This window comes from Ptychodera flava, chromosome 11 (assembly GCF_041260155.1).
Source record: "Ptychodera flava strain L36383 chromosome 11, AS_Pfla_20210202, whole genome shotgun sequence".
Classification (NCBI taxonomy): Eukaryota; Metazoa; Hemichordata; class Enteropneusta; family Ptychoderidae; genus Ptychodera; species Ptychodera flava.
The window spans coordinates 21,987,507-22,275,864 of record NC_091938.1 but is presented as its reverse complement, the minus strand read 5'-3'; the positions used below and the strand labels follow the sequence as shown (position 1 = coordinate 22,275,864).

Sequence of the window (288,358 nt, the reverse complement as noted above, 5' to 3'; positions counted from 1 at the left end):
TTGTGCAGCGGCCATGTATTCCGAGCACGATCTTTTGCAGAAGCGACCCCACGTAAAAACGACTGTAGAGGTGAGGGTGTTTGCCATACTTGAACGCAAGGTGTGGACTGATGCTGAAAGGAATAACTATTATAAGGCCAAAAAAAAAAAAAAGAAATGTTTCTGGTCAGGTTTTTCTTTAAAAAATGGTGCGGCGACGCGCATTTTATTTTATTTTATTTTATTTTATTTTCCCTCAAGGGAGGGAGGAGGGTCAGTTTTATAGTTTTATCAATATAGTCACATATATACTATTCATGCAGTCACTGATCATGCCCCCCAAAGAATTTTCTCTTTCTCTTCAGCCATTTTGGTTTGGTGTCAGCCACGGCTGCCGGCCACAAACAGAAAAAAAAACGGTGACGCGCTGTTGTTCAAGTGACGCGCGCGCTGACCAGAAACATTTCTTTTTCTTTTTTTGGCCTAATCTGACAATTCTCTGAAACAAAGTCGTATTGCAACACGAAACGAAACTGAACAAGCCTAGGCCAGAAATAGTCAAATGTTATGTTTCGTCCCACCATACACGGTTGGAAGTCGAATATTTGTTTCAGGCCTGGACAGCAAAAATATGATGCCAACAAAATTAAATATTCGTTGTCTTCATAATTGCGACGTACAAGGTAATTTACTTGCACTAAAGAGCATGACCCATTACCGTCCTTGTCATAAATTACCGTTATAATTGTTTATCTCTTTAAGTTGCAATAGTCGAATTACATTCTTTTTTTCCCATTGTCCAGAAGCATGCTGTAATAGAGACCTCAATTTGTAAAATAACGAGTGCAATACATACAGTGGTCAGCAGAAGCACACGTGATGTATTTCGACAAGCCTGCTTCAAGAAATTACAGGTTGGTTGGGAGTGACGCTTTCAACTCTTTGTTTATGCATAATATTTGTAAACGTACCATATGAAAAACAACGTAGAAAATACAGAAGACGATAGTTTTTGTAGACCTGAATACGTATGATATAGGCCTATATACATTAAACCATGGAGGTAGTAGTCTCTACTACCTCCATGATTAAACTAAATCTTCAAAATTGTGTAATAAAAATTGCCATATGTGGAAAACATTCCAGAGTTGTAATAAAGCTGAACGTGCAAAGAGTTTGATGGTGAACAGACAAACGTGTCGGAGGCCAGAGTAACCATCCAACACTCAACAGGTACTTTACTACTAATATTACCAATTCTGACCTCTAGTGTTATATTCTAAGGGACAATTATGCTTTATTTGTAATGTCGACAGCAAAATTTCTCAAATTATATGGACATTATCTTTTTTCAGTTTGAAAACACCATGATAAGTTGTTTCCTTAACATGAACCATGCAAAAAGAGCATTTGGCAGCGCTACAAGTGGAAATGCAAATACTTTGGCATAGAAGGTACATGGTAAAATATTATACTGTTATTAAAATGGCAGTGTGAAATATAGCAACTTGCTTCTTTGCAGGTTTCAGATGTGCATGAAATGTCCAATGAGATAAGAAGTAGATTGGAATGGATAGCTTGTCAAAGAATGGGATACCTTGTACCACAAGACAAGCAGAATAAGGTAGCTAACCTATCTGTATAAACTTATGGTTTGGGTGTTCTCCTATATACAAGCCAGACCCAATAGCATTTCTTGAGACAAAGATAAATGGTTTACTGAAATAACTGCTGAGGACAAATGTAGCATTTCAAAGTTTACAGGATACACAGTAGTGAAAACAAATCTCACTGCGAGTATATTGATAAATGATAAAGTGAAATAAACACAATCGAATCCTAGGGAGAAACATATATCAAAAACCACACAATGCTGGTAATACTAAACAACTGAAAAAACCAGTGTATTTATGATTTCCGTTTATTTATGATTTCCAATATATCTTTCTTCAGATTCCAATATTACATATCTTACCCATGTTATGCTCCTCAGCCAATTACTTTAGATCGATAGTATTGCATGCAACACAGCTGCAAAATTGTTTAAATGCAAAACTACTTGGAAAACTCATTCCAAAAATGTTATCAAAAAGTAAAATCATCTCCCACTGGCTGTAGGCTGCATCAGATGGCACCATTATACACATGTCTACAATTTTAAACATGACATTCAGACTGGGTATCTGGAACTTCCATCAGTATTGCAGAAGAGGCAAATGGAGATGGAACCTTCTCTACTATTATGATTTGTAAAGGCTGAAAAAGTGTCAGTCCTAAGCTGGCAACTACAATACACGTATAAAACAGTAAAGGGAGGAATATCCGATTTTAAGACATATGTCCTGAGGAGCAGCCTTTAATTCTTACATGTTTGCTTGGGCATATTTTGGTTGACTTAGGAATGGAAAAATTATCAACCATCAGCTCAGGAAGAACCATTACAGTTGGTACCAGATGTACAAAGGGTTCTTGGTACTGAGATAAATGTACACCAATCACATATGGTGAGTAACATTATATCTGTATGGAGCTAACACAAAAACACACAAAAAAATGAAAATAAAAGCAAACAAAGGAAAGTGTAATTAGAAGCTTTTTACGGCAAGCAAGCTTACTTTCAAGTGGCTAAATAACATTAATTGAAAATATTAGCATATTTGGCGGGAAATAATAATGGAGTGGAGCAAGATGATTATTTACGTTATTGGCCCGTTATTGCTCCATCCATTGATTGTCTGAAAGCGCAAGTTTCATACTTGATTACTGTAATGACATCCCATAAATAATTCTCTCTGCTCTACACAAGTGTAATTTCCTCTGAAGTCTGTCACGCTGTGATATTCATATTTCTCAACAATCATAGCGAATGACAGTTTAGTGGTGTCACATTTCAAAGCAATGTCAACCTATATTTCCCTTTAAAAGAATACAGATCAGAAAATCCTTGAACTTGAAAAGGACTTCAACATCTTCACTGATGAGGAAATGGAGGAGATTGACTCATTGCTTTCACCAGATTGTGATGCTGTGCTTGATAACAGTAATCCCAGGGCTGATAAAGAATTCCCATCACAGCATGACTCTTCAGATGCTTTCAATGTTCAGACAAATTTGCTGGCACAAGATTGGTCAGCTTATACTGAAGAAGTTAATCCTTCACAGTGCCTTGAACGAGGAAGCCAGAAAACAGCTGTGGATGTCACTCTGGTTAGTATATAAGCCCTCAGAGATAGGTACATTTCCACTGCAGTCTATCAAAGTGAATTTATTTCCATCTTACATCTGTCAGCATTTGATATTTATGATAAGATGAACAGTCTCCCTACTGACAGATTGTACATAGATTTCATTATCCAAATTCCCTACATCCCTGTGTCATAACAGTGTTAGTGTCATTGTTAGATTCAATGAATGTTAATATGACATGGAACAGCTGACATTAGGTGATAATTGACACACATTTCACGGGCATGGGGATTTTACAGTATAGTGAGGTATGATCTGTCTAATATGTATGATAAATATTCACTCCTAATGCCCCTGTGTTTGAAACTTCCAATCAAATGTTTGAATTAAGGTGGCACAGCAGGTAGTTATAGTATTTGAAGTTGTTATATCAATATTGTGGCATTGATGTCACATGCCATATGCTTGCTCCCTTTGCTAAGTGCTTTGCAGTGCCTCCAATTTTCACAATCATATGTTCTTAAATGTCACAAAGACTTAAATGGTTCAACTACTGTGTGGATAACCAATGGTCAAAGTTACCAGAATGGAGCAATGTGGGCATGGTTGTATGGGATTGAAGTTTACATCATGTGGTATTGAGTCTATCACATAAAAGGAAGATCTGAATTATGCTATTGATGAAAAGTCCTTGTTCTCAATCATGACATATAGGTGGCCCATCAGACTGTGGGAGGGTCATGGTCAAACAGCAAGAATTGCTGAAAAATTTGCACCCATGCTGCTTTCTAAAACAAAAAAACATATGGAAGTTGATTCTTGCTGTACAAATTTTGCAGCAAAAAAAAAGTTCAAATTTTGGGAAAAAATTATCACATTCTTGAATAGGTAATTTGCATGTCAGCATTTTAACCAACTTCCCACTAATGGTCCATCTGTGAATACAGCTGAGAGTAGAACTCTATTTTAATATCTCATCCCACTGCTGTCACTTACTACATTAATAATTACATTAATAATAGAAGGTCTTTTCATTTTAACAGATTTTGGAATACTCAAGTATATTGCGTTTATCAATCCAATAATTGCTAATGTAACCCTTCCTTTAAAATGTTTTACAGAGCCAACCAGATGCAGTAGACAATGACTGGTTTGAAGAAATACTTCTGGACTCTGATTGGCCAGCAGGAAATTGACAGGATTATTTTAGAGAGAGTTTCTCCATGGACAGTGTTGGATTGATCGCCTCAAAGATGATTGACATTGACTGCATATCCACAAAAGATTCATTCTCACAAATTGTGTCTGTACACGTATAACACAAGAAAGTTTAAGTTGCTGCATCATTTATAGGCTGCAAAATCCATTTCAAAGTGTTTTGATGGTTTCTGGATAATTTCATTAATGCCTGATGAACAGTGCAATGAATCCCGTAGAGATTTACCTAATGTGATCATAAAAGCTTGTGGAAATGAAAAATGTAAGCCAACACGTGTGTGGATATCAAAAGGATAAACTAGCAAATATGTGGTGTACATGTTATAGACTGAACAGTGTGACTTATACAAAGACTCAATACAAACAAATTAGATTTTAGTTAACAACATACAAAAGAAACTCGTATAAATAATATATATATATATATATATATATATATATATATATATAATCAGTAACAATATAGTGGCTCTGACACGGCATTCTCCCAAGGGCAGTTAAAGAGTAGTGGCTATCGATAGTTTGCAAGTTGACATTCATTGACACAGAATATTGATATTGACATCGATATGCAAATAAGCCAATAGGCTATCAGCAATGGTTATACTCTAGAATGAAAAGGATGCCATATCTCCTATAGAAAATGGAAGTAAACATGTATAGACTTAGTACAGCTGAAAGATCACTGGATGGCAGTACAAGCGAGTATTTATTTGAGAATTTGTGCACATGGTTTTGCTTCCACTGTGATGGGTGGTCCATTCAAATTCCAAATTTAAAATGTTGTAATGAAGAAAACTGAAGTGTGGCAAATATTAAAGCTGTTTCTTTCTCTGTCAATTTGTTTGTTTCATTTCAGCTCCCATTTGTTGGATGTATGCCTAGCATGGGGAGCTATTTGAATCAGTGGTATGTATGTATGTATGTGTGTATGTATGTTATGATGTATGCATATGTATGTATGTATATATGCATGTATGTATATGTGTATGTATAATGTATGTATGTATACATGTGTATGTATTTGTGTATGTCTGTATTCATGCATGTTTACACACATGTGTGTCTGTCTGTCTGTCTGTCTGTCTGTCTGTATATATACATAATAGAAATTAGAAGAGAGCACCTTTACCCTACTCTCTAAGTGTAGTGTAAAGTTTGCACATTCAATAGTTTGAGCATTATTGATCTCAAAACTTCTCTGAAGTTACTCACTGGATAGCTTTGGAATCAATTTTTGGTTCTTGTTAATGATGCTGACCTCGTTCCATTTCGTTAAAGTTCTGATGAAATTCTGCATATGATTTTTCTTGATTTTTGTTGTCTTTTTTGTTGGTTTTGAGTTTTTTTGGCCCCTATTGTGATTGTTGATTAAAATATTACTTAAAATGTACTGGTCATATAGCTTAACAACTTGTCAGATAAAACCTTTATCGATTGCTAAATGCTTATTTCACGCTGTTATTTCAAACCAGATGGTATTTGTGACAATTTAGCACTTCTAGAAAATCAGTTAGTTAAATTACATAGTATGTATACAGATAGTTACTTCATTATTGGAGGCGACTTTAGCGCAAGAACTGGGTCTGAGAAAGATTTTATTCTTGATGATTCCATTGACCATTTGCCTTTTGACGATTCAGTGTACAAACCATCCCACTTCCAACTCCATAGAAATTCAAAAGACCAAGTTGTCAATGAACCTGGCCAACATTTGCTGAACATTTGCAAAAATTTTGATTTGCATATTGTTAATGGCAGAACGGCCAATGACAATCCAGGAAATATAACATGTGTTACTGTAAAGGGTTATAGCATTGTTGATTACGTAATTAGCTCTGCGCAATTGTTTTTTGGGGTTTTTTTTGAATAACTTTGAGGTTCTGTCCAGAATAGATTCAGATCACTTTCCCATTGTGTGTCAACTAGAATGTTTAAAGGTAAAAAGTAACCGTACAAAGAAGTGTACTGATGGCATTTCCAGCGGTGTCCGTTTTCTCATGTCCGATAAATGTAAAACATCCTTCAAGTATAATCTCAATTCTGCACCAGTGTTACAGATCTTTGAAGATTTACAGCAGAACATTGAGAACACGTCCTATGTAATTTCTAAATTAAATCATTAAATAAATTAAATTCCACTGTAGAATCATTAAATCACTATAAGGTTGCTAGAAATCATTTTAAACAGACATGTAAACTTTCAATGAAACGCTTTCAGGACTCTCTTTGAAAAAGGATTCATGAGGCTACTATTAATAATTCTAGTGATTTTTGGCCAATTTTGATATCTTTATTGAAATGTAAAGGCAATAGTGCCGACCAGATCAATATTCAGTCATGGTACAGTTATTTCAGTGAATTGTATAGGGAATGTAATGATATAGAATCATGAGACTTGGATTTTCTGACAACTGTACAAGAAGCCATAGATCAGTTTATCAGTGAAAATAATGATACTTACCATTATGGTGTTGATTAATGATACTGACGACACTAGCAGTATTCTGAATGATCCCATCTCTGATATTGAAGTGTTACAGTGCTTGAAAAAGTTTAAGACAGGCAAAGCGCCAGGTTCAGATGGAATCCCAAATGAATTTTATCAATATGCTTCAGAAATAATACTTCCTGTACTCGTAGAACTTTTTAACTACATTTTTAGCTCTGGTATATTTCCTTCAGAATGGTCTGTTGCTATTGTAATCCCCCTCCTCAAAAAGGGGGATAAAAGTGATATGAATAATTATAGGGTATTTCCCTATTAAACTCACTGGGTAAAATTTTTACAGCCATTTTAAATGAAAGACTCACTAAGTGGTCTAACACAACAAATGTTATTTCAGACTGTCAAGCCGGTTTTAGAAAGAATCACAGTACTGTAGATAATGTTTTTGTTTTACATGCTATAATTTAAAAGTATTTAAGTATCAGACGTGGTAAGTTTTACGGTTTATTCGTAGATTTTTCAACGGCATTTGATAGAGTGAACCACTCACTTTTATTGTACAAACTGATGACTCTGAGTGTCAAGGGAAGTATGTTCAATATTCTTCTTTCCATGTACAATAACATTAAGTCTTGTGTCAGAGCTGGCACTTTAACTTCAGAATATTTTAATTGTCCAGCTGGTGTACGACAGGGGTGCGATTCTTAGCCCTTAATTGTTCAGCCTATTCATCGAAGAATTAAACTCCATGTTTATGGAGTCAGGTCAAATGGGCATTCAGTTAACTCAAGATATTTTCGATCTTTTCTCCTTACTGTATGCAGACGATATTGTATTTTTTTCTGATTCTGTACGAAACTTACAGTTCTTAATTGACATTCTTCATAAATATTGTATCAAATGGCGCATGAACGTTAACTTGGAAATGACAAAAATTGTTATTTTTCGCAAAGGTGGCCATAAAGCTGGTTGGAAAAAATGGCATTTTGGGAATACAGAAATCGATATTTTATCGTATTACAAATATCTTGGTCTTCTACTCTCTACACGTAACACCTGGTCTAAAGCTGTACATACATTTGCCAACCGAGCTAACAAGGCACTGAATTTATTGTCAGTGGCCAGGTGGAAACTGGAATACATTTCATTTGAATGTCATTTTAAGTTATTTGATGCTATGGTCTTACCAATTCTTTGTTATGGATCAGAGATATGCGATTTGGGGATTTCAATTTTACGACATCATTGAAAAAGTTCAACGATCATGGTGTAAAAAGCTATTGGGTGTACCTAATAGTACAGCAAATGAAGCTGTAGTTGGAGAATGTAGGCGTTTGCCAGTCTTTTTTCACACCTTAAAACGATGTATCCGTTACTGGGTAAAACTCACTGAAATGCCACAAGGGAGACTCTCTAGGCAAGCGTATTTAATGCTGTGCAATCTTGACCGTTTAGGTCGACACACATGTTTTTTTATTTATTTATTTATTTATTTATTTATTTATTTATTTATTTATTTATTTATTTATTTATTTATTTATTCATCTTTATACTGGTTAGCTCTCTCAGTAAAAAATGTACTGATTTCCAGGGAGGACCAGTGTAAAATAAAATAAAACATTGTAATAAATAAAACTTAAATAACAATAAAGGGAATAAAAAGCAATGTACATAACAAGGTTGACAAAGTAAAAAACACGTGGCAACAAAAAGACAACAATATACCAAATGTATACAATACTGCAAAACCTACACATAATCGCACTGGAGGATATTTCTTAAGCATTTGTTTAAATTGGCGTACAGAGGTGATATCATGAAAAACAGCAGGTAAATTGTTAAAATAATTTATTGCACGATAAATAAAGGAATTACGTGCTGTAGTTGTTCTATAAGAGGGAAGAATATATCTGTGAGAATTTCTTGTCTGATAACGATGTGTTGATTTATAGCAATCGAAAAGGGTTTCTAAGTATGGAGGAACAATGTCCCCTTGATTAGAATTTAAACATTTAAACATCATGTGACACACATGGCCTCGACGTCTCGACTCAATGGTATTCCAGTCCAAAGTAGCCAATAGCTGTGGCCCATCTTTAACAAAATGATGTCCGTTTCTTGCAAAATCATTCAGAATAATACGGGCTGCTCTATGCTGAAGTGATTGTAACCTATCAATATCAGTTTTGTTTGCCCCGTCCCAAATAATATCATAGTAATCAAACAATGGTTGAATTAAAGCGTTGTACATCAAAGTGCAAGTTTTAGTATCGACATTCGGTCTGATACGACGTAACACACCGAGACGTGCAGATATCTTTTTGTTCAACAATGACAAATGAACGTTCCAGTTAAGAAATTCGTCGAAAAAGACCCATATTTAAAGCATTCCACCAGTTCAATAATTAATTACCTGATTATACATTGTTATAAAAGGTGAACCAGCTTTTTTGATATTGTTATGTGAACCAAATAGCATCCATTGTGTTTTCTGAACATTAAGTGTCAATTTATTCATATCTAGCCATTTTTCAACTTTTCCTAATTCAAAAGTGAGAATGTTATTGATCTCACTGACTGAATCACCAGAAGCTATAATGGCAGTGTCGTCGGCATACAAAGCAATTTTACTTTTTGTTATTATAGATGGCAGATCGTTAATATAAATTATGAATAACAAAGGGCCCAGTATTGAGCCCTGGGGTACCCCATAAGGAAGAATTCCTTGTCAGAAAGCTGGCCACTTAGCAAGACCTGTTGAGAACGGTCTGAGAGATAATTCTGAAACCAATCTAATGCATTATTATTGGCACCGATGCGTTTCAATTTGTTGAGTAAGATATCGTGATGAACTGTATCAAAAGCTTTTTTGAGATCGAGGAAAACAATACCTGTAAGTTTCTTCATATCAATATTGGCATAGATATGATTTGTAACATCGATCAAGGTGGTCGAAGTACTATGTTTTGAGCGAAAACCAGACTGGTTTTCATTCTAAATACCATTACCACGTAAATAGCTGTATAACTGGTCATGAATAGCCCTTTCGAAAATTTTGCAAACTACTGGAAGCACAGATATTGGTCTATAATTGTTGGGGTCAGTATTGTCACCAGTCTTGAAAAGCGGGGTAACTTTTGCAGTTTTCCAATCAGCTGGTATTCTATTTGTTGACAAAGATAAATTGAACAACGTAGGCAATATGGTTCAGCTAACACACTGGCACCCACTTTGAAAATCTAGTATGAGTGTTATCCAATCCTGATGATTTGTTTGTTTGAAGGTTACATAACTGATTTCTAACAAAGTCAACAGAAAAGTTTGTAAATGAGAAACTATAGTTTGTATGTTGTCATAACATGACATGTGGGGAATGTGTGATTTTTCTGCAACATTAAATTTCTTTGCAAGTAAATTTCCAATGGAGGTAAAGAAACGATTTAGACTGTTTGCATTATCGATGGGCAACGTCACTTAAACATATTCTATTTTCGTATGGATTTGGCCATGTATGGATATCTCAAGAGATAGGTGACAAACAGTTGTTCTTTTTAATATTTGAAACACGAATTGCAGATATTTTGAAACAGCAATGGAAAGGTTACGGTTCATCGAAAAGCAAACTACGTACTTATTCACAGTTCAAGTCTCTCCTTGAACCTGAAATGTATCTTTATTCAAATTGTACACGAAATGTTAGACAGGTATTTGCTTGTTTTCGATGTTCTGTTCTTCCTCTAGCGATAGAGGAAGGCATCAGAACATATGTTTCAGCAAGGCATTGTAAGGTATGCTCTGGTAAATATGTAGAAGATGAGTATCATTTTCTACTTGTGTGTCCTGTATATGCGAATTTGAGAAAGCAATATTTTTGCTGTTAGCCTTCAAATTCTGCTACTAAGGTATATAGGGATAACTGAATGCCTATTAGATCAAACGGAGATGAAATTTGCTTTAAGGTAGTATACGCCTCGAAAGTGAAAGACTAAAACTTTTGCTCAAACTTCCCTCAAAGAATACTTCAACCATTCTCTTTCAAAATCAAAATTCAAAATCGGGGTCACCTCGCAAATTTTGGTACTACAGAAACAAATTACCGAAGATTTGCCGAGATTTGAAATTCAAAATGGACGCCATCCCTGTGTTAACTCTACGTATACAAATAAAATTTTCGATTTTCGAAAACTAAGCCAGGTGAATCGTTTTCTTACGCCAAGAGCTTCAAAATGAGCCCGCACAAGTAGTAGATCAGAAAAGAATTGTAAGAGTTTGAGAGTGCGAATATCTGTCCCTTAATATCTGTCCCTTCTGTACCTTAAAGGGATATAGTCGTCGGAACTGCGCCGGTGCAAGTTTCTTGTTTACAAACAATGTATTTCGTGCACGATATCAAGATGCACCTCATCATCATAGCGGCAACATTTAAATTATACGATGATAGATTGTGACAGACATGTTTTAACAGTCATCAATCACCATTGTGCCTTGGATACTTTGTTGCCATGGGTCGTATGGGTCCCATACGACCTTTGAGTGCAGTTCCGACGACTACATCCCTTTAATACACTTATGTTAATTTTTGGTACCAATAATTTTATCTTTTAGTTAAACCAATCTCTTCGAAGTACTTATCACGTAGCTATCAAATGTGTAATATGTTTTCCTTTGGGTGACTTAAACGGATACAGTCGTCGGAACTGCGCTCAAAGATCTATGGGACCCATACAACCAATGTAAACACTGTATCCAAGGTACGATGGTGATTGACGAAAATTTAAACGTGTGTCGTAATCTACATTGTATAATTTAAATGTTGCAGCACAGGCGCAGTTCGGACGACTGTTTCCCTTTAATACAGGCTTGCTCATGAATGTAAATATATGTTTATATAAAGTTTTTCTCTGAAACTGTATAGCTGATAGCTGTCAAATGTAGTTTGCATGTGCCTAAGCATAACTTGGTTCAGATTTTATTAAATGATGGTGAAATTCATACTTTTTTAAAGTTTCAGAGCCAAATCGATAATTTTCGGCCTGATAACTTTCAAATTTGGAACAATATTTCGGATCTAATGAGAGCACAGTATTATTGACGCTATTTCTTTAATTTTCCCCATACGTGGTTTAAAATATTTAAAGTATTTACCAATAAACACTGCCCTCGAAAACTAGTGCACAGATTTCGAAACCTCACGAAAAATATCCTGAGAAAATATTCGGTTCCATTGTTTTCCGTTTGGCAAACGATGTATGGTATATGAGGATAAAGAGACAATATTACATTATTTCAATTCATTTTCTCTTTAAAAAAGTATGAGACATGACATTTGGCTGTAGAGAGACCATATTTCATTTGATTTTAACTCCCCACTTGAAATAAACCATACTCTGATTTCAACAGATTATTCACCGGTGACATCACTCGAGAACATTGTGCTTTTAAATAATTCATCAAATCATTATTTTACATTCATTAAACATAAGCCATCCCTTTGTGTGTACATCTGCAGATCCTACACCCCATGTACGTTTAGATTAAGCCCACACGAAACACTGAAGGAATGGGTCATACATTCACCGTCGCATCGCCCAGCATACTTCCTATGTATTTGTGGCAGAATCTTGCAATTATAGGAAGGCCTACTTGCTGATACAAGTTTCCCGTTTTTCTCACTATAAAAGTGTCTCTATACAATGTATGTCAAGCACGACAAGCCGACAAGGAAACTAACTTCGATTTAAGGTAGAACGCACCTCGGGGACAGACATTCGGACTCTTAAACTTTTACAATTCTCTTCTGATATACCACTGTGGGAGTTCATTTTAAAGCTTTTGGTGAAAGAAAACTTTTCACCGGTTTAGTTTTACGAAATTCGAAAAATTTTTATTTTTCTCCATAGTGTTAACACAGAGATGGCGGCCATTTTGAATTTCTAATATCGGTATAAATCTTGGGTAATTTGTTTCTCTAGTACCAAAATTTGCACGGTGACTCCCTATTTTTTAGTCTTGATTTTGAAAAAGAATGTTTGAAAGATTCCTTGAGGAAAGTTAGAGCAAGTCTTTCACTTTCGAGGTGCATACTACCTTAATTGTATAACAACCATGAAAGGTTCAATCGGGTCATAATCCGGTTATCTCAAACCTGTTTTCGTTTCAGATATCAGAATCTTCATGGAGCAAAACGATGACAGGTCCTGCCGGACATTGACGTCAGATTCAGGGATTCAGTCCCTTGGGAGTCAGGCCCTTGACCGTGATTCCCAGGATTGATAAAAATCTGAACACTGCCTATCACTGACATAATCACATTTGAAGATGTTATCTTTTAATAGCTGAATATGAATTCGTAGTGTTGAGAGATGAAAGGCGGGTCATCAATTTATAGAGTTTGAGAAAGCAAATAGTTCAGGTGTAAACACCTTTAAACATAGAGTACATGTATGTTTGAAAATGGGAACAAAGTGTTAGCTTTCTTTAAAAATCTGGACAATTGGGACTAAGGTAGCACAAACTCTTTTCCTTAATCGTCGAACAAGTTAGTGTGTTGGCATGACGACAAAAAATCGTGCGCGAAAATTTCAAACCCAACATGGACACGATTAATTTCAATGTTCAACGCGCATATGTAGGGATACACTGGACAAATTTTACTTGCTGTAAGGTGGATCTTCACCCATGCGCAGTGCAACCACGTTTCTGTAACTCTGTTTACTTGCGTATAGCAAGGAAAGAAAGCTGCTGAAGTGCAGCGTGCTCGGAAGGTTATATCTGATTGGTCGATTGTCACTATTCACAGAAACTTAGGGAGTCTATCTGTGTTATTCAATTATAACGGTCAGATTCAGCCAACCCATTGGATAACAGATTCCAAGACGCTGCACGTTAGCTCAAAGAAAGTGCCAGCAAACGAGTAGCATGCCATTAAAGGTAACAGTCACCTGTAATCTAAATATGTCCATATATGGTCAAAGGGGCGTTCCTTTGTATTCAAAATGCCCATGTGGGGGCGCTGTTTTTAAAAAGCGGCCACCCGCTAAAATCTGTGATTGGTTAGATTTCCTCTTTTCTATGGTAACTGCGGCAAAATTGGAACAGGTGACAGTATACCTTTAATATTTTTAAACATTTAACAAAAGACTTGCCATAGAATCCAATATTTTGAAAATGTATTGAATAGTGCTGACACCATTGAAGGTTTCAAGGATAGAATTACCAATATTATTTCCTGCAAAAATAAAAGCTGACTCGGCAGAGTTTCTAAATAACTTTGATAAATATATTACAGTGTATCTTCGATGCTTGGTCGACAGACCGTCTGTTTCTTCATACATGTAAAGGTCATTTGGAAAGGAAAACTAGAAATCTACGCTGGAAGGAAATTACCGTCCTTCAGTCTTAAATTATTGGTTTTCTATATCCATTTATGACTGAAGTTTATCATAAAGTAATATCCGCTGCATTTCTGTATTATCACAGAAAGTCGAATTGGAAGATTAATATTTCTTATCATATTTTTTTTTATATTTGTTTATTAACTGTCAACGACAGGCAATTGTAAAATAAATGACAAAACTGGCTTTTGCGCAGTCACCCGTATTCGAATTCAGGTGTTGCATCAGATACAAAAAACGAACCAATGTACTGGCAGACTACAAATTGTCGTCCCCGCAAACTGTTCTTGATTTGACTACTCGCTGAGAAAGATAGATTTCATATTGTAACCCAGTCATTAGACTAGGGTGTTTTCACCGTTTCAATCATTTCTTTGTCTCCCCTCCTCCAATATGAAAAACGTAATATTATTTTCAGCGACTTCCCACTTCAGTCGATATGTGAAATTTTAGCTCCAACACTAGACTCGGTTCAAGTCGCTGATCGTGTAAAAACAAAATTATTTCAGCAATTCATGGCGCTTTTCTCTGTGGCCTCTCCGCTAGGCGACTGATGCCGTATGTTGTGGGTTCGAACCCGATTGAAAACTAGCCGTATTATTTGAAGTGGGATTCCGCGATTCTTCACGCTTATCTGAGATGAACACGCCGAGAGTAGATTTGCGCATGCGTGGAGTGAACGCGAAGGGTAGTAAATTCAATACATGTCCAATCGGATTCGAACTCAAAGCGTACGCAACGGCACCAAGTCACCTAGCGAAGATATAACAGTATTAAGTCTCTGCCGAAATCGAGCGAAATGACCCAGATAACGCCACTAGATAGCGGTCAGAAAAAAGCAACGCGGTTATGCTACTTTTCGCACTCACTAAACTAGTATTAATTCACAGACTTTGACCAAGTCTACACATAACCACTTTGTAAGAGTGGTTGCAATCTGTAAAGATAACGCCACATTAATGGCCATTAATATTCAATAAAATTTCAAAACAGACGGATTTAGTCGACTAGAAGCCAGAGATAATGGCATTTTAATGCCGTGGGAGTAGGAAATTTATCTCAAGTCGGACATAATTGAACAAAAATTGCAGACGAAAAATGTCATAGAAAATATAAAGTTTCCATTAAAAATGTTTATTCTGGAAACAGATTGATAAATAAATCAATTTTAAATGATTATGCTTAATTTTGCTTTGTTATGTAATCTTTTTAATTTCTACTGGTATTGACAATTGCGCATGGTTTGTTCTCAGTGCGCGATCTCGCGATAATTTGCATAATCCACATTAATTTGCAAATTTCAAACTCGCCGCACGTCGACAATGCCATTTTAACAAACACCGGCCCAGTTGTTCACAATTTGACATCTGTATAAACGATCAATTCTTGATGAGGATTGCGAAGTACTTTTGTTTCAAACCAAAAAGTCAAGACCGTAGACGGTAAGCTTAAATTGCTTGTTTCCTATTGTTTTTATTTTAAATCAGTAATGAGAGAGTAAGATCTTTATTTCAGTAGTATTAGGCCATCGGCCCAAAATACTTTACATATATTTATAACTGTACAAAAACTGACAGGAAAAGATAATATACAATATTACTCTTTTAAAAACTTTGCATATCACACAACTCTTTTCTCAATCTCATAGCATGAAATATATAAACAGCTGTTTAATTAGTAATGATGGCGTTTCTAATTTTTCATCTGTTGAGCAATTGATTGTATGTTATATGGAATACCATTGTGCGAAGTTCTAGCTGTTACACAACCGGTTGGAGTGTGACACTGTTCGCTGATTCATTGTTTTAAAATATCTGTCCGTACATTTATTCGCTGTGTATTTGTTTGAAGTACTTCTTCCTGTGTGTGTGTCTGTGTATATGCGTTTGTATTTACATGTATGTATGCATGTATGTATGCATGCATGTATGTATGTATGTATGTATGTATGTATGTATGTATGTATGTATGTATGTATGTATGTATGTATGTATGTATGTATGTATGTATGTATGTATGTATGTATGTATGTATAGGTAGGTAGGTAGATAGGTAAGTAGGTAAGTAAGTACGTAGGTGGGTAGGTAGGGAGGGAGGGAGGTAGGGAGGTAGGTAGGGATGTGGGTAGGTAGGGAGGTAGGTAGGTAGGGAGGGAGGGAGGGAGGGAGAGAGGGAGGGAGGGAGGGAGGTTGGGAGGTAGGTAGGGAGGGAGGGAGGTAGGGAGGGAGGGAGGTAGGTAGGTAGGTAGGTAGGTAGGTAGGTATGAGCCTCCAGTGACAACAATGACAATAAACTAAGAGAGACAGAAAGGTAAATTGTCCTTATTTCATCACGATTAATTCTCAAACATTCCTGCAACTTTCAAAACTTCAACAAAAGAGACAAGTTGAAAACGCTGTATCGACGGCGAATACGAATACAGACAAAGGTGCATGTTACGGCAACTTAGCTGCATTAGACACATGTGACACATATAATAAATGCTATAGTACGTGAACAGGTAAGATTTTCAATCACACCACCTAATCCCACTGGAATGTGTTCGCTTTGGATAAATTTTGTCTTACTGATTTCTGTCAATAGATGTTGATGTTTCTGTTAGATTGGGACCTCCTTTCACAAAACAACAAAACACAACATCTTTGAACAATGGAAACTAATTAACCCGGCTACCCTGCGGCAGACACAGACAAACGAAAATCCCTAGAAAGTTTAGAGTGGCCTGTCGATACAATGCTTATAGCTGCGGTTGGTTTTTTGGATGTTTGTTTTTTCTTGTTTGGTTGTAATTTACTTTTCATTTTGAGACGGCTGGTTTTTTTTTTTTCGTGTGATTTAAGTGTAATACGACTTCAGATTTCCTAAGATACAATATATGAAGTCATTTAATTGTTTTTGTTCATAGGCCCAAAGCTTTTGTTTAAGGAACCTTTAGCAGATCAACGGATCATTGATTTCTTATGCAAGGGCTCAATTCTCATTGTGTGGCGTATTGTCTGAGCAGCTACCTGTTTGCTGTATTGTTTCCGATTGAGAGGCAACCGTTTTCCTTTTACCTTTTCCTTCATGGCCTCAGGAGAATAAATCATTACAAGTTAGGGCATTTCTCCTTTTAAGAATTTGGTAAGAGTCAGGCAAAAGCGATACAGTCGTTTGCGCTTTTTGTTTCGCGTATGAGCGACGCGTTGGGATCGATTCGCACGGTAAGTGCAAGAAGATCAGGGGCAATCTATGCCAAAGTTTTGTTTTCTTGTTGTTCTAGCAAACTGTAGCTATATGTTTAGGGGGAAATGTTGTCAACAGATAATAAAAGAGCAAGAGCTGATGACCGAATCACTTTTAAAGTTCAGAAAATGAAGTATAAGAGACTCATACTTCATTATACAACCCAGATCCTATTAGGCGAGAAAGAATGCTAAGTGTAGGGGTTTACAAAACAGTTGAATAAGAATAACATTTGCATAAAACCTAACTTTTTGTTGCTGTCGTTATGCTATTTTAATTGGCTTATTCAATCATTATCGATAGTAAATGATCTTCAAGTTCTGGCAAACACAGGCGGGTCCCCTATGATCGTCGGAATTGTCACCAACGCCACGTGTGATTAATATGTGGGTCAAATGCTCACAAATGTAAAATATATCATATAGAGCGTTCTTTACCAAATTCGCCCTAAATGTTTACTTTCAACTTTGTTATCTGAAATCGTTCGTTTGTAATTTGGGTTTCGGCAGACTTGTCGGGTGGACGCTGTCTTTGCCGGGACACATAGATTCATAGTGACGTGGGCGCCCCCCCCCCCCTCCCGCATCGGTGTCCGCTGATGTTCATAAACAGGGGTACTATTGTTTAATAGCTTTCCCACATTTTTCGGGGAAATGGCCCTCGTGGCCTTTGTAATCGTAGAGACTGTATGCAAATAGAGGCGCGCGTTCTTGCTTAGCTGATTTCTTCAGTTGGTTATCCTTTCTGACGGAGAGAAAGGAAGGCGTCGATGGTATCTGCCGGGCATGCGCGAAAATTCGACCGTCGTGACTTTTGCATCAGTCGAAAAAAATCGTTCGCCCTTTGCGGCCTGCCTGTCTTGGTACGGTGATTTTTCATCGTTTGCCTAGGTGGCAAAACCGCTATTATACAACAGCAGCGGAGGAAGTCCACCCATTTCGCTCCTACGACGTTCACTTGAGCACCAAGAATGTGCTTTGCAACTCCGGATCATTGAGGTGAGTGTTGAACGCCTTAAATAGCGATTACGCGGAGATTTAATCACGTTACCGCGGCAGTCTGTCATCGGTGAGTGTGGTTTTGTATCGCGGGTGATGGAATATCGCAACGACGTGAACAGCTGTGACGTGTGCTCGTGCAAAAGTGGTAAGGCAAACGGAGTCTCAGAAAAATATCCTCACACTATTAACAGCAAGTGTGATCGCAGAGGTCGGAATTATCAATGCGTGCAGACGCGGCAATTATAATTGGCGGTTCGTCGCCATGGGCTCGGGTTCTCGGTGAGTAAATAAGGGTTGCACGACACTACGTGCCGGGATGCAACACTGAAGGGTTGACCAACCAAGTAAGCTATCGTTGACATTGACCCAGATTTTCAACTGTATATTCCCAATTTAGGTTCCTTTATTGTAAAATACATTTTCCGTCTTCAAACGTTGAATTTATTTCATTCCTTCGCTTTTTTCGTTTTGATGTGGACATGTGTAATTGCTGCTGATAAAATCAAAACGACAAGCCCCCATCTCGTATAAACCTGATCTGCATGCTTGCCGCATGACAATGCTGTGAGTGGATGTCGGGCTCAGTCACACCGAACTTTTAATACCGTGATCCCGCATGGCCTCAAAGTTTGTAGGGGTCAATGTCAGATGTGATCAAAGCGACCTTCACAAATGTAGGTCGCATATCTTATTTGTCCATCGGTGTGGTCCCTGTCGCTGCTTTCGGTAGCTAGGCGTACGTTTCAAAGTTTGACTTTCTCGCCACGTCTGATCGAGTAAGTATTGCGTTTTTATTGATTTATAAATTCACTTGCACGTCGAAACATAGCAAATATTACATCTCAACGCGTGATCCAAGTCAAAAGTCAAGCCAAAAAGTTCACTCATTAATAACAGCGGCACCAACAAACTATTTTTGGGCAACAACCTCGACGTTATGGTAATACAGGCGGCAATACGAAAATTACATACCAACTTTCCGCGACATGTTTTACCGAAAAGTGATGTTTTATACTGCCGCCGCAGAACAGAATCGTAAAAGTGAGAGTAATAATTCTCTTGTTGCAGAAACTTGCAAGCAGAAAAAACATGTTTATGAATGGCTTGAACGAGACTCCCAGTAGATGGGTATGTCACCGATTATTTTTCCCGATAGACAAAGTAGGTCAATCGTTTCGTCATGGTGTACAAGTAGGCCATTAACAGACCTATGGATGAAAGCATCGGATAAGATTTCAAAACTCACACGTGACTGAAACTTTTAGTCACGCGTCGGTATTAAAATAAAATTCCCCAAAAGGCAAACTATCTTTAGAACATATGAGAAAACCCGCAATATCACGACAGATTATACGATGGTTTCACAAAGTTATGTTGAGCAACCCAGGACCCTGATAGAATTCTACCCTGGTACGGAATAATTGATCTCATCATGGTCATTCCGTTAATCTCAAAAGAGCAAAAAAAATACACCCTGACTGGCGAAATTTGATCACAGCAAGGTTTAATTCCTCTGTGTGTTGTCGCCGCGCAAACCCAATTAAACAGCCATGTAATCATAGCGTAATTATCACAGGAAATTGTCATGGAAATAATGGGTTTTGCACCATTTTTTATGCAACTGTTGAGTATCCAGCGATTTCAGGACCGGGGGAAATGTCTGCTCACTGACGTCTACTCAGGATTCATATTGTGTTTCGGATGACTACATTTTCGCCTTGTGGACTTCTTTTTCTCACAGTTGAATTAATTTATAGTGACTCCGTTTAACCGCGACACTATTCTGTCTGTTCTGTTGCATCGAGTGACATTATGAAATGAGACAGGTTAATCGTTTTCAGCAGTCTTCAAACTGTAATTTTCAAGGCAAACAATGACTCGCTCAGTATGTGTAATTTACAGAGAGCTTTATGCAGCTGTTGAAAGGTAGCGTTGGTTACATCGGACTTGCAACGCACGGCATCCGCTCAGCAACTGCCCTTGAAAAGATTTATTTTATGCACGAAGCTGTTGTGAGATTTCAGTTTTCAAAAGTTAAAGTTGAAATGATGCGGGCTATTCATGACCGCGACAGACTCTCAACCACTTCAATGCGCATGTCGGTAGGTACAGAGTAATGGATTATTAGACGAATCGATTTGATTGATTGATTGATTTCGTTCTCGCTCTGCAGGTTAACAAATAAGCAAGAAAATTGTGCAAGCGTTTCAAAGGGCCAGTATCTGTAATTTTTTTTCACTATTTTTGTTTGTGATATCGACTACAGTTTCTTGTTCTACTCCCCAAAGTGGTAATCGAGGCAACATTTACACATTAAGGTGGAACGCACCTCGGGGACAGATATTCGGACTCTCAAACTTTTACAATTCTCTTGTGACATACCACATGTGGGGGTTGATTTTAAAGCTCTTGGTGAAAGAAAACTTTTCACCGGCTTAGTTTTTCGAAATTCGAAAATTTTTATCTTTCTCCATAGAGTTAACACAGGGATGGCGGCCATTTTGAATTTCTAATATCGGCAAATCTTTGGTAATTTGTTTTATAGTACCAAAATTTGCACGGTGACCCACTATTTTTATTCTCGATTTTGAAAGAGAATGATTGAAAGATTCATTGAGGAAAGTTAGAGCAAAAGTTTAAGTCTTTCACTTTCGAGGTGCATACTACCTTAAAGAAGAAAATATCTGATTTCAACTGAGAGACAAATATATACTAATTTACACACGTGTGATAAAGAAGCGTCAAAGCGTAGCAGACTCTTTAAACCATAGTACGACCATCTCAGACAGTACACCATCAGGAAATTGTAACATTATCATAATAATCAGCAAAAATTAATCTACATTTTGGCCATCATTTAAAGTACTGATCTAATTGGTATTCCGGAGCATTAAACAGGTTTTGTCTTTTTTCCCAATATCACTTCTGTAATCAGTTTCCTAATTACTTTCAGTTATCATATAATTACTAATTGATGAAAAGTGCTCGACAATTATACAATCTTTTTCGTCCCGTGCCCATGGACGAGACCTGTTACGAACTCACCATTACCGGTTCTGTCGCAACAGTTTGTAACACAATACAAAAGTAAACACTCAGAAAATTACACGAGACGCAAGATGTCATTTAGTTAAAAGTCACGTGGTCTGACCAGGTAATTGACAGAATATCGCGGGAAAAAGTATAATATCTTTTGGAAAACAATGCTAAATGTAAAAATGTATCACGTCATCGCAAAATTGGTCAGGGATTGATAATTTTTGATTCGGGGAAGAAAGTTCGGAATGAAAACAAATGTGCACAGCAAATATCGCTGAAAATGTTTTCACACTGTTGCTTTTGCAAAAATAATTCACGAAATTGAACTGAAAAATTGTCGAACTATCAGGGGAAAAGTTACGCCTGCCATGCTAAATTCAAAAACTATGTTGGTGCTTTGGACACGCATTCAAAGAAATTTTCTGTTGGCTTTCTGACACACCCCTTCCAGGATGCAATGGTCCACTCCATAATGACAGGAAATGCGATGGCGCGAAAACGGTCGCTGAGAAGTTCAGTCGTTCAGTCTTGCAGAATAATAAGCAAGCGCTGCAATGGGCTGTGTTTAAACTTAGTGTTAATGACATTGCCCTCTGCATATACAACTTAACCTTTAGCAAATATCGGGCTCCGATGCAATTACTAGTCGGTACACAAACAGCAATTATTGGCGCTGGCGGTTTGCTTGATTTTATAATTAGATATGTCAGCAAAGAAAATTAAAATCTTTAAGAACCCTTTCAGTCAGTAAGCCCAGTTTTAATCACTGTGCTTAAATTTACATTTGAATATTACTGAGATGCTATTCTTTCTTTGTTTTATTGTCGTCGTTATTGTTGGTGTTGCTGTTGTTTGTTATTAATCATTGAGACTACGATTAACATATGAATCCATGCAGACGAGAGTGGCAAAATTGTCATGTACAGGCAGGTTAACACGGTCTGTTATATAACGATAGAACCAGCTCTAACTGCACGATACATTAAAATATGACGAAAACGGATCGCTAAACAAATTTACATACATTTAATTAAACCAGGTAATTGTCTCGTCAAACAATGTCAAAGCGAAAGGAAAGTTACTAAAAACCGCCATAAATCAATGTTTGATTGATGTTCGGTCTAATAAAATATTCTACAATATTGTAATATGATGGATGGTTAAAGTTGTGTTAATGTAGGTCGTGCCTCTTGAATCGGAAAATACCCGGTAAAATTTGTGGAGTTTCCCTATATACGATATTTGGAATCAGCAGGGAATTATACAGTACATACTTTGCTTTTCACCAGAAAAATACATTTGCTGGTCGTTAAATCCTAACAAAACAAGTAAACTATTATTATCACAGCCACAACATTGCAGTGATTAAATAGTTAATCTCTGGTTAGGACGAAGGACTAGACTTGTTAATGGCTCCAATCTCAGGAAAATATACAGAGCAAAATTTTAAAAATATCAACCTTATGGGAACGGAGCTAACTTGTCAACTAATGATAAAGAAATACAAGAATGCTATCGACCTAATAAATATTAATTAAGGTAGAGGATTTCAGTGTTTGACAACTGCACTATCAATTCATCTGGTGCAAACACGTCAATGACGTAATATTAATAGAAGGATCAACTTTGAGCAAATTGTTACACAGTGAAATCTCCACACGCTGTAAGGAAATTATCAAAATTGACAGCGATTTGAGGAGAAAGTGAGAGAGGCGAAAAAGATTAGTTGCTAGTAGGAGGACGGCTATGCATATTTCCCATAACAAGGGAAGGCTTCCATTTATCGACTCCATGAGTCATCAAAAATCGTATAGACATCGACTATATCGCTTGATATAACAGGGACAAAATTTCTCTCCCAAGCCCTGTCTAAGTTTTTCCACATAGCTATACCCACTTTTTGCTCTGAGTTAATAAGAATTTTTGCAGTCTGAAACTTGCCGTCTGTGGAAGTAATTCCTCACTTCTATGACCAGTAAATAAGTAAGTAAGTAAGCAAGTACAAGTAAGTTAGCATGTATGTATGTATGTATGTATGTATGTACGTACGTATGTATGTATGTATGTATGTATGTATGTATGTATGTATGTATGTATGTATGTATGTATGTATGTATGTATGTATGTATGTATGTATGTATGTATGTATGTATGTATGTATGTATGTATGTATGTATGTATGTATGTATGCATGCATGCATGCATGCATGTATCTACCTACCTACCTTCCTACCTACCTACCTACCTGTCTTTCTGTCTGTCTGTCTGTCTGTCTGTATGTCTGTCTGTCTGTCTCTGTCTGTCTGTCTGTCTGTCTGTCTGTCTGTCTGTCTGTCTGTCTATCTATCTATCTATCTATCTATCTATCTATCTATCTATCTATCTATCTATCTATCTATCTATCTATCTTTGCATATATGTATATGTGCACGTATGATTAATGGGCGGATGAATGTATGTATGGGTGGATGGATGGATGTATGAATGCATGCAGGGAGTGAGGGGGGAAGTGAGATTAGTGGGTAGGGAGGTAAGTATGTATAGGTTTGAAATTACGTTCGCATATACATACAGTGTGTGCACGAATGCATATATACGGATTGTGTGACCAGAGATCGATATACAGATTGATGAGTAAATAAACAACAGATAGACAGGTATGTTCTTCTCCAAATACACGACAAATAACATTCCACGTTTTTGTGTCTTGGTTTTTGGATGCCTGAAAGTTCTGACAGTTTTTCTGTCTCTCGGTGTCTCTCCGTTTGTGTGTCTGTGTCTTTGTTTATCCCATATTAGATATATCAGTATAAGGCAAACATAGCTAGCTTTTGATTAAAATCAATTTTCTCATATCTTATACATTTTTACTTAAAATGACGCTTTTTGAAAATTTGGAACATCAAGTATGCCAGAAACCCATAATGCAATACCATTATATATATGTCCATCGGTGTACATCAAGAGCTATCGGGTTTCTTCCATTCTATTTTCCACTCGCGATCAAAATGTAGGAAGTATGAGTTACATTCTCTCTACAAAAGGCAATCGATATGCTATCAGAAATCTCAATATGGCTTGGAATATGGTTAACTGACCAGTTGCTACGGGTATTGTCATGTGATGAGTTTAATGTTTCACAATATTTTGAGTTAAAATCTGACGAGATGTCGATGAACACGATATCCACGAGAGTAAGACTACGTCATAAACACACGTGTAACCGTTTCTCAACGGATTTAAATACAATAAAACTACATTGTGTGCCCTCCTGTCACCGAAGAAAGCATATTGTCATCACCGCTGTGGCTACAATAAGTCGCAACAACTTCGCATCGAGCACAAGCGAAACGTGGCTGTATGAGCGTGATCCACGTGATCAGGATGACGTTGAAGTAAAATATGATTTTGAAATATTGCGTCGTTTTTGTACCACAGGTATTTGGGGAGTCTCAAGATCATTACATGTACAGAGCTACTTAGTGCGAGATGAATGACAACAACTTCGATCCTTGGGTCAAGATGAATAATCTAAAAAAGCCAGAAGAAATGAAAGGGTAAGTAGATTTTCAGTGTTGTCAGTAATAAAAATAAACCGAGGAACAGATACAGGAAATTCAATACATCATGTGTAATTTGAGACCCATCAATGTGTTCAGTTTGATAAATACATATTTAACTATTCGTTGCTACTTGCATGAGCTGCTGTGGCGCTCAGCCAGATTCGAATTAGAATCTCGTAGGGTGAAAGGGAGGCTGTTTTCTTTGAGGCGGGGCGTTGTTTCGCGCTCACTGTAGAAAACACTGACAAAAATGTCTATATATCGAAAATTTGGAGTTTCATCCCCCTATTACCTCTGTCACTTACCTTTCGAGCTGTAAATGGTCAGAGCAGCAATCACTCGCAATGCTAGCTGTGGGTCCATAGCTGTGGTGTTTTCAGACGGGATTCCTGCCTTTTACGGGCTGGTTTTGACTTTTACGATTGTGGTTGCGGGGTTAAAATCGTAAAAGTCAAAACCAGCCCGTAAAAGGCAGGAATCCTGTCTGAAAACACCACAACTATGGACCCACAGCTACGAGGAAGTATGCTTCTCGAAATCGAAAGACCTGACTTAAACCTTTGCTCAAACTTTCCCGAACAAAACTTTGAACCGTTAAATTTCAAAATCAAGAATAAAACTCAGGGGGTCTCCGTGCAAACCTTTTGGTACAAAAGAAACAAATTACCCTACATTTACCGACACCTGAATTCAAAATGGCCGCCATCCCCATGTTAACTACATGGGAAAATTTCGATTTTCACAAGGGCACAGAGTAAGATAGACAGAGTGGTAACTCCTGCATGCCTTGTGTTCCGTGGTCGTCTCGGTAGACTATTGGCTTTTCATATTAAAATGAGCTTCAAAGGTGTTAAACTTTTTGGAGGCTTTGTTTGTGGTTGATAATTACACGAGATTATGCGAAATATACGACGAGATGGCATCGTACTGCCAGTCGCGTAGCAACCATAGTTACTTTGTGAGCTCTCAGGCCAGAAACACTGCTTCACGCCAATCAAAACATAACACGCCAGCAGTTTCATAAACATGTCCTTCCTTGACGCACGTGTGAAAGACGGTATGACTGACCGTAAACCATTGAGTAAAACCAGACAGTATCGATAAAAGACTTTCAAATTTGGTTCAAACACACTCATTATATATTCATAAAAATATGAGAGGAATTTTTAAAACGGTAAAACTCACTTTCCTGAAGCTCAAAACACTCCCGTTTTCGCCAGCACGTCAATTCTGCTCAGCACCACACGAAAACAACAACACAAACTTTGCCGAACATACTTTCGCTTAACAATTGGCGAAAATCCGAAAATTACCGAAGGATTCATGGTCGGCACTCTTCGGAAAAGAGAGGGGAGAGCAACCTGAGGCGAGGCGAACATGGATGGGTTACGTAACCGCTTCACGCCTTAAACAATACCCGTTGCGACTCTATCTATCTTTCTCTATGACAAGGGTAAGCCAGCGAAAACTTGAGTTACTCCATTAGCTTTAACATGGAGTCCCCACAAGTGGTAGACCAAAAAGTATTATAAAAGTGTGAGTGTCCGAATATCTGTCATTGTTGCGCATTCCACCATAAAATAGTAAAAAAGGTTAATACTATTAATAGTACACGGTCACCGTGAATTTGCATATTCCATAAATGGTAAAGGGGCGGGGCTTAGCGTACTACACCCGTACACCTGTAGCTGTCGGTCCTCCATATTTGATACGTCAAATGACATGCAGACGACGCTGCTAAGTCTGCCATTGCTAGTCGTGTGGGCGCCCTTTTTAAAAAGTGGCCATCCGCGTAAAATCTGCGATTGTCTATTAAAAAACAGGTGACCGAATACCTTTAAGGCGTTATACATTCCATTTGGTATAGAATCTGAGATTCAGTCCCATACTGTTCACGACGGTTAACCAATCAACGCTTTCTACGAAGGTCATCTCACGACAAGATCATCTGCATAAAAATGGTTAAACGCTCCTCCATCTGTAACCTTTGACATACTTTCCTGTATTTTGTTCAATTGTAAAATACAGTTTCTCCTGCCAATCCTAGAATACTGTCGAAATGCTCGCCGGTCCACTTGTCAAGATACAATGTAGTTTGAATGTGTGCAAAAGCCCATCATGTTATAGACTTGCTCCAAGTCTGTGGGCATATCAATATCAAAACATATAATGATAAATTGAAGAACTAAACACCAGCAGACCGCTGCGTCGATCGTTGGCAGTAACTCAGCTGCCGAGGAAAGCCAGGCGACTGGGGGCCAGTCTAATCATGTTATTATTTTAGTGCGGACTCGAATTTCTTGTTCAACGATAACATCGCATATTGCACACAGTGCGTTTTGTGTGCAAGGCTGGTAAATCTGTCCTTCAACCTACTTCGCGTACTAGAAGAATACGAAAAAATGTAAGTATTACATTGTTTGTAAACAGGAAACTCGCCCGGCGCAGCTCCGACGACTGTTTCCCTTCAAACGTACAGTGAAACATGTCTAAACCAAACACAAAAGGGACTGAGGAAACTGTCTGGTTTACAGAGATGCCTGGTTTATAGAGGTTTCTTAAACATGGGACTCTACGTGGAAGGGACTAGAAATGGTGTTCAGTATAGACAGGTTTCCAGATAAGACAGGGTTCAGTTTAGACAGGTTTCTTTGTATTTGCATTTGGGGCATACATGGCTTGTAGTTAGGGTGACTTTAAATTGGTACAATATTCTGTATAGAAGATGTTTTGCACTGAATCTACTTGGAGAGTTAACATATCAGACAAGAACTGCGGAACGTTTCCAGTCACAGATTTGAAAGTTAAAATTGCTAGCTCAAAGACAACACACAAGAATCCTGCGCGCCTCGATATGAGAGCATTGACAGGAACCAGCCATTCTATATAAGGTTGTCCTCGATGATATTAATTTCTTGTCGAGGGGACTGTGAACCTCCTCTCCTCTGCCTAGGCCCGAACTTTTCCAGGGCACTGAAGTCGAAACTAAATCTTACCTGCAGTTTAATTTAGCTGAGTCAGCTTTCTCGCATATTTTTTCGTTAAACAGGGAAAGCATAGCCCTTCAAAAAACGTTTATTTGGAGGGTCTAATAAGTAATAGTGTTTAAAATATTCGCAAACAGCAATGAGAATTATAGAAAATGTAAGTGAGTTATTTTTATAAACATATCGCATGGAAAAACATGTTGATTTAATTTAGCTTTGATTTAATTTAGTTAAAATTGTTTAATTTGGTTATATACATGTATATCATTTAATTTAGTTTCTAGGATGAACACACTTGAACCAGACAATGTGAAAGCTTGTAGATGAAGAAATAAGCGTGACGCAGTCTTGGAGTGTCTTGACAACCACATCGCAATTTTCACATGAGATCAAAGAAACGGGCCCTATTTATGCCTGTACATTTAACACCAAAGTTTAAAAGCATCGCTTGCACTATAATGAAAGTTAGGTACATGTGAATTTTCCCGGAGACAAAATGAAAACTCGTTTGACTGGACATTGAAGGACTAGATTGCTATTCTTGCCAGCTAATTCACAACAAGAAACAGTATGCACATAAATCAAGCTCAACTCGCGCGTGGTTAATGTTTTTCGCAAATGGGGTAATGACATAACTGAACGTCGCTTGGCAAGGTTAGTTGCTCATAAGTGTTGATAAATGTCGCGGGGCTGCCGTACTCCAATTGGGTCCTAAGCTCCATTAGCTATAACTGATGATGTATTGTCTACGTACACTGTCCTTCTGCTTGTGAAATAAACTCCTTGTTCAATCCCAGAAAGTGTGTCGATACGCTAGATGTACATCTTGTTAACACATACTTTTGTGTCTGATTCAAATGTTACTGCCGAAATGGGAAATTGGCGTCCGGCTAAGAATAATAGTTATCAATATGACATTAAACTGGTCCAATAATCATTTCCATTCAAGGTAATATATTACCAGGTCCATGGGACAATTGTGATTTACAAATTTAAGTAGGACCACCCTGAACCACTGATAGTTAGTGGTGGTACCAGGTGTCCGGAATGGGTAAGCGTACCCTGCTAGCATGCTACACCCGTCAGGATTGGTCCCAAATTGTCTAAATATTGTATGAAAAGATACAGGATATGAATCACCGTAATAAGTCAAAGCCGGGAATGCTGTCGTTAATCATTTGAGTGACCGAGGTGTCATATTTGGCCACAATGTCGTCATATCGACCGTAGAACTTTTTGAAAGTCCTAACGAGTAATTTTGTTGTGTATCCTTGTCTCAGTAATTTTGATGCCAATGAACTGTGTCTCAGTTGAAAATCAGCGTAGGAATTACAAGCCCTACAATACCTGAGAAGTTGAGACACGTACACACCATAAGCAGGTGCAGATGGAATATTACTTGATAAGTGGGGATAATTTATGATTTCAAAATCGAAACCATCCCTTTTGTCATACAGTTTAGTGTGTAGCCAATCAGTACCCACTTGTAGGAACAGATCAAGATATGAAGCAGAGTTCCTACCCTCTGTTGTTTCTTTGATTTCCAACTCATCAAGGTAAAGGTCCGCTTTTATTTATTTTATATATCAATGACCTGCCCATGTCTATCCATCATTCGACCATGTTTCTTTATGCCGACGATTCGAAATTTTCTCGGATCATCAAAACTGAATCGGATTGCAGACTATTGCAATCAGATATCTCTCTTGTTGGTAATTGGTGCAAAGCATGGAAAGTTAAACTAAATCTTAAAAAATGTTTTGTTATTTCATTCTCCAACAAGCGTATTCCGGTTCATTCCAATTATAAGCTTTATAAGCAATCAATCACACGTGTTGATGTCATCAAGGATCTTGGTGTTTATTTCTCCCAAAATCTAAGCTTTGTACATCACATCAATTGCACAATCAAAAGAGCACATCAATTGGTCGGTTTTATTAAACGGACTTGCTGCGACTTCACTAATACCACTGCCATCAAAAGTATTTACATTGCACTTGTTAGGAGAATCCTTGAGTATTGTTCAGTAGTGTGGTCTCCACACCAGAAGTCGTACATTGACAAAATTGAACGAGTTCAGAAGAAATTTATTAATTTTTTTTTGTTTTAAGGAGGGTATGGAGTACAATGTTGATAATTATTTTACATTATGTTCTTATTTTAAACTTTCGCCTCTTTTTATTTGTCGTCAAGTTTTAGATCTTTGTTTTCTTCACAAGTGTGCGATTGTCCAGATATTAATAGCTCCTTCACTTTCTTTGTGCCCCCAAGGCGTCTCGGGTCTTCTGACCTTTTCCGGATACCAAATCACCGCGTTAACCTGTCTAAATATTGTTTTTCGTCTCGGGCAATGTCACTTTTAAATAGTGTCTATCGTTTTGATATTGATTTGTTTACCAGTCTTAGTGCTTTTAAAACCCAAGTGTCATCTGTTTTATTATCTCTTGCTGATAGTCATTTTACTACCGAGAGTTTTTGATATTTGTCAGTCTCTGTTGTTACTTGTTTAGTGCCTTTTTTAATTAGTTTCTGCATGTTGTAATTTGTCTTTTTCATGTTTTAATTTTTCTCTGTTTGCATCCAGTTATTGGGCTATGCCTGTTGGATGTCAGAATAAATAAATAAATAAATAAATAAATAAATAAATAAATAAATATGTCTGGATTGTCTAGACCAATCAGATCATCGATATATCTGTGCGTGTTGTTAAAACGCCTTGCAAGTTTTTTAGACCCTGCTTTGTAGAGAGATTGTAGGAACTCTGCTTCATATGAATACAGAAATAAGTCTGCAAGAAGGGGTGCACAATTGTACCCATTGGTACGCCGATAGATTGTTGAAATGTCATACCGCAAACGTAACAAATATGTTGTCGATTAAGAAATTAAGCATTTTAATAATTTCTTCATTCTGTGTATTTGTGCTGGGCATCCATGTTGTTACTGAAATAACCTGACCCATGTTTGATGGTAATGTATTGGTACCTTCTACTGTCATTTTTATGCAGGAAAGCTTGTTTAACAAGAGATGACAGCCTTGTTTTAAGTTTATCGTGGGGAATAGTGGTGTATAATGTGGAAAAGTCAAATGTTCGGATTGAGCTGAACTTGTTTTTCTTGACTTTTAAATCAAGCAACAATTCCTTCGAATTTTTTAATATCCACATTTGATTCAACCCACTCGTTTCATACACTTTGTGACAATATCGAAAAAGACCATTTTTGATGGTTGTTAAAATTATAGTCAATAATTGTGACAGATGTTTGGTAGTGCAATTGCTTGATCCTGCAATAAAGCGTTGTTTGTAAGGGTTCTTGTGCAGTTTAGGTATCCAATACAACATAGGCAGTTTTTTTACCTTCTCTTTCAAAGGAATACCAAATTCATTGAGCACAGATGAATGATTTGAAAAAATGTCTTCATCAGTGAGGGAGGAAAGAGTGTAGGTTGTATTACTCTTATCTGAATGAAGGTTTAATTCATCTATTATACACTGGATATAATAATTCCCACAGACAAAGATAATGTTGTTTGAAGCTTTGTCTGCAGGAACTACAACATATTCGTCGTGTAAAGCATCGAGGCATGCTTTGACAGACGGGTCATCTAATACTGAGGAAGTATTTACATCTTTACTGTGAGAACGGAGATGTGAAATACGTGATTTTAATTTATCTCTGACTTTGCTCAGCCAGTCAGAGAGGCATTCCACATCAACTTCCTCAACTGCAGCCCACTGTCTTGCATATACAACGACATCGCATATTATTAACAATTTGTCGCGTTGGAGGGGTTAGTACTTTGTTCAACTAATGTGCTATATCTGTTTTGATGTACCTCATTAAATGTAAACAAAGAGTATAATATCAGGAAAAAATATTCTGAAGCAAGGCAGGGAAAATGCCACAATTCAAATTGATATTAGGAGTCTGTGAAAAAGCACCTCTAACACTTGTAGGATGAACGAGATAGCGTCACGGAAATTGACAATAAAACATCCATGGAAATTCAATGGATACCATCTGGCCACGCCGTTTGATCAAGATCATATATCAGGAAATTGCGAACCATTTCTATGAGAAAAGATGCGCATGTGTCATGTTCTCCAGTAAGCTCTTTACTAAATGTATTGAAATTTAATAACGGATCTCCGATATAACGCGTTATAACATCCGCAGTCGTCCTTGGTTCAAATCTGACGGATTTAAATGTCTGATTAGATCATTTAGATTAGGGTCAGTGGCCTTTTATTGGGCATATTTGTGTGGGCTTGAATAGGTGTGTACAGTTAATTGTAGCAAGTCGAAGGTCAGTCATTGTAGAAAGGAAATTTCCAGAAGAAGTGTCTTTGATTCCCGTATGTGGGAAATTTCACTTGGGAATGGGAAATGGGAAATGTTCATGGGAAACCATCTTGGGGTTGTATTTAACGAATTCTTGGATATTTCTGAAGTAAGTCCCAAGTTGTCAACAGAGCATTAGTTGTTTTGAATTCAAAAGTTGAAATTATAAAAAATCTTTGGTTTGAATCTTATACAAAATTATACAATGCATGTATTAGATTGCTGTTCTGCATTTTGGGGTTTTTGAAAAAATGATAAAAGTGATGTAGTTATAAAAACTGAGCATTAACATTTTAGTTGAAAGGCTCATAGGTTTACACCAACTCAAACAATTAGAATTCATGTAAAAATCGCAGACTTGCCAATATGTTTAGGATTCGGCTTTTTACCTTGGACGAACAAAGGCTTATAAAAAGGGTTTTCTGATGGGATTTGCTTTAAATAACAATAATATTCCCAGGTGAGATTTGTGAGATCTTTGATCTTTGATATATTAAATGTATAGATATGGAAAATTTACTTCATATTGAAATTTCCATGGTTATCAGAAATAATACTCGCCCATTCAAGAGAGTGGCTGGAAAATACCAGACAAAGGGAAAGTTACGTGTCTATATTTTGTTTAAAATTCAATACGGAGTGAAAAGTTTTATAACGTCAAATCTATCTCGTCGGCAGCGCTCATTGATAACACAGCTTCGTGTTGGTGTGTCGTCTCTTCGGACAGAAATGGGAGATTTCGCCATGTAAGTTAAGATGGAAGGCTTTGTGAATTTTTTTGTCAGAGTCATTCTATTGGAAATGAGATTCACTTTCTTGTGTACGGTATATTTGAGGATGATGTAAGAACAACTTAATTACGATGTCTCACTGTAAGCTTCAACGGATGATAGTCCATAGACACAAATATTGAATTTTTTTATTTCAGCAAAATAATGTTGGAAACACGGCTAATTTTATCGAAAGAGGATTTCTTCGAAGGAAAGATAGTTTGCACAAATGTGCTTAGCATGATCTATCTTCTTTTTTCGATATTGTCATATCTTTGATATTCCAAATTTTCAAAGTGACATGTAAATCCATTGTGCTGGGAGGCTATCGTTTACTGTAATTTTTGTCGGAAAGAAATGATTTCACCTCATGTCACTATTATCAACTAATTACATACAGGCAGACAGACAGATGGACAGACGGACAGACAGATAGACAAACACAAATACATACATACATACATACATACATACATACATACATACATACATACATACATACATACATACATACATACATACATACATACATACATACACACACACATACATACATACATACATACATACATAACATACATACATACATACACACACACACATACATACATACATATATACATACATACATACACACACACACACACACATACATACATACATACATACATACATACATACATACATACATACATACATACATACATACATACATACATACATACATACATACATACATACATACATACATACATACATACATACATACATACATACATACATACATACATACATACATACATACATACATACATACACAAACACTATGTGTGTATGGAAACTTTGTTTGATGAATTAAGTACGGACTTATAGTGCACTTTTGATATTATGCATTCACTACATATTGAAAGCTGAAACTAATTGGGTTTTTCAATGCGCCAATAGGGTAGATCATATGTATTTGCTAAAAGAGGAAATGTGGAACGGAATCCTAAATTACAATGGTCTACTATCATTCCTTAGAAGTTAAGTTTTAACTTACTTTTAAATTACGTCTTTTCCACTTTCTTGGTGGTATTTTTGTACTGAATAGTACACCCGCAATTATTAAGCCTACGATTTTGTACAGTTAATGAGCGTGGACAATCCGTGTAGGCTATAAACAGTGTGAGTGATGCATAGGGATGTAAGTGACATTTTTGCTTTCGGCGACCATGTTCAAGATTTGAAAACGATGTACCTGTAATTTAGTGCCTCCGGTCCGACACAGCTTGCGCATGAACACTGTAGATACATACTCAGCCTTGACTGCAGGTAGCCGATTGTCAGCTGTCATTTAATCAACCGTGCATCGTTGGTTTTGTTTCAGTACAAACAGAAGTTCTGCTTCCACCAACTGCGATTAATCAAGAGCCACATGGCCATGGGAGTAAAACTCTCGATGCTATCGGTCTCCACAGTGACTGATTAAGGTTCAATGCGTCCCGGGGACAGATAATTGGACTCTAAAACTTTTAGAATACTATCTTGGACTACCACTTGTGGGGGGGGGGGGGAGCTCATTTTGAAGCTCTTAGAGCAAAACAAGTTTCCACTGCCTTATTTCTGTGAAAATCGAAAATTTAATGTTTTCCCGTAGGACTAACACAGGAATGGCGGCCATTTTGTATTTGAAATATGGGTAAAAGTTAGGTAATTTGATTGTCTTTTACCAAGATTTACCCCGTGATTCCCGATTTTTACTCTTGATGTGGAAGAGAGAATTGAAATTTTGCTCGAAGGAAGTTTGAGCAAAATTGAAGTCTTTCATTTTCTAGGCGAGAACTACCTCGATCTTTGTCGCTGACCTTTGACCCCTACACGCACTGGCATATTTGGCTTATCGGAAAATGAAACTCGAGAGGCCATACTATTAACACTGTGGTTGTCTCATTTATTGTAGTTAACAGACAAACAGATCAACATACAGATGTCAACGGTGTGATTTGCCTGATTGAGCCGACAAAATTAATTATCGCTCAGGGAAAGTTTCACATCAAAATTAGCTTATGTCTCATTTTCATCACGTCTATATTACACCTTATTGTAATATTTAATAAAAACATCCGTTTATTTTCGCAATATATATTCTCATACACTTTATTCCATCAAATGACGGTGTTTTCTCACCATCGTGCCTAATAAATCTGACTAAATTACAGGGTCGACAACAACTTAGCACATGCTCAAGATGAAAAGTACTGGGGTTATCAAGATCCAGAACGTGCTCCCGGGAAAACTGGAGACGACAGCAAGGACTTGGATAAAAGTAAAAACGCTAAATCCTTCGGCAGCATTGTGAGGAAATTTGGCTTGGAGACAACGGCTCACGGGATTCCCCGCATCGCAGGGGCTAAATCGACTCTCGGTCGTCTGATTTGGTCCACGTTGTTTCTGATCGCTGCGGGAGCATTCGCGAGGCAGTTTATCATTTTGGTCGACCTGTACTACAGAGAACGACCCGTGACTGTGCATATGAAGGTAGTGTCCAAGGACTCGTTGGATTTCCCCTCAGTTACGGTCTGCAACACGAACATGTTGCGAAACTCAGCCGTGCGAAACAGCGTGCACAACGAACTGACCAAAGCCGTGGAGGGCACGGAGATCCTGCCGTATTACGGTAAGTTAATCGAACATTGAATGCCTTTTAAACGTTAATGTCCACTTTGTATAGAATATAGGCCTCCGTGACCTGGAGGACTCGGAATTCAGTTCAACAAGTATTTCACAAGCAACGAAATCAGGATAGGTTAGACTGTTTTAGGACTAAGGGATAACATTCTTAGTACATATGCTTTTTTTATGAGTAAAGGCAGATATAAACAACCAAAACCCTAGAAAACTTAAACTTAAACTAAGTGACATTGAAGATCAAAGCGTCTTCGATAGGAAACGCCCAGCTTCGATGTCGACAAACACTTTTCCATACGCGCGACTATGTTTTATTTTTGCTAAATGCCATAAATGAATATATAATTTTTACTCTAGTTTATTGACTAATAATATCAGAGAAAAAGGGAAGTTTAAAGTGCCAGAAAATGTAACTTTTGATGATTTTTTAATTGGATTTGTTTATATGTCAGTTGCAAGTTCTCGTTCTACTCTTTCACTTAAAAAAATAATATGAAGATTGCAAATACTATTTATGGATTGCAAACACGGCGTCTACTTGTCAGAAATGCCCTGCCGTTGTTTACATTTTAATTCTGGTCCGGAGCACAATTCACTTGTCAGCAGTAACAATGCAGTCTACGCATGTACAGGCTGAGTTGACGAGCTGAATACTGTGTATCTCAGCATGTTTTGGGGAGAAGAACAAACAAATTTGATTGAAATTACAAACAAAAATAGTGAAAATATAACGAAAATTTACATGCAGCTACTACAGTACATTGTCTTGCGCGCGGCAGTTGATAACTCATCATGGCCAGTGAACGTCCTCACTCGAATTTTTGATTTTATTTTTTTTTTATAACTAAATGATGATTAATGAAGTATAAATGACCGCCAGTATTATCCCAACGCGAGTTTTTTGTAATATTGCATTCCCTGTAAATTGTAACCTGAAAGTTTACATTAATTTTGAGGTTTTTTAGAGAGATTGAGAGGACGGGAATTTCCCATGTTTTGAGACTGCGCATAGAAATATTGTTCAATTGCTACATAACGGAAACAGTTACGTTCCTATCAGAAGTTGAACATGCTTTTAATATTAATGTCTGAATTGCTTCCGTGGATGCGTACTGTTTGCTATGAATTGAAGACAGGCGTGGAAAAAACAATGTCTAGCAATTACTAGACCCTAAATATTCATTGGTCTGGATCGGATATCTTTAGAAATGGAAAAGTAATGAAAGCATAAGAATCTTAATTGTTACAAACATGACAGTGTCTGAATTCATTCAAAGGTCACTGACTTGAAAACGCACTTGGCTAGCCATTACCCTATTATATGGGTTTCAGCAATATGCACATGCGCGGAATTTGTTGGTCAAACAGTAAGCTTGACGTGTGTCTTTCATGATTTGCATTGACATCATGTTAATCGTATCTACCAGTGGAAAAAAATAAAGTTTACATTTTGATGTCATCCCCATAAATAGATAACTGATAACATTGATTTAGTTACCCTGAAGCCTGACGTAGAACACAAAGGATTTGTCGATTTTCACTTGCAACCACGTGATTGTTTATGTTTTTTCAAGAGTGATATTACTATTGTTTTGTTTTGTTTTGTTGCGATACGGAAAATATTTTTAATGGAATCAACGAATAGAAGACATATTAAAGTCATTATGTTCGTCAAATGGGTGACAGTTACGGCGCTTACTTATACTCCTATCCTCTCGACACCACCATTGCCTTGCTCTATTCAAGTAATTTCAATAAAGACGGCTACAAGGGAAATTCGCTGTAGCATCGAATTTCTTTTAACCATTTGAGTGCCAAAGTCAACTTTTGTCTCCTGTATAAAATGTAACCCGCACAAATTTTTTTCCGATTTTTTCAAAAATTTTGATCAAAAATTGTAGCCAATGAAAAGTGATGTCCATCTAGTCCAAAATTGTCCAAAAAATTACAGAGAAATTTTAAAAAGTTGGTACAATTTTACACTAAAATTTTGGTTGGAAAATTTACAGCACTCAAAGGGTTACATTTTCTGACCATCGATAGTAAACGCCACCTGTGTATTAACGATGACGAATCATGATGTATCGGGCAAGAAGTGGCACGTGTTTGCTCAACAATAACCACACTTAAGCACATGAACCTCTGCTCGACCTTGTGGTGAAATATGCGTTAAATGGCAATACATGTTTATGTGGAAAGAAAGGGGAGGTCAGAGAGAGGAGTGAGGGAGGATGGCAGTATAGGAGGATTAAATATGTTTGTAAATATTACATCCCTGTTTGATATGCAAACAGTTAAGTCTACCACTCTCTGATGATCTGTGAAGCGAAAAGACTCCCTACATCATGAATATAGCAAATTAGATCATTCCGAACTACAATGAAATGATTTGCAAATAGATATGTGTAAAAGCAGATAATAGTCTGAGAAACCGTCAAATAATACAACGCCAGACAGACGTACATGCTCGCTGCTGTCAGAGTTCTGAAGTCTGCTTTGTGATTTTTTTACAAACGGGAAGCATATGTCATTTTCTTTCAAAAGCTAGGCTATTAACGTTTTTCTGAAATTGGATAATATATCGAACAATTCAAATACGTCAATCCGTGTTACCTTAGCGGATAGGGCAATTAGGTCGGCATTTAAAATAAAAAAATAGCGTCTGCAAACCCTCTACACTGTCCGTCAGGTGAAACCGGTATATTACCATGGCAACCAACAGGTTATGTAAATTTACGAAGCAACGATTGATCGCCGTTGCGCACAGAGTTTGCATCTATCCCATTCTCTCCGTTGATACAGGTAACGGCTGTGCAATTCACTATTTGACAATTACCAATGCAGCGTGCGGTGCCCGTCCGTCTGTTATCGCGTTTTGTACCACTACCCTTTGCAAACACCTACAGCATGGTCGCTGGCGGCAAATCTGTTCCGATGACCTGGATACGGATGTCACTCATCCGAGTGTCCAAGATAACATTGCTATATTCTTGAATGCACCCTACTGACAAGCGACAGCAACATCCGGATTATTCATAACTGAATTTTCCAGAGCCATCAGAATGCGATGTAATCAGTTTATCGATCAAACATAGAAGAGCAAACTAAAGCTGACTTTTCAAACTAAAACCTCACACAATATGTATCTTTTCAGGGCAAGGTGACACGTTTTGAGAAAGCAGGGCACGATGAAATAACATTCATGAAGAGAGACGCTGAAACTTCAAAATTTAATGAAATTAATTCTTATCCAGCCGCCAGACAAATGGCCGCGATAGCTTGTTGACAGTGCCTGCGTCAAGAAATTCGATAGCGCAATTTAATTCGCTCTTAAAATAAATAATATTGAAATATTGATACACGAAATAGCTTCTCTTGACCCTATCGAGCAGGCAAGCACCAATATATTACGCCCTAGTGACTGATATTGCAAAATTATATCGCAAACAAGTCGTTAATTTGAAAACGTATTGAAGAGAATTTCATTTTGATGTTTGTGGGTGGTAAAGTAATGGGATCGAATTTCACCATATGAAAATTCAACAGTGTCGAAGCATATATAGGCGGTAAAGGCGGACTATGGTCTGAACGGGTATGTTAATTCTTGAGTCTTTCGTGAGATAATTTATGTATTCATTATATGTTTATTTATTTATTTATTTATTATTTTTTATTTCTTTCTTTCTTTATTTTATTTAAATGTTTAAAGAAAGATTTGTTGCCCTACTTTTCAAAACTTTCAACATCTAACGCTTTTGAAAAAAAAAACAAATTTAGTCGAAAGCTGGTATCAAACGACCTTATGCCCTCTCGCTGGGTTTTGAGGATAATTATGTCGAGAGGGCAAAACGTCACAGTTCGATATTTAAATTGAATAAAAGAAGACATATTTGATGCGAGAAAGAAGGGGTAGAACGTTAAACATTTTGCTTTGCGCATGGACCATCTTTTCTTATTTACACTGTCTTGGACATTTACGACCAGCCTAGCGGCTGTATCAAGTTCGTCGCTTTCGACCCGTGCATTGACTTTTTGACGATAGTAGTGATAGAAACGGAACCCCAGAGGCACATAGATGTGATTAATTAATGATATTCGTAGTTTGCAATGAATGACGTCAACGAAATGATTGAGGGATATACCTTTCGGGGTGATATATGCCAATTGTGCCGGAATGAATTTTATATCAAAGACGAAGTAGCTTTTCCGTGCAGAACAGTTCAAATGCGAACAAATATACGAAACGAATAGTTAGATGGGCTTTTTCGTCGATACTGAGGCAGCTTTTTGAGTTTTGATATTCACTGTACATGTATTGTATATGCTCTATAATCCTTCCCACGTAAAGCTATGGAAAGCGCTCAAATAATTACCCAATGCATGCTTTATCACGCGTAGAAACGTCGACAATAGCAGTCAGCATTGGAATATCGATGAAGAAAATGAAATCTGTGCATATTGGCGATCAATATTTATGAATTACAATCCCCCCAATGCACGGATTTACGGTTGCTCAAATGCGAAGTTTAATCCTCGCCTATTCCGTCTGTGCTATTCATGCAGGCCAAGGGTTGCTTGCAGTATCTTTTGAATCGCCTGAGTCCCGGCTAATACTGAGGAATTGTTTGATAAACCCATGCAGGCACAGGCGAGCTCGGCGTCAGCAAACGCCATAGCTCACAGGTAAATACGTACAGTGCCTTTGAGTAAATACAAAAATGTGAGTGGACCTGAAGTACAGACAAATTAGTCTGCGAAATGAGTTACCATGGTGATACCTCAATCAAGGAGAGACTGGCTCATATTTTGTAATATTTTAAGGAAAAGGGACAATCCAACTGACTGAAATACAAATGACAAACTCAAAAAGAAAAGATAACACGATTGGAACTAATTTGGGATAATTGGATCTTCATGTTTTTTAAATTTCTCAAAAGTGTTTGGTGCCATATAGCTGAATGTTGTAATATTACAAATTACTCATAAAAGCGAGTGTGTAACTTAAAAAGAAAAGCCGATGAGCTTACATTTGCAGATTAAAACGACCTTACTTCACCATCCAATTATCCCAAATTAGTTCCAATTGTTAGATAGATAAATATATATTTAAGCAGATCAATATGGTTTGAATAATCTAACTTAATTTCATGCGTACGAAACACTGATCAAGCCCGAATATGTTTCGAAAAACTTTTGTGCCTTTGCGTGACAAAGTTCTGACATAAACTCATAGAATAACGCTTTATATCTTCGAAAATGTATTTACCATATATTGGTTGTAGAGAGATGTCAAAATTTTGATTACTCATGCTACATTTGTTTGGCATTAGCTTCGCTCTGTTTTTGCAAATGCACCTTGCAGTTCGACTTCTCGTTAGAGGAATAGACGATTTATTTATAGCGCGTTAAAGTTGCAGGTTGTTACACGTGTCCGATTGCTACAAATACACAATGAGGCGTATTCGTCTCCAGCGGAGCATCACGGAAAATATGTAATGTATGATTTATCAGGAAATATGATTATCATTAATGGGCCCTAAAGTCATATGAATCTTTCACTTTGAATTGAAGATTTTTTCCGTACCGCTGAACGGTTCGTTAATTAGCGACAGGTCTGATGCAGGCCGTGTAAAACTGGTCGATGTCCGATATGGTACAGTCGGAGGTGGCCCACCTTTAAAAAAAAAAACCTTCCGCCTGCCTCTTACGGTAGTTCGCGCCTTGAAATTGAAAGACTTAAACTTTCGCTCAAACTTTCCTTAAGCAAACTTTCAACCATTCCCTTTTTAAATCAAGAATAAAAAAACGAGGGTCACCATACAAATTTTGGCACTGGAGAAACAAACCACTCAATATTTACCGATATTTGAAATTCAAAATGGCCGCCAACCATGTATCATCTCTATTTGGGAAAGTAAAATTCCTGGTTTTCACGGAGGTAAGCCGATGAAAATTGTATTTACCCCATAACTTCAGAATGATCACTGACAAGTGGTAGGCCAAGCAAATATCGTAAATGTTTGAGGGTTCGACTATCTGTCCCCAAGGCGCATTCTACCTTAAACCGTATTGGACAAACACGAAAAAACAAGTGGGTCAAGTCCCAATACTACTAAGCCATTTCCCGCCAAAACACGCGCCAACGCACATACGAAAATTCGACGGAAACTTTCAAACAAGACTTCCATATTTCAACCTACAAAAGGAAATGCTGCAATCTGCAGTAGCGACGTCACAATAAAAGCCGCCAATTTATAGCTCCATTGTGGAGGGACTGTGCTCTGTAAGTGATGTACTTTCAAGTGTTTTTTTTCTCTTCTGAAAATACCGTTTGTTGTAATTCTCGATATCAAATCAAAACGCCTGGAGTTCGGCTTGTCATCAAAGGCAGTGTGCTTGTAATTTTCAGTGTTACTATTGATAAGTTCAGTTTAGTCCTGGCTGCGATTCAACTGTCAACAATAATATTGCTTTTTTTGCAAAATCAGTCGTTTTTCAATGTTCAGTTCAACATGCTTGGCCACTGTCACGGACAAAACGGTGACGTACGTCTTCACCGCCCTGAAAACAAATGCAGACCTGGGGTGCCGAGAGTATAACCGAATTCAGTCACTCGCGGTGCCTGCGTTATTTGGCAATATTCGTCGACTAGCGTTCCTTGACCTTCACCTTGTGATGTGTACGTGAATATCATATGTGCTGACGTCATCGCGTATAGATTCTCATAAAAAGTCGGCATAAATGATAGTTAATGACAGTTATGGAAAGTAATAAATATATTTTGTGCATGTATGATCGACATTAATACTCAGTGCCTCTAGCAGGAGATAAATTTGACAATAAACTTCCCATGATTGAACATTATAAAGTTGTAAAATGCTGTTTACAATTTTAAAATAACTTGTTTCCGAGTAAAACCTGTTTCGTTGTAATTACAACGACTGTCAGATTCACATTAAACGTGTGACTAATTCTCATTATTGTGTAAATTAATACCTTTTCGCAAACACATTAAAAAATAATTTGACAGCGCGACACTTCTGATGAAAGATGCCGATATCACGTGCAAACCCTTTCGGGGAAAAACTATCTGATGGCCATGATAGTTGCAGCAAAAGAAAGAAATTACAGCTCCATTACTGTCGCATTTTAACGAGCTGTTTACGAGCATTTTACTGTTTATTTAAAGGTATAAATTCGTCGGAACTGCGCTCAAAGGTCGTATGGGACCCATACGAAAATGTAAACACTGTATCCAAGACACGATGGTGATGGATGAAAGTTAAAACATGTCTGTCATAATCTACATCGTATAATTTAAATGTTGCAGCTATGATGATGAGGTGCATCTATGCACGAAATACATTGTTTGTGAACAAGAAACTCGCACAGGCGCAGTTCCAACGATTGTTTTTGTTTTCCTTCCTAATCTATGTCGTTTTGTCAACTGTTAACTTGTCAACACATGCTGTCTGTTCAGTTGACAAAAGAATTGAAGTCTGGATCAGAATGCTTCGTTAATAACTTTGCATATTATAATACACTAAATGCTTTATGAGTTGTTTTACGTAACATATACTAAGAAGATGAATACGAAATAATACGTGCTTTCTAACAAAAAGAATGAAAGTATTATTCCAAAGTTACAGCTATAGTCCTTCTTTGTTATTTGGTTCTACTAAACATTAAAAATCGGTCAGCAATATACACATATTGACTGACCATGAGGGCAACAGCATACGTCTGTACCCCGAGGGACTGTGAGTCACCCCCAAAAACAGACTGTTTCCCGAGGCCGTAGGCCGAGGGAAACAGTCTATTTTGGGGGGTTACTCACAGGCCAAAGGGTTAAAGACGTATGCTGTTGCCCTCATGGCCAGTCAATATGTGTTTTATAACACATCTCATCCGTAGCCATGATAAGAACGTACTATACACAAAACTTGTCTCATGTAGGCCTATGATGTAATATGTTGGAGTGGTTCAGTAAGAAAACGTTTTTCCTAACAGGATCGCAATACTTCTGCAAAACGTTCAATGCACCTTTGATTATAGTTTTCGTCCGTTTCGATTCCTTGATGGAAACCAAAGCATTCAATTCTTCTTCAGAAAGTAGGATAAACCAAAAAAATTCTCGACTATCGTTTCAATCGGCCGCAGACGACATCTTTGTTTACATTCCGGTCCGCGCACGCGTCAGTGTCGTTTTTGACGTCAGCGGGCATCATTTTTCGGAACTGATGCCTGGCAGGCAACAGTTCCAACAAATGATGCCTGATGACGTCGTTTACGTTGATCAGCACAAAAAGAATGCATCCCACGTGACTATCAACTGGCGAATTAGAATACAGACTGCGGATGAGGTGTGTTACAATGCTGACTGTCTGCAATAATGCATCTATTCGCTCTACATACAACAGCGTCGCAATACGCGCGTGTAAAATCATATACCTCGATGTCGATTTGAAGAATAAAAAAGCAATTTACTTTTAAATGCAATAGTAATTGGTAAGAATTGGCAAGTATGTGTTGCGGGCAGCAGTCAAGTGTGACGTTCGTTCAAAAAGCGGTCTAAGAGCTCGCTTGACAGACAGGTGGATATTTTTGGCGGGAAATTGGCAAGCAGACGATATTTCCTCGCCGATGGGCGGGAAACCCTTTATTCGCTCTGCGGGCAACTCAAAACAGGCCTAATAGAGCGGCCAGGAAAGTATTGTCCATTTGTTTTCCGCAGTTCACCGATATTGAGTGGGAGACTCGAGTAAAATGGCCGTTGTGAGGTTACAGAGAGGAATGGGGAGGCGGCAAGAATTTCTGGTGAGGTAGGAAGAACGGAAATGCTGCGTGGGAGAGGAAATTGTTCGAGATTTAGAGGGAGGCCTGCCACAAACTCCTATTTTTCTTTCAACAATTCCTTTATAATTGTTCAACAAATCATATGTATTTGTGAAATCTCCTCTGCTAGCAATTTCTTAAAATTGGCTGGATGGTGTGCCCCTTAGAAATAGAATAAGAACAGTAAATTTGAAAATACATGTAGAAAGTTAATACGCAAAGTGTAGCCGAACTGAAAGTCGTAGGGTGGAATTTGAGAAGAGACTTGTAAAATGAGAAGACGTTATTTTGACATTAATTGGACAGGATGCTCTATTTATCCAATTGATAAGTAAATCCATTTAGTACGATTACCTATAACTCTCTGTGCGGTTAACAAGTCAACATGGTGCTTGGAATGAATAAATGGCAGTTTACGAGATATGTTTAGACAGGATAAAGTCTAATTTAGGTTTACATCTTAGCTGGTTGGTCATTCTCTTTTCCAAGAGCATGATATAATGCAGTGTTATCTCAGTCTCGACGCAGTCCGGGACCGCAAGCGATGATTATGAACTCATACCCATGTAATCGCCTCAAGCATCAATTATCTTATTTTCAGACAAGCAGGAATATCTCTGCATCAAGTGCTAAGCACTATTAATCGTCAGTCAGTCGTTCCACTTTCGCCTACTTTCTCGTCATCTGTGCCAGTACACGCTGTTTAATTTGGCGAAAACAGATGAACAGATTAAAAAAAGAAATTGCAGCTTACAGTAAAGGCATAGATCTTCGGCCAGGGAGCAGGCTGACAGTGAACGTTTATTTGATTTTAATCCCAGTCTTCCCTTAAAAGTTGTGTTTAGTTAATCACATTATTCACAGATAAGCTGATGAAAAAAAAGTCTGGTCTTTTACGCGTGATTCATCATGCTATTAAACCATGATGGCAGTGGGCATGTTCCTCAGTAATAGAATGGATGTGGACACGGGCGAGTGAGGCATTGTTCGTGATCATATCACACCCTTCCATTGTGATCATCACCCTGTTGCTTCTGACCTTATAAATTTGTGAATGTGATGTGTAAATATCATCGATAAATTTGCGCATTTCAAATTAATAATGCTTTCAATCATGCTGGTCCATTTCTGTAAGGCGAACCAGATGTTGTTCAGAATCTTCTTTGGACATGCGCAGTCACAGGACTTCCCACCATAGAGTAAACGGGTATATTGGTTAGGGTGTCTGTTCACTATGAATAGTGGATTACAAACTGACAGTGACTGACCTACATGGTGATAATTCAGATATGTCTGATTCGCCTGTGATTTAGATGTAAGGATGGAAAAGTAATCAAATATCATGATGTAACTGATCCAACGCCCACGCCTGCCCGAAGTTACAAAAAGGTCCGCACGTTGTCCAGACATTGAGTCGACGATATCGACATCCTGTGTAACGCCTCCATGGCATAATTTACTAGTATAGTAAATGAAATGGAGAATTGCACTACAAGAGAAAGAGGCTGTGGGCTTTAAATCTTTCAACCCCAGTTCCCTGTATACAGGTCCAACTTTACCATAGAAAACAATGGATTTGGGACAAACCATGGTGGTGAAAGGGTTAAAGTAGAATGCGCCTGTCGAACAGATATTCCCACTCTCACGTTTTTACAATTCGTTTTTGGTCTACCGCTTGTGGGGGTGGTTTAATTTGAAGTTAGAGAAGTAAGTGAAGTCTTCACCCCTTATGTTTTTTTTGAAAATCGAAAATTAATTTACCCCATACAGTTAACACGGGTATGGCGGCCATTTTTATTTATAAAATATAAGTAATTTTTCGGTAATTTGCCTCTCTAATGCTAAATTTTGCACGATGACCCCTAATTTTTACTCTTGATTTCGAAAGTGTATAGTTTTAAGCTTCCATGAGGAAAGTTTGAGCAAAGTTTTATGTCTTTTAATTTCAAGGTCGTTCGCTTATCGTCATTTTGCAGATGCACTGAATGTGTACCCAACGAAATCGTCTGCACACTGCGGCGTTGATTTGGTAAAAATGTTTCCTATGGTGTTTTCTTATACGTTCTCCTTCACTGTTTGATGCGACCAACCATGGCTAGGGTCTCACTTAGCGATAGTCTGGTAGAGCTATAGAGCTTAGGAGGGGTACGTAATAAAAATAGTAAAAATTAAACCTGCAAGAAGCTTCAAGAGCCTGATCCCTTGCATACATTGGCTGAACGTAACAGCACAGGGAACTCTGCTCTCTTGTTTGTTTGTTTATGCATTCGTTTATTTCTTATATATGATTATTTCCATATACGATAAAGAACTAATAAAGAGTTGTATTTGTATTCATTTATTATCAATAAAGAATGATGTTTGTTTTGTTTGTTTGTTTGTTTGTTTACAAATATAGTCAATTAATGATACTTTAAACAGTTTCTAATACAATCCACATGAGGAGTAGCACTCATGTATGTCCATAACTCTCTCTCTTTCTCTGAATACTCACCCTTTTTAATGAGTCTTTATTGGTTCTTTATTGCAAATGGAAATAACCATACATAACAAACAAACAAACAAACACGCATAAGCAAACAAACAAACAAAGAATGAGACAGAGTTCCCTGTGGCAACAGCCGTAACCTTTGATGTGGCTTCCAGTGCATGTTATTATTCATCTGCTTCTAAAATACAATGGTAATGTTAAAATGCTGAGTGTTGGACACATGCAGAGTGTTGGACACATTAAATATCATGTGTATAAGGTTTATGGCTGTTAACTGACCCTCAATGACTCACAATTGTAGCCTAATAAGTAATATTTTTGCTGAAAAATGAGTGCTGGTCAGGACTTAAAATGTTGCCAACAACATGATTGGATCTATCATTGGAGCTATGTGCATATACATGATATGTAATGTGTCCAAGACTGCATTTTGACATTATTTCAGAAAAAAGCAACGAAGACATTATATTTTAGAAGCAGAATATTAACATGTAATTGAAACTACATCAAAGGTTATTTCAGATACAGGGAACTCTGCCTCCTTGTTTGCTTGTTTGTGCGTGTTTGTATATTTGTTGCATATGATTATTTCAATATACAATAAAGAACCAATAACGAACCAAATTGAATTCATTTCTGTTCATATTATAGAAAATCCTGCATTACAGTTTTACCGTTTATTATGTACGTTTTTTTCATATCCAGATCCAATCATAAAACATGCCTAGACAGACTTTGGCACAATAACTAACTCTTTGACTAGTATGTGCATGTCAAATGTCTTAACGGTAGGATCCAATACGGCCGCCATGCAGCCACTTTGTTCTGATTTTGACCCCAAGGACAAAGACCGGGGAACTAATAGATTTGGTTGTGTACGTGCGTCTGTTCGTCCGTTTACACAATTTCTCAGAGAGGCTAGGAGCAATTTCTTTCAAATTTGGTACAAGAATTACTCTCTATTTCATACATATGCACGTAGATTTATTATGTTATATGATCTAATACGGCCGCATGACGCCATTTTGTTTCCTGTATTTAATGTCCGCAGCCAAAACTCAGACAGGTTTGACCAATGTCTTTCAAACTTGGCACAAGAACAAGACACTGTAAATAACACTTGGAAACAAATTATTTTAGCAATACCATCCGATATGGCTGCTAGACGGCCATGTTTGTTTTTGATGATGGTGTGTTAATGAATAAAAAATTAGCTACAATATGTCAGGTCTTGTTCTTTGTACCAGGCAAAATGTGGTCAGTAAATACATGCTTTGTTGTTGCTGTTATTGTTGTGCTGACATTGTACTTATCCCGTTAATTCTGACCTTTTAAATTTGTGAATGTGATGTGTAAATATCATCAATACATTGGTGCATTTTAAATGAAACGATTTTCTCAACTATTCTGGTATTCTTCTGTAAGGCACTGGTGATGGCTTGAACCTCAGCAAGCAACGTGATGGTAATTTGCGATAAAAAGCAATTTTCAGTCCAGTCCATCCATATACAGGTGCATGATAACCGATAGAGTTTGGTCAAGAGAGCAGTGCATGTACACACATTTTGCCCCTGTTAAGCTTTCCACACAAAGTGTCTTGCGGTTGCAGAGACACAGGGTAACGTCAACCTCGCTAGGAAAATAATTGCCATCACAAAAAGTTTGAGTAGAGCTAAGAGGTCGTTAAGGGGTCAACCATCAGATCTCGGAAGGGGGTATAATCATAAATAAAATATAAATCTTAAAAGAACAGAATGCTAGGAACATTTTTGCAGCCATGCAGAGTTTTGAAAAAAAAGAAGCCAATATTCGCGTTCATATATAAGACAATGTGAATTATAGCGGGAATAGTAAACATTGTGTGCATAATGCAAACATGCATCCAGACTAGCATTTATTTAAGCAACAAACCACACCCAACGAGTGTATATCGTGAGATTTTGACCAGTTCACGACATAAGCTTATGTGCGGGGAAAAATAGCGCGCTCGTACGTGGATCGAAGTGGTCAAAATCGAGTGATATACCCCCTGCTGAGGTACTATTATATCATAATATTAAATTGAAATTCTGGCGTGAAACGTCAAAAGGGAATATTTCTCTGCTGAGAGCTTGTGAGTGTTCCAACCATGCTATATTGCGATAATAACATGGTTATTTACACATCTTTAGTGATCAGTTTGCGGTATTTGCGCCATTAATATACTGGTATGATATAATTAAGCAATAAAGCACATCCAACGACGGTATATCACGAGATTTTGACCAGTTCACGAAATATATACACGATCGACAGACAGCGAGTGCATATGTGAAGTGAAGTGGTCAAAACCGAATTATCAATAAACTTCAATAAATATCAATAACACAATTTTTTTACACTAATTGCACTAATTGCACTAATACAATTACACTAATTGCATTGTTTTTGCAGCACTGATACTTGACTAATCACATACTTTTTGAGAAAGAAAGAGGGGCTGAAACACAAAAATAATTAAACAATATTTCACAGGTAAGGTACTGTCCATTAATTGCATGTACGATGTATGAGCCCATATGATATTAATGAGTACCCGTTCAAGAAGCCCTGATGTTGGTAGGTCTTGTATTTATAATTTTGAAAACGTATGCGAAGTCTGTGGTAAAGTTAAAGCTGACGAATGTCCGTCTAATCCTGCGGCAACGTAAACCTCTGCATTACGCTATGAATACTTTTTCGCCGGAGGGAAACAGGTTGCTCGGCCCTCAAGTAAAAATCATCCAAATGGGTTGAATTCTATGCAATCTTCATGCCACTCAGCTTAGTGATCTTATAGTCGTGCCACTCAGCTCAGTAATCTTTATGTCATACCACTCAGCTTAGCTAAGTCAACAGGTGCTGGGCAGTTCAGCTGGTCGTGCATTAGAAATGTAAAGACGGCGATGTATGCTGTTTGAAAGGGGGTTAAATAGTATGCAAATATTTAATTTCCAGCTATGAAATGAAAATGTATCATTGGTGGAGAAATGGTACATTGTCAGATAGTTATTTGCGGTGACAACATATTCAGAGTTGATATGAAGCACTCGTGGCATAATTTGGCTGCTTGACAGTCACAGATGACAATTTCAAAATCAATAGTTTTCTTCAGCATGGAATGTTATGATATCGGAAACCAGAACAATTGTTGAATGTTCCAATCGCGATCAATTTGCCATGTTCTGCTGCAACTTAACCATATCCGCATAGGAACACGACCAGATTTTCTAGGCTTAATTCTTTCCTACGGATAATGCAAATTATCTTGTGGTATGCTTAATATATACACAACGACATTACACAGAATACGTGCTGAACAAAAGATGCAAAATGAAACCTCTTAGGGATGCATATCCAAACGACTTCATGCAACTAGGAACATTCCGCAAAAATGCTTGATCCCATCATGCCTTGCATTTCCCGATCGATCGATCGGCAAATTTTATCAAAGCGGTATTCCTTACAGGTTACAAATACATATTGTTAAATGTTCTGCATACAAATTTTAGCACAATTAAACAAGGACATTCGACAGTTAGGTGCTAATCATAGACTCCCATTTCGATTTCATGACAGCGCCCTGTTTGGAAGGCGATTTCATATGCAGCAACGGTATAACGTGTCTGAAATCATATCTCGTGTGTGATGGCGCTGCACAGTGTCTCGATGGTAGTGATGAAGACGACTGCACGTACGGTGAGGAAGAAAGGCTTTATTGTACCTATCTATCTATCTATCTATCTATCTATCTATCTATCTATCTATCTATCTATCTATCTATCTATCTATCTACTTGGGTCTCTATCTATCCAACTTTCTATTTGTCTCACTGCATATCCTAAAGTTTCTGTCTATCTTCTCATCTTTTGGTAGCTTCATGATCTTCTATATATCTATTACATTCTACCATGCTATCTATCCATCCATGTATCCCAAGGAATGTCGAAATTGCGATACAAAGTTTTGTTAAATGATCAAATTTTCCAAATATTTTTTGTTCACTATACTGTAAGGTATCGTAAACAAACCTGTAATGTAATCTTTTTCAAATCTTTTTACTTGGGTGAGTATTCCATGCAACAACTATAGTTTCTTGATCCACTCTGTAGAGTACGGTGAAATAGTCAGTATTCCGATTGTCAAAACAGCTCTTGTTGAGCGGCACGCACTTCTATATTAATATTTTGATTTGAGTTGACACATTCAATCATCATGACAATCTGGGAAGGCACACTATTATAGCCTGTGAAAAGGGAATTCAATTTCAACATGTTAATAGTTTCATTTGCATATGTCAAAGGTGACTGCGCCAGTAACCAATTCAAGTGTGAACAGGGAAGTCCCTTTGGTCTGTGCTTAGACGAAACAAGAATGTGTGATGGCCACCCGGATTGTTACGATGGATCTGATGAGAAATCCTGTGGTAAGTATTTGTTTCATCGAAATCATCGATGCACTAAGTGATTGGTCTACACTCGGTCGCTCATGCATTCTCACTTTGTCTCGAATGTACCTACACAGTCATAAGTTCCAACACTGTTATCACGGAGCAGCAGATAACGTGCTCTAGAAGCAAAACTGTCGTCTGCGATGGAAAATTTTGCACGTCTTTAATTGTTCAAGCCTTGTGTGGAACAACAGCGATGAAGTGTCTCGATTTATTTAGAGGAGACGATCGTTACTTGATGATCTTAGATGGTGAATGTTGCACGCATAATGTACTTTTGACTTGCATGTAGAAGTGGGAAAAAACTGCGGTAATATTGTCATTTTCTTGAAAATTTCACGAGTGCCGGTAAGAAAAGTGAGTCAAAGATTGTACAAGAAAAAAAAAGAGAAAGAAGGTTCAGAGTTTGTTCTCTGGTAACAGAAAATATTATGAAATATAACACAATGCAAGCCTTCGATTTTACATTATTTTTTACAAACCATAACATCATTTTGCGTTATACCTACTCGGTCAGCATCCCATTTACCCTTTTCGGAATGATTGCGTACCGGAGGAGGACATCTAAAGACCTTAACTTAATTTAATAAACAATACTTCAAATCTTTGCCGGCCTTTTGCTTTATGGAAGGGTGATAGGAAAGACAATAGTTGAAAGTTTAAAAGTGTTTTAGAAACGCCCTGTCTTAATGTTTTGATATATACTCGATCTAATTACGTGTTATATATATATATATATATATATATATATATATATATAATATATATATATATATATATATATATATATATATATATATATATATATATATATAACAAAATCATAGAATTTGGATGGTCTCAACAAAACACAACTTATGGTTCTTACAGTGACAAGCTTTCGCCTTGTTCACAAGGCATCGTCAGGTCCAACTGATGAACAGAATCCAGGGGTAAAGTACAGCCAACGGGAAAGTACAGGTGTGAAAAAAAAAAGGACAATAGGGTGTTAACGGAGTTCAATGTTATGAGCAGATGACAGGAACAATAATAAAATGAGATTGAACTGGGATTGTTGGAACTCGAACGTGTCAATTACACGGTTAGAGGTGTTTCTGTGTTTAGTCCATCGGGGAACAAAGTACGTAGTTTCTTGATCCAAAACGTTTCTCTGGCATCTAAGTTGACCGGTCTTTGTTGGTTATTTGTTTCGATCGCTACAACTGTGAAGTTATCTTCTGAGTGTCCAGGACTATTATAATGGGGTGCAACTAGTGGACTTGTACTGTATTGCTGTCTTCTGATACAGCTACGATGACCACTGATACGCTGTTTGAGGATATTAGTTGTCTGTCCGACGTACATTTGTTTACATTTACTACAAATTATGCAATAAACTACCCATGATGACTTGCAGGTGAGCTCGCCTCTGATGTTGAAGTGTTCTCCTGTAGAAGTGCTGGTGATGGTGTCCGTGGTCAACATGAATTTGCAATTGACGCATCGCGTAGCGTTGCATGGATGGGACGTGTTTAATCGATGACTTACTTTCTGTTTGTTGTGTACTAGGATATCACGTAGGTTTCTACATCGTCTGTACGAAATCAATGGAATTGTAGGCATGGCGTCCTTCATGGTATCTGACTGCATGAGTATATGATGATGAGCGGAGACTATCTTTTTAACATCGGGACCTAATAGATTGTAATTGGTGACATATGTCAGTCTTGTTTCTGGTGATTTGGTTTTATACTGCAGTAAGTCTCTGCGATTAAGTGCGCGAACTTTGTTAATTATTGGGGCGATGTGCTTACTCTTGTATCCAGATTTAACGAGATTACTGGCGAATGTGTCAAGTCGATTTTCCATCCAATTATCTAACGAACATATCCGGCGGATACGGATAGCTCCACTATACGGTACTGAGCGGAATATGTGGGGTGGGTGACATGAGGTCGGGGAGATGTAGGATCCAGAATCTGTTGGTTTGGTGTGTAGGTCAGTTTCTAGTCTATCCCTGTGTCGTATGATGTTTACATCAAGGAATGTTCTGCTAGATTTGCTATATTCAACATCGAACTTGATTGTAGGATGGACACTGTTGATATGTTGTATATATTGTTGTAATTCGACTTCGGTGATAGTAAATAGATCAATTAAGTCATCAACAAATCTTCTGTGCCACAGGGAATGAACTGATGTACTGAGTAGAAATGACTTACGAAACCAAGTCATGTAGATATTGGCATACTTGACAGCAAATGGTATCCCCATTGCGGTGCCCGTAACTTGACGAAAATGCCCATCCTTAAACGAAAAATGGTTATTTGTCAAGATAAACTGAACAAGTTTTATAATGTCTTCAATTTGTGTCATGGTGTATCGTGAATGAAGGCGTAGAGCAGTTTCCATGGCGACGAGCCCTTCTTGGTGTGGTATGTTGGTATAGAGACTGCGTACATCCATGGTAACAAGTAGTAAATCTCTCGGAAGTGGGGCATGTGTATTGTTAAAGTGGTTAAGATGGGCAAGAAATTCTGTGGAATCTTGCACAAGTTCGCCCCTGCAGTAATCTGCTTCTATGGCTGTTAGGATGAAGTCCAACCAAAGAGCAACTGGTCTACATGGACTATTTATATGGCTACAAATCGGTCTACCCGGTGGTATAACATGATTATCAAGTTGTTCTTGTGACAGCTTATGAATTTTCGGTAGAATGTAGAAGTATGCTTCCTCCGAATCGTTGATATTGCACAAGGCATCGAATGTGGCTTCATCAATGACGTCATGACGATAAAGAATGTTACAGTGTTCTTTCAATGATTTGACGACGGACACAGTGACATCTGAATCTTCTCTTTCATAAAAATTCGTATCATTCAGTTGTCTTCGGCATTCTTTATCGTAGTCTGTTTTATTAAGTACAACCAGAGCTCCTCCTTTGTCAGCTTTGGTGATAACTATGTTTTCATTATCTTTGAGTTCATTAAGCGCGGCGCGTTCTTGTAGTGTCAAATTGTCGACGGTGGAGTTGAATATATATATATATATAAAGATAAAGTGAAAGGATTCTTAGTCCCACACTCTCGTTTATACGTTTACGTGACAAAGCATTGAGCTACTCTAACATGAACAAGCGATGCAATCTTTGTATATCAGAAAAGTTGCACATTAAAAATGCTGACAAATCTACACTGTTAAAAGCACGCTCTGAGTTTGTTTCAAAATGTCGCCACCAAAAATATAATTTATCAAATTTTAACACCACCTTCAAATAGAATGGTACGTCCCAAATATTTAAACGAGAGTGTGGGGCTAAGAATCCTTTCACTTCATCTGTCTGAAGATTGCAGGATGCATGAAACTAGAGTAATAGATATTATTACTTTGTACTTGAAGAAATCGAGCACCTTAGTTTCCCACGAGGTCATATATATATATATATATATATATATATAATATATATATATATATATATATATATATATATATATATATATATATATATATATATATATATATATATATATATATATATATATATATATATATATATATATATATATATATATATTTAATGTAATTAGATCGAGTGCATATCAAAATATCAAATCCTGGTCACAGTTTCACGGATAACACCGATCGTAAGATGACAAGTAGAATTCGACGGACTTTCTGTCTGTGATCGAGCTTCGAGGTTGGGAAAGTGACAATATTATGCCAGTGCTTCGTTGCATTATCATTTCATAAACGGCTGCTTAGTGTGATGAGCATCAAATCCTGCCTTGCATGTCATAATGAAACTTGGAATGACACTGCATTGCCGTGTTTAAAATGTAGCATTAATACGCTTGGCATTTCCTTTCAAATCATTGACGTCTTCTTTATTTGTATGCTATAAAATAATGTTCTCCGGTCAGAAAACTGACGATATGTCAGTACTTTGTAGGCCTTTGGATTGACGGTGAAGGTGGATCTGTGAAAAGGCATGTTCCATCAGAAAATAATGGGGTGCGGGGTGACTCAGAGCTTGGTCTCTCAAAAAGTAGGTTGGGACATCATTTTTGTTGTTATTTCCTTTCTCAATATCGCACTTTCTGAAACCATTCGACGTGAAATTATCGAGAAAATGGCAATATCCTTTCTCATTGTTTGGACCTCGACCAAGAATGATTCCGCAGAACATACATTTCCCAAGGCCGCTGCTCGTGAAAACTTGACCGTCTTGGGACGAGAAAACAGAGAATATCATAAAACACATTAAACAATGTAGTCAGTCGATTAGCGTTTATATCTACGCTTGATTATTCGGTTTAAAAAGCAAGCACCAAGACCGACCAAAAGTTTAAAATATTACCAACGTAACAAAATATAAAATTGAACGCACGACAGACACGGAGAACGACAAGAGTCAGGTACAACATATTGCATGACGCGACGATGAATCTTTTGTTCTGTGTGTATCAGATATAAATTCAGCAAAAAGTAGCATTGCAGTGAAGTTTTGTCGTTCACTATTTGTAGGTGTTAGTTCAGTAAGAGCCTCTTCAAAACATTTAAGAACCTTGTGCAAAAAAATGACAGGAAACATTTTAAAAACACTGAAATGCTGTAAGCAGTGTTACTGCTATGATTCTGATATTCAACTATTAAACAATATTTCATCGTTTCCAAGACTCGACATCACCTTCATCACTACATGACTATTTTTGAAGTTTGTAGCATTGTCGAGTTCGAGTGCAAATCAGGCGGGAACTACGGACACTGTATACCGATCGAGAAACATTGCGATGGCATTGAACACTGCAACGATGGCGAAGATGAGAAGCTGGAGAACTGCAGTGAGTATGACTGTAGTGTGTGTTTTACTTCCGCTTCCGCTCTGGACCGGAAGTATAATGCCACAAGAGCTGTCATGTAGTCAGTATGATTACTTCCACTTTTCCCAACTTGACAGGGGCGAGATTAAATATGACAAATCACAAACTTGAAATAACACAAAAATTTAATGTAAATCAGGTATGCGCTCATCGAATGATCAGTACCTTTGCTGTTATCTTTACTCTGCAATATGTCGCAATATCGACTTCTGCACGATAATGCTGCTAACTTCCTATGCTCTATACTTCAAAACAGTGAATAAACATGGCTTTGTCTGTGATGGAGACAAACGAATTCCCTACAGCTGGCTTTGTGACAAAATTCCAGACTGCGTGGACGTCAGTGACGAAATGGAATGCATAACGTACGGTAATTACTGCATATTTTAGTAGGCCTAATTCCCGACGCTGGAACGGTTGAGCCGCTGGATAAGCAGTCTATCGTGATAAAATAAAGCCCAATAATGTTACAATTGAAATATTCAATATATGCACACAAATTTGCATACATCATATATTTCATCTATCTGAAGATTGCGTGAATGCATGAAACTTGAGTAATAGGTACCGTGTATGTAAAAATGTACGTAAATATATATATATATATATATATATATATATATATATATATATATATATATATATATATATATATATATATATATGAGGGTTGTAAAATACGAAAGTTTGTGACTACATGCACAGGTTTTTGTGTATTTTATGGCACAATACTGATAATGATATTATTTCATGACACTTTCATTTGCCATCATATCAAAAGGGTTGTACTCCAGACTTATCAGTCACATCTCCACCATTTGACAGATAGTTGCATGCCAGGATTGTTTACCTGCTCAAATCAGAAGTGCGTCCTGCAGAATAAAGTGTGCGATTTTCATGACGACTGCGGGGATTGGAGCGATGAAGCAAACTGCACGTACGGTAAGCTGTATTTAGTTATTCATAACTAACTATTTCCCTATCCGGTAGCACCACCTCCTTGGCGCCTTGTTTCATGGAACTAGATCCGGCAACAACTGGTTCGTTTTCTTCTGCGTTTGTGGTCAGGTTTACTGCCGTATTAAGGTAGAAAACGCCTCGAAATCGAAAGACTTTAGAACTCATGCTCAATCTTTTCTCGAGGAAACTTTCAACCAATTGGTATCGAAATCAAGAATAAAAATCAGAACAAAATTTGACTCCAGAGATACGAAGAGCCCGATGTTTACTGACATTTGAAATTCAAAATGGCCGCCATCGCACGTGTTAACTCTACATGGAGAATATTAAATTTTCTCTTTTACATACACCACTAGCTTCGTAAAGCACACCAGAAAAGTATTGTAAAAATTGGGGAGTCCGAATATCTGTCCCAAAGGCGCATCCCACCTTTAGATGGGTCGTTTTTGATGGTTGCCTGCAGAAATAGAAGTGATTATATATTATATGAATAAGATAAATATTGATGTCAATTGTTTACGATGAAAACGGAAGGTCATATGCAAATCAATGCTTGACATTGCCGTCCAATGCAAATGCAAACCGACTGTGGTATTGTTCATTTTGCTGGTCACGAGTATGCGAAAGATGTATCATCAGCAATTGCTGTGGACATCTAAAAGGGAAACACTTGATATTACGTAATGAGACTTGCATATCAACGTCCTTCTGGCGGACTGGGTAATGAAATTTAAATACATGTAGAGTATAGCTTATTCACGCCAGTTTTAGAATTTACAACCATATGCATAATGAATGAGTAAATTATGTCAATGCCTCGTTCTGATTGGTCGAGAGCTCACGTCCGCATTTGTATAAAACGTGTGGAAAATTGACCGTTCAACTTGCATGATAGGTTTAATCTGACGCAAAGGTCGTTCTTGCAATTAGGAAACTTCTTGATCGGACCGAATTAAGTGATACATGGAGGCTATTAGAATACTAGATAAACTTTTTGAAGTTTTTAAAAAATAAAAACTGTCCTGTTGGACCATTTGGTATACGTTTCGTACAAGAGATTTTGCTTTTTGTCTGTTTTGTAGCCAGCTTCTGACTATACGTGTAGTGTATCAGTTGTGTGCGCAGTCATCGGCCGCGGACGCTGCCCTCCCCGCCGATGCTGATGCTCATGGCGCGGAGAAAATAACCCTATCACGCCAAAGACACATTCTGTTAATAGGCAACAACATCACTTCAACGTTAACAGGTGCTTTTATTGTTGCCTACAACAGCTCCGTGTGAGGAAGGTCAAGTTCGATGTCCCCATGGAAGATGTGTCAAGCGACTCAAAATGTGCGATATTTACGCAGGATGCGGCGATAACGTGACAGATGGCCAATGTGTTCGAAGCAGTAAGCACGCGTTTCCTTTTGAAGACTGATTTTCTCGTCGCACTTTTTTGATAATGCAATTACGTTAAACCACAAATGGTACAGGTTCTAAAAGCTGTTCGATATAACCAATAAACAAGAACCATTTTATATATTATACGGATAGTTTTCAATCGGATTCGAACCCACAACACACGGCATCAGTCGCCTAGCTGAGAGGCCACAGACAGAACCACTCGGCTAAATCTCCACTCCCAAAAAGAGTGGTTCAATAGCCGGCTAAGTTGTTACATGTTTCTGACTGAGACCGCTCAACACGTTGTAGAGTTCGTGAAGCACTCACGCACGCATGCTCACTATCATACATCGCACATACACACTTTATCGAAGCGAAGAAACGAATTTCATCGCTTTAACTGGGCGAACGATAACCTCGGGGACAATTATGTTACTAATGATCATCACAATAAATTCGTTAAGAAAGGATGTATATACTGGTACATACATAACGGATATGATGACGAGACAGATTCCTCAAATCGTTATTTTAATTACTTAGCATATAGAGAATATGTAAACGAGAAAAATCACGAAAATGCATGGTACTGTATCTATTAGACATGCTTCATCATCATAATCTAGTATTTATGGCACGGTCTAATAACGTCATTTATTTATTAAAAATCATACTGGTGTCATTCCCACAAAGTGCCCTGTCCAGGTCGCCATGTTCGCTGTGAAGATGGCAGTTGTGAACACGAATCAACCGGCTGCAAAGAAGACTACGTAGGTAAGTCAAAACCAGTCGCGATACCTCGCCAACTATAAGTTCGATTATCACGGGTCTTCGTTTTTTATAAACATGTATCGAAAAATTTAACTACTTTTGCAATATTAATATTAAAATGTATTATGCATATATACCTAAACACCGTTCTCTCATTTGAACACGTGATGGCGTGGCGCGTGCTTGGTCCTGCTAAGATCAATACAAGTCATATAAATATCCTATTAATCTGTTCTATGTGCTCAACAAGAACCACATAAACTTAAAAAGAGCGGGTAAATAATCCTCATACTGACAATGCTATAGGAAGAAGTTCACTTTTACAATACAACATAGTAATTGTTACTTTTACAATACATTGTAATTAGCAGTATAACGTTCTTTATAAAAGCTACAGGGGTCGTAATGGTTGCTATAATGTCATGTCATTAATCTATAGACCCGTTTACAATTAACATTTTTTAAGAATTCAGACATACACGGTATGCCAACAAAACAGTTCCCGGCAGAAAGGTACCTAGTCCGTTCCTTTGCGAACTGGCGTTCTTGTTTTACCGCATCAAGGTTGGAACAAAGGCTCGACGGGCAATTATTTATTGTCAGCGGGCGGGGAATTCTTATTACATTGCTCAGCTGGCGACTTAAAAAACCCAGCAGAATTCGGTTGATGACAAATTTTAATGCCATTATCCTATGGCCGAGAGGGACAATAGGAATGTTTTTGAATAGTGCACTTACTAATAGAAGCACCTCCGCTCAATATTTCTGGAAATCGGCCTCTTAGGTGCCCCCCCCCCCCATATTGGCTATAACATTAACTCCTTATCCGTTCCCCGACCAGGACCTCTTCCGTTTTCGTACCCGGACAGCGAATTTCAGAAGACCGTCGGACGAGCGCTGATGTCGTCACCGAGGAAGGTGCTCACAAACACATCGACCGAGCGGTGTCTGATCGCGTGCCTGGATGAAACTGAGTTCGCCTGTCGTGCGGTGAACGCACTGCGTAACTCCGTGTGCGAACTACTGGAAGAAAGCCACAGCTACTCGGCTAACACTTTGTTGGTCAGCAATGTCAGTGTGTATTTTGAAAACAGGAAAGGTAAATTGTGCACAGCTGTCCATGGTGTCAACGACACTCCTTTCCTCTCAAGTTTTAAGATTGTTTCGAGCAGAAACCACTACTTTTCCATCTGAGTAACTTCAAGCATACATATATTACTGAGATTCTCATGAGATATCTAATTTAAAATAATACGTCCATATTTCTTTCCATAGTCTTATTACAACAGCTTTCCTGTTGCCACTATCACCTGACAAATATAGTCTTTTCTTTCCACAGCAAGCTATCCTTTCGATAAAGTGACGGCCTATCCGAATTTTGCCCTACAAGGGTACATCGAGCTTACGGTGATGGACGTTGACGAGGAAGGGTGTATTCTGGCGTGCCTTGGCTCGTGGGGGTTCCGCTGTCGTTCGGTAGATTTTTGGAAAGGTCGCGGCATATGCTACGTGAACGCCGAGAACAAATGGAGTGCTAGTGTCAATCTAGTACCGGACCATCAGTTTATACACTACGAACTCCACGAAGGTGAGTAACTTTAATTGATACATGCATGATAGGTGACAGTGCACGCCAATAATATTGTGCCAAAAGGTGCTCTTTAAAACGACTCAACTCCCACCTACCCGGACCCCTCTCTCTCTCTCTCTCTCTCTCTCTCTCTCTCTCTCTCTCTCTCTCTCTCTCTCTCTCTCTCTCTCTCTCTCTCTCTCTCTCTCTCTCTCTCTCTCTCTCTCTCTCTCTCTCTCTCTCTCTCTCTCTGCCTCTTACACAGAGAGCATTTTGAAACCGTTCCCTCAAGTTTAAACTTTGATAATGTGTCATAGTGCCTTCTTTGTCTTTGCTGTTTCGCATAAGATATCATGTATACGGTGACACCAAATCCAAATGACAGATATCCCGGGTACTTCTTGGATGTTGATTTCTTCAAACTGGTCACAGCCAGTGACACTAGTACAAAAATTCCATTTTATTTCCTAATCGGATCCCCCCTCCCCTCATGACACTCGCTGGACTACTACTAAACTACACAATAAGAGAAAGGGTAATGCACCATAGATAACTTACAGCGAAAGAACGAATAACTTTTCTCAAGTCATATTTCCATCACTCCACTTGGTTCCCTTGGTTTGCCCAATGTCAAAATACGCCTACGAAGATACCAGAAACAACCTCAAGACTGCGGTAGACCTTGAATCAAAATCTTACAAAAAGACTGTTCCAATTGAATAATTGAGCGCATTGCCGTCCAGTTTTCTGAACTTTGCTGATTGGTAACTACTCGAGTGGAATTGGCTGTCTCTTGGTGGCGCCCTCGTGCAGATTCACCAGTCGATTTGAATATGTCTGACTAATCATTGCTTTACCCGCAGAGACCTATCCCTACAACCAGTTCAAGGAATATCCTGGTGTCACATCATCGTTAACCGAAGGAAAAAAAGTCGAAACATCGTCATCAATGGTTGGATGCCTTTCTCTGTGTATGAATGAAACCCTGTTCGACTGTGTGGCCGTCGACTGGTCAACCAGTGGTCTGTGCCTGCTGCAAGAAATATCGATGACGTCACCCAATGTCACTTTGCTCACCAGTGCGGAATTTTCCCACTTTGAGGTTGTAGATGGTAAGAGACAGCGGTTTCTGAGAGGCGATTTCATAATCATATAAATGATAAATAGCTACTAATATAGAAATAACGGGCGACGCGCTGACCATTAACGTTTATTTGTGGGCAAGGGGCGAGAGGAAAGCCAAAAATAAACGGGCGAGGCTTTCCTTGAGCCCACGCCCACAAATCAACGTTAATGGTCAGAGCGGAGTCTGTTATTTCCATTATATTATCAGCGAACTCAAGAAAACCGTCAAAATTTCCGAAAATTTCAGGGGCGAACGACAACTAGGCCCCAGAAACTGAGCAATACGCGACGCACTGTCACGTGCGCTGTAAAAAATTGGCAAATCCGGAGATGTTTTCAGAAAAAAGTATCTCAACTTGACCAACAAGTGCTCCATTTTATTTTGTGATTGATTATGATTTACGTTTGAGGTGTAAAGTTACGATACTTTGAGTTGTTAATTTTATTATTCATATTCACGGGCATGCAAACAAACCATTACTGTGTATTTGTGGTCAGTCACGTGGTTCAGCTCGACCAATCAAAATGTGACGGGCAGGGCATGGTAATATAAAATCACTTTGATGAAAACCACTCCAAGGCATATAGTGCACAATTTTAGGCCTTTGAGTGTTCTAACGTTAGTAATAATTCATTATAACTTGATTTGCATACTCAACCAATGCTCCTGAAAACACTTTAGAAATACACAAGAAGAAGAGAGTCATATGGATACTATTGAACTTTTGAGGCGTAATGCTGGTTTCATTGACTCTAATTTTGAAGAAGTTACTCTGATCCTGTCACAAGTATTTCAGCGTTCAAATTTTTTAAGAAATCCAACCTTGAAGGTAGAATGCGCCTCGGGGACAGATATTTGGACTCCCAAACTTTTACAATTCTTTTCTGATATACCTCTTGATGGGGTTCATTTTTAAGCTCTTGGTGTAAGAAACTGTTCACCGACTCAGTTTTTTGAAATTCGAAAATTTAAGTTTTGTATACAGAGTTAAAACAGGGATGGCGGCCATTGTGAATTTTAAATGTCGGTAAATCTTGGGAAATCCTTTCTTGTACCAAAATTTGCACGATAACGGTTTCCCAGATGTTTATTCTTGATTTTGAAAAAGAATAGTTGAAAGATTCCTTAAGGAAAGTTTGAGCAAAAAAAGTCTTTTACTTTCAAGGTACATACTACCGTAATCTGTTTGCTCCCATTCCCTGTAAAGGAATCAGCATACATCAATGGTACGGTAAACAACATGTTTTCACCGAACTAAGCTTATAATTAGAAAAAGGGTTAAAGACATTCAGCCATATTTGTAGCAGCTGATCATGATTTTAATTAAGAGGGAGAGGCATGCGAATGTGACACGCTGTCAAAACTTCGAAGTGATACTGATGATAACTGACAACAGCTTACATGCTTTTTGTGCCAATTATTGATATGCAAATCAGCCATAATCGAATAACTTTAACAGTAAACTTCTATCTCCATTCTGTGTAACATTCTAGCTTTTCCCAGGAGTTTCTTTTTCAAGACTGTGACTAGCGCCCTCACGTCGTATAATGACCACATCATTCGGCGTGTAGGCCTTGACCAGTGTTTGCGATTCTGTCTGGAGGGGCCAGAGTTCGTGTGCCACTCGGCCGATTATGCAAAAACGGCAAATTGCTACATGAGCACCGAGACGCCAGAAACAACTGCCACTGGACTTGGTACTTACTACAAGACCAATTATTACAAGAGCAAAACAGGTGTGTTTATTACCTGACTTCTAGGCGAGAGAAAGCCCTACTGGTATGGCCAAAATGCCGCCATTTTTTGCTGCTATATCTTGTTGTATATAAGGGTCAATATTTTGGTCGTATGGGTCCCATACTACCTTTGAGCGCAGTTCCGACGACTGTATCCCTTTAAGGCACACTGTATTACCGACGTTAAAGGGATACAGTCGTCGGAACTGCGCTCAAAGGTCGTATGGGACCCATACGACCAAAATAAACACTGTATCCAAGTTACGATGGTGATTGATGAAAGTTAAAACATGTCTGTCATAATCTACAACGTATAATTTAAATGTTGCAGCTATGATGATGCGGTGCATCCACATATCGTGCACGAAATACATTTTTTGTAAACAAGAAACTCGCACAGGTGCAGCTCTGACGACTGTTTCCCTTTAACTATAAGAAATGCAACACAAATGTGTTATTCGCTTGCAAGTTTTTTTCTGTTTCAAACAATTCTTCGGGTCAAAGAGACTGCACAGTTTTTCACTCGGTATGAAGTACGTAAACCTTGACTGTGTTCGCGACTCAATTCTTGTACGGATTTCTCCATTCGCCCTCCAAGCTGTCTGTTCAGGGGATGACTTCGCTTGCGAGCATGGATGGGAATGTGTCCAATCGTGGCTGGTCTGTGATGGCGTCCGACACTGCAGAGACGGAAGTGACGAAAAATATTGTGACGGTAATAATTCAACGTTTCGTTCTGTAAATTTTCGAACTCCAGCTAATGAATTTTGTCGTCTTCTTTCATGCTAATCAACTGTAAAGATGATTTTTGTATCCCAACAAGACTTAAATCGAGACAAATAAATATTACGTGTTTCCAGTAACCCGACCAACCGATCTAGAAAACTCGCCAACATTTGCCATTATTTTCGCATTTTCAAAAAATTTTGACTAAATTCTCTAAATTTTACCGCATTTTTATCGATCTCTGCCAATTGAAATTTAAAAATTTACAAGGTTCTCCGACCTACCTACCCTAATTTTCGGAGACATTTCACTGGAAACAGGATTTGTTTTATGGCCTCTGAGAATGTGTTTTATTTTACCAGCCTTGGAATATCATGACACAAATTTACGCTTTTCTACCTCAAAGAGTTTGTTGGCCTTGGATATTTAAAATAAATAAGTGAGTCAGAAAAGTTTCAAGCGGACAACCATGTTTTGAATATGGCGGATGTCAACAGGTAAAACACACAAGATTACAGAAGCCAAAGTACAGTTTTGGGTTTACATGAATTTCTATACAAGAAATGCCTGAAGTTGAGCAGATACATGGGTTCAGCCGGTTTCACGAACAAAAAGGACTATTTTGCCATGGAAACAAAATATATCTGCATTAAAAGTGTTCATTGAATCCCCACCCCAAAATTTTTGCAGTGGTGAAAAGCCCACTTTTACCCTCAATGCATTGCAATATCATGTAGTTTGCGCCCACCCACCCCACCCCGGCACATGACAAAAGCTATTTTACGTAGCGAGAAATAGTGAATATTTTTATCGTAAACATGCAAATGAGCAGCATCGACGCACTTCTGACACAAACGATTTCGATGTGTACCGGTCATTCGATGTCTTTAGTACATCGTCACTCCCTTAATCGTATGGGACATTTCATCTTCGACACAGGCTGCGGCGACGATGAATTCCTGTGCGAGAGAGGGCACTCGCACGGAGAGACTTGCATTTCCAAGGACAAAGTTTGCGATGGCTATCGAGACTGCCTTCATGGTTCCGATGAAACCCAAGAACAGTGCCGTGAGTATTTTGGAGAATGCGAGCCTAAAAGTACACATTAACAACAAATGTTCCGCTTAACACAGTAAAATTGGTATGCTTTTCCGTGCATATTATATTCTATGACTTGTGCAAAAAATATCAGCTATGCGCACACGATGGGTCATATATTGTACAGAGACGCTTATCCCAACAGAAATTCATGTATGCTGCGATAGTATCTGAGCGTTTCTTGTTATCATTTAGCGAATATTAGAATCCACTTTTTCTCTCAGAAGATAAGTGAGCCGTTTGAGAAGTGGTTTTACATGTAGTCTGTCTTTGATATGTAGGAATTTGTCGAGGTTTCTTGTGCGACGAGACACGCTGCATCAAGAAATCCAAAGTCTGTGACTTCATCGTTGACTGTAGAGACGGCACCGACGAACGTTCCTGTCACTATCGTAAGTACAGAGAGAGAGAGAGAGAGAGAGAGAGAGAGAGAGAGAGAGAGAGAGAGAGAGAGGTTGTACGTGGTCCTCGCTTTGTTTTAAAGTAAAAAAGTCATGTTCATCATCGAGGTACTAATACTTCCATGGGTTCACTCACAACTTACACAACTACAAAAGCATTGCACAGTGTGCCCCTATGTCACTATGACAATTGTAAATATACCATAAAAGGTATATAGTCACTTGTAATCTAAATGTGCCCATATATGGTCAAACGGGCCTTCCTTGGTATTCAAAATGCCCATGTGAGGGCGCTGTTTTTAAAAAGCGGCCACACACTTAAAATCTGTGATTGGCTAGATTTTCTCTTACGATGGTATCTGTGGCAAAATTAGAACAGGTGACAGTATACCTTTAAGGCCCGACTGCCTATCATATTTGCCGGCATCATATTATTATCACTACTACTCACGTGTTCAGCGTTTTTCTTCACCCACAGCTGTCTGCAATAGTGAAAAAGAACACACCTGTGTGAACAAACTCTGTATTCCATTGGACAAGGTGTGTGACACGGAAAATGATTGCTTTGACTGGACCGACGAATGGGATTGTGACTATCGTAAGTTTTTGTATCTTTCAAAGTTAACTTGGAGAAAGTCAAAAATTAACAAGAAAACAAAATGCATACTTGAACTTGAAGCCCTGGCATGACAAATGTATTACCAACTATACGCCATTCCATGCGTATTAGAGAACTCGAATAAACTTAACATTATGCCATCGATTCTTGTTGTAAATGGCAAAACAGAAATTGTTTTCTTCCTAAAAACAACTAGCGTTTTCATAGCCAAGGCGACTTCAGATGAGGTTATAAAGTGGGCACCCAATTTTTTTTGAACAGTACAGTATCTGCAATATACATTAAGATAATATGTGCCTCGAGAATTAAAAGACTTCAAATCTTTCTAAAGCTTTCCTCAAGCAAGTTTAACTTTCTTCCATGATTCTCTTTCAAAATCAGGAATAAAAATCGGGGATCGAAGTGCAAATTTTGGTACTAGAGAAACAAATTACCTAATATTTGAAATTAAAAATGGCTGCCATCCCTGTGTTATCTCTATGGGGAAATACAATTCCCGATTTTCACAAAACTAAGACGGTGAAAACTATATTTACTCCATAAGCTTCAAAATTAGCCCCCATAAAATTAGCCCCCAATTTTTGTGAGACTGCTGTCTTTTTTCCCATAGATAATGCATCTTGCCATTGATGAATGGGTCGCAGTGTGTATTTGAAGTGTGCTAATGCTATATGAAAGGTTAGGGTGACTTTAGTGGAAAAACCCGACTTTAGCAATCCCGGAGATTTCCTTAATTTATCCAAAACCTAATCGATAGATACTTTACCGTAAAATCAAGGATTACGGATTAACAGAAATACAAGCGTGCGCATGGCACCACACGCACCTGGTAGCAGGCAGCAAGGTATCACGTGACTGACTTCCTTATTGTTGTCTCTCCACTGAGGTGGCGAATGTTACATGTTGGTCAATGGTTACGACTACCGTGGTAAGGTGAACACGACCGTGTCGGGAAGGCACTGCCAGAAGTGGTCTTCTCAAACACCCCACAGCCATAACAGAACCGACGAGTTCTACTCGAACACGGGGCTGGGTGACCACAGCTACTGCCGAAATCCCGACAACGAGGCTGGGATCTGGTGCTACACTACCGATCCTGATGTTCGATGGGAATTCTGCGACGCCGGCAATCGCCAGCAACGTTGTGACGGCGGTGTGTATTCAATAAAAAAAACACGTCACATTTGTCTGAATGCCGCAAAACATGGTTATTGTAATCGCACACGTACACGTTCACGTTCAAAAGGCGTATACACGAAAGACTGTTCACAAACTTGACACACCAAGAACGCATCACAGACTGTAAAACAGATCAGACAAACCTCCAAGTTATGAGACAAATAAACCGTGACAAGTGTTAGAACATGTTACTCTACGCAGGAGCGAATTTTAATAGCGAGCCAAATACACGATCTGACAATCACTCAAACACCCTCATTGCTAAAAGAATACCGGAGGAAATCGTATTCTACCTCGTACTGAAATAATATAACGGGGGTGAGGGGGTAGGGGGTTGACGGTTGTTGTTGATGTTGATGTTGTTGCCCCTCCAATAAACGTCGCACACACCCTAGGCGCACCAACAGCAACAACCGTCGCACTGACCCCGGGCTACATTATTGCATATAACTCTAGCCCTCCATACCAATTTGACAATACCACATCAGATTAGAATACTAGTGGACAAAACAATAAAATAGCAGTGACATAGCACCTAAACTTGAAGGAATACAACTGATGAAAATAGAAGCCCGGAGCCTTTATAGTCCGTGGGCTGGAGGGGCCCACCGTGCACCCCCCCCCATAAACCTACTACATGGGTATTTTTTTGTTCTTTGGGATCTGCTGAACTAGAAAAAAGATGTTAACATTGGATATTTTGGGATGCACTACCTGTCTGCACTGGTTTTTGATTTGTATGTACCGCAAAAAATGGCGAAAAATGGGTAGGGGTAAGGGGTACTATATCCTCCCTAAATGAGTAAACTAGCATGAAATAGCACAAACCTTACATTTTTGGAAAGCTCAGATACTGCACTTTCTGAGGAATACCAACTTTAGCAAAATTAATTTGTGTACATAGAATAGGACGACTTTAAAATGAATTTTTTTGACAATTTTGAAATTTTTTACCCAAAATACCATGTAACAATTGTGATCTACTTTTTATTAAGCAAAATTTTCACAACTTTTTGTGTTTAAATTATTCATTCCGACATATTAAACAAGAAAAAAAGTGTTAACATCAGATATTTAACTATACACTACTTCTCTGGCGTCAATTTTGAATTGCATGTATCTGTATGGGGTGTGCAAAAGCTAGGGGTAGGGGTACAACATTCTTTCCTTGATGAAGTAAACTGGCATGAAATGCCATATACCTTATAGTTTTAGAAAGCTTAGATACTGGCCTTTCTAAAATGCATAAGTTTTTAGTAAAAAAATATGACGTCATAGAATTGTATAACTTTAAATCGATTTTTTCTGGTAATTCAGCAATTTTAACCGGAAGAAAATACGATAACTATTGTTTCCTCCCAATGAAGCAAATCAAACAGATTTATGGATGTTATTTACTAATTGCAATGTGCTGAAGAAGAAAATAAATGTCAAAATTGGGTATTTACAATCCATTATTGTCCCTGCTCACTCAAATTGCAAGTTTTGCTACATTGGTATATTGTGAATGGGCATTTTATTGTTATGCAATGAACTAATGCACAGCCTTAAAAAGAAGATTTTAAAACGCACACACATAGTCATATTGCCATTTTCTCCTTAAAGTAAATAGATTGTTGATGACTGTCTATTTTTATAATTTACTTTTTAAATATTTTCTATGAAATAATTTTGATAAGACGTATTTGGAAAATTGTGTATGCCTCCTTGTCTTACTTATACAGCAAGCATTACTAACAATCTATTAGGCCGTGGGCTAGAGGGGGCGTCTACGTGCACCCCCCCCCAACCGCACAGGATAACAAACCTGTATTTTTCAGAAGCCTTGGGATCCCTAGAATAAGAAATAGGATTTTAACAGACAAAATATAGGGACTCAATAGCTGTTACGGTCATGTTTTGAAGGGTGCCGCAAAATCACGATTTTGTGACCCACATGGATTTTTGTCAAACCTGTCTTCATGTACGTCATCTGCTGAGCTTACTGTTTAACATGACCTGGCTTATGGGGTATCATTAGAAAGGTGATGTATTCTTCTTGATAATGTTATATAGCAATATGCAATATCTTCTATAGTTTTTATGAAATAGGCCATAATTTACCCCATACCCCAAAGTTTATGTTGCAAATTACTGTCAAAACTAATCTAAATTCTACCATTATTTACCTAGACATAATACAAAGGGTAATGCTGTGTATTAACTTTGTGTTATTTGCTACAGGTACATGTTAGAAACCTGAATAAACTTTTGACAGAAAAAATATTGGGATCCTGTAGCTGTAACAGTCATATTTTGGAGGGTTCCGCAAAATCACAGTATTAATGAATCACATTCGTTTTTGTTAAACCTGTCTTCTTGTAAGTCTTCTACTGAGCTTATTTTGAACATAAAGAGGCATATGCGATATCATTTGAAAGTTAATTTACTTTTCTTCAAAATGATATATTGCAATATGCAATATCTTCTATAGTTTTCATGAAATGAGACCAAAACTTACCCCATACCCCAAAGTTTTATGTCACAAGTTACAGTCACAACTAATGTCAAATTCTACCGATTATTTTCCTAGACACTTTACAAAAGGCAATGCTTTGTGTAAAATATAATTTATTTGGTACAAGGACATGTCAAAAATATGAGTTAGACTTTTAACAGACAAAATATTGGGGTTGAATGACTGTTACTTGCATGTTTTGAAGGGTACCGTGAAGGCAGAGTATTACCGATTCGCATATGTTTTTGTTAAATGTGTCGTCTTGTAAGTCATCTGCTGAGCTTACTTCTTACCATAACCTAACTTATGGGCTGCAATTAGAAAGACAATTTATTTGGCTTTAAAATGACATATTGCAATATACAATATCTTCTATAGTTTTCATGAAATGAGACCAAAACTTACCCCATACCTCAAAGTTTTATGTCGTAAATTACTGTCAAAACTAATCTTAAATTCTACCAATTATTTACCTAGACATTATACAAAAGGCAATGCTTTGTATCAAATTGTTTTATTTGATACAGGTACATGTTAGAAACTTGAAATAAACTTTTAACAGAAAAATATCCGGATGCTGTAGCTGTAACAGTTATATTTTGAATGGTACTGCAAAATCACAGTATTGTCAACTCGCATACATTTTCGTTAAACCTGTCTTCTTTAAGTCGTCTACTGAGCTTATTTTTATTATAACGTGGCAAGTTGGGCATCATTAGAAAGTTAATTTACTCTTCTTAAAAATGATATATTGCAACATGCAATATCTTTTATAGTTTTCATGAAATAGGACCACAACTTACCCCACACCCCAAAGTTTTATGTTCCAAATTACAGTCAAACTCATCTCAAATTCTGCCAACTATTTACCGGGACATAATACAAAGGGCAATAATTTGTATTAAATGTAGTTTATTTGCTACAGGTTCATGTTAGAAACTTGAAACGAACTTTTAACAGAAAAAATATTGTGATGCTGTAGCTGTAACAGTAATATTTTGAAGGGTACCACAAAATCATGGTATTGCCAACTCGCATACATTTTTGTTTAACCTGTCTTATTGTAAGTCATCTGCTGAGCTTTTTTTTAAACATAAGTTGGCTATTGGGGTATCATTAAAAAGTTTTTTTTCCTTTGATATAACATATTGTTATATACAATATCTTCTTTAGTGTTCAGGAAATAAGACCAAAACTTACCTCATACCCCTAAGTTTATATTGCAAATTACTGTCACTACTGATTCAAATTCTACCAAGCTTTTACCTAGACATATTACAAAAGACAGTGATTTGTATGAAATTTGTTTTATTTGCTACATAGACATGTCACAAATATGAGATAGACTTTTAACAGACAAAATACTGGGATTGAATGGTTGCTGCTGTCATGTTTTGAAGGGTACCGTAAAGTCACAGTCTTGCCCACTCGTATGTGTTTTTTGTTAAATGTGTTATCTTGTAAGTCATCTGATGAGCTTACTTTTTACTCTAACCTATCTTATGGGCTATCATTGGAAAGACAATTTTTGCCAGAAAGCGACCGACATATTGTAATATGCAATATCTTCAATAGTTTTCATGAAATAGGACCAACACTTACCCCATATCCCAAATTCGCAAACTGCAAAGTTTTAGAACAGATGTAGTTTGCAAATCAAACTAAGGGCTGGGGTGATGAGATGTTTGCTATTTCATTACAACTTAAGATGATATTACAATATTACAATGCATATTACAATATGTCAGTCGCTTTCTGGCAAAAAATTATATCAAAGGAAAAAAAACTTTTTAATGATACCCGAATAGCCAACTTATGTTAAAAAATAAGCTCAGAAGATGACTTACAATAAGACAGGCTAAACAAAAATGTATGCGAGTTGGCAATACCATGATTTTGTGGTACCCTTCAAAATTTACTGTTACAGCTACAGCATCACAATATTTTTTCTGTTAAAAGTTCGTTTCAAGTTTCTAACATGAACCTGTAGCAAATAAACTAATTTAATACAAATTATTGCCCTTTGTATTATGTCCCGGTAAATAGTTGGCAGAATTTGAGATGAGTTTTGACTGTAATTTGGAACATAAAACTTTGGGGTGTGGGGTAAGTTGTGGTCCTATTTCATGAAAACTGTAAAAGATATTGCATATTGCAACATATCATTTTAAAGAAGAGTGAATTAACTTTCTAATGATGCCCAACTTGCCACGTTATAATAAAAAATAAGCTCAGTAGACGACTTAAAGAAGACAGGTTTAACGAAAATGTATGCGAGTTGACAATACTGTGATTATGCAGTACCATTCAAAATATGACTGTTACAGCTACAGCATCCGGATATTTTTGTGTTAAAAGTTTATTTCAAGTTTCTAACATGTACCTGTATCAAATAAAACAATTTGATACAAAGCATTGCCTTTTGTATAATGTCTAGGTAAATAATTGGTAGAATTTAAGATTAGTTTCGACAGTAATTTACGACATAAAACTTTGGGGTATGGGGTAAGTTTTGGTCTCATTTCATGAAAACTATAGAAGATATTGCATATTGCAATATATCATTTTGAAGAAAAGTAAATTAACTTTCAAATGATATCGCATATGCCTCTTTATGTTCAAAATAAGCTCAGTAGAAGACTTACAAGAAGACAGGTTTAACAAAAACGAATGTGATTCAGTAATACTGTGATTTTGCGGAACCCTTCAAAATATGACTGTTACAGCTACAGGATCCCAATATTTTTTCTGTCAAAAGTTTATTTCAGGTTTCTAACATGTACCTGTAGCAAATAACACAAAGTTAATACACAGCATTACCCTTTGTATTATGTCTAGGTAAATAATTGGTAGAATTTAGATTAGTTTTGACAGTAATTTGCGACATAAACTTTGGGGTATGGGGTAAATTATGGCCCTATTTCATAAAAACTATAGAAGATATTGCATATTGCTATATAACATTATCAAGAAGAATACATCACCTTTCTAATGATACCCCTTAAGCTAGGTCATGTTAAACAGTAAGCTCAGCAGATGACGTACATGAAGACAGGTTTGACAAAAATCCATGTGGGTCACAAAATCGTGATTTTGCGGCACCCTTCAAAACATGACCGTAACAGCTATTGAGTCCCTATATTTTGTCTGTTAAAATCCTATTTCTTATTCTAGGGATCCCAAGGCTTCTGAAAAATACAGGTTATTATCCTGTGCGGTTGGGGGGGGGGAGGTGCACGTAGACGCCCCCTCTAGCCCACGGCCTAATAGATTGTTAGTAATGCTTGCTGTATAAGTAAGACAAGGAGGCATACACAATTTTCCAAATACGTCTTATCAAAATTATTTCATAGAAAATATTTAAAAAGTAAATTATAAAAATAGACAGTCATCAACAATCTATTTACTTAAGGAGGAAATGGCAATATGACTATGTGTGTGCGTTTTAAAATCTTCTTTTTAAGGCTGTGCATTAGTTCATTGCATAACAATAAAATGCCCATTCACGATATACCAATGTAGCAAAACTTGCAATTTGAGTGAGCAGGACAATAATGGATTGTAAATACCCAATTTTGACATTTATTTCTTCTTCAGCACATTGCAATTAGTAAATAACATCCATAAATCTGTTTGATTTGCTTCATTGGGAGGAAACAATAGTTATCGTATTTTCTTCCGGTTAAAATTGCTGAATTACCAGAAAAAATCGATTTAAAGTTATCCAATTCTATGACGTCATATTTTTTTTACTAAAAACTTATGCATTTTAGAAAGGCCAGTATCTAAGCTTTCTAAAACTATAAGGTATATGGCATTTCATGCCAGTTTACTTCATCAAGGAAAGAATGTTGTACCCCTACCCCTAGCTTTTGCACACCCCATACAGATACACGCAATTCAAAATTGACGCCAGAGAAGTAGTGTATAGTTAATATCTGATGTTAACACTTTTTTTCTTGTTTAATATGTCGGAATGAATAATTTAAACACAAAAAGTTGTGAAAATTTTGCTTAATAAAAAGTAGATCACAATTGTTACATGGTATTTTGGGTAAAAAATTTCAAAATTGTCAAAAAAATTCATTTTAAAGTCGTCCTATTCTATGTACACAAATTAATTTTGCTAAAGTTGGTATTCCTCAGAAAGTGCAGTATCTGAGCTTTCCAAAAATGTAAGGTTTGTGCTATTTCATGCTAGTTTACTCAATTTAGGGGAGGATATAGTACCCCTTACCCCTACCCATTTTTCGCCATTTTTTGCGGTACATACAAATCAAAAACCAGTGCAGACAGGTAGTGCATCCCAAAATATCCAATGTTAACATCTTTTTTCTAGTTCAGCAGATCCCAAAGAACAAAAAATACCCATGTAGTAGGTTTATGGGGGGGGTGCACGGTGGGCCCCTCCAGCCCACGGACTATTAAATATCGACCTTACAACTCAAGTTGCAAGTCAGGTGACAGCACAATTGACAGTCCAAAAACGACAGATACAGTAGGGAACGATCGAACCAATGGCTGACAGAGACCCACATCCGGGACATGTGGGTGCGTAAGAAAAGTGAGCGAGCACATTTCGTTGCACTTTCCGCATTCATCTAGGTTCTAATTAAGGTAGCAAGCGCTTCAAAATTGAGAAACTTAAACTTTTACTCAAACTTTCAGCAACATGCGTAAAGAAACTTAAAACCAATCCCTTTGGAAATCAAAAACAAAAATCATGGGCCACAGTGCAAGATTTGGTGACAAAGAAACAGAGTAACTGATATTTACCGACTTGTGACATTCAAAATGACCGCAATCCCTGTTGTAAAAGTTTTAGAGTCCGAATTTCTGTCTCCGAGGCGCATTCTACCTTAATGGCTCTCTGCTACACGTTTGCCAACTCTCACTACGGCGGACAAATACACAAATATCTAACATAACATCTACCATAGTCTTCCCTGGTGTCGACCATGATGTAGGCAGTTGGGTAAACTATAAGCAGTAGAGGGAGAACCCTCTACCCTTTATAATTAAACAGGAAAACCTATGCTAATTAATAACCTCAACTTTATTGCCAAATTACCAAACTGAGACGATAATCGCTGATCCGTCTTTTTTGTGGAATATCTTCCTCCTAAAACTACAACACACTCCAACTACTTGTTAGCGGACACAGGATACTATACATTAAGTAAGAGACACAAAGTAATCCCATCGACTCGAGGAAAGATCGTGTCTCGTCAGTAAGATAATGTTTTTGCCTGTTTTTCGCTAGATGTGAGAAAATGTGACGAAGCGACAGAATTCCAGTGTCGGAATCAGTATTGTATTGCAAAGGAACACACCTGTGACCAGCGGAATCACTGTGATGACCGCAGCGACGAATGGGACTGTCTCTACAGTAAGTCGTTTTTTGTGACTATCGTTTGAGAAAACATTGCCCATGAAATGATTTTAAACAGGTCGAAATATTTGGGTTTTTGAGGTAGTCCGCACCTCGAAATGGAAAGAAAAGCTTTTTTCCCAACTTTCCTCAAGAAAACTTTAAACTATTCCCATTCGAAATAAAGAATAAGAATCAGGGGCCATCGTGCAAAATTTGGTACCAGAGAAACTAATGACAAAACTTGAAATTCAAAATGGCCACCATCTGCGTTAACTCTGTGTAGAAAATAAGATTTTTTCGGTTTCCACAAAAAACTTAATTTACTCCGTGAACTTGAAACTGAGCCCCAACAAGTGGTAGACAAAAATTGTATGGTTAAAATTTGAAAGTCCGAATATCTGTCCCCGAGGCGCATTCTACCTTAACTGTCTGACCTTTTAACTTTTGTTATATATATTGTCTAAAGCCCTTAAACTTTCCGTATCGGATGAGTCTCCTTTCGTTCTTTGGTCATTCTTGCTATTTTTCGCCAACTTGAAGTTCTTGCCATTGTCCATGTTCACTCCACCCCAAGAGTAACCGTGGTTTAAAGGGCTTCAGATGTGTACACTACGGATGCAAATAAATCAGATACATAAAATACATTGCATAGACGATAAATTCCCCCTGACTCTCTCAGGAGGAGAATGCTACACAGTCCACGGTGGCATGGATTACAGAGGAACGGTCAACCACACGTCCAGGGGCATCCCTTGCCAGCGATGGTCAGAACAAACGCCGCACCAGCACAACTATTCTCCGGAGCTGGTTCAAGATCAAGGTCTCGGTGATCACAATTACTGTAGGAATCCTGGCCAGGCACATGGTCAACTACGTCCCTGGTGTTACACGACTGATCCAGATGTGGTCTGGCAGCACTGTGACGTCCCCGACCATATGGAGTCATGCGGTGAAGGTAAAATTTGTGATTTTGCTGATATTTTTCAGGTATTCTCCTACATCAAATAATTTTACTCCACTCCTAGCCATCCGATGTGTGGTGACATTTTACGCGAAGAGGATTAAAGACAGAAAACTATAAATTGAATGGACTATATTTTCACTGTATCGTAGGACTTGTAAATGATACTTTGCATTTTAAGTGCATTTTAAGTTCATTTTACATAGCGTTAACGTTTTTGCAAAATAATCGCAATCATACCCGTCCATAATCCAATAACACTAGGTCAAAATTTGTAATACAAGAGTTGTGAACATAGACACAAAACAGCACAAAACAGACAGTAAAGCACCGATACAAACAACAAAATCAAATATATATGGACCTCTGGCCAAAAGACCAGGAAGTGATATCAAGTGTTTCGAAAACAGTAAGGGCATCCTACCCCACATGTGGCACCCGCCATATATCTATCTGTAAGTCAAATAGGTTGTGGTCAGTAAGTCCCAATGTCACTGATGCCATCAGCGGTCATTTGTCAAAGAGAGATATTGTATTTATCTATCAGCGTAAACTCTACCAACTCACGGGAAAGTCAATTGAATTAGGCAAACGTAAACTCTACAATGAATCGTGTAAAAATATGTAAATTTTCTGGAATTAAAATGTATTTTGCGAATCCGACGATGGATTTCTATTTTTTGGCAGATGCATGTGCCAGTGACGAGTTTACATGTACCAGTGGACAATGCATACCGCGAAGATACCGATGTGACCACAAGAAACACTGTTTTGACGGCAGCGACGAAGAACTCTGTGCATTTTATATCGACGAAAACGGTGGGTAAACGTGTCCATAGTTCTTTAACTGTTTACATCTGAACCATCAAACAGTTGTTTCATAGGTGTTTTTGCCGCCCTAACATGTCCTTTAATTCTAAGTCGTCGTAACAATTTGATGACGCTGTGTATATCTCTATTTCACTGTTTTGCTGTGAATTCGCTTTTTAATATTTTCCAGTGACATATCTGATCGGCCTTGATTTATTACAAGCATCTCACTTACAAGGAACCCTGAACTCAGAACAAACAATTTCCCTGTTTTACCCTCCACCATGCAGGTAAATGTCCCGAATCTACTTTCACATGTAACGATGGCACGTGTATTAACCTCTACTTTCACTGCAATGTCCGCGAGGACTGTCCAGACGGCTCGGATGAAATCGACTGTGTTCCACCAGGTAAGGTATTCCATTTCTGCCAACCAATTAAGGTACAATTTGTCTGCTGAAAGCGTCGGTGGCAGTCTCGCTGGTCTTGCCGTGTGTTGCCCTGTTAGCCCTTTGAGCGCCAAAGTCAATTTGTGTCGCCTCTATAAAATGTACCCTAGTCAATTTTTTTTCAGATTTTTGCCCAAATGTTGATGAAAAACTGTAGCCAATGGAATGTGCTATAACTATGGTCCAAAATTATCAAAAAGTTACAGAAAATTTATCACAATTGGTAAAATGTTGCACTAAAATTTTGGTGGGAAAAATTACAGCACTCAAAGGGTTAATACTTAAAGCACACGAAGAACACGTCTGGGGTGGTGACGCCCTGGAAAGCAACTGTCGGAAATGCGTACTCTTACCTGCCACGGGCTTCTCGTTTTCCTTCGTATACCCTTGGAAGGATTGCAGGTCAAGCTTGTGAATGCAAGCGACATTGGTTGCAATATAACCTTATGTTATTTGACCACTGCACTTCAACAGCTCAGATGATAGCACATATGGGAACGAGTAAGTGTGTATCCGTGTATGATCCTATATTTCCACTTCAAAAATACGCCGCGGTCTCAAGCCTCTGGTACAGGTGTATGCGAAGCATTGACACGTAAGCTACACTGCGAATCCAAAGGCAATATAATGTAAAACTAGACAAGTGCAGGCGATGTTGCCTGCAAGTGTTGTTATTCCCGTCTTGCTGTTCTTAAACAAACAGATGACATTTGTCGCCTATCTTTTCGTTGAATCGCAGAGTTTGGATTAGGATGTTATCGAGGCCGTGGCGAGTCGTACCGTGGATTGGTGAACGTGACAGGGACAGGGAAACCATGCCTTAAGTGGGTCGACTCAAAACATAAGTACATACCTAGTAAGAAACCGGACGCAGGTAAATGAACGACATTTTACTGCTTTAGTTTAGGAAAAAAGCTATCTGTCAGGAGTAACTCTCTCGGCAGTGATTCTTGCAGTCGAGAATTTGATGACTCAATTCTTGATGATATCGTGAACCAAATAAAACCAATGAATGATAAAGTACACATATCAAATCAACTTTCCACACAAGCACCTAGTTTTCAGACTGCATAGTTTGCCGTTGGCGCTGATATGATTATTTCGTACCGTTTGCAAACCAAGTCATTGCAAGTAGATTAATAACCATTTCTTTGTTACGAACGAGGGGCTGTACCATACCGAAGAGGCAACGAGTCGTGTAGACAATAATATTAAACCCATCGAGAGTTAATTAGTTTTAACACCTAAAAATACAGCGGGGCTCTCAGATGAAAAAGACTCACTATATTTACAAAAAGTATATTTTTTTTCCACCTCGCTTTTTTTGATCTGAAGTTCAATGACTCTCAGTCTAGCAGATATAACAATCGTGCGATATCGTTATACAGGGTTGGAGGGAAACCAGTGCCGCAACCCAAGCTCTGATGTCTCGATGCGCATGCCCTGGTGTTACCATAGAGATGATTCCAAGGACAACGTTGGTTGGGAATTCTGTGATATTCCACACTGCGATGAAGGTGGGTTTTTGTGGGATATAAGTATTCGGCGATGGTGTGTGACGTAACATATCGTGGTAACACGGTTAGGGTAGTTCACGCCTCCAAAGATAAATACTTGAACTTTGCTCAAACTTTCCTCAATAAAACTTTAAAAAATCTTCTTACAAAATCAAGAATAAATATCTGAGGACGCCTTGCAAATTTTGGTACTAGAGAAACAAGTTACCCATGGCAACATTTACCGATATTTGAAATTCTAAATGGCTGCCATCCCCATGGTACACTATAAGCCTATGGGAAAATGACATTCTCGAAAAACTAAAATAATGAAAAATTCTCTTACTCCAAGAGCTTTTAAATGAGTGCCCACAAGCGATAGACCAGAAAAGTTCTAGAAAAAGTAATTGAGAGGCCGAATATCTGTCCCCGAGGCACAAACTAAGGCCATATCGACAGATCGTTTGACTTTTCTGTAGATTTTCAACACAAAGATCCCCATTTCTCTTGTCGACAAAAGAATGGCTATGAACTGATTATACCTTGCTCTGTGAACACAACCGAGTGTTTAATAAATGAAAGGTATAGGAGTGCAGGAAGATGTCTGTTGATCAAAGTTTTTTGTTTTGTTTTTTCTTGTTTGTTTGTTTGTTTATTTGTTTGTTTGTGATTTTCTCTCTGGAAAAACGTTGATGACTGATCAGAAAACAGAGACGGGAATTGGAGAATCGTTTTTCAGTCTTTCAAAAACTTCGAGATTTGATATCTACCGTGACGAGAACACATTGTGCGTAATGATCGCCGCCTTTCTGATAAAATGCTAGAAATGACTTTCCGATCTCTGAAGATTGTGCACTTGCCATCTGAATGAACATCCACATCTCAACCAGAAACGTGCTTGATGACTGACAAGAACTATGGTGGAGAATTTCTGATAAATTAAAGGGAAACAGTCGTCGGAACTGCGCCTGTGCGAGTTTCTTGTACACAAAAAATGCATTTCGTTCACGGTATCTAGATGCACCTCATCATCATAGCTGCAACATTTAAATTATACGATGTAGATTATGACAGACATGTTTCATCAATCACCATCGTACCTTGGATACAGTGTTTACGTTGGTCGTATGGGTCCCATACGACCTTTTAACACAGTTCCGACGACTGTATCCCTTTAAATATTTCTTGATTTTCTTCTTATGCATATTCGGTAGATTTTTTTATTGTACATTTATTTGTAGTGTGAATTATAATGTGCAGTTTAACCGTTCGTGGTAAATTTCATGAACCCATTAACGTTTGTCCCCAGTAACCACGGATGCCAAAAGTACTGACACTGACACGCTCCCTGATGATTGGACGAAGGATTACAAGCATCTCTTGACGGATGACTACTTGGTTCACGAGTTCGAAACAGCGTACTTCAGGGACCCCGGTTTCCAGCGTGTCAAGAGCGAGGTGCCGCCCGACTGGCACGGCTTCATGACTTTCAGTTCGACCCCGGACTTCAGCGACCTGCAGCAGGTGTTGAAGCTCTCCCGGCGCGAGATTCTGCAGCTCGGACACCAGAAGGAGGATTTCATTTTGCAGTGTACCTTCGACCAGAAGAAATGCAACTCCCGGTGAGTCGATGTTCGACCCTTCGCCCCGGCGACTCTGTCGCCACCCTCTCTTATCATGAATACATTCACGATTAAACGTCAATCACCTCGATGCATTGCATTTCGGCAACCTCTAAACAATTGCAATTAGGGTTGGGTCTGGGGATTGACCCTTTTCATAAGTCTTACGCCCTCCTGTGGCCACAATGAATTTGAAGTCAAAGCGAGGCCACTAGGGAAAACCCTGGACAGGGGCTGGAGGGTTTTCCCCAGTGGCTATAGAGATTCTTTTTGATATCCCTTGCAGGCATTTCCATTTTATGACGTGTAGATTGCATGGTTACTTTCATACATATTCCTTGCGTCTTTTCTGTTTACGGTTATCTCTTTCTCAATGTTTGTCTATAACTTACTATCTTAACGCATCGGTATATTTTTTTGTGTCCTTTACCCCCACATTTTGAAACGCTGCATCTACCTCACGCTTGTATGGATACTCACTCACCCTCGATTGATTGATTAATTAATTGATTAATTGATTTACGTGGAATGTTGGGGACAAGACGCACGTCTCGGTACATCTTGTTGGTTACATCGGGGATATCGCCCTTGACCTTTACAATGAATCAAACGATGGACCAGTCTACTATACGTGACCGTCAAGGCACAGAACATTCTCAGATACAAAAACATAATCACGCCGTGTCTGAAAAGCAGCTGGCCACTTGCAAACACACCAATCGCACGCTTGCTTGACGACGTCAAACACAGTGGTGTCGCTTTCTTAATCAAGTACATTTTGTGACGTCATCGATTACCGGGGAGGCACCAATACCTGAATGTAGTTTCCAACCGAATTCTTCTTCCCCTTCCGCTTGCAGGGACTTCAGCGTATTCGCCAACTCTAAGTACGGCAACTGCTTTACCTTCAACCACGTGTTGAACGGCACAAAGGTTCGGGTCTCCAGAAGAGCTGGGGCGAATAACGGTAAGGCAACAATCAACCCGTTCTTTCATTCATTCGGCTGGGTAGAATCGTGGGAAAATGTTGGAATACAAAATCGCGTGACCAATTCAAATATTTGGCGTCCAAAACTTGAAAAACTGCAATAGGGTTTATCATTCTTTTGTTTTTTTATATTCCTTCAAACGTCTGAAGCAAGCCTTGACTTAGCCTAGACCCTATTTCTTCGCTTAGGCCTCCGTGCCTCCGGCCACACTGGACCACAGACAAATCAAGAGACAGTCTTTCTATTTGTCTGTGACTGGACCAAGGCCAAAAGCGGAGACTGGGGTCCAGGCTAGCCTTGATTGCAAACTCCTGCATTGACTATATGCTCCAAGAAAACGTACTTTGAATTAATACATTTTACGTCGTTTTGTTCTTGAATGGCGACATTAGCACCACCGAATTATGATCACTAGCACACAGTGTTTTGCCTGCAAAGTTTGGCAATAAGCCTTACAAGTGACCATTTTTGGTCGATATGGCGTGATAACTGTGCCATTATCTTCACAGCAGGTATCTCTAGCCATTTCTTTTTGCTTTCAAATCTTACTGGATGTATGTGTGATTTCATCGATATACTAGTACTATTTAGTCCTTCGAAAGACCAACACTGTATGCACTTGTCAATGTTTTCCTGAAGGGTGGAGTGCAGGACTTACAGGGGATTTTGACAATTTTTTTCCGAGGGAAGTCAAATTCCCGATCCTCATGCAGACTACAAAAAGATGACAAATACCAAAGGGTGAGGGAAAATAGAGACTACAGTTAGGTAATTGAGCTTGATATCTGTCAAAATTCCAGATAAAGTGCGTATCGTGGCCATCAAATTTCCCTGTCCCAGGATATGATTTGCGATCAATTTCTCTGTTACCCGCCACCCACCCCACCCCCCACCCCCATGAGCGAAATATTGATATAGGTGCATTAGTCACAAACGCCTTTGTATTTCGATGATTTTGCCAGGTTTGAAATTGACGTTGTTTACCCAGCAAGACGAATACATCAGTATCTTTGGGCAGTCGTCCGGCGTGAGGGTCACGCTTCATCCCCATAGCAACCAACCTTTCCCCGAGGATGATGGCATCACTATCCAACCCGGAACTGTGACGTCAGTGGCACTGAAGGAGGTAGCCATCGTAATTTAATACACGTATAGTCCCTTGCATCTTCTTAGCTTACTGGTTGGCGTACAATCAATGCAAAGAGTCCCAACAAATCTTGATTGCTAAATGACGTGAATACAAACAAAATGTTTATATATAATAATGAATATTCCAAAGCCAATTACTAGTAATTGTATGATTATAGACGGCGTATAATTATTCTAGTCTTTAATACACGACCATAATGTTGCCCTAAGTAACTTATGCAAAATGGGGTTACAGTACGCTCAGAAACGTCAGCGTAATATAAGTGCTTAGACTATTTCATTATCAGACTATCAGATTATCCTCTCTCTCTCTCTCTCTCTCTCTCTCTCTCTCTCTCTCTCTCTCTCTCTCTCTCTCTCTCTCTCTCTCTCTCTCTCTCTCTCTCTCTCTCTCGTTCCATCTACGTACACTGTCCTCATCTGACTCCAGGAAACCATGATATGTACCCGGCCAAAGCCCCGCTTATTTTTCGTCAAACCGACATTCATCTCCCTGCATTATTATCCATGTGGACTGTTCAAAAGTCGTTGTTATTTCAGTTTTCGTTGAAATTTCTTTGTTTTGTTGCATTACAGGGTTTGATCAAAAGATTAGAACCGCCATACGGAGAGTGCTCAGAGGGCCACTCAGCCGATTTCAACTTCAGTTCCAGTGAGGGCTGGGCTTACACTCAAGTGGTAAGGTTTAATTGAGTTTATGTGTAATACAAATGTGCGATGAAACTTTTGTTCGAGAAAAACAAATTATGTTAATATTTAGTCACAACGACTGTTTTCTGTAAAGACAGGGCACTTGCGATCAAAATGAACAAGTCCAACATTTGGTTTTAGAATGTTTTTGTTCATTAATTACCAGAATGTCAAGAAAAAGGATACGCAAATAAGCCAAGCTTTACATTTTTGAATATCAGAATTTTAACACAGCCTTTCCAGCTGTCTCGCTCTATTTCTGCTTCTTTTCCCTGTATAATGGTTGTTCATTTCTAATAGTTTGTTTGTTTGTTCTTTCCTAGTCCTGTCAGCACAGCTGTGTCCGGAGACACATGCTGGAGTTGTGTGGATGCATCGACACACATACAGCGACATACAGCGACGACGGGCCAAAGTGTATGATCCAAAACAAAAAACAAGGTATAAATAGTATAAGCTTCGAGTTCAAGTTTTGCATGTTGAAGGCATCATAGCAAAGTTTGAGTTAGCCAATGAGAGCTAGTCTAGTGGCCAAGTAACATGTGTTATATTGTTAGATATCACCATCAATGGGGGTTTACATGCAGGCCCGGGACTATGAATGTCACAGGAGTAATTGTGTCGTGTTGTACAGTAGTCAAAGCAGAATTGAAATCACAGAATTGAAAAATAAAAACTTCGTGGGCTGAAGCGCGTTTATAGCTACTATAGGTAGTTTCTTTCCACTGTATCTTAGCAATGTGTGGACATCACCGTCTTGAGAGATCGTACAGTAATACCTGCCTTGTTCTTGTCTTCAGAGATATGCCGACAGTTGATGTACTATCTGCACCACAGGAACAAACTACCGTGCGAATGCAGAACCCCGTGTCTGTAAGTGTCGTCAATGCACCTTCGATTGAATCATGGAGGCTCCATTTTTTTAATATTGTTAACATTTTGTAACTATGGAAATCCGGTCACGACATGCGACATGCGACCTGCGACTTCAAAACTGCGACCTGCGTCCTGCGAGTTTGAAACATGCGACCTGCGACTTCGGCATTTAGACCTAGGTGTAACCTGCGACTTCACAACAGCGACATGCGACTTCACAACTGCGACATGCGTATATAAGAAAATGAGAGCAACTTTACACATCGTTTTCTAATTCTACCTTTGATAGTGATGCGGTATATTGAATCGATCAATGTGGTTTAATGATATGGAGAAACATAGCGAGACGCCGGTGAATCGATAGTGCTTTGCAATCAACAAACCGGTTTACCGGGGACCCAGATCACATGACTATGGAAACTAGGGATGTATTCCGCACAAAATAAATGCAGTGATCCTTTTATTCACCATATCGTACTATTAAACAAACTTGGTAGAGCCGATGTGTGGAGTTGCCCTCATGTTCCTTTATATTGAGTCGCATGTAGGCCTACGTCATAGTCACAGTCACATCTCGCAGGCAGGCCCACAGTTGATCTGCGACTTACAAACTGCGAGATAAATAATGTCTAGGGCTGGGTGGGGTGCATGGTCACCGAATCGAAGTACAACAACCAAAGAATACTTCTTTAGGCCTAAACTAGGTCATTTCTATCTGTGAAATAGCCACCACTTTAGGAAACAAGATATATAACAACATGCTTGTTGAAGTAGGCCTATCAAAACAAATTTTATTCATGAAAATCGGTGATCAGTTGAGCATTGTCCCTTTGAAACCGGACTTTGAAAGCAACCGAACAACACGTAGGCCAACACAGCTGTGTCATCGAAGCTCATCTCTTTCCTAAATGACACCATCTATCACTGATATTACTTGTGACTGCTTTTCATACTCTCAATAAACACCAAATATCTAAAATCATGGATCAGGTTGTGATCTCGCAGGTCGCAGTTTCAAACTCGCAGGTGGCAGCTAGGCCAGAGCACCCGGAAGTCGCAGGTTGCAGTTTGACAAACACGCAGGACGCAGGTCGCAGTTTTGAAGTCGCAGGTCGCATGTCGCATGTCGTGACCGGATTTCCATATGTAACGCGTCTTCCATTGAGATGTGTACTGTAAACCGACGTCGGAGCTTGCACGGACTGCCGGGAAGGGTTGATGACACGTGACTTGAACAAAAAATTGAGTACTGGCCTGTTGTGAACGATCAGAAAGTGCGCCAAAATTAAAGCCCTGTATTTTTTTTAGGATGGGCGCCATTTCTGGAGGTGTGTAAAACTCTATAGTTAAGTTTGTTTCTGTACATGCAACATCACTTTTCCGTCAGGAATGCTCCACCAATCAGATGTGGGGAGTGGCTTGTTTTGATTTTATCCGTTGATCCCAGTCATCCAACCTGTAGGCCTATGTCGTAGGAAATCTAGACTGAAATATTCAGTTGTGTATGGGTCATTTACGAACGGCTTCACTTTCCTCTAAATTATAAGGTCAAGGTCAAAATATATCAGCCTACTATATATGTTTTTGTGATGATTTTGTAAAATTGACTGAATTTACGAGTTGGCTGCATCTGATGGGTACACCGCAAATCCCAACCCCAAGCGTGGTTAGGTTTGGAGATAATGAAGCATGCACACACGATTGAATCTTCAAGTCTATACAGGAAATCACATTCAAATCTTGCGCAGGCTTTTAACCTAATCGTGAAAGGTAAGCAATGAATATACGACAAAGATGGAGTACTTCTCTATATCTGAATATAATATACCCCTGACTTTACAAGTCACATTAAAATATTTTATACGAAATATGATACACGGCTTATTGTTGATATTAAATCTCCGTCCTGACGGACATTAATTCTGCATATTTATCTTACAGAGAAACATGGTATGGTAAGACCATTTCACAATCCTACTGGCCATCAACAAAGTATCTGGTGAGTACCACCGTATTAGTGAATGTATCCGGAGTTAATCTGAAGTCTCAGTCGAAACTTCACAAATTAGATCCGTTTCCTCCTTTCCGACGAGTTTTCGGGTCAGAACTGCAAAACCCGCGACAGTGTGGCGCTGTTTCAACCGGCAGTGCAGTCATTGGAAAATGTGTTCAAAGCAAAAATGAAATGTTGCCATGGATAAATGTATAGGACAGCTATTTAAGATGGAAGGTGCATTTTATTGTCACTAGCTCTCTGATGAAGTCCACATCTTACATTCATTCTTTCATTCAATGCTCGGTACCTTAAAATACCATATTTTTTTTGCCACCTTAGTGAGTCATAAAAATCTAAGGCGAACGACCATATTTTCAATATGGCGGATTTCTACAGGTAAAACACATAAGATTACAAAAGCCAAAAGATAAGTTTAAGGTTATAAAGAAATTTAATGCCAGAAATGCCTAAGAGAATGAAAAGATAAATTGTGGCTTTATCCAGTTACAGGAGCAAAAAGAACTTTATGCAATAATTTACATGTGTGTTCAACGTATTTATTAGCTCACTATCTTCAACTCTTGCAGCGTGAGAAGTCGACCTTTTACCCACAATGCATTTCAATATCATGTAGTCCTCCCAAGCACAAGACAAAAGCTACTTAAGGTAGCGAGAATTAAATGATATTCAATTTTCCTTTCAGAATTCTCTACTGAGAGTGCTTCATTCGTTGAACAACGAAACCAAAAAGATCACGAACAGCGAGCTTGCGCGGTAAGTATTTTCCCAGAAGGATACCGTATCTTGGAGTGAAATTGCCACAAAGTGGTCTTATTTGTCCTTGGTTAATAACTGCAGTAGCATGTTCTGCGTAGCGTGTCCGCAAATCTCCAGTATTTGAATGAGAACTATACTACCAAACGACGCTTGGTACAGTCGACATATCGGCTCGCCATCTGCGAAGAAAAATAACAATTCATGTATTACACATAAAGCGTTAGTTCTCATTTCGGAGAATACATTGAAATAAAATTTCTACATTCATTGGCTTTTTTGATATCACTACGCTTATAACTGTTTACTTTTCATTCTATGTACCTATTTTCCGAAAGTGTTTTCGATGTGTACTCGCTTCCCCACCACAGGGATAAGCTTATCCAAAGTTTATTGTATAGCAAAAAGTTTGCTTCACAACGCCCTCTATCCTCCGGACTTAACAATGTTGGCCATTTTATATCTACAGGAGAAACTTGGCTCGATTGGAAATATACTTTGAAGAGCTGAATTATGAGTCCGTTGAAGAGAAACCCGCCTACATCGTAAGTTTCGCTTCGTAACACTTTGCCATTCGTCCCCAGGAGCCTTCAAAGTGATTTAGAGGGCGGTGGTCGTCGGAACGGCGCTCAAAGGTCGCTAGGGACCCCCACGACCGATATAAACACTGTATCCAAGCTACGTTGGCGATTGATGAAAGTTAAAACATGTTTATCTTAATGTACATTGTAAAATTTAAATGTGTGCAGCCATTTTGACATGATGCATCTATATATAGTGCATGAAATACAATGTTTGTAAACAAGAAAGTTGCACTTGCGCCGTTCCGACGACCACCGCCCTTTAAATTTACGGTTTGCGACGCATGACCAAACTAACAGGACTTTTTGCAAAGAATTTGAGAAAAGTTAATTTGGTTTGCAGATTGTATGCCTTGAATCAACAAAGGTTCCCCTAACTATACTGTATTCCCGTATTGATAGAAAACTCCTCCATAAGTCTTGTGCAACGTGTAGGTAATTTCAATGTAAATAGATGTTAGAAAGTTTATTCATATTAAAGGTATACAGTCACCTGTAATCTAAATATGCCCATATATGGTCAAAGGGGCGTTCCATGGTATTCGAAATGCCCATGTGAGGGCGCTGTTTTAAAAAGCGACCACCGGCTTAAAATCTGTGATTGGTTAGATGTTCTCTTTCCATGGTAACTGTGGCAAAATTGGAACAGGTGACAGTATACCTTTAATCAGAATTAATTCAATCAATCGGAAATCGGTTCACACACCTGGTTGCTATAGGACACGTGACCGTAAGGCCCAAAACGGTACAAGTCTAGCCAAGACTAGCTTATGAAGTTACTCATTCATTCACACGATTGATGCCCAACATGCTTAGTGCTTGTTTTGTTTAACTCTTTGTGCGCCTAAGTCAATTTTGTTGCCTTTATAAAACATGACACAAACAATTTTTCGTGGCCAATCATTTTTTTTTCAGATTTTTCTCCAATTTTTTATGAAAAACTGAAGCCTAAATTGCTGCCCATTTGGTCCAAATTATCGAAAGCATAAGCTCACAGAAAAAAATTGTAAAAGTGGTAAAATGTTACGCAAGAATTTTGGTGGGAGAAATTACAGCATTCAAACGGTTAATTACATACTCACTACCTTCCTTGCTCAATAACCTGTCTACCTACTTAATTATTAAGATTCTTAATAATTTTGCCATCGAAGTTGCTTTCTTTCCCATCAATTCCTACGATGCATACGTTCTTGATGTACTGTAGTAGATTTTTTGACGTCTCATTTTACTTATCTGCCTTTATGTTTTACAATATACAAACAAGACTACGTTGCAACCATACCTAGACTTTATCATATAAGTCAGTTTTCAACTGTGTACAGCCGAGTGATATTGTTAAATAGACGCTAAATTCAATACGGTACCCCTTCAACTTCGACCGTACCATTTCATCTTTCAGTTTGAGAACCTGATTGGTGACATCGGTGGTTCGCTGGGTCTCTACATCGGCCTGTCCCTCATCACCGTCGCCGAATTCCTGGAATTTCTGTGCGACCTTGTTGCTGTGTGTTTCTCCAGGATTTCCACGTCGTCGCGAAGATAACGCATGGTCATGATGAAGTACCGTGCATCGGCTATGAAAAACGCGGATATGCACGTGTGAATTTGCCTTTATTCCACAACTATGATAATGAATCAAAGATCTGGCGAGACCAACAGAGACATTCCTGCCATTTTTGGACTCAATTGACGTACACCGATTTAAACATCCCATCGAAACTTTTTTATCAATATGTAAGGCTTAAATTAAACACTTGTCTTGCTTTATCTCAATGGTCAGAATAGTCCGGAAACATGGTACTCGACGGACAGTCAAGTTTTGTGAATTTTGTATTAAAAGTCTTTCTAATTTCAATTCAGGTGACGGTGATAATATGTATTACGCCACGCGAAAGGTGTCGGGACAAAAGAGGCTATGTCAATTTCGGTGTCTCCGCTTGCGTCAGAGAAAATCACTCCAGGTCACTGAAATTCCGAATAGCGTTGATCGCAATTTCAGGTTTGTTACTAAATATATCTGCACGCGCGCGACTTCGGACAACGCTGCCTAAAATTCGGACAAATTTTGTTGTTGCATGCGTAGCTGTTGTTGCAGCTTGTAGTCTGAGCCATAATTTCATACGAATGTGTGACTTTTAGTTGCCATTGTAACACTAGCAGGTTTTTTTCGTCGTTTATGCGGAAAATGCGGACAGATATTTTTTTATGCATATTAATGAGAGAAAAAATGACGTCATTTGCGATCAGCGCTGGGGGGATTTCATCGGCTCAAAAAGGTATCTTTGAAATGGCTCTATTGTGAGTTGCTAACGTTCGAATACAAGTAATTTCATACCCTAAAATGATGACAACGCAAGATTTTCGTCCCTCATTTTCAAAAGGAGGCCCTCTATTACAGAGACAGTGATTTTTTAGAATATAAAAAGTACAAGTCGGGGAAAAATACAAACGGGTCATATTTTTATAAAACTTTGTAAGAGTTAAATGCGCTAACATGAATTTTGTCATAAGCTTATTTACATAGCGAAATAGATGATTACATCAAGTTTTCGCGTTAAAGGAAATGTTTTTTAAATATTCCAGTGGGTTTTTTTTATGTAATTAATTATGTATGCTTATATTGAAGAATGGCATATCTGTTAGATGGTCAATATTTTATCGTCCTGTTTATCAAGTCTTTTAGTAAGCCGTTGCTCACGGTGACTGGTGCAATTAACATTATAAACTTAAAACTTTCAAAAATGTTGAAAATTTCACAGAAAGTTGCAACACCTTTTCTAAAGAATTAAGCACGTGAGTATGGTCTTCACCACACAGTGGGACATAAGCGCCTGCCTTTGAGATTTTACCTTCGTCAGGCCTCCCCGACGGACAGGTGGAAAAGATTTCCGACCCCTCAGTTTTGGGAGACCTGTGAGGCGATAGACAGGTATACAGTGTCCGAGATAAATTATTGATTCGGGCGGGTAATGTTTTGTTCCGGACAGCCACTTCTCAAATTAGCTGCTTGGATGATAGATTGGTTCAGGGGCAGCCAAACAGCCTATTTCAAGAATTGTAAAAGAAATTTAAAACAAAGGTGTTTTCAGTTATTTGAAGTGTAAATATAACATTTGGAAATATTTTGGACAAAATAAAAGTGTTTGAGGCTAAAGTAAAAGTTGTTCGCAACTGCCCTCCCATAACGCTTTGAAAATATTCTCCTCCGACCCACAATTTATCCGTCTCTCCTTTCCAATACCAAACTACAAAGTGACCCCCTCCCCACTAAAAGAACTCCCCTGTGCCCTCTTCCATAACAAGTCCCCCACTGTCCTCTCATCAATATCATATATGCCCACTGTAAAAATAAAACAGCAACACAATGCACCATATACTGGCATAAAAGTTATGCCCTGTTCCACTTCTAGTGATATAATAAAATAAATGCCTTCCCGCGGAAGAACCATTCGCGAACACCTTTTTACACAAACAGCTTCATTGGCCGCCCCGGTTGCCAACCGTTCCGGAAAAGACCATCGGTTCCAGTGCGTTTGTGAGGAGCGCCCTCAGGTGACGAATCTTCAACTATACACGATCAACAGGGTACGATGTTTTCCGACATACCCTGGTTGTTAAGAGACATTGCATGCATGTTGGCTACAATTAATGTTTACGTGCATGTCGACTGAAACATTTCGACATTTGTATATTTGATGAAACATTTAGATGTTTTACATAGTTCTGAAATCGATTTTGTGAGAACTTAAGTATATGGCTGCATTCACAAACACCTCTGGGGAGGTGGGGCGGGAGATTTCGGGGGGGGGGTGAGGGACTTGAAAAACTTTAAGCTTACAACATGCTAGGGGGGAATCTGAAAAAAATTGACATTGCAAAGGGGGAACTTGAAAATTTATTGAATATAAGATTCCTTTTCAAATACCTTCTGGCACTATCATTTCCCGCCATTTCCATTTTCGGCACGCCCTCCGGGCGCAAGATTTAGGGTATATTAAACAATTTATTGATGATCAAAGCAGCCAGCGTGAGGCAAAAGATTTAGGTTGTCATGATTTCTGCTTAAGCTTACCCAACCCCTCTGTTGTGCAAAACTGTCCTCTATGACTAAAAGTTTCAACTTAACCTTTCAATAACAATTTGGGAGATAACTTATTTGATAACATTCTCCCATTGACAATACATTGGGTCTAGGCCAGCATCAAACTTTCATGTCCTTGTATGTACATTTTTATTTTTTGAGAACTGTGACAGAATACAAAATAGAAAAGTGTACAGTGCCATCAATAACAACTGGAAGCTTCAGGTCAAACAACCTTTGTATAAGAACTTTGGAGATGATAACCTATGCATGGTGTTATTCGTAGCTTCCTCATAGACTACAATGTATAATAGTGAATCAATCGAATTTCATGCAAGCACATGCACTTGTAACCACCTTAGTCTAATCAAGTACATTAATATCAATTATCAAACATCTATAAATACACAGATTTAGCTAGTTTTGTATTATAAAAAATTATTCATAGTTTCCTCATAGACTTCAATGTATAGTGGATCAACATTTTCGGCGAAATTCCAAAATCAAAATTCATGTACGTGTAACCATCCTATTATAATCAAGTACAATTATGTTAATTATTTAGGGCCCATATATGCACAAATATTGCAAGTTTTATATTAGGGGAAAAATATTCACAGTTTTGTCATATACTCCCATGTACAGTGGATTTACATTTTCGGCAAAATTCCAAAATTAAATTTCTTGTACGCATGTGCACTGCGCGTCATGCAAATCAAGTACATTTATGTCAGTTATCAAATGTCTATAGATGAACAGACATTGCTAGTCTTATAATGGAAAATACACGTTCATAATTTTCTCATGGACTACCATGTATAGTGAACCAACATCGATGAAATAAGAATCAAATTCTTTGTACACACATGCACTTTTACCTACCACTTCAAGCAAAGTACATTTACATGAATTATCACACATATAAATGTAGAGATATAGCTTGTTTTATGGGGAAAATGTTAACGGTTTGCCCAACTCCTTACGTATCATGCTTTGATATTTTTGGACCAAGCACTAGATCGGCAACATTTTACCTTCCTTTTAGAGGGACTTCAAAATGATAGCAAGTCAGAAGAGGGTACTTGAACAAATCTGAGAACTTTTTTCGAATCTCCCGCCTCTCCCCCTCCAGAGGTGTTTGTGAATGCTGCCTGACGGTACCACAGCTAACAGTTTACTCACGAAAAGATAACCCCACATATTTTGTAAATGTATTTAAGAAAAGCGACCATTGGACTTCAGTAATTTTTAAACAAATATTTTATATACACGGTCATGCCAAATTTCATTTCATTTCATAGCGTTATGATTTCAAACAGCAGATAATTTCCTCGACAAGTAAATGTATTAGTTCGTTCGAAGAATTAGTAAAAGGTCATTCATACTCGTAGCATAATTTGTCGATTCTTTCTTATGCTATCCCGAAATGTTTCTGTTTCAAAGTCAAGACGTATAAGTGTATGCCTTTGAATTTGAAAGTGGACGGTTGTCGACGCGTTCAAATTTTGATCCCTGAAAAAGTGAAAAGGTTTTGTTTCCGACTGGGCTGAAAGATCCGTCGGCAGAGCTCGCCGTCTTTACGCTCTCCACACAGAGAGCGCCCTCTAGCGGCGGATCTTTCGCTCTAGTTTCCAACTCGCTCGCCACGTCAGTCATGTTAAAATTGTTCACGTTCGCTGGAAAATAATGAAAAATAGAAAGCAGTGTGCATGCAGTGGCTCGATAGAAAATACTCACTGTACAGAACTGAACACTGTCGCCACTTTGCTGCATGTTAGAATTACAACCTGTGTAAAATTCCTGTTATATATTTTTTACATGTTGGAAGTTTCGATCTCGTTAGCTCAAAAACAGAAAACAAAACAAATACCATTCATTATTTTGTAAGAGACCTTGCGTGAGAAACAAATAAACCTGTAATTTTGTTGGCCATAGGGTAAGCGTTGTGTTAAAATATCCACGATTAAAATTTTTCGTCTGCCGAACAATTATGTTTGGTCGGTTGGTTTTTTGTTTGGACTGTTTTACAAAGCCTTTCTTGTGACATTTTGACGAACCCTCCTTCCTCGGACCAGTCTGTAATCGACATATATAGTTTAATCGGAAAATAAAAGCGAATTAATCTTAAAGGGCCAGTAGCTGTAATCTAGTGATTTTTACCTTTTTCGTTTTCAATGTCAACTACAGTTTCGTGTTCTGCTCCCAAAAGCATGTTGAGATACAGTATTCAGCTTGTCAACTCAGCCTGTACATGTGCAGACTGCACTGTTATCGTTGACAAGTGAATTCTGGTCTGGACTAGAATTTAATTGTAAACAATAACAGTGCGTTCTACACGTAGGGAACTAAGTTGGCTAGGAAAATTGTTGGTGCTTTGAAGCGCGGAACAAGGATTATCGATTGACATACAAGACAAAAAAGTGAAAAGATCATTAAGGTTAATAAAGACATTTGGTTTGAAATCAACAATTTGGAAATCAACCATTTTATCGGGGAGGACTCACGCTGCCGTCGACGTCGGGCGGTGCAGAGTTCATGTAGCAATGCAAGAAAAAAGGCATCGTAAGCATTTCATTGTCTTGAAACCTTCATAAGATTCGATAAAAGAAGCTATCCATGGCACTTGATTCAAAAATTTGGCTCTAAGTTGAAAGAAAATCACGCTAGTCAAGTTCAGTCTTAATTGGCTTTCCTTCGAAAGCGGAAATTAACAGTCTAAGGTAGTATGCGCCTCGAAAGTGAAATACTAAAACTTTTGCTAAAACTTTCCTAAGTGAAACTTTCAACTATTCTCTTACCAAACCAAGAAAAAGGTCGGGTCGCCGTGAAAAGTAATTGGAAATAAAAATACAAATTACGTGCTGATGTTTGATGAATGACTTAATATTTGGGCCCTTTGATCGTTCTTTCAGGCATGTCACGTAGAACTAAAACACCGTGTTAGTAAATATACAGTCTTTTATCGTAATAACTTTCCACGTTTTCATTCCTTCAGTCGGTTATACCTTTGTCAAATTATGGCCTACCGAAGTTCATATCTTATCTCGTAGCCATCGGATTGTAAAATTCCGCTCTTGATGTGTTTTTTCAAAGATTTTATTTCATTGAATTGTCGTAACTAGCGTGATCAGCGAAACAGTGAAGTTTTCGACATCACTTTGGAAGAGAATCTCAATGTATTAGGTTGACATGTGTCAAACAAAGTAAGTCTGAACCGTTTTTCAAAAACTTCCCATTTGTATTTCGACTCCCTTTTCTTGAAATTGAGTGGCTCATGTTATTAATTAATTTATTTTTATTTAGAATTATATACTTGTCTATATACGTTTCAGAGTACAGAAAGTAAATAAAGAAATATACCGATCACGTGACGAAGCAGCCTTGAAGCTGCTCACTGAAAAGGCTAAAGCATTCCACCTTTTCTAAATTCAGCTGACTGGTGGACATTTACCAGAACAAAGGATTGTAATTGAGAGGACATTTGGTCAACTTTATGTTCAATTTTTGTTTGGCTTGGCACAGTAATTGCCCTACATAAGTATGGTGCTATGTACAAGCCTTATATGTATAAGCTTATATAGGTAAGGCTGAACTTAAACATTTTACAGTTTATATGTAGGGCCTATGTAATTATATATATATATATATATATATATATATATATATATATATATATATATATATATATATATATATATATATATATATATATATATACACAAAATGTATACAATGTGCCCTCCCGGTTATCACCATAATGGCTTTATGGCAACCTCTGAACTTATATACACACACACACACACACACACACACACACACACACACACACATGAGTAGAGGGTTTGTTCATGTCGGTACAATTCTTACCGATGCATATTTCTTTGGAAACTTTGTCACAGTAAAGGCCAGGTACACTTAACGCGCTTTGAATTTCCAATAGACATACAGGTCTAAATCTATTTGTAGTCGCGTTCATTCGAACCATCCAGCTAAACAAGCCTGGATACGGCTACGAAAAATCATTATGTGTATATGCATATGCAGGTTGCATCAGCCAGAGATCCCAACGCCGTCACATCGTGGTCGTATGTTCTTTGCATATAGTACTCCGTTGTACCAGGTACGTACACATGCCGTCACATCGATCATGCATATTTGTTTTAGGGATGGACCAGCCAAAGAAGGTGGTGCCTCACGAGATTAATTTGATCGAGATAAAAAAATTGAGTGTTCCTTTAAGGTATATGGCCTCGAAACTTGGGTCGGCGTTTTCCATTTTTGTTTCCTGTATATGTATTTTTGTCATGCCTCATAATTATTTTATCATATAATATTATTTATTTTTTGCTTTGTCATGTGTCCCTTTTTGCACATTTTTTTGTTTACTCATACAGACACTGAAAGGGGCGTTTTGTTTTGCTTTATTTTTTCAAATATGTCAGCTGCTAATGTCTTTGTTACACCTGACAAAACGTTTTCCGTAACACTTTAAAATTCCCCCAAATGTGAATTGGTTCGCCCCTTAAATTAAGTTTGTAGGGCATAGGGCCGTAGGGTAACATCATTGGTACAGGTCATACGCACGTGTGTTCGTACGTACGTACGTCATACCTTCACTCTGGTAGGTTAAATACATGTTACTGTTGTAGATCTACGTTGTAGAGTTCGTTTCACAGAAACGTGTACCCTTCTGTGGAGTGACCATGGCGGTAAACCGGTTGGTGAGACTAGCAATGTGATGAAGCCTAAAATTTACAAACAGCAACGATTAGGGTCTATGCATGCTGTGGACTATTTATTGCCGTTTCGTGTGGTTCTTATAGCATAGCAGCTGGGTTCGGCGTTCTTAAACTATTAGTCCTGTTCTTGTGACGTGAAGCACAATACAGATACCTCGGTCATGATACATGATAGTCCCTCGGGACTTTGTCAAGTAGTCACGTGACCAGCGTCGCATCAAAAATTTACCTATGAGGACAACTTGATTGACTGCACTGCGGGCAGCTTGGCCAAGAAGTGTATACATATTTCTCAGACAGGTCGACCAACGTCGATACGATAGGAGGCGGAATGGAAACCCATACCGTTGAACACAAGTCCAAGGGCAAAAGAAAAAGAAACACGATCGGTGAGTTTACAATATTGCGACACTGTTTACGTACCTCCATCGAGCGAGACTCATCCTTACTCGATGAAAAGGTCGATGACCCCGTGGACGTAGTTCTGTATGCTACCTCCCGGCTGTTCATAGCTGTGGTGTTTTACGACTTATTATAAGTCAAAATCAGCCCGTAAAAGGCAGGAATCCCGTCTGAAAACACCACAGCTATGGACCCACACCGATAGCTACCTGCATCCCAGCTACATTAAAGATGACTGATAAGAGGAAATTGGTAATAACCCAATGCAAAACAATAAATAATTGCTCCCGCTTCTCAGATAACGGTATATTCTGTATACACGATATTGACTACTCGTTCAGCTGACCACAGGGCTACCGTGGCAGGGCTATGTGTTACCGGCTTATAGGCATCCTGTCACCAGTGGGAGGCCATATCCAGTAAAACAGCCCTGCCACGCAGAGCTTGGGCTACCGTGTTCTTGTTTTATGCTGAGTCACCATACTATGATGTAAGCATCAGTTGTAGGCAGGTATGGACGTGTTTCACTTCAGATCATTATATAGAGTAGCTGTGGGGGCAGTAGCTGCGGTGTTTTGAATAACCCCTGTTTTGAAGAGGTTACACAATGTAAAAGTCGTAAAAATCAAAATCAGCCAATAAAAGGCAGGAATCCCGTCTGAAAACACCACAGCTATAGACCCACTGCTACTGTACTACTGTAAACATTAACACAGAGCCAATCCTAATGGGTTACTGACGTGGGGTCAGCATAGCTGTCAATTGTCTGATTGTCTGTCCACCAGCATTTCGTCAACTTTCTGGAATGTGGAACTTCTACTAGTTCAATTGCAAATATATTTGGTATATTGAGAGGGCCCATGTCTTCATTGAATTTCTCTAGATTTAGTATAAAATGTGCATGTACGACTTTGTAATTGTTTTTTTTTTCCATGTTTCTGAAAAAGCTACACTTAAGGTGGAGCTGCACATTGCCAACACAGTTTCTTTCAGATGATTTCTCATCTAAGATTACAAGGCATCCCCTCATATGATATATATGTATTTTCAAAAAGCAGAGAATCTAAAGTTTAGTGTTGTAGCAATAGTTTATTAGAAAGATAAAGTGGGTGTATATTTGGGGAAAAAACCCTTAATTTTGGTATTATTGATGAAAATTGATTCCAGTCAAAAACATGATACTATTTCTTAAATGTAATATTTCATTTGAAACAAGAGTGTATGTAGAAAAATAATGACTATTTTATTTTGCATTATCTATCCCCATTCTAAAATGGCGTGGGTTGAAGACTGACACTCAAAAAAGCAATTAAAAACATGTGAATCAGCAAAATTAAAATACTTCTTCTTATATTTTGTCATATAGCATTTGAAAAACTTTGAAAATTTCAGAAAATTTGACGCAGCCATAGTGGAGTTAAAATCTTTGGAAATCTTGAAATTGGGAAAAAAGAGGAGCCAGCAAATGGGTGATTTGCATACATTTACATAAATTAACCCTTCTTTATCATGCAACTTATGACTGCTTGACAAGCTAAAAGGTGTGAAAGGTGAACCAAACCAATATTTTAATCTTGGGTTAACAAATTGATTGAAATTGAATGAATATTTGCAAAAAAGTGATTTTTAGCTAAATATGCTGTATTTGGTGTAGCGCCTCGCTAAACCAGTTATTCAGTAGCTTTTGAAAGTTTGTTTGGAAGTTAGTATAGGTTATCTGATTCAATTATGGTCAACAATCATGAAAGTTTGCATAATTTTATTTTGGCAAATTTTTGTCCCTTTTTTTGTTGTCAAGAACTCTTTCGGTAAATTATTTTCCAAAGTAGCTTTTAAATTCAGTTTATAGATACACAGGGATGATCTATCTGTTGAACTGATGAGGAACTTCGCATATGTAATTTTTCTCCCCAAGTTTATCATTGTAACTCATCCACCAGACTTAATCTCAATCCGATGGTCATATTGCTTTCAAAACTTTTGTTAATTCTTGGTGATGACCAATATTCTGATTTCAATATATGAAAATGCAATATCAAACATAGAGAATGCATTTTATCAATTTTGGTCAATTTTTTTTCCCTTTGAAACATAGTGGTCCAATTTGTAGGTACCTATAGGTGATTGCTACCGTACATTCTTACCGTAAAAATTATCATACTTGAATAATTATGTTAATTTATTTTCTGGATCCATTTTCTCATTCTTGGTCCAAATTCATCTGATAATTGTTGACTTGAGATTCTTACAAACTGGTAGTTCTATAAATTGCCTGAGGTGAGATAAAATCAGATAATTGTCATCGTTGTTGTGCGAGGAATAATCTAGAATCTTATGATTGACCACTAGTTCACATATTTCCTTGTTCAACTGATCTACATTTCAATTACAGCCAGCAAGATCAAATGCTGCGTGTGTGGAGACACCGCGACTGGACTTCACTACGGTGTGCATTCCTGTGAGGGATGTAAGGTTGGTCTGCATATTGTGTTATCCGCAATCCTGATCCCTCGATGGCCCGCAATGGTTCCAAAGCTGTTAAGTGACAAATCTGTGATATAACACTGCATGCCAATTGTGTTACATACATCAGATGTAAATCAATCAACATTACTGAGAAGTTTAACTTAAAGGGCCAGTAGATGTACCCCTCAGGTGATTTTTTTCATCATTTGAGTTCTGTATGTCAACTACAGTTTTTTGTTCTACTATGCATTGCTGGCAAACAGCAGATCAGACAAAATGATTCAAAAACTATTTTAGAGAGTTGGGACATATTTTCATTTATGTTGCAGGAAATACAGTGAGTTTTTCTGTGCCATGAAGATGAAGTGACTGCGCATGATTCATTGAGTGACATATATATATCAGGCAATTTGAGATATACTTTCATGTTTAATTACTGTTAATGTTTTTTTTGTCCGAAATTTTCTGCCAGGGATTCTTCCGACGTACGTTGCGCATGAATCTGTTGTACGAACCCTGCCCCTACCGGTCCAGGAGACCGTGCGACATCAACATCAGCAGCAGGAATAAATGTCAGTTCTGCCGGTATCAAAAATGCCTGGACACAGGAATGTCGACTAAAGGTAGGTCACTGTCATGTGACAGATCACTGTGATGACTGACATGTGATATTGTGTGTAACATTGTGGTGACATTAACTTACAAACATACTTGTACTGGGTGTGCTCATTCTATTTGTAATTGTGTGACATATATGACTATGAAAGGATTAATAGTGAGTTTGAACAAAAAACATATATTTCTCCCATCATTCATGTTTTCTTGGAAATTATTTTTATATTCAGAAATACTGATGTGCCTTCTTTTCAAATTTTTCAGCTGTAAAAATGGGACGAATACCACATGTTGAAAAGGAAAAGATTTTAAAAGAACTTGCATCCAGAATATCAGCTTCTTCTTCATCATCATCATCATCACCACCATCATCAGTATCATCCTCGTCATCAACATCGATTGAGCCACCGTTCTCACCAGTGACCCCCCTTCAGACAATTTCCCCCTTGACGTCCCCGCTACCCCAGTCGTCACCAGGACATGGACTGCCTCCTCAAAGTGACCTAGAAATGGAAGAATTTATTGAGAGAATTCACAGCGCATTTACAACAGCATTCAAGCAGTCTCTTGAGTACCAGCAATCCTGCAGAAACAAAGTAGGTAATGTGATGAGCCCCTAGAAACAAAAGAATTTCATGTTATTATGCACAAGCTTTCCTTAACGAAATTTGGAATAATTCTTTCTGCCAATCAAAAACCAAACTAAGAAGAAACTGGTTTGAAATTTCGCAACCGGAGAAATAATGTGCCTTAAATTAAATAATATGTGAAATTCAAAAGGACATTTTATGCTGTGTTTGCTAAAAGGCCCTTTAGAGTGACTTTGAGCAAATGTACCTTTCAAAACTCATAATTGTGGCACTCATGACCTTGGATTAGGTTATAGTCTGGATATGAGTGCTTTATACGCATATTGCCAACATTAGTCTTGTCATCCTAAGTGTTAATGGTGAGTATTCATGGTTAGTTTTTGTGTTGGGTATTCATGATGGGTGTTATGATAAGTATTCATGATTGGTGCTATGGTGAGTATTCATGGTTAGTTTTATGGTTGTACTCATGATTGGTGTAGTATGGGTCAGTATTTATGGTTAGTTTTTGAGTTTGGTATTCATGATGGGTGTTACGGTAAGTATTCATGATTGGTGCTATGGTGAGTATTCATGGTTAGTTTTATGGTTGTACTCATGATTTGTGTTGTATGTGTCAGTATTTATGGTCAGTTTTTGAGTTGGGTATTCATGATGGGTGTTACGGTAAGTATTCATGATTGGTGCTATGGTGAGTATTCATGGTTAGTTTTATGGTTGTACTCATGATTGGTGTTATATGGGTGAGTATGTATGGTTAGTTTTATGGTCGGTATTCATGATGGGTGTTATATGGGTGAGTATTTATGGTTAGATTTATGGTCGGTATTCATGATGGGTGTTACGGTAAGTATTCATGATTGGTGCTATGGTGAGTATTCATGGTTAGTTTTATGGTTGTACTCATGATTGGTGTTGTATGTGTCAGTATTTATGGTCAGTTTTTGAGTTGGGTATTCATGATGGGTGTTACGGTAAGTATATGTGATTGGTGCTATGGTGAGAATTCATGGTTAGTTTTATGGTTGTACTCATGATTGGTGTTGTATGGGTCAGTATTTATGGTTAGTTTTTGTGTTGGGTATTCATGATGGGTGTTACGGTAAGTATTCATGATTGGTGCTATGGTGAGTATTCATGGTTAGTTTTATGGTTGTACTCATGATTGGTGTTGTATGGGTGAGTATGTATGGTTAGTTTTATGGTCGGTATTCATGATGGGTGTTATATGGGTGAGTATTTATGGTTAGTTTTATGGTCCGTATTCATGATGGGTGTTATGGTTAGTATTCATGGTTTATTCTTATGGTCACTTCATGTGTTCTGTACTCTCAAATAAAACAATGAAAAAAAACTATCTACGGTCTTAAATGTTTTTTTCAATGAAAAAAAACTATCTACGGTCTTAAATGTTTTTTTCAATGTCTGACTTACTATTTGCTTTCAGATGCCTGCCGTATCTAGCGAAATAGACATCCATGGTAATCACAACACCCAGCGGTCAATTGACAGCCATCACAACAGTTGTTTCATCAGCTGTTTGAAAACCTGTCCAACAGTCATCAGAGGGCAAGACATCTCTCGGCTGATACTGGGAGTTGTCCAAAATACAGTACAGTCTACTGCTGTGTTTGCAAAAGCCCTGACTGAGCTGCGTTCTCTGGACATCGCAGACCAAGTGATTCTGCTCAAACATGGTTGCTACGAGGTCAACCTACTCGTGAATTCCTACCGGATGGAAGGTCCGCCGTTCTACTTGAATATCCATGAACACAACGTGTATGTTTTCACGCAGGACATACTTGTGCATGAAACAGGCAAGATGTTGGCAGAACCCAAGTTCAACTTTGCCAAGAAATGCTGTAAATTAGGTTTAACTAGCAGAGAAATGGCTCTGATGTCGGCTTTAATTCTTGCAGCTCCTGGTACGTACCCCTTTTACCAGCATGGTTTGGCCCAAATCCATTGTTATCAATGATGACGGTGGACTTGTTTATGTGGCATTAGGGTGAAGAAGGTATTAATATAGATTTATGAGAGTGAGATTTTTTTCAAATTATGACAAAAATTTGTATTTGTAAATTTTTTCACCATTGTTTCTATTCAGAGCATCATTCCTGTAAAAATGAATTATTAAATACACATAATTGTATTCAATTCATATCTGGCTTTCATAGATATGAATCATTGTTTCTTGAATGTTCTATGCTCCTCAACACAGGAACACCTGCTTACATGATTCTTCATTAGATTATAATTTAATGCATTTTATCAACATAAAGTTTGCTTGATGAGAAAAAGATTGTCAAGAAAACAGAGAGAGAATTTAACTTCTTTTTATTTCACGAAAGGCATCACCGATTGTCATTGATGAAAATTTATATCAGACATTTAAAGATGTAGCAGTCTTTGTAATTGTGTGCCTCTATTGTGGTGTAAAGCAGCCGTATTATAAAAAGACTATGAGGTCACACCCTAATAGGACATTTATGAAAGGACCAGTAGCTGTAACTTTTGATGATTTTTTTATCACTACTCATGTTTTGTGTGTCAAGTTCAAGGTCTTATTCTACTCCCCACAGCATGTTGAAACACTATTTTGCTTGTCAACACAGCATGAAAAATGCGCTGTTATTGTTTACATTTGAATTCTAGTCCGGACCAGAATTCACATATCAACAATAACAATGCAGTCTACACATGTACAGGCTGCGCTGACTTGACAAGCTGAATACTGTGTATCTCATCATGCTTTGGCGAGTTGAATAAGAACCTGCAGTTGACATAAAAAACAAAAATAGTGAAAAATTTATCAAAAGTAACAGCTAACCTCCTTTAAGTTTTAAGTTGTAATTGAGATTCATGACATGTGTCAGTTGTACCTGTTCATACCATGTGCCTTCATAGTGGCCCATCTTTGTCATGAGTTGCAATTGGGATCATACGAAAAGTTGACCTTCCCACAATGCCATTAATTATTCCAGATCGTGAAGGGCTAGAAGACAAAGAGAAAGTTCAGAGTTTCCAAGACAGACTGGCAATGTCCATCGAATATGAAGTCCGTAAGAGCAGGCCGGGAAACCGAGGTCTGCTGCCAAGGATGCTGCACATGCTGGTGGAGCTGAGACAGTTGACCATAGATCACGTGAAGGGATTTCAGGACTTATCAGAGTCCACCATGGAAAGTGCATCGCGATTGGTTGATTCGGTACCACCTCTCCTCAAAGAGGTGTTCAACATCGAAATGACTGTGCACTCATGAAAACTGTAGATCAGACACTTGTCGATGCTTTGGTAATCTTTTGAGACGATGAAATAACCTCTGTGCTACGAGGGATTGATCAAGCACAGTCCCTGCGACTCATCAGAAGGCTATTTTCTGATGGTGACCAAAAAGATGTAAATACATTTTTGTTTACGCTTCAAGATATCAATAATATTTTGGTTTCAACATGGTTGTGGGCATATAAGCATGAACTGTCACAATGTACACGTAGTATGATTGTCATGGCAGAACGCGTTTTTAATTATTTCTTTTTCCAAAACAAAACGAGAGCGATACATGCTGTCTTGTCCATAATCTTAGTATTACGCATCCACCATTGAGAATAATAGAATTTGAAAGCACTGAAAACGCCATTCAGGGTACGTATTTCATCACTTTGACTGTTTCTACATACCCAGACAGAGCCTTTTATGGTTACCTCTGCATGTTCACTGTTGACAGTTTCAAGGCCCCTCTGGATGATTATCTAAATTCACCTGACATGTATATCCTTACTCACACTGTCACTTACGCATGCTCTGTCATGCTCCTTACAGGCTTTGGAAATCATAAAAAAATTACAGTGAGCTAAGTAATTGCCATGACATGGTGTATTTGACAACCAAGGCACAAATGCAAGATGTATAAACAAGTACCATAGTCCTTCATATTTAAGCATTTATTGCTTTTGCAAGTGCACAGCCCCAACTTTGATGCAAGTTTCAAAAAGAGGTAATATTCAGGTAAGCTCCCACCCAAATTTTTCATACTTTGCGGGAATTGCGAAAATCAAAACAATTTTTCATAATTTATCAATAATCTAGCTGTACATATTGTTTTATTGATGGAAGTTCAACCAGTCGTAAAATGAGAACTGGCCTACCCCAACAGGGTAGACGCCTGTGCTTATACCTCAGAATTTTGAGTGAATACAAAATGAAAATAATGTTCCTGTAATCTTATGGAATGAAAACACAACAGGTTATCATTCTACAATATATAGCATAACATCTTTCACTTCACCTTTTGACTACGTTTGAATGCAGGTACCATATAGTCAATAACTCTATACCTTGAGCGCCGGAAAAGTTTTTCTATTTTTGTACTAGTCAGGGGTTCAAAGTGAATTATTTTTAAGTTTCACTAACCCAGGCGATGCTGACAATTAAGAAACGCATTACTCTCTATCATTATTATTGTAAAATATGACTTAAAATTTATGCAAAATGATGTACACTTTTCACCACAAGATTTCTTTGTAAATAAATAATTTTCAAAGTTCTATTTTGCCACCTTTCTTTGAAAGCCTTTTAACTTACCAGAGTGAGTGCAAGGTTTTTTATTTTCGTGCCCCATGTTATTAAAGGTATCTGTCACCTGTTCAAATTTTGCCAGAGTTACCATGGAAAGAGAAAATCTAACCAATCACAGATTTTAAGCGGGTGGCCGCTTTTTAAAAACAGCGCCCTCACATGGACATTTTGAATACCAAGGAACGCCCCTTTGACCATATATGGGCATATTTAGATTACAGGTGAATGTATACCTTTAACATGGAATGCACCTCAGGCACTGATATGCAGACGCTCCAATTTTTACGTTATTCTTTTTTGGTCTACCACATGTGGGGGTTCATGTGTTCATGTAAAATCTCTGGGCAACGAAAAGTTGTCACCTTTTCAGTTTTGTGAAACTCAAACATTTTATTTTCCCACAGAATTAACACAGGGATGGCGGCCATTTTGAATTTCAAATATCGGTGTAATTGTTGGGTAATTTGTTTCTCTAGTACCATACTTTGCACGTTGCCCCTGAATTTTTACTCTTGATTTGATGAGAGAATCGTTTAAAGTTTTCTTGATGAAAATTTGAGAAAAAGTTTGTCTTTAGTTTCGAGGTGCACACTTCCTCAAATCTGGACATGTTTATTCTATCCCTGTTGCTGCCTAATACACATATTAATTATCACACCATCATTGATGCATGCATACAATAATTTCAAGATACACAATGTGCTTTCACTGTTTTCACAGAAACCATTATTGAACAGTAAATAAAAACAGTCCCCACTTTGCTAATTATCCTCCAAGGGGCTTTTAAATCTCCTCTCCAATGCCCTAACTTTTCAAGAACATGTTGTGAGAACTCACAAATATGAAGATAATCCAGGCAAAAAAAATTAAAACACACAACATGACAAAGATTGATTTGAACACAGTACTTTATTACACATCACTCGTGGTTAGTAACACTCTGTGTGAAAACTCAAAACTTTTTGTAAATGTTTTTTTCAGAATTTTGATTAAAATTTTACACACAACCCTCAGTAGAATTTCCTATAAGTGTTATCAATACTGATTATAGAAGCAACTGCAAAAATCTATTCACCGACTACAGAAATTACAGTCCATTGTACAATATGTCAATAGCTATCATAAGCCAAAATGTCATATATGCAGTTTTTTTCATTTTCTTTAAAAGTTTGTCAGTGTGTGTTTGCACCAAGATAATTATTATTTGCTGATGGTTATGAGACATTTCGCTGAAAGCATTTGCCATCATGTTTTGGAGCCTTGATCTTCAATTGCAGTGGCCCTGATCATTTCCACTGAAAACCTGAATTATTATATTTGCAATGATTCCCTACATATGCACACTCAAGTCTGTAATTTTTTACTCTTTCTATAAATATAATGTAATTCTCCACATTCAAGTGCAACTTTCCCTCACCGTCACCGCACTAAATCCATCCCTTGGCACTTAATTGCACAAAATTTAGGATTTACAACAAACTCAAACCGGCAAAAATCAAGACACTTCTGAGTCCAGCTCAAGTACAATTTTGTAAATTTTGCTAGTGGACAGAATGAATAATGAACACAATTCTATATATCACAGCTTGAAAAATTACACAAAATTTTGGTTCGTGATTAAAATCATGATATAATATTCAACATGATTCAAATACATATCCAATAAATTTAATCAGAGCTCAAAATATTGATCACATATTTTTAAACACTTTGTGAATGTGCTTTTCAGCTTTTCAAACACAATGTCCATCACAGTATATGGGTTCCCGCCATCTCAACATCTGCAGACATTTGTCAGTAGTTATCCCCAAATGCAACTTGACCCATAACCAAATTCAATGACCTGACATTAATCTTTGAAGTTGCTACACAACAAGTGAATAAATCACAGGTTTGTACCTTTGATGGCCTGTCTACATAACAATCACACTTCACACAATCTCAGAGATACAGGCATTCCTGTAGAACGCACAATGGCTGATACATTCATTTTCAAGTGTTTTTCTATACACCAACAGAGCACCATGTCAGCTCACAATACCTAGAAATGGAACTCACTTTGTCCAATGGCTCACAACAATTCTAGAAATTAACCCTACTTAGTATACTTTCAATGCCCAAACAGCATCACACTGCAAAAAAAACACACATTAAAATAAAAACAGAAAAATTCAAAATCTCCTTATCATCTCCCGATGTCACAAAATTTCAGAACTTGTAAGAGTTAGTAAGTTATTGCAAACCTGTGTTCTACACTGAAAATATATCACACACATTGTTGAATACTGTTGTGAAGGTCAAAAAACTCTAAAGGTCATACATCCTGGTACTTCTAAAACCATTGACATCAAGTCAAAGGTCACAAGATTTGGAACTCTGGGTATTTTTTGTATGGATGGAGGAAGTTTAAAACATGAGCTTGTCACTGCCTGGTATGATAAGAAACAAAACCTTGATGACTTTTGTAGTACATAATTTTACTCAACATTTAACAACCACCTGTTGATTCACCATAGTCATGATTCCTGAGAACCAAATTCTCCTAACATGAAATTGCTGGGTCGAAACAAGTTGTACGTACGATTGAACGGTCAAAATGACGAAATGACACACTGATTCAAAAAAGCTGACCGGCGGTTCATCCATCCTGAAATTCAATTTCCAGTGTCTCACTTCCAGATACAGTGACATCATCCTGACAAGATTAATACGTAAACTGAGCTTCACTTTGCCAATTCACAACAACTGTAAGAGAAGTACCAAGACATATCACAACCACCTTAACTTCAAGGGAAAAAGTTGCTGTGTATTAACACTTTGTGTGGAGAAAATGGTTTCAATACCTTCTTAAAAACCAACCACTAATTCAAATAGCATCCTAAGCGATGCACATGATGACTAAATTGTCAAGTGTGAACTTGCTGTATGGTTCATGAAGGTTTACATCTCAAATGAGTTAGCAGTTTGCTCATTGCCATGTATTTCTTGTAAATACCAATAATTGCTGAAGTGATTTCTTTATTGGTTCTGTCTGTACACATAGGGCTGAAAGCATGCCTTGACGTTGACTCTTTCAACGTGTGTCAATATGCACCTGTTATAATGGTCATCGAATTACAATTAAATGCACCTGTCTGTGACCAATATTTAAACACTCTCAAATTTTTACAATACTTTTCTGATTCTGGAGGTTCAATTGGGAGCTCATGGAGTAAAAAAAATTTCACCATCGTTTTTTTTTTGAAAATCAAAAATCAAATTTTTCCCCAAAGAGTTAACACAGGGATGGCGGCCATTTTGAATTTCAAGTGTCAATAAATATTAGGTAATTTGTTTCTCTAGAACATAAATTTGCTCAGTGACCCACGATTTTTATTTTTAATTCCACGAGAGAATGGTGCAAAGTTTCCTTGAGGAATTTTTGAGCAGAACTTTAAGTCTAAATTTCAAAGCCCATACTACCTAAAGGTAATACGTGCCACAAAAAAAATATATTTAAACTTTTTGCTCAAACTTTACTCAAGGAAACTTTTAAACCATTTTCTTTTACAATCGAGAATAGAAATCACGCAAATGTTGAGATGAGAGAAAAATTACCTAGCCTCGACCAATGTTTGAAATTCGAACTGATGTCATATCCTGCATTCCCTCAACAGAAAAAAAACTAAAGTCAGGGAGAAAACTCCACATAATCAACAGGTTTCAAAAGTGAGTCTGCACTGTGCACTAGCATCAGATCAGAAAAATGTTGTCAAAATCTGAGCCTAAAAACCTGTCCATGGTGTACATTCCACCTTCAATAACGGGGAAAAAATGAATTACATCAAACGACAGCAACTTTTTCCCTCTCTGACTGAAAATAATATGTCAGCAAAAAATACACACTCAAATACTTGTCTTCAAAATTTGCACAGGAGTAAAATACTGTGGATAAAATCATTGATATAATACATTCGGCAGTTAAAAAAAACAATATTCGTCATTTTTCAAAAAAAAGGCAAATCTTTGCAAGAGAAGCAGTGTTAACTTTGTTTAAGGTTACACATACAATGTTCCGATTACTATCAAAATTTGAATTTTATAGGACGGAATACTGTGCGGCACACAGCAAAATATTTCAAATAGAGCTGGCATGTAAAAATGTGAATAACATAACGTCTGGCAGGGGAACTAGTGTTGGAAATAATGCTGTTTGATAGTTAAGCCCTGGACAACCAAAAACATACTGTGAGCAAGCACGTTGGAATTTTCCAGAATACAGTAGCTTCATTATTGCATCGGAAATTTCCACCATTTAGAGTGGGGTCAAGGGGTTAACAAATGGCAACATGGTAGCTTAAGAAACAAACTATTGCATATTATATCTTCATAATTACAATACCAACCTCAAAATATTTGAAATCAAACGCTTAAATACGAGGTCATTGCAAATTTGAATATATCCATGTATGGTAAGAGGGGTATCACCTCTTGCCTCCCTCCCCCCCTCCCTGGGCAAAAATCAATAATTGGCCATGATAAATACTTGTAACCGAACTCTTTTGAGCCTTTTACCACCATGGTTTGGCTCCTACTCAAGGGTGTGCATGGATCTGTTTACAGGGGTGAAAAGGCCGACTTTGCTGGGTTTGGGTCTATGCAGCTGAGGTCACAACCTTTTTTTTTGCAATCACTCACACATGCACCAGCAGATCACCTGTTGGTGCTATGCTGGTGACCTCTTGACCTCACCACACAGACTTACACGAAGCATTCTGATTGCAAAGGGCAATTTTACTTGCTCTCTGTAAACAGGTCCACACTCACCATTTGATAGCGATGGGTTTGGCCCAAACCATGGTGCTCAAAGGGTTAACTGAGAAAACACTTATAACTACAGCTACGTGCGCTACAACCATGGGTATGGCATATTACTGTCGAACAATCATTACCAGTGTGTATCTATATTGCACACTTCTTTATTCTTGAATGACGCATACCAACTGCAGGGAAATTATAACAACAAATTTAGTGATGTCCATTTGCAGCAGAGAAAGACGATTTACAAATTATAGCTGCACACATACATATTAACACAATACAGCGCTGGCATTAGATAGAGATCCTCTTCCGTTGTTGTCTTGGTTCACCATTGCTGAGCATAGTTGATTGACTGTAACAAGTAAACAAGAAAAGAAAGATTACAAGCATTATCCATTGTAGGGTTTGGGGAAATGTTGCACTTCCATTATGCCAATACGTAGATGTACCGCCCTTTGGGAGGCCTGCAGTAACCGGTTTTCAGCTCTCATAATGGGGGTATAAATTTCAGTGTCATTACAGGGTCTAAAATATCGGTAGGTATCATTAATTAATCCATTAATATCCTCTTACATCCAATTTTTAGTTTTTCCTTTTTGTTTTCAGCAAATTTTGGCTTGGCCAGTTACTGTAGGCCATGTTACTTTGCCCATGTGACTGCTGTGCTGCATACATGCATTGCAAATTTCAGCAATACGACTTTTGACCTGGGTCAAAGATTATAAAGTTCTCAAATGAAGACTTGAAATAAGGAGATTTTTAGATCTAAAATGGGTTATGTGGCCACACAGCCCTCCAATTTCTTCAAAAAGGTTAAACTCCCTTATAGGCGTTACAAATACTTCTATGTTCGTCTCCTAATTCACTGCAAACAGGTCCACAACCAGCAGTGATAACAATGGATTTGGGCCAAACCATGCCATTAAAGGGGTCAAACTAAATTCACCACCATGGTTTGGTATGGTCCTATTGTTCTCTCTAGCAAAGTTTGACCTCTACACTGCAAAATGGGGGTGACAGGGTGAGACATGAAAGTATGGTGGTTTGTTAATTTTTTCCCCTTGTAGATGCCAAGCTGCACAAATTCATCATTCTTTTGTATTCTTTCTGTATTTACAACTCCAAACTAAACTCTCATATCTCTGATTCTGTGAAGTCATTAATTATTGTTTATTAAATGTCGGCCGTGGTTGTCATTTCCAATGAATTCTGGTCTAGATTTTTGGTGTATTTTCCCAAACTTTTCCCTTTTTGTAGAATACACTTTCTTGCTCTACTCCCGAAATTATGTCCAACTGCCTCATATCAACCCATTCACCACCATGGTTTGGTCCAAACCCATTGTTATTAATGGTGATTGTGGACCTGTTTACTGGGAAATGGGGGTGGACAGGTTGACCTTGTCAACTCAGCTTGAACACATGTAATGTCCAATACTACAATGTAAGTGTTGACAACTGAAGTTTAATCTCGACTAGAAATTCAGTTGTCGACAGTATTATCGATACACTCGATGTTGTGTGTGCAAAGCCTTAATACTATGTACATGTATTCAACAGACATTGGGGGCAATGAAGACGAAAATGTACTTTGTTTCTGAACAAAAACTATTAAAATATTTTAATGAGTTACAGCCACTGTCCATTTAATTTACTTACTCACTGCATACGTCTCAGTCACTGAGAGGAATAAATTGAAAACTTACTGAATATCTGTTCTGTACTTTTGCAGTGTACTCTCTCTGACTAGCCTCCATGAAATCTCTTCTCCTTACAGGGTCCTGACTGTGATGGTGTTCGCCTCTGGCGCACGGTATCATCTCGTTGAGACGTTTGTCGTATGCGGCCTGCAGGCGTCTCGAATCATCGTTTTTGAAGTTGTTGTAGTTGTCGATCTCTCTACGATTTTGATCGGCGAGGGCTTCTCGTTTTTCCTGTGGGTTCAAGCGTATTATGAAATCGGTCATTGTCGGATTATTTATATAAATCAAGTCAAACACTATGTTTTATAATTTGCTCAATAATCAACATTTCTTATACTGAAGCTACAAAGTTAGATTTGGTACAACTTCTAGTCAGTGACTTTGTAAACAAAGTCACTTCAACATATTGATACACATTAAGTGTTACAATGCCTACATTGTATATTGTCTGGGATGACTGCAGTATGGTTGTACACTGTGTTCTCATCGTTGTATCAGCGCATGTGTGCGTGTGAATGCCACTGGTTAATTCGCAATATCTCTACCATGTTGCGATTCTACTACATAGCATAAAAAAAAATAGTTTTATTCGCAAGACACACCAATTACGTCAACCACAGATTACAGCATTAGAGTGATGCAAATGTTGTTATGGTTACCGAATGTTTCTGTATCACGTTTTATTATCAAGTAATACTTTTTAACACAGAGGAATAAACAAAATCAGACTGGAAGACACACAAAATGTTATTCACCCTGTAACATTTGTGTTTCTGGCTATCTTCAACTTCACCCTTGGGGTTTCAGTGTTCTACCCAGAGCAATTATAGAGTGATGGCCACCACTCTTTAATTTCTGGTAAACAACAGAAACTTATTACCATGACAATTACGTTTATTGTTATGCAAATTCGCCACCACTCTACCAGAAAATCCAGGGGAGAACACTGGCTTTGTGCTTTTGCGGTTAAAGAGGGAATTTGAGTCAAAATATTGGGAAGATACAAGTATGTTTTAGATTCATGAGAAGCATCGCAACGGGACAGTTGCAGATCATACTCCTTCATGAATATTCATTTATCCATCTATGAACTTGACGAATGATCACAAGTGAGCCAAAAAATTTCAGTTGCCCTACTTTGAAGAGCGCCCCCAGTGTCTACATTTAGCATCCACAGAACCAGCAGGTTTCATGTGCAACTCAATTGCATTTCAACACACTGCCATATCCTCGAGTCCTGTACCTCTTTCACCCAAATTTCCCTGTACACCAGAGCAGCTATGCCGAGTAAAAAGCAAAGGGTTCGTACAAGTACCACAGTCTGATGCAGTGAGAAGTTTTATGTGAGAATTCGCCTCAGAGAGAGATTTTCAAACTAAAAAAATTTTACAATTATTTTCTGATCTACCAATGGTGGGGCATCATTTTAAAGCTCTTGGAGTGATAAATATTTTAATCATCTTAGTTTTTTGAAAATTTAAAATTTAATTTTTAGCCTATAGAGTTAACATTTTGAATTTTGAATTTCAAGTTTTGGTGAATATTCAGCTTTTTGTTGCTCTAGAACCAAAGTTTGCGCGGTGACCCCTGACTTTATTCTTGATTTTGAAAAGGAATGGTTTAAATTTCCTTACGGAAAGTTTGAGCAAAAGGTTCAGTCTTTCAATTTCAAGGTGAGTAATACATTACTATCATAAAATCTCGACAAAATTTTAACTGCTGTCCTTGCTTCAAAGAAGTCAGACTTTACGAGATTAGCAAATACGTCATTGCTGAAATGTGGATTGACACAGCAAAGAAAACTGACACAATAGCGTCAGTACACTTCTTTGAAATGAACCAGATCGTGTTCCCTGTAACTACAACAACAATTGAAATTCGACACCAATGGTGTTGAGTGTCTGGTGGACAGTATATCTTTACAAGAGTACCACAATGGTTAAGGTGAGCGGACTGTTGTTAGGTTGGTGATCAGCAGTGATTTACGTGACCTCATAAAATAGGTTGTAATTCTTGAGACAAAAGAAATCGGGTATTAATGCATGTGCCTGCCTGCAAGATGGAGTATATTACGGCCATTTTGAAAGGGACATAAAGTAACATCATTGCCATTGTTATTCTAGACATTTCAGGTGAATTGCACGTCAATCGTGACCTCATTCTTTACGGGCCAGGGCTACGTGAAATGGCTACATCTCTGGGACAATGTTGTTCATCACCTGGCAAGACCTGTGGTGTTCAGAAACAAGGCATGACACAATTTGTAATGAGATATTATGGAGTGTTTTGCCAAGTAGTCAATCATCGTAAAGGCAGTTCTGGAGCTTTCCAAAAGTGCAGACAATCTGTCAGGTTTCTAATTCTAAACTGTGTTGCTATAGTCCTCAACGGCTGTAGTTGATGGAAAACAGTGACCATGGAAGAGATATTTTAGAATTTATTTTTGTATACTACATTATTATACACCTACTGCCGTAACCTATGGGAGTTTGACCGTCCAATAACTTTCCGTATTTTGTATAGTACGCGGAGTCCCGAATATGGGAGACGCGCGACGTGCAAATTTTCAGGGATTTGTAGCAATTTTATTTCAACAATCGCGCGCGTTCCACTCATATCGCGCGTGCCGCATCCCTCAAAATTTACCATAGAATTAGTTTATACGGGACCATTAATGGAGGGAGGTGTATAATAATAGGGTTTTACACAAAATACGGCCCTGTATGGACAAGGGCTCAGTGAGTGGCGTATTGGACTCGCCTTCGGCTCGTCCAATACGTCACTCACTGAGCCCTCGTCCATACAGGGCCGTATTTTGTGAAGAACCCTATAATATATGCAGGTACACAGACAAATCTAATGCCTTCTTATTCAATCTCTATCAAAATACATAAATGGCCAAAAATGACTTTTTAATTAATATCGCATTAAGTACACGATTCTCAGAATTCTCAAACACTTCTTTTTCAAAGCTGTATGTTGTCTGAACCATTATTAAGGTACATTCTTTTCAAAATGGTTCCTAAATTACATTGTACTTTAGCTGTCATGGTGATTGTTTATCAATAATGTTTAAGCAAAGAAAATACTTTTGTGAATCCAAACTAATATTTAAGTATAAATTTTGTAAACTTAATCTTCATGAAGTCACGTATGAATATACATACATCCAGGTACATATAAACACATACAGATATTTGGGTACTCACAAATACTTGTGTGTGTGTATACATGTGACACAAACACACACACACAAGACAATGTAAAAAGCTGCCGTGTAATTGCAGAGGCACACAGCTATTTATTTCATACCTCAATTTCTCCAAACAAGGATACAAATAAAAAATGACCGGTATAATACAACAATATAGTGAAATAAAGAAATTAATTGTATTACCAATATCCAATAACCAGAATTTCATCACCATACCTTTGTTGTCAATGACTTTTGATTATTTCTAATTTTTTCTTGATGCATGGCCTTTGTAAAAACTTTCTCAGCAATATTAGTTCAGGTATTTGCATTAAGGTGCTTCAAAACACAAATCTTTAAACTTTAGCTAAAACTTTCTTCAAGGAAACATTAAACCATTCTCTGTAAATCATGAGCAAAAGCACCAGGGTATCCTGCACAGTTTTGAATTTGAGAATTTGAAACAAATTACCTAAAGTTTACTGATATTTGAAATTCAAAATGGCCGCTATACCCTGTGTTATCTCTATGAGGGGAAAATAAGATTTTTTATTTTCACCGAAACAGGATAATGAAAGCTCAGTTGATTCCACAGGTTTCAAAATGAGCCTACCGTGATACAAACAAGAGACCAGAAAAACACTGGAAAAATTTGAAGGATAGATAAATTGTCCCTTCGGTGCAATCTACCTTTAAAAAACGTTTGATCTAATCACCTTTGTATCAGAGAATGGAAGAAAGAGTCTATCAAAGGTCAAAATTTTCTAATACAGTATCAAAATGTCTATTTTCTCACGTCGAAATAGACTGGCTATTTTCTCACGTCAAAATAGACTGGTTGTCACTGACATCACAAAGTGATTGGCTGTTTTGTAATGCAATTTGATTAGCAATGTTCGAATCAATAGCGGTATTATCAACGCACATTATATGGAAGAAACGGTGAAAAAAGTCAATATTTAAAAGATCAGCCAGTCATAAGTTGACAACATTCAGCGGTTTAAGCTTTGTGGACTTTGTGCTTAACCTGGCATATCAAGGGTTTCCTTTTATCAATAAAAGAAGTTTGAAATTTTTCAGTTTCTACAGTGGGTGAGCCGCGGTCCACAATGATGAAAATCCCATGTTTTTATTAACTGTGTATAACTCAATCAGCAGTGCGTTCGAGAGTTTGATGGTAAACAAATTGAAATATACTGACAATTGTCAAAAATAAATGTTTATTTTTCACATGTTTTACTATGACTTCAGCTGTATTTATTAACACTCCAAAGCATGGTTCATTTTGATCTTCTGAAATCAAAATTTTACATGAGTGATTTCTGACCGTATGAGATATTTCAAGGAGCAGATGCTCGTGGTGGTGATGTTGTTAGCTGTCTTATACATCCATTGGGGAATAGTTTACAAAACCAAACAACCGATCATCGACGATATTTTGACCGGTTTTGGGGAAATTTGGTTCTGACCCAGAGCTCTCCATAGGGTCTGAGCATTAGGGCAGATGTGATGAGAAGACCACACACAAAATATCAACATTTGATGAAATTTTTACCATCCTTGGGATTTTTACAATATTATGCAAAATGTCAATTAGTTGTGACATGGGATCATACCATCGTCGACATTTATTACCAGAAGCCATATTATCAGCATGATATCTGGAGAAAAATCCAAACGTTGACGGTGGCAGACAAGCAAGTATACATAAATTGAGCTTTTGAAGTCAAGTTTGTTGTCACATACCAGGGTCACTGAGAAACAGTGACCTGGCTAGAGCAGTGTATTGGTTACACGTACTTGTGGGACGACGACATTGTCAAAGCTCTCGCAATTGCTATGGCAACCTGAGGACATGGTTTCCAGTGAGGGCGCTAAGGCATATTATTAATTTATGTTTCTATGAAGTGCGCAATGAAAAAGGATCGATATTCGCTGGCGGCTTCCTGAGGCCAAACTGTACTGGCTTAATGCTTATAACACTGTTTACGCTGCTTTATAACGTTTAGGCTTGCTATTGTGATCTGGCATTTATTTTTCAGAACAGGTCTTGTGAAATGAAAATGTCGATTCGACTCGAGTCTTTATTTCACGCGCGCGCGTCATGTTGCCAAGTCGGGATCACAAGCCATCCTTTCATTTCAACCATAGGTATCACTGGCATCGAAGTAAGAGTTCATACATATTACATGCAAAGAAAATCTGCTGTACCAGGGTATTAAATACGTGTGCACGCGCTTGCATGGTTGTGCCACAGGCGTGCTGTTTTCTGGGTAGTTTCTATAAGTGTAGTTTATTCTACGTTTCGACGTTCTCTTCCGTAGCCTAATCACGGTGATTAGGCTACGGAAGAGAACGTCGAAACGTAGAATAAACTACACTTATAGAAACTACCCAGAAAACAGCACGCCTGTGGTTGTGCTCTCTTGCCCTCACATGGCGTTCAGAGCGGTTAGCGTTCCGAACAAAACAAACATGAGCACATTCTATTACACTCACGAAAACGCAAGTCGCGATACGATGTTTACAAATTACACATGATGCACAAACCAAATTATTCTCACCTTCAATTGTTTTTCGATGAAGTGTTTGCGGTCGAGGACTCTCTGTTTCCTGAGTGCTTCCCAGTGAAGAGCCGACATGTTGACGCGTGGGATGGATGGTTACAGTGTTTTTACAGACTACGTGTGCTGTCTACAGCCTCAGGGTGATGCAGTTGTGTTACATCGAATGCAAAACGTCCTTAGTTGAGTGTCTGGCCGAACAAGCCCGCTCCTGCCTGAATGTCCTATGTGTACATGTACTCGATCGAAGTTGCAACGCGTACTCCGCCCAAATCCCACACTTGACTGCGAAACTTAACGACGGCCAGTTCTCAGAGTGCAGATCCGTCCCAGCGTCAGCAGCACTGATATCTTACTCTTCGTCTCTCGCCCGTTGAGTGCTTTCTGAATATTGCACCTGTTAACTGTGCAGGTGCAGAGGGTTAGGCAGATATAATAATGTCTGTGACGTCGAAGAGGCGTTGCTAAGAACGCCTTAATGGATAGCGCCCCCAACGACTATTCTCTGCGAGTCACGTCGCCGCGCCGTGTGCATATTGTAGAAAGAGTGTTTAGCGCATGGTGGCGTCCTTCGTCAAAGATTCGGATAGTTTTCAATCGGATTCGAACCCACAACATACGGCATCAGTCGCCTAGCTGAAAGGCCACAGACAGAACCAGTCGGCTAAATCTCCACTCCCAAAAAAGAGTGGTTCAATAGCCGGCTAAGTTGTTACATTTTTCTGACTGAGGCCGCTCAACACGTTGTAGAGTTCGTGAAGCACTCACGCACGCATGCTCACTATCATACATCGCACATACACACTTTATCGAAGCGAAGAAACGAATTTCATCGCTTTAACTGGGCGAACGATAACCTCGGGGACAATTCTGTCCACCAGCAGTGTTACCTACCCAGGGTAGAAAATTCGGATAGTTTTCAATCGGATTCGAACCCACAACATACGGCATCAGTCGCCTAGCTGAAAGGCCACAGATAGAACCAGTCGGCTAAATCTGGCCAAAGTTAAGCTAAATGTTGCGACATTATACGCAACTCACGCACACTGAAAGTGAAATTTGATTTTCGTGAAATTTTAAACGCCATTTTTTCTGAAAATAAGTAGCTCAGTTACTGAAAAAATGGATATTTCTAATTAAAATCGATGTATGAGGCAGGTTTCATTAAAAAACTGAAGAAAAAACGATAGAGAAATAGTGTTTTTCCTCTCCAAAAATGCCAAATGTACTGACCGGCCACAGCGCTCGAGCGGTCGCCGCTCATGGCACGCACTTCTGAATCCAGTCAATACCTATTTCGCAACGGAACTGCTTTCGGGCCCTGTGCACGCTGTCATAGAACTGTGAAACTTGGCCAGGAAGTGGCAGACCATCCCATTTACATGTAGTGGTGAATTTTTGTTATATTCTGGGAATTTTAGCCAGCAAACACGAGGTAAAGTGAGTACGGTAAATTCGGAGTAGATTTTTCCCATTTAGATACATATTTTTGCCATAAAACTTGTAGCATGCTCTTTTTAAACATCATTCCAACATTTCTGTGAAATATGACGAAAATCTGTCCACGAGCACAAGTACGAATCATAAAAACAAAATCGTGTTCATTCATAGACCTCAGTACAGTGTGACTCAAGATGGCGGCGGAAGGCAGTCACACTGACACACCATTGACAGCCTGCCTGAGGCTGAAGTTAGGGACAGCTATTTCTTACAATTTCATGGCTGAAAATGAACTGCATTAAAAGACAATTGGCAGTTTAAATTGATTTGTTAGAATTCAGTGTTATTAAATAACATTGTGACAAAATTTCATTGTATTGTGAGCTCTAATTTTTCAGTTATGTGAATTCAAAATTCGTAAAAACATAAAAATCCATCCATTTTTCGATGGTACGGTGCCGCCACAATTTTGACTAAGTCAGACAAAATATTTTCAATTTTCAACACTCACAGTTTCAAAATCCAAGACTGTGCATCAGTCAAATCTTGATTTTTCCGTAATATTGGGTAAATCTGTGCACACGACACATAGTTTAATGATTCCATGTGAAGTAAATAAAAAATTATGGGTTGCCAAACTTGAAGGAATCGGCATTCATTGAAATAATTTTAAAATTTGCCGAAAATTGTCCGCGAAAAAATGGCATTTTTATTGCTTTAAAAATTCATAACTTTTGATTGGATACAGCTATTTGCATAATTTTTTTTTTATTTTTCTTCTTTTACCCCATTCTTGCTAAAAATCCATTTAAACTGTGTGTATAAACAAGAGAAAAAAATGGCTTGGCCACCCTTGTCTTTTGGACAAACGAAATTGGCGATGCGAGAGGGAATTAGTGGGCTTAACGGCTGAATAATTAATTCATGAGTTATATTTACAATGTAAATGATGCATATATTAATGAAATTAAATGTTTACAGTGAGGGAGGAATAATTCTATTTGGAATCCGATTTTTTTTCAATTAAAATATTTGTAAGTTTTTGAGAACGAACTAAGCTTACTTCGTTCATGTTTTACATCATACAAAATTCATTTTACCTTCTACGATGGACAAACTTTTCCCATTTTTTCAACGTTAATGATGTATCCGCCCTCCTGAGACCTAATTATCCAAAACATTTACTCGTATTATCGTGGTAATTTACAATGAGTTGCCAATCCCAGGCTGATAATTGCCTTCAAGTTGACAAGCACATAAAAGAAGTGTGATAATCATGCGTCTTATCATGCGTCTTATGTGATAATCTTGGTTATGTTGCATGATATGAACGAGACATGCAACACGCTCGTGTGTTTCTGTCTATCTCTCCGCTGTTGATCAGAAAATTGTCTTGCCTTTAACTGGAATATTATACCGATGTTTCATTAATCTTGTATAAACAATTCTTCAGCGTGCCTCTCAGTATTGAGGGATCTTGCAACATATTTTCATGTTGCTAGGTGATAGCAAAAGAATCGTGGGTGGCGTTTTCTCCAGAGAAAGCACATCAGACGTAATGGGCGACCATGGGGTAAAATAATACACTATTTTTTTTCTTTAAGAAACGCTCTTTGAAATCGAACGACATGGACATTTGCAAGTTAGTCCAGTACATATTGGCGAAGAATGATCTCATGGAATATGATAAATACGACAAAGAGGGTATACTTACACTCTGATGGAAACTCGAACGAAGGAAGCTTAAAATCACCATACACTCTGTGGTTTAAATGACAACATACTCATTTAAGAAAATTGTGTCAATTTTTTATTCCTGTTGCAATGAAGAATACTAAGTTATTGCATACTTTTGAGAAAATTTTAAGATGGCCCTTTTTAAGGGTCACCCAAGATAGTCATTTTTAACTTCCTGGGACAAAATACACAGTCTCTGTATTACATGGAGAGACTCAGACGAATGTTATAATGGATATACTCTCTGCGCCTCTGCAGAAATAAAGATTAGTCAAGACCGCATAAATTATTCCACTTTTACATCAGGAAAATTATTTATTATTGGTTTAATTAAATAGACTGCAGTCTCGGTATGTCTATTGAATTGCCGGGAAGAAAAGAGCCCACGAACGTCACATTAATATCGATTGAAAGTTAATATAAAACTGCACTTAAAATTCTTTTTGGATTACGTAAGGATATCTAGCGGTGAATCAGCTTTTCAAGTTGCCGATGTTTTCTCTGTCGCGCAAGCGTCTTTTCACCGGTCCTGTGTTTTCAGTCAAAAGAGAAACTTCAAGGAATCGTGTTCCGAGGCGTGTTGCTGATATCTCTGCTCTGATAAACGGTGCTTCGAGGCTATTCGGCGCCATGTCCTACTTCAAAGAAAAATAATCGTAGCGTGTGGGAGAACGTTTTCCATGCGGTTTTGTAATTCACAATCTAATGGTGTCAGATGTAACCACAGACCTTAAACATGGTAGAACATTTCAAAAATATTTATGAAAGAAAATGTTGACAATACCTTAGTTTTGCCCTTGAAATTAAAATATTATAAGCTTATATTTTACTTGTATTATTATTTATAGTGAATTAATATTTTTATCTTCAAATTCCACTACGTAGACATTTTTGTGACTATTTTTGTAGTTTTTGTGTCGGTGTGATTAATGCGTGTCGAATGGGACCTACAGAAGAACATAACATTCTTGACAAATTTATTTCACTTAACATACGTCAACTTTGGTAATCATGCGACAATTTGATATTGGTTGGGCTTTTAACATTTCTGTATATTCTGTGTGCTATTTATGCCTTGTCGTGTACAGTGTATGGATGAATTTTAGCTAGATCAGAGTTCATTCGTCAACAGTAACACTGTACATATACAAATTGCGTTTTGTTTTTGTTTGGTTTGTTTGTTTATTTATTTATTTATTTATTTATTTATTTATTTTTGCAAGGCTAGAGTACTTCATATTTGAACATGATTTAGGAGAAGAATGACATTACGTATTTTGTTTTACAGAACAAAAGTAATTGACTTATTAAGCCGTTATTTTATGGCCTATTAACTGCGAGACAGTCAAACATGTACAATACAGTATGGCATAAAATATTTACCTCCTTCGCGGACAGTCTTAAACTGTCGTCCTGCATAAAAAGATTTGAAATTTGAGCTTTGCTACCGTATGCTGTCTTCAGGTTGACAGGCGAACGAAGTGCCTTGTCACTTTGTGATCTCATTGCTTGGACGGGAAACCAAATAAAGCGTACTGCCTACCGCGAACATATAATACGCCCGCATAAATCTCAATGACGACCAGAAGATGTATGTGAAAGATCTGTTGTTTTTAAAAGGGACAACGTTGGCCTAAAATCGTCATTTATCACGAAGTGGAAGTAAATATCCCAATGGAACAGATAAGGAAGTTGTTATCAGTAAACCATTCATGGTGGAATTTTAATGCGAAAAATTGCGTCGTAGACGCAGCAAACTGTATCTAAAAACAGACTATTCTAGGCTTAGTATATAAATCACATAATTATCGCGCTTTTTTAAAGGAACCTTCAGTTATTTTTACGGCGTTTGATCTTGGATTAAGATTTACGAATCTGGTAAAGGAGACAGGCAGCTATTTTAGAAGAGCGCGCTTCCTTCGACATCAGTTGTGGTCGTCAAACAAGTCGCGTGGGGGCGCAATAAAATACACTTAAAAAGCTGTTTCGCGGATACGCACGTTTCTGCGTTTATCCCAATAGTATTACAAGGAGAAAGATTCGTGGTATAGGTTCACAGAAACTGCTTTGATCTTGGCAAGATCTATCCAAATTGGATTAATCTGGAGGGAGGCGAATCTGTACAAATCATGCCGAGGTCTATCTCGTGTAACAAATCCTTTACGCACTTCCAGGCGAATGTAAAGTTGCAGATTATAGTGGCAGATTAAAACCCAAAGCACCAGGTACCGTGTTGTACAGAAAAGGTGCGGCTTCATACAACTGGATTTTCCACAGAACCAATATATGTATGACAAAGCATGACATGTTGACAAAGCCGGTGACTTTTATAGTGAAGGCAGCAACTTTGTTATGAATTTATCCTCTGCCCCATATTATTCTCTCTCTCTCTCTCTCTCTCTCTCTCTCTCTCTCTCTCTCTCTCTCTCTCTCTCTCTCTCTCTCTCTCTCTCTCTCTCTCTCTCTCTCTCTCTCTCATATTTTAAAGAGCTCATAAATGCATATAGATTATTTTGCATACCCTTAATTAATTTAAATTTACATCCATATGATCAACCATGAGAGGCACTTTCTTCTGGATTCCTGAATGCCATAGGTGTAGTGCGCAACTTATTGTTGTCGCCTGCGGCAAACAGAGTCATTTTAATTATGAAAGACCGACTCGTTTAAAATTTCATGAGAATGATGTAAGGAGCTGAAAGTGAGACAGAGCTGTACGGTATGTAAGCAACGCTGACTATATCTGGACCGATGAAGTATGGCATGTGAGAGTACGTTTCCCCTTTGCACGGAGAGCCAGCACCGTGAACTTTTCGAAACACGCCCTCGGACATCGCTTAAAGCAGTGTCAGCGGAGAGTCAATAACTGCCTTCGTTTGCTCGGAGGTCGGGTTCCTACGCGAACTTGCGTTTCAAATGTTTCTTTTAACACTTGAATGACTTATGAGATGCACTCATGTCAAACAAGTGATGACATTAATGTTTCTGAGAGATCAGACCCGGTGATTTCACTGGCCCGGGGCACCATTACTGATTGCGCCTCGTTTTGTCTGCAATGTTAACCCGAGCTCCTGTCTGCATGTAAATAAATAAATATATGACAAGAAATATGATTTACTGTCTGACAAGTGTTTTTTTTTGTATACACAACTGTTTCCTGATTTTTAAAGCTTCTAGAAATTGACGAAGTTGGTCTTTATTTTAGTGTCGTTTTTTGCTGGCTTTCAAAGAGAATGCAGTAACCGTCACTTGAGGCATACCTTGCCTGTAATTGTAAGCTTTGAGAACACAGGAACACTGGCAAAGATTCCTGTTATAGCGTTCCCATCGCTGCTTTTCCCGCTACTAAAGACTCACAAGAGCGATGTTTTATTCTCAGTAAGTAAGGACTCTTGCAATCTTGTCACGAGCCGGTGACGTCATCGATGACGAAAGCAAGACAAAGCTGCCGACGACAAAATTAGTGACGTTCTGAAATCCTCTGATATATAATATATGACAAAGAAAAAATGTACATGCGACACTGATAGCAAGTGAGTTTTTCTCGTATTTTGCTTTTGTTTGTTTGTTTGTTGTTATTTGCTTTGCATCAATTAAAAATATACTAATCAAATTTTTAAGATATCACCTGATAGTTTAACTATACAAACATGTTCAGGAAGTTACAGTTTAGAGAACGCCCTTCGTACACAGTGAATAAAGCGCTCAGGAATACAGCTCGCTTTTTGTGTCGTATACGTAATATTGTAAATGGCGCATATTTTAAAACATATCCCTGGTACATCTGCTTGAAACATTGAAAACAACGAACATTGTTCTTTTGGCATTATTGAGAAGACTACGGCACCTGAGATCTTCATGTAGTTTTTTTTTTACAGTTCTTCATCGCGAACCTATTTTAAGGCAGTACCTCCTTGAAATCGAGAGACTTAGAATTTTAATCAAACTTTCCTCAACGAAACTTTAACTGTGATCTTTCAAAATCAAAAGATCGGAGTCACCGAGCAAAATTTGGTACTGTGGAAACAGTACCGATATTTGAAATTCAAAATGGCCGCCATCCCTGTGTTAAGTCTAATGGAAAAAATTAAAATTTTCGATTTTCACAATAATAAGCCGGTGAAAACTTTATTACTTCAAGGGCTTCAAAATGAAACCAAAAAAGTGGCAGACCAAAAAAGCATGACAAAAGTTTGACAATCGAAAAATCTGGCCCTCGGCACATTCTACCTTAACCGGCCCTTAGTGTTTTGTCCGCATGTCGATTTGGTTACACCAACCTGCAAACTTCCTGCATAGACCGTCGAACAGAAAATACAAAGGCTTGCCTGACTCCTGCCTCCCCTATTACAGGGAACAATATTGTAGGAAACACCGTTTTCGCCAAATGTTCTCGTGATGAAAGTGTTGACAACATTCCGGTGTTACTGTACTGTCTGACTACGCGGTTTATGGTGGTGTAGATCCATATTCCATTATTGACCCCTTTGTGTTGCAAAAATTTACAGGGAATGAAACAATGAATCTTGATGGCTCTGATTTTCAGATTTAATGTGATAGATATTGGTACGTCGAACCACAAAGGAACGAAGTCCGTCGCCATGGGGACCAATTGTTCTCGAGCTTCATCATGTTTCCATAGAGATGGAGGTCGAAGCGTTTTGTGAGGCAGTCGAACATTTACCTCGAATCGCGTCAGTTCTGAATTCCAGCAGCAGTTCCTATATCTACGGAAAATGTATAGTCGTGGAAACGAAGGACGAAATCCGAAAATGAAAGATGGAATCTATTGAAGGAAATGATACATGTACTTGTGTAACGCACGTTCACAACACGTGATGACAGGACCGTCTTTCCTTATGCAGCACGACCATGCTCAAGACGTGTTCCAAATCCCTGGATTTTTTATTCAACTAACCCATGGGCATAAGAGTTGGGAATCAATAAATCTAGGATTCGGCTTCTAAAAGATTGAAAACGATCACAGTATTTGAGTAAAGAATCTGAACGTACATACAAGTCAATAAGCAAGCGCTCTTTTCGATACGGTTGAACCGAGCAGCCGAACGACGTGACTATGTATTTGACTTCAAAAATGTTCGTCATTCTTGTACCAGCTATTGCATAATACGACAAAAGGCAACTTGTCAATTCTCGAAAAGAGAAAAGAAGTCTTTGTTTTCTTCGGAAAAGACTCCATATAAATCGGATGGCGGTAAGGGTTTGACAGACTATTTTGAGTGCAAAATCGGCACTCGTCAAGGTTGCATGTTAAGTCCTCTTTTATTTAACTTATTTATTAATGAATTGTACGTGTACATGAATGTTTCTGATAGGGACGGTATATTTGTAAATGAAGAATTGCCTAATTTGGGACTACTTATGTATGCTGACGATGTAACAGACAGTGCCGATCTTCCAATTTCTTTACAACATAAACTGAATCAGCTAGAGTTATTTTGTAAACAATGGTGTATGAAGGTGAATCTTGACAAAACAAAAATAATAGTATTCAGGAATGGTGGTATTTTAAAGAAATATGAAAAATGGTTCTATATGGGGAGGAAAATTAGCTGCGTAAAGCATTACAATTATCTTGGCATGCTAATATCGTCTAGGTTGTCATGGTCACCCGCTAAAACAGAGTTGTCTACTAAAGCGAAAAAAGCCCTCACACAAATTCAAATTGTCATTAAAAAACTAGGTTGTATGTCAATTCAAAATGCATTCAAACTTTTTGATAGCTGTGTGCACCAATTTTGTGTTATGGTGCAGAAATCTGGGGTTTTGAGTATTCCCCTATTATCGAAAAGGTACACTTGAGATTTTGTCGATTTTTACTTGGCCTTGGCAGCAATGTAAATAATGAAGCTGTTCTAGGTGGTAGTGGGAGATTCCCGCTTACCTGTCTTTACATGAAACGTTGTGTATCTTACTGGTTGAAGCTCATAGAAATGGACAATTCTCGTTACCCTAAAGCTTGTTATGAGATGCTACGAAAGCTAGATGAAGCGGGAAAAACAAATTGGGTGACAAAGATTAAGCATTTGCTTATGGGATATGGCTTTGCCTACGTCTGGTTTGAGCAACAAGTTGGTAACTCTGAGTTATTTTTATCCTTATTCTGTCAAAGATTGAAAGATTGCTATAAACAAGAATGGAATGCGGCAATTAATGATTCACCCCGCATGAAATTTTACTCCATGTTCAAATTCCAATTTGAAACAGAGATGTATCTTAAATGTACTTTTCCACTTAAGTTTAAAGTCGCACTGTCAAAATTTCGTTGTTCCAATCATAGTTTAATAATAGAAACTGGAAGACATACCCACCTAGATGTACAAAATAGAATCTGTCCTTTTTGCGAAAAACGAAATGTATTCATCCGAGAGGATGAAATTCACTTTATTGCCTATTGTCCACTCTATGTATTACTTCGTAGGGATTTACTTCCCGTTAATATTAACGAAAACCCCACTAGAGATAAAATCACATCTTTATTTTCAACAAGAAATTCTGATACTCTATTTAAATTGTCTGTATACATTTACAAAGCTTTACTGATGAGAAGTGAGTATTTGAAGACTCTGTAAATTTCCCTTCTCCACATTTGCCTGTATACTTGTTAGACTTTGCCTCACGTGACCATACTTTGTTCAAGATTTATTTGTAGTAACTTGTGTTGTATGACGGGCAGTGGCCCTTTACATAGACAAATAAACTCATAATAGGATGGCGGTAAAATATCATAAGCATATTTGGATAAATTGTCCTCCCGCAATGTTTCCCTGTTATAGAAGCACCTCTACTCCAAATATTACAATTAATTACACGACAGCTTAAGTCTAACTTCCTATTAATCAAGAAGTTGGTTAATAGTCATGACTATCTTAAGACAAATCTGAAAAAGATCACAGCGTCGATATTGACTGTATGGCCACGAACCATCTTTGGACGGCTGTCAAACAACACAGTCAGTAAAACTACGCTTAGGCCTATTCCTCCCAAGGACACTGTCCTTGGGTATCTTGTCCAGTGTAATTTTACTCTATTCTGCGATTAATTTCATGTGTATTGTCCCAAGAAATGAACTTAATAATTTGATAATTAGCCTCACATTATTGTGTGATATTGTTCGTCACTCGTCCCCGTGGTAATCGCTTCGGGTCTCTGTGATTTGTTCGTTGTTATGGTAGTACCTCCAACCTCGTTCCCGGAAACATTTTACTTAGTAAGAGTGTGCCTCGCAGACACAGTCGTTTTCATTGAACTGCCTCGGCTTCGATTTTTTCCCAGTATTTCTCCTTTGATAGAGGCTTTCTGATTCTACCCTCGGGGGATATTATTCCAAAGTTTAACCTGATTCGCAATGTTTCTGTTGCCTTTGTGTTGTGTGAGCTATCTTAGCAATTTAAGATTAAGCTGTGAAGGAGCGAACACTCAAAAGTTTAATTTGTATATTGGTAATTGTCGAAAATTAAACATTGATTGTTTTTTCCGGCTCAGATCCAACAGTGTTTTTTTGCTGTTTTTTATGTATTTGTTTATTCATTCATTCATTTGTTTATTTGTTTGTTTGTTTGTTTATCATAACCTTCATTTCAAGTTCATGAAATATATTATCTACTAAAACGTTTGATTATTCACCGTAAGACAAAAACAAAACAAAACAAACAAATGGCGAGAGAGCTTCTTTGTGTTGCTTCCTCTAATCTGTGGAGAAATCTCCCCTCGATATTCATCTCGATACGAATTTTGATGCTTTTAAGTCATATCTTCATCGTCGTTGTCATCGTCATCATCATCATCATCATCATCATCATCATCATCATCGCCGTCGTCGTCGTCATCATCATCATCATCATTATCATCATCATCATCATCATCATCATCATTATCATCATCATCATCATCATCATTATCATCATCATCATCATCATCATCATCATCATCATCATCATCATTATCATCATCATCAGCAGCAGCAACATCATTTCCTCTTGAATTCATCCCGTCGCAATATGACTGCTACTTGAATCGCAACATAGTCAGGGATACTGACTCAGGTGTGCTGTTGAGACCCCACTAAAACGAGACAAATTCTTTTTTTTCTAACAAACCAAACTCCCTTCCTTTTGATCTTTAATCATTAACGTCAGAAACTTAATATTCTCCGGAGAACAGCATCGCCGTAATAACTGCACCTGGACATTCACACAAAGTACTATCAATAGTGCAGGCCTGCAGTACAACGTTGCCTCGTATCATTTTCAGCGCCTCTATGTGATCCATCTTCCCATGTTGCCGCTCGCAAAAGTAAATGAAAGAAGATATTTTCATCAGCATGCATCGGTAGGGCAAAACGCACATGTGCATGCGTAGAAGAGCGCTAGAAAATCGAATTATATCAAGGAGACGGATGAACACATGTGCGCATGGGTGAAAAATCAGGGCATTGTTCTTGCTCGGGGAGAAAATCTAGTTAGATCCGCGAGCTTTTACTGTTCGTGATCTGCTGACGTCATAGTATCGGACAATTTCCTACGATATTCTTTGAATTCTACCCATTAAACTAAGTAGCCTTCTTTTGCGCTACAATAGCGTTCATTGTCGACAGAATGAGCCAGTATATTCATATTCAGCGGTTTTCACTTCGTTTCACCTACTTCCCGCCATTTTTAATAAACTGCTCGTTTTACAAAACGGATACTGCATCCCATCAAAGGAGGATACTCAGCGCTAAGTATTCCAACGGATGACATCGGTGTTGTTTCTGCTAAGATTCAAATGCTTACATCACATGCACCATACCAACGGTGCTTTTGTTTTTGTTTATAGAGGGTTTTGGTGTTCCAGTTTTCCCGATTTTTTTTTCTTCTCCTTTTTTGCATATTTTGCATGGGGGCGGCCATATTTGAGTGGTGGCATATGTTCATTACTTACCTTTTCTCAAACTTGTACGTGCAGTTCAAATCCAAGATAAATAACACTTGTAGACAAAAATACGACGTAAACTAATTTAAGTTAAGAAAGCAAATTCGCAAAAAGAATGCAGAAAAGTCGTGGCTTACGGCATTACACTATCTCTGACTTTGCTTTAGGTTGGAAAAGTCAATATGTGTTTTGAATATATTTTCCCCTTGCCGACCCTCTCCGAAATTAGACGAATTCCCCGCGAGTTCAGAACTAAAATCGCGGCGTTACACGTCACACTCGCGTCACGCAGCATGCCGGGAAAATGGCCTCCGGCGTTCACTCAGAGCCGAGCAGACAACATAAAGTCTCGTGCAGAGAAGGACAGCGACTTTAAAACGGAATAATTTAACACTTATAATACATTTTGGATTAAAAGCCCAATTACCTGTTACTTTTGGCGTATTTTCAAATATTATTGCTCTGCCTGTAACATAACACTTTGTTCTACTCCCAAAATCAGACGAAATTTCCCACTGCATCAACACAGCCCTGTATGCGTGTGATGATGTCAATCGATGTAGTTTGCATCTGAATTTTAGTCTCAACTAGGATTCACTTATCGACAACAGTACTGTCGGCAGTGAACAACGCGTTATTTTTGCAAGACTGATAATCGATATTTCGAATTCGATGTAGGGAAAAGACGAAGAAAGTATTACTGTTTTACTGAACAGAAATTCTGAACTTTCTATCAAGGGTATAATAGCTAATGTCCCTTTCACCCTTGACTTCTACGGAAGGCGAGAAGGGCAACAATGACGAAAACAAGTAGGATGTTTGTAAACTACGGTGGGCTTCAAAGACCTCAGATTTCGCTGTTTGGATTGAGGTGTCGTACGAGGTATCAGGCCTGCTGACCACTCTCACGAACTGCGTGACGTAACAGACAATGTAGTGTGGGGGCGAAGTTTGTTTTCCTTCTAAGCCTCCAGCGATAGCTTGGCAACAACGTCAATAAGGACACAAACTATACCGTGACTCGTGACTAACGCAAGTTTCTGAACACGCATTCAAAGGACGACAAAAGATCAGTAGAAAAGTCTTTGCTGCGCTCTGCTTGCGGTGCCTACTGCATAAACATGAAGCCGCAATCACAAAGACCAAAACTGACAAAGAAGTAGAGAATGTATTTTGATGTTTCGAAATGTCTGTACACTATGTGTCGTACTGAAATGAACTTCGGAGGCATTTGTTTTAACTCCAAAAAATACTTGAACGGGGCGGAGCAAAGTTTCTAATATTCCACTTATTGTTAAAGTAGTGCTGAGCGCGATTTCAGGTTTGTCACCAAATATAGCTGTACGCCCGCGACATCTTGTAGTCTGAGCTATTAATTAGTGTGATTTTAAGTATCAATTGTAACACTAGTAGGTTTTACTTTCGTCGTCGTTTCTGAAAACGTGGACAGATTTTTGCACATTAATGAAAGAAAAATGACGTCATTTGCGATCAGTGCTATTCCACGCTAAAATGGTTGCTAAATGAGACAGGAGAGTAGTAAAATTTCTGTCGCATAAAGTTAATAAAAGTATTGTTTTCAATAAAGACTGAAAACAATACATGTATTGTAATGATGTTTGTACAGCAGTCTTGGCGCCCATTCGACACACAAGATATTCACTCATCGAAGACAGTCATGTTTTCCTTACCAAGAAATTTTTATTTTTCAAACATCTTTGAAACAACTATCAGAAAGTTGAAAGTTGCAAATATGGAAAAGATACAAGAGAGAGACAGAAAGAAAGACAGACAGACAAACAGAGAGAGAAAGCGAGGGGCGCGCAAGAAGTAGGCAGACAGACGGACAGACAGACAGTTGACATTTAAAAAGCGGAAGTATGTCTTGAAAATGTTCACCATTAAATGCAAGGACACTTTATTCTTCCCTTCCCAACTGTCATTGTGAACCATCCCTTTCAAATGCACTAAAACCTTTCCTTATTAACTCAAATTTCTTTTGAAATTCGGAATTTTCCAACAAAAAAAGAGAACTTTAATGATGCACGGCCAAGATAGATACTCAGCGGGTGTTATTATCTTTTCTTGAAATGCTGAACAATTGAAGTGTAATCGATTCACTGAAGAAAAGAGATGCGCGGTGTCGCCATGGAAACGGTTGCTAGGGCCTGCTGTTTGTTTGGTTGCCGTGTCTCACAGTACAATAAATTACCCACAATACTCTTTGATTTGTATCCTTGAAGACTACTTTTCTTATAACTTTTTCAGTTCTGCATATAAGCAATAATGTGCAGCATCATAATAATTTTTAAATAATATCTACCCGTAGTAACAGTACGTTTAGATATTTAGGTGAAAGTTTCCAAATAACCATTAAACAACCACAAAAGTCACATTCTGTAGGTACATGCCATACTTTTAGGCAGCAAGTTATGACGAACTGAAGGGGTCATTCTCTGAGAAAACTTAGAATGCAAATTTCTTTTGTTATTTCCATTGGAAGAAATCAATATCTTTTTGTTTCAAAAAACAGGTGCAACTAGTCTCCCTACTTTCCATCACACTATTCTGTGTGGCAGAAGACACAATCAGTGAAAAATTTTACAAAAATGCTATCTCCTCTCTCAATCTTGCATGAAAATTGAGAAGAATGGTGTTCTTAAAAGTACGTTTTCAGAATTTTTACAACTAGTCTATGAATTTGTCTACAGATGGGAGACCTGGAAGACTTCTCTGGGGAATCTCCGAGGATACAAATCATAAGGAATTATGGGAAATCTACAGTACTGTGATATGTCTTGTCCCCAAGCTCGAAAACGGCATTCCACACAACATTGGTCTGTGCGTTTAGGACTGTGAATCTACGTTATTATTTCGATTCTGTCCAACACTTTCACATAAAATGAAAAAATTTAAACTAAAACGTTTCTATCTGTATTATTGCAACAGCAAATTGTAATACCCACCGGGGCGGGATATCATATTTCGGGGACGGGGAATCTTTCCGTATCGGCGCCGAATAGTGTACGACAGCTGCGGGTCGTGCGGGTCCGACCGAAGAAATTGAAACGCAGGTCAGTATCTCAGACAAGAAGAAATGAAGAGAGAAACACCGACTTGCGTTACTCGTTACCAAACAGTGTCTCGAGACTACAAAGAAAATATTCAGTGAAAAGGATTGATGAGATTTAAGATTTTAATGAATTACTCGACCTCGGTGGCTCCTACACACATTCAACTGGTACACAATGGAGCATAGGTGTGACTGCGGAAGACCATTGCACACTTTGAAATAGCTGGTCAGTGACCTTCTGACCTCTCCCTCGAGAAAACGAGAGAGAAAAAGGTGTTATTTTACCTACCGCTGTTGATTAAGTGTTTTTCTGATCTGGTTTCAGTATTGTAGCAGCGCGAAAATGTATTTAAATGTGACATATGCTTTGCAGGAATGCCGAGTTTGCATCTTAGTCAGTCAACGCGTGGCTATGATGAAGTCGGCCAAAAGAGCAGAGTTTGATCTCGAGATGGAAAACTAGAAGCTCACTCAATAACGAAAAATTGAAGATCGAAGTATTTCTCACTTTTCACCGACTTCAGCCTCAAACACATTTCTCCTTACAACTTACGCAAGCAGCGACAAAATTTGGACTCTGCCAGTTTCAGCGATGTTTGACACCGATGATATCGCTTCAATTTCCGCCAAAAGACGACAAAATGGCTTATATTAGGGCTGAACAGTTAATTACAGGTAGTGGGCCAGGGGGTAGTCAATGAGGAAGTGGTCGATTTTTCCCCAAGGGTTAGGTGATGGCTGCAAATGTTTATTCCCAGCATCGTTGTCAGGATTAAAAATTACAAAACGCTTATGCAATTTATATTCAATTTTTAATGTACATGAAGTAGCATGATTGGCATGGCCGCCTTTTGTCGCCATTTATGAATGGATCCGTGAGATGACAAGCGTCATATGAGAAACAAGTTAGAGACTTTATACCAATGCTATGACTTAGCATACAGGCATACCATATATGATGATACATTGGAGTGACAAGACATTGAACTTGACTCAATCAATACAGAGGCTACAAAATTGGACAATAACAGCGACTGGTCTTTACTAATATATTGTTGCCACGACAAGCGTTAAACTATCTTCCTACATTGAATATACACAGCACTCAGGCTAGATGAACCAGCGTTAAAGACTATATTGTATCACTCCGACGTTCCATTTTATCATACATGATTTGTTCTACACGTTTTAAAAAATCTCATAAATTTTCCTTATTAATATGAAAACGTTCATATCGAGAGAATAAAAAACACGTTTTTGTGGTGATGCTGCAGACAACCCTCCACACCTTGCCCTTTTGAGTATTTATAAAAGACAGACGTGAATTCTCGGCGGGTTTTGACAACACAAATTGCACTATAACAGCTTCATGTTTTTTTAGTCAACCAATACCATTCAGACCCTCACTGGCACTCGTTAATTAATACCAATGGGCAGGGTTAGTCTTCAAGTATGATTGCACCGAAGTTATTTTTGGAAAATGACCTTTTCCGACGCCTAGTTTCTTTAGTACAAATTAGGGAAAACTCAGCTAAATGAAATAAGAATAATTGACCGAAATTGTTTAACCTTTGACGTACACCCGAAATTTACCTTTTATCTTCACCAGATCTAATGCCACTGACTCCAACTTCATATGTTGAATAAAAACGTTTTGAATTTTCCCAACATTCACTCGTTATCTGTCTCGCATTTCCTATCACTGTCGGCATCATCATCAATTAAACATTTCGTTTGCCCAATACTTTCCTCAAACACCAACGTTATCACGTCATTACCGCTGTCTTCGTCGTCGCTATCGTCGTCATCGTCGTCATCATCATCATCATCATCATCATCATCATCATCACCACCACCACCACCATAGCAACAGCCACCTATCGAACCACAACTCTATGAGCACAATCAATCATCGCATTTTCACCGTTTATGTAATGTGCGGATTATATCGAATGCACACAATCTCGCATCAGACAAATCCATGTAAGGGGCATTGCTTCCTTGGTGCTTTTTGTTACGCCCGTCTGAATGTGACAAAGAAGTATTTATGAAAGTTTTGGGATCGGGAGGGAAACTGCATGAAGAGGAAATGCCAGAATCTTTTCTCGCGACCATCTAAGTTTAGATCTGTCTTTCGCATGCTGTCAGTTTTTTCGAGACTATCGACCCATCTAGTGCAATTTATGTACATACCCTAAGAAGTAACAGAAGAACGCCCCTAGGGTGTTAATTTGCACTAACGAAGCGACATGTGTGAATTTAATGAAACAGTGAATAGTGGGGATGGGGATTAGTGAGTTTTGTATTACTCGTCACTCCCTGAAGTTCATATTGTGTGCTTTAAAGATGTCCGTCCCATATTTTTCGTTTTGTTTAAGTGCATTAAACAGTTAATTAATTAATTTGGAAGATCTCGAGCAGCGTTGCCTGTTACATCTCCAGCTATCAGCTGTAGGTTCCATCGATCCGTCCAGTTCTCGATCACGCTATCACCAAAATAGGCGAGAGCCCAATTACATCTGTCATCGAAGATAATATGTAGAACCCCCAGAGATCGATGCTTTCCTGCAATGTTGCTTCGGGAGAAATTAAAGTTGTCCAAAATAGACGCTTTACAGTTGCAATGAGAGGTTGCCATGACAACAGCCTACTACGTCAGGGAAAGTGTTGGAGACGAGGCTTCGTGTAGCAGGGAGTTGTGAGCCAACCCGCTGTTTTCTCGCTGTTTCCCAGTCAGTTCGGCTTTCCACCAGGTCGGCAGACTATCGCGGCGGTGATTTCAAAAAAAGCGCTAGAACACGTCCAAGCTTTCGCATAGGAACCGCAACGACGAGTGAACCGTGAAAAATGACCACCCAAAGAGGTCGTGCTTCTGTGATCGGGACCCTCTCGCTGGTTGAATACGTCGAGTTGTTTACGCCAACCACCCCGGTGCGGCGTAGTCACAGCCTGGCGACCATACCCACCTTCCGCATAGAAATGTTCCACAGCCCCGACCCGACGGAGATACCCTGTGACAGCGGCAACGCTGACGCTACGGCAAAAACAAAGCCGAAAGGAGATGGCGACCAGGTTGAACGCGGTGGAGATGAAAGCTCGGCATACGGCGACGTCGCTGAGGAAAAACCCGAACAACGAGCCGATGGCGCCATGGATGCCCTCCTCGGCAAGTTTGAGGACCCGTTAGATGAGGTAGGCCACCAAGCGCTTTAGAAAACACAGTTACAGATATACCGTGAACTTTTCCACATCAATTAATGCACTGAAATAGTCGTCATGTAATTTTTTCTATTTCTTTAAACCGCTGAATTTTATTTGCTGTGTGTCGGGAAAATTACGCGAGTACAATTGTGAAACCCAGATTCAGTTCACACATCTTTTCGTGGTGGAGGATGCTATGTTTGTCGTATAAAAAAAGATCATTGAAGAAATTTGCCAATGTGGTTCCGCTCTCTCTCTCTCTGTCTTTCATCGCGAGAGACTAAGCCATTTATACGGCAGCGAAAAACGGCAAGTTTTCATGTATACGGAGTTGCACAGTGTTATTTAAGTAAGAACTCGACTTCTGTTTATTCAAGTCGAAGTCACAACGGTTTTGCGGTTATGCAACTTTTTTCTGTTTCTTTTCAATCGTGTTTGTTGTTTTTCTTTCAACTGTCAAGTTTTACCATTGGCGATGAAATGTGACGCGACAGACAGTTTGCTAAGTGGTTTTTCAACACTTGCGCAACCATGCACTCGCAATTGGCCAGACCCAATTACTGGCACAATAAGGCACACCAGCCTACTTCGATAACCAACTTGACAAAATATTGACTTTGGTATGTCTCTTTAAAATAAAATCTTGACACACCTCACTACAATGATTGTCATTCGGGGGGAGGAAATCCGTTATCTGAGGGGAGAGCACAGACCTCAGCTGAATGTGATCATAACCCAACCCTATTCACTGGTGAAAGGGGTGTCGATCCCTCGAAACGTAAACCTGACTGTCACATCGTTGTTTGTGGTGATGCTACAGACAACCCTCCACAGGCCTTTTTGATGATGTTCGGGGTAAAGTGAAAGCTCCGTGCCGGTGTTCCAGTCGTTCTTCAAGACTCATTGTATCCAGTTGACCAGGGTACAAGCTGCGAGAGTCGACGAGTATAACGTAGCAATAACATTTCATCATACATGTATGTGTAGAAAATGCACGCGACTGGGTTTTTTTTTCTTCTACCTGAACGATAAGCCAAAGTAGGTGTACTACACTTCGCAGGCATTGTCTTTCTGTCATTCACCTCGATGAAAATCTATCTTCGTTTGCAAACTGTTCAAAAATTCAGGCCTCTTTCTATTTTGCATTTGAGTGATATTACCACCTTCATTTGAATTCGAACTCCCTTCAATTAAGTCGCAGCCATCCTAAAGGATGAGCAAGGCCACGTGTCTTTCAGAGGCGCCCTTCAGCGCATTTCCTTGTTAGTTAATGAGCACTTTCTGAATCGATTCCGATCCGCTGAGAGAAATCTTAGCTGTCCGTGCAAAGCACAGCCCATAGCTACAAATGCTGCACGCTCTCCACAATGCCAGTTATTGATACACATTCGTCATCTAGAATGCCATCAAAAATCACGCCACAGCAAAATTTAATGTGGAATGAAGTCAAGCCGAACATCAGATAAAAGTTATGTATCGCGCCGAATGTATTAACTTACATTCAGGACGAATGCAAACTGCTTTGACACTCCATTGATAGTAAGTAGAGGGGGCTACTGTCTATCACAGACAAATAGAGAGACCGTCTTTCTATTTGTCTGTGTGTCTGTGGACACACCAGCTGTCACAGTAATATTGCATAAGCTTATGCACACTGCCCCTGCACAAACCGTGACTGTCCTTGCGAAAATTTCTGAAAAAGAGTGGCGGGGCACTTCATATGAAGACAGATGTCGCAAATTTTGCCCATTTTCTCTTGGTCAGTACTTGAGTTATCTTCCAACTCTTCGAGTGTCCAAAACCCGATGAAGATAAAATGATTATATATAGTGCGTCACCGAAGTTTTGTTTTCATTCCAACTTTTGCGCAGGACGTATAGACTCTGTCGAGTTTGTCGTCGACAGTGACTAAATTATACCTAATAGTATGCGTTTATTTGTTTGTTTGTTGGTTTGTTTGTTTAGTGTTTTTTGACATTTGTAAATGGCTAGACCCCATTCATATGTTGTGCAACAGGGATATATATTGGGGCGCGGAACTGTCAAACATTTCCGTACGACATATATAATTATATTGCGGAAATAGCCTCATCTAATTACGCATCGTGACATCTCTAGACTTCGGCGGATATTAAGTATTTTCACCGAAAATACTGTCGAATGAACGGGAACTAGGACAAACAAGCAAACAGAGAAATTGTCGATATTGTTTGCGCAGTCCGATGAAGAATAACTAAAATCAAGGGCTGATAGCTTTTCATTTTTGCAAGGGCAGGTGCTTCTCGGCGTTCAGTGACATTCGATCTCCTTAAGGAGGTCGAAGGAGTAAAAAAAAAAATATGTCATTACGAATATTGATGTTCGTCACTTAACTACATCACTACACAACACATCTCAGCGGTCAAAGTCAGATGTCATCTCAATTATTACAAGTGGCATGAGTGTACTGTCAAGAGCAAATACGTTTCCGCAGAGCTGTTGTGCGAATGTAGAAAAGTGATGATTTGTACCAACTAATGCTATATGTTTCGCTCTCTTATTTGCCTATTTCCCCTTATCAAACGGCGCTGCTTACTATTTAACCCTTTGAGCGCCATAGCCAACTTTGGTTGCCTTTATAAAATATACCCTAATAAATTTTTTCAGATTTTTGCCAAAATTTTGATAATAAACCGTAGCAGATGAAATGTGATGTCCATTTGGTCCAAAATTATCCAAATAATTATTGAAAAATTTATAACACTTGGTAAACTTGGTAAAATGTTTCACTAAAATTTTGTAGCACTCAAAGGGTTACTAAACCAGACAAACTTTTTACGGGTGTTTCGTCAAAAGAGCACAAATGGAAAGTACATTGTGAGTAAACTGCATTGGCTCGTGCTCAGGCTATTTATATACATCCTAGTGACTTGTCCAATTGTTCGAATATATTTTCTAAATGCCTACAATGTTTATGTAGACTCTGTGTATTGTAATGTTCAACGTTCGCAGACTGCATTTTCGTCCTGACTAGAATTCAATTATCATTAACATTACATATTGCATCCGATGCGTCCAGGTTAATACTCGGTATTTCGACATTCCAGGGGAAGGATATTTGAGTTGTATTTGTTTTGTAGCACAAAATAATGAACATATTACGAAATGCTACACAGCCAGTTTCCCTCTACGTAGACCGTGTGATGAGGTTTGTCTGACGCAATTGTGATTATAGAGCCTTGACCAAATATTTGCTTGTCGCACAACATTAGACCAAAAGCCCGGAGTCCTCGTATCTCGTCCTTGTGAAAGTTTTACTGAAGATGGTGTCAAATTACTCTAACACTCAGTTATTATTCATGACCGCATAAGCGTCAATGTAATCTTAGAGATCTTGTCTCCTTTTTTATCAAAAATTTAAGTCTGTTCTTAAATTCTAAATTGACGCGAATAAACTCAGTTTCTCTGTAGCAAACACGAATAATAATACAACTAGCTTTGTTTTTGTTAAATATAGCGAAAAGATTTAATTGAAAGACTAATTGCGTTAAGTAAGTCTTTGCATGTGGTGAAGATGCTGATATCAATGGTGGTCGCAGGAATGCGGAAACCAACTGCATATGCATATATTTTAACGCGGGAATCTCATAGAAGTTCGATGCTCATTTTAATAAAAAAATCCCCAGTACAAACTGAGGGGTATCTGTTCAGATCTATCTCGTGACAACCGTCTATAATGGCAATTTTCAATAGATCGCACGACAAATGGAAATTCCATACATCTGACTGACGGACTCCATCACCATGGAGACTTGTTTCCCGGTATCATCACACCAAGCGCGTCGTGTCGTGACTCTATAGGTCAAATTCAACGATAGACGTGACGATCCAGAAGTGCCTTGAGGTCATTTTTTTAAGAACGTCAACAGTTACATTTTGCATTGTTCCTTGAACTTTGATCATCTTCAACCGTCATTGGCGAACCAGCCAATTAGGGTAAAAACGTTTGACCAGCTGCCATCTTGCGATAAAAAGATTCTCAAATGTGCCGTGGTTTGACATTGAGAACGACATGAGCTTGAATGTCCGCCCGTCAATACTCAAGTGTTAAATTGGAGAACAATTCATAAGTTCTTCAAGGTTGTGCTGAGTCATGCAAGTTGCAGTCTCGCTCCCCGGGTATGTGGTTGAGTTCAACATTCTACACCGAGGGCGCTTACTTCACTGTTTGCTCACATACAGGAAGATTATAGACCAGGTGCATTGTCGTGTACGATTATGTAGCAGTTGTCATAACCTATTGCGATGGGTGACCAGGATAATCCACAGGAGTGTGGTATTTTTAATGAAGAAGAACACTTTCTGACCGTTTGTGATTGTGTGGGTAAGATGAGCACATTCATAGCGGTGATAGTTTGGTTCCGAGTCTTTAAAAGCCAGATACACATCGAAATACAGGAAATAGCTAGACACACAATGCTATTCATCACAGAAGCACATTGTTTCAAAAGTGTTCCCGGGTGCATTGTCGGTGCCCAGTTCACTTCATATATGCACTCGCTATCGCTCGTGTATATATGTCGTGAACTGGTCAAAATCTGGTTGAATACCGTCGCTTTGTGTGTTTTTTTATTGCTTAATCACATAGATAGATAGATAGATAGATAGATAGATAGATAGATAGGTAGATAGATAGATAGATAGATAGATAGATAGATAGATAGATAGATGCATGCATGCATGCACGCACGCACGCACATACACACACATACATACATACATACATACATACATACATACATACATACATACATACATACATACATACATACATACATGCATTACATATATCACCTTCATACATTGTATAAATACATAGTCACGCAAAGCAAACATATACAACCTAAGCTTTTTTTCTGACTCGCTCATCGACAAAGCGAAGGGAATCACAAGATATCGTTTGCAAAATCAGTCGAAACTCTAGAATCTGACATATTTTGGTTGAACGACACTCGAAAGAACGCCAACACGTCACCAATAAATTATTCAAGGCTACTTATGTTCTTCAGATTCTCAGGTTTGCTAAAACGCGAAACAGGCCTCTGCGTGAGTATTTCACCCCTCGGCTACGAAAATCTTTTCAGCGAAAAACGTTTTGTTGTGCCCAAGAACGCTCGTGAATATTTAAAACATTTCTCCTGTTGGGCGTGTGTTCTTTTCTGCCTGCAAGATAGCATCATCATAGCTTTCATCGTGACAGTCCACAATAGAATCGACTCAATCAGTTGGGCGACACGGCGGGATTGTTACAAGTAAACAGCTGGACGATTATCGCCTGTCAATCAGAAACTGCAACTGTATGTGGACACTTAAGTCTACCCACCGAGCTATATTTTATCAAATCTGAACTAGCCTAGAATTCTATTCGTCCGCTTGCCTCCGTACCTCCGACCCACTACCGGATCGGTCGAAGGTACGGAGGCAAGCGGACGAATAGAATTCTAGGCTAAATCTGAACATATACGCATGTAGCGATCGCACCTCAAGAAATGCGTGTTATGTGTGTGTATATATATATATATATATATATATATATATATATATATATATATATATATATATATATATATATGTATGTATGTATGTATGTATGTATGTATGTATGTATGTATGTATGTATGTATGTATGTATGTATGTATGTATTTATGAATATATTACTTCAAGTACAAGTACTTCAAGTACTTCAAGTACAAACTAGAGCACCCACGTTGACATTTATAAGGTCTATCTATCTATCAATCAATCTGTCTATCTATCTATCTATCTATCTATCTATCTATCTATCTATCAATCTGTCTATCTATCTATATATACATATACATACATATATAATTATATATATATACATGAATCAGTCCGAACTCGCCAGGAAGAATGGAAACAACCCATGAAAGTTATACTTAAGGTGATAAGAAATCGATTGGCTTACTCAACCAGTATTCTTTACAATTCAATGGCCATAGCGACCCTGTTCGTGCACAAGTTTTACTGTAACGGGGTTTAAAGCTAAAGTCAATTGTCCAAAAGAGGTAATCATTGTACAGCTTAGGGATGATAAATAAAATAACCCGACACACGAACACAACACGACGATATTAAAAAAATGGCATGTACAAAATGATAAATTGGTGAATAATTCAGAGATTTGGTCTCTTGATGGCTAATGGTAGGAAACTTATTCTGTATTGCACCATATAACAATTGAGACAGCGATATATATATTTTATAATAGGTGTGCAAGGGACAATTTGCCCCAGAAGTAAATGTGCTTTACGCCGTGAGTGCCTTGTCAGTGATGTCGGAAAGAGCTATATGGGTTTACACACGGCCCCTTCACAAAGACCGTGGTTTACCTAGAACTCTAAACAGTAGTGCAGCAAATTTTCAAAGGTTTGTGGCACAATGCAACGAGTTTTAGTAGTTGTTACAGCGTAGACAGTAGAGAAACTCTACTGTCTATGGGTACAGTGACTCGAAAGCGGTTCAACAATACCACGACGTAGCCCGAATAACAGATCTGAATCCGTGGTCCAAGTTAAATGGACCGCAATCTCCCAATCACCTGCAACCTTTGCCAACGTTTCTTCTGAACAGCTGCTGTGTGGTGGCAAAATGAGGGTTTGATGTCAAGAATATAACGCCGAGATCTTTGAAGTATGGCACCTGTTCAACAGGTACTCCATCAATCCAGATTGGATTGTCGGGGGATTATCGGCTTTCCAGGCTTTCTAATCGTGCTTGAATTCAGTAGTCGACTCTTTCATCTTCCAAAAGATTGAAGCAATACTAGTCAGAAGCATGTTGAGTCAATATTGAACGTAAATCCATTAAAAAGGGTAAGAGTAGCTGCATCGTCAGAAAATTTGAAGTAGGTGCTCGTAGAAAAAGTGCTCTATCAATCGTTTGAGTGTAAAACGTAAAAAAATGGGCTTAAAACACAGCCCTGGGGAACACCAGTGTTTGTAGTGATTATAGCAGACCTAAACTCTCCAACTCTGATACATTGAGGTGCATTACTATCATTCAACTACCCCTAATTAACACCTTTTGGCACTATATACTGTCGCCAGGATGATATATCCGCCACGTACTGACCTATCGATTCAGAAAATATTCAGCAAATGAAATTCTAACCGCCATTTGAACAGCGCCATCATCATTACCCATAACAGGCTGCGGTTAAAACAGCCTGTTCAAACTATAAACGTCGGGATCATATTGGTGAATGAATACCAAAGGGTAGATAATCATTAGAGCTTTGAATTAATTTAACTGGGCAATACCATGAGTTTCAAACATTTATTTGAAGCTTTTCGTCGGCAACCATATTCCTGAGGTGCACCAGGAGGTATTTTTCATACATTCAAGTTTACACACTTAGTTCTTGTACCGGTTTGGCAACAAGTAGACCCACATTCTCAGTGAGTACAGTAACATGATTAAATTAAAGAGAGGGGGTCGTCGGAACTCTGCTCAAAGGTTGCCAGGGACCCATACGACTGATGTAAGCAGTGTAGCTAGGGCACGTCGGCGATTGGTGAAAGTTAAAACATGTTTGTTAATAAGGAATATCGTAAAATTTAAATGTTGCAGCTATGTTGACATTATTCATCTAGATATCATGCATGAAATACATTGTTTGTAAATAAGAAAGTCGCACAAGCGCAGTTCCGACGAACCCTTCCCTTTAAGTTTTGAACTAAAATCAGGAAGACAATGTGACAAGATGCGATCACTGTGGCGAAAAAGATGTTTTGAATATAACCCTTTGAGTGCTGTAATTTTTCCCGCCAAAATTTTAGTGCAACATTTTAAAAAAAATTATGAATTTTTCTGTAATTTTTTTTATAATTTTGGACCTAGTGGACATCATATTTCTTTGGCCACATTTTTGTATCAAAATTTTGGCAAAAGTCTGAAAAAAACTGACCCGGGAATATTTTATAGAGGCGACAAAAATTGACTTTGGCGCTCAAAGGGTTAAATAGAACTGGTTCAGCACACCCATCGATTTCTCATGACTTTTTATCGCATTTAGGGTTTACCGAAACAAGGAAGCGAATCATTCTACTTTTCAATTTCTCCTCACATCACAATTCTAATTGAGCTATGTTTCAGTCTGGGCCATTGGAACAGTGTCAACAGAAGCGATTTGAGTTAAAGGTCGTGTATCGTCATATGAGTTGCCGTACCGATCCATCTACCGGTAAGCCTAAAATGTGTCTGACTAGCTGATAACCTGCCTTAAGGGGACAACTTTGATCAATGCTCTGGTCAAAAGTTTTTAGAGCAGCAAGAAAAGTACTTCAGTATTTCAATGCCGATTCCCGCATGCGCAGTGTTGCGAACTGAAAATGAAATAATCGATGACGCTTGTCGTTTGGTGCAGTTTCATTCTTAGTTTTTATTTGCTCAATCTGCGTCAAGCGCGCCCATTTTTACTCAAAATCGATATTTACACAGCTCGTTGCCTAATTTTGATGCAAGGAGCAGTTTCGATGCATTCTCTGTGGTAGCGTTAACTGCATTTCGTATGACCCACGTCATCAGAAAACGTCAAAGTGTATATGTAATGTATCAGCCTGCATACTCGGCTTGAAAGAACAACTATTTCGCGCCAAACGTGGCGTCGGGCGCGCTCACACTGTTCGCCCACATCCCAAGTCAGTCAATATAGATGGTCCTCAGAGTCACATAACCGCTAATGAGGTTTGTGACTTTGGACTTTGCTTGATCACTGGATATGATGGTCGTAATTTTGCTTTAACGTCTATGTCCATGAACTAATTCTCCATGCAAGCTCTTTTCTTACTGTTCATCGAATCTAGTGGCAATAAATAGCCATCTGCCCGGTCAAAGTAGTCAATAATCGCAATCATACCAATCCATAATCCAATAACACTAGGTCAAAATTTGTAAGACAATAGTTATAAAACATAGACACAAAACAGCACAGAACAGACAGTAAATAGACGGTACACAAACAAAGTCAAATTCATGAAAGAAGATATATGGACCTCTGGCCAAAAGACCAAGAAGTGATGTCAGGTGTTTCGAAAATAGTAAGCGCATCCTGCCCCACATGTGGCCCCCGCCATATATCAATCTGTAAGTCAGATAGGTAGTGGTCACTAACTAAGGCCCCATGTCACCGATGCCATCAGTGATCATTTGTCGAAGAGAGATATCGTATTTATCAACCAGCTTGCGATACCTGCCAAAAAAGCGTTTGAATGTAGAGACGAGTCTTGCTCTGGTGTAACCTTGATTTAACAGTTTGAAAGAGAGATGGCCATGTCTCTCTACAAAATCACCATATGAACTGCATGCTCTTGCATATCGAATAAGCTGGGAAATGTATACCCCATAAGCAGGTGAGAGTGGAATATTACTGATGAGGTGTGGAAAATTAATTATACTAAAGTTGAAATCATCTCTCTTGTCATATAGCCTAGTAGAAAGGTGACCATTAGAGTCAAATTCAAGTAAAATGTCCAGATATGAAGCAGAAGAGGCCGTTTCTGTAGTCTCTTTAATCTCCAATTCTGGAGGATAAATCATAGCGAGATATTTACTGAATTCAGAGTTATTCAATGAAATAACATCGTCTATGTATCTAAATGTAAGTTTGAAAGTACGAGCTACAGAGACCTTTTTCTGCTTGATAAGGTTCTGGATAAATTCTGCCTCGTATGAGAACAGAAATAAGTCGGCAAGTAAGGGAGCACAGTTAGTGCCCATGGGAATTCCTATACACTGTTGGAAAATGTGTCCTCCAAATTCAACAAATATGTTGTCAATGAGGAAATCAAGCATACTGATAATGTCTTTCTCGGTATAAAACACTTTAGCGTTAGTAATATTTTTAACAAAATATGTAGAATTATACCCTAATACCACATATTTGTAACGGCGTGAACCGTTTTTGTAGAAAAAAGCTTGGTTTATGATGTTTTTCAAGCGTTCTTTCAATTTATCATGTGTATTGTGGTATACAATGCGGAAAAATCGAAAGTTTAATAGATGTTATTTTTGAAACAGATCTTGATTTCAAATTTTCCAAGAGTTCCTTCGAATTTTTTAATATCCACATTTGATTTATACCACTCCGAGAAAAGACAACATCACAGTATGATTGAAGTCCCCGTTTAACAGTACAAAGAACAGAAGTCAGTATCTTCGATAACTCTGTTGTTGAACATTTTGAAGATCCTGCGATAAACCTAGCTTTGTAAGGTGTTTTGTGGAGCTTTGGTATCCAGTATAAGCTAGGCAACTTATTATGGTCATCCTTTGTTGTAATGTTAAAATTATCCATGAATGACTTATGGTTTGCCAAAATTTCAGATTTGTTGAACATTGATTGTCTGTAAGTGGAGTTGGTGGAGGTCTTAGTTACACCAAGTTCGTCTATAAGGCATTCAAAATAATACTTCTTACAGACAAATACAATGTTATTGGCAGCTTTATCAGCAGGGACGACAACATATTTGTCATGGATATCATTCAAACACTTAACAGCATCAGGATCTTTAAATACAGAATATAACTAAAGGGAGGAACTCTGCTCAAAGGTTTGCCAGGGACCCTTCCGACAGATGTAAACACTGTGTCTTTGGTACGTTGGCGATTGATGAAGTTAAACAATGCATGTTTTCTTAACAAGGAATATCGTAAAATTCAAACGTTGCAGCTATGTTGACGTGATGCATCTAGATATTATACATAAAATACATTGTTTGTAAACAAGAAAGTCGCACAGGCGCAGTTCCGACGACCCACTCCCTTTAAGCTCAATCGACAGCTCGACAGGCGGTTAGCTTTCTTCTTGCGGTACCAACGTTATATTGCGTGTGTTGCTGGCACAAGTGTAAACTTGACAGTGACCAATTTTATCTCGTAGGGCAAAAGATTCTTCCAACAGTCTACTGTATTGAAAAAGAAAAACACAATAAGAATGAACAGAAACAGATTTTCTACGCAAGTTTTATGAGCCACGTTGTCAGTTATACGTACGGAACAGAAATTTTCAGTATCGAGCGGCAAAAGTCTGGAACTGGTTGCCCACAAAAATGAAATCTGCATGAAACGAAACGATGTTTAAAATTCTAAAGAGTTTGTTAAAAAAAAATATCGCATTATATTTTTTCCGTATGTTTTACAAGTCACTGTCAGAAATATGTGCATTTTGGGAGAATCAGATATCTATTTATTGTTTTCCCCGTTTATTTCAATTTACTTTATTTTCAGTGAATCGGTCGTACATCAAAAGTGTAAATAAATGAAATAAATAAACAAGAGAAAGACAAAAGAATGCAAAACAGAGAAAAAAAACACATCACAAAATAAAAAGAGGGGGCGATTTGATATCTTTTATTGACATTGCATTTTATGAAGGATAAAACCTTGCCATTTCGTATAAAGTCATCGCCTTTCTATACTTTCTTGCGACATAATTTTTTGCAAGATGTACGACCTTTTGAACAAAGAGTGAACGATTATTGTTTGTTTTTTTGAAAAGTCAAATGGAATACAAATGGTATTTTCCCGTCAACAACAACCGATATAAAACTCTGCTTTTTCTCGCTGGAGACATCAAAATTGTCATCCCTACATGGCAGGGATCGATGTGCTTTGGCTCTTTTACTTTGCTGGAATAAATTTTAAAAAATGTAATCCAGATGGGCATAGTTTCTTCACAGTGCCAATTTAAATGTTTAATAGTTTCCTCTCGGTTACTGAGAGCTCTTAAAAAGAATATTTTATTGTATGCAGTCCTCTAATGGGAGAGGGACTCTCTTGAAAAGATTTTTTATAGCCGTATGTCAAATCATACAATAGGTTATATCAATCGACTTGATGGATTAAAGTATCGCACTATTTGTCAGCGTCACGTCATTGTTAATCAGCATTTAAATGTCATCACAGTCGTTCGTTATTTAAATTCCGGCTACTGACCGTATGGTTTTATTTGGTATTTGTAATACGCGTACAATTAAAAAATTATATGTTTTCCGTGACACTGTTAAGATAGTTAAAGCTGTAGTTCGGAATATGATGTCAGTTTTCTTCAACTTTCGCTGATCATAATAATGCTCAGAACAAATCAATGAAATAGGTCTAGAGGAAAATGCGGGTGATTATGTTTTTGTAAGTTACAAGATTGCCAGCGGGGACAACTCGCGGCGACATAGCATGTTCTATTGACAAGGAAAGTGCAATTTAGGCATAGGGTTTATATTCGCATTGGATCTGATAGAGAACCACGCTTTCAAAAATAGTTGCCCATTTTTACAGGACTAAAGGTGAAAATTGGACGTGAAAAATACATAATGGGGATCATTTTGAAAGCAAGGAAATAGTGTAAGTTTTGTTTAACCTGAAGTTGTCTATGGAAATTGTTTCTTCGCCTGTTGAAAAAATCAGCGCGGCCATTTTTGAAAAGTAGTGAAGTTGACGGACGACTTATCGTTACCACCGGTTGACTAACCCTTTATGTGCTGTAATTTTTCCCACTAAAATTTTAGTGCAACATTTTACTAATTTTTATGATTGTTTTTGTATTTGTTTTGATAATTTTGGAGCAAATGGACATCACATTTAATTAACTACAGTTTTTTTCAAAATTTTGGCAAAAATCTGAAAAAAAAATTGACTGGGATATATTTTGTAAAGGCGACAAAAATTGACTTTGGCACTCAAAGGTTAATCAATTGGACGTGAAGAATAACAGGAAGTCAAGTTCTTCAATAGGCCGTATTGGATTAGATCGCAAACACAAAGCCACGTGGATGAGTTCAAATGTCGCATTGCTCATATTGAAATAATGTCGTAAAGTGGTTTTCAAAGTCCATCAAAAGTAAGAATACTAATCGACGTAACCTCCATGAATGGGTCGCTTCGGTATCTTTAACCCTTTCACCACCATGGTTTGTCCCAAATCCATTGTTTTGTATGGTAAAGTTGGACCTGTATACAGGGAACTGGGGGGTGAAAGGGTTAAAAGTTGACATTTACCGAAATAGCTGAATTAAGCATCAAACAGTCGCTGTAAGGGAATAGATTAAAATTTAAAAGTTACACGTATTATGCGTCATGCGGTTTCTGCACATGAAAAATGTCGAGATATCTACAAGACGCTTACAGAGCGCTGCCGTGATATTTCTCTTTTAAGTAATGCTAAATTTAGATGACCTGGGTTCTTTGGGGTCATCTCCAATGCAGAATGCCAGTCTCAGCCTTTCAAATGATCCCCATGATCTATTGTTTGCATCGCAGTATCATGTAAGAAACTCCTTTGTGACGCCACGGTTGCGATGACAGATTTGACGTGAAAATGGAATTTTTCAGTATTTTTCTCTGTCACGAGCTGGATTTTTTAAAGCTGGCCGTCTAAACGTTTCCGAATCCTGCAAAGTCCACCAATTTCACAATCGGAGCATCTAGCGATTTTTTCGTTGCTGGTTAATAAGGTAAACGTCAGAGATACTATTTTATGTTTTAAGGTAAAATGTGCCTCGGGGACAAATATTCCGACTCTCAAACTTTTACAATTCTTTTCTTATATACCACTTGTGGAAGTTCATTTTAAAGCTCTTGATGTCAGAAAACTTGTCACTGTCTTAGTTTTTCTAAAATCGAAAGTTTTATTTTCTCCATAGAGTTAACATAAGGATGGCGGCCATTTTGAATTTCAAATACCGCTAAAACTTTGGTAATTTTTTTCTCTAGTACCAAAATTTGCAAGATTACCTTCGATTTTTATTTCTTATTTTGAAAGAGAATGGTTGAAATATTCCTTGAGAAAAGTTTGAACAAACGAGGCGCGAACTACCTTAAATGTAACTGATACAGGACGAGTATTTGATATCACCGATTAGGGCATTTGCTTCCATCAGAGCAAAACTCTACCGCATTGAGGGAAATCACGTTGTCCCTATGGCGATGGTGAATATCCTATAAACTATTCAATGTCATTAGATTGAAATATTCCATTGCTTGTATTACCGGCGTATCGACTACCCACTCTCCAAATGTCAATATGCGACTAGAAATCGACTTCGGCGAGGAGGTCCACACCTATAACAGCAAAACTGATGATTCCAAATTTCACCATGCTGCCGATATACCGGTATCTATAGTCCATAAACGACTGACACTTTTTTCAAACATGACACGATAACCATATGTGCATTTGTATAGCCACTATTAATGACAGCATAAGTAGATTAAATATTGAAACGTAAGTAAATTGTTAAAGGTATACTGTCACCTGTTCCAATTTTGCCACAGTTACGGTTACCATGGAAAGAGAAAATCTAACCAATCACAGATTTTAAGCGGGTGGCCACTTTTTAAAAACAGCGCCCCCACACGAGCATTTTGAATAACAAGGAATGCCCCTTTGACAATATATGGGCATATTTAGAGTACAGATGACTGTATACCTTTAATGGCCAATCTTTGCGAGAATCATAGGTACTTATTTTTTCATGCGTTTCCAGTTCTGTTCGAAGACCAAATTTTATTTCTGCCAGTCAAATTCCTGGTATAATATTATTTTTAAAATCAGAGGAAAGACTGATCGAAGTGTGTTGCATCATTGATGATTAAAGTGTCGAATCATATGCAAATTTCCCAGTCTGACTGATATTACTACTGTGTATCTTTCTGCTAGGGGATGAACCCTGTTGTCTTTGTGATGTCTCTCTTCAGCTGTCTACAATATGTTTGTTTGAAGGATTTTTTAGTTTGTTGGTCCCGATGACACACACAAGCACGCATGTACTCTCTCTCTCTCTCTCTCTCTCTCTCTCTCTCTCTCTCTCTCTCTCTCTCTCTCTCTCTCTCTCTCTCTCTCTCTCTCCATCCTTCCTCTCCATCCCTGTCACTAAGTGTGTATGTGTCCAAGTGTAGAAAGTGCGAGCTTGAACAAGGGTATATCTCGACAGAGACGAACTTGGGGATCAAACTTTGTCCTAACACAATTTATGGACATGAGTAGAACACCAAAACGTTTCTGAAACCCAAGAGTTGCCTTTGGATTGCTTAGATGAAAAAAATTGTCAAATAGTGTCGGATTAGAGCTAGAATATCATGTTTTCCAAAAGGGCCTGAGACATACGCTTCACAGCGTCCGATTAATCTTAACTTCAATAAAGCGAAGGATAGGCAACGACCATTAGTGGGTATGTGCCTGTTACATGTTGATCTAGCCCCTTTTGACACAAAGATTAATGATCCTTTTTAAAGGGAAAGCATAAGCTGTATATCAAGATGACAGTGTTATCCAATCAAACTCCGTATATTGGTTTTTTGTCGGTTTTATTTGTGTGTATGAAAGACTCCTGTCTAAGCAGGAGGTGATATGCAAAATTTATCACTGACACTATGCACGTATGTGGATGCGACCAAATCATTCGTTTTCCTTATTTATAACCGTCTACGCTAGGTCAAAAGTCAGGGCTCGAAATTAGCGGTAGTCCCGCGTCCACAGACTACCAACTTTTCTCTGGGGCTACTAAAATCCATGAAATGGTAGCCTACACGGACTACCAAAGCCTGAAATTTAGTCAGTACTTGGCATGACATGTCCGATCTGTCACTTTGGGGCCAGCTAAATGCAGTCAAACCCAGCTTGAAAGGCCAGACTATATGACTTTGTTATACAAATTACGAAGACGACCGTGCGGCGGAACTTTGCAACAAAGTTCTATATCTGAACTGCCATACTTGAATCACAGGCACAGGAAATGATAGCCAATGAAAATGCATTTTTGTTGCATTTTGATCATAATATATTAATCACAATTACACAGAAATTATATGCCTCCTCCCTATAGAAAGCCCATGGTCTATTTTAGCCCTGCTACAGTATGTCTCAGTGCTGAGGTCTTATCGTTGTCGTGACGACTATCAAAATTTGCATACAACACTGACACTGAAACCGGTTGTCAATAGGTCACCAAACTTTTGAGTATCACTAACGTCCATTATACCTGTTTCCTTGGGTATTAAAGGTGTGCAATATTCACATCAAATGACTAGAAAATTCACTTTATGGGCAGAATCTTGAAAAATAGCTTTTTCTTGTCTGGTTAACGAAAAAAGATATCCCTGAACTAAAATATGCATGGGCTACCAACCATTGTCACTGGGCTACCAACTTCAGAAAATGGCAGCTCAAGTGGACAACCAGGGAAAACTGCAGATTGGAAAATATATACACATAGGCTTTATAAAACAGATAGACACATGTGCGACGCATGGATTCCATACAATGACAAATTCAATCTTTTATTAGAGTGAGCTGTTGTTTATTGTCTGTGTTGACGGTCTGCATCTGTACCACAGTCCTTTAGGGAGCGTTCAGTTATTATGGCCGGGGTGGGCCGGCAAATTCTTTCTGCGCATCAGTCAAATTAAGTGAACCCCCCTACCCATTGCACCAAAAAATTGATGACCCCCCTTTTAAGATGACAAAAATTTCATGACCCTCCCCTCCCACATTGCTTGAGTAAAGCTGCACACACAAACACCTCTGGAGGGGGGAGCGGTAGAATCCCCCCCCCCCCAAAAAAAAAAAAAAAAATTCTCAGATTTTTTCAAATGACCCTCCTTACAAACTCACAGGTGTAAATGTTCAAATTTCCTCTTCTGACTTGCTATAATTTTGAAAGTACCCCTCAAAGGGATTGGACAGAAATTACAGGTGGATCGCAATATTTTTGCACAAGCGTGTGTGTACAAAATTTTGATATTTGGATTTAATTGATAATCAGCTGTTGATAATGTTGATTCACTACACATGGTAGTCTATGAGAAAACTATGTAATACTTTTTTTCAATACAAAACTATATCTATGCATTTATAGATATTTGATAATTGACATAAATGTACTTAATTGGAATGGGGTTGTTACAACTGGTATGTGGACAAAAAAATTGACTTTAGAATTTCACCAAAAATGTTCATCCACTATACATGGGAGTCTATGATAAAATTGTGAATAATTTTTTTCCAATTAAAAACTTGCTATACTTGTGCATATACGGACGTTGAATAATCAACATATTTGTACTTGATTAGAATATGATGGTTAAAGGTGCATATTATGTGTACAAGAAATCTGATTTTGGAATTTCACAAAAATGTTCATCCACTATACACGGGAGTCTATGAGGAAACTATGAATAATTTTTTTCCAATACAAAAATAGGTAAACCTGTGTATTTATGTACTCTCGATTATTAATATTAATGTACTTGATTAGACTAGGGTGGTTACAAATGGATATGTGTGCAAGAAATTGGCTTTTAGAATTTCACCGAAATGTTGATTCACTATACATGGTAGTCTATGAATAAACTATGAATAATTTTTTCCTAAACAAAACTTTTTAAATCTGTGTATTTATGGACGTTTGATAATTCATGTTAAAGTACTTACTTAGACTAGGAGGTGAATGGTTGATATGTGTGCAAGAAATTGGATTTTGAAATTTCACCGAAATGTTGATTCACTATAGATTGGAGTCTATGAGAAAACTATGAATATTTTTTTACAATGCTAAACTAGATTAATTTGTGCTGTTATAGGTGTTTGACAGTTGATACAAATGTACTTAATTCAAATAGGGTGTTTGAAAGTTCTAATGTGGACAACAATTATGATATTGGAATTTCACTTAAAAGTATAATTTCACTTTTCATGGTACTAGTAGTCTACAGGTAACTGTTAAATATTTTCCCTGACAAAACTTGCTATATCTCTAATATGTAAGTAATAGGAATTGTTCATTGCCCTCAGTGAGCTCGATTTACAATAAGACAAGCCTCAGAGTTGCCAAGTCAAGATATTCATGTGACAGATAATTATACTTTTGTTCAGATTTACAGTTAAATGACTTCAGAGAATGAAATCATGCAGCGAATCATTTTTATCTCCCAGAATATTTCTGAACACTGAAACTGCTTTTTGACGGGACGGATACTTATGAAAATTAAGTGACCCCCTCTGAGCTGTTTGAAAAATACATGAACCCCCCCCCCCTTTGCAGTTTTCAAATTTAAGGTGACCCCCCCCCCCCTGGATTTTGCCGGCCACCCCCCGGCCATAAAAACTGAACGCTCCCTTATGATGCGTAGTAAACGAAACGAGCAAATTTCAAGTAGGGCGTGACACAGAAATTGATGGAGAAAACTAAATTGCCAGCTGACAAACGCGAGAACGTTCCTGATTTTGCAACAGATGGCGGTATCTGCCAATTGTTTAAAACTAATTTGTTTGACTTTTCTTCATGGATTATCTCCCATTTCCAATCTCATAAAAGGCGGTCACTCCAGTGTCACGTAGAGATAAAGATATCGTTCTTATGTGAAATTTCCACTCCAGTCAGTCAGTCAGTCAGTCAAGAGATACTACAGTTGCATGCCATCCAAACACAGTATGATTTCACAGGTTGCTGACTTATACTGTTTGATGATATTGCGTAAATGACCAGGCACAATGGTCCTGGGGCCTGTTGTACCGGTAGTTTGATGGTCGCTGTACTGTGAGTGTTGCTGAAGCTTGTAGTGGGAGTATTGACAGTCCTTGTACTGGCGGTGATGGCAGTACCTGTGTTGACAGTTCCTGACAGTGTTGACGGGCCATCTATTGATAACGCTGTTAGTCCCTTGTACTGAAAGTGTTGGTGTTCATTGAATGATGTAAGTGTTGATGATGTAACGGTGAAAGTATCGGCAACTTTAATTAATAATAACTATAATGATGATTCTGTTTGCAATGTCATTGCTGCTGCTGCTGCTGCTGATGATGATCATCATCATCATCATCATCATCACCATCGTCGTCGTCGTCATTGTCGTCATTGTCGTCGTCGTCGTCGTTTTCATTGTCAACTTCATCGTCATAGCCACGTCAATCGCTATCATCATCATCATCATCATCATCATCATCATCATCATCATCATCATCATTATTGGCGTGGTCATCATCATCATGCCACCCGCGATAGGCGCGCTCCTTTGTCATAAATTCCATATTTGTTGTTTATTATGTCCTTTGCCATTAGCAACCAGCATGTTCAACGAAAGACTCTCACCTGCCGTTGCCGTTGACAATAGACAAATATCTCGAAAAAATGTCAGCTGTCGTTGCCATTGGAAACCAACTAATACATTTGAAGACTCTTGGGTGGTCCTGATGCAAATAGTCTACAAAAATAATATCGGTACCACCGATGTGGTTTCGATAACAATCGTTGTAATTGCATCATTGTATTGCTAATTTGATTCTATTTCGTGTATGTCTCGTTGCATAATTTTAATAATTGTTACTAAGTGAACATTCTAATTTTAACTTTTCCGTGATGTCTGGAAATTTCGGCGCATGCGTGTCAGACATGTTCTATCCCGACTAGCCGTATAGTCGCTTAAAGGGGCAGTCTTCAATCCCTGGTTCTCGCATCAGTAGTTGTTGACATTCACTGTTTATCTGTGATTGTGGTCTTTTTTGTTCTCCTTTGCAAGTTGTGTACGGTTTGTCAATTTGCTCAGAGATACAGGCGATAAAAACCTACCTATGATAAGAACGAAATTAATGCCACTATAGTCTGACGCACGTAAACTCAACAGAGTGAGGTTTGCTTTTTCTCTGCTGCAACCAAAATAATCGCAGCGACGGCTACGCTTGACTGGCTGACCTTTCAACGTGAATTGAACTGTCGTCGATTGCACTAAAAATATCGTCTGTCCTGAGGTTTTTGAAAAATGGAGAGGAAGAGAGCCGAGACAGCTAAGCGTCTCATTTAACATTCACAGTTTTCAGGGAGGGAAAATGCGTTTCTATAGGCCGCTGCGGGGTTACGGGGTATCACGTACACTTGGCTGAACCGGGTTTCTAAACCAAAGTGATGTATTGAATGGCGCACTGCAGGAGACGGCTCCAGAGCCAGCGCTAGCCGGGTGCTGTTATTTTTTTTTCATTCGCAATCGGAATCTAAGCTCGCAGTAACGAAACGAGTATCCGTTGATCTTTCACCATTATCGTTGAAATAATCGCATTAGTCTGATATTTTCAGAGAAAAAAGCACATGAAATACTTACCTTTGGTGTCACTTTTAATGTTATATAATTTAGATGGTAAATTAAAATCAGAAACCCAAAGGCTGTAGGTTTCTGGTTTAAAAGGGTACTGTGTACTGTATGCTGTACACAAACTGATCATAAAGCATTTCACAGTCACATTTGTCCTGATTTGTATAGTCTATAGATCGTTTACCTAATGCATAAATACTTACCTACCTACCTACCAACAGACATACATGGCATACATACATACATACACACATACGTACGTACGAACATATGTACATACATACATACATACATACATACATACATACATACATACATACATACATACATACATACATACATACATACATACATACATACATACATACATACATACATACATACGTACATACGAACATACATACATACATACATACATACATACATACATACATACATACATACATACATACATACATACATACATACATACATACATGAAAAATGTTTATACACACAGAGATTTGTGTACATGTATATGACAAATATATATGCATATATCACATATGTCTTTCATTCTGTTCTGTCCGACGGGCTGGCTGTCTGTTTGTTTGTTAGTATGTAAGTGTCCTCAGACTGGCTATTCCCATCATGAAGTAAGAGTAAACGTGTGATAGCAAGTCACTTTCACATAAAGACATTTCTCGCTTATAAGAATCTCAAATTCTTGGTTGTAGTCAAGCAGATATTACCGTAATGATTCACGACTGCAGCCGTTAAATCTCGCTCCGCTCTGCAATGCCTCCGAGTCGTGTTCCAGCCAAGGTATTAATCAAGTTTTGTCCTCTCAGGGTTCTCGTAAAATGGGCGACTTGTTCTGCTTCAGGGTAAGAGTCAATTTGAGAGTTTATATTTCGATTAAGGTGTCGAAATCCCCGCAAGACCGGAGCAAGAGCCACTCCGTATTCTTGCAACGGATGAAAGAAAGCTACCGGCAAGGACATCTAGAATGGAATCCGCAAAAATTGCAAAACACCCTTTCTAATAAGTGAGGCAGTCTTTTGATGTAGACTTTGTGGATCCTTCCCTCATTTAATCTTTCCTTCTTCATTTTGCAATGCCTCGGGTTGACTAGATTAATTACGACCCTGGAATGGAAGGCAGACAAAACACACTGGTGGTGCACACGGCGCTTTCTAACCATCGGTTCTGACAAAGAGACCGTGACGTCACAAGAATTCTTCTGGTTTCATCAGAGTCAGACAATGCCGAAGGGTAGAAATTAAGGCAGTGTTTTTTTACCTTCTGGATCAGCGTAAGAAATGTTTGCATCACACATCTGAGCCATCCGGTATAATGATATTTTTCAGGTTAGAATGTTAATTCGAAAACTTGGCGTGCGCCTACTAAATTAACTTAAAACGCACCTGAAACCCGTTAGATAACCCAGCCTTAAAGGTATACTGTCACCCGTTCTAATTTTGCCACAGTTACCATAGAAAGAGAAAATCTAACCAATCACAGATTTTAAGCAGGTGTGCGCTTTTTAAAAACAGCGCCGTCACATGGGCATTTTGAATGCCAAGGAACGCCCCTTTGACCATATATGGGCATATTTAGATTACAGGTGACTGTATACCTTTGATATAACACCATAAAACACAGTTCCCATCAGCAATTCTTCTTGATCAAAAAATGCTTTTTAATTTTCGTAGGAGTCCAGCTGCAATATATTTAGGACCCTCCTAGGGCAGGGGAGAGACAAAGATAGAGAGAGGGAGGGAGGGGAGGGGAGATACAGATAGACAGACGAACAGACAGACAGACAGACTACACAGACAGAGAGAGAGAAGACAGGTAGACAAAGAGAGACAGAGAGGAAGATCGCCAGACCGACAGAAACGAGGACAGGGAGAGATAGAGATGGTTAGACAGACAGACAGACAGACAGACAGACAGACAGACAGACAGACAGACAGACAGACAGAGTGACATACACAAACAGACAGAAACTGAAGAGACAAGCCTACAGACATACCGTAAATGATTCTGCAGTATAAGCTTTACCAAAGCTGGAGGAAAAATCCCAACATGTCTTAACGTAGCGACTATCGTCAAACACAAATAGACTAAAATCGATTCATAAGAATGTGGGTAGATCTGAGCGAATCTATAGTTCCATAAATTTGTATCTCTCTTCATACAACATCTACAAAGTAATTCGTTGGGCGAGCACTGCGAAATGTCAAAGGTTGAAACCTACATAAGGAGAGAAACATTTCTATGATATTGTGAGTCTTCTTCCTTTGTTGTGAAAGAACCGTTCGGTGCTCTGGTGTGTACGTCTCGAAAATCATATCTGAAACCGTAAATACGGAAGAGTAACGTTTTGAAAGAATGTTGTCGCGGAAGGATATTTTCAATCGATTAATTAGATTTTCATAACAATATCGTACTGAACATTTAGCCCATCCTTTTGAGTAGCAGTCAGATCAAAGTAACAAAGTAGTTACAAAGTGAAAACAAAGGCACAAGAGATGTTTTCTGTGCAGGGGGGGGGGAGGGGGTCGTCGACGAATCTTACTCGAAAGGATTATTTTACTATGCTCGAGCGCTATTCGGGATTTAAATACACCGTTATCTGGTCAGATTAGGGTCAGTTTCGATCAACTAATAGTATTGTCACGCATTGTCATTTATAGACAACAGTTCATGTGCTAGTTGTAGTATGATTACATCATTGACACAGTGTGCCTTGGACAGCGACCTCTATGGTCGCAAGGCGATGAAAAGCGTAGTTTTGGTTGTTAGACGCACCATTTCATTGCAGTAATTTCAGTCTGTCGTGTTATTTCACCTTTATAAGAAGAGTTTCTCTTCACGGACGGAATTAACACATGTCTTGAAAATTACAATCTCTTCACGGTAATAAAAGTCGAAAGATATCGCCTAGCTTGATGTCTCGCTGTATAGGCCTGTCATTAAACTTATAAAACAGATTGGACTGTATAAAACAGCAATCTCCTTCAGTGTTAACTCGGAAATGAAACTCATTCTAATCTTTGTAGGGGTTTCATTCGAGTGGATTAATGTGTAACATGGAAATCAGATCCACACGAAATGACGTAATCCAAAAGTTCCTGCCTGCCGTTTTGAATTCGTGCCCGTATTTTGTTTTTTTACAGAGTCTGCGCACTCAGAAACCTCGGTTGTTACAAGTAACAAAATAATCGGCAAATAAATCGAATCACTAAATTATACTGTCCTTTAGATGAAAAATCCCTGAGTGCAGCCTGAGAATCATGGTTGCTAGGAAATACGGTTGGCGAGAACTTTGAAAGGTTACTTGAAGATTCTCTCGGAGTTCCCAGTAAGACTTTGATTCTTCTTCAATCACATCACCCCTCAAGTGACAACTGCAAAGTGTATGCAGGTCGAGCGGCTTGTAGCGATGAGAAATCCCTGCCGCGGATATGTTATTGTAGTCATTTACGTACGGGTATCTGAAATTTAAAAAACCCTCGTCGAAAATCGATTTTGGCGCTCTTTCCTTGCCAACGCTGCGTGCTTTCCCGTCACTATTTACTCTACGAAGAGGTCAATAGCTTTATGATATTCTTTGAACAAACGCCAACGATATTACCACTTTTTAAAGCCACGGGATGTTCGAGACATTTTGTCTACAATTTTGTCACTCGACTAGAGACAGTGTGCCGTGATAATTACTGAAGACATGCATCAAGAGTAAGGCTTTCAATCCGAGAAATTTCACCAAAAACACGCGTCCACATATGATATGATGCTTTTCAATTTTTTTAACCCTTTGAGCGCAAAAGTCTTTTTTTGTCCCCTGTATAAAATAAATCCCAGTCAATTTTTCTCAGATTTTTGCCAAAATTTTGAGAAAAACTGTAGCCCATGGAATGTGATGTCCATTTGGTCCAAAATTATCAAAAAATTACAGAAAAAATCATAAAAATTGGTAAAATTTTGCACTAAAATTTTAGCGGGAGAAAATTACGGCGCTCAAAGGGTTAACTGCCTTTTGTTTTAGTCTTATACGTGAAGTTGCATTCACACAGGTACACAAATGTGTTTGGAAAAATAGTAGTTAGCCCTAAAAACATTTTCCTGTAAATATCAGCCTCTATACTTTATGTATTGTAATTTGTACTCGCCCTTATTTCTTCAGTTGAAATATGAAATGCCAAGTAATAAGGTTTTTCAGCACAGCGTACATCATCACAGTCCTATAAAACATTCACCTCTATTGACAATACTGTACATTATTGTTCCGTTTCAAACTTTTTTCGGTACGTACGACGTTCGAAGAACTGTCAAATCATAATAGCTCAAAAAAGTACGTGTTTCCGTTCCAACTTATCCTTAGCTAGTTCGAAGTCGCCTGGTTTCATGTTTGTTTTAGGGCGGGCAAATCCCGCGAGATTGGGAATAGGTCCCGAAAAGTCACGCGTGATTTGTGCAAAATTTTAAGGATGGTCTTTCATTCGAGGGAGCGGGGACGTTTAGGAAATTCGTACCTACCCTGACATGCTTATGACAGATATGTAACGCGGGGGGGGAATCAGGCTTGAAACAGGAAAGCAGAACGTTAGCATTGAAATTCTATCTGTTCCTCTCGTAAAGAACCGAGAAACAATTTTTTAAAAAAAGAAATTTATTCCAACATCAATAACAAAAAGATCAAATGTACATAACTGTACATATGCTAAGTATAAAAAGCGCAAAGTATAGGTCTAAAAAAGTAGATTTTTACTTGAAAGATTAGAAAAAAAATATATAAAGTAATATCTTTATAGGAATGCGTTCCTGGCGCATCCGTTACCTTCAAGTCCAACAAGACTTGAAAACGTGGTCATGAAATCATCGACTTTGTTCATCATCATACAAACAAAGTACAACACATTTATCCATGAAGATAGAAAACATCTGATTTGCATGACATAAGATTGAAGGGTAACCTTAATCCCGACAACAGTAACTGAATTTATTATGTTCCAAATTGTGAACTGACGAGATATAGAAAAGCCGAAGCCAAATACTGCCCTCACACATAAGTTTTGTAACGCGTGCTGGCACCGAAAATGGCTCTTGGCCAAAGCAATTTCCCCCTCACAGTAAATCACTGCCTACTTCGGAGCGTTCACCATATGGTCACTTCGATTACTACGGAGGGGCGGAAATTGCATACTTCTAGGAATAGATAGCATGATGTAATAATAGCCCCCTGGACAACTGAGAGTAAGATAAGATGAGCAAGTAAATGGAAAACATACAGAGGAAATATTGCAATTTACGACGTATGATAAATTATGTATTTGAGTATTCTAAAAAAGGAGCGCATTTTTATCTAAATTTATAGCTAACAGATGCATTGTGCTACACACGTGATTCCGAAAACTGAAACGAAACAGAAGTATCGAGTCAGGAAAAGGACTATAAATAGGGTGGAAATGTGATATTGCCATCGGTAGCACATTTCTTTTTTTCTTAGAAGATTTCTGATGACCATTGACGACCAGAACTGCTGTGAAGTGTACTTATGTTGACCCGTGTCTTCCGACAAGTGACTCATATGATAAAATCATCGCTGATGTATAGGATAAAGCCCGAGTACTCGGGCTCTTCTGGTATATAAAGTCCAACCCAACGATAAAATGTCGAGGCCGCAGGCCGAGACATTTTATCGTAGGGTTGGACTTTATATACCAGAAGAGCCCGAGTACGAGGGTTTTATCCGACTTAAAAATATCTACTGGAGCTCTAGAAAACAGATACAATGAATCGAACAACAGGCGAACATCCGGGCATTAAAAACAACCCAAAAAGCATCATCACTGGTAGTGGTTTGAGTTTTAATTTGCAGCGAATGCTTTCAACGGCAGCTGCTGCCCAAACCCTGAACGCCAAGCTTTACAATGGATTGGCGCAATCGTGGTAACCCGACGTTTGCAGCGTTACCCACCAGATATGAAACAGATTCCTTTCTAATTCAAGCACCAAATCCCCTTAGAATCAACCCCTTCAATTTTCTGTAGCCATGGCAACGGATGAAGAACCCTACATCAGCTACTCGTTTTCTCTGATGCCATTGTAGAGCCAAAACTCTTACAAGTAACCCGTTGCACATTGTAGATATACCTGATCAAATACACTCAGGCTACTAAAATGTCAGGAATTATAATGGATTTTCCGGTATGCATTTTGCAAGTGAACTAGTTTATTTTTGGGTTTGAAACCTAAGACTTTACATGTAAATTTATCGGGTACAAAGATTCTCATTTTCAGTTAAAGTGTATCTGTTTCTCCCAGGCAAGCGTTTTGCGTTCATCAGATGGGTCAAGAAACATTTTATCCAGGCATATCACTGCATATGCAGTTGTGCAACGTTTGACTGTGTTTGTTTAAATATTTATGATGAATTGTTCCGTGTCGATGAATTCCCGGAAAATCGCTCCCTCAAGCATATAAACATCTAACATATTGGTTAAGTTACATTTTAAATCAATTAATAAAAAGGTCTGGTTGCCCTCCTTGTTTTTTAATAAATCGTGTGGGCCCACAAAGTTACAGTACCCTTACAAAACGAACTTGTAATTGTCAAGTTGTATTAATCAGCGAGGATATTCGTGATTGAAAAGCAACATTTCTTTTGTGCGATTTTCCATCACTAAAAAACTGCCAAAATCTCAGTTAGAATTTCATATTCCGTATGCTCCCTTTCATCACCTTGACAGTAAGATCCAGTCTGCAAACCGTTGTCTGTTCAGACATGTTTTTGTAGACGGAGTAGCATTCTGGGATATCTTATGAACATGATGCTCATGGTGTAAAAAGTTATTCCGACAACACATCTAACATTCATTTAGTGCAGAAGGTGCACTATCTTAATCTCCTGAGGTATGCTTGTATCTTTCAATATTTCGGTAGGTATTCCTCCTTACTACATTAGACCCCAACTGGAACACAAGGCCCTACCCTATAGCCAACTCTCTGCGTGTATACTCTACTCAGAAAAGTGCCGCCCCCTGTCTCAATTTCAATGATTTGCTGTTCGTGAATTTGCGAATACAAGCTGTAGGAGAACACGAAGTGCCTAAGGAATGGCTTCTCTCGTCTACTTTCGTTTCTTAGGTTTTTGTATCTATGATTTTTACCTTCTCGTGTCTATTTATAGACAGAGACTGTATTAGAGTTGAAAACCAGTATGCTGCTATCAAGACTTCCGTCTGTCAAGATTTCCGTCTGTCAAGATCCGTTGACGTCATGCCATCGTGATGGGTCATATCATAAACTGGTGGGGGTGTTCATGGCTCAGGTTGAGGTGTGGGAGAACTATTTTGAGCTGTGACAAAAATCAAAAGGGACTTAGCGGCATAGCCACAGTGTTAAGCCTTTCTCTAAGGTTTCTTAGTTTACTACAATCTATTACAGACTACTGAGCTGACGTTAGGGGTACTCACTTTGTGTTTGCTCACTCTGTGAGCCCTAGTGTTTGGTACTGAGTTGCGTGGATATCCCCTCATGGCCTCACGTGATATGGGCCTGTTGCATAATCTGCAGAGATGATCATATGCCTCCGAGTCTGAAAACGGTCATTGTGTAAGCCTGTCGGCATTTTCCTTGCATTTTTTCTCATTTAATTTTGCAAAACATCGGCGAGTACCTCAATATTTCAAGATAACCCTTTCTTCCCAATCATTTCCTGGAGTTTCAGAGTCATATGAACGAAAATGAGTGAAAGTTTTAGACAGGAAAATCGGACGTCGGCCATGTTCAATGTTTACAGTACAATCACGTGGAGGAATTAACCAACAAACACTGTTCATGATGCCCGCCCTCTAGAGGCAGATCTTCCTATATGAAGTACCACATTTGATGCTTGTGGAAAGCTTGACCACACAATGGAGCATTTAAACTTTTAGAAAATGACAAACTGAATAAGAAGGTATTCAGAAAATGTCAAATACTGAGGGAAAAATGCGCAAATATTCAAAATAAACAGGTTAATTGACTGGTCAGCTATAAAAAACAATGAAAATGTTTATGATCAAAAGTTTTTGAGATGCGTACATTTTAACAAATTTATACAGAAATTATTAACATTAAAAATATAAGACCAAACTATTTTTCAGGGATGGGACAGGTTGGAAATGAGGGGTGAGAGACAAAGGCACTCCTATTGCTGCATGTGGATGCAGCCACACCATTTCATTTACAGCATACTTATTCACTGTGTTGTGTTCAAGTTCCATATTGTACTGACTGTCATACAAGGATAACATAAGCAAATCAAATCAAATTAGAAAAGGATCAATGCTGTTGTGTGGATTTTGCTGAACATGGCTGATTTTAATATTTCGCCCTATATATTTGGTATCCAGCAAAGGCATATTTTAATGTAAAGTCAAAATTAACACTACATTGCTGACAATATATGTTACCGTTTCTGCATGAACTTTTCTTTTTTAAATTATAGTATATTAGTACTTCAAACAGATTAACAGTTATCGTGATGTCAACCCATAATTTTACATCACAAAGACTGTAATTCTGCCAATTTTTTTTTATTTTTCAGTCATTTTATAAATTTTGCACTGCACAAGATGATTAAACAAATTGCAATGTTTGAATTTGTAAACTCAAAGAATAAAAATCCTTTGGTCACAGATTAAATTATTTTTTGAAAAGAAATTTACTCTTAAACACTTTTAGCATATATTCTTTACACGGTCATATATTTCAAGGAAAATATGCCTATTAAAAACAGTAATTTCTTCACTTTCAATTTTTTTTTTCAATACTATGACAATTATCAGCCAGGAGGTTATACAAACACAAGACCAGATAAGCGTTTTTCATCATTTCCACAGGATTCTTTGGGAAATCCATTAAAAACAGTTAAAAGTGACTTAAAATGATCACTTGGTATACATTTAATTTACAGATGCCAGGTTGTGTATTTCACATGCACTCAGGTCAGTAAGGAAGGAAGTGCGTCATTACTATTTTGGACTGTTAATTCTTATTTCTGAATTATTTAACTTTTTTTCCACATTGAACTATCTTTAGGCAGTTTATACTGTAGCTTAGAATTTTTTGAATTATGTATTTAATCATCTTTTGGGTTCTTTGGGTCCATATCCCACCTCATGCTCCTACATCATCACCTATTTACCAACAACTCCATGCCAACAACCAACTACCTGACCTGGCCACACATTAGAGAAGGTACAGCGTCATTGACGGTATTTTTATAGAAATAGTGACATGGTTTGGTCACCAGCCGTTGTGATTCAAACCCTCAATCATTTGAACACTTGCCTATAGCCAAACTAAGATTATCGCAGTGTATCGCCAGTTCGTAGTAGCACATTCCCACTCTCTTTAAGTTCAAGCTGCTTTCACACCTGAATGGTTTCTATGGAAACTCGGCACCCCCGTTAGTGCAACATATTAGACTCATGGATACACGGGCATGGATTTGTAGGTTAACGTCCTGAGATAGCAATGCTTTAACCCCTTCACCATCATGGTATGGCCCAATCCCATTGTTATTAATCGTGATTATGGACCTGAATACAGGGAATTTAGGTCAAAAGTGTGGTAGCCTTTAAGCAGCGAAGGACGCCAGTAACCGGCAGCATGGTGTGTGAACAACATGATGTTGTGGTAGAAAGTGATGATGATGATGATGATGATGATGATGATGGTGGTGGTGGTGATGATGATGGTGGTGGTGGTGGTGGTGGCGGCGGCGGTGGTGGTGATGATGATGATGATGATGATGATGATGATGGTGATGGTGGTGGTGGTGATGATGATGATGATGATGATGATGATGATGATGATGATGATGGTGGTGGTGGTGGTGTGGTGGTGGTGGTGGTGGTGGTGGTGATGATGATGGTGGTGGTGGTGGTGGTGGTGATGATGATGATGATGATGACGATGCTGATGATGATGATGATGGTGGTGGTGGTGGTGGTGGTAATGCTGCTGCTGCTGCCGTTGATGATGATGATGATGATAGCTTTAGTGGGATAGGTAAATAAAACAATGGATTTGTAATTACATTACATACATTCTCAGGCCTTGCTAATTTTTAAAACAAAGGATAATAATTGAGTGAATTTCAAATAAACAGAGAATATAAAAAACTCGCATAAAGTCCAGCTACATCAACCGAACTAATTCTTTAGCGAAGCATCTCTTCTTGGATGAAGTGATGGTGTGAGAAATACGCTTAAGATTCAGAGGGAATCGGTGCACATATTGTGGTGACAATAGAATAAGCTTGTAGGAGCACGTTAAGGTAGCATGCACTCCGAAAGTGAAAGACTTAAACTTTTGCTCGAACTTTCCCCAAGGAATCTTTCGACCATTCTCTTTCAAAATCAAGAATAAAAATTGGGGGGGGGGGGGGTCACTGTGCAAAGTTTGGTACTAGAGAAACAGATCACTCAAGATATACCGATATTTGAAATTCAAAATGGCCGCCATGCCACCCGTGTGTTAACTCTATGGAGAAAAATAAAATTTTCGATTTTCAAAAAACTAAGACGGTGAAAGTTTTTCTCTCTCCTCGGGCTTCAAAATGAGCCCCAACAAGTGGTAGATCAGAAAAGAATTGGAAAAGTTTGACAGTCCAAATTCCTGTCCCCGAGGCACATTCTGCCTTAATGTCAGCAGTTATCTTAGAGGTTTTAGTACAAATATGATACTCTAGAGTGCAACACCAATTTTCGTAATCTCCGAGAATACATTCAGAACGACGCAAAACTCTGAAGACGTTATGATTTTCAGTCACCAGTGAATTATTTTTCTTTCACCAGGTCCGATTTCTCAAACTAAAAGAAAGTCTTTGTGTAATTCTCTAAAGCAGACTGTCTTAGAAAACTCATGAGTTCAATACAAGGTTTCACTTGATGGTTGTGCCACACCAGCATCTGGTACAGAGAAGATAACCGGCTTTCGCGGCGCCGTAATTATCGTTCGCACCAATAAAACGTTGAAAAATGAAGTATTCTTTTTATCAGTGCTGCATGGCCGATAGAAAATTCACTGCAAATGGCAAAAACCAGCGGATGACGATAATAAGGCATATTTCAGATAGTAGCAACACTGTGGCCGTTATTCGCGTCGCTGTCAAGGAAACGCACGCCTTTCTCGCACGATATCACCCCGTATGTGAATGGTTTCGTCCATCGGTCCACAGAGAGGTCAGGTGTTTGAAAGGTGTCGGTAAATGCTCTCTTGGGAACACTCGCGTCCTTACTCTCTCTACCCAGGAAAATTTTGCAATGGTGTCGTCCGAAAAATTTAATCTAGGTTATTAGAAAACGTTGACTTGACTGCTTCAAATGTTATTTGGAAGATTTCGAGTTGCGCCGCCTCATCAATCTGCGGATACGCGTGTGCTATAGAAAAACCTCACCACTCTTCAGACGCAATCAAAAGAAGTGTCGTCTGCCGAACGCTTTTGGCGGGTTTTAGTTATGTGTAATTTACGGTCTCCCGAAGCAGCAGGGATACATAACTTGATGTAAACAGGACTCCAATCTCTTCGCCGAAGTGAATTGAAGGTAGGGTTTCTCAAGCTTTACAATATGCTCATGAAAAGAAGTATGTGATAACGTCAATGTTGGTTATTTGACCTACAAATCTAGCTAAAACATACATCGTGACTAATCTAGATACAAAAGATGAGTTCGCTTGCCTTTCTGTCGCGCAAATGTTTATAGTTTCCAAGAAAACCGTTAAGTACGTCATTTCTGCCCTTAAAGTGAAGGCTGCATTTTACGCATGCCACGTAAATTCGTGATTATTTGAACACAAGTTTTTCATCGGTTTTCAACTGTTCATCTTCATAGAAATCGCCACGGAAGTCCAATATTTGTGCGATAACTCTCTTCCCGCCTTAATCCGTCCGAACGTCGTTCTTCTTATATGTCTGTGCAAATGCTGTATTACGGTGATCTGAATTCATTTGAAATTTGACATACTTGTTGTCAAAATGGAGAGTTAGGTTTACCGTTTTCAAAAGTTTGAACTAATTTGCGAAATATTTGCCATCATTGTGTGATAATAAAAAGTTAGCATTAAAGGAAAACAGTCATCGGAACTGCGTTTGTGCGAGTTTCTTGTTTACAAACAATGTATTTCGTGCACGATAGAGATGTACCTCATCATCATAGCTGCAAACATACATGACATGTTTTAACTTTCATCAGTGACCATCGTGTCTTGGATACTGTGTTTACATTGGTCGTATGGGTCCCATACGACCTTTGAGCGCAGTTCCGACGACTGTATACCTTTAATGTCTGTGTCATTCTTATCATCACCGGAAGTAAGAGTGATTGTCCTGACTGTCATCTTACCGGCCTCTGATTGGTTTACTCAATTTGATGCCGTAAATCAATGGAAAAGCTGCCTAAAAGCGCTAGAAATCATCCAACACGGTACGACTGAAGAAGTGCCCGTGCTACGCTATAGGACAATTCAACGCTATTCTAGGGAGTGTGTTTGTATCACATTAGGCACCCTCAGACAAGCACCAATTACCTCCATAAGGACAGTGGACCCAGTGCTCTTCAAGTGTCCCTCAAAAGCAATCATGCAGAGTCCTACGACATGATGGGTTCTAGACAGGCGTATTATAGTGTGACGTGTAATAACGGTTTAGAGGGGCAATATCATATTACATTTGACCCAACGGATTTATAATCATACCTGATTGACATCCTGGCAAGAGTCAAGTTGTATATGTATCAATCACCCATTCTACATATTTTAGAGACTTGCTTTCAAAAAGCATTATATATCAAGCCTGCGAATGATGCCGTTTAAGGTAGTATGTGCCTCGAAAGTGAAAGACTTAAACTTTTTCCTGGATTTTCCTCAATTAATCTTTCCACCGTTCCCTTTCAAAATCCAGAATAAAAATCGGGGGTCACAGTGCAAGTTTTGGTACTAGAGAAGTATATTACCCGATATTTTGAATTCAAAATGGCCGCCAATGCCATCACTGTGTTAACTCGATGGAGAAAAATAAAATTTTCGATTTTCGAAAAAAGGGGACGGTGAAAATTTTCTTACACCAAGGGCTTTAAAATGAGCGGTCACACGTGGTTTATCAGAGAAGACTTGTAACAGTTTGAGAGTCAGAATGTCTGTCCCCGGAGCGCGTTCTATCTTAAGTATTCCCCACACATGTTAAACGTACAAGTCTGACCATTATGTTTTCTTGATACGGCTCGCATAGCAATTACGGTTATCTTGCTTTTTAAAGTGTGACATAGTAACACGTAACGTAATTTCCGATAATCTGTGATTTACTTGCACAAATTCAGAAATAAATATGTTTGCAAATTTCTCTAACAACTTTTAACGTTTTCTACCCTACAAAATATCATCGACATCAATACATTACAAGGAAGCAAAGATTCCAATTTTGACTTTGTTCATTTCTGTCAATAGCATTTTCAGGGGAACACGCATTCCACATTTTTCATGCTATCTCCTTCGCATCGGACGAGGACACCCCGGCGATGAGTAAACTCATTTCTCCCTCCATTGTCTACGGAACAAATGATACTTCCCCTTGAAGCAAGTGACACTGTGTAGTGACGCTGTTCGGTGTCATTAGCTTCGACTTTGTGTCCATGTTGCCTAGCAACCAAACAATATCTATAGAGGAGCAAAATGATGATTACTATAATCTAATAGTTGCTTTTCTCCGTAACTTTGGAGACGTCTGACAGAAATCGCGTATTTTTGACATGTGTTCTAATTGTCAACAACTCAATTCTTGTGCAGGTTGTTTTATTTTTTTATTTATTTTACGCGTGAATTTATCAAAATAAGCAACATCATTCTAAAGGCAAGGTGTAATCTGCTGAACGAAATTTAATGTTAGCATCTACATTTTAATGCCCATCGGATAACATTGCGCGGTACAATATCTATAATTGGGACTAGGTGAGTTTAATAGATACAGCATCGTTTGGACGACAGTCAGCTTCCGCAAAGGAAAATGTTAACAGATTTTGGTTTTGCGCCTGTGACTCATGGTATGTAAGAGCCTTACATGTCTTTTCTTCATTACATTATAGCGGTAATAGGGGACCAATATCCGTTAGTGTGATGAAAAATTTGAACAAACATCTATTTATACATATAAATGCTCGAAATGTGACGTCAATGAAAGTCGGTCCCATTGTCGGGCGCGCCGCAGATTTCATAAGCGACCTAAGAACATCAGAGTCTCCCCGCTTAAGAAATGCATCAATGCCGCCCGGACATATCGTACACGCACAAAACGACGCTATTCCATTACGAAGCTATACTGAAATGTGCAGTTATTCAACAGGCCTTTTAGTACGGATTAATTCAGCGCGGGCAAAAAGGTATTCAAAAAAATCAGAAACACTACCATTACAGGAAATCCTTCCGTTATGTCTCTAAAGGATGCGGCATAATGTGAGTTAACTCAAAAGGTGAAAGTTCGAAAGATTTTTTTAATCCGATAATGGAAAAATCAGGGTAACGTCTCATGGCGTTTTGCGTAATTCTTTTCTATTTACGTTTGATGAATACCGGGGTTAGAAGCTATCACTGAACAGACAGCACCTGAGATGATAATTTAAATTTCCTTCATCCTATGTGTCAATTCCACATTATTGTTATTTATATTGAAGAAACTGGACTTGACATAAGCATGTCGTACTGCCTCAAAATGGGAATTAAAATATTTTACAGGACTGGATAAGCGAGCTATCATATCTGGCTTTGACAGTGGTAGGTGGGTTAGCTCTCATAAGTGTTAGTGTCATCAAACCCTTCTCTGTCGCATCACGTCTTCAAATGTTTCCGAAATTGCACAGGATCTTAAGCATTCTCGGAAGAGCAGGTCATCACCGCTTATTAAATCATGATTGCCTCCACAGACCGTGGGTAATGATGATACTCTGTGAGTTTGCCATGTTAATACTACCAAGTGAGTGGTATTATAAATTATTTAAGTATAAGAGGAAGTTCTAAATGGCTGGTCGAAAATCTTCACGAAAAAGAATTATAAGTTTTCAAACTGAGCTTCATTAATCACCATTTCATACATATCAGAGAACATGGAATAAATATCTTCAGAAATGTTTGTGTTTGGAAAGTATCTCTAAATGTTTATTGCTTCGTCGGCTGCACGTTCCTCATACTTAGGATTGAATCTTCGTCATCCATAAAACGAAGACATTTCGTAACCGTCTTGTCATTTCAGAAACTGAAGCTTTTTGTTTTTTGTTGGTACATATCTCTCTGTCTCTGTCACAGAGTAATATCATAGACAGAGTGGCAACACTTGCATGCCTTTTGTTCCATGGTCGTCTCGGTAGACTATTGGCTTTTCATATTAAAATGAGCTTAAAAGGTGTTAAACTTTTTGGAGGCTTTGTTTGTGGTTGATAATTACACGAGATTATGCGAAACATACGACGAGATGGCATCGTACTGCCAGTCGCGTAGCAACCATGGTTACTTTGTGAGCTCTCAGGCCAGAAACACTGCCTCACGCCAATCAAAACATAACACGCCAGCAGTTTCATAAACATGTCCTTTCTTGGCGCACGTGTAAAAGACGGTATGACTGACCGTAAACCATTGAGTAAAACCAGACAGTATCGATAAAAGACTTTCAAATTTGGTTCAAACACACTCATTATATATTCATAAAAATATGAGAGGAATTTTTAAAACGGTAAAACCCACTTTCCTGAAGCTCAAAACACTCCCGTTTTCGCCAGCACATCAATTCCGATCAGCACCACACGACAACAACAACACAAGCTTTGTCGAACATACTTTCGCTTAACAATTGGTGAAAATCCGAAAATTACCGAAGGGTGCATGGTCGGCACTCTTCGGAAAAGAGAGCCAAGAGCTTCGCGAGGCGAGGCAAACATGGATTGCTTATGTGACCGCTTCACGCCTTAAACAATAGCTGTTGCCACTCTGTCTATGATATTACTCTGTGGTCTCTTTGTGTCTGTGTGTCTGTGTGTGTGTCTCTGTGTCTGTCTGTCTGTCTGTCTGTCTGTCTCTCTCTCTCTCTCTCTCTCTCTCTCTCTCTCTCTCTCTCTCTCTCTCTCTCTCTCTCTCTCTCTCTCTCTCTCTCTCTCTCTCTCTCTCTCGATATGAACAATGTGCTATTTTGGGAATATACACAACCATGCTTTTTAGCAAGTTTCAGTTACACTTATTATGAACATAGAATTTCGTGTTTATGATCATATTAATGAATAACCGCCGTAAAAAATAAAGAAGACCAGGATAATTAAAAAAAGTTAGAATTTGGCATGTAAAATTTCGAGCTAACTAAATATTCCTACGCCTGTATTTAGTAAATAAATGTTGACACTTACGTGCATTTTGTAAATGAAGAATTTGATAAGTGATGTCCCGAAGAACAAATGCATTGATTCGGAGAACAACGTTACGGCCCATCTTACTTTATATATATGATCAGCTTGGATATTGGCACCAACGACTATAAACTCTCAGAACCATCAGGTTTGCCACCCTGCGCATAAATTCATTAAAATGACAAACACAGAAATGATAGAAAGGATGTCACAATCAGAAATCAAGACTTTGAGGTCTCAAGAGAAACCACCTGAGATTTGTGTCAGGGATAAGCCGTTACATCTTGGGAAGGGATGTAGTCAGGACGCAGATATCTAAATTTTTTGCGCTCTAAAATTGAGCAAATTATATTTTTCAGAGTTTTCACAGAAAGCCTGCTTTTTTCTTAATTTGAAGACATTTACTGAATATTTTCATGTGGATATTTTTTACAGAATCAACATGACTGCAAAAAAATCTTCTGTTTGCTCTCATTCTTTTCATTTTTACAACCCTCTTCCAAGACGTAAATGGTCCATTCCTTATCCGTATACCGGATAGCCGCAGATGGTAACAATCATTATCTTTACACTGCAACCTTTACACAGTTCAGATAATCATCTCTTGATCAAAATAATACCCGTCTCGGCAAGAGATTTGCCGACACGTTGCTAAAAACTGTATGAATAGTACGCCAATAAGAGAGGTCACATGACGTCATCGTCTTCATGCCAATTGTCTGGCAAACTAGAACACCGATTTGCGCTTGCTGAAATAACGCGTTTTCGACGCGCGGGAAAAATAGAAAAAAAATTGGAAGTGTGTCGAACACAATAGTAGCAAAATATCATAGGTCATTTTCCCTATTTCTGTAAAACTGCGATTGCGGGTCTACTTTTCAAGAATATTCTTCATTCTAGAAGCTTAGCGTGATGAAAATTAAGTTTGAATATCCGTACTACATTTTGGTCACGATGAATCTATTAGCAAGATTGTATTCTAGCTAAGCAATAAGCGTATCATCTATCTGTGATTGAATCGATTCTGACACTGAATGTAAAGTGCAAGTGTGCATACACTGAATACGCGCATTTGTTCAGCCGTTGAACGGTACTGTTACATACAACACGACAAAAATCACATCCCTGGATTTGCAATATATTTCGGGCACGTCTTGTAACCCTCCGCCTAGACCGCGATAAAAATCTAAATCATGACTTTCCTGGCTATTGGACAGTGCTGATGGCAACTTTTAAAACTAATGTGAGCGACGACCGACAAAGAATGTCAAAGGCTTGCAGGTGTTCACCACTCGAAACGGGACAGCGATCAAAAAGATGCTATCTCGGTAGAATTGAATTTCGTGAGCAGTAAAATGGTACACCTTCAAGGAGATTAGACAACAGTCCATTCCGAATCTTTATCCTACCATCTCGGTCAACGCTATTGTAGCCATGGATTCTTGACTCCATGGCAATAGCGGAAGGACGGCCAGGTATCTGCATTGCTTGCGGAGATGTCAGTTCTCAATCTTCTCACTTAATTCTGCTAAATTCTCTCCTTGGAATCCGGACTTCACTCCTATGAGTCATTTAACGTTATTTTTAGCAATCGCTGTTCACATTGTTGCCGTAAGTTTTTGTAGATGTTAGTGCTCCATCAGCTGTAACCTTTTTGGTGTATTTTCCAGTATTTTTTAGGTGTTTGTCAAAAAATACTGTTTCTTGTTTAACTACAAAAAACATGTCTGAAAGTCCATCTTTCAATTTATCAATGCAGCCAGTACGTCCAATGGTATCGTCGTCAAATTAATTCAAGTCCGGACTAGAATTCATTTAGCAACAGTGACATTGTATATTACCCACAATACCTTGTGTTTGCAAGGCTAATACTCTGTATTTCAACATTCTTTAGGGAAAGAATGAGACAGTGTACTTGTTTTTAGGAACAAAACATCAAAAGCTACAGTTTTCTCTCTAATGACTTAAATTTGAAGGGAAATCTCTCGTTCAACATCATTTGAGTCCCTATTGCTGGGTACACATTCAGGTTCAGGGCCTACTCTGGGCCTGGCCCGAGATAGCGATAAGATACAAAGAAATTGGTTTACACTGTATTTGCATCTCCCGCCTTTGAGTCTCTGACCGACCGACCGACCGACCTCGCTCTATTCCAACTGCTAGGGCATCAACTTGGTCCTGGGCAGGCCAAAAGCCTTCACACACAATTTGAGCCTAGTCTCAATTTTGCGTCGCCCGTGTGATACGAACCCATCCCTCAGACCCGACATAAATTAGGCCGACCCAGGGCCGGCATGACGCGTTCACATTGTTCTATTAAAACCAGGGCTAAATCAGAGGCAACCTGGACCCTGTAGGGTGAACGAAGTATATTATGAAAGACTGACCGCACTCATATTTCGTTCGATAAGGAAACTGTCAGTAACCCAGTGTGAAAAACTGAAAAGTGTATAATCATGAATGCTCCTGGGATACTGATATTTTCAGACTCAAAATTTCTACAATGCTTTTCGGTTCTGCTGCTTGTGTGAACTCGTTACGATGCATTTTGAGTAAATGAAATTTTCAATGTCTTACATCTGTGAAAATCGAAAATTTTCCATACACTATGCATTGCGATTACTATTCCTGGTGAGAGAAAGGAATTTCTGAAAGTTGCCTTTGGGAAAGTTTGAGCAAAAGTTTGAAACTTTCTGTTTCGAGCGCGTATTGATTTAATATTTAAATCGCCTAACAAAATGTCCTTCACGTGAAGTCTGGTAAATTGTACAGGTTTTGGTGAACTGAAACTTCAAAGTTTTGTACAACGATCTCGCTGTATCTTTCATCATGACAAGCCACGTGATTGTATTTTACCAATTTTCAAAAAATCTATCTAAACAGGTACAGTCACCTAAAACCATGGAAAATCCAAGATGACAATATTCTCCGACGCATGCGCAAAGTCAATGACCGTTCTCCTTCCAACATCCACTCCGTTCAGTACCGCTGTGGCTTCTCTTCATTCAATAGAACGGAGTGCCTGTTTTGCTTTCAGGTAGCCTTTCTACTCGCTGATTAGAAAACGTTGAAAAATGCCAACAGCTATGAACAAATCGCACTCTCTGATAATCAATTGTGAGACTAGCGTGAACACTGATGGCGTGCCAGTAATAACTTGATTTTACTTCACCCGGTATATTTCATTCAAGTACAGAAAAAACAGGATAACTTTAAGCGTAACAGTAAGAAGCTTTAACCGTATAGCAGTTCAGTAACATGAAATTTTTTGCTGCCCGGAAAACTTGATCACAAAAATGTTTTGCTGTCTCTGAACTTTGAGTTAGTGAACATAACATTCGCTGATTCGGCATCTTTTCTGTGTGAGTTAACCTGTTCTCTCAAGCACGACCTCAATACATAATAATATCGTGTGCAATGATGGGTAGCTTTCTCCCTTGAGTCTGCAAGATTGACTTCAACAAAGCCCCACAGACTTAGGGTCGGCTTTCTCCGTTCCTCTGGGGCGTCGAGGTGTCAAGCATGGCTTAGTTTATCCATTATGCCTTTCAGACGAGACTTGGTCCAGTGAAAGGTTGCTAATTGGATCGATGATGCAATTACGGGGTGCTTTGGCCGCACCAGCAGCTATCGTAAGCAAGGCCACTCTAGGCTAAAGACATCCTTTAAACAGCGCAGTGGAGCGGAGCGTCTTCCGAGATTTCCTTTAGCATTCCACCCACTCACAATTTTTTTGAACTTTTAGGTAGAACGCAGCTCGGGGACAGATACTCAGATTCTCAAATCTTCACAATAATTTTCCTATCTACCACTTGTGTGGACTCATTTTGAAGATTTTGGAGTAAATAAAGTTTTAACGTCTTACTTATGTGAAAAAAACTACTTTTATCCAATCGAGTCTAATAACACTGGGATGTCGGCCATTTTGAATTTCAAACATCAGTAAATTTAAGGTAGTTTGTTTCTGTGTTGCCAAAATTTCTTTATCGACCCATACTTTTTCTTGATTTTGAACGAGAATTATTTAAAGTTTACTTATGGAAAGCTTGAACAAAAGTTTAAGTCTTTCATTTTCTCATACGTGCATATACCTGAAATAATAGAAATCTCTAGACAGCATGATTCACTCGGAACTAAGAGACCTCTAATATTTAGTTTGCGCAAACTAAATATTGTAAATGTTCACTTCGACATTTTTAGTACGGCTTTTTCGTGAAAATGAAGCCCCTATGAAAAGCTATAGACGGTGTTGTACTTCACATTCAATCTTTTTGTGAAGTGTTTCTGCTGTATTGTGTGGCAAGAGAATGCGAACAAGCAAGCAAATTAAAACGCAGATGTTTTCACTCCGACTAAAATAGTCTGAAATGTTTGCCGCAGTGAAATCCCAGCAGAAAAGAACGGATGGACCTGAAAGCTCCTTTGAAACACTTTATCTAGATCAGAAGAAAAAAAAATAGATCTATCCACTCTGAATGCAAATTTCTGCTTCACTTCGCACAGTAAAAGCTCAAAGGTTTCCTAAATAACCTTGATCCCGTGCTTATACTTTACTTCGTTTATTGCTTCGGGTGAGAGTCGACAATTGCCGAATTAAGTCGAGAGGCCGCAATTAACTGCCTTTCAAAAAAACAATTCACCTCTCCTCGGTACACGGTCCTGGGTATTGTGCCAGTCCACTGCTCTGAATTCCCGATCGCGATTCGGTCATCGTGAATCCGGCAGCCCTGATATATCACCCCTGCTTCAATTCGAATAAATTCTTTCATGCCTGTTTGAACAGGGAAGCAGCCTGTAACCTATAGAATTAGCAGACATTTAGAAAATTTTATTCACGCGAATCTTGTTTTAAGTCTTCAATACAGTAATATGTCTATTTTAAAGGCTTACCTGCTGGTATTGCATAAATCTTGTTCGCGAGTTTTGCAAATGACGTTTACGCGGCCATTTGGCGAACTACGCACGCGATATCGATGATATTTCGTTTCGCCCTGGAGTTTTACATACAACATTTTGTACCACTAGATATATTGGGTCTCGGGAATTGAGCAGCATTTTTTGAGTTATTTTCAATCCACGTTAAGATATTAACCATTCCAGAGAATCAGCCATATCTTCGTCGAGATATACGTTTTATGGCATTCAGCAATTTCGTTTAGAGTGATAGGGCAAAGTTGCTGGTAACAATATAGTACTGGTACCAGCATCGCAATTCAAGTTCTTTTTAGCTCATTGGGAGTTGCAATCAATATTGGACACCTGCTATCATTTTCGTGCAGAAAAAGCCCCGATTTGATGTAAAACAGGAAAAGATTATAAGCTTGTATATTTCTTCCCCTTCATTAATATGCAAACCCCAAAGGATAGTTAAAATCATAATTGGGAAGGAACAAAACGAAAAATTTGCCATGATTCCAGTTAAGTGACAGTCTACGCGTTTCAGTAAAAAGCATTATAAATTCTAGTCGAGTAACTGACGTAGATGTTGCCTGTCCGTTGTATCTGTAATAAAAAGTATCTCGATAGTGCACGTGCCCAGAAAACGACGGTGTTTTACGACGATTTATGTCAGAGAAACACAGAAGTTACTTTGTAATAGATAACCATCTGCGTCCAGCCTCTCTCTCACGCATTTAGCCTCTTGAAACGAAGATCTACTGCCCAATTGTGCCTCCATATGGGATCGTCTGCTTTCAAGTAAAACACAAAATGTCAGTTGGACAGGAACTGTTTCACTCGCTCCGTAATCAATATTTATAGTACACGCGTATAGCTTTTAAAGTCAAAGATATACACTCTACAGGCACAGCATGAAATATTCAGACGTTTACCGGGACAGAAAGATAATCCCCAGGGCAGGTGTCAGCCCCCGACAGCTACGTGTCCCTCGCAAAAATGTAAACAAACTGAGTAATTTCAGTGCTGTGCCCCGTGGCTGAGCAAGAAGTCCAAGAAGTCGCTAGTGTGACTCCGCGATCTGCAGTCGAGGGTACTGGTGAATCCGAGCTCTGATCTTGGGTTCCCTCGACTGTATTAATATTTCAGAGCGATTTAAATCGAGATAAAATACTTATCATGCACGCAGTCTCATCTTCTCTTTCTCTCTCTCTCTCTCTCTCTCTCTCTCTCTCTCTCTCTCTCTCTCTCTCTCTCTCTCTCTCTCTCTCTCTCTCTCTCTCTCTCTCAATGTCGCTTGCACTACTAATCAGTTTTAAAACTGCGTGACATATCAATAGGTCATGAAAGTGAGTTGAGACATTGTGTTATTCATTGTCATGTGAGGGAAAAGGGATACAATGATTGTAAAAACATTTACAATTATATATATATATATATATATATATATATATATATATATATATATATACACATATATTTACATGTGTCTCTGCGCCTGTGTCTCTGTCTGTCTGTCTGTCCGTCTGTGTCTGTCTGTGTGTATATGTGCGTCACTGTGTATTTGTGCGATAAGGTTAAAAAGTTGCGTCAGAAAGATTATTATTCTGATGTGTTCTGAACAATATGAAAAGCTGTACTTGAAAAAAATGAAGGCACTCCATTGGACGGATACTTTGTCAAATAAACGAAAAGAAGAGGCGTGATACGTGATATTCGTCTCCAAAAATAACTGTCATCGTTAAAATCTTCGACCTTCATTGGAGAAAGTGCTTGTGTAGCATGTTATATTTTGAGGGAAAGTTCGATTTTCAAGACGTTTCGATGCTAATTCATTAGTCTTCAGCCTTCGCGTCTTTACAGTACCATGATACTACTCATCATTAGATAACATTGTCATCGTCTCTGTCACGGTCACGTGATTATGGTAATACGAAACGCCTACAGCAAGACAGTCACTATGGATTGATTTCTTTCATTCGAAATAATATAGGGGATTATCCCGCATTTTCTCACCTTATATGTTCATATTATGGATTATTTTGGATTGTTATTTCTTCTTTTAATGTCTCATATAGATTATTATCATTATCGTCAATGACAGAAGAATTTCATGTAAAATGACGAGCTAGTTTGAAAGTCTCTTTTGATGTGTCATCATTTTGGTTCTTTTTACATGTCATCGACTTTCGAAGGCCATTGCACAGAATGCGCGACAGTGATGGCGAAGAATACGCTCATCAGAAAGGACCGTCCTCTTGGGTGTTTACTTGTCGCAATAGGTTCTTAATGTCTTGTGTGAAGGCTAGTATCTATAAGTAGATCTACGCCGATATATAGCTCAGGTGTCGGTTTTACACTGCAAACGTGTTTCCAATTATAGACCGAAATACACTCAGTTACAGCTTTCACAGTCTGCACACATTTGCTTGTTAGAATGTTGCGTCGTCTGTAAGGGACTGGACATAAATTACACGGGGCGGGGGCGGTGTTTTTCAAAACACCGCTGCATCAAAAATAGTGACCCTTCAAAAGTTCATTCACAAAAATTAGTGACCTTCCCCCTTATTCGTGCATGGAAATAAGTGGCCCTCCCCTGTTACTCAATACCCCCCCCCCCAACAAACCCGCAATGCATGTGTTCAAGACCTCCTTCTGACTTGCTATACTTTTGAAGTCCCCTCCCGAAAGGAAGGCAAAATGTGGCCAATATAACGCTTTGTCCAGAAAATATCAAATCATATGTGTGTGATAATTCATGTACATGTACTTTGCTTGAAGTGGCAGGTAAAAAGTGCATGCGTGTACAAAAATGTAATTTTTAGATTTCAATGTTGATTCACTATATATGGTAGTCGACTATAAGAAAACTATGAACGTGTATTCTCAAATATAAAACAAGCAATATCTGTTCATCTATAGATGTTTAATAACTGATATAGATATACTTGATTTGCAAGGTTGTTTACAAGTGCTCATGTGAACAAGATATTCGATTTTGGAATTTCACTCAAAATGTTGATCAACTATACATGGGAGTCTATGACACAACTGTAAAAAAAAATTTCACAATTAAAAGTATGCACTATTTGTGCATATATGGACCCTAAATAATTGATATAATTGCACTTGATTAGAAGAGGGTGATAACACGTGCATCTGTGTACAAGAAATTTGTTTTTGGAATTTCGCATAAAATGTTGATCCATTATGAATTGTTGTCTATGACGAAACTATAATTTTTTTAAAAAACAAAACTTGGCAAATCTGTGTATCTATGTATGCTTGATTATTGATATTTATGTTCTTGATAAGACTAGAGTGGTTTCAAGTCAATGGTTGTGCAAGAAATTTGATTTTGGAATTTCACTGAAATGTTGATTCATTATTCATTTCAGCCTACCATGAAACTATGAATATTTTTTCAAATACAAAACTAGGTAAATCTATGCATTAATGTACAGCTAATTATTAGTATTAATGTTCATGATTAGACTAGAGTGGTTTCAAGTCGATGGTTGTGCAAGAAATTTGATTTTGGAATTTCACGAAATTTTGATTCGCTATAGGCTATGAGGAAACTACAAATAACTCATAGGTTAATTGATCCTATATTGTTATTCAAAAGTTGCTAGATCTGAAGCTTCCAGTTGTTATTGATGACATTTTGCACTATTCTGAATAGTTTGTATTCTGTCAATGTCCTCAAAAAATAAAAAATGTACATACAGCTTCATGAACATTTGACACCGACCTATATCCAATGTATTGTCAATGGGAGAATGATATCAAATAAGAAATCTCCCAAATTGTTATTGAAAGCGTCACTATAGGAGACAGTTTATATGTACAATAGAGGAGTTGGGTAAGTAGAAATCATGACAACTTAAATCAATGTGGCTGCTTGGATCATCAATACATTGTTTATTATACCTTTAATCTTGCGTCCGAAGGGCCCGCCGAAAATGGAAATGACAGAAAATGAAAGTGCCAGGAGGTATTTTTTCTTTTTTAAGTATTCCATATTCTTTAATACGTGCACATGCAATTTCAGCTTTGATGCATAAAAAAGGTGACCCTCCCCATAGGCTTGCACAAAATTTTATGACCCTTCAAAAATGCTTGCGCGAAAAATGGCAACCCACCCCAAAAAAATACCGGCCCACCCCCCTGTAATTTGTGTCCAGTCCCTAAGACACTTCGACAAACACATCTATAAGAAAATCTCCACAGAGATAGGAGGAAGAACGGTTTTGGTTTGTTTTTTTTTACTTTTCCGTGCTCACGCTGTCACGCGAACGAGGCTCTCCAGAAGATGCGGGCATCAGATTGACGCCTTGGGACATCTTCTGATAAGACGTCAAGGAAATAGCACAGCCAATGAGAACCATTCAAGCGAGACTGATAATGGCCTTGATAACGGACACTACATTACTACTTTGTGATGACTTCAATTTAAAATCCTCTTCGACTTTCAGAGATGAGGGTCACTGATGAGGGAGATAATGCGTCAGCATTGAAAGCAGACGAGAAAAAAGCCCAGTCGTACAGAAAAAATAGTAACATATAAATGGCGGGAAAATATTTGGAGATTAATTTCGGTGATTGTATCTGGCGATTAGTTGATCGAATCAGTAAATTACAAATTCACGTTCAAATTTGCAATACTTTCGGTAAAAATAAATGTCCTTTTTACTAGGTGAAATGTTTAAAAAAATAACAGTTTCATGGCAAACGGAAAATATCACACGAGGTAACGTTGACCTTTACACTGTCACGTTGAGAGGGCAGATTTGCGCATGCACCGGTAAGAAATCTTTGTTAAGCGCTACGTGTACACTGATTCGATGAAACTCACTGACATTTAGGGTGGGGGAAGTGCGGAACAAACCGCTTGCTACTAATAAGCGACACACTTCAAGAAACAATCGCCCTACTTTTGATGCTATATTTAGATGTTGTTAAAAAAACAAGGCCACATTCATTTATTCAGTTTTTCCCGCAACGTCTGCTGATATACAAAGTACTAGCCTTATAAACACATCGCACAGTGCACAATATTATATGCAATGAAATTTTGCTGACACATGGATAAATTTAGTCCGGTCTTAAGGTAGAATGCGCCTCGGGGACAGATATTTCGATTCTCAAGCTTTTACAATGCTTTCCTGATCTACCACTTGTGAGGGCTCATTTTAAAGCTCTTTGTGTAAGACAAATTTTCACCGTCTCAAGTTTTCGAAATGAAAATTCTATTTTTTTCTCCATACAGTTAACACCAGAATGACCGCCATGTTGAATTTCAAATATCGGTAAATCTTGGGTAATTTGTTTTCTCTAGTACCAAATTTGCATGGTGACCCCTATTTTTATTCTTGATTTTGAAAGAGAATGATTGAAAGTTTGAGCAAAAGTATAAATCTTTCACTTTCGAGGCGCATACTACCTTAAATTCAGTTGTCAACAATGACGTGGCACGGTACACACATGTAGGTGATGTTGACAAGTTCAACACGAAGTGTGTACGGGTACGCAATATTATTGTTGACAAATAAATTCTCGTCTGCAGTCAAAGTCAGTTTTCAGTAGCAACATTGGACATTACATACAGGTGTTTTTTGGACAAGGTAAACACTGGGTACGAAATCGTTCGCGGACAGAACAAAATACTGCGACAGGCATACAAAGTGACGGCTAATGGAACTTTAACGTAGTGAGAAATCTTCGTTGGGATCTAAACTGCATGGCTGACATTTTAGATTACTTGCAGGCGGAAATGATCGCTAGTTCACAACAAATATCAGCAACACGTTTAAAATATTCGAGTCAAAATCTCTCCCCCTCCCCGCGAGAAATTCAAGTAGTCAGGTCAACGTTCTGTCAAACTCTACCCCGATGAGAACATTTGGCAGCTCGGTCAAATGCGATATTTCCAACGAGAAATCATTGTCAACGTGAAAAAAGGCGAAATATCTGTTGGTGGTAGATACTATTGTGAAGGAAGTACAGGCATCGACCGAAGCTTCACACAGCGTAATACAGCGCGATGATGCCGTCGCTGCGGGCGGTTCAAGCCATACACTTCAACACAATATCATAAAAATAGGAAAATTGATAGAAACGTACATATTGCCAGGCGCTGTCTTGTTACTATGGAGACTGTTCATTCTTATATGAGTTATCTCTTTAATCTTCGGTTCAATTCAGAATTGACCCATATTCGTCTGTTACAGCACTTAACTATATTATTTCAACCCTGATCGTATTATTGTAACGTGTTTATATTAGCCAACCGTTATTCTGTCAGAAGTGATGTGTTTTCAGTTTTTTCTAATCATTTTTTATGGAGGCTGTCAATATATCATGGGTATGGTGAACGTTGCAAGACTGACAGCAAACGGGAAAATGACGCCACTACCATAGATGATATTTCACCCACTCTAAAAGCATACATTGTCTCTTTTTTGAATCATTTCCATTTGTCTTGGCTGTCTATCAAGTCCTTTTAGCTTTTTTTGATTATTATGTTATTTAGATATGCGTGAAATAAGTGATGATTTTTTAAATGTTTTGGGTGATTGAAACTCACGCAACATAAAATATTTGCCGTTAAAAGGGTTAATGCCTTTATTCTACCGTCCACAAATCAACTTATTTTTTTTATTCTGGAGGTGTATTCGTAGCGGCATTTTGTATTCGACTGATCGGAACAAATCGCGCATTAAGCACGGGTGAAATAAGAGTTCACTTACCGTTTCTACGTGTTAGCCAAACAGCCGAATCAATTCTAATTCTCTTATCACGACGCCGTGATGCCCTGAAACTGCGGATCTCCCATCGCTCTATCGTTCTGCACGATCAAGAAAAAAGGAAACTAAACACACACACAAATGTTACTTTCAGGGAGCATGGCTACCCAAAGTTTGTAGTTTGATTTCAATGGGTCTGTACACCCACATGTATCATATCACATATAAATATCAGGGGATGCTGATATGCGAGTGCAAATTCAAAACTTAGCTGCTTTGTGATAGAGACCCGCAGGTACTTGCATATCTGTCTTAAAATCACATAGCTTGCATTCAACCAGAACGGCTTCGCAAATCATCACTCAAAGGGCTGATATTTTATTTGTGCGAGTCACCGAGAAATCAGGTACGCGAGTCACCTGAAGGCAACCCAATTTTTTCTCTTCTTTATGTTTTTTTCAATAGCAGACAAAATTAACTGATTTTATATTGACAGCTCCGAAATACAACATTAAGGAAACTATTGAGCAGGAACAATTATAGTATGAATAAAAACGCCATTAGCTTATTTTTGCAAAGCAATCGTCATTTTAGATTCAAACAGAGGCCATCTCGTATCATTTTGCTGACAGAAATATGGGTACTTACCTTTTTTCGCATATGTACGCATAAGGCGCAGTCGACAAATTTTGAGGGACTGCGCATAATCATGGCGTATACTCTAAATATGGCTGCCAGTGTATACGTGTGCTAGGCAATTTTGATAAAATGTGTATGGTGCGAGAAAAAATACCACAAAGGCATTAGGATAAACTGATCCTTTGGTTTTCATCAACAGATTCAGCAGTGGAAACTTTCTGTATTATGGACGGGATTTCGAAAAATTTCATTGGAATTCGACTCAAGTTGCCCATCGTAAACTACACAAATGGACCGCTATGAGCAGACATCTAAATCACACCACATTTAAATCTGATTAAACTAATGTGCATATGGTTTTGGCGACGTTAAGTCCTTTGCACATGCATTACTCAGCTGTCCTTGTTAGCCTTTGGTCACCTCTCCTGACAAGATAATAGTACAGGGACTCCGACTATGCCATTTGTATGTCTGGTTTTAGTCTGATTGCTTATCAACGCAGTCTATGTTGTATATAGTGCACTACAGACTCTTTAGTTTATTTAAATTGAAAGACACTTTCCAAACACGATCATGCAGATGGTTTCAGCTTCTGGGGACTTATAGGTTGCTGATGCGTTGTCGATTGAGTTAGAGGGCGGTTCAGATTTGCACAGAACACATCCCAAACATAAGAAATAAGAAATTAAATGCGTGTCTCTATGGCTCTTGATAATATATTACATAAAAATATCTTTTGAAATTCAATTAATTTCTCTATATTAGTTTAGTCAGGGATACGTTATTGTATATATTCCATGTAATAACACTTTCTTTCCCCGATATCAACAGTTCCATTTGCAGAGCAATTATGTCCGACATAACGATTGGCTATTATTTATTCATGTCAAGGAAGTCAGCGTAGTGATTCTAAAATTATCTGTGTGAGATAAGATTGTATCTCCCTCGCACCAAGCCACTGGGTATACCTTCGCGTCGTATCATTTCCGTGATTCTAGTGACCTTAATGCGACCGCTCTTTCAAAAATGATGAGAATTCCTAGGTAACCATTAAGTGACGGTTCTGCGATGGGATCTCACTCTTTGAAGGTTCCCCCTGCGGCTAGCAATCCAAGTGCCAGGATGCAAGATCTTGCTGCCCATCGGAGTAATTCACCTAAACATGACAGATTTCAATTTTCTAGTCGCATAATCACTGACTTACCTTACTACTCTTTTGTTTAGCATTGATGCGCGCGAATTCAACATCTATCTCTATGTTGATTTTTTTTTCTTATGAGTTTGACTTACATGTCACATCATAAAAATGAATGAAAGTTCATCAGGGGTGATGTAGATCTTTGTAAGGGCTCGCCAAAAATGATGAAAAATGATTATTTCAGGCCCATTGCTTCTAATTCTACAAAACATATTCACATGACTGGTGACGACACTTCTTTTACGATTATGTAGTTGTCTTTCTTAAACTTACTCACCTTTATTCCTCTATTTGGATGTGAGATATAACCACCCTTTAAGGTAGTATGCGCCTCGAAATTGCATGGCTTCAACTTTTGCCCGAACTTTCCTCAACGAAACTTTCAACCATTCTCGAAAAAAAAGAAAGAATAAAAATCGAGAGTCACCGTGCTGATAATGGTACTAGAGAAACAAACTACCTGATATTTACCGACGCTTAAAATTCAAAATGGCCGCCAACCCCGTGTTACCTCTGTTTGGAAATATTAAGACTGTTATAACGTTGCTTACTTCAATACCTTTAAAACCAGCCCCCACAAGCGGTAGACCAGAAAAGAGTTGTATAAATTTGAGTGTCAGATTATATATCTGTCCCCGAGGCACATTCTACCTTAACGAAAGAAATCACTGCAGTCTATTTATCGGCGAGTCGTTGTTCCACAATGCCGAGTTCGTTACTGAATATATTTGTGAGTGGGCGACTTTTCCTGCTGCCGATAGAATTTCAGGAACATTCTGTTTTTGTGACTGTGTTAATCACCTAAGAATGTGATCGAACCCGTCGTGTGGTTTTCATTGAAAGTCGGCACTGACAAATTACCCCTATCATTACTTTTATTCCTGTAATTTCGGAAAGTCTGGTCAAATTTTTAGGACAAATATTAACTTCTTCGCGTTAATAATGAAAAACCGTGACGTCAATTGGACATACCCCTATTGATCAAGACTCAACCAGGCGAAAACATTTGTTTCAAACGTATGTATTAGTCGTTTTTTAGTAAATGGCTTTGAATTTTCACGATTTGGTGTAGGCCTAGAGCTGAGAATCTCTATCCTACATTTATTGCAGAAGAAGGTGATATTATCGGGCAAATGTCAGAGGTTAATTTTCTCGGATTTGTGCTTTACCGCTGTATGTTAAACCAATGCGAATGTTAGTGACATTTAAAAGTGCTTGGAGGTTATTCCTTGATATGTTTTCTTATCCATATGTTACTATATTTGAATAAGATGACTCTGCAAACGAGACTACGCCGCATTAGTTTGCGTACAGCGGTCCTGCAGACAGCTTTCGGATAAATATTTTATCCGTCACGAATAAGGGAAATGACTGTAGGTTTGAAGTTCCAAGCCTTACATATTGCACGATTTTAGGCCAATCACAGTGGGCCAATGAATATCTTCCATTGATAATGACCCATTGTTTGCTGATTTGCATACTGAAACAATGCTTATGAATACACTTTGCATGAACGAATACAATTATTTCGAAAATGTACATATTACATGTTTCCTCTATATGTTCATAAAAGACAGCTCCCACCTACTCTTTAAAATTTGCTCAAGGACAAGGAATTCATAAATTTTTAATTATGGTAATGACTATCAATTTTGCTTATGACCTACTTGCGAGTAGGCCTACTTCAGAGACAAACGGCTTTCAGAATTAACACCGTTATTTTTTTTCCCAAGATTTTTCAATTCTCTTCAGGTATACAACTAGCATGGACCCGTCGAAACATATGAAGTCCTGCATTTTTGGGGGCAACAAAATATATTTTTTCCAACAGCTCAGACACAGTGGCCATATTGAATTTCGAATATCAGTATTACGGTTTCAGGTAATCTGATATCATGTTTGCATATTCAGTTTTGATTATAAAGTTAATACTTTGACGTTTCCTTTAGTGCAGTATGGGCACATGTTTAGAACCACGTGGATTTTCAAAGTCTGGGTTGTCTTTCAGATAATCGTATTTTATATGAAATAATGGCATGTGCTTTGACAGCCTGTCTGTGCTTCTATATCTGCTTATTGATCCGCCATTTTAAGAAATCCCCAAATAAATTGAAAACATACTGGTGAAAACGAATGATAGAAAGTCATAGTATTTTTTTTTTTTTGCGATTTTATCCTTGTTGATGTTTTTCGGAGGCAATTTTGTTCCCCATTGCGCAGCGTGCAACTGACACCAAAGAGCGAAAACACACAATCCGAGCACTGCTTAACCAACCGCGCATGCGCTGTAAATTTCTCCGACAGTAATAATACGTCGCGACGCAATTACCGACGCACTCGGCTCGATCGATTTCTTCTTCTTCAATCATTTATTTTCGTCATTTATTTCTTTATAGGAAGTACCGACAAAGATTGAGCTACCACCGGTCATTAAGAGGAGCGCCAGTACTCCCTCGATAGGTAGGCAAAGCTGTTGTTGTTTGGATTTTTCTGAGCGTAGCAAGATTTCTCGGCCCACTTTCACTTTCAGGTCTCACCTTACCGATATATGTGAACGTCACAGCTTCCCATGGCAACACGAACTTCTCCGCGAGTGATTAATGCGTCTCGATGACCCTCTTTCAAAACAAACATGTCAAAAATCAAGTTGTGCGCAACGCGCGAATACATAGAGGTGAATGTGAAATACATAGTCCTGATTGTACGATACAGGTACGAAGTCCCAGGCGAGGATCTTTTCTGATCCTAATCTCAAATACAGAGCAGTTGTGATGAGATGTCTTCGTCATCAGTGTCAAATTTCCACTTGTTTTATCTGCCGAACTAATTTTGATGAGCTGCAATGGTAATTTGGTGTCCTAGTCGTACGGTGTTTTTAGAAGGGGCGATAGCTGTAACCATGTACAGTCCGTGTAACTTTTTATAATATTTCATGATTTGTTTTTAAGAAAACAAGACTAAGTTCATTTTTTTATTCTATTCAGTCCAGAGTGCGTCGAAATACAAAGTTTTAGCTTCGCAAACACGTCGCATTGTGTGCAAGGTGCAATATCATTGTCGATGAATGATTTCCAAATTCAGATGCCAGTAGTAACATTCGAGGGATTTCACACAGGCTGTGGTGACAAGTTGAACACTCGGACATGTTCGACACGATTTCGGGCATTTAATTTTCGAGACGATTTCGGGAGGAGAACAAAGAACTGTATTTTACCAACGCAATAAAAATGCGAGAAAACAGATCAAACGTTACAGCTTATACCAAGCTTTACAGTACTGATGAAAATGAATGTTTTTACTTCAAACTTTTAGGAATCATGACAGGTTTAGAAGTCGTCGCCGATCAATCAATCAATCGTGTCTTTTCACCCCAGGAGAATTTTACTCTGAACAAATTTCAGCAAGAAAATAGCTGTCATTTCGCGTCAAAGGTTAATATCAGACGTTGACTTAAAGGGAAACAGTCGTCGGAACTGCGCCTGTGCGAGTTTCTTGTTTACAAACAATGTATTTCATGCACGATATCTAGATGCACCTCATCATCACAGCTGCAACATTTAAGTGCATGTTTTAACTTTCATTAATCACCATCGTACCTTGGATACAGTATTTACATTGGTCGTGTGGGTCCCATACGACTTTTGGGCGCAGTTCCGACGACTGTATCCCTTTAAGAGATCTTAGGCTGCAAGCGCGGTGAACGTACAATTTTGGAAAAACTTCTCTCGCGGTTGACCAACTAAATTCCACCGAGAAGCGGTGGTTATTGTAACAAAAACGTATAATTGAGTAAAATTGCGAAAAATCGATGCGTTGGGTCAATGCGTTCTTCTAAAGCTAAAGGGAAGAAGAAATAAATTTGTTTCATTTTTTGAACGATTATCGAATGTCCTATTGGCCTTGTTTCCCCGCAATCTTTCTCTCTATCAGCGCAACATAAACGAGAAAGCTGTTACATCTTTTAAAATCTCATGAAGCTACGTTCCAACTTGAAGGATGCAGCAACTTGGGTGATTTTTTTTAACTTGGGTCCTGCATGTAAGGTATTTTATGTAAGATTATATCCCTAGATTTGTTATTAAGCAAACAAATAATGTCATTCCTAATTTCCTTAAATCATTTTGTTTGTTGTCGAAATCTGTACAACATTTCTCGTTCATGTTGTATATCTCGGTCCATGTACTCGGAACCCAACGAGAAGGCACATAATTAGGAGTCCGATAAAACCAGGTCGAGTTTCCAAAGCTGATTATTGGTGACAGCTCTGCGGGATCAATCGAGAGCTACAGATCTTTAGCAAGTTAAGATTTCATGCTAATAAGCGGCTTTCACAAATCCCACTCTTTTCCATCGTTCGGTAGCGGGTATCAAATTCACGGCTGATGATTTTGGTGGGCTAGATGACGTGTATGCTGTACATGGTCACAAATAAAAACACACAAGTATACAGGCCGTCAAGATGTGCATGGAAGAATACTGTTGACGTTATTTGGATGGGTGTTCTTTGACCTTTATTGAACTCAAAGTACACGTGCCTTTCACAGATACTGCATGTAATTGCTGATGGCGATGAAGTGTTGCGTGCATGCCCTCTCAGACTAATATCTGTAACACAATTGTCTGTCTTTCTGTTTGTCGTCTCTCTGTACGTGTCTGTCTGCCTGCCTGCCTGTATGTATGTATGTATGTATGTATGTATGTATGTATGTATGTATGTATGTATGTATGTATGTATGTATGTATGTATGTATGTATGTATGTATGTATGTATGTATGAATGTATGATGTATGTATGTGCGTGTATGTAAGTATATATGTTTGTACGTGACATGTACGCATGTGTTTATGTAAGCAAATATGTACGTATTTTAATGGGTTTTTGTTCGTATTTCTTATAGCTTGCTTATTTTTATTTTCACAACTTTCGTTTCCAGGACTTCTTTTGAGATGCGCAGGTTATGACAACATAACGTACATGGTCCGATGTTTTACCAACAGCTAATGTTTCTTCAAGCGACATGTTTTACGTGTATAAATAGTAATCATTTTGCTGTGTACCTAGTACATTCTATTTCCCCGCTAGGCCCGTTACTTTCACCAAAAGAGTCAATTTGTAGCCTCTACTATTCTCAGACTGTCGTTTCATCGCTTGGCAATCTCTTCTTCAATTGATCCAAAGGATATAATAAAACAGACGTTGATTTCAGCAGATAGTTAGCCGAGATGTGCAATTCACTACAGTTTGATGTTTTCAACTGCAGCCACTACACAGAGTTCTGAAAGTTTTTAGAGGGCACATCCACATGAAACCAAAGTTACGGCCGGGGTTTCAAGTCAATTGGGGATTGTAGCTTGTAAAGCTTATAAAACGCAAACTAACGTAGAGTTTGCGCCCATATCTCTTACAGCCAGCACGCTGATCGAGCCTTCGGTTCCGCCGCAGAGCCAAGAGACATCAGGAAAGAAGGTTCTATCCAGGAGACACTCTGATAAGGGTTATTGTTCTTCATGCGACGGTGACGGTTACGGCTCGACGTCTGCAAACAATCCACAGCGAAGAAGGCGGAAGCTCACACCGGCAATATCGCAACCTCCCAGCGCCGAAGGTAGGCCCATACCCAATACCGTTCTGTACTACGGCACAGCGTCGGCAGCGACGTCGACAGTGATTACTAGTCGATGACGTCAGACTGCAGTAATTAGATGGCTGTAAATGTTGCGTTTAACAATTGTCATGATAGCTTCAATTCAGAAAAAAAATAAATTCATCTCTGCGAGTATTAAGTTTTGTTTTAAGTGGCTTGCGCCTTGGGACTTTTTGAAGGGGACTTTCAGCATTGCTTTCCGAAGTCAAGACTAAAAATCATGGGTGACCGTGCAAAATCTGGTACTAGAGAAACGAATTACCCATGTTAACCTACACTGATGGCCGCCATCTATACGTGTTTACTCTGTGTGGAAAAAATAATTTCTGAAAAATGAAAGCTATGAAAACTATGCGTGTAAGTCAAATGAACCCCTACAAGTGGTAGACCATAAAGGCGCAGTCTACACATTAGGCCAGGAAGAAAAAATAAATTGTTCATCGGAATCGCCGCTTCTACTTTGGCATATTTGGAATTTTTTTTTTTTTTTTTTTTTTTTTTTTTTTTGATCGCGGCAAATTCTTACTTCCGCATTACAAATATGTTTAGTACTGCCGCTGGTGGCGCCCTACACTTTGTCGGGTTTTCGCGGGCACGGGATTTTTAATGAGACTTCCTACGTGTTTGTACGGACTTAGTTGACCGCCAACACGTTGTTGTGACGTCTGAATTTGGCGAATCACGACGCAAAGTGGGTCGATTTGGTTAGGTTAGTACATGTCACATCATGAGTATTAATTTGATCGCCAACATTCGACGTGATGGCCAACAGTTAGTTCTAAAGACGCTATTCAGTGTTTGTCCTTATATTACGTTCGGCGATTTGTTCAACAAGATCGTGACAGCAGATGGACGGTGCATCCGATTGAATGAAAATTGCATCGAAAGTATGAAAAATTACGGCAATGACAAAACACATGGTTGCGTCGATGTTAAAGTACGATCTGAATGATGACTATATAACTTCACTCCGATCACAGTACAGTGTTGTTAGACCATTGTGTAAACTGTGTAGAGACAGTGCAGACAGTGGTAAAGAGGTCAAAACATGGGGCCAAAGTAAAATGAAAAAACTCAGATGCTAGATCCCACCAGGACAATATTAAAGGACAATACTGAATTGTTGGATTTCAGTGATTTGCTGTACATATCAGTTTTATTCTGAGAGAATGTTGAAATATTCAGAATATGTTGTGCAAACACTAACTGTGAATGTAATGGCCTATGTTATTGTTGGGAAATATAGTCTTGAATTCAGTTACCAGTATCAGTGTTTCTTGTCTGAGATATTTCTGGTAAAAAGGGAAACAATTATCTTGCCTTTTCTGCATCTGTGCAAAAATGCCAGAGAACCGCGTTTACCTTCGGCCTAAAAAAAATAAAAAAATTTCGCTCGCCGCTCCTGGAACTTGGTCCAAAAAATCCGATGAACAAGATTTTTTTTCTTCTCTGGCCTTAGTTTAGTCTCTCAACTCACGAAAAAGTTTCGCAAATATTCAGTAGAAAAGCTACTGCTAGTTGATATTCTACCGTGACCGTATTTCGTAGTGAAGCTATCAGTAGAAATTACGCGCTGAAGATAGTTAACGATCCAAAAGATATGCCATAAAATAAACATTAATTAGGAATTTACGCTGAATCATAATACATAATGGCTGTGTGAAGCACATCTAATTTACAATATAGCACGGTTAATTCCTCTTCGTGCCACTACTCGGGCGCAATTATTTACGCCACTGTTTACGAATTATTTCCTGCTGGGTCTTGCAGAGCTGAAGGAGGGATTGAGAGTATTGAGTGCGCGTAGCATCGATGAAGTAGACGAGACTCTTCTGTCGGACTCATCTGAAGGTGACAGTGCGCCGGAAGAAGAGACTTTGGAAGGCGGGAAAAGTGAACCAGCAGACGACAACACCAGCAGCAGCAGCAGTGAAGACGAAATAAATATACGTCGGACGAGTGACGACACAGAGAAAAAGGTACAAAGTGAAAACTTATTTATTATTCGCTTGTTTCCAGCGCTCTTCATATGTCGTTCGGCGGGGAATACATTTGCTTGTTTCCAGCGTTCTTCATATGTCGTTTGGCGGGGAGTACATTTGCTTGTTTCCCGCGTTTTTCATATGTCGTTCGGAGGCGAGTTCCCCTGGACAGCACAGGCGTGGTTGTCTGGAAAATAGCCAGGTTTTGTCACGTTGGGTTGAGTGACCTTCGTTGAAGTATTAGAACGTAGACACCTTCAAGTTTCTCCCATTTGCTTTTCGTCACATTGGACTTTTTTGAAGTTATTCTCTAAAAATATACAAATGACGGAGTTATCAGAAACAAAACTTTGGTGAATAATGAAAAGTTAGATTCGTGACTTTTTCAATTTCCTTGGTTTACGGTAATTTATCTCTTACAAATCAAAATCAAATAAGACGTCTATAAATTTTAATTCAGATATGAACTTGATTGACAACACTTTTTTACGGTTCGATATCCGAACATTGTTCAAATTTAATCTCTGTTAATTTGATAAAGCCGTCTTTGTGATCTTAACAAACGGCAAATGCAGCTACACATTGCTGAAATAAATTCACTTTCATTTTAATTATCGGATACCTTCAAATTGAAGTTTGTACGATCACATAGCTTCAGATATAGATTTAGTCTATTTGATTGACATAATCTGCTGACAATAATCGGGATCGATAATTATGCAGAGCCTTAGCAGTCTGTACATAATAACGTCTTCCGTTCAGGCATGCGTAAACTCATAGCCTTGCAGCCGCACGAGTATACCCGGGAACGATAAAAAGTGTCCGTATTGGCAACAAATTTTCCCGCTTGTTGGAATAATACTATATCTCGTACCCCATTAACCTAGCTAACTACGATAATTGGACCCAATTATCCGTATTTTTTCACAGATGCCACCTAAACGAAAGAGCACGCCTGCGAGTTTGCCGCGTTCGCCGTACTTTGCAGGTAAGGTTCGGTTACCTTTAACGGCATGACGGCAACACATTGCTTCATTCGTCGACACTTTGGGCTTGTTCCCTGGGTCTTTTTGCTCGGCACGGATGTCAATACTTTAACAAGGCTTATCGTCAATTTCTGATTTCTTTTGGAATCTGTGTGAATTTGATGTAGGCTGTTAAAATTCTTGCAGCCTCAACTCCCACAATCGTTATCGTCGCTGTTTTTGGATAAACCCGAGGTCAGAACGGAGATTCATTTGGACAAAGAATTGGATGCATTTAACCAAAAAGTTTATAAGCTTATTACTTGAAGCGCTTGTTTAAAAAAGGAATTGCATTTTATAAGATTCCTGCCAATCAAGAAAAGGAGAGATACCTCAAAATACTCCCGCAGCTAACTCGTAATTACAATCAAATTGCAATGATGAATCACTCGAAAGCTCGTTTTTAACATTTCTTGATTGAAGTATCTCTCATTGCCACTGTCACTTTGCCGCCATCTTTGTCGTGGCGAAGCAAGTGAAACCAGCTTCTGTCGGTGTTTTTGAATTATACACGACAGCAGCAGAGATCACCACCATCACGATGCTGTTCAGAAAAAAATGGACCTCTCAGATGCTCCATTAGGGTTTTTATGTCTCGACACCTTGTCAGTATCCGTTGCTCCGTGATTGGAAACAGTTTGTCTGTGTTTGATGTCTGTGTTTGGTGCACACTTTATACACGCCATACTTTCTGTAACAAGGACATTTTGCACGCCCGTTTGGTAATCAGCGCAATTTCCAGACCAGGTAAAGGATAACGACTTTATTCTTAGAATTGGACATCGTTAGAGGATTACAAAGATCTTTTATCACCATGGCAACAAGATGATGATAATGAGGATGATGCAGGTAATGATAACTTTTGATGTTTACATGCAGCTCCGTCCAAGGGGAAAGCCATCGGCAGCGACCCTCTCATTTACTACGAAGACGACGAAATGGCTAATAACAGCGTAAATGATGATAATATGTCGCTGGATAGCGGTGTTTCGTGCCACGAGTTCGACCTGGAATGCGTGACTTTTTCCGACCCGGAAGATGAAAGGTTCAACATTTACAAAAAAGATGGAAAGCGAGCCAAGGACAAACTGAGACACTCTGAAAGTGCCCCGGAGAATATGACTTACGGTATCTCGAAGTCGGAGGATCAAAAGGGGGTGTCCACGAGGCAGAGAAAGCTCACACCGGCAAAACTGCAACACCCGCCGACCTTTAGAGGTAGGTTCGAACGAACCGTTCTTCCATCACTGGCACTGAGAGACTATGGTCGAAGGAATGTTTCCAGAAATCAAAGTGATAAAATATGACACGTTAAGAGAATTCTACGCTAAGAATCATCATGCGTTCAAAAACATGATCTTTTAATGGATGGGTGTTTGAATAGAATTATGAGAGTCCAATCTTTTTCAATGACAATTTATAAATCCGTAACAGCGTGTGATGTTAAATTACTCTTCTGGTTTTTAGTGTGAGTTGTTTATTCTGAAGAAGCCCTGTCTTAAATTTCTTTCCAAAATCGCGCCCTTTACATCTTCCGTAACTCAATGATGCACGGCGCTATTTAGACTTGGTTGAAGTCTGTGATTTGTGAATGTTTGAGTGGGATGAACGAGATGATTTTGTTCTGTTTTCATGTGAAACGCGTGAGTGGGGTGAACACGATGAGTGGGGTGAACGCTATACAGGGGAGTTTCTCCCGGGATCCGGCAGAAACTAACTCACTATACTGCGCAGACTCAAGGGTAATGCATTCAATCGCCAAGAAAACCTGACCTGGGCTGCCAAATTCCAAATAGGTTTGTATGAAATAGGAGACACACAACGGAAACTATTACAAATGATTTTAATTTTTTTTAAATTCACCAACTTGAACCAAGTCTAGGCGTTATTCGCGCCCCAGTAAGTATCATGTGTGACCTATTATTTTCTAACTTCCAGCAGCTCCTTCGAGGAAAGCACACAAGTTCACTGAAAGTCTTGAAGAAAGCATCGAGGAAGCTGAGAGTGAGCAAGTTTGGAAGGAGAACAAATTAAACCAACAAACCACTCTTTCCTTACCCGAGAGGACTTCACCGAAGATCAAGAAAAAGAACGGCGACTCAAAGACGAAAGAAATCGTGCCGACGAACACTAGTGGAGCTAGGAAGAAAATCCCGGCTGCGGGGGACAAGATGAAGGTGCTTGAACCGGCTGACAGGAAAGGCGGGGAAAACGAAACGAAGTCTTCGAAGAAGGGGCCTGGCAAATTGAAGAGGAAAAACACGCCTGCCTATTTGATTAGACAGAATAGGTTTGACGGTAAGTGACTCTTTGTTTCTTGAACGTACGGTCAGAATGAAATTACATGTATGATATCCCGGGCAGGGCTTGAGTCAGAAAAATAGGAAACGTCCCCCTCCTTTTGTTTGTTTTTTACCATGACCTAAGAAAGGATAAAAGGTAAAATCTGACATATCATTTTTGTAACCGCGAGGGATTTGGTGTACCGAATTACACGTTGACTTTTTTACCTATTGAAAATGCCATGAAGTTTGAAGGGTTTATCCACAGTTCCTCCACCCACGTTGGTGCTGGGACCCTGGGCTAGCTTTTGGAACGACCACACGTTTTATGGGTGGTCGAAACCACTCCGGTCCTTCCCGCCTAAACTTCATACATTTATGTAAATTTTACAGTGCCCTCGCAGTCGGCTAAGTCAAAGGTCAACCAGGCTGTGGCGGAAGACGACGAAGACGCTGATGAGGCTGTGAGTAGTCCAGCGAGCACAACGCAGAAGAAAAGTAGTTCCCCAGCAGCGCAAAAAAGACCGATTAGTGGATCGTCATCTAACACTGATGGACAGAACAAAGATGATAATAACAGAACTGAACAATCCAAAACTCAACCTAAACCGATGAAAAAGGTGCTACGGAGAAAAAATACTCCGGCAACATTAAACATTGCTTTCAAATTAGACGGTAAGTTCTCTATGTCTTTGTTCTTGAGGTATTCGACATTTTTATTTATTTATTTATTTATTCATTCATTCGTTCATTTATTTATTTGTGAGCAGTCGTAGATGGTTTGATTGCTTGATAGACAGACTGGCAGACCGACAGACAGACAGACAGACAGACAGATAGATAGATAGATAGATAGATAGATAGATAGATAGATAGATAGAAAGATAGATAGATAGATAGATAGATAGATAGATAGATAGATAGATAGATAGAAAAATAGATATAGATTGATAGATATGTAAAAGGAAAGACATGAACCTAGCTTGTCAGTTAGCGAAAATAAAGGCAGATAAAATTGTTAACAGTAAAAATATCACAATATTTGTAATTTTCCAGCGCCCGTATTCAGCAACCTAACATGTTTCTTAACATGCCTACGTACTAATGCAAGCAAATGTTTATCTCTCGCCAGTTAAGAAAACTCTACAGGATGCAGCGATAGATTCCTTCCAGGAGGAAGATGCCGAGAATGCGGGCGAGACAAACAGCGACGAGAACAGTGAAGAATCGCCAGTAGAGGGCGCTGTCGGATGCATAACGATTACTAAGGATGAAACGGATTCGGACGAGGACTCCGATTCAGATGACGAACCGTCCGGGAGGGTTTCAAATTTAGGCGACCTACCAGATGAAAAGATATACGAACATGTAAGCTCTTTGTTTTGTGTTAAAATGCATGTCTCTAAAATAATCAACATTTTTGTTGGCGTTCAGTTGAACCAGGTAGACTTGTCAGGCCTTGAAGCATATACACACTCGACCAAACAGTCATCGAAACTGCGCCTGTGCGAGTTTCTTGTTTACAAACAATTCGTGCGCGATGTCTAGATGCGCCTGATCATCATAGCTGAAAAATTTAAATTGTACGGTGTAGATTATGACAGACATGTTTTAACTTTCATCAATCACCATCGTACCTTGGATACAGTGTTTACATGGGTCGTATGGGTCATTAGATTGTTAGTAGAATGTATTACTTGGATATTGTATAGCAGTTATGGCGACCTACCCTAAAAAATATAGCGAGACTACAATTTCGAAGACATGTTTCGACTCACATTGCAAATTTCTGAACGTGGCCTTACCGTGACTCGGAGAAGAAGTTATTTGAAAAGCGATGGCTTTGGTTCTGTGTCTGTAGACACTATTATTCTAAATTGAAAGTCTGGTATAGTACTGTGATAATAGTCCCTACTTCTCGCTCGAGCTTGTAGTTTTGTCAAATCAGGGGTCCCCATAATTCCTTTAGTTACATTGGTGAAAGTGACTTTATCTTTTCTAATTTTTATATTTAAAGTCCTTCAAGTTCAAAAAATTACCAAACACACGCGCTAATGTGAAATTATCTTTTTCTCAATCAGTCTAACTCGCAACAGGCGGCTCGGACGCGAAGACGAAAAATTACCCCAATACCACCCATTATGGCGCCACAAAACAAACCAGGTAAGTACTCGTGTATATGTCTTTTGCTAAAAGAAGAGAAAATTGCCCATATGCAGATATGTCGTATTGTAGGTCAGACGTTTTGAATATCACATTAAAGTTATGACATTCCAATCTGGGCAGGATGTCAAAATACACATACTAATGCATTTGTCATACAGTGTCATACTCGATACAGTAAGATAACAACTAGCAAAACAGATGTTAGCTGCAGATGTTGAACGTCTTTTATTCTACAATGCACAACATGCAAAGATAATGACACATGCATGTGGGTCATAAAGTCGCAATATGATAAAAATCTCAACTGCACAACTGGCAGTAAACCAGGCATATCGAACACATTAAAGCGCTGCCAGGTCAGATTCAGTGGTTTCTCAGAATCAGCATCCAAATGTGATGCGAGACTTAATTCATCACAAGGCACAATTATTATTTACCTCCTTGGACGGGCAAGTTCTCAAAGTTTAAGGTAATACCTGCCCGGATGTCTGATTATTAATTTCATGAATAACCAGTCCTACGCTATCGTAGACCTTCAAAGAGGGTCTATGACTGTATCTAGTCCATTTTACTTTCACTTACTCTCTTCATCTTAAAGGAGCTGCAGGGGGCGGGGGTTCCGTCGGAATTGCGCTGAAAGGTCGTGAACCATACGATCAATGTAAACATTCTATCTAATGTATACGTTGACGATTGGTGAAAGTTAAGACCTGCTCGTCACGACGTACATTGTAATATTTTAAATGATGCAACTATGCTGACGTAATGCATCTGGATATCGTATAAGAGTCTCAAAGGCGCAGTTCCTATGACCCCTCCCTTTAAATTTTTTTGCGCTTGCATCATTACTTGAATTTAAATCAGAATCCAACACAAGCAGCTTCCGATATAAACTCCTTTCCCGCCTTTTTATCCCTTTTTTGCCACAGCTGTACAGCATCGTGAGTCAACAGAACACGTACCAATCGGAGAAGAGACGTAGCTGCCAAGCTTACAAGGGTTTTGTCGCCGAGCAATACTTTGTTGTGACCGGACTGAGACCGTGCGTGGCTTTTGATACGATGACAACGTACACCTCCCAACAAACAAACGCGCCAAAGACATTTTACACATATTTAGCTTACCATTACCTTTCACACATTTTGGTTACCTGGTTCAATACTTTTTTGTCTGAATATTATAAGAAATTATGTTTAGCTGTTTGATAAATTACGTACAGTTGACATGGACAAGTCGAGAGTTGAGCGGGTATAGCACTCTACCGGATGAATCCACTGACGTCACTTTTCTGGCGTTGTAACGGACAATGAGTTGTAAAGACTGGCCATGAAGTTTCAGAAAACGACTTGTCGTAAATGTGGTACTGTTTTACGGCACTCCAGTTATTTGGAACATATAAACTGCAGTGATCTCCAGACGAGCTTTCCTTTCTACCAGAGTTTACTTAATCAGTCTCATTTAAAGCACTTTTGTTTATTGTCTACTATTATTTGTAAGCTTGTGTTTTTGACACAAAGGAATTTAAATACTTTTATACTGTTGTACGAGTTGTAGAAATGAAGATTTTCCGATCGAACGCATGGACAGTGGGAGCGACCCATACACGTATGCAGTACGCGCGCCGTCGAAATAACAAGCTCGAAACCTTGCCTAGGCTTGTCGCGAAGAAAGTTTAATTTTAAACCAGTCTCTTACATGTCCAAAAATAGAATCAGAGATTTTTATGGGAAGTTTGGAATATGATGCAACAGAGAAGCTAAAATTGATACTTGAAAATTAAAAATGGCCGCCATGACCTGTGGTAAGTCATTGGCGAAAATTACAATTTCGATATTCACAAAAATTTGGTCACAAATCTTTGTACAGCATACATCAAACGGAAGTATTGTAAAACCGTGAGTGTCTGAGATACTGTCCCCGAGAAGCATTGTACTTTAATGCTGTTTTGGCATCGTTTGGCTCCATCGGTTTCAAAAAGTCATGAAAGGTTGTAGTTCTCATATGTTGACAACTTCATCTGAAACACCAAGTGCTGTGAAAACGACAACAGAGAACGAGATGACTCGAGTAGTGAAACACGAAATGCTCATATCATTGTTCCAGTCTTCCTAACTACCGTCTTGACGTTTGGCCGATAACATGATCAGGATTGTCAGAAGTAATGTTAGTAGATATTTGATTACGCAGAAGACCAGGAACTTCGTCAAAATCAATGACAGTTGTGTAGTTCCAGTTATTAAAAGTGACGAAGTCGCGGTATGAGTCTGAATATCTGTCCCCGAGGCACTTTCTACCTTAAATCTGACGTCGAACATTGAGTGCTTTTAGTTTACGGTTGATTTTTATTGTGTGTTGGCATGACATGCGCCAAAACGGCGGCTTTGCCTCTTTAACTGACTAATAGTCAGACCTGTCATTTTGAAAAACATGATACGAGGGAGCGAATTGTGATTAGAAATTGCAGATCGACAATCAAAGGACACAAAACTTATCTTCAAGTCTTCAGGCTTGTTTTTATCTGTCACCATAACGACATCTTTGTGAGTCATTTTTAACTTTGCTACTGGTTTTGCCTAATAGTCATATTTTCTGTCTAAAATTTAGACCGGTTAAAGGTATACTGTCACCTGTTCCAATTTTGCAACAGTTACCATGGAAAGAGAAAATCTAACCAATCACAGATTATAAGCGGGTGGCCGCTTTTTAAAAAGAGCGCCCTCACATGGGCATTTTCAATACCAAGGAACGCCCATTTGACCATATGTGGGCATATTTAGATTACAGGTGACTGTATACCTTTAAGTGAACCATCAACCTTTCACTATTTTTATTGCACAGTTTACTCTTCATTTTTTCCGTCGACAAGCGTCAACAACGCCGACTGGTTCAGATGGTGCTTTGGTGTTTTAATAGTGTAATATACCTCCAATGACGTCACGATTTACGATATCCTACGTGTGTTACGTCACCACGAATCGTGATATGACATATGTCTCACGTGCTTCACGTCACTACGAATAGTGATATGACAAAGGGTCAGTAGGAACATATAACTTCCCAAAATGACGGACAGTAGACAATTTTAGGTTTTAAAGTGGTCAACATTTGCGGTGGATGGAAGACAGTTTTATAAATAGAAAGAAGTTCTTGGCTATTCAAGGTTTTGTTTATTCATAAACAAGAGAGTGACGTTCACCACATTACGCTAGGTCAAAGGTCATCCATACTGGAACTGGAACTGTCACTATACTAGTAGTCCTATTTAACATCAACCTACATTTTAACTTAACTTTCTTTTCTGTTGAATATTTAGGTTCATGGGTTATTTTTTACCATTCAGTTCCTTGGTTTGTAACACTTTTGAGAAAAAAAGATTGTGTGGTTATACTTTGACCACTGGAAATAGTTTCATTTGTATTTCAGTTCTATTGTAATCGTTCCGTGCAATGCATGAATAAAGTTATGTTGATCATGAAATACGACGGTGTGATTGTCTGCGACTGTGTGGAACACCTTGTGTAATTGCTGACGTTATCGTCACATAGACGCCATCTCTAAGGGAGCGTTCAGTTATTATGGCCGAGGGTGGCCATCAGTCACAATAAGTGAACCCCTACCCATTGCACACAAAAAATCGATGACCCCCCCTTTTAAGATGACAAAAATTTCGTGACCCCCCAATATTGCTTGTGTAAACCATTGCACACAAACACCTCCGTGGGGTCGATAGAATTAAAAAAAAATTCTCAGATTTTCACTTATTAGGCCTAAGGATCGAATTTCCCCTTCTGACTTGCTATAATTTTGAAATCACCCCTCAAAGGGATTAGACAGATATTACAGGTGGATTGCAATATTTTTGCGCAAGTAATTTCTTTGCACAAGCATGTGTGTACAAACTTTTGATATTTGGATTTAATTGATAATCAGCTGTTGATAATGTTGATTCGCTATACGTGGTAGTCTATGAGAAAACTATGTAATACTTTTAAATACAAAACTAGCAATATCTATGCATACCAAGGCTACAATTATTGCAGCTATGGGCCTGTAAATTGCCTATTTGACCCCTTCATGACCTCGTATCCTGGCATTTTTGGTGATATGAGGGAATTCCAAATGCAACATTTCCCTCTAAAATTGCATCTATATGTGAAAATGCCCGATTTCCATTGGAAGTGAGACCCGTTGGAAATGTGTTCTCGAATGTTACAGAGTTTTCAATCAATCTGGTAGACGTATATTCAACAGAAATACCAGGATGTGTGATCCAAGAAGGGGTCACGGATATAACCATATAAGTTCTGGTTCAATGCATGTTGAGAAGTACACGATATGTACATTATATGTACAAGAATTGTACATATACTTGACTTGCTTCAAGTCTGTGGGCATATAAATATCAACACAGAACAGCAGACTGTCACGTTAGAAGGAGGCTGTCGCATAGATGGTGGGGTGAACGCGATGGCCCACACCAGCCAGTAACTGTTGCCGAGAAAAGTCAAGCGACTTTGGGGCAAGGTTAAACAGACACCTAATTCAATGACCAAAGGGGACAAAATAGATAAAATCAAAGCAGTTACCTGTGATGTATTCGGAGCTAAACAGAAAAACATGGAAACTCAGAGAAAGATCAGCAATCATTTGGAAACTGTTCAAAATACAGATAGTGACAGTGGCGGTGACATGTCAGACCACAGTCACCTGTGATCTATTCCGCTTTGGACCTATATGCAACCCATAGACGTGTGTACATATGCCTGAGAAGAAGAGGCATATGTACACACGTCTGTTGGGCGCATAGACGCAGAGAGGAATAGACCACAGGTGACTGTGGTCAGACACAGTGCTTTTTGCCGAGGAAGAGGATGATGATGTTGTAATCCATGAAATCGGCAGCAGCACAAGTGAAGAACTTTTTGAACCTCCCGAGACACAGTGTATACAAGATCTGGAAGAAGAGCAGGATGTTGGAAAAAATCCCTTTTCCACTGATGTTATATTGTGTCTATGCACTGGCCATGGCCAGTGTTAAGCTTATCATTCAAAATTGGATAAATATTTTCTCAAGCAATTGAGGATATGATATTTTTTTGTCATTTTAAAAGGGAGGTCACCAATTTTAGGGGGAATCGGGTAGAGAGTTCACCTATTGACTGATTTGCCGGCCCAACCCGGCCACAATAATTGAACGCTCCCTAAGGTCATTGTCTCATCTGACCCAATGTGCGTGCATATTTGCTGTCGACCTTTATTGTTATATATTAAACCAGTGGCCCACAGCACCAGCTCAGTACCCGTGACAAAGACGCACATTTAAGCGTAAACTTTCTCTTCTGCTGCCCATCGCCATCAACAGTAACAGATCCACACGTTCTTCCTCAAACGGTGAGTCATGGTTCCTCCCGATGTATGTAGAGACCGTGGTAGAGTCAATGTTTCTTGTACAATGAAGGTTATTTGTAGCACGATTCTCCTGAAGTCGAACTATGGCAAAACAGGCTACAAATTTTACGGGTTACGCCGATGTTCAAGGCCATGTCCTAATTTTAGTCGAAAGTCGTCCGGCGGCGTTCTGTTCAATGCTAAAGCGAAGGTGACTTTTGGTACAAAATTTTGTCATTGAGTAGGCCTATGTGCTGGTGTCGGGTTACCGAAATAATCTAAGACATGAAATTTGAGGTATGACTAACTTTTTCACCTTCACCGATTGAAGTAAATCTACTTTTTCAAACTCCCTTTAGCCTAAAAAACTGTGGGCCTTTACATGTAATAGCAGAATATTGACAGGGGGAGCTCGAGGCTGATGTGATTTGAATAACGAACGCCATTTGTGAGTAGAACATCCATTTATTACACCTCACGTTTTATCCGGTTACTGTGATTGGCTAAGCCTCATTCGAATATTTACGAGATCTAGAACAATTAAATAATAACACACGCCATCAAGGGCAAGATCACCTTTTGTTGCCCGCCCAAGGGATGATTCTCATGACGGTAATATTGATGATGGCCGAGCCGAAGGCGAGTGTATCATCAATATTACCGTCATGAGCACCATCCCGAGGGCAGGCAACAAATCGTGATCTTGCCCGTGCTAGCTTATGTTAGGGATGGACCATTAGATCTTGGGAGGGGGTGGTCACAATGAAAATATGAATTTTTTTTCTTTACAATTGTAAATTTCTAATTTTTTTTTCCGAATGAGAAAAGCTGCGCTATTTTTTTTTCTGAGTAACTTTTCAGATTTATAATTTTTTTTAGTTCGACACTGTCTGAGGTTGCCCGCATGTTCTATCACTATTTGTTCTATATCACGTGAGTGAGGTTCAGCCAATCACGGTACCTGGATAATATGTGAGGTGTAATAAAATTATCTAGTTTAAGGATGTACGAGCGGTACGCGCGCGTGGAATTTGTCACTTCCCATAGGATTACATTGAAATTTGCTGGAAAATCAATTTCTACTAATGTCATTTTCATGAAAATTTGCACAAAGCTCAGTCTAGAGAAATAAATAATACTGATCAAATAAAATCATATTGTCACCGCGCTAAATTTTGAGATAAACAGTATTGAATTATTTCGTCCATAGAAAATGCATTGGTGAAAAAATGCTGACTCAGCATTTTTTCTCAAAAATGGCAAAATTCATGGTCATTTATCTCACAAACGAGCGCGGTGACCCCTATATTTTATCACACATTATGATAATACTTACAAAGGAGAATCCAAAAATTGACAATTTAGAGAAATGACATTACTTTTAATTTTACCGATCGTACATCCTTAAGTGACGGTTCCAATCAATCTCCACACAGAGATTGAAGCGCAGTAGGGGCAGCAGCGCGGCGTGGATAATTCGAACCAAGCTAGAGGGTCTCCGAGTCGTTGACCGCGCGCCCCCACCAATCTCTGCTGCAGGCAAATTTAAGTATTCCAAACTCGTACTTCTTTCAGTCCTGCGCGCGCCCAACTGGCTAAATAAACGTGGCGGAAATAGTAAACGGGTAGGAGCAATCCAGCTAGAGATCGCACTTTCCACACACTGGTAAAAATAATACGTTAATACACTAATAAAAATAATAAATAATCTGCTAAAACTTTGGCAATCGCGTCTGCAAAGCTGACAGCCGTTGGGGCATACATTTTGAATCATCAATTTACATCCATGTAACCTAGAGCAAGGTCTATGTTTTGCAAGTGTTCACGGAATCGAGGATCGATATTGAAACTAGTGTACTATTCATTTATCTAATTTTTTTTGGTTCGAAGTATTATACATAAAAAAGACAGAAAATGTATATCATGGAAAACGCGCAATACCCAAAAAGTTGGTGAAAACCGTCGCCTGTGGCAGAGATTAGCGTGGCTACTGCTGAGACTCCCCAGCTAGATTATAATTTTCCACGGCGCTTCACATGCTACAATCTCTGTACGGAGATTGGGTTCCAATGTCAATAACAACTATAAGACTTATACACGTTCCCCACTAAATACACTTTAATTAACTAATTTCAGTTTACAAGAAAAAATACAAAACATTACAGCCGATGGGCAATTTACTGGGAGAATTATTTATAATACAAAACCAGACAATAACAAGTAATGTTTTTTTTCATGTTTTCACCACCAGAATTGAAATGAGTAGCTCCATCTGGCAGCTGGTAGTGTTATTTTCAACACCTACCAGCTTTTATTCGTAAAGACGAAAAAGGAATGTTCCTCAGGGTTCCGCCTGATACATATAGAAGTGGGTACTACTGTACCGGAGACAAAGTGATGTCGAGCAATGTATCGCTCTTCCCGATCACAATTTTTTTTGCGTTGTTTTTGGTTTTGTTTTTCCTTAGGGGTAAATAATTTTGCCTGATTCAAAAGAAAAAAAAACAGCATAATTTGAAGTTAATATGTAACAGGTCTGACCTGAGAGCGAGCGCAGCGTAAGGTATATCGTCCTTGATGTTATCATGCAATAGCATGCTAATTTTTATGTTGGTCTTCACGGTTGCATATTTTTGCCGGGGAGGATGAATGGCCGTCAATTGTTTCCTGGATAACAATCAATAGACTATAGCAATTCAATCGGAAATGCCAAGTTCACCAATGAAATCAATAAAAACAGGTTAATTTCATGATTCAGATCAGTTTATTTTAACAGGGCCGAGAACAGAGGATGTCTGGTGGAAAAGAAATACTTGAAACTACCGTTTCTGGCTAGGCTAGCTCTCCCCCTCACGATTTTGAATTCCCGTGTGAGTTGGCCGTTCGTTCTCGTGAGAGTTGGCTTGTTTCAAAATGGCGGCGCACCGTGTAAGGGAATCAGGCTTTCAAAAGTGATCGAAAATAATTATTTTTAACTAAATTTTATCACTTTCTTTGGAACAGAGAGATTCTTTTGTCGGAAACATACATTTGTAGTAGACGACATCTTTAATTTCACGCAATCCGTGAAAAGTAGTCAAAATGGCCGCCTTCATGTTAGCTCTGCATGGCAGGGCTGTGTGTTACCGGCGTTATACGCACAGGCGTGATGTTTTCTGGGTAGTTTCTAAAAGTGTAGTTTATGCTACGTTCCGACGTTCTCTTCCGTAGCCTAATCACCGTGTTTATTTACGTGTTTCGTGTTTATTTTTCGACTAGAAAGGGCAGTTTTCTTTCTTTTAGGCTACGGAAGAGAACGTCGGAACGTAGCATAAACCACACTTTTAGAAACTACCCAGAAAACATGACGCCTGTGGTTATACGGCCTCCCATCACAGCCCTGCAGACTGATACAGAAAAAACCGCTAGTCCTCCTGCAGAAATACGGCGGGCATTTTCTCCGCCGAAAACAACCGATTTTGAATCCAAAACTTGCATTGATCTTCGTTTTCGAGCATACCCCCCTCGCCTAGGTACACGATGTGCCCAGCCGCGCTTGTAAACTTACGCAAAGCCTACTTTTCTCTCTCTATGCGAGGGAAGCGTTCGTATCCGCCGCCATTGTTAATCTCATTCAACCCATGAGCACTCGGGCGAAAACCAGCCTTGCTAACAAAAGAGCATCGCGCGATATAGAGCTTCTGAAGTCGACGTTCTGAGAGGAGTGGAACAAGAGAAAATTGTGAAATATATAAAACTCCTGAAGAGAAAAAAAGAAAATTATTTTGTCAACAGAAAATGATCATCGTAGATTGTACAAAGCTGAGTGGTGGTTAGAAATAATATTTATTAAAGAGTTCAACATCGCGATGCTCTTTTGTTAGCAAGGGAGGCCGTATAACGCCGGTAACACACAGCCTAGACTTGGTTCAAGTCTGTGATTTGTGAATGTTTGAATGGAGTGAACGCAATGATTTGTTTTTTGCTTTCATGTGAAACGCACGCGTGAGTAGACGCGATGAGTAGGGTGAACGCGATGAGTGGAGTGAACGCTATACAGCGGAGTTTCACCCGTGAATCCGGCAGAAACTAACTCACTACTGCGCAGACTCAAACGTGACGCATTCAATCGCTGGGAAAACCTGGCGGATAGGTTTGTACGAAATAGGAGAGACACAAGAGAAACTATTATCAATGATTTTTTAAATTCACCGACTTGAACCAAGTCTACACACAGCCCTGCCATGCAGAGCTACCTTCATGTAAACACAGTCCCTCTATCCACTCTATCAAACTCGTAGATAGGCATATGCAGATTCCATTCTGAATACATTCATGTACACGCGTTAGTCTGAAAGCTCGGCTGCGCTCGCAATTATTGGATAGTTATTTTCAAAAAATACTCATATATTTTTTTTCAGCAAACGACTGTAGCATGAGTTCCCAGTGTGTGCGGATGCGAACAAAGACGAACCGTGAGTCTTTTGACGCATGCGCTGAGGAGTGTTTGAAACAGGGAACTCAATACTTGAATCAGCGGCGCCTTCTAGCCTCACAGCATCAACATATCAACATAAATAATTTTGAAAACCCCGACAATTCCGCTATTTCACATCTCCGCCACACACTATGCACGAAACTGAACAATTCATGAACGGTCGAAAGAGTGTTTATATTATAACCCAAGCATGGGACTATGTGCTCTAGGGTAGGTGACAAATGGTCTTCTTCCTCGAGGGTAGGCCTAAATATAGTCCCTTGTTTGGACTATGATGTTTTATTACAGTGCTTCTCTTACTTTTCGCTCCAAATTCTTGGGTTTAAATACAAATGGCAATCACATGCTTATTTTCAATGTTAGACAAAAATTTACCATTATCCAACTGCCCGTTCATATATTTACATCACTGCTATGCCGTTTATCGAATTTTTTTCGCATAAGCTTAATTTTGTAAAAACAGTGTTTCCTATAAAAACATGTAATTTTATCATTTTAAAATCCCGAAGTTGTCGAGTTTAAAATTCCGGTTCATTTTCAGTAGAATGATGACTATGCGGCCTGCGACGTCATGAGCGAGTTACCATTGAATCCTATCGATATACGAGGCATGTCATAATTTAAAAGCACACCAAGTGACGCTATATCACGAGATTTTGACCCGTTCACGACATATATGCACTTGCAATAGTGAGTGCATATATGAAGTGAACTGGTCAAAATTGAGTGGGATACCGTCGCTGGATGTGATTTATTGCTATTATATCATAATAGTACATCGGAATTCAGGCATGGAACATCAAAAATAGATCTTTGCTCAAGCCGAGAGCTTGCTTCTGTGCCAGCCGTGGTATATTACGAATATACCACGGTTCTTATAGCTGCATTTGCACCATCAATATATGGTATGATATGATTGTCAATATACACCTTTACAAAACATTACCGATATGTCGATAAACCAATTATATTTGCTTATAAGCAAGACGCGTAACCCCTTGGGTGTGTTCAGATGCATCTCTGAAGAAGGAGAGAATAGAATCGGCGGGGACTTAAAAATAATGGCAGTTTAGAGTTCTCTTACTGTTTAACTAAAGGGAGGCTTGAATGTATTGCACGCGGAAATCACACAAAAATCACACAATATCTTTCCGGTGGCGCATTCTACCTTTAAAAGAGATCTAGCTGGTAGTTGAAACGAATTTCAAGAATCAACCCTGTACACTTTCTTATATCTGCATCCTTCATGGGTTTTCTTTATTTGCAGAGAAGATCTCATTTATAGGTCCTCCAAGAATTATATAAAATATGAATAACGACAGCTCGGTTTTGCAAAACTACAGCGCCGGCAGAATTACAGATGCACTGGTCAATATCGACGATATTGCATCTGCCTTAGCACTCGATGCAGGAGACAGTCTGCTAGATATCGGCTGTGGACCAGGGGTTTTGACGAAATTATTAGCTGACCGCGTCAAATCCGTAAAAGGTCAGTAATCACTAGTATTGTATGTATGTATGTATGTATGTATGTATGTATGTATGTATGTATGTATGTATGTATGTATGTATGTATGTATGTATGTATGTATGTATGTATGTATGTATGTATGTATGTATGTATGTATGTATGTATGTATGTATGTATGTATGTGTGTGTGTATGTATGTATGTGTGTGTGTGTGTGTGTGTGTGTGTGTGTGTGTGTATCTGTGTTCGCATGCCCTAAACATGCTTTGGAGAGTAGAGCAAGGAACAAGAACAGTGGTTGACATTAAAACAAAAATAATGAAAAAACCTAAAAGTTTCTGCTACTAACCCTTTTGTGCAACAGTGTCAAATGGATAATAACAAGCTGTTGAACTCAGTGGTGAACACCATTGGCATGTAAAAGATAACATAGAACCTAAAAGGAGTTTATGTTGCAAAGTTTAACCAGTTAATAGGTTAGTTGCAAGTTACTGATATGGAGGATGTATACGCGTTATCATCTCAATCAACTGTTGATACTAACACACTGGTAACTGTTTGCCCACCGATATCAAATCCGGATTGACAAAGATACACGGCGCAGTAGTACTTTCAGATTTTTTTATCATGGAAGCGTCTTCAATTTTATTTAGGAGGTTAAATGGTTTTCTTTAATTTTAAAATGGCCCAAAGACACGTTTGCCGGCCATAATAACTGAACGCACCCTAACGTATCGTTCTCCACATTTGTCAGGTATAGACAGCTTGCCTGGAATGATCGACCAAGCCAGAAGACACAACGCCGCTGGTAACATAACCTATGCCCTCGCAGATTGCAGTCACCCAGAGTTTTGGGATGAACACAGAGGCATGTACGACAAAGCTGTCGCCAACTATGTTTTACATTGGATTGACATTAAGGATGCTTTCTTTGAGGGAGTTTATGATTGCCTGAGGCCTGGGGGTAAACTTTACGTGAACATCAGCATTGATACAGCGATAAACCCCATCACATCAATCAGTCAACACACTAAAGATCCAAGGTGGGAAACGTACATGGAGGTAAGCGAACGTTCGTTTTGTGGCGCTTTTTTCACCTGACGATATATCCAACTTTGCAAAGATACAGAATATCAGGTATTTCACGTGTTTCATCCACGGCTTGTTTGCGTTAATGGAAATTAAACAGCTGTACTTGAGTGAAGGTGGTTTCAGTAGTGTAACTGCTTGAGGGAAAATATCAAGTGAGTAACATACGAGATCACGGTAAAAGTGACGAGATCTAAAATATGACGGTTGGCATTGGAGTGTGCAGCATCGACTTATTCGTAATCCCATGTTGGAACTAATTTGGGATAATTGGATCTTTATATTTTTCAAATTTCTCAAAAGTGTTATGTGCCCTATATCTGAATATTTCAATATTACAAATTTCTCATAAAAACAGGTGTTTAACTTAAAAAAGAAAAGCGGACGCCGGACGAGCTTACATTTGCAGATTAAATCGACATTACTTCATCATCCAATTATCCCAAATTAATTCAAATCGTGTTTTGGGTAGTTTTACCACAATTTGAGGGAAATGTAGATCAAAATATTAAAATGCTGTTTCCAGAATAGTAATTTGCTGCACTTCTTAGGATTCGATAACATATTTTTTTGAGAAGTTGCTACAAAACTGAACATTAGCGACGTTGCCTCTGCTCTATGTCAAGGATAATATACGGCCACAAGAATTCAAAACTCTCTCTCTCTCTCTCTCTCTCTCTCTCTCTCTCTCTCTCTCTCTCTCTCTCTCTCTCTCTCTCTCTCTCTCTCTCTCTCTCTCTCTCTCTCTCAGGGCTACGAGTATCCATTTTATCCTATTAAGGACAGTAAGGATGACACTCTTGTTAAAAATCTCAAGGTAGCTGGTTTCAGTAGCATAGAATGCGAGCCCAAGACACATCAAATCTTCTTCAAGGATAAGTATCGCGCAAGAGGTGAGTTTTTTGAATAACAAAGATGCATTTAAATAAGCTTGAAATACTATCACAGATTGCACTTTGGAAATTAAAAAAAGAATAAGAAAAAAAATTCTTATTTCATGGAGTGTCAATAAGCATTACTTGTACCTTTTTACCAGGCACTATATTTCATTTTGTTTTTTCCTAGTAAACAAAACAACCCGGAATTTCTATGTTTTCTTTCAGCAAACTACAAAACTTTCTTGGGCCACTCTTCAAGAATACCCGAGGAACTCCGAGAGGAATACGTGGAGGATGTTTTGAATTTCGTGATAGGAAAGTTTGAACGGAGAGATGAAGCTTACGTTGCAGAGATTGAATTGATGACTGCTGTGGCTACAAAATAATAGTGCATGCATCATTGCAAGATTTTTTTGCCATAATTTCTTGTAATGCTAACAAACAAGTTCAACGTTTATTCCGAATTATCGTAGCTATATCTATAGTTCATGCACCTGAAGTCCGAATTAAAACTATGTATGTCATTTCCTTGGATTAATGAAGAAAATGTTGTCCAAGAGAGTCACCAGTAACAAGAAAATGCACGAAGTTAAACTCGAGTTTCGGAGTAGACATTTATTTCACTCTTGTAAATTGTCTGACAGGTTTTAGAATAATTTTCACAATTTCTAAACAGAGTCTCACATTCTAGTTATGAAGCCTAGTCTTCATTCTGTGGTAAGTGAGGAAACCGTAAGAAGGGACGCAGTTGTAGAGTGATTAAACTTTGCACTGTAAATCACCGACAGCCGAGAATTGTATTATTTAAATCTTTTTTGACATTTCACAATTATGCCACCGATAACGTTTTCGTAAACACTAATTAAAATATTCAATGTCCCTGGATCATAACTGTGAACTCTCTATTTTTTTTTCCAAATGTAACACACATGTTCATCTGTTCCCATGTAAAGGTAATCATTCCAATCATTTAGAAATCGATTATTCGAATATTCTCTGGTGAAAATAAAGATTACTTGAAAAACGCCCCAGGACGGTTTACTTTAATAAACTCCCATTTACAACCCCAGATAGAGGTGGTTTTGCCTTTGCACAAACAGAATTTCTGTCAAGTGGGCCACAGGTGTATCTGACAATATATGAGTCTACTTAGCTAATTCAGCTGATGTGCCAGTCATGCCCCGGCCCCCCCTTTCAATCCGTTTGTATTTTAACATTTTACATAAATAGCATTTTGATATGCCATTAACTTGTCTCTATCCAGCCATCTGATTCGCTAAATCCAGAGTTTACATTCTATGTGATTAAACGGTGAATAATAAACGAAAACTGAAGATCCGCAAAAAAATGTTTTAAACGAATTGAAGCCCTGTTACCTTCGCAAAAATATTTACCCGGATGAAAATTGAAAAGTTGTAAAGCCGGAGTATGTATGCCGGCTCTACAGTGTAAAAGGCGTGCCAATTTTTTTAAATGCGAAAAAACTATGTGTATGGGGTATGGATGATTCCTGGCGGTAAGAGTCGATGAGGGCGCTCGTCAACACGACAGTCTCGTTTCGTGTATATGAGAACACTTAGCTGTGACGTGCGACGTGTGATACATCATAATAATAAATGGATGTGTCAACGAGGATGGCTTCACTGAATCAGCGTGGAAGAGGCACCCTGTATGATTGTACATCATTTTCGTAATTTAAATTCAAGTCAGATATACTGATCACGGCGTACAGGTATGGATTTTAAAATTTTCCAGTACGCGGCAGACGCCCGTATTCGATCCCACCCAAACGTCGTGCTTGTCATGTAGGTCATTGTAAAATTTCACTGATTCGTGACTGCGTTACATTCTAATCACATCGTCGGGTTACGAGCTCTGTTATCATGTTTTATACTGGTTCGAGCAGATATTATTCAGTGTTTAAGTGCTACACTTCTACAGGGCGATGACGGGTAAATGACGATGGCAGTGTGTTTCACACACAACCCAGGCCGGCTTTCCTCCGAGTCACTTTCAATCTACTCGTTCATGCAATAAAAGCGGCATAAACCCACCGCCTGCAGATGTTTTTTTTGCAACAAGCGCAGCGAACCAATCACATCATGCTTGTGTTGCATAAATGAACGAAATGATAATGTTAGCATACACTTCGTTAGCATTATAATATTTACGAGCGAAATTTAGCAGCAAGGGCAAGTCCATCACTTTCTTCCACTTATGTCCACATACAGTACGTCTGGTCTCCAACGCAGGCGCAATTACTTATAACTATGCAAATCAACTAAAAGAATCAACTCTATTTTTGAGGCATCTGCATTCTTACGTAAATAAAGTTTTCAATGACAAGTGTTTTACACAATTCCCCTTCGTTAGTTCACCCCTTTTTACCAAATAATGCAATATCAAAATGATTCTCTCAGAGCTGCGTGTTTTAAACAGTAGCTCCGCCTGTTGCCATATTTCAAAACAAAGTATTTGCGTAATACCAGTAGTCACGGAGCGTTGCCATTTACATTGTAGTCTTTTGTTCATTTATTTTGACGCTCACTACGTTTTTACGTTAAAAATATTCAAGTCCCCCCATATCAACAGATTGCGCAAATTTAATGTAATCGCGCCAACATTTACTGTAACGAACGGTCCTTCGTTGCACGTCTAAATGACAGGTCTCTTTACTTTCTAATGATTTTATTGAGCTTCGGGGGAGCTCTCATCGAATGAGCACAACAATATACAAATCATTGCAAATTAAAAGAAAATTGACGGATAAAATTTGCGAATATGAACATGTTTATGTAGATATTGCTTCATATTAATTAACATAAAAATAATTGCATTTTACTTGTTATTACCTAAAAAGTTATGTTTGCAATGGACAAAACCCAAAAAGAGAATTTTGACAGAATTTCGTTTTACAAGTTATGAGAGAATTGTCCCTGCTCAAGTAAACATCGGGAATCATCTGTCGCCAATGACGTATGTATGTGTAAACGTTTGTAAACCCACAGAGCAAAGCTGTGACGCCATAGTCTGATGTCATCTGTGACGCATCCATCAACTGGGACAAAGAGAACGATCCCCGACACCCGCAAAGTTGTGCCCTTTAACCCTGCTATCCACTCTTCGGCTCTGTTCGGAACTGACGACGAGTCGATTCGGTATCATGCGGTAAGATCTTTCGAACACCTGAACAAACTACTTTGTTTCTAAGACTTTCCCAAGTACAACTTGAACTGATAATTCCAAATCCAAAATGGCGTACGTTTCACAAGAAATTACGTGAGTTTTGTGCGAACTTTTGAAGAACGTTTAATAATATTAATAATCGCATCATAATTTCAAAGATAAATCAACAGGTTAGCCTCAAAAGTCCTTAATATTCGATGCGATTTGCAAAATTTTACCCCTTTAATATAAGATATTATTGGCGGATAAGAACTTTTCCTTCAGAACCGATCCACACTGAAATTAATCGATGTATTGACTGCCCGGGGTATTTACAGTCTGGTCCCCTGCCCCATGTCTACCGCTGGCTGCGCTGTGCTAACGAACCAGGCCTTTCGTTGGCACAGCGCAATAAGTGGTAGAAATTGGGGCAGGGACCAGACTATGTTTCAGACTGTTGAATAAGCTTATACAGGCACATTCAAATATCTCTGGGATTTTCTTGCATGATGTGCAAATTCCATTGTTCCCAAATCATGAACCACTAGTATCTGTTACAGTACTTTTGACAAATAATAACAAAATGTACCATTTAAATTTCAGACAGCGGAGGAGAAGCAGCATGAATTTGTTGATCTGGCGAGAAGGAAACTCCTAACACTGCTTCTTGGTCTGCTGTTAGCAGCTGTTATCATCGCTGTTATTGTTGGTCTTCTGCTGGGTCGTAAAGGTAACGTCTTTTTTTCCTACAATGTACCAAATTACTGTGAAGCATTTTGGAAACATGCAGTTAATGGAAATTATTGGTGTCATGCATATGGAACTGAATCACTATCTTGTAGTACTTTGTAGCCTGACCAGTGTCCAGAAAAGTTTAAGCCATAGGCACTGGTGAATACCCAGACTGCACCAGTGCCTTTGTTTGGCCATTTCAATTTCTGACAAGGGGTGAGAAGACAATGTATTGTAATCAGTAATGATTTTGCATTAGCTTTTCATTCATTTGTCGTCCAGAATTACACCTACGCTTTGCCAGTATATTTTGTAAAAGATTTGCCAAATTTGTCAGATTTATGGTGACAATTTTGAAGTCTTTGATGAGACCAGGGCCGATTAATGAGACAACTACAATCACTTTTGCATGCTTGCTCAACCCTACTGCTCCACACTTTTTGGTGCAGTCTCATCATCTTCTACCACAAAGTTGGACCTCTGTATCGCAAAATGGGGTGATCACAGGCATCTACTTATGACCATATCACTTGTCCATACACTGTTTATATATAAAATAACTTTCCTTTCACTTGTCACAGGTAAATCCAATAACGATGGGGCAGTCAATGGGACAGTGACCAGTTCACCAGGATGACCAATGCATAGCCTGTTATTTCCAAGGAGTGTTTTGTGCATGAACCATGACATCACAGGAGTCATTATAACAGGTGACCTGGCATGGAAGAAATGCACTGACCCTGGGAAGCAATTGCTTGTTGTGGAAGACAAGATATTCAGCGCATTATTTATGTTCTAGTGATGGATGAATGATATCTTGATAGCAAAACTCTATCAGTCCTGGAGAACGTAGTCTAGATATCCTAAATTTGATTTGACTGGGTTGAACACCAGCTAGTTAAGTGTGAACATTGAACATTGAAAACAGAAGATCATCAATTGCATCTATCTCGATAATTTGCAGTGGATTTCAGTCATTCAATATTACAAATACATTTTGTTGGTCAAGTTACTTGACAGTGGCGGGAAACATGATTCACGATTGACAGCAATTGTACACAGTGGAACACTGAGGAACAATGACTTTGAACTGTCGATAACATGGTCAAGATGACGCATGGGGTATGTTAAGTACAAATGAAAACTGCTGCAAGATCAAATAGAAGTGATGTGTTGTATTCAGAATATTTACATCAAGACATGTCCATTGGTATTGACTAAGCAGTACTGGCCATAGACACTTGTCTGTATCAGACAGAAAAGCACTTCATTTGAACAGAAACGAATACTTGCCATAGTCCTAGCTGGCTATGTTATGTACAACATCACAGTCCCTGTATCTGATAGAGGGACAGTGACAATATTGAACAATTTCGCTGACATTTTTGTGAAAGTTTCAGTACCAAATTTAAACATTAACTGGCCAAAATTAAACATTAACTGGAACCTGTCATAGCCATGCACCCCATTTTCTTTTTTTTTAACTGAACTAAACATGTTGGACTTCACATTATGAGACTACACAAACCACATTGTTCGGGCCAGAGGTTGCTTCAACCGTAGAACCTTCAACAAAACTGGGGCCTGTGCTTCCACCCAGTACTTCCCACAGAAATACTTTATTGCCATTTCTCTCAGAGGTCAATTATTGACAGTACTCATGTTATTTAGTTGCACCGAATAACTTTGATGGGAAACAATATTTTTCTGCCATGAAATGTATTTGCAGTGGCTTGGCAATCCATGTTCCAGAAGTTTAACCAACCATCCTCTGCAATCTTGCCAAGGACATGTAAGAAACATTTTGCTCTCTCGTAAAGTACAAATTCACAAGAAAACAGTGGTTGAATACTAGAATTTTAATGCCAGTAAAAGTAAATATAGCCAGGTGATGACATCTCAATGGGCTGTGTTCACTCTCTTGGAATGATGGGATATTCTATGTAATAGGTAACCAATATCCATTGATGCTGCACTATTTTAAACAGCAAGATACAGGTGTTCAAGCTCGCACACTAACACAACTTTACAGACGTGTGGAACACCTGTGCATGTTACAGGATGGAAAAGTATAATATAACTTCACAGCTGGGCGATGACAGAACAAAGCTGTCCACATGAACAATGTCTCTGAAGCACTGAATGCACACGGTGTTTGTCTGTTGTTTACTGAAGTCAGTAACTCTGTCTTTGTTTGCCTTCACATCTCTCACAAATGTGATCTGTTCATTTCACAAATGTGGTCTGTTCATTTGACAAATGTGGTCTGTTTATTTCACAAATGTGATCTGTTCATTTCACAAATGTCATTTGTCTGTCTCCCAAATGTGAACAAGATTTCCTAGGCAGGTGAATAATGAAATCTTGTAATTTTAAAAACATGATTAAAAAAAAATTCTATGTCCTAAAATCTTTTAAAGTTCTTATATGTTCAATCTGACGACTCTCGTTTTTTCTTCTTTTTCTTTTTCTTTTCTGAACTTGGCTGTAAAACAAAAGAAAAAAGAGCAACTTTAAAAACTTAGCCTTTGATTTTTCTTGGTAGATATCCAGATATCTATTTTGTCATTGAGAAGTTGTGATAAATTCAGTGATAAAGGGGAATAACAATCTATCAGCTGTATCCTAAAGTAAAGTGACAAAGCGGTTCCAAGTTTAAAGAAAACTTTGGCAAAGATATCGTGAACATTGGAAGAAAACAACTGACTTTACTTTGGTTCAATTCACTCTAATTTACATAATCATTGTGATGTAAAATTTATGTAGCAATTGCAATCTGAATCTGATAACAGGCGTTGCATGACATTGTTTACTCTCAGCTCACCATTTTGTCCACTGGAAAAAGTTCCAGAATCATGTATTTCTGGGACATACCGTGGTTGGGGTCATGTTTATATTCCAGGATCATGTTGAGGTATCCGCAAAAACACACAAACGCTTTAACAACTAACCTTAACCTTAACCTCTAACATTTAAATATTCCAGAACTTTCTTCACTGGACAAAATAGTCATATGCATGTTCAATGTGGATTCATATCACAATGCCAACACAAATCTGACCGCAGCGTTGTACTACATGAGAAGTGCTCACCGTGTCTACAATTGATGTTTCCGCAGCTGATGTTGCCTCTGCTTCTTTTTGTTTCTTCTTCTTCTTTTTGTCCTTTTTGGGAGTTTGTTCTGGCTCTGAAAAGTCATTATGACAAGTGAATCATCAAAGCAGAGCTTTTGTAGAGTGAAATTTTTGCTGATACTGTCACTTATCTGGATCAGTCACTTGACTTCAATTTCTTGAATTTCATCAAATGGAAAAATAATCTATTACTGGAGGTGTAAGTTGATGGTTTACCCAGCATAGAGGAGAACCCATATATTCCAAACAAGTCATCGTTGATGACACAGTCCCCACTTGTTAATGGGTACTTTGATTACAGGTCCTCAGAGAGGATAGAGTCCTCTTCATTAGGTCTGTGATAAAAATACTTTTGAATAAATTCGCTTGATACATGTGTGAGTTGTAGTTCAGGACATGGAAAAATCGTAATAAAATGGCCACACGGTGGCCATATTGGATCGTATCACAAACAAATATATGTGCATATGTATGACATAGGTCATGTCCTTGTAGCAAATTTGATTAAAATTGGTTGAGATATGCCTGAGTTATGGCTTGTACATGAAAAATCATAACAAAATGGCCGCACAGCAGCCATATTGGATCGTATCACCAAAACAAATTAATGTGCATATGTATGACATTGGTGAATCTCCTTGTACCAACTTTGAATAAATTCACTTGACACATGTCTGAGTTATGGTTCTGGACATGAAAAAATGTGATAAAATGGCCACACGGCGGCCATATTGGATCGTATCACATAACAATCAATGTGCATATTCATGACATAGGTCAATATCCTTGTACCAAGTTTGAATAAAATCGGTTGAGTTATGCCTGAGTTATGGCTCTGTACATGAAAAATCGTAACAAAATGCCGCCTTGCGGCCATATTGGATCGTATCACAAAACAAATTGATGTGCATATCTATGGCATTGGTCAATGTCCTTGTACCAACTTTGAATAAAATCGGTTAAAACATGTCTGAGTCATGGCTCTGTATATGAAAAAATCGTAATAAAATGGCCGCCTGGCGGCCATATTGGATCGTATCACAAAAAAAATTGACGTGCATATCTATGACATTGGTCAATGTCCTTGTACCAACTTTGAATAAAATCAGTTGAAACATGCCTGAGTTATGGCTCTGGACAAGAAAAATTGTTATAAAATGGCCGCCTGTAAGCCATATTGGATAGCATCACACACAGTCCCTCCACCAAACGGTCGGGAAACGCTATTGTCAAAACGTGCGAACGAGGGGATTAGCTGGTAGGATGCGCGTTGCGCTGGCGTTCGCTGTTGATGACGTCACACCAGCTGTAGCGTCCCCTCAAAGAGTGGGTACGGTGGTGTCGTCTTCGACGAAGAAACTAGCCTGAATCGGCCGTAAAGTGTACAGCTATTTTGAAACGTCAGTATATTCTCGATAAGCAATATTTCTTGATAAGGAAAGTGGGTGATCTTTTTATTCCCAATCGATTTTCAGCGCTAAATCGGCGTTTGTATTCGCTATCGCGTGTAGGTCATTTTCATTGAATTGCGTCTTTCATGTGTCAGGAGAACATGAATTTTTGTTCGCTCTACACTGCAAAATTATGACGGTCTGTTTCATTCTGATGTCTGTACTTGTGATTAAAGTATACGTAAAATTACACTGACGAACCCAGTTTTTGAATAAGGTTATAATGAGACGCAAACTGATAGTTTATTGTGTAATGCTTTGCTCTGCAATTTAGAAAATGGCGTCCACTGACGATCTGTGTTCGCGTTGTGTGAAGAGTCGAAATATTCATGGTTTTTCGTTTTGATGACTGGTCAAATAAGTTCGATTGGGACCTATTTATCTGATTGAAAGCAATTTCAACTTATTTTAGCGATTCAATAACTGCAAATCGAAGTATAAGGGAAGGATAGAAAAGCAGATGACCCAAACTCGGCCGAACGCCATTTTGTTTTTGCGACCCTCGCAGAGTCGATGTTCGATTCTTTGAAATCTTTTTTGATCGCTGTGCCTTGCGTACTACATGGTATTTAACGTAGATTTTCTTGATTTGGTACTTGTATAACACCATTTAAAATACACTGACGACGCAATTTTTGTGATCAAACGTATCCATTGGCGGGAATTTTACGTGAAAAATATTGTTTTGATTCAACCCCATTGCGGTTTTTCTGGCGTGTCATGAAGCCCTATCGAGCCATGTGCTTGATGTGTCACACAGGTCTCCCGCGGTAGCTGTAAAACAATGCCGCTACGAATGCCGCTACGAATAGGAAAATTTACATCAAAGAAAGGTCATTTTTGTTTCAATGTCCTATGTCCTCGAAAATCGCTGGCTCCTTGCACTCGTTTTCACGGACGGGGCATGTGAACTTCGTTTTAACTTAAACTGAAAGTTATACAATCAGAACACTGTAGACCTCTTCACTCTGTTCCTCTGAAATGGTGTTGAAATCGATGTCTTGTCATCAAGAGAAATGAAATCATGGTCGTAATGATTACATTGGTGTTGACTGCAAGTGTAGTCCAGTCAAACGCAACCAGCACGTGTAAATACGAAACACAGCCTATGTACGCACGCGCATTGTCCTTTAGTTCATTGCATGTCAGGTAAAAATGGTGTCATCGTTTATGCTAATGTTAGACCAAGTCGCTATAATCTCTTTACGCTAATAAATAGTGTAACGGAAGCGCAACGCGCATCAGGACAATAGAAATACATTGCGTTTCCCGACCGTTTGGTGGAGGGACTGTGCATCACAAAACAAATCGACGTGCATCTGTATGACATATGAAGTAATCCTTGTACCAAGTTTGAATGAAATCGCTTCAGGCATCTCTGAGATATCTGCGTGAACGGACGGACGGACGGACGGACGGACGCACGCACGCACTGACATGACCAAACCTATAAGTCCCCCCGGACGGTGTCCGTGGGGACTAATAAACTCTTTGCAGACGATGTTTGGTCAAATCTTTACTGCAGGAATTTTCAGATGTAGTTACATCCATCACCAACAGACATGCATGCATACCACAGCTGGGAGAAGACATGCATTCAACGGTAAAGACTGTCTTCGGCTATCTCATTATCAGTCACTTGACATTGGGTCAACCACAGCAAGTTTTCCAAATTACAGCTGGAAGTCATGCTGATCAATGATCAAAATGACCGAACTCATAAAAATGCCTGACTATGACAAGTTACTTTCCTGAACAGCACACACATACCTGTAACTGGCGTTTCTGGTTCCTCTGTTTTGATCTTTTTGGCTGGCGTTTCTCCGTTTTCATCAATCTTTGTCTTTTCCTTCTTCTTTTTCTTTTTCTTCTTGGGCGTTTCCTCCTCATCAGCCTCCACTGGTTCCTCTTTTATTTTTATTTTCTTGCTTGAAGGTTTCGACGGCGTCGTCGTTTCAGCTGCTTCTTCCTCTTCTTCTACCTCTTCAATTTTCCTCTTCTTTGGAGCTGATGGAATTGTGGAGTCCATTTTCTGGTTGTAGGTTATCACCTCACTCTTATTGTAATACTTGTCGAATTTGGCCGCTTGTTTTCCCGTTCCACTAATCCTCCTTAGCTGAGAAGAGGGGGCAGATAATAGACACATAGTAGCATGTTTAATAAAACGTGATCAATGAAGCAAATGTTGAATAGTCAGCGGCCATCTTGTTTGGCTGTTTGTGATTTATTGTCTCAGAGGAGGTAGTAGCAGATGTTGTCAGTCATTGGACATATGGATGTCATCTGACAAGAGGTGTTCGCTAGTCATCATCAACAAAAATCACAAACACCATCAGACGGATACTTTTTGATAACGCAATCAAAGTTACCATTTTTACAATTTACTGCTTCGGGAGAATCTCAACATCTGTGATATTAAACAGTTTCTGGGAAGTTAAAAGCAACGAGTCAAATGTAAGTTGCACAGTTAAAGGCCTGTGTTGGCATCAGATTGTGTTTGACTGACCTGATAATGTGTTCCCTTGAATGCATATGATCATTTAGCCAATTTTGTTGTCATATTATGTAGAAGACAGGAATATCCCTTAGGCCGTTGATGCTAAAAACTCTTCAGATGTAGTAACTCATTTTGAGAATGATGATGGGATTTGACACAAAGATTACTATGGGCCGAGTGTGTTGCCATGGCAATGACGTATTTGTTATCTGGCTGTACTTACTGTATTCTGTTCTAACATTTTCAATCTGGCTTCTAGTTTTGCCCGGTTCTCTTGACCCATTTCAGCACTGGCATCTTCACCGAGGGCATCGTAACGGATTGCTAGCGCAGTCTTGGCAGCAAGCATACGTGACATCTGAGAAAAGCAAGCAACATATTCATGTCGTCAATTGTATTATTTAGTTAAATATTTGTGATACTGTGAAAACAAAAATTTTTGATTTGATTTCACAAATTTCTTGCAGTTTCACCGGTTCTAAGCTAACATTTAACATCTGCTAATCTGTTTTGTTAGTTTGTGATTCTTTGTCTCAGAGATACAAACGTAGCTGTTGATCATTGGACACTCAATGTCATCAGACAAGACCTGTATAATTGAGTCAGTGTAATACAGACGTTCACTGAACGTTGCAGTGATTCTGCGTGGAGTGCAATAATAATTATTTGACATAACCTAACCTTTTGACGAAGACAGTGAAACACTAAATAGTAAAATAAATATGATTAAAATGAATATTACACCACTCAGCGTAAGTTATATTTCAACATGTAGAATACTCTGTGGATTGACAGATAATTACATACATCATTGTGGTGTAATGGCTCATTCTTGCAATAAGGAAATGCATGCATAGGTAATAATTCATAGTATATTTCATTACAGGTACATATTTTCTAATATCCTAAACAATTTAACTTTAAACAACATAACATTGCTAAACAAGGGTATAGCTTGCCTTCCTGTACTCAATAAAATAGAGAAATCATAGCAATGCTTGGAAAACAGAAATCGTACCTTTCCTTTGTTCTTTGGCCCTGTCTGACCAACAAGAGATGCATGATATATCAAACCATACTTTGGTGTGTCTTTCTTAGTTTTTAATGCCCTGAATAATGCCTTCTCTGCTCCTAGGATCTGTACAGTTGACGACGGATGCTTGGCCAGATTAAGTAGTGATCCTGAGCAAAGAAGTGGATAGGAAATTTGTCAGTTGAGAAAATAAGTGTAGAACTTGGTTGATGTATTGCAATTTCATAGGAAAGGAGCCCATTTCCTGGCAGTGTGTACCAGTACATCAAATGTCATGATGGAAATCTGGCATTTGCTACAAATCGGTTTCTGACCAGTAATACAGGGTTTCTATTGAAGAATCATTGTGAAGCAGTTTACCAACAGTTTTGAAAGGACACTTCTCATTGGATGAGAGTTGGCCCAGTTTCAGACATCACCACAATAGGTGACAGTTGCACATTAGCAATGACGGCTTCACATGGCAGCAGTGGGACAATTTTCTGACTGACAAAACTATTGAATGTCTCAAACAGTAAGTAACGTGAGTGTGAAGAGTATAAGAATAAAGAAAGTCAATTTTCTAACAAGGAAAACCACTTAGACAGAACCGTAGACAGAAGTGACATCTTTCTTACATGTAATCAGGCAGGACACCACATCCTTGTCATTGTCAAACAAACAGTGTATGCAACTCACCAGCATGAGATATAAGTCTTGCTCCGACCAGTTCCCCAACCATTATCGTAAGGTTTGGTGCAATCGCCATCATTCTGTTTTTCAGATAATCGTACAACTGTGCTCTGTAGTCTGATATTTCTATAACCTAGAAACAAAACAAAGAAACTGGTATTTTACTCATAGTTGTAATAAAAGTGACATTTTGTTTGGTCAAAGTAATTCACTGAACTATTTATGCTTGATTTTCTTTCCGCTGAACCATGAACAAATACACTGATTATTCATTAGCATCTAGATGGCAGTCATCAGTTTTAGGCTGAAGGAAACCGAGCGATGCTCAATAGGTTACAGGTCAACTATGCTAAGGGGTCAGAGGTCAATGTGTTGTCTCAGTGGAGGTAGTGACAAAAGCATAAAGTTCATCACAATGATACAGTTGAGTACAGAGCTTAATCATCATCAACAACACAGATCAGCCTCTTTGAAAAAACACTATTCATAGATGAATTTACAGGCACAGTTGTAAAGTATACTGCACTCTGCAGTGAGTTGGTGACCCATCTGTAAAGTCATATGGGATAAAAGAATTTTTAGGTCATGTTTCAGGGTGGGGGTTTTAGAAAATAGTTTTAATCAAATCAAAATATTTGAAAATTCTGAAAAACAAGTGATGATCAATATATGTGCAGACGTGGTTTAAGACATGGTAATGGCAAAAGTCAAGGAAAGTGAAAGACTTCAAGTTTTGATCAAACTTTCCTTAATGAAACTTTCACCCATTCTCTTACCAAATCAACAATAACAATAGGGGGGGGGGGGGGGGGGGGAGTCACCACAGTGCAAAGTTTGGAACTAGTGAAACAAATTCCCCAACATTTTTGCAATATTTGAAATTCAAAATGGCCGCCATCCCAGTGTTACCTCTATGGGGGGAAAAATTAAATTTCAGATTTTCGACAAACTAAGACTGAAAGTTTTCCTTGCTCCAAGAGCTTTAAAACAAGCCCCCACAAGTGGTAGATCAGTAAAGAATTGTAGAAATTTGAGTCTGAATGTCTGTCCCTGAGGTGTGTTCTATCTGAACCAAAACTGAACTTTTAATGTGATTCACGACCTCAAGGCATTAGAGATATTTTGCTCTTTACAGATTGTATGTGTACTTGAAAAGTTACCTGTTCACAGAGGTAAATAATGTTATTGATATCATCTTCTGATACTTCGGTTCCCATGGAGATCTCAGCTGCTATTTTCACCTGTTCTTCAACTTCTTCAGGGAGATACTCTGACAGGTCTGTTTTGGAAGTATTCGTACGGTCACCTGAGAGAGAGAGAAATAGGTCATATAAGGCAATGAAATTGTGAACAACTATTAGATGTACTGATTAATGCCTCTTGTTAAGGCATTAAGTTGATGTGAAATATGCAGTGATTCTGCATGTCATTTGACGACTTTTTATTAATTCTGTTAACCTTTTCACGAAAACTAAATAGTAAAATGAATATGATTAAAATGATAAATAATTTGTAGAACATTACACCACTCAGTATAAGTTATATTTCAACACTTAGAACATTCTGTGGATTGACAGATAATTAGATGCATCATTGTGGTGTAATGGTTCATGGTTCATTCTCACAAAAAAGAAAATGAGCGCATGTGCATTCAAATCATACTACGGATTTTCCCTGTACACTCTCATTCTTACCAGCTGTGCCATTTTATTACTCAAATGAGGAAAAAACAACAATCACAGCTTATAATCGAACTTTTCACAGTTACCGAAATGCTGAACACGACCTCTGACCTATGATGTCACAGATTTCACTTACCTATCTTTTTCACTGTCTTTGCAAATGCCAAGTTGTCTGTCACAATTTTACCAAGTTCTGGAAAGTGCCACCCGTACCACTCACGGAGTCTCATGATGTAGTTATTCAATTCTTTATCAAGGTCATCAAGTAACGCTGAAAAATGTGATTTTAGATGTTTGGTAAGAAAATGCATAGGTTAATTAATTTATCCGCCCCCCCACTATCATAATATGGTTTAGTCCTATTGTTTTGTGTAGCAAAGGCTGTCCCATATGGAGGAAATTGGTAAATGAAAGGGACAAGAGAACATGTGATAATAACATATATTAAACTTGTGATGAAGATGCCGTGCAAAACATTGGTCATTCATGATCATCAACTACGCCAGTATGTGGGACATTGGGGGATGACAGACTTCAAGTCGTCTCAGAAACAGAGAAAGTCATCACTGATATGCAGACGAGGACCGCTCTTTGATTAACATCACTGACGACATGAATGTGTGCAAAGACAATGTTTGGGCTATTTAGCCACACACTACATTTATCCAGATTTATACACTGGGTTAAAGAAATACATGATAGGCATAATGGTGTACTACGTTCCCACAATGGTTTCTGATTGGTCAAATTCTTAGTGCACCTGGAACATGCATGATGTAACCAATGACAGCAACCCTTCTGGGAAGCCACACATTATTGTTCCTCATCCTAATATTATTATATCATCTTCATCAAGCAATGTTTAAGTTAGAAAGATTGAGCTTACGTGGTTGGCATACTTACATATCGCTTGGACAATCATGGTGTCAACTTTGTCTGGACTAAATTTCAACTTGTACCTCGATAAACTGAAAGTTGGGAAAAGGAAGAGAATATCGATATAACAATAAACTAAGGAAAGTGCACACTTCTGAAATTACATTTTTTTCAGTATTTCCCATGTTTTTGAGAGGGAAATCCACAAAGCTCCATGTGACTTGATCACAACATGGAGGGAAAAAAATCTGAACACCGCTCAGAGCCAATGGTGCGAGTGTTTGTCTCAACATCTCAAAGATGATCTGTGGATTGACAGATTACAAATACATCATCGCAGTGTTCACATCACCAATATACAAATGCAGTTCTAACATCCACAACCATATTCATCACATCAGACACATGCTGATTGATGATGGCAGTAGGAATTTGGAAATATTCCATGTACCATCTGGAAAAACTTGGAAGTACAGAGCATTACACACGACCTACCTGTGAGCTAGACCCAAGGCCATGGCACTCATTTCACTCGCTGGTAAACCAGAAATTAAATTCGTCATCTGTGACCTGATACCTCTCATGAGTTCATTGATGGCAGTGTTGTGTACACATGTAATATTAAATTTTTCCTGCAATGAAAACATGATATGATTGTTGATTTGTTTCATATTCTTTTTCATTCTCTTCACACTTGTTGCGGAGGTAAACTGGGCTGGTGCCCTAAAAATGAATGACAAAGTTTATGGCATTTCATAATCGGAAGCACTGGGCACCCATGGCCTCTGCACTTACCTTGATGGCATTCCCTAATTTAGTATCTGCAACTGCTAATTCAGCGTGTGCATCTTTAGCAACTAGTTTCTTTAAAATTTTCTTCAAACCTTTTCCCATTTTACCCTCCACAGAGGCTGTTGCAGCTGTCGATAGAAGAAGAAAAACACCCCATGGTTTTATCATCTGAAATGATAACATGCACTTTGCAGGGAGGAGCAAACGACAAAAAAAATCAAATTAGTTAATCGCAAAATGAACTTGTTACTGATCTCATAACATTGAAAGACCAGTATTCCTGCAAATTTTGCGGACAGAGGAACTTACATCAAACATGAACTGAACAAAAATCAATATCAGATCTTCCTTCTGAAAATGTGTTGAAATTCACAGATGCAGAACTTGTAGTCAAATTGTAGCTGACTGTGTTGAGTTGAAATTACTTTCAATTGCTGGAATTTTCTTTATTCCTGTTTGCCTGAAATGCAGCAAACTAATATTCTATTTTTGAATTGCACTTATTTTGCCTTCTGGACATTCCAAGTAATCGGATTCATGTTTCATTGCATAAATCTGCCTCTTTTTTTTTAAAAAGTTCGACACACGGGTTCTGCAATCCCAAAAAAAATTTATGACAACTTTAGACAAGAATAATTTTAAAGAACACAACCATCTCAAAAGAACTTGAGTACAGCATAATAAGAGCACTCTTCAAATGTGTTGTCTCTGCAGCAATGAAGAAATCATCAAGGATTTACAGTCGAGGACCGCCATGCTATTTTCATCATCGACAACACAATGAGTGACAATTTTGGCACAGTATTGGGTTTGTATCCAAGATATCCATCCCTACATACCAGAAGAAGAAGATAGATGGCAAAATAGACATGATCTTACCAGCCAATGCTTCTGTGGTATCTCTAAACTTTTCAAACTGTTTTAGTTTAACTCTGCAATGAGAAAGGAGGAGAGAACCAAAACTGTTGTCAGAAATACATGTATGAATAACAAGTGACACAAAATATTATACATTGAAAGTTCACTACATGATAACTCTGCATGCTCCCTGACCATTCGCAAGGAAATGTAATGATAAAAACTTGGTTACTGTAAAACCATATCAAACTACTGCTCCTGGTTTTCAAAGCAATAGTTCTATCTTACACAGCATCTAAGGCTTGATTCAAATCATTTACGAGTTATTGTATGAAACAAAGAAATGACAGCAGCACTCTCTGACTTGTCTCTGCAGCATTTATGAAATCATCAATGTTTTACAGACGAGGACCGCACATTTTCATCATTGACAACAAGTGAGAGTAGTGTAAAAAGCTACTGGAGCTACATGTTCATGTTTCAAAGTTAATCTGCAAATTGACAAATTTGAAGATGACATATTCCACTCTCAATAGTACAATTGGTAGGAGGACATAGGACCTTTCTACAATGTTAAGAAGTTACCAATGTCTATCAGTCACTTACACTTTGCTAGCGCGCTCTGCTGTTTCAAAATCTTTATACAAATTGTCCACTTCTTTCAGCTTCTTCTCGTCTAGAAGCTGTAAATATAAGAGAGAGTCTTGTCAAGTGGAAATTTTTTTGGTGACTTTCATATTTTTTTGTGATTTTCACTGCATAAATCTCATGCCTTTTTATTTCAAGTGTCAACACACATGTGTTTTGCAATTTGTAGAAAAAATGGTTATGACAAGTAAGATCTTAAAAAAACCACCATTTCAAGAGAACTAGTGTGCAACATAATGTGAGCACTCATTAATGTGTTGTCTCTGCAACAAAGAAGAAATCATCAAGGATTTACAGTCGAGGACCGCCATGCTATTTTCATCATCGACAACACAATCTTGTCAAGTGGAATATTTTTTTTTGGATTTCTGAATCTCATTAACGTAACACAGCTCGGCTTTTGAACTGAGATAAATGTATAGAATTTCAACCGAGACTGAGTGAGAGAGAGAGAGAGAGAGAGGGGAAGAGGGGATTCATTGTTCATAGGGATATAACATTACTATCTATGTATATACAAGGTTGAAGATAATAAATCAAGTTCATCAAGTCATGGGATGTAAATGGTACATCAAGGTACTGTACATCAAACAGTTCACATCAAAGTATCTCACGCTGTACCCATTTACATTGTAATGCGAGTGGTTCATATTTGCCGATTGTCCTGTTCTAGTACAAGTTCAAATCCACCCAAATGTAACACTGTTCAGGGCCAATGGTAAGGCCTTAGCATCTATTAGTTGATCTGTAGATTGACAGATATGAAATTGCATCATCGCAGTGTAGTCTTGTTGACTTTGAACGACTCTGAGGAATCGTGACCGGGATGAAATGCCACGTGAAAACGGGAATAGCAAACAGACCGGGCTGAGCATGCCATGCAGAGATACCATACTCAATAACATGAGGTACATGCGGTGTGACAGTTTCATCAGGAGATTTGTCGGTTTATGTAAAATCAACTGACCATCCGAGGGTGAAGCAAGAGAGGAGTACCGATACGCTTTCGCATTTTCCCCTACTTTTCAGACTGGGGAAATCATGGAGGTCGACTTGCTCCGACCTCCGCAAGGAAACTCTGCCATATGCAAATATTGGGGACCACGCCACGTGCACAGCAAAGCTGAGATAAGCCCAGGGGAGCATATTCCGAAACAGGTTTGACCAGGGATCCAACACCACTCTATCTTAAATGGATTAAATGGATCGTGGACACCAATCATTTTCTATAAAGTTATGCGACAAAACTAACACGGTGATGAACAAATTTACGGTGCACTGCTTGATTTTGTGAACGGCGTACGATCCCTCCCAAAGAGTGCAAACATGGCGCAACACAGTGCGCACCATGTGAGTCGAATGAACCGGTAAATGCTCCCAAAAAGGGAAATATTTGACTCAATAAGGCAACGTAAATGTGAAGGATTGTATACAGGAAAGAAAATAGTTCTGGTTTCACAAGTGACAAACCTTGAAAATGGCATAGCCGGCTGGCGTTTCAAAGAGGACCAACATTTTCAAACTCTTCACCACGAGGGCATAAACTCTTCAGCGCATGCTCAAAAGATCTCGCATTAGCTCCCGTGACGTCATCAAGCAAAGGCCAAAGGTTCAAAGGTTACAATATTGAGCGACTTCAGCCCGCGCCCGCCTGCATCTTGCATCTTCATGTCGCGGGCTCTCCCGCATTGTAATATTCTTTATTGATGATGGGAGAAGATTCTGTCCAGTTTTGAACCGCGAAATGATTAACAGTAGCTCTGATCAGTACACACCATTAATCGCAGCTTGGCGTGCGTAGTCTCTGTATACGTACACAAGTTCGAGTTGTGGTCTGTCTGCAACAAGTTCCAAACCGCATCTTTTCTGCTCTTCCGTCCTCATCATGAGTACGAAGATAGCGTCGCCATGGTAACAATACATCAATTTGAAATGGATACGGAAACAAAATCTCTAACAGGTGCAGTTTTTCGGAAAATCACGAAAGCAGAGAAGGAAAAGCTCAGGAACTACGAGGCAAAACTTGAGTACATCAGCACAGAGATTTCATATGATGAATTTTTCATGGATTACATGCTGGCAAATAAACCATGCATGTTTCGTTCTTTTGTGACTGCGAACTGGAAAAGTCGTGCAGAGTGGGTAGCAGATGATGGAATGCCAAACTTTGACTTCTTAGAGGAAAAATTTGGTAAGTTAAAATGCAGTGAAAACATTTTTTGTGAAAAAGTACAAATCATTAAAAATATGATCATTCATATTCAAAGGGCCCAAATTTTATCTGAATAAAAAAATATATAAGAAAATATCATATGTCAATAAGTTCAATCATGGTCCCTCCACAAAACGGTCAAGAATAAATAGCAGACACTCTACACATTTAAAGGTCATGTCCTTGATTTTAATCGTTGAAACCTCACATGACATTGTTATTGTATTAGCAATATGGAGTCACATACTCGTGCCAGCTAGCGAAACAATTTCTAATCATATATTAGGTTTTACTGTCACACTTTATCTACCTGAGGAAAATATCAGAAACACTGTCATATAATTGAATGTAGTAGTACGCTTTAAAACATGTTACCCAAGACATTTATAAAGCCCCAATAGCTGCGAATGTGTAAACCGATCTCAAAATTATTGTTTTCCAAGAGCAGCCCATGAAAGACCCATTAAAGACTGTACAAAAAGTGTACAACACTGTTATAAGTGTCGAAAGTGGCATGTAAATTCAAATGTATTAACGTCATTTTAGATTTCCCGCCATTTTCAAAAACTAATTGTGTGACGAAGAAAATAAAGATTACAACAACAAAATGTTGAGTTGTGCATTCAAGTTAATGGCATTGTGCTTGTTTCTTTTATGATAACGATGTGTATATGCAAGAAATACTGCATATTTTGTACTTTTCTGTGGGGGCACCCTTTTATGAGTGCAGCACCCGTTTTTATTTTTAAAGCCTAGGCATGGGCCAAATCAGCAAGCAGTGATACCTATGTCCTTCAGTTAGCACACTTAAACGAATCAATTTTGTTTTGAAAATAAAATCATGAAAATAATGCATAAAATTCGCAGAGATTGGGGCTTTAATGAACAAGTTTAATGGTGTGCTAACAATTTGTTCAAATAGAAAATGTATGACTGATCAGTGAATTTGAAATTGGCAGCTATATATTTGTCTGTGCACTGTATTTCCAGGTGATGCAACTGTCCCAGTAGCTGACTGTGAAAGCAAACAATATGACGCCCAGACTAAGCAAGATATGACACTCAGAGACTACTTGCTCTACTTGAGAACCCTGATTTCAAGTCAATATGATACAAATATGAAATGCCTCTACCTCAAAGATTGGCATTTTAACAGGTACATGTGTTTGATCATATCATTCATCCACCATGCAAGAGGAAATATTCAATCTCTGGAAAAAATGATGGTTGTGATCAGATTTGAAATCAAAATTATGCAAAGTGTTTCATTGGCATACTGTGTTTTCAATTATACATGATTTGAAGTGTGTTCCAACAGTGAGTGTGTTTACAAAATTTTTTAAACATACAGGTACATGCCATGGTTTGGGAAAAGGGTACCGTTTCTAGTATGCCATCCAATATGATTGCATCTATAGATTCAGTCCAACTGCAACTATTGAAAGTCATCATGAAGGAGTGGGAGTACACCAAAGTTTCAACAAAGTGAAAAGACATGATGGATGTACTCAACCACTTTATTCAATCTTCAAATGATTTTATTTTTAAACAGCTATGTTTTGGCAATACAGCGATTGTCTTCCTCAATTTTACCCTGAGGAAGGCAATCTGTGTATTGCCAAAATGTCGGTTTAGTAAAAGATCATTTGAAGATTGAAGAAACTGGTTGAGTACGTCCACCATTTCTACTAACATTTGGAACACCAGTGACATTACTAGGGAACACCTGTACTTCATGATATTGACTAAATTATTCAAAAACTGTATTTTTTTGTGCCATACTTTATTCCAAGCAGATCAAACCTACTAATTCATATTTTTTAATTGTCACATTAATGTTTAAAATAGAACATTTACAGACTATAAGGCTTACACAACGCCAGTCTATTTCACCTCTGATTGGTTGAATGAGTTTTGGGACAACAGAAGTGACCAATCAGATGATTACAGATTTGTTTACATGGGACCCAAAGGATCATGGTAAGATGAAAACATTTTCAGCAAATATGAATGTATAATATATTTTTTTGTAAGTTTATTGTGTAATATTGTTAGATTGAATACCCAACCATTCTAATTGTTACTTAATTATTCATAAGGTAATAATAAGCAAATGATGGGAAGTCTATTTTATTTCAGAAAGTCTATTTTGTATTGAAAAATTGACTGCAAGTCCACTTACAGTATTTATGATTTTATTAATCTCACTTGCAGAGAGCTTTGCTGCATTATAACATTAAATATTTTGTAATATATATTTACAGCCCAAGAATGCAACTATTGTGCCCAAGGGCAGGTGACAGTTTGCCTGATGTAAGGAGGCAAATGGTCTCTGAGTTCTGCCTGGAGGGTACATAATCCCGTTTGGGCTATAATGTTTTACATGGCTCTCTTAGATAGTTTTCATTTCAAATTTTTTAGTTTATATACAAATGACAATCATATGCTTTAAATTCCATGTTTGATAAAAATCTGTTGAAAAAATAGCATGATTTTCATCATAGAAAAGAGCATTGATATATTTAAATCCCTAGCTGTCATGCAGTTATGTTATGCCCTCGACGTCATCAGCAAGTTCTGTTGAATCCTATCGAGTATGTGACATTTGATATAAGAGGCATGTACTTAAGAAGAAATTATTGGTGATATGAATTTTTGTTTGAATATAATTGAAATTAAAAGCCTTGCTGTCCCAAATTTTGTTTTAGGACACCCTTCCATGCAGACGTGTTTCGCTCATACAGCTGGTCAGCCAATGTTTGCGGCAGAAAGAAATGGATTCTATTTCCACCGGGACAGGAGGAGCACCTGAAAGATTGCCATGGCAACATGGCCTATGATGTCACTTCCCCTAAGATGCATGATGGGAAGAAATACCCCAACTATCACAAAGTCTCTGGTTCAATTGAAGTAATCCAGGAGGCAGGGGAAGCCATATTCGTACCCAGTGGATGGTTTCACCAAGTTTTCAATCTTGTGAGTTTGTGAAAAATTCATTTGATTAAGATTTGAATACATGCATTCCCCTGTTGTGAACTTGAAACTTATTGAAAATGTGTGAAGGATGTTATATATTGAATTGCAATGAATAAATTAACCCACTCTAATATGAACTGATGATTCTTCTGACCTCTAATGACCTCTAATGACCTGATGACTCTTCTGACTTCTATAATGAACTGATGATTCTTCTCAGATATGAACTGATGATTCTTCTGACCTCTAATGACCTGATGATTCTTCTGACCTCTAATGACCTGATGATTCTTCTGACCCTAATGACCTGATGATTCTTCTGACCCTAATGACCTGATGATTCTTCTGACCTCTGTAATTAACTGTCAGTGATGATTCTTCTGACCTATGACTCAATGATTCTTCTGACCCTGATGACCTGACGATTCTTCTGACCTCTTTAATGAAGTGATAATTTTTCTGACCTTGAATGACCTGATGACTTCTGACCTGAGCTATGGCCAGTAGATGGTAAAAATGCACGTTTCACATTGTTGAAGCTATCGTGCTATGGGAGTTGTATGCCATTGTACATTATAGAACCCAAACGTGTAAGGCAAACGTGCATGACTAAACACTGTAAAAGTCTGCACGTTAGACATTTTAGACACGTTAGGTCCGTACACGTTGGGTTTGCTCTGACAGTAACTATACACAATAGGTTTGCATGATTGGCATGATAGAAATTGGAGTCATGTGGAGAACCTAAAATGACATACACGTTAGACATTTTAGACACATTAGGTCCGTACACGTTAGGTTTGCACGATACACGATAGGTTTGCACGATTGGCATGATAGAAATTGGAGTCATGTGGAGAACCTAAAATGACGTACACGTTAGACATTTTAGACACGTTAGGTCCGTACACGTTAGGTTTGCACGATACACGATAGGTTTGCACGATTGGCATGATAGATTTTGACTCATGTGGAGAACCTAAAATGACATGCACGTTAGACATTTTAGACACGTTAGGTCCGTACACGTTAGGTTTGCACGATACACGATAGGTTTGCACGATTGGCATGATAGATTTTGACTCATGTTGAGAACCTAAAATGACATGCACGTTAGACATTTTAGACACGTTAGGTCCGTACACGTTAGGTTTGCACGATACACGATAGGTTTGCACGATTGGCATGATAGATTTTGACTCATGATGGAAACCTAAAATGACATGCACGTTAGACATTTTAGACACGTTAGGTCCGTACACGTTAGGTTTGCACGATACACGATAGGTTTGCACGATTGGCATGATAGATTTTGACTCATGATGAAACCTAAAATGACATGCACGTTAGACATTTTAGACACGTTAGGTCCGTACACGTTAGGTCTGCACGATACAAGATAGGTTTGCACGATTGGCATGATAGAGTTAGACCTTACCGTGTTTGTAGGCCATCACGTGAATCTTGAGACATATCGTATAACGTGCCGACCTAAGATTTACGGAGCTAACGTGTCTAAAATGTCTAACGTGTATGTCATTTTAGGTTGTCCACGAGTCAAAGTCTATCATGCCAATCGTGTATCGTACATATACCTAACGAGTACGTATCTAACGTGTCTAAAATGTCTAACGTGTATGTCATTTTAGGGTCTCCAGATAAGTTGAATGGTACAGTCATGATATACACGTTAGACATTTTAGACACGTTAGGTCCGTACACGTTAGGTTTGCACGATACACGATAGGTTTGCACGATTGGCATGATAGATTTTGACTCATGATGAAAACCTAAAATGACATGCACGTTAGACATTTTAGACACGTTAGGTCCGTACACGTTAGGCGTGCACGATACACGATAGGTTTTGCACGATTGGCTTTTTTGGTCACGTTAGTTCCGACCTAACATGTCAAACATGCACTTCTAAAATGTAAAAATGTCTAAATGAAAAAATCCCGACTTCTGGCCATGGATGTCTGACCTTGAATGACCTAATGATTCTACTGACCTCTAACGAACTAATGATTCTTCTGATCCCTACAATGAACTGATGATTCTTTTGACACTGGATGCCTGTAAACTGTTTCTTGTACAAGAATGAGGTCATAGGGAAGAAACTCAGACCAGAAGACAAAATCAAAACAAAGCTGTCTTGGTTTTTATTTGGTCATCCTTTACCATAATTCTAAACACAGGATTGAAAATTAAAATTATTAAGTTTGAGAGATGTCATTACATTGTAAAATTCCATATTCAGGAATAATTTGCGACATTTGACCTTGTCACATACACTTTCCCTTGAGACATGTCTGTCTTCACATTCATAATAGAAGATCATGGATTGGACTATGTACAGGGTAGTGTCTGCATTCTTTAAAATGGCCAGTTTCTTACATGCATGCAGTTCTGGTAACAGGTCTTTGAAAATGATTTCTTAAATTCACAGGAGGACACAATCTCCATCAATCACAACTGGGTCAATGGTTGCAACATTGACATTGCATGGAAGTTCCTGCAGAGTGAGCTACTACAAGTTCAAGGAGCCATCAGTGACTGCAAAGACATGGATGGATGGGATAAGCAGTGTCAGGTCAGAGGTCATTTTGAAAATAATATGGCTGCCGTTATAGGAGCGCTTTCCGTTTTGATATGTTCATGCAATTACCACATTTGTATCAGATTTTTGGAACTCTTGGTCTAGTTTTTTGATGATGTTGAGGTCATTTTCAACATGACACAATTTAGCAAAGCCAGCAGAGAGTGATTGAGTTGACAGATCCTTCTGATATTTATCATATTTTCTTTGGAGGGCACAAATAGAGTGAGATTGGTGTCAATTCTGTCTTCACAGTTTGATGTTGGTGAAAGGTAGCCTGCAAACTGAACAATACTGACGTCTATCACTGAAGTATTGTGTGAATTAAAGAATTCAAATTTTAGTCAACTTACGTGGCATCCGTTTTTTATCACTGGGAAGAGAAAATTTGCACTTCCTAGTAAAGATCTCTGGTATAAGATATGTGGGTTTAGTTCGAAATGGTCTTTAAGGGGGCACTACCTGTAACTTTAGATGATGTTTTTCACTATAATTATATCAGTTTGTCAATTACAAGTTCTTGGTCTACTTCTAGCTGTAGATGTTCAAAATCTCATTATTTAGTTTGTGAACACAGTGTCTATATGTGTAAAATGCACTGTTTGACATTTGAATTCTAATTAGACAAGAAATCACTTTTCAACAATAACAATGCAGTTCACACATGTATAGGCAGAGTTGCCAAGTTCAGTACTGTGTATATCAATATGCTTTGGGGAGTAATAGAAGAAACTGTAGTTGACATTGAATACAAAAATAGTGTAAAAATCACCAAAAATTACAACTACAGGTCCTTCAATAGTTGTAGTTAAGGTAGCTGTATAAAAGGTTTGCCTACAGAATGTCGAAAGCCAAGATTGAGAGATTTTAAACTGTTCACCCCAATTCCCTGTAAAAATATCCACAATCACTATTGATAACAATAGGTTTGGGCCAAACCATTATGGTGCAAGGGTTACCGTAACTTGTCAATGATTAGGTGTGACTATTCCTGTCTGATGGAAAATAACAGAAGTATTGTAATTTTTCAATGTCAAATCATTTTCATTGCAGATGATTCTGAGAGCAAACAGTGGAATGGATTTTGCAGACTTCTTTACTTTCCTCCACACTGTTGCTAAGGAACGGATGAAGAGGCTCACCATTGCCATGGAAACAGACAGCAAATCAGCATTGGAAATGAACTATCATGATGTCTTTGATTTGACGCAAATCTTGGAAGTCTTACAAACAATGTTGGAGAACAAGGAATTCTCAGAAGTTGAAATTGAGCCATTGGTAGATGATCCAAGAAATTTGTGTTCTGTTGTCAAGGAGTTTCTGAACACAGAATTAGCAGGATACCTTTGATAGATAGAAACAAGTTTTCGACTGTTTAAAGTGGCGGTTTCTCAGCATAGACTTGCCAAAGTATCTTCAACCTTGTGAAAACAAATTTTCAATACCCAGTCTTTCCATTAGTGTAATTTAATATCTTAGTGATGTGTCCATGTATTTATCAGGTGTACATACTAGTTTATTCACATATCCATCATGATTAGGATGGATGTATTGGGTACTGGATATTGAGTCCACCACCTAAGTTTCACTGAATATGTAATATATAAAATATTTATTCACAACTTCTCATGAAGCCATTACATTGGTACACAGAATCACTGATGGATGTTCTTGCTTGGATGGGAGACTTTGGTCAAACTGGAAGGATATTTTGTAACTTTTACGAAACACTCCTTTTCACCTTGTTCCAAGCGTTATGTGATTTTGTACAGGATTTTACAAGGATAATTATAACGTTTATTAATGTGTGCTTCATTAAAAATAGACTGAAAGATCCGTCGCTCGAGGGCACTGTCTGCGCTTCCCCCTCTTAAGGGGGGGGGTTATAAAGAGCGCCCTCAAGGATCTTTTGGTCTACATTGCAATAGCTTGGAAAGAGCAACACTTTTAGCAAAACATCATACTCAGTAAATTACATGTAGCTACTCTCGCATCAGCCTTACCAATCATTGTTGAAGGCGCCTGACATCTTTTGTTGAGCTTGAAAAAGTTTCAGGAAAAAATATTCAAACAGAATGTGTCAGTATTGCATAGCGGTTTGTGACTGCCAAACTGGTTTGATTGTTAAATACATTAGGCCAAGAAAAAATAAAAGTTTGTTTTTCATCCTAGATATATTGCCAAAATGATGCGGCAACACGTTTTTTTTTCTCTCAATTTTTTTTATTCTTCAACCAACAAGAACGCGCAAAAAACATGAAAACAAGATAGGAATGCATGCAGAGATAAATGCACAGCAGTGTTGCTTTAGTATTTTTGCATAGCAACAGTCCTGTGGTTTGACTTTTGGTGCAGCAATGCAGAGTTTTGACAGATTAATGTAACAGTGATATAGGCCCATATGTGTACAGTTCTGAAGAATGGAATATTAGTTTCAGTTATTTTGTTTAGGCCTACAGTTCTGTTTCATACAGCACTGACGTGTTATGCACTATCGTCGCATATTTTTGCGTTTATGATTTTTTCATTTTATTTGCTCATGAGCAGAAAAAAAAGGTTGACGCGGCGAGACTGAATTGACACGCGCGAGGATGAAAAACAAATGAGAAATCTTGATTCATAACCGCAGTTCATTCCAGAGTACATTCACAGATCACACAACAGACATGCATTGATGACTGCACCATTTATTTTTTTTTATTACACTTCAAATCACAATTAATTTTTTTTAACATCAGTGATGGCGCTAAGAATTTGAATACAGACGCAGAATGTATACAAGGAAGCATGGCACTTCTACATGCTGACATTTAAACCATGATTTGTGAAATATTTTACTACAATGTCCTCATTCTAACTTGAACACTTTCAATTAACGTTTTCAATAACTGCAATAAACCATTGCATTTTCTTCTGAAGGTGTGACTACTTTGTAAATCTTCACGTTCCATTTAACCTTTTTACCCCCTTTGCCTAATATATAGTTCGGCCCAATGCAAGTAAACAATGGGATGTTCCAAAGGCAGACTGTGAAACGGGGTATAATGGAGCATCTTCTGCAGTACTGCTAGTGATTGTACTGGTCTACTCAAAAAGATTGGGTGGAAATCTATCTTGCCCCTCAACATGGACAAGCACGGAATGTCCATACAGTGTACCGGTATACTTAATTAAACATTGTACAATATTGCTGACCTACAATTTTAAGGACTGCCCTTAACTTGTTCAACTTACAATATGGAGCAAGTCCAAGGTCTACAGTTATAGAGTTTAAACGTACATACAACACAAATGTTTTTTTTTTTCTAAATTTCATTAAAATTCTGCAACATTGTTCAGCTGATCCAATTGAATGGAAAGTGTAGACTGTATCGGCATGAGAAAGATGCACATAATAGCAGTGTTTTTGATTAAAATTTCTTTTCCATAAACAATTTCAGTATGGTATTGTATATTGTGTCTGACCTATCCATAACCAGTGCAACTTCGTATGAAATTTTGAACTTTGACCTTGAACCTGCTTATGCTTGAGAATATCCATGCCAAGGAATTAACAATCAGTGTGCAGAGACTATATGTAAATGAATACTACAAACCTGTTGCAGGTTTCAGTTGATTTGTCAAGTGCGTATGTACATCCAGCTAGGTTTCTTTTCAATGTTAACTACAAGGCTATTCTACGCAGTAACGTTCCCTGTTATCGCTGTACTCAACATATACTTCTGTGAAGCAATTGGCTGGAAGCCATGAGAAAACAAACATTGCTATATTCTATCAACAACAAGTCATCGTTGATGACACAGTCCCCACTTGTTAATGGGTACTTTGATCACATGTCCTCAGAGAGGATAGAGTCCTCTTCATTAATTAGGTCTGTGATAAAAATACTTTGATACAGATAGCGCTCAATGGCCAAGAATGACCTACATACAAGAAGACCTACATATGTATGACATAGGTAAATGTCCTTGTACCAACTTTGAATAAAATCGGTTGAGATATGCCTGAGTATTATGGCTCTGTACATGAAAAAATTGTAACAAAATGGCCGCACGGCAGCCATATTGGATCGTATCACATAACAAATTGACATGCATATGTATGACAGTAGTCAATCTCCTTGTACCAACTTTGAATAAATTCGCTTGATACATGTCTGAGTATTATGGCTCTGTACATGAAAACATCGTAATAAAATGGCTGCCTAGCGGCCATATTGGATCGTATCACAAAACAAATAGACGTACATATGTATGACATAGGTCAATGTCCTTGTACCAACTTGGAATAAAATCGGTTGAGATATGCCTGAGTTTTGGCTCTATACATGAAAAAATTGTAATAAAATGGCCGCCTGGCAGCCATATTGGATCGTATCACAAAACAAATCGACATGCATATCTATGACATTGGTCAATGTCCTTGTACCAACTTTGAATAAAATTGGTTGAAACATGTCTGAGTTATGGCTCTGTACATGAAAAAATTGTAATAAAATGGCCGCCTGGCGGCCATACTGGATCGTATCACAAAACAAATTGACAAGCATATCTATGACATTGGTCAATGTCCTTGTACCAACTTTGAATAAAATCGGTTGAAACATGTCTGAGTTATGGCTCTGTACATGAAAAAATCGTAATAAAATGGCCGCCAGGTGGCCATATTGGATCGTATCACAAAACAAATAGACTTGCATATCTATGACATTGGTCAATGTCCTTGTACCAACTTTGAATAAAATTGGTTGAAACATGTCTGAGTTATGGCTCTGTACATGAAAATATCGTAATAAAATGGCCGCCTGGCGGCCATATTGGATCGTATCACAAAACAAATCGACATGCATATCTATGACACTGATCAATGTCCTTGTACCAACTTTGAATAAAATCGGTTGAAACATGTCTGAGTTATGGCTCTGTACATGAAAATATCGTAATAAAATGGCCGCCTGGCGGCCATATTGGATCGCATCACAAAACAAATCGACGTGCATCTGTATGACATATGAAGTAATCCTTGTACCAAGTTTGAATGAAATCGCTCCTTGCATCTCTGAGATATCTGCGTGAACGGACGGACGCACGGACGGACGCACACACGCACGCACGCACGGACGCACGCACGGACATGACCAAACCTATAAGTCCCCCCGGACGGTGTCCGTGGGGACTAACAAATGCAGTAAAATCTCTGCAATTCAAATTACAATCATCGAAAGTGTACAAAAATGCACATTATTCTGACAAAAGAGTTCATTTTAATAAACCCCATGATATGCCGCCTCCTTTTCTGAAGGCAATACTATTCTAAACTTGGGGGGGGGGATGGGGTGGGGGTGGTTGAGTTTTAGTTCAATTGATATGTACCTATGAACTTATTAATTGAATATATACTGTAAGAACAAGTCACTCAAAGTGAGAAAAATTCAGAAACACAACAAATTTGAGCAGTAATGAGAAATAGATACTGGAAGTCCAAATTTCAGTAGCTGAGTGAACATCACTTAAGACGGAAAACATGCCGGTAATTTCTGTGCTCACAGAATTAAAAAGCTATTCCTATTCTTCCAAGGGACCTTAAAACCAAAATATGAGATTTCGTAGACGAATCAAACACGTTTGGAATGACAAATACTTTAAGTAGTGTAAAGTCCCATGTATGTCCACCTTCACTACCTTGTTTGCAAATGGAACGTTCCATATGCTGTGACTGAAATGTTCGCAAGCCTAAACAGGTTATTTTAACAGAGGGAGGGGTAGGGGTGGAGGCAGAGGGTTATTTTAACAGAGGGAGGGGTAGGGGTGGAGGCAGAGGGGCAGTGATTCTACATTGCACTACGGTACAATTAAATATCAGAACAAAATATACAAACAAAACATATTGGAAATCACGGAAAAAATACGCTATAGCACACTTTGTACAGTAAATCCAAAAAAAATTCTACAAATAATATCTCAACCCATTCACCCCTACATCTATCATGATAGAATGATCCATCCTTTGTGTTTTGTAAGGACCAAACCATGGCTGTGAAAGAAGCAGGAGTTACAGGCTACTCTGAATTGCACAACAAAAAAGTTAAAATATCTCTATTTCATTCTCAAACTGAAAAACTCTGAAATAATAGTAAGATAGTCTGCATATACACCCTATTGCTTAACAGGCTTGTTTTTTTAAAACACTTTACACAAAAAATAATTTTACAACTAAATCAGTGACAAAGTAAATTTGTGACTGACAGAAACGTTCAAGTTCATCGGAAAAGTGCTCATAATAATCGAACTGACAAAACTATATGAACAAATACTACAAATTGTCAAGTCAGCAATTATTCATAGGAACAGCTTACTGTCCCCATCACAAAACGTTACATTCATATTGCTGAACAAATTCTGGCAGCAAGTAATTTTTCTTGTGCCATTATACATCCGTGTGATTGCCTGGCTTGTCTAGTCTGAGTGTCTGTGCGGACATGATGCTAAGCCAATATCACAAACTCATCCCATTTCCAATATTTATTTTTAAAAAAAGATACCGGTGTAAGGTAACGATGGCTTGCAGCTTCGTAAATGACAAAATGAACTGTGATTGTCAACACGCAAAGCGACTACACAGCTAATATTTAAGCAATACCATCAACAATATAACTCTTTACTGCCACCACATTACCGCTGTATATAACATTTTCTTATTATACAATGTAATGAAACCACTCATTACACATTTTACCCTGCAAAGTGACCTTGAAGCAAATTAATCTGCCACACTTTAGATCAATTCGGCGCATGAAAATAAAAAAATACATTGCACTTGCTATAACACCATGCTGAATTCTACACTGAAAAATAAAAATATCTTCTATATGAAATAAGTAGAACCTAATGCTTTGTTTCCTAAGTACATGGAATTTTTAATAATATTTGTCGTATGCTGTCATTTGAAAAGGGCAAAACGGCCATATTTTGGTGATGATTTGATATTTTGGTCGAACATGAGAAGTTGAAGTGAAATGTGATCAGGGCACTGAACCCTAGCTAACACATATGATGAGAGAAAATGACCTAAGATAGTGAAAATTCCTGCTTTCAGAAAATTCCTGTTATACACTCATTTGTGTGCCAAATACTTAAATGCTGCCTCAACAATGATATGCCACACACAGTATACCTGTGTAAGGAGAAAAAAGCATCAAAGATGCCAATTTTGCCCGAGTAGCTTGACTGTGTGAACTTTTCTTGCTAAAAGTACTTGATGTGTTTCAAAATAAGTGACTTGTTTCTCCAAAAAGTGTTACTATAAAAACACTGTGATTGATTTCTAAATCAATGTCAAATATAGAATTTGAGACTTGTGAATTGGACTGTACACACACTTGTGCTTTACCAAAACTGTTTGGGTTAAGCTGAAAAGTTCATCTTTCATTTTATTTTCAATATTTTGATTCACTCAACATTTCACTTTCAGTTCTAACCTATGTTTTTTGAGTTACCTTTCTTTCTTTGACTCTTAACAACAAACATTCTGAAAATTATGACAAGAAATTCCACATACTGGTCATTTTGCCCAACTGAGTACAGCTACATGGTGAAACTCGATTGTAAATGTTCAGTTTCCGATCTCATCAAACTCATATTTGAGTTATCTGAGACCACTGATGGGCCAAAACTCCAAGACTGTAACAGCAGCTGAGGCACAAGTAAAACAACCCAGTATGTTTGAACCACTTTCCCTTACTACTTAATCGAGTCACCCCTACAGTTCCTGAAAATTGTGATCTTCCATCTGTTTTCTACATCCAAACATGCTAACCCAGGGTGCAATGGGATAAACGGATTAAGAGCTGAAAATACAAGATTTGTCTGATCCTGTCTCTCAGAGATAAGGACCGTTAACTTACTGATGCCTTCCTAGGAAAATTTTGGCAACATAACAAAAATATGTGTTATCGCTTTGAAAAATAAAGCCACAGCCATGAATTAGCTCAATGAAATTATGGCAAAACGTTGATCCTACGCACAGCATCATCATAAAAGCTGCTAGTCCTGCACTTCCAGGGGGTGCCACACCTAGAAAGCCACTTTCTCATTCTGGATCTGAAAATAGCAGGCTTTGAGTGTTGTGAACATGAGACCTAGCTCTCCGTTGGCTAGGTGTGGCTCCATAAAGTCATCGACAAGGTGGATCTCAGAACCTAGGTGACGAATTCTGTAATGAAAACAAAGCCGACATTAGGATTGTATGTTGATGAACTTGCCAACTAAATCTGTGGAGAAACTGCCATGTTTGTACTGAGCTCTTACTGACATTTCTTACCCATAATCAAAATTGACATTGAACTTTTGATGGAATAAGATGTTTGCCTCTCCCTGTGAACATGTTCAATGGATGACTAAACATTCATACATGTGTGGTTTTCGTCAAGTTCAATGAATTCTGGACAATAATTGGAGATTGTAGTTGTGGAGAAAAGAGCTAGAGTGCAGATTTTGCATAAAGACAACACTGGCCAGTAAGAAATATTTCGTGGCAGAAGTTACCATTGGTGGAATTTTAGAACCTGTCATGCAAAGAAATTTGTGTTTTCATCGCACAAACAAAATTTATTGGAAAATGTGCATGTCATCATGGGCAGATGTAAGCCCGATTCCCTGTGAACAGGCCTACAATCACCAGTGATAGCAATGCATTTGTGCCAAACCACTGTTGTGAAAGGTTTAAACGTGTAAATCATTCTTCAGACAACAATGATAACCTACTCAATACCTTCTCTACATACCAAAAGTTTGTTTTAACCTTATACAACTCTCAAATAATAATTTTCTGACCTTACCTAGCCCTAATGACTACATATTGAAACATTGGAAAGAGATCATCCATGGACCACATATGTTCCTCTTTCAGTGCCGTCTCCACCAGCTGATTTATACACTCAAAAGTCTTCTTCAGTATTCCCAGCTTCTCTGATGGACTGAATGTGGTGCTGTCGAACAGAGGAAATATCCAAAACAACATAGTATGTTGTCAGCAACAAACTGTTATGAAATAATTTTCTGTTATGAAATAATTCACTAAATACTTTAATGTTTGACCCAATCACATTACTTCATGCACTTCTCAATTGTAATTAATTGTAATCGGTGTTTTATAAAGAATCTCAGCAGTGGCTAAGAGAAATTATGTTCCTTCAATCTCTAAATTCAACGTTTTGCTATAATTTTACCAATAGTATAAATGCAAAAGAGTGTAATGCAAATATTTCCCCCTGATGCTTTTTCTTTACAAAGTACATAGAATCAATTTGCACATGTTGAAAACGTAGAATCCAATGTCAATTTAACTCTTAACAGAAAGAAATGGCAAAATATGTTTGCAGTGCTCTTGGCTCTCTACACTGGTTTTGTAAAATCAGATTACAAAGATGCTGGTGTTGCTGTGAGTCATTCATAAAATATCAAAGGCACTCTTCACTGATAATTGGAATTCTCGATTACATAGCAGAAACAAACAGAGCCTACTCAGAGTCATACATTCCTTGTGCAGATTCGACTTGGTAAGTTGAATGGGAGCTGCACACATACAGGATGTGTCTGGTTGTGAAGGAGATAGTAAGTTGCTTACAATGTACACAAATTCAGATTTCATGTATCTTATAATGCCTTATTGAGGAAAAGTTTCCAATGTTCTTACCTGATATGCTGTAATGTTTCCACGGCAACTGCATAACACTCATTCTGAGTTTCAGATAACTTCTGTAATTTAGAAATCATCGAAAATTACTTTCTAATTCATTACTCATGTCACTTCCCCTCCAAGAAAAGTTTTGCATGACAGAAAAAAACAAAACATGTTTCCTCCAGGTTAAGTTTCCAAAACAAGGAAGGTGTCAAAGTTAAAACTTTTACATTAATAAGACAGACACAAAAAAGCTTGATCAACATAACAAAGTTGACAATATACACTCTAATGGAGTGTCCTTTTTTAACATGTCTGACTCTTGATATGGTTTTTTTTGATATATCAGTAAAACTTGTGAAATTTCTATGCATAGACTAAAGTCACAACTCAGATTAATCAATAATGGATGTTCTCATTTTACCTTGCAAGGATCCTTTGCTGCTGTCTCATCAAACAACCAAAATTTCCTAAAATAATTGGAAAGTGCATGACAGTCAGTGGTGGCAAAAAATGAATGGTGAAGAGAATGCAGTCAATACTAGAAATTCAACAGTGTTGAAAAATCTTCTCATTTAACAAGCTCAGTGGCAATAAACAGAATGGCGAATAGAATGCTATCATTGTTAGAAATTCCATGGTGTGACAAAATCTTCTCATTTGAGAAGCTCAGTGGAATATTGTTGCCAGAGTCACTTTTCATTTCACTTTAATCTGTTCACCCCCTGATTCCTAATAAAGAGGTCCACAATTACCATTAAAAACAATAGCTTTTTGGCTAAACCATGGTGGTGAAAAGGTTAAAAGTACTGTATCTTATACAATAGCAAATTCACAATACATAAAGAATGAACAGTATTTCATGGAAACATTTCAATGTAAAAGCATTACTAGTAATTACTCACTGACATTTAATTTCAGTGAAAATATTTTAAACTTAAAATTAGTGGCACTAAGTATTTGTAAAAACTGATGATAATTACAGTATACCGCTACTTTGTTTATTAAATCAGAAATTTGTCTCAGAATGTGTCATGTCACTTATGTTTAAATCTCACAGTACCAGATACAGCCATTGTCAATTATTTTTTGAGTAGTATCTGAAAAATGGCTTGACTGACTGCAGACCTGCCAAATTCTATACACTTCCCATATAGCCATATACCTATTTTTTGAGATTTCCCAAAGAATAGTTGGGTCTAGAGCAATTCTTCTGCTACAAACTATTGCTACAGTAGCTACCATCTGCTTTAAAGTTCCTTTAAAAAAATTTGCACGACTTACTGGTTGACGCCTAGATACGCCATCAGGGCTATATCAGGTTGTTTGTTGAGTCTCAGTATTCTGTCCCAGTACCTATCATCTTGGCTTTCATTGTGCAGTGCATAGAGTGTAAATATTGGTGGATAGAGCCTGGGTAACAGCACAGGATGGAGTAGACCGGCACTGGTGATTTGTAATTTCCTGTGAAAAGACATCAGAGGTTTATAAAAGACACCATGTTAGAATTTGATTTATATGAATGTGCGCCTCAGGGACAGATATTCGGACTCTGAAGTTTGTACAATTCTATTCTGATCTACCACTTGTGGGGGCTCATTTTAAAGCTCTTTGAATAAGAGAAATTTTCACTGCCTTAGGTTTTCAAATATCAAAAATTTGTTTTTCCCTATAGAGTTAACACAGGAACATTGGCCATTTTGAATTTCAAATATCAGTAAATGTTAGGTGATGTGCTTCTCTAGTACCAAACTTTGAACGGTGACCCCTGATTTTTATTCTTGTTTTGGCAAGAGAATGGTTAAAAGTTTCATCGACGGAAGTTTGAGGAAAAGTTTTATGAGAAGGAAAGTTTTCTAAATAGAGAAAAGACCTTTCGATGTATGTTTGAACTTTTGAAACTTGCTTGGTGATTAAAAGTAAACATTGACCCCGACAGTGCTGTAAATGCAACCATGATTGTCTCGTAACTGACATTGTACGAGCAGAAGTACTGGCTCGTACTTTCATATTACGAGTGACGTATGCAAGCTATAAGTCACACATGCCTTTTGACCTAATTTTTATGAATACGCCTAGGACTATGTTGTATTCCATGAATGAAAGATTTTGTTTATGTGAAAGGATTTTATGACAAACGAACGCTTAGACACATTTTCTGTGTATATTCGAAACTCGGAAGTAGGAGCGGGTGTGAACTTCGTATGATTATTTTTTTGGTCGTGAGAGCGGGTTCAGTGCAGTGCGGAGGAATACTTTTAGGCTTTGACTTTCAGACGAGTCTGTACGTACGGGTCAAGACTAGAGACGACGCGACACTCTCTGACTTATTATACGCCATGCCACGATGGTAGACTTTTTTGCAGACGTCGATTGTAACATTAAGCTGTTAAAGAAGAACCAAAGAAGAGGTTGCAATGTCCGAACATCAAGGAAGAGACCTCGATTGGTTGTAATGCACTTGAACCTACCGCCGTTGTAAATCTTTTTTACTTTCTCGAATTCGAAAGTGCAATGATTTCACAGACATAAAACCTGCGTGGCTCGCGAGTCAGCTTATGACCTCGAAATAATCTGATCACCACATTATGTTAATCACAGTGTACAATGAATAATATGAAGGATTTTATGAGTTGGCGGGTGTTTTTGTGGCACCCGTGTGTACCTCATGTTGTACAGTCTATTTGAAAATGACCTCTACTCAACAATGATTTTAAAGACTAACATTTTTCTGACCTCGCATTCAACTTCAAGTTTTGAAAAAGCACATTATCGGAACCACACTATTATTGGTGTGTATTGTTGAGAATACGGCCCCGCCTATTGAATAATGGTATAGTCAGGTCACTGTGGGGTCAATATTCCTGTTTGTCATTGCGGAACTTGCAGAAGCCATACAAGATATCGATGCTCGATACTTCTATATTCAATTCGTTCGTTCGCGCTCCTGAACAACAAAAAAACATCACTCAAAACCAACTCATCACATTCCAAACTTACCTAGCTACACTCAGTTCGGTAGATAAGTTCCAGCCATCAGTCGTAGTATAAATGCTGACGTCGATTTGTCGACGTCAATGAAGTCGGCGTCGACGTAATAATGTATTTTTACAAATATATTTATTTATTTGGCGTTAATTAGAGGAAAATCACATCAGAGGGTGGATGACGTATGTATTACAATATCCCGGGTAGGCTAAACTGGCCGTTTTGTTTATCGCTATTATTGCCTACTCCACCGTACCGCCCATCGTCTGTACCGCCCATTGTCTGTAACTTGCACGCGATGTTTGCACACAAACGAACGCCCAATGCCAGTCACTCAGAGTCGTCGGTTTTCTTGCTACCCAAGTTGAAATATATGCAATTATGAATGTCATTTTTGAAAATTCACTAATGCATGCAATACCAATAACGATGAACCCACAATTTATTGTTGTGAGATTTTGTCAACAGTGTTATAAATATAGTGCTGCAAAGTCAGTAGTAGGCCTACCCACGTGAAAGACGTTTTGAACTCGTTCCCGTACTTGCTATATTCAGCTGAAATCAGTCAAGTCATTACGTGTTTATTTCGCATATTTGCTATATTTTAGCACCCGTTTTTCCACGCTCAGCTTGACGCTCACTTTGTCCATTTGGGACCTGCATTACGTCACTCGTACTTTGAAAGTACTGCACATTACGTCACTCGTACTTCGCTCGTACGAGCTCGTAGGTCTGCTCGTAGTTCGTCCGTTTTGAGACGATTAGATAAATGACCATGAACTTCCAGTTGTGATAAAAAGCCATTGTCTTACAAGAACATATGGTTCACTACATGCAAAAACATCTATTCTTATAATCTATACTAATACTTGAAAATGATCAGCTCTCCTTTTTTTTGCTTTGAGTAGAAACAAATTTCAAGAATGGAAAAATGAAGTTACTTGTACCAAATTTCTGAACATGTAATTTTTTTTACCTTTTCTCAGTGCATAACATTTATCACTGCAATCTGAAGTACATTGGCAGCCTTGCTGACAAACTACAGTATGTGCTGATGAAGATGAACATGATGAATTTGTGTGTGTGTGTCCATATTTACTCTTCACCACGTGTCACATTGTCTGTAAATGACCTTCCTTCAATTACTTTTTGCTAACCATTTAATTATCACGTAGAACAGCTAAACCACAGATCTCTACCTCTGATACCCCATGCCATAACCTATCTTTTTTTCCACAGATCCATTTTGTAAGCAACTTTTGCAGTATCCATACAATTATCTGTATTATCAACTCACTTTTCTTTGTCACTCTTTTCCATACTGGACAATTCCATGGTGGGATATCCATAGATGCTACTGACTCCGTATGGATTTTCCACAGTGGGACTCTGTGGTGATGGAGACAGTGGGTTCTCACTGGGTAATCCTGGGAATAGGATTCTGAAACAGAAAACAAGATCAGTCTTCGTCACTAAAACTTGTAAAAATTGTTGAGGCATTGTGACAAATCTTTTACAATTCCAGTTATCTCCAACAAGATACTGAATGTCAATATCTCTGCTACATGTCAGATATAATTCAGCTGAATTTATGATTTTTCACAGACAAATAACTTGTGGTTAAGAAAAATGAGTTCTTCAATTTGCACCTATTATTTTGGGTCATTATGAATACACCTGAATATTGCTAAAAAAACAAAGCTTGTCTGTTTCAAAAAGCTTCCAATACATCTGACAGTGTTCAGCTGTCAAACTTTCCGTCATAAAAAAGTTGTTTGCTGATCATTTGATAGACTTAAAGATTACTGTTTAAAATAAAGCTCTACAATAAATCATTCCTGCAAAGTAGATGGCAACATCTTCAGAATAAAGAAATTTGCATCTTGCAGCTCCCTTAGAAACTGATGTATTTTGATTTCTACTGACCTCTGACCCTCACTGACCTATATAATGCCCCATCATTGACCCATAACCTCTATGACCCCTTCCAACCATTGACCTGTGACCTTAACTGATCCACATGACCGCTGACCATTATTGACCTTACCTAATAATGGCATAGAGTCTCTGTACAAAGGATTTGACTTCACCCACGGCATAGGTAAGAAGTCTTCTGTTGGCTCCAATGCCCACATAGGTAGCACGGTACACGTCAACCAGACTGTCAACTAACTGACCAAGTGGATGTAAGGGGACATCAAATGCCTGTACACCATACAAAATGAACTTTATCAGGTACTGATCAAGTCATTATAAAAGAAATATATGTGTGTGTGTGTGTGTGTGTGTGATTTTGGTTAAATTATACATGCTGGTAGTTATACATGAACGATACACACACCTGGATGACTGCACCACAAAGAATGACGGCAAAGGCCAATTATTTAGACCGGAAAATCATAATGTTCAAGCAATCCTGCCACAAAACTTTTATCAAAGGAAATTCTCTGACAAGTTTGTTATCAAGTCAACTTGAGTCTGTGCAATTTGCACAGTACTTTCTACACAGATTTCTTCAATTGCACATCATCACTCGATGTGTAGGCAAACACTGAAGTGCTATTGCAAGCACAATATACCATTGATTTTGTTCCCTTATCCTGCAAACAATGCCCTTGGAACATGGCAATTGTCAAAACAGTGATATTTCATGGGGTTGACTCGCCTTTTCTAGATAATTCTGGATTGCTACATAGTCCTCTTCAGATATCCTTTCAGCGTTGTAGATGGGTATTCTTTCCAGGCCATCTAGATTTCCCTTCCGACTGCCAGTCAACTGACCAGCATCACTGGTGGAATAAGACATAGGGTACACATGAGTTCATGTTACTCCCTGCAGTGAATGATCCAGTATGAAAATATTTGAAGAACTGTGTAATGCTCTCGATTCTGCTACAGTTGTGGTACTACGATATTTCCTTTCAGATCTAATGCAACCATGTAGGTCTTGCTGATTGCAAACAAATGCTGATGCTTTTTACATCACAAGTGCTGAAGATCAAGTGACTGAAGAAATGATTACACACTGGTAAACATTTCCGTACAAGAATTTAACAAATTTTATACATTACTCTTGCTAAAAATCACCTTTGGCAAAAAGAAGCATGTGTGTTTCATTTAAGATACCCATCTAAGAAATAAGATAGGTTAGTAAGAAACTTTTTTGTTTTTTTATTTTCAATGTGATGTGATCCAAATTTGGCAAAATCACAAGTGATTTCAATACATGAAAAAAGATGAGGGTCGGAAGTTTTAAATAGGACAGGATTGATTATTGAAAACATACATGTTTTTTTTAATTTAATCTTACTACTGCTCACTGGTAGCAAGACAATGCTTTGCAATTTTTTTGGCATCATTGTATGATAAATACAGATCCACAATTATTACATACCCGTTGATCTGCATTCTTTTCCCAGCATTCAATGCTACGGCCACAGCCTCCCATGCCTTGTGTTGGTGGGGGATGATGTTCCCATGGCAACCGAGGGTGGTTCTGCAGTGGTTGAAGATCTCTGCCCATTTGTGATCGGCTGGTACAACGTACAGGCCACTGCCACTGTAGAAATCAAATGATGGGATGTGATTTGTATGTTAGTATGCATAGTATATCAGGTAGACAAGAACATAGAGTACAGTTTCATTTCAGTGATTACTTTGTAAAAACATCTCCTCATCATCACTGTCAAAATAATCATCATCATCAAAAACATCATTATTAATATCATTACCATGCATGTTACTTGCCAAAGCCAGGGTTTGCCAGGATTCAATAATCTGCTTTAATGACATCAATATCATTCTCATAATTCATCATCATGATAATCCTTATTGTCATATCATCATCAACAACAACAACAACAAAAACAACAATGTTCAACATCAACAACATCAACATCATCATCATCATCATCATCATCATCATCATCATCATCTGTAACATAACTGTTACTTATACTGCCATCAACATGATCATCGTCATTGTAATTAAAATCAACACAACTGCCACCACGACCACATCCATGCACAAGCACTACTATCATTATAATTGTTGGTATCACTATAATGATGATGATGATGAACATAACAATAATAGAAGTAATAACCACCACTATGACAATACAATGCAAATTATGAGAGCATTCACTGAAGTATCAAATAATATTCATGATAAATGTTGACAATCATTGACATAGACAGTACCATTCCATCTGTCAATTTCTAGCAAATCTAAGACTGCAACAGACTTACACTGTCAAAGTACTGGGCACTTCCAAAGGGGCCTTGCTGAATGTACCATTGACCTTGACACCATCTCCCCAGATACCATTGAATGTACCATCTATGAAGTCACCATTTGGAAGCTTTAAGACACCTTTACCATTCAGCGTTGGCCCTGTGGCTAATTCACCCTCATAGCTGGTACCATCTTCTGTTATGAGTAGACCAACTCCCTGCAATAACAATGGGATGTCATTGGTGTATCTCCGTCCTTGTGAGATCACTAGCATCAAATAGTACATTATCAACTAACAATCCATAATGGTATTCATCCTATTCAGACCATTTTCCTTTGAAGACATCCAACTACAGCTTTAGGATACAACATGTTTGAAGCAAAGCATTGAGAAAATAAAGATACATCATTACATGTAACTATTTAGCCCAATCCTTACACTAAATTCTGGTGGTGCAAATGCTAAAATGATAACATTGACTACACATAATTGCTACTGTATTTTTCATTGCAATGTGATATGGTATAAGTAATTAATTTCTGAAAAAAGTTAGGTCCTTTGACTTTATGTAAAACCTCTCGTACATTTGCATATTGAGTAAAATGAAACCAAGAGTATGATATCTTAAACTGCCAGAAAGTTCAATTTTCATCAGCTAAACTTTTTACCAGCATTTATCTTTATACAGGTCCAACTTTGTGAAAGAAATCAACAGAATTCAGAATTAAACCAAACTTTGATGAAAAGTAACAAAAGTAAGAGTAAGAAACCAACAGCAAGTGATGCATCATGTACTTACAGATAACTTGTTGTGGGTGAAGGTCCCCTCATAGTAAACTCCATCCAAGGTCACGACCAGGCCATTGCCATGGCGATAGTCATCATGCCACATGCCCATGTATTTCTCCCCTCTGTTGATGTCATCCATGACGCCGTATCCGCAGCGTTTGTCGCTGTTCCATTCACCGATGTACACACTGGGTGAGGAGGATGTCAGACTTCCACAGCGCAGCATTCCATGACCATGGCGCTGGTTTTCCTTGAAGTAACCCTCATAGATATCACCATTCTGATACCTGGACAAAAAAAAGACATTGTATCCTTTGATCTTTGCATGTAACGTGTCGTCTTGACATACAGGTAGTTGGACTTCCGACAGAGAGAAATAATGAAACTATGATGTGGTAATATTTATTATTATACATCTACCATCGAGAACAATAGAATTTAGCGTGCGCTAAAAAAGCCGTACGGAACGCGCGCCCGTTCCGTAACACGTACAGTTTCAAGGCGCCCCATTCCCTGCGGCTGTATCTGCGCGTTCACTGTAGAACGGTTTCAAGGGACCCCTTGGACGAGTGCCAGAACAAGTCTCGCGCGCGCTCTGTACGTACGTATGTGTGTAGTGCACACACTCCAAAACTTGCAGAAGCGCGTCCGAGGTAGCGTTCCACACTGGCGCGATAAAATCGGAAGAAAAATTGTTGACATTGCACGAAAACGGTCACTACTCCGACATTTTGATGCCCCGATCAGGAATGTAAGATGTATAATAATAAGGTTATTACGAAAATACCGCAAAGGATGCACTCGGACATTGGCGCCGCGCATCGCCCTCTGCTTTGCGTCGGGCGATACGCTGCGCCAATGTCCTCGTGCATCCCTTGCGGTATATTCGTAATAACCTCATAGGACTCCGAGAAAGACACCAGATATACTTATAAATTTAATGTACATAATCAGATGTTGCTTCTTGTATTTCAATATTCCCTGCTTCACATAATAGACCATTGTTACACTAAGATTCTCACATCTTACAACAAACTTACACAGCAACCATAATATTTCACCACTCGAAAAGACTCTTATCTAACCTGTTCACCCTAATTGCAGGTAAACAGGTCCCTAATTACCATTGATAACAATGGGTTCAAGCCAAACCATTATGGTGAAAGGGTCAAAATTTAAGGATCCAAAACGATCCTGCTATTGCCTACTGCATACATCTCCATCTACACATTTGAACATCACAGAAAAAAATATGACAGAAGAAACCTGACTATATAGTGATGAGATTTGCTCTGGTGTGCATTAAGGTAGAACGCACCTCAGGGACAGACATTCGGACTCTCAAACTTTTACAATCCTCTTCTGATATACCACATGTGGGGGTTCATTTTAAAGCTCCTGGTGAAAGAAAACTTTTCACTGGCTTAGTTTTTCGAAATTCGAAAATTTTTATTTTTCTCCATAGAGTTAACACAGGGATGGCGGCCATTTTGAATTTTTAATATCGGTAAATTTTGGGCAATTTGTTTCTCTAGTACCAAAATTTGCATGGTAATCCCCGATTTTTATTCTTGATTTTTAAAGAGAATGATTGAAAGATTCCTTGAGGAAAGTTAGAGCAAAAGTTTAAGTCTTTCACTTTCGAGGTGCATACTACCTTAAGGTAGTACGTGCTTAAATACTGAAAAACTTGCTCAAATTTTTTGGTGAAACTTTTTGACCATACCCTTCCCAAATCAAGAATAAAAATCATGGTTCACCTTACAAATTTTGGTTCTAATGAAACAAATTACCATTTACCGGTATTTGAAATTCAAGATGGCTACAATCCCTGTGTTAACTCTATGGAGAAAACTTTAATATTCGATTTTCACAAAACTAAGATGTGAAAACTTTCCTTATTCCATAAGCAATGAGACCCTGCAAGTGGTAGATCAGAAATTATCAGAAAAACTGTGTCAAAATATCTGTCCCCGAGGAGCATTCTACATCAAACAACTGATCTGATGTGAGTGCATACCTGAGAATACCTGCTCCGTGCATCTTCCCTTCCAGCCACTGTCCATCATACATGTAATCCGCTTTGCTAGCTTCTCCGGACGGAATTGTGTACATGCCGTGTCTAAGTGGAAAACAGTGAAACAAAACAGTGACATACGGCACATGTGATCCATGGCAGAACGTATACCATTAGTCGCTTGCTTGCATTAGGTCTTGTTTATCCTGAGACTGACAAATATTTCACGTCCATCTGGTGCACACAACAAATGAGCAGAATATGATGCATGACACTTACCCTTGTTGAAGACCTTGGATAAATTTACCAGTATATTTGGACCCATCTGGCCAGGTCATGGTGCCCTGTGTGACAATAACAACATGGACAAAATTTAACACGGGCACAATTCTGTGTTTTTGCAGTACAGTTGCCACACCCATCAAGTCATACAACGGCCACATGAGAGTTTCACAATTACATGATGTAAATTTAACAGTTTCATATACATAATGCATGTATATTGTATACATTTCTTTATATATACTTGGTACAGTGGACAACAGTTTTAGATTTTGAACCCCGCTATTTTTGTATTAGAGTTTGCAACTTAAGTGTTTTGCTGTGTTTTACAAACAGCATTTGGTTGGTTTTGATTATGTTGAACCAATTTAGATTGACCTTGATCAAATGCAACTCTCTAAACTTTTGTAATGCCAAGAACAGAATGTATTTTTTTTAATACAACATAATGACAGTATGTGCTTACTTTCCATGGGGTTTCCCTGACAACCACATCCCTTCGTAGGTGGCATCCTTGTACTTGGTGATTGTCTGGAATTTATGCATGCCAAATCTGGCCAGGGCGGCACCACGCCTGTCCTCTGTTGATTGACAGGTGGCATGATGATGGGCAGGCTGGGGTCTCTTTTCTCCTTCTGTCTCTTCAGCTTGGTCATGGCTCCGTCGATGGCCTGGTTGATGGCCCAGATCCACTCTTTCTTGATGGCTGACGAGGGCGCACTCACTAGCAGTGATGACTCTGGGAGGCTCAGCTGCATGGCATTTCTATAAAGAATGGAAATCATTCATTTTGCTGAGTATGTATTGAAAATACACAGTAACATATGTGTCTAGATTACGGCTAATTTTTCTAGATACATAAACAGTGCTATTTAAAAGCATGTGGAATTACTGACAGAAAAGATCTGTGATTAAAGTTGGCTGTTGGAGAGGAACTCCTACCATTATGCTGATAGACTGAATAGTATGTACACAATGGACTAATATCTAACTAAATTATGGCGACTTTGTATCACACAAACGGAATTCAGTTGTGCTGCCAAATATTTTCAAATGGCATCATCTCATCTAGTGAAAGGAAGGCAGCACACTGTTAGATCAAACTTCAGTAACAAATGTACTTGTCCACGGGAGGGACCATGACTTCTCCAAATTCCACATCTGGGTTCTTTCATATTTGAAGGAATGACCACATTTTCATGAAATATCTATACATATTAACTACAGGAGAACACTGTAAATGTCATTTCAACAGACATTTAGAAATCAACAACAGTGTCTAAAATTCTTGCCTCTGGAATAAATACGGAGAGTCAAAAAATATTTTATAGTATAAAAATATAGAAAGTGTTTTGCACTTATTAAAAGAGAGCCACAGAGACATATGTATTATTTTATAAGAGATAATGGAAAGAAGAAGTTGATTGTAGAAGTGTTTACTGATTTGAGTGAGACATTTCAAATCTGCCTATGGTGAGAGGAACCGGGTAAGTGGGAGGCATACATTCTAAATTTGATGAAAAATGAAAAATGTTTGATAATTTTCCAACTATGCTGTTGTTAACAGTTTTCAGTATAATGCTTAGACTACACGTCAGAAACAGATTAGGATTCAGGTTAGAATGAGATGGTACTTTTCTGTAACCTTTTCAGCTGGCATTGTGCCAAGGATATTGACATAATTTGAAAAAAGGTAGCTTTTATGTAAAATACAGTAAGAGCAAATGGGACTTGCTATATGGCAAGGAGAGAAGTCAGGGTAAGGTTTAGGGAAGGATGAGGCAAATGTAAATATGGTTTAGCTGTGGGCACACTTGTTCATACCCATATTTGGTTGAGTCCTACTGTTTTGGATGACCTGGTTGGATCTATGTATGGTTATATAGGGGTGACAGGGGTGCTTGGATAAGGAAGACAGGGCAGGTTAGTTGGTGGCCATTCTATTTTGAGTGATAGGAATCAAAGTGTTGATTATTACTGATGCTGTCTATGACGCAGTGAGCAAAGCAGTTTACGCAGGAACACGGTTCATTCTTACTCTTTCTTTTGAGGCGGTGTTCGTTTCTCACTGCCATCCGTCTGTACGCTGTGAAACAAACACTGATGGTCAGAGGTAGCATGCACATTTCAGAATCGACATCTTGATCTATCTCTAACTTACAGACGCTTTGTGTTAATCATGTCATTTTGACCATTTTCAGGTCTGGTTATTTATAATCAGCAAATAAAATCAAGGTAGGCAGAAATCACTGTGACACATTGTTGTGATACACACTATCAGTACAACATCAAGTTAGTCAATAATCCACCATATTTTTATGTCCTGTATGTCTTCGAAAATCAAATCAGTGAAATAATGCAAATGTGTGTTTTTCAGGGATCTTCAAATGGTAAATTCTGTTCGAATATTGTGCACGGGACAAGTTATGCTTTACTGGTTTTCACTGACTTGACCTGGCAGCAACACATGAAACACACTGCAGGAAAAGGGTTACACGTTTCATAAACTGATATTAAACCCGACATCATCTTACTCTAGTGAAGCCAGCATGGTTTTGGTGGTGTGGCCATACCTTTGTATTTGGAGATGGGGTCAATTGGTATACTGTATGGTCTGTTTACAATGCTATTGTTCTCTTATCATACTTATGTGACAGTACCGTAATTTAAATTTCTCATTGATTTCTTTAAAAATCCTTTTGAAGCTATGGTGTTTAACAGTCTTCCCCTATTTCCACATGTATAGATCTTTCCACCCTATTTACACCAATGGGTATATCAAACCCTGGTGGTAAAACTGTTACCGGTAATTGTAGGGTTTTTGGTGACAACAAATAATCTCTTCTCAAACTTTGTTACTTTCAGGTTTGTGAATCATTCCATAGTGCTATTGGTGATGAAAATGATAGTGGAAGTTGGAGAATTATGCCGAACATGGTAGTTGTTTTGAAAATGAATGCTTGCAGAAAGATTTCAAACATTTCATTCGGAGGGTTTTCCTGAATAACCTCCTACATTTCAAGGAGATGTGCTGAGGTTTCATTTGTCATCAACTACGGAAATTAAAAACTTACTGTGCTTGGTCAGAATCAGGTATAGCCTCCACCCACACTGTGGCTAACGGGTAAACTTGATGAGATGAAAATGACTGTAAGAGAAAAAATAAATATAGGAATCAGACAACACATCGATAATTGCACTGCACAGAGTTAGAAAAATCGTACCTTGACCCAAAACTCAACACTCAAAGCATTTGACGAGCGTATGGGGCAATTATCGCATGCCTTTATGGATGATTGTGTTAGGAAAGTTGTGTAAAGCAATGGGTGCATGCTTTGCAGATTTCAAACAAACATTTAACTCCAAAGATTGTCTTGTGTGTACACTTGTTCAGTCTGTAAGTCATCATCTACAATACTGTACAATATTGCCACCTAATGCTATCTCCCCTTCCTTCAGTAAGATGGTCTGACCCTATCAGTGAAAGTAATGAAGTTGGACTAACATGCAATCATATAGGCAAAATGCTTGGATGTCACACTTAAAGTGCTGTTTTTGCTGTAGATAAGTTACTATTGATATCTAAATCTTTGTTATGATGCTTGAGTAATATATAAAATTGGACTAAATTATTGGATCCGCAATTTTGGAGAATTTGTGAAATGTCTTCAAGATAATGAAACATCGGCAATATAGTTAGGTATAAAAGTTTGATGCTGGTTATCCAGATGTCAGTTTTTTGTAAAAGTCAAGTCGACATTATAGTGACAGCCACACTGAATCAAAAGGTAGTATCTCTTTTCTATGTATGATAGAATGGGGCCCAAACCTAAACTCTTGTGAGTATGCTAAAATAATTTCAAGCATTTCTTTTAGGCCATAGTAATACACGTACCTATAAGAAACAACTACAGCTTCAAACAATATACCGTAGACAATGTATTTGACAGATTACACGCAATATTGCAAGATGTTATTTTGATGATGACTTTGAGCTAATCACAGATGTACAACAGCATTGTTACAGAGCAAATGAAGACAACAGTGAATTAGCACCCATCACTCTCTCAGTGACAACTCAGCATTCAAACAGTGAATGTACCAATGTTGTATATTGTTGAAAGTTGACCCTTGACCCCATGAAATGAATCATGTATTATCAATTTGCATACTGAGTGAACTTGGACTCATTATATGATAAATGGGAGCAGTACAGTTCTAGTGACGAAACAATGCTATGTGTAGAGTTCCCATATACATTGCATTCAAATGATGTTTGCTCATAGAGTCATTCCTGTAATAACTGTATCTTGTAAATTGCTCAAACTTGATTATTGAAAATTTTGAGATTCTATCGAGATTTTGTGATAGAAAGGTCAAGCCCTCAATGATACATTTGATGCAGCAAATAACCATATAAACTGACATTTTCTGCTACGATATTTTACACCTCATATTTATCGCATGAAAACATATTTTTTTGTGTTTACATCCATTCTGTGGAAATCATGGTACTGAAGTACCCTGATAAAGACTGAATTTATATGCTGTGAATGGAAGATACAGCAGTAATTGCCGGCTTGAACTTCATCATGCAGGACTAAAAATTAAAATTCAAAAACAGAAAAAAATTTAACACTGAGAGACAAGAAAAAGAAAATTCATGACCTCCCTGTAAGCAAAGATCAATTTTGGCATATCTATGATTGTGGGCAAAAGTTACATATGGGAACTCCAACAATAGCAAGTTCATCACTTGATTAAAATAGTGAATTCCAAAACCTAAAGTATTATTTATATGAGGTGTTTCAAACACATTTTATTTTCCAAAAAACTTTTCCATGTCCTTTGTACTCACTTCCTTTAGATTGGTGTCTTTGAACTTGATAATGTTACTGAGGTCTGATATGGCAAGATTGGAAACTTTGTACTAGAAATCAAATAAAAATCTGAAATATATATGTGTTGAGTTCACTTTTTTGGGTCGGGGAGTCTTGTTATTGTCACAAAGACTGTGTTTGTTTGTAAGTGTGTGTACGTGTTTGTAAGTGTATAACGTAAAAACGGTAAGCGCCTTGAAAGTGAAAGACTGAAACTTTTGCTCAAACTTTCCTCAAGGAATTTTTCAACCATTCTCTTTCAAAATTAAGAAGGAAAATTGGGGGTCACCATGCAAAATTTTGGTACTAGAGAAAAAATTCAAAGATTTTTCCAATATTTGAAATTTAAAATGCCGGCGGTGTTAACTCTATAGAGAAAAATGAAATTTTCAATTTTTGAAAAACTGAGACAGTGATAAGTTTTCTTACACAAAGAGCTTTAAAATGAACTCCCAAATGTGGTAGATCAGAGTACTGTAAAAGTTTGAGAGTCGGAATACCTGTCCCCGAGGCGCATTCTACCATAAAGCATTTATGTGTTGTCTGTAGGTTTTTTATGTCCATGTGTTGAATAAGTACATTCATACAACTATTGACAGAAACCAGTACTGTCCATCCACTATTTACAGTTATTATCCCGAGCATTCAATTTTTCGTCTTCAGCAGCTTTTGTATGATGATTATGTGCTCATGCAATCTGCTATGTAGGATACAACATACAAGACGGTTGACGAATATGTTGCATGAAAATAATGCCATTCAAAGACTTGTGTGTTTCATATCTCCACAAAATACCAAATTAATATTGAAACTGCGATGTTTTCTTCATGTACAGTAAAATTATTTTACAGAAGAGAAATCAAACACAGTAAATATATGAAATAATTGATAGCATAGATGTACCAGTTATAGTCACATGGGCACCATGTCACATGCACGTTGTCTGTGCAATTTAAATGAATGTCATACATTCATGTAACATTTAAATTGCAAAGAGTATATGTCACATGGTGAATTGAAATTTGTGATAACAAGCCTTCTTGTCAAAAAGATTTCTTTACTAAAACAGAAACACAGCAGATGAAATTCTTTAATTTACAGAATGAAATTAAGGAGTAATTGGAGGATGGCCCAAACTTTCTCCGGAGATAAGAAACATCACATTCGATAGCGACATCAGCGACACAATGTGACATGCAGTGATGGGATAGGTCACAGCTACAGAAATTTAATAAACCCTTCACCACAGAAAGTGCAGGCCTACGTACACATGACAAGACACATGCGCAGGACGAAACGTGGGAATGGAAAAAAAAATACCTGCTCCTTTGATCCGGGCCTAGCAATCCCACTCTTGCTGTCATGCTTAGAATAGGTCAAGAGGTCAAAGTGGAAAGGTTAGTCAGAAAGTCAAAGGTCAGCAAAGAATGACTGAAGATTGACAGAGAAGTGTGTCATGCCAAAAATGGCACCAGATATAGAATACCAGGCGAGGAGATTATCAATGTTTTAGATGAGGTAGATATACCGGTATGTTTACAATGAATAAGAGTGTACCGCGTGTAATTTTTGGAACCATTTGCAAGAATGGGATGCTACCCAGAGCAAGTGTTGTATGTATAGAGGGTCACTGGAAATATTTGAAAATACTATTGCATATAAATGACTTAAGAATTCTACCAAAACTACCATAAAGTTTTAAAAAAATTTGCTGCACAAATCACTTAAACTTGCTACGGTCTACACTAATGTTTAATACAGCTGTTAACAATGCGTTAGACTTTAGAGCAAAAGTTATCTGCCATTTTGTCATGAAAGATGCACATCTTCATTGTTTGAAAAAGTTTATTTATAAAACTGACAGCTATCTTGGAAATGTTTTGATTAATGTTTTGAGTGAAAGAAAATCTGCAAGGAAAACAAAAGCTGTAAGAACATTAGATAAAAATCCTGGGGAGATATGTAGAAATTTGAAATAATCTACAATAGCATACATATATATATATATATATATATATATATATATATATATATATATATATATATATATATATATATATATATATATATATATATATATATGTTATTTTAGTATAAGCAAAAACATGAGCCACCATGACAGCTGCCACTGTTGGAGAAATCTGTTTCTTTCAGAATGTGATTTGCTTTTGCTTTTCCTTTATCAATGTTACAAAAACTGTAAATAACATTTGTATTCTGTGTTGCATATTTTCAGTGAAATACACTTTTGGTCAAATTAATCTGGAGAAGTATGGCAGAGCATGAACACAGGTATCTCCTAATCCCTATCTCACTTTCAGTAAAGAATTATCAGGTCTGGAGAATAGATAGAGTTTTGAATTATGTTGTACTTGAAGATGTAATAAATGCTACTAGTTTGTTCAAATTTCATCCATAAACAGACATCTCAAGTGCTGTATACATCTCAAGTATACATCAAAATGCACAAAAACTGGACAAAACGTTTTCTTTATGGCCAATGAGCTGCACTACCAATATGGTTCAGGGCTGGTAAAATATACAGGCAAAAGCAAAAATTGAAATAAAGTTTTATGGGGACCCTCAGTCCAGATGACAAGTAAATGGAGATTTACTAACCTGTGCATGAACAAAAGAATCATCAAAGAGTATAAACCAATGACTGGTGAATCTGGAAGCACTGGCTAGAGTCAGTTGTTGGGACTTGCTGTCCTTCATAACACGTCTGCTGGGTTTCTTCAGTGAGTCCTGTGAATGATTAAGAACACAGTGGTGGTGTTGGAAAATAGTATTGCAAACTACAGCTCCTGAACACAGTTGAATGTGTAGGGACTGTGTGTACAATAGAATTAGGGCTTAGATTATTGACTAGTTGCTTTAACGACATATAAAATTTTGGAGTGACTGTTTTATTGCAAAGCGATTAGCACATTATTGGCCATCAAAAGCTTAAAATCAGCTTCTATATTTTTCACAGTACAACTCCTGATCTTGGCAAAAGCATGCTATCTATATTTCTTATGACTTGACTTTTTAACCCACTAGACTTTAGTACATCCCTACACTTTTCGGTAGGATGGTTTGACTTCAACATAGGGATATGGGGTTGAAAAGGTTAGCAGAGATGCATGCCAGAGTGTACAAGCTTTTAAGGCACTCTTCTATGGTAGACTTGTCTTCATTTTGAGATTTCAAACTAACAGAAAATGACACTGATTATTATACATCATGTTTGAGTGTAAATATTTTTCGAAAGACAAATCCCATTTCATGGCATTGACAAGCACTTGAATATCTAACAAATGTAAATTTCACATTGAATCATAAAGGAAATGTGTAACTTACTGCTAACTTAGGGGGACAGGCTTCCCAGAATGCCTTAGTCTTCTCAGCATCCCCTAGCCTGGTGTTGATGACATTTTTCAATGTCTCCCATGTAGATCCCACTTCTCTCAGCTGGCTGTGTTCCATAGTGTTCTGGGAAGACAAATTACTCAGTAAGCCAAGTTTGTAATGTTCACACAATACAGGCATGTTTGGGCAGTTTGCTGACAATGAATGGAGTTATGGACGAGTGATAACAATGTTGGTGTTTAAAATGGCATCAAACTTAGGGCACCAGACTTTTTGGGAGGGCACTGCATTTGAACCTGTGAATGAAGGTGATGTGGTAAATGGATGTGAGGAGGGGGGGTGCTGGTGGAGGGGGGGGGGGTGCTGGTGTACCCTCTGACTTCAGTTTTTTGCTGAACTCTTTGAGTCAACTAAGGAACTATTTGAAATTCTCTGAGTCATCATCAATACCAGTACCGGTATGTGCAATAAATAAAACTTTCTTGCATCAAAGAGAGATTTCTTGAGAAAGTTGAGCATCAATTTCGCTAAAGGACATGTGGGCGTGGCTTAGATGTCAACTTCTTGGCCTAGTGAGTTGGCATTATTGGTCACATGTACAAACTTGACAGAAATCTTTCTGGGCACACTGAAAAGAGAGACTCCAACTGGAAGAAATTTTCGATCCGTGGACCCAATAAACCCAACAGATGCAAATTATGACTCCATCTACAGAAGTAAATTTTCCAGGGCAGATGCCTGGCATCCATAAAAGTTTCCTCACCTGTGCAAAATGTTGCATGATTTTACCAATAAGTCGGCTGTACTCCTTGATTCTTCTGACAGGTGTCAGCAGCAGATAATGAAATGCTGCCGCCGTGTTGGGCTGCTTCTCTTCATCTCCACACAATTCATTCAGAGTGGATTCTTGTTTGGTCAAAAATTCACTGTGGATTTTTAAAAAAAACAGTCAACCTCTAGTTTTGTGAAAAGAGGCAAATTCATATCCAACCTTTGCAAAACGTAGCTAACAAATACTTAGAAGACATACATGTGATACTTTCAGTTTAAATTATAACTTTTTTATGTGAAACTGTCATGAACATTGTATTTTTGTTTCTATATTTAAAAGACAAAGGCAGTAACAGAAAAAGAGATGCGATAAATTTGCAATACTTTGGCAAGATTTCTCAGTTTTTTTATATCCCATCAACAAAGCGACCACCAAAAGACAAACTCTGTTGACCGTTTCATTTTCAAAATGAAAATTTTGACATACTTATGGAAAACAGGAGATGATGTATTTTCAGATAGTTGGTGAACAGAGGTACCTGCAGTCAGAAACTCACCCTAGATTTTTCCCAATATGCTGAAACACACCAATTGCAGTCAGGTCAGCAAAGAGACTACCATATTTATCAAACGCTTCGATGGATTCCCTATAATTCCTTAGGATATTGAGATCAAATAATTCCTGGTTGAGTTGTACCACTGACATAAGTTGTATGGCATTCTTTCCGACTATCCCGGCTATGGTTCCCACCAGATCTATGATTTCTTTCAATGGAGGACCGAACACTGTGGCTTCCATTGGCTTGAAAAATTCTATCATGAATAAAATTAAAGTCAGTTTAAAACAGTCAGTGAGGGTACTACTTAAGTTGATGACATAGAAATATGATCTATATATTTTTTGTTTTTTTCTGACAGAACGTACAAATAATGGCTCAAATAATGTATTATATTGTGATGTTTAATGTATTATTTTTTAAAAATGAAAAATTTATTTACTCACAGAGCTATAAAATGAGCCAACACAAATAGAAGACAATGAAAGTATTGTAAAAATTTGAGCATCAAAATATACTGCCGGTATGTCCCCGACGCGCATTTTACGTTAAGCAGTTTAGGGCACCAATACCACTACTTACCTGGTGAAAGCAATGACTTCAGTACTTGGGATTTCAGAGTTGACAACTGTTGATGGAAGAGACGCTCTGTTGACGCAAATTCATGGATCAGTGAGACAAATCCTGTCTCGTTCTTGTCTATGATACATGCGCATTGGTCACCAGCTGCTGATATGCTTCTCACCCATCCCAGCTGACATGTAAAAGAAAATTTGATTGGCTATTCACGCTAGAAACTTAACTCTGATTGGTCAATACGGTCATTAAATCTGATAATCAGAGAGACTTCTTGTAAAATTTACGTAATTGGATGTAACGACTCATATGATTGGTCAGTATAGCTAGATATGTCTGACCAATTACAAACAGTTTTATGAACTATTTCTTTCCTACCTTTCTTATAAAGGGAAGTCTCTCTGGCTGTTTAACTCTGGGAGCATATTTCACAGATGGACCCTTTGGAATCACAGATTTTCTCTTTGGAGTGTCTTTTTCAGCTGATGGAGGCCTGAAGTAAACTTGAAGTTCTTGAAGGCTGAAAAAAATATGTGTAAATAGAAAACACATCTTCTTTAATATGGCTCAAATAATCACTTGGTTTGTGCAGAAAAAGTAAAATGACTGTCAACTAAAACTTGACGATGACTTGCATGAACTTCTTATGATAATTCTTTGTCCTCTTGCCGCAAAAGTATTTGTATGAATCAGAGATTGTACATGTATCAATACAGGTCTGTGCAACTACAAATGTTTGAATGCTTGCACCAGTCAGGATTTTTCAATTCACATGTTTCCTCCCTAGTATGTAAATGCTGTTTGTGTACGTACATAAAAGCGACTGTATTGACCATCTTGACAAAATCTATATGTAAAATATTATAATGTATTATGTATTTATGCATATATGTACGCATGTATTTATGTACGTAGGTATTTATGTAATATATAGTATGTATGTGTGTCTTTATGTATGTATGTATGTATGTATGTATGTATGTATGTATGTACAGTATGTATGTATGTATGTATGTATGTATGTATGTATGTATGTATGTATGTATGTATGTATGTATGTATGTATGTATGTATGTATGTATGTATACGTGTGCATATGTATATGTGCGTGTGTGTGTGTTTATGTCTGTGTCTATGTATGCATGTATTAACTTCTGTTATCTGTATCTATTCAAGTTACAAAGGAATTAATTGTTGTACTCCATTATAGTTTACAGGGTGGTATCTTACCAGGCTGAGGGCAAAGTGGCAAATCAAGCGTTGTTATGACAGAGACTAGTGTTGTTATGACATAGACTAAGAGAGTCCTAGTAAATTATAAACAGAGTCATTGTACAAGGACTTGCTCACCTTGGTTGTCTGCCAATGTAGAAGATTTCAGATTGAAATCCAACACCATCAGTTAGTAATAAGGTATGGTTAGTACCGGCAGCTATGTCCCAAGCTGGTACGTTAGATGGAATCTAATGAGGAAAATTCATATTGGTATCATTGCATAATGTTGAGAAAATTTTCTATAAATATAATAGTATTTGATAATTATCTATATCAAAGATTGTAGAATTTTTAACAACTGTGTTATTAAACAAATAACTTCATTAGTTAGAATACCTTCCTTCACAGAGAATGACTTTTGCAATTATATCAGAGTTGCACAGATTTAGAATAACTTGGTGCAAGCGGTGTGATTTGAATGCACCAAAGGAATAGAATATCTGTTTGCTGTAAGGTTTGGTTTTGTTGTTGTCTCGGCCTTTTTCTTTCACTTTTTTTGAATGAAGTAACCTCTCTGTAATGAGAGATCAGAAAGTGAACAAAATAATTGGACCAATCTAATGAAGAAATGGGGGGGACAGGATTAGGTGTATTTTGTGATGACTGACCTTTACCCTCTTAGGAGCCAGCTGTCCGGAGTGACCGAGCTGTCCATCGTTGTTAGATCCCCATGAGTAAACCTTCAAATCAGAAACTTATAATTAATACACTGCATATGAAAGCATCATAATCAAAGGCAGTATCTCTGATAATTATATGTTGTAAAATAATATTTTCAGCAGTACAGCAGTGATTCCACAGCTCGTGTGTACAGAACAATGAGTAATATTAGCGGTTAGCTAATGTCATACTTTTAAGTTACAACAATACTTGGGTTCTCCACAACTCTCTAATTTTTTAGGTATAAATTCATATGAAAATTATGCAAGTAAAGCATTGATATGTAAAATGGCCACTCTATGTTTTTCTAAGCTGTGGAGAACACTGCAGTGTACAGTACCGGACATTTTCATTGAAATACAACTTCGTGTACAAAGCACAACAGTCTAATGCACTCAACGAATGTGGAAAAATGGGCATGGTTTACCTGTCCACTGCTGGTCAGGGCCAATGAGTGAGCTGATCCAGACGTCACTTTGATGACATTCTTGGCACTGAGTGGCTTGACTACCGTGGGCAGTACTCTGCAAAATGCAGGCAATCACATCGCCATGGTTATTACTATATGCATCTATACCTGTGAGCATTTATTATCTTTTGGCTAGCATCATTAAAATCATAAAAGAGATCAATAAGGCTGAAACAATTAACTTTAATTTCAGCACCTCAACATAGTTAAAAGAATCAATACATATTACAACAATTATCTCGACATTTAATGCAACACACTAAGTATTTTGAATGGTAGATAAGTACAACATTACAAATATGGCTTGATTGTTGTTATCTAGCCACGTGAATGTCGAGTCTGGATTGTTCGAGACTTTTCATGGCTGTAGCATAGAGGGCAGTAAATTTGACAGAATGTATATTGGTATGTTATATCAACTCTTAGTTAAATTACCAGTACTTTCACTTATTTAATGATGACAATCGAAAATACAGTAATACATTATTTTATCACTACAGGATACCAGTGAGTTTCAAAAAGTGTAATTAAGGTAGATTAATCTTTTCACTGAATTATCCTCTAACCTGTTCACCCCTGATTTTAAGTTCACAGGTCCACACTCACCATTGATAACAATGGGCTTGGGCCAAAACCATGGTGGAGACAGGGCAAAATCTTGCTGATGAAAGGATTTAAATTTCTCACGCATACATAGAAGAGAATCCAGTTCCTATATTTGTCTTACCTGTCCAGTAAGTCTCCTTGCCCAAGTTGACCGTGACTGCCCCGACCCCAGCTCCATACCTCAGTCTGTAGGGATACCTCATCCGCTGCTATGATGATGTCATCAGTCCACGCTCTCTGTTGCCCGGCAACACCATTCTGATTTGGTACATGGTTGGCGTCCATGTTAGCTGGATCGCACAGTGACTCACTGCTCCCCGAATGAATGAATTTTGCGACAAACGAAGTCGCCGTCTCTGTGCCGCTGCTTAGGAAAGTGTTGAACCTGGTTCGTAGCACCTGCGGTAGCTTTGAGACTATCCTCTCTTCGCTTGGACCCTTGGATGGTGTTTTTCTGGCGTCTTTTGTCGTGCCAACGGCCAGCTGTTTCCGGAGGTAATCCTTGGCCGCTTTATTGGTCGGGAAATTCTTAGTCGGCTCACCTGGGTAGTTGGCATAGGAAGACTCCTCCAAGTCTTGCACTGTTCCACCGTCAGTTGCATCGGTTTCTTCAAGATTTTCTAACTCCTTCGCTGTGTCTTCAAGTGTGTACGTTCCTTGGCTACCTTCAGACTTGGCATCATCTTCTTGGATGATTTTCTTTGAAACATCGCTTTTCTTTAGCGGAGAAGCTTTAACTGTCGAGATTGAGAAAGCAGACGTTGAAACCGACGATGCGTCTAAACTATCCATTGACATCCCGAGGGAGGATCGAACGCTGATTTCATCTGGGCAGTTGTGGTCGCAGATGACGACTGTATCGCTTTGATCAGAAACATTGTAAAGTTCCTGGTTGCATTTCGGGCAGTACGACATGTCGTCAGGCTTCACCGGCGACCTCCCAGTTTTTGGTTTTTGCACCACGGCTAAACTGTGCACACTTCCGCAGGATATACTGAGTACTTTCTTTCCTTTCATGGCCTCTACACGCTGCGGAGTGGACACAGGGTTATTAGCCGTGCCCAGTCCCAGCTGATGGCCTGTCCCCCAGGACCAGATTTCACCGTAATTACTCAACACCATGGTGTGATTATCTCCACACGCAATCTGGGTGATGAACGGATCATCACCTTCTGGGTTGCAGATCTCCACCTGGTGGGGCCGCGCGATCTTTTCACCCTTCTCAGTCGCACACTGTGAGGCGCTGTTGTCACCCCAACAGAACACAATCCCATCCGAGCAAACCACGCCGGTGTGATTACTCCCGCATGCGACGTCGATAACATTCTCGCTTGCTAAGTCTCTAACGAGAATGGGTTTCTCTGTGACATCGTCAAATTTTCCGTTACCGATTTGTCCATATTCACCGGATCCATAGCAATAGAGTTCATGCCTGTCTGCGAGGAAAGCCACGTGTTTGCTGCCTAGCGAGACTTTGGACACGCTCTTCTTCAAGAAGACATCAAAAGTGTGTGGGCTGATGTTGCTGACGAAGCCCTTCCACAGACAGGCCACTCCTTGTTGATGTTCCTTCTCAATGTCTGCGTACTCCCTGCCACAGAAACACAAAAACATGTCATAAGACTTCAGGCCAATTAGGTCACCTAGTTGTCTGGTTGTCATGACAGTATTGTACAAAAAAAGACAACTTATAAATCATATGATTTTTTGCCTGGCAATGTCGGCATATGAACCAAGGGCCACAGCGAGCCTGTATAGTCATGACCATGACACTTCCTGATGTATCTTGTTCTGAGTTTATCAGTGTCATTAGTATTCACATAGGTGCTTTACCATTCATGTCTGACACCCTGACAGTCTGAAAGACTTGGATTTCACTCAAGGTTATCAAGAAGTAGTATCTAATATACCGTACACCCTACATGTACATCCTGATTTTGAGATTTTGTATATCAAATCGCTGTTGAAATTTTGGATTCTAAAACAAATTTGTAACAAGCAAATGCATGCATGCTAACCACAATGAAAAGCTGCATGCAAATTGGGTGCCTTGAAAAAAGGTTTCCTAAATTGAGTCACATAATGTGAATTTAAAGGTACTTGTACACCTGGTCTGCATACCAATGAGATGATGACTGTTATGATTGCAATGTGATACATCATTTAAAAGCCTACTGTAGGCCATACCTTTTCATAATTTTGTTTCCCGTTTGTGGCTGCTTTTGAAAATTGTTGAATCAGAAAGAGACAGAGAATGTTGTATACGCACTACCCTACCATTCATACCAAACACACTGCGACTTGTTTTTACAATATCAATGACATTAATTATGCACAATTTACTACTACAGCATATTTATGATAAGAAAACTCAAATTACCACTAGATTATACTAATGCAGAGGTGCCTGTTTGAACATACTTTACGCAATAGTTCATCCAATGTAAAACAATACAGTTGGATTATGAGCAGAGTTTTTGCTAAGAGAGGGTACACAGGTAATTGGTTTAAGAATAATGTCTGTTGTCTTCAATAGAATTGCATTGATATTCTGAGGGGAAACCTGCTAAAATTTACAAAAACCCTGATGAGTACCGGTATGTCTGCCATTGCTTTGTGATTCATGTTAAGTAATAACCCATGTCCTGAGATGCACAGAGGTGAGTGGCCAAGAAGGTCCTATAGTGGTGGATTGTTCCTGTTTACGTACCTTCCATTGTTCGCTTTATGTAAAGGCATTTTTAATATAACTCCCATGAGGTATAACCATTCAACCGCATTTCCCGAACACTGTAAAGTGACTCACTATTTTGAAGCATTAGGTGTTCAACCAGATCACAATGACGACAAGGTTCAACGTACCGGTACTCAGCTCACGATGAAAGACTAATTTGGGTGTTGAGTTTCCAAGAACACAAGTAGAATACTTAGACTAGACTATTTTACTGAGTACAGTAATAGGTCATAGAGAAGTTGCATTTTTGATGCATGACATACTACATAATTTGAAATGATGATAATATACAGTCACTACCTCCACAAATATTTCCAAGTGAAAGTTGTTAATGGAATTAAAAATATATAAACTTAGGATGATAGGTATAATGGTGTATTTGAAGACATATTTTATAACAAAATTAACATACTTTTACAACATGCATATGTCCATGTATATTCCCAGAAATACAAATTTTTATTTTAACGATGGTGGAAGTTGCAGGAAATCTCATTGATGAGGGTTTTCATTTTAGCAGAACACTGACCATAATTAACCTTGTCTCAATACCGAAAGGGACCATTCTGGTAGTGACAATGAACAACTACTTCCCACCGGGTCCACTGTTCTGCACAGAAGACAACAAACTGATCACAGGATAAGTTCTGTCCTTGATGGCCTTTGGTATTAGACTTTGGCAATGGTAATGAAAGCATAAAATACCAGCTGTTGACTAGTAGGTAAATACACTAATTAAACAGAGACACAAAGAGTACAAGGTTGACCGTCACATTTCAGTTTAAACTCACCAAGGACATTGGGTACATTATCAATTCTAGGGACTGTACTTCACTGTATTAATCATACAGAGCTTCAGGAAGTGCAACCAGTTGATATTGATGTTTCTCACCAGTTCAAGGACTATTTCTCTTTATGCAATCTAAATGTTGGCCAACATACTTTTTTACATAGGAATAGGGTCTTATAGGGGCTGCCAGCTTCTATTCTTCAAAATATCCTTTTGAGGCCAAAGGAGAGTGGTGTACAATATTGTAATTATCTACTGTATAGAATTTTAAATGTATAGTAAGGCAATATACTGAGTGTTATAAACACCTTCATTGTACCTGATTGATGGGATGAGCCATGTGCACAAAAATATGGCTTCCTGACAAAATTATTTTCGTACACAAAAATATTCTTGTGCAAGTAAATAGAGAATCGACGTGCCTGACACGTTCTACAGATCAATATACTGGGTACAGTTGACTTATTTTGAGGAATTCGACCTTCAGGCTTATTTTCTTGTCATCTGTCAACATGACATGAGTTGTGACATCATCTGCCCTCTTGACCTAAGGTCAAAGGTAATGGGGTCATGACAAGCCATAATATGATTAATCAAGTCATGTTTGTTTAAGTATATTTTATTCGTATTTCATTTGGGTTCTGTCATTTGTCATCACGATAATAATCATCATCTGATTATAGTAGATTATTTTTCACATTTCATAATTCTTGTAATCGGTGATCTAATACAAGAAAAAAGCTATCATTGTAAAAGGATTTAAATATTTAAATAATAACATGCCCATACGAACTGGCAATTAGCAACGTGAAACAGTTTAGTACTTGTATTTAATGTGCAGTCAATAAATACTGAAATGAAATGAAAACAAAGAGATATTATGCCTTGAGATATTAAATTATATGAATGACACAGTACAAGCATGAACAGTATGGTTTGACAACTCTACTTATGGCTGAAAATAGTCTTTCCATGATGTCTTTATTTAAAGACCTAACTGGCAATCCAGGAATAACAGCAGCAACGAACTGCTGTTTTCATAGGAACTGATGGAAGTGTAGACCTCTCATTATGAATTTCATGGGAGTCATTTACACAGTTTATCCACACTGGAATGTCTAATTGTTATTCTGAAATTTATTATCACTGTGTATCGGTGATGACAGACGTCAGACATGACTGTAACCTGATCATCATTTTTCTCATCAAGGTATCACCTGATATCTGTATTACTGCAATATCCTGTGTGGGATCCATCAGAGATCTCTTGCCTGGGGTCACGACCCCAATTAGCATACGTATTCAAATTGTTAGGACCTAAAATGCAGAGAGCAAGCTAGGATTGTCTGCAATGGTGTCTATGTACTTGAATATGTGAGTCAAACCCCAAGTGATGACGCTGAGACACATCAAAATCATGCTTCTTCTTCTCTTTTTTAAAATAGTTTGCATATATTATTCCTGCCTCTGAACACACACTTCATGATTAAACGATCAATACAAAAAAGGAGTTCTCCAAACATGGATAGATAACAGTGTCAGAATAAAAATAAATAACATAACCTTTCAAGAATATATGTCATTATGACTATCTCTTGGTGAACATTACTAACAAATAGTGTTTTAAAGACTTTTTTATCAAAAATGATTATTTACATCTGATAGAAAGAAGTAAACATAACAAATTCTGTTCAAGGCCAGAGAGTAAGTTGTATTAATCAATTTTGATTTTGCTTTCCAAGAATTGGCTTTCACTCATGGAGGAAACTAAGGGATTTGGGAGTAGGCAAAAATTATAAAATATACCGGTATGGTGAAAAAAGGGATAAATTTATTATTCTATCTTGAGAGCCAATCTGGAGATTGTAATAAGAAACATCATTTTTACTTATCGTCATAATATCATTTTGAAACAACTGTGACAGTCAGTAGGAAACACTGTTTAGATGCATGGCAAAATAATTGAAAAATTTCTCAGAGAAAATTATGGCAAGTCAGCCTCATTCAGTTGGTTCTGAGTATAATGACTTGCCTTTTGTGATGCTGAGACACTACGGTAGTCCCTAAAGGATGTATTTGAGGCAGCCATCTTTTTCAAAAAGAATCATAGAATATCTTGTCGACATGTCACACGTGTTTCAAACACCTCGCACTTCAGCAAATAAAGAGGTCAGACAAAAATTTATTTGAGTTTTTGAGTTTTGCAAAGGATTTCCTGCAATTACACTTGTATGTTGTGTTTCACTTCCAGTGACCTTTATGAAATACAGGAAAGTCTGTCTTCATGGTTTAAATATTACACATGAACATATACTGTACAACACAAGGTTAGAAGATTATGCGACATGTGATTGGGAAAATCTTTTTACACATTGTGCGGCCAAATACTGAATTCAATAATGCAAGAATATGATATTCAGAGTGTGATAATCACATATTTACAAAATTTCATGCAAAAAAATAACATAAAACATTAGACAGGTCTTGTACTGGGTATATTTTTACGTCATTCAATTTATGGACTTAGGATCTAACAAACAAGATGGGATTAGAAAAGTGTGTTACTTGAAAGTCGCTGATTTTGAAATTAAAGGGGAATACCAATCAGGCAAATAATGACAAAGTTTAATTTTTATGTTTTTTAAAGCCATATCATAAATACACTTCATATTGTAATTAATATGTAGTTATCACGAGAAGAAAATAAGAGAAATTTCATGTTTAGAATATTCACATGTTGAGTATATGTATCTGCATCTCTTAGACAGTCATATATCTTGACATGATATTCACGGCATTTCTTAGACAAACGTACAGCTGATCCTGTGAAATACGTACACAACAACATCAAAATGGAACTTGAAAAAAACGCTTATGTTTCAAGAGAAGCAGTCTTGTCATCTGAATTGATGCAGTATTTTCAAGTTCAATTATGCAGTACACACAGTCTTGAACATTGTAAAATCTTGGAATTGACAGACTACATGTATATCTACGCATGCAACTTGCGTATTGACGTGTATTTCTACAGAATCTCCGGTCTGACGTATTTTTCCTGGAAATCAGCTAGGTTATTTTTTAATGTGTTTGTATGTTTCAAGAGAAGCAGTCTTGTCATCTGAATTGATGCAGTATTTTCAAGTTCAATTATGCAGTACACACAGTCTTGAACATTGTAAAATCTTGGAATTGACAGACTACATGTATATCTAGGCATGCAACTTGCGTATTGACGTGTATTTCTACAGAATCTCCGGTCTGACGTATTTTTCCTGGAAATCAGCTAGGTTATTTTTTAATGTGTTTGTATACATGTATTTTCAGTAAATTTTTAGATAACAATGAGCCTAAGTATTAAAATAGACAATATTCATGTTTCCTTGAATATACCATCACTAACACAAGTTCAAGACCTTTAGGACACACTGTATCTTTTAATGACTGATCCATATTATGCAACTTAGGCAATCTAACAGTGAAAATAATATTTACGGCCTTTTTATCTGATCATAATTCAATGTGATATATTAATTCAATATTCTGAACAGCAGGTTTTATTGATCATTGACTTCTAGATAAGGAACAACTGATCGGCAGTGTAAGAGATACAAATGTGCATTGTATTGTGAGCTTTTTTAAATTTAGACTTTGATTGTTTCTTCAAAGGTGCACGTGCTTTGTGACATTACCAACAGTGCCCTCGATTATATTTTACAGATTTTGATATTAAAATTTCCAACAGACTGGTTCGTACAATTACCAAATGCTTAAGTTGATAATATATGAAACTAAACCTTCAAATAAACACTTCTCCATTTAATTCAAACAAAATGTTACCAATTGATTACTCTTGATACAATAATATTAGACAGCTGTTGCATTGCCCTAGTAATCTATCAATCAGCCTGATTCTGTGTTATATAATTAAACAAAGCGGGTCTTCAACAGAAACCATTACATATTAACTTTTATTCACGTCAACTTTGATATTTAAAATTTGAAAAAATTATAGTTGAAAAAAACTCCCTCGCCATTATTCAGGAACAATATGAGCTTGCAAGTCAGTTCACATTGTCATAGATAAAACAAAAAAGATTGAAACAAAATTTTTTTTATATAAAATGCTAATTTCCCAACCAACTGGATTGGGGCCAATCACAAGCTCAGTGTTGCAATTATTGTCATGGTAATGTGAACAGATGGGTGTGGTGTGACGTACCCTGGCATCAAGGGGTTAAGTACTATCAACTACAGCTTTAAATCTTCCAACCCTTGCAAGCTAGTGAAAATAGCCTGTCAGAATGGGTTTTCTCACAGAGGACACATCAGATCACATCTTGACCTCTGCAGTCTTCAGCGTGCAGGTTTACTTCTAGTCCAGAAATATTGCTCCTCCAGCACATACAGTACATAGAGACTTTGTTGGACCATAAAACATGTAGTCAGATTGCAGACTGAAATATCACCTATGAGTGCAGTGTTTAACTGGCCTTGCAGGTTAAGGCAAACACGATATCCATGCAATTCATTCATTCTGAATTTTTCAGTTTTTCACCTGGCACATCTCTCTAGACAATGACAATACTTCAAAGGTAAAGTTCTTCGGAAAGACCAGACTTGATGTGAATTACTGAATTTTTGTACTGTATATTATCAGCCAGACATGTACATATCTATTATCATCCAGACATATATGAAAACAGCATATATAGTAAAACTAAGACTTTTAACACACAAAGAGATAAAATAATTATCCTAATGAACTTATATTTATATCCTGAATGTATTTTGTCCACTTTGCAATTACAGATAACTTGCAAATTTGCATATATAGAGTGCCTGTACGTGATTGAAATATCAACTTAAAAATTCCTTTCAATTGTGTGGGGAAAACTTTACGCAAGCTTTCTCCATGTTCATGTTGTAACTGTTGATAGAGCACCAGGGTAGTTCATCAGAAGCCATGCTTCAACTTGAAATGCGATAAAGCTCCTTCACCAAAAGTGGAATTCCATCACGGCGCTATCTTATCTGTATTTGTTCTGGGAATTTCCTTTTGTATAAAGCCCTGTGCTTGCAAACGATAAACTACTGAAATGAAGAAATTCCTTGCATGGTGCAATACATTAACAGAATACAGTTTTTACTTGTGAAAAGTTACAGTGTGACTGGCTTAATACAATAAGTGAGAAAACATGTTTGAAAAATACAGTACAGTATTATGAGGATAAAATATTACACATAGGTCATCTGGTAGCTTTGATTACACATTAATATTTTACTACCTTGGTTTAAATGATGCATGAACACCATATGTAATATCACATATGTGACGTTAAACATACGGTAGGTCACTTCAATCTGTTCAATGAGATACATGGAGGCTGCTACTAGCCTTTGACAAGGCAAGGCAAATACTGGAGGCCAGTAAAATATTAAATCATAATTTAGCAGAAACTGAAGGGCACAAAAGTTACAATTATTTTATGAAATATGACGGTACACCCACAACCAGTTGCATGTATTTCATATATTTTTTATGACGTGGGGTTAAACAATGGTATCAAAAACCTGGGAGTGACAATTCAAGACAACGTTGTTGGGGATCATATTTTATACAATAATTGTATCTTTACACCCTTAAATTTCTGCTAAATTATGATTTTATTAAATCAATATCATCGATACCAGTATACATAAATGAAGTAGTATTAAAGCCAAATCATATTGGCACATGGGAGTGGCATTTTACATTTTTTCTCACACTTCAGCTTCATGTGAGTATGTATCAGTTTATATATACTGGGATATATATATATATATATATAATAATATATATATATATATATATATATATATATATATATATATATATATATATATATATATATATATATATATATATTATATATATATATATATATATATATTGTGTATGTGTAAAATGACATGTGGTATATGGATAACAATGTTTATCAGCAGCTACACTGTACCACTGAGTTGGAACAAACTAATTTAAAAGTACATGTAACAGAAATATATTATCATTTTAATGGGTATATATTATATAAATTTGATTTGTTCAGACATGGCTTACTATTGCATTTACTGCAGTGCTTTGCCCACAACATGTATCAACTCTACCAGTGCATAATACATGTATCTGTGTTGCGCATTAGACCACATACCGGTGATAGGACAGTACTGATGGATTGTTTATACACTTGCCAGTACGTCAAAATAGCCTGGTAGCCAGCAATACACACTGTAAACCAATACAGTTTATCTGTATGTACGTATGTTTGGTAATCTCAAGGGCAGCAGTGCTAAAGACTTTCACTAAAATTCATACACTTTTTTTCAACTCTCAATAGCTCTTATATAAGATACGATGGTATCTTTTATTATGGTGATCATGGCCTTTTATCACAGTGTTTTTATAAATTATGGGTAGGATATGACATCTGGGGGCAAAAACATTCCCTAGGTTGGAAGTGAAATCTGTCGCTAAATTTGGACAAAGCTGGTGGAGGTATTTATAGTACAACTGTAAGGTCCATAGAAATCCCTTACTTGTTTTGCGTCTCTATTGAACAACTTGGATTCAAATATTCATGGATGATGATACGGAATGAACATGTCATGATGTGAAGATATTTATCAGGAAATGGTGAGTTGTTGAATATGTTTTATCTTGATACCCAGTAGTTGGGTGTGAGTATCCCCAACAGGGTTTGTTTACTATGCTCTCATTCTATCACCGGTGTCTATTCTATACGGGCAGATCATTTGCTATGCGGTTAGCGTATATATACGTACTGCACTGAAGTGACCTCAATTTGAAAGCTCTACAGGATGAAATAAAACGAAAAGACGAACACAAAAAAACAGCTTACCAGTACAAAGGCTGATAGGAGTACATGGTCGGTCGACCAGCTGCAGTTGCTTTAAATACGAAAATAATCCGTGTGCTGCATGAGACTACTTCCTGAGAATGGTCTGAGATAAGCTCCACTGCCTTGATAATATTGCCAATACCATGTATGGTTCATGGCGAGGCTCAGCCAGCGTAACAACAGCCAGCCCTGGCAATGCTTACACAGTTCAATTCTATTACCTGGACACGGAGTCACAGATGCTAAATCGCTGTCATAATCCCAGTACAATGAAAACGTATTGTCATCCAGCAAGCTCTGGTAGACCCAAAAACTATATGTGCATCGCTCTGAGATTGGGTTTGATTTATGGAAATGGCCTTGCCGCACATAAACAATAGATGACAAAGGAGATACTCCCTCTGGCCTTTGTGTTGGGTTATTTCATTCACATTGTATAGGGTGGTGGGGGTGTGGATTATTAAAAGAGCAGGGAAGGGCAGACTTTCCAAGACCAGGCTAATCATGCACATAAATCAATTTGGGCGTTTTGTGCGAACAAAATCCTATTTTCACATTTGTGATTTAAATGTAGGTGAGGTTTCCTTTTTTTTGTTTTCATGTGGTTGAAGAGACTGCTAATCCCCGACTAGTTCTATTTATATGTTAATCACATTTATATTTCTGCCGTATTAGGAATACAAAAGAATTCCATATGTGAATAGAAGTTGAGGAACCCATGAAATTCATCATCATACATTGCATCACGCATGCAAACTCATATCCACATACTTGAAAAGCTGAAAAAGCTCTATGACGACTGCTCTGATCATACCTGTATCTACCACAGTGATGGGACATGTTGTCATTGGCAACTTGGAAAAAAAAAACTGTGTCACCTGTCAATCATGTTTAAACACCTGTTTGGTCTATTTGATATCTATTGTGAAAATCAAGTTCAATCATCAAAGGGGGGTCATTGATGCCTCACATCCATATATGGTCACGCTACTTACTTTGCTCAACCAATCAAATTTCACATGGCATGTTGGGCTGTCAAACTTTTGAATTTTTGTTTTATTTAATATGTGCTTTTTTCTTACTCAACTGCAATGCTTAGTCTTCTGTGATTTTGCTATTTAGAAGGGAATTTTATAGAACGCTCTGATGAAAAGGAGAATTGCTATTGGTTAATTGATGAAGAATTTCGTGTGTTTTAAAAGACCAGGAAAAAGTTTTGAATTTCAACTGTTTCATACAAAAAAAAAATTTCCATCAAAGATTAATAGGAAATTTGAAAAGGGAAATAACTTCCTTCATTTCCTGAATTCTTTGTTAAGCCTATTACTGATGACTGCCACAGGTTTCAGGCCATCAGTGTCATTCTGGAAGCACAATGATATCATTCATTGTGTTATTCACAGGAAAATGGAGTTTCGTATTAGTCAATTAGTCACTGCCTAGCATGCATCATATCCCAAATCATATGTGAAAACGTGAAAATGGTGAGAGCTACATGTGTAGATTGCCAGAAATGTCATATCTGATCTTCAGTACCTATGGTGAATGGTTATACTTACTATAGTAGGATCATAAATTTATAATAATTAATTAATACGTAATTAACATGACTGCCCATGCCACAGTAAAATTTAAAACTAAAGCAAACTCTACGGAGCAGGAAAAAGTCTCTGATATATTCACCAAATATGGAGTAAAATTTAAAGCTGATGACTTCAAAACTTTTTCCTACAAAAATACCATAAACGGGAGGTCAATTGCGCTCCTGTATGTGTTCACAGTTGATATGCAACATGCTTGTACAAGAATTCATTTCATGCTTTACTGAGCGGAAATTTCTGTTTCTGATACACTCTGAAAGCTATATATAATCAAATGGACCAATTAATAAGAATAAAACAAAAATCAACCAAACTCAGCTCGTTTCTGTTCACTGGTCATTATTGACAGGGACTATGTTTGTACTGATAGGTCACTGGAGTCACATAATACATATCACTCACAACTGATAATGTACTGTTTGTTTTCATAATTGAAGGACTGCTGAGTAAACATTGCCCATATTCAACCCCTTGTGTGGTCATATGTCCATGTCCTTAACAGGACATGTTCGTTTGTTGGAACATCTATTCAATAATGTATGGACCTATCTAATATTCACCCTCTGTGAGCCCTTGTTTTCCATTGAATTTTAAATGTCAAAATGATTTGCTTTCTTTTTTCAATCTCATCCGGAGATAAAGTTCCCTTCATACTATTCAACCCAAAGTCCCCGTTTGCAGGTCCACACTCTCCATCAATAACAATGGGACTTAGGGTCAATGGTGGCCAAAAGGTGACGTAAAGCCACATCTTTGAAAGGGTCAGGTACTATGCATCTCCAGGTGATATGATATGGTTGAAGCATCTTTTGCAGTACATTACATGTAAAACTACAACACAGGGTATGAATTTGCAGGCACCTTTACTTGGGGACAACATTCCGTTCACAGATGCCTGTCTGATTGTTCAAGGTGTGCAGGAGAGTACATTGACAGGCAAACGGCAAGGAATTAAAGGGGCAGGTTCGTTATCAGCTTTATCTCTGAGCAAATAGGTCAAACCTGGAATTCGAATGGACCATGGTAAAACAAACCCACGTGTGTAAAAGCGCATAGACGAACGTATATTTTCACACGCGTTAGTGCACATGTGGGTTTGTTTGTACCACGGTCACGTGATCTCTTGGGCGTACTGAGTCTGTAGAACACATCGCATCGTTTTTATTCCGGAGTAGAACCATTGACCAACTATGCACCACATTCAAAGGAGAACAAAGGACTAAAATCACATAAACAGTCAATGTCAACAACCACTAATGTGCAAACCAGGGATTGAGGACTGCCCCTTTAATTTTTATAATGCTTGAAGTGTGAAGATTATTAATATTTACAAAGTAAATATGCAGCACATAGATCACACTGTGGTGTAACCATAGTAACATACATTTAATGCACCTGAAAGAACTGTCACACATAATCCACTTGTCTTGTGTACTTACTGGTATGTGATAAACTATAATCGTTCCACAAGCTTATCATCCATATTGGATTACAGTCATAGTATGGAACATGTCACTCTCAAACCATCATAAATTGAAGTCTCCACTGCTGATTGTATTACCAGTACCATACCAGTATTTTATTAGTAATTACTTTTATTGATTAAATTTTGACTGTCACTACGGTTTTTGTTATAACCTAGGAAATGACGTTAGCACTACCTTCAAGTTCATCCATGACAATGCCAAAGTCCTAATTTTGTATAATAGAAATAAAATTGAAATAAAGAAGACCTTGCCATTCTAGTCTAGTACTAAAGTATTTTGATTTCACTTGGTGTACATAGAAGTCTTTTGCCATTATCCACTCTATTTCTTTACACAATATTACACTGGTATACATTTATAAATGAATTATTACTGGGTTGTGTAAAATTCACAAGTGGTCTCCCTTTAAAATCTAAGTTGTGTCTTTTTCTCAACTCGGTCTATAAATGTACAACTTTGCTTTTCTGCAATTGTTTGGATTTCTGAAATTTTACCTGTAATAAAAAACACATGCAACATTTCGTTTGTTGCCTGATAACACAGTTGTAAAACCACTGAACACAGTATGCATTTTGTGCACAGATAATTCCTCAATCAACCACTGACCACTTGCCCATGCAAGAGCAATGGTATACCGGTACATGCTTTCTCAGAATCACATTAACATATTATCTGCATGATCTGATTAACACCTGCGGACATCTGTCAGTTAAGGTCAATTGAGGACATTTATTTTTGAACACAAGACAAGTAACTATAATTTTAGATTATTTATTCAGGTTATTTTTAGACATCACTACACATCTGTAAACATAAATTTTCTTGAAAGTGTTTGGAAGTGGGAAACATCATGGCATACCATTAATCCTACGAGTGATCTATGTGTGTGATAATGATCCCGGAATGTTCTACAAATTTCAGGTAGTTCCCATTACAGTTTAGTTGGACGTCCCTGTGGGCAATTAGTGAATCATCAAATTTATTGACTAAGCAACTAAGGAGAGGTTTAAATAGATTTTAATTTGACATCTAAACTGTCATGGAAAGTAATGATTTACTTGAAAAACTATGCAAAGAGAATATTACCTCAAAGAACATACTGATGACTTAAATTTGAACAAAGAGTTGATCATCTGTATTTTTTTAATGATAGGCAATGCTGATAGATGTAGACTGAGGTACATTTATGTTTGTCAAATCGCGATATTCAACAGCCTTATTACCATATCTATAATTTTACAGTGATCTAAATCTTATAGATTGTCTTGGTAAAGATCTGTTACTTTAAGTTCATTTGCATATAACAAGCAATAATATGTAACTGTAAGATATTGTCAGCTTTTTGCTCAATGCAGACATTTCTAACAGGAATCCCGAGTTCGATGTAAATTCAAAAGACTGATAAAGCTGATCTAGCAAAAGAACTTGCAAATTTCATCTTTCAGGCTAAAATGAAGCACTTACAACTATTCTAACTCTTTTTCTGTTGATAATATGACAAATGCCCTGCCAATGTCTTCATCAACAGACACACTGTGCAACATGGCGGGGAAATGGTTGGCAGAGAGCAGGGAGTCTAGTTTTAGTCAAAACATCAATGCACTTTCACCTTTGAAATCCTAATCACTCAAGACGTGATAATGAATTTGCAATCAATGCAGTAACTTGTCCTTGGATGAAACACATATCGCATGACTCATGCATTTTGTATTCTCGTGATATATTTAGAAAAGTCTGAACACACTGTCCTTGCATGTATAATATTCACTGTTCTTGAAGTGAAACGATAACACCAAAGAATTTACTGTTGGCTCAATTGCACTGAGGAAAAATAGGCTAATGAATTCATAGCAGTACTACCTACATACTGAATAGAAGCAATGCGCCCATTATAGGTAGTTTGTGCCTTGAAATTTAAAGACAAACTTTTGCTCACACTTTCCCTAAGCAAATTTTCAACAATTCTCTTTCAAAATCATGAATAAAAGCAGTTGTCACCATGCAAATTTTGGTACTAGAGAAACAAATTATCCAATATTTACCGATATTGGAAATTCAAAATGGCTGCCATCTATGTGTTATCTATGGGGGAAATAAAATTCCTGATTTTCACGAAACTAAGCCAGTGAATAGTTAATTTACTCCATAAGCTTTAAAATGAGCCGCCACAAGTGGTAGGCCAAAAGAATGTTGTAAAAGTTTGAAAGTCTGACTATCTGTTCCCAAGGCGCATTCTTTCTAACCTGGGTAACATGAGAATCATCATATACAGGTACTGTGTATGCATCTGCATCTTGTCTGGCAAAACAAGAGGAAGAAACTTTGTTCGATGGTATCTGTAGGCAATCATGCACAGGCTTGATGTTGATATCAGAGATCTGTTCATTTCTTTTTATATACGGGAAGTTTCATTCAAATTAAAGTGTAAGGTTTCACTGACAAACTCATATTTTAAAATACTAATTATACAAATGAGGAAGTTGTACCATCAAACACTGAAATTGGGCCCTGCATTGATAACATGTGGATATATAAATTACAGGCAATCTTATTGTGCATTTGTTTATATACTTAAACTCTCACTAATCAACTCTGCAATGAATGGAGAAGCTTTCAAAAGTTGTTTTACACACGGATATGACAGATTTTGACCAATCCACCCAATTTCCTGATGTAGAGGTCCAATGCTGGCATAGAAAACAATGGGATGGACTAAACCACAGTGGAAAGGGGTTAAACAAAATCTAGAATCTAAAAAGTCATTTTGTGGCTTTGCAAACCCTACTATGGTCATGATAAGACCATCTAAATTTTAGACTACCTTATAAATCTTTTACTGTCATGGCATTCACAAGGAAGCCAGAATATTATTTTGCTGGTACTGACATGACATATCTCATTTTAATGCATATCCTCTCACGGCACAATTCAACTTGTTCATCATCATTCATCAAAACTGAGTAATAATTTAGTAGAGATATGTTAAGTAGTGTGATCATTTGTGCTTGCTTTCTGTTTACCTATGAAACTGTATCTAGCGTATCCATGCTACATTATTGTGTATATCAGATCATGTGTAGGTACAAAAGAGCTGTATCTCACTTTACATTCCTTGTGGTTGAAATTACATTTTCACTGCAAAGGAAGAATGACTTACATCAGCTTATATTCAACACTGAACATTTATGTAAAATGGTAGCAGACAGCTACAATTTGTAATTTACTGCGATGTATTTTTATTACATTATTACCAGCATCATTGCTAAATTTAATGTTTTATTATGGATGAACCTCAGAAATAAAGAAATTTACGGTTACAACATTTTTCGACATGACAATACTATAATCGGTGGCATTTGTCTGTGAATGTATAATGATATAGTATCACATTAGTTTTACCAGCAGCTATAGAAGTTAAAATCCTTGCATAACAAGCAAAGGACAGACAGGGGAATCGGAACTATTTTGTTATTTTTAGCTTTTATCAGAAGCCTACAATAAGGGCTGCATTTC

General features: G+C 38.1%; 10 protein-coding genes across 17 annotated transcripts in view; 7 read left to right on the top strand and 3 right to left on the bottom strand.

The window, feature by feature from the left end:
• LOC139143832 (uncharacterized) overlaps positions 1 to 5,223 on the top strand; it is a 5,417-nt gene extending 194 nt beyond the window's left edge. The window contains exons 1-6 of the mRNA XM_070714412.1: positions 1 to 70; positions 783 to 893; positions 1,502 to 1,603; positions 2,379 to 2,483; positions 2,905 to 3,186; positions 4,287 to 5,223. The exon at positions 1 to 70 is cut by the window's left edge and continues 194 nt beyond it. Of these exons, the coding sequence (XP_070570513.1) occupies positions 14 to 70; positions 783 to 893; positions 1,502 to 1,603; positions 2,379 to 2,483; positions 2,905 to 3,186; positions 4,287 to 4,361 (732 nt within the window). The 5' untranslated portion in view covers positions 1 to 13 and the 3' untranslated portion in view covers positions 4,362 to 5,223. The remainder of the gene's footprint in view (positions 71 to 782; positions 894 to 1,501; positions 1,604 to 2,378; positions 2,484 to 2,904; positions 3,187 to 4,286) is intronic.
• Positions 5,224 to 15,531: 10,308 nt separating this feature from the next.
• Positions 15,532 to 90,168, top strand: LOC139143827 (low-density lipoprotein receptor-related protein 2-like). Of its 5 annotated transcripts, none has more exons than XM_070714402.1 (35): positions 15,532 to 15,668; positions 24,930 to 25,048; positions 35,356 to 35,813; positions 50,748 to 50,867; positions 51,472 to 51,594; positions 56,313 to 56,438; positions 56,734 to 56,847; positions 57,303 to 57,419; positions 58,709 to 58,828; positions 59,517 to 59,597; positions 60,436 to 60,693; positions 60,934 to 61,182; positions 62,028 to 62,276; positions 63,784 to 64,026; positions 64,625 to 64,741; positions 65,692 to 65,820; positions 66,132 to 66,242; positions 66,730 to 66,849; positions 67,757 to 68,023; positions 75,810 to 75,935; positions 76,600 to 76,875; positions 77,569 to 77,700; positions 77,982 to 78,101; positions 78,880 to 79,014; positions 79,529 to 79,657; positions 80,946 to 81,258; positions 82,119 to 82,225; positions 83,210 to 83,373; positions 83,973 to 84,074; positions 84,410 to 84,527; positions 84,887 to 84,959; positions 86,904 to 86,961; positions 87,662 to 87,732; positions 88,202 to 88,277; positions 89,713 to 90,168. In XM_070714402.1, exons 2-35 carry the CDS (start codon positions 24,981 to 24,983, stop codon positions 89,854 to 89,856), a joined length of 5,214 nt encoding a protein of 1,737 aa, XP_070570503.1. In that variant the 5' UTR covers positions 15,532 to 15,668; positions 24,930 to 24,980; the 3' UTR covers positions 89,857 to 90,168. The 5 variants fall into 5 exon arrangements, with proteins under 5 accessions (XP_070570503.1, XP_070570502.1, XP_070570507.1 ...); XM_070714401.1 differs by lacking the exon at positions 15,532 to 15,668 and adding an exon at positions 18,272 to 18,449; XM_070714403.1 differs by lacking the exon at positions 15,532 to 15,668 and adding an exon at positions 19,109 to 19,228.
• Positions 90,169 to 96,930: 6,762 nt separating this feature from the next.
• Positions 96,931 to 105,857, top strand: LOC139143824 (peroxisome proliferator-activated receptor delta-like). Of its 2 annotated transcripts, XR_011554675.1 has the most exons (7): positions 97,014 to 97,522; positions 99,928 to 100,007; positions 100,474 to 100,624; positions 100,881 to 101,212; positions 102,654 to 103,131; positions 104,191 to 104,605; positions 105,029 to 105,214. XR_011554675.1 is itself a non-coding variant. In XM_070714399.1 (6 exons), the coding sequence occupies exons 1-6, from the start codon at positions 97,465 to 97,467 to the stop codon at positions 104,466 to 104,468; spliced, it is 1,377 nt and encodes a 458-aa protein (XP_070570500.1). In that variant the 5' UTR covers positions 96,931 to 97,464; the 3' UTR covers positions 104,469 to 105,857. The 2 variants fall into 2 exon arrangements, 1 of the variants encoding a protein (XP_070570500.1); XM_070714399.1 differs by having other exon boundaries at positions 96,931 to 97,522; positions 104,191 to 105,857.
• Positions 105,858 to 106,674: 817 nt separating this feature from the next.
• On the bottom strand, positions 106,675 to 118,483 carry LOC139143826 (uncharacterized). The gene is made up of 3 exons (XM_070714400.1): positions 118,044 to 118,483; positions 112,290 to 112,517; positions 106,675 to 110,936 (listed from the first exon to the last, which is right to left on the bottom strand). The coding sequence occupies exons 1-3, from the start codon at positions 118,119 to 118,121 to the stop codon at positions 110,910 to 110,912; spliced, it is 333 nt and encodes a 110-aa protein (XP_070570501.1). The 5' UTR covers positions 118,122 to 118,483; the 3' UTR covers positions 106,675 to 110,909.
• Positions 118,484 to 135,922: 17,439 nt separating this feature from the next.
• On the top strand, positions 135,923 to 203,042 carry LOC139143823 (nucleolar protein dao-5-like). Of its 2 annotated transcripts, none has more exons than XM_070714398.1 (11): positions 135,923 to 136,419; positions 188,865 to 188,928; positions 191,877 to 192,074; positions 193,884 to 194,092; positions 195,026 to 195,083; positions 196,000 to 196,338; positions 197,062 to 197,418; positions 197,796 to 198,077; positions 198,535 to 198,770; positions 199,484 to 199,565; positions 200,498 to 203,042. In XM_070714398.1, exons 1-11 carry the CDS (start codon positions 136,075 to 136,077, stop codon positions 200,548 to 200,550), a joined length of 2,223 nt encoding a protein of 740 aa, XP_070570499.1. In that variant the 5' UTR covers positions 135,923 to 136,074; the 3' UTR covers positions 200,551 to 203,042. The 2 variants fall into 2 exon arrangements, with proteins under 2 accessions (XP_070570499.1, XP_070570498.1); XM_070714397.1 differs by having other exon boundaries at positions 197,059 to 197,418.
• Positions 203,043 to 204,814: 1,772 nt separating this feature from the next.
• Positions 204,815 to 213,896, top strand: LOC139143821 (uncharacterized). Of its 2 annotated transcripts, none has more exons than XM_070714394.1 (5): positions 204,815 to 204,959; positions 210,701 to 210,922; positions 211,658 to 211,965; positions 212,744 to 212,885; positions 213,096 to 213,896. In XM_070714394.1, exons 2-5 carry the CDS (start codon positions 210,742 to 210,744, stop codon positions 213,254 to 213,256), a joined length of 792 nt encoding a protein of 263 aa, XP_070570495.1. In that variant the 5' UTR covers positions 204,815 to 204,959; positions 210,701 to 210,741; the 3' UTR covers positions 213,257 to 213,896. The 2 variants fall into 2 exon arrangements, with proteins under 2 accessions (XP_070570495.1, XP_070570496.1); XM_070714395.1 differs by having other exon boundaries at positions 204,841 to 204,959; positions 210,706 to 210,922.
• A 525-nt stretch (positions 213,897 to 214,421) lies between these two features.
• Positions 214,422 to 217,779, top strand: LOC139143819 (uncharacterized). Its single transcript, XM_070714391.1, has 4 exons — positions 214,422 to 214,602; positions 215,879 to 216,038; positions 216,639 to 216,765; positions 217,349 to 217,779. Exons 2-4 carry the CDS (start codon positions 215,904 to 215,906, stop codon positions 217,402 to 217,404), a joined length of 318 nt encoding a protein of 105 aa, XP_070570492.1. The 5' UTR covers positions 214,422 to 214,602; positions 215,879 to 215,903; the 3' UTR covers positions 217,405 to 217,779.
• Positions 217,780 to 218,611: 832 nt separating this feature from the next.
• Positions 218,612 to 232,039, bottom strand: LOC139143815 (nucleolar protein 58-like). The gene is made up of 14 exons (XM_070714388.1): positions 231,881 to 232,039; positions 230,369 to 230,445; positions 229,784 to 229,836; positions 228,908 to 229,032; positions 228,608 to 228,744; positions 228,140 to 228,204; positions 227,373 to 227,507; positions 226,715 to 226,860; positions 225,561 to 225,687; positions 224,868 to 225,031; positions 224,073 to 224,207; positions 223,123 to 223,468; positions 219,860 to 219,954; positions 218,612 to 219,252 (listed from the first exon to the last, which is right to left on the bottom strand). Exons 1-14 carry the CDS (start codon positions 231,923 to 231,925, stop codon positions 219,199 to 219,201), a joined length of 1,704 nt encoding a protein of 567 aa, XP_070570489.1. The 5' UTR covers positions 231,926 to 232,039; the 3' UTR covers positions 218,612 to 219,198.
• On the top strand, positions 232,009 to 241,115 carry LOC139143817 (2-oxoglutarate and iron-dependent oxygenase JMJD4-like). The gene is made up of 6 exons (XM_070714389.1): positions 232,009 to 232,601; positions 233,613 to 233,778; positions 234,471 to 234,602; positions 235,331 to 235,598; positions 238,048 to 238,191; positions 239,251 to 241,115. Exons 1-6 carry the CDS (start codon positions 232,319 to 232,321, stop codon positions 239,545 to 239,547), a joined length of 1,290 nt encoding a protein of 429 aa, XP_070570490.1. The 5' UTR covers positions 232,009 to 232,318; the 3' UTR covers positions 239,548 to 241,115.
• A 3,588-nt stretch (positions 241,116 to 244,703) lies between these two features.
• On the bottom strand, positions 244,704 to 281,934 carry LOC139143820 (alsin-like). Its single transcript, XM_070714393.1, is given in 28 exon segments — positions 244,704 to 246,408; positions 247,034 to 247,183; positions 247,891 to 247,952; positions 248,300 to 248,345; positions 249,160 to 249,339; positions 252,161 to 252,304; positions 252,911 to 253,068; positions 253,529 to 253,652; positions 254,258 to 254,422; positions 255,115 to 255,317; positions 255,901 to 256,177; positions 257,911 to 258,012; positions 258,187 to 258,253; positions 258,657 to 258,675; positions 258,678 to 258,954; positions 260,228 to 260,275; positions 261,264 to 261,337; positions 265,689 to 265,817; positions 266,415 to 266,546; positions 267,187 to 267,349; positions 267,752 to 268,007; positions 268,334 to 268,505; positions 268,706 to 268,847; positions 269,678 to 269,790; positions 270,211 to 270,282; positions 270,690 to 270,786; positions 271,459 to 272,928; positions 281,758 to 281,934. Coding segments are annotated over 28 exon segments (5,007 nt in total). The 5' UTR covers positions 281,784 to 281,934; the 3' UTR covers positions 244,704 to 246,269.
• Positions 281,935 to 288,358: the final 6,424 nt, after the last annotated feature.

What these genes read in the sequence shown, in the direction of transcription:
- LOC139143815 (XM_070714388.1), bottom strand. Translation starts at nt 231,925, where the DNA reads ATGTTGGTCCTCTTTGAAACGCCAGCCGGCTATGCCATTTTCAAG. An exon ending in GCAGAGCGCGCTAGCAAAGT is followed by an intron (nt 229,837 to 230,368) that starts GTAAGTGACTGA and finishes TTCTCATTGCAG; the next exon opens with AGTTAAACTAAAACAGTTTG. An exon ending in TACCACAGAAGCATTGGCTG is followed by an intron (nt 229,033 to 229,783) that starts GTAAGATCATGT and finishes TTCTATCGACAG; the next exon opens with CTGCAACAGCCTCTGTGGAG.
- LOC139143821 (XM_070714394.1), top strand. Translation starts at nt 210,742, where the DNA reads ATGAATAACGACAGCTCGGTTTTGCAAAACTACAGCGCCGGCAGAATT. An exon ending in CCGCGTCAAATCCGTAAAAG is followed by an intron (nt 210,923 to 211,657) that starts GTCAGTAATCAC and finishes CACATTTGTCAG; the next exon opens with GTATAGACAGCTTGCCTGGA. An exon ending in GGTGGGAAACGTACATGGAG is followed by an intron (nt 211,966 to 212,743) that starts GTAAGCGAACGT and finishes TCTCTCTCTCAG; the next exon opens with GGCTACGAGTATCCATTTTA.
- LOC139143823 (XM_070714397.1), top strand. Translation starts at nt 136,075, where the DNA reads ATGACCACCCAAAGAGGTCGTGCTTCTGTGATCGGGACCCTCTCGCTG. An exon ending in GCGTTCGCCGTACTTTGCAG is followed by an intron (nt 195,084 to 195,999) that starts GTAAGGTTCGGT and finishes GTTTACATGCAG; the next exon opens with CTCCGTCCAAGGGGAAAGCC. An exon ending in ATGAAAAGATATACGAACAT is followed by an intron (nt 198,771 to 199,483) that starts GTAAGCTCTTTG and finishes TTTCTCAATCAG; the next exon opens with TCTAACTCGCAACAGGCGGC.
- LOC139143824 (XM_070714399.1), top strand. Translation starts at nt 97,465, where the DNA reads ATGGAAACCCATACCGTTGAACACAAGTCCAAGGGCAAAAGAAAAAGA. An exon ending in AGCAATCCTGCAGAAACAAA is followed by an intron (nt 101,213 to 102,653) that starts GTAGGTAATGTG and finishes ATTTGCTTTCAG; the next exon opens with ATGCCTGCCGTATCTAGCGA. An exon ending in TTTAATTCTTGCAGCTCCTG is followed by an intron (nt 103,132 to 104,190) that starts GTACGTACCCCT and finishes TAATTATTCCAG; the next exon opens with ATCGTGAAGGGCTAGAAGAC.
- LOC139143826 (XM_070714400.1), bottom strand. Translation starts at nt 118,121, where the DNA reads ATGTCGGCTCTTCACTGGGAAGCACTCAGGAAACAGAGAGTCCTCGAC. An exon ending in TCATCGAAAAACAATTGAAG is followed by an intron (nt 112,518 to 118,043) that starts GTGAGAATAATT and finishes TTGAACCCACAG; the next exon opens with GAAAAACGAGAAGCCCTCGC. An exon ending in AAGTACAGAACAGATATTCA is followed by an intron (nt 110,937 to 112,289) that starts GTAAGTTTTCAA and finishes TACTTGTTACAG; the next exon opens with TCAATCAACTATGCTCAGCA.
- LOC139143819 (XM_070714391.1), top strand. Translation starts at nt 215,904, where the DNA reads ATGTCATCTGTGACGCATCCATCAACTGGGACAAAGAGAACGATCCCC. An exon ending in AGTCGATTCGGTATCATGCG is followed by an intron (nt 216,039 to 216,638) that starts GTAAGATCTTTC and finishes TTTAAATTTCAG; the next exon opens with ACAGCGGAGGAGAAGCAGCA. An exon ending in TCTTCTGCTGGGTCGTAAAG is followed by an intron (nt 216,766 to 217,348) that starts GTAACGTCTTTT and finishes CACTTGTCACAG; the next exon opens with GTAAATCCAATAACGATGGG.
- LOC139143827 (XM_070714402.1), top strand. Translation starts at nt 24,981, where the DNA reads ATGAATGACAACAACTTCGATCCTTGGGTCAAGATGAATAATCTAAAA. An exon ending in TGAAACCCAAGAACAGTGCC is followed by an intron (nt 65,821 to 66,131) that starts GTGAGTATTTTG and finishes TTTGATATGTAG; the next exon opens with GAATTTGTCGAGGTTTCTTG. An exon ending in ACGAACAGCGAGCTTGCGCG is followed by an intron (nt 87,733 to 88,201) that starts GTAAGTATTTTC and finishes TTATATCTACAG; the next exon opens with GAGAAACTTGGCTCGATTGG.
- LOC139143817 (XM_070714389.1), top strand. Translation starts at nt 232,319, where the DNA reads ATGGTAACAATACATCAATTTGAAATGGATACGGAAACAAAATCTCTA. An exon ending in ATGGGACCCAAAGGATCATG is followed by an intron (nt 234,603 to 235,330) that starts GTAAGATGAAAA and finishes ATTTTGTTTTAG; the next exon opens with GACACCCTTCCATGCAGACG. An exon ending in TTCACCAAGTTTTCAATCTT is followed by an intron (nt 235,599 to 238,047) that starts GTGAGTTTGTGA and finishes TTAAATTCACAG; the next exon opens with GAGGACACAATCTCCATCAA.